Here is a 288,358-nt window from a genome sequence, read left to right on the forward strand (position 1 = left end):
ATTTATTTTATTACCCAAGTTTTCTTTTTGGTGTACACATCGAATGTCTTTTGTGTTGTATTTGTTTACTTGAGTGGTGTGGTCTGTAATTGTTAGTATGTTGGCTTTGGTTTATGTTAGCCTTGAGACTTGTTTTGAAGCTACATTTGAAGGGAGACCTTTTCTTGGGTCGTTATGTGAACATTGAGTTATCTAAATTTACATGAAATCATATGTTTGGAGATAGAGAAGCACGTGTGTATAAATGCCTACATTAACCAGGGCCATTACTTGGCCACCAACACTCCTAAAAAACCAAAGAGCAAACACAAACTAATCATTTTGCATAAAATTTTATTTCATCCCCAAAAGAAGCACTATAATAAATCATATTGTGCCACCCTCAAATTAAAAAAAAAATGGCCCAAAAAATTGGCCAATGTAAATCATTAACAAAACTAAACCAAATTAAACAAAAAAACAAAAAATCAAGTTGGTGGTCGTGCCTGAAGCAGTGTGGTGAGCATTGTTAAGTTTCCTGCCATCAAATGGTGTGCCAAGAGTTCCATCTGGTCTGGGGTTAACTGTAGAGTTGTGCTCAAGTGGCCCATTAGGATCATATCTTCTGTCTGAGGCTGCTGATGATGCAGGGTGTTGAACGTTGGAAATGTCCCAGACAGAAGATGTTCGGCCAATAGTGTCATCTGCTCTGGGGTCAGCCTAAGCATTTGGGCAACGTGTGCCATTACCATGAGATGGGATCGTTGCTGCTCCAAGGCTATTTGATGCTGCTGGTGGTGCAAGGGTTGTGAAGATGTGTGGGGAGTGGTGGTTGATTGTTTGTTGTGGTCCACGGTGCGGGGGCAAACGACATGTCGCATTGGTGACAAAAAAGAAGAACGGCCTGGGGAGGAGTGAAGTGATAAAGGTGTGGAGGGAATGTAGTCAGGTGGAAGGGGTACTGTGGAACCAGTGCGCATTGAGGTTGTGCAGGAGGATTGCTCATTGAGGGGTGTGGGAGTCCGAACGGAGTGTGAAGTGCTAGGAGTGGCTACAGGAGGAATTGTCCCATCCCCAGCTGCCTGACAAGTGGCCAACACTGGCATTACCCTCCCACTACCACAACCTGCAGTGGCAGGTGAGTGAGATGTTTGGGAGGGCTCTGCCAATGGGGCATCTTCAGATCCAAACAGGCATTGGCGTGTGGCCAGCACCTGAGTGTCAACACTTTGCCGATCCCGTTGATGCTGGTCTGCTAAACTTACCAAGCTGTTACGCATATCCTGTTGAACCTGTAACATATCCTGGTGAACCTGTACCATTGTTGCTACAGATTCCTGTATGAGCCCGAGCAGACGTACTGCCTCAGTAGATTGCTGAGTACGCCTCCTTAACTCATTTTGGACCTGATACTCATCAAGCAGCCTCTCGGCTACATCCAGCATAGATGGACGAAGTTGGGTAGGTGACAATCCCTCTGCATCTAAGGCTACCTGAAAGCAGAAGAAATAGACCAAATCATTATCAAACATCATGACTAAATATTTCAGATTAGTTTGACAACTTAACACCCCAAGCAGAACGTTGAAAAGTTTGATGTGCTTCTAATGAGTACTTGTTCATTGTAAGATTATCCAAGCTAGCAACACTTCTGATAATGGGTACATATTATATTGGTGTGACTAATATGACAAAGGCAAAAAAGATTCAACATGAAGGTGTTCCCAATTAACCCTGGTGTGGTAGGTTGTTTATGCTTTTGGTAAATCTGTTACTACACCAATGACTTTATACATCTACGTATGTTGTCTAAAATCTTGCCATCAATCGGCTACAGGACAACCCAACCAAACGATACCCATGATTTTGGACCTGGAAAATCAAAGACGGGCCGGACTTTAAAGATCCTGGATGTTTTTGGAACATTAGTGGCACACCAAATTATAACATAATTCCCTGATGTTCAAGATAGAACTCTTGTTGTGCTGGTGCATCGTCAGAATGTCATAGCACTAATTTAACACACACAATGTAAGCCACATCTAGTCCAAAATCAATGCTACCATTGAAATGTTACATGTGCACCTTGTTCCCTTATATCACATACCACAGCACTGGATGCAGAATCGTCGCCAGCTCCTGATCCAACTCCAGCTGCAACGTCAAGAGGGGCCTGATGTTCTTTTAAAAACCAAAAAAAAAAAACATGTTTAGTACATAACCTTAGTCAGTAATGATTATGGCCAGATTGCCCTCCTAGCTTCATGAATGAAGCATTGAGGCCAAACATTCAAAAGTGCTTTCCTGGGCTCATAGGACACTTGCTAAACCCTCCCAAAGGTTAAGAAGGCTTGGTCTGCCTACTAATGACGGCACCCATTAATGCTGTCAACTGTGTTTTGCAGGGTAAACATCTAAAAGGCAACACTCTTTCCTAAGAAAAAACATGTGTGTTAATGGGGTTAATAAGATTCAAAAAAACATTATTTGACTAGACATACCAACACCTTCCTCCAGGCCTAGCTGCACTGGGTGTGTTCCCTGCTGCGGATCTTCTGTAAAGGACATAGCAATATGAGCTATCTTGGCAAAAAAAAAACATCTACATTGTTTGGCACAGTATGATATTGGACCTACCAGGAGGAGGGTCAGCACTGATGTCAACACCTGTGAGTCCGTCTGGTTCGCCAAGCTGCATGGGCTGTGGAGGGGCTGAGATCCGTGCTACAGATGAACAAATTGCAGGTTGGGGAAAACAAAAAAAGGACAATTGGAAGGGCAAGTATCACATTCTCTTAATGTCACACATAGGATAGTAGTTAATCTTTTCCAAACAACTCACACAATTGACATCCAAGATAATATCCTACCTCGGTGCAAAGCATCCGAATCTAAGTCCTCTCTGGGAAAGATGGTATCGGGTCCTATGATGTTCAAGAAAGGTAATTGATAATCCCAGAGAGAACTTCGTGCACGTTCATCCAGCCGACCTTGACGGTCATAAAGACCCTCCGCAGCCCATGCAATTAGCTTCTTCCGAACGGACCCACAGATGTCGTTGACCTTCTTCCGCACACTGTCACGGTGGCGAGGTGCTTCACCCAGTGCATTTACAGCATCCCGGATTTCATCCCACAATCTGTTCTTCTCTGTTACTGAGTAAGACGCGGCCCTGGTCCCATGTATCGCCTGATATCTGGCCATATAGGCGTGGACCAGGGCACAGCACTGATTGTGGGTGAAACGGGGAAGCCGGGGTAATGTGGACAAGCTGACTCTGGTGGACGGACCCGCTCCAGGACTACTGTCAGAAGAGCCAGCTTGTCCACTTGGTGTGTTAACACCTCCCCCGGCTTCCTCCTCCGGGATGGGGATGGTGGACTCCCTCATGGATACAGCTGGAGCCTCCCTCACACCAGAGCCAGACGATCTGCCCACCCTGCCCCCCCTGCCCCCCCTGCCCCCCCTGGCCCCCCTGGCCCCCCTGGCCACCCTGCCCCTTCTCATCCTTCCAGTGGGTGGGGCCATGGGAGCACGAGGTGGGCAGAGAATCTGGCTGTCCAGCAGCAGCAAAGAGCCCCAAACTCCTAAATCTGAAATGACAAAAGAGAAAACAGAAAAAACAGGATTTGCAGATTGCTCTTCATATACAGTATAATTAGTGAACAGTTACAGAACACACTTACCTAATGGCACAAACAGACTTGGTCGTGGTGGTGGTGGTAGTAGTGGGCAAAGAGCAGAAGAGGCTGCAAAGAAAAGGAAAAAAAAAAAACACATAAGAAAACGCATATGGGTACAAATCACACGAGGCCCTCCAAACACTTACCTAATGGCACAAACACGGTGGTGGTGGTGGTGGTGGTGGCAAAAAAAGCAGAAGAGGTTGCAAAGAAATGTAAAAAAAAAACACATAAGAAAACGCATAGGGGTACAAATCACACGAGGCCCTCCAAACACTTACCTAATGGCACAAACACAGTGGTGGTGGTGGTGGTGGTGGTGGTGGTGGCAAAGAGCAGAAGAGGCTGCAAAGAAATGTAAAAAAAAAACACATAAGAAAACGCATAGGGGTACAAATCACACGAGGCCCTCCAAACACTTACCTAATGGCACAAACACAGTGGTGGTGGTGGTGGTGGTGGTGGTGGTGGTGGTGGCAAAGAGCAGAAGAGGCTGCAAAGAAATGGAAAAAAAAAACACATAAGAAAACTCATAGGGGTACAAATCACACGAGGCCCTCCAAACACTTACCTAATGGCACAAACACAGTGGTGGTGGTGGTGGTGGTGGTGGTGGCAAAGAGCAGAAGAGGCTGCAAAGAAATGTAAAAAAAAAACACATAAGAAAACGCATAGGGGTACAAATCACACGAGGCCCTCCAAACACTTACCTAATGGCACAAACACAGTGGTGGTGGTGGTGGTGGTGTAATCCTTTATAGGCAAAAGGAGGCTGCAAACATTAAACATACATGAGAAATCACATGACCTACATACGTGCACATAATAAATTACAGTTATCAGGAAAGCAAAAATGGTGTCTTTGGAAGCTGGGAAGGTAAGGGGGCAGGTTTAGATGCCAAATCTAGACTGCACACCTTTAACAAACATGAGAAAACACATGTCCAAACCACATGCACATGGGGCCAACTGCCAATGATTAAAAGACACTTGAGGGGTTCCCAAGCTATTGTGGGTTGGAGGGGATTCACCATAGACAACTTAAGCACACCCAAGATAAGTACAAATTGTCTCCTTCCTTTTTTTTGGGAGAGAGAGATACAATTGTCTTACCTCCAGATAATGTAGGTTGTGGGTCACAGGGTCTTGCTAGCACATAAGAAACATCGATCTATAACATCCAGCAGCCATATTGGCCATGTGCTCCTTTTATAGCTGGCTCACAGGTGTGATAATTAGCGGCCGTTTCTATATATATCTGCGCATTCGCGAATTTGCGCGTTCAAAATGGAGGACGATATCCCAGACGCATTAGATGGTGCAATGCTGGCATTTATTGGTGCCTTGTTTGAGGAAGCCCTGGCACAGGAGGCAGCAGAAGGTGGGGAAGCTGCAGCAGCAGCAGCAGCAGCACCTCCAGCAGCAGCACCTCCAGTCCGTGTGCCCTTACCTCGCCAGCCACGCATTTTTGCTCCAAGGATCTATTTGGACAAGCTGCGGGATTCTGATGTCAGGAGGAAGTTCCGGCTCGAGCGAGGAACTATTCTACACCTCTACCAGCTCATAGCAGAGAAAATTGACCCGGACACACAGCGCGGCCATGCGGTGCCCGGCATGGCCAGATTGCTGGCCACTTTGTATATTTTAGGGCGTGGCAGCTTCCAAGCCACTTCGGGAAGTATCATGGGCATTAGCCAGCCCACAGTTTCAAGGGTGTTCATGTTGGTCATTAATGCCATAGTGGATATAGTGCCCAATTTTATCCACTGGCCACAGAATGAAAATGAGTGGAATGAAGTCAAGTTGGGTTTCTACCGGCGGGCACACATGCCGCAAATCCTAGGGGCAATCGATGGCACCCACATAGCCATTAGGCCCCCAAGGAGCCACGAAAGTGAATACCGGAACCGCAAGCAGTACCACTCTGTGAACGTCCAATTAGTGTGTGACGCCAAACAGCGCATCATGAGTGTCAACACTGGTCACCCAGGGTCGTGCCATGATTCCAGTATGTTAAGAACAAGTACTCTGTACGAGGTGTTTGAAAGTGGACAAATGCCCGAAGGGTGGCTTATTGGTAAAGTATTTTGTCTTAACAACATAAACTGTAAGATTACATAGACATAGGAATAAGCTACATCGGTGTACACCCTGATTTAAGCAAAGCCTACCTAAAATGGATGTGTTATTAGTTGTCAGGCTGTTCACACACAACCAGATCAGCAGCTTAGCAGCTCACAAAAGAAAGATTTGCAAAGTTGTCTTTGAGTCCAATGAAGGTGGTTAACCAATGTGTAAATGGTGTCCTCTAGCCACCCAAAGAAAACCTACAAATGATTCCAATGGTATTGCCATATCCCCAAAGTACTTTGCATAAGTGAGTCAATATTGGTTTCCTCACTCTAGTTGCAGATATATTCCAGAAGTAAGACCTAGGCTAATGTAATAGGAACAAAATAGGGGCCAAGTTGGAACTTGCAAGAGAAACCCACCACTTTGTGTGTCCTTTTTCCCATTTGTATTAGTGATTTAGGCAGTTAGACAGAGTTGAGATGTTTCATATGATTTTTTGCAAACAGACGAGCAGGTTGTTTAGTAAAATGCCTAATTGTCTCCCATTTTGAGGAGTCATCTAAAGTCACATGATAGGAAGAACTAATGTATATTTTTCTTATTTTTCAGGGGATGCTGGTTACCCGCAGCTGACGTGGCTGATGGCTCCAATCAGGTACCCCCAGGGCCCAGCAGAGAGGAATTACAACAGGGCCTTGCGGAGAAGCCGGAGTATCATTGAGTTGACCATAGGTCTTCTCAAGTCCCGGTTTCTCTGCTTGGCCCGGCCTGGGGGTGAACTCCTGTACTCTCCTACAAAGGCTTCCAAGATCATCCTGGCGTGCTGCGTGTTGCACAACATGTGCGTTGCCCGGGATGATTCTTGGGAGCTGACGGAGGAGAGGGAGCCAGAGGTCCGTCAGCCGGCGGCCCCCAGGCGGCGGAGCACCGCTGCCGGTATGGCCACCCGGAATACCCTGGTTGCTAGCCACTTTACATGTAAGTACTGTAACCGGTCAAGATAGGGCATGTGTATTAATTAGCTAGTTAGCAGAGGTGCCACTCACAGGGAGACAGAGGGTGATTATCATCTGCCAATGACACTTGCCATTGTAGATAAAGTGTAGTCAACATTGGTAAAATTGTGTTACTTGAGCAAAAACATGCACCTCTAACCATAAACATGTTGGTATTGTGAATAGTGTAAAGGGCTGAGAAGAGCTGGCAGGTGTTTATTTGTGTCTATGCCACCTGTGTAGTTATTGATAACATGAACGGCTGCTTGGTATCTTATGGTGTTGTAATTTTCCAGAACATCAACATCTTGGAATCATGGCACGTACCATGGGAAGCCTGTGGTGATGGGCTGTCTGGCGTCACAGGTGTGTATTCAAATGTTTACATTAATGATTTCTGGTTTGTGTAAGTTGGCATAAAATGTGTTATTTCACTCGTGATGTCGAAATTAAATGAAGTTCAGAATGAAGCAAACAGGCATTAAGATGTGATTTTCATAATGAAATGTCTTATCCTTTGTTTTATTTTTCCAGGAGTGGTACTGCTTGCGGGTGTAGGTGGTAGAAACCCACCTTGATGGACTCCACTCATTTTCTTTTGTGGTCAGTGGATATTTGGTAAGGCACATGGCCAATGACCAACATGAACACCCTGGAACTTCGAAAGTGGCTTGGAAGCTGCCCAGCAACCTTGCCATGCCTGTCCCCTATGAGCTGGTAGAGGTGCAGAATGGATTCTGAACTCTGCCGGAAGTTGTGGAAGACATCAGAATCCCGTAGCCATGGAGCAAAGATCGTGGTCTGGCGCTGTAAAGGCACACGGACTGGAGAGTGACAATATTCTTTTGCTGCATCCCTCCTTCTGCTGTCATTCTCAAATAAATAAATACATTAGAATTGAACATGTGTTTTTTTGTTTTGTGTGGGTGCCTACAGACAAAAGGGCCATCCACACTGTAAGATTTAGAGAAGACTTTATCCTTCCGATTGACATTTTCTATGTAGTGCAAGGGCCTGCCTGATTGCATCCAAATTGAAAGTGTTGAGGTTTGAGCTTCTATTATATGGTTTGGTTAAGTCTACAGGAAAAAGTCTAGACAAATTGTTAGTGTATGGCCCATTAAGCTGCCAAGGCCGGAGTTTTGCACTTTGCATGCTGCTTGTACTGGTGATGTGAGGGGTTGTAATGTAGAGTAGGGATGTGACAGTGTTGTGTTGAGGTGTGAGGCAAATGTAGTGTTGGACTATGAGGGCCTGTGTTGTTGAAATATGGAGAGAGTCCAATATCAGACACCTATGTTTATTGGTCAAGAAATTGTAAGAACCATGGTAAATATGTAAAGAATTGCATCTCGATAAAACTAGGACCACACTCATAAAATCAAAATTGTGTTGTTTCCATTGATGTGCTTGAAATTTGGGTAGGACACCCCCCTCCCCCCCCAAATTCAAGATAGTTTAAAAAAACTGTTTAAAAAAATGAGAGTGAAAAGAGATCCCAAGTGTAGTGATGTGATTTGAACCCATGACGTTGTGAACTGCAGTGAAGTTGCAAAGCACTTAGCTATTGTGCAGAATAAAGCTGTATGGTGGAAAAAATGGAGTGTGTTAAGGCTAAAAAGCACATATAGCTAAAGAACTAAACATTGTATGGAATGTGGGAAGAAGACCATGGTAAAATTGTGAGGTTTCATCTTGCCCTGAATTAGGGTAGGGGTTTGGTCACTTGCCTTTGGTACTTTCCTTCATAAGATCGATTCGACACACAGACAAGATCAAAAAAACACTTAAAATGGTGTAAGCTTGCAAGCGCTTCTGAGTGTAACATTATTTAGCAATATATATGATGTAATCCGTTACATTTTAGCAATATAAACAAAAAAAGAAAATAAAAAAAGTAGGTGGAGATGGTAAGCCTCGAACCTACAGCAGAGGGAGATGAATTACAGACATGTGATGTGTGCACTAATCCACTAGCCCACATCGCTATGTGAAACTGCTATAAGCACGAAGACATAAGTTTGCGAATTGGCGAAGCCGCGATCGTAAGTGAATCCCGCTGACGGCGGAATTCATTATTGCTGTTTTACTCGCCAATTCGCCGCAGCGCCAGTTAATTGATTTGAACGCGGCGAAACTGAAACACGTCATAGAGGTTTGAAGCTGCAGTTTCTTTAAATCCGGCCCACTGTGTCCTTCTGTGCAGCATGCTGGCAGGGGATAGGCTTTTCTACCCCAGCTGTGACTGCCTTCTAAATAAAACAAACAGTAAGATTTTTCACACCTTTTGTTTTGATGCACCTAAATATATAGTATTTGGCTGATATAAACTATAAGTTCAAACCCAAAAACATATTGCAGCCTAGCAGCCCTTGAATGTGATTGCTACTGTATATTCCCTTTTTGCTTTTATCAGGCTTATTTTCCTGATCTTGCCAGTAAGATGTTCCTATTCTAGGGGGACAACGGCTTACTTCAGAAGATACAGTATATTCATATTAGGGATCCTGCTTTTGAAAGTGAGTTCTTCCAAAAATGGGGCTACTCATTAGGCATTAGGAGTTCACATACTGCCTTATAAGAGGTTTGTCCCAAATGTTCAGTGAATGCTATTAGAAAACCAACAAAACAGAAGATACAAAAAAATTACCTTTATTGGCCTTCAAAATAATTGCCATTCTTCACAACACTCTTTTAGCAACGTTCATAAGGGCTCTTTCACAGGGGCGGTCCGATCATATCCGCCTGTCAGTTTTTTAGGCGGATCTGATCGGATGCCCCATTCAGCCCTATGGAGCAGCGGATGTCAGCTGTGACATGTCCGCTGACACCCGCTGCCATCCGCATCCGATCCTGTCCGTGAAATCCGGACGGATGGAAACCCTATTTTCCATCCTTCCAGGGGATCGGATCGGATGGGATCGGATGAGAGCAGACAGGCGGTCCGATTCCCCATAAAGCAGCGGGGACTGTGACACCTCCCTCTCCACACTGCAAGCGGAGATGGAGCTGTCATCCGCCGGCTCAGCGGGGATCGCGGATCGATCCCCGCTGAGCAGCACGGATCCGCCTACGGAGGCGGACGGTGTGAAAGAGCCCTAAAGCTTCTGGAAACTGTCAGCAAAGGCTGTAATACATTCTTGGATTGCCGCCACGTCTGCAAAACGTGTGCCTTTCATGACGCTCTTCAGTCTTGACCTTGGACTTTTGCAGGCGACTCCTTTTGGGTCATAGGGAAGGCGGTGAATGCTATTCCGTCGATTGCCGCTTGGATTCCAGATTGAACTGGTAATGCTAGTTCTCACCCCTGTGATGATGTTTCACAGAAAGGATGGATCCTGGTCACACATGGTAATGAACTCTACAGAGGCTTCCATCCGTTTTGCTTTCTGTGCATCTGCCAGCTGGTGTGGCACAAATGTGGAACCGATATTCCGCTTACCCAAATCTTTGCGGGCGATGGGGCGCACCATGTCCTTGCTAATGCCCAATTTCTCTGCCATCAATCGTAGAGTTAGTCGCAGATGATCTCGTGCCAGCATTTGTCGCCCTCGCTTGATCATGTCTCCGGCTCTATTTGTCGAAGGTCGACCCGAACATGGCCCATTCTCAGTCGTTTCCTTACCGTGGCTAAAGCATTTGAACCCGTCGTAAATAGAGTTGGGCGAACGTTTCGGCCCGAGCATGAGTTCGGTTGGTTGTTTGCCCGTTCGATGAACACCCGAATTATCAGGGGGGTTTGACCGTTTGTTCGGCCCATTGAGTGACCATAATGCACTGGGCTGCCGCACAGTGCTTCCAATGGGGCTTCCAATGCATTGCGCCACCAAATGCATTGGAAACCCTGGTTGGCTGAAACAATAAAAATTTTGTCCAATCAGGGCACAGAGCACTGTCAGAGCCATGACTGAAAAAAGTAATGATGACTCTATCCAATCATGGCTCATTGCTCTTAGTCCTGCCCCACACTATAAAAATATTCTCCGCAGATCGGCCATTTGCAGTGTGATATTGCCATGGAGAGATAGAACAGGAGTCTGTTCAGTGATACTAGTGAGTTAGTGTGCTATAGTGTGCTATTGTGCTTCTATTGTCAGTGTAGAATATCAGTTTAGTGTGAATCTAGTTATAGTTCAGTCTGAGTGTAGTGTCAGTTTTGTGAGTGTAGTGTGACCATTCATTTTTTCTAAAAATCTAAATACTAGTGGTTACACTCTGCCTGTGTCACATCCCTAATGAACTATACAAAAATTGTTTCACCTGAATACTGGGACTTTTTAGGCACTTTTATGTTTGATCATACCAATGAAAAAAATGTTTATAAAAAATTATATATTTTATTATTACATGTTATAAAATTGGTTATTACATATATAAAAAATACATGGCAATGTTCACACGACACAATGTATGCATATTACGATGGACCGCAAATACACCAACTGCGAAGGATGCAATGATAAAGTTGTAACTTCCTCCACAACTTACAACTTCATCAACGCATCCTTCACAGTTGGTGTATTCGCAGTTCATCGTAATATGTATACATTGTGTCGTGCGAACATTGCCACGTATTTTTGGTATATGTAATAACCAATTTTTTAACATGTATTATTAAAATATATAATTTTTTATAAACATTTTTTCATTTGTATGATCAAATATTATACATTTTTACTAAAGTGTCTGTTTTGTGAGCGTAGTGTGACCATTCATTTCTGCTTTAGTGTCAGTTTAACTTGTCAGGGCAGGTTTCCTGCAGTCTATATCAGTGCATTACTGCACATTTAACACAGTATATATCCATGCGTTACTGTACGTTTAACGCAGTATATATCCATGCATTACGGTACGTTTAACGCAGTAAATATCCGTGTGTTACTGCGCGTTTAATGCAGTATATATCCAAGCATTACTGCATGTTTAACGCAGAAAATATCAGTGCATGACTGTACATTTAGGGCATTATATATCCATGCATTACGGTACCTTTAAAGCAGTAAATATCCGTGTGTTACTGCGCATTTAATGCAGTATATATCCAAGCATTACTGCATGTTTAACGCAGAATATATCAGTGCATGACTGTACGTTTAGGGCAGTATATATCCATGCGTTACTGTATGTTTAATGCAGTATATATCTGTGTGTTACTGTACGTTTAACACAGTATATATCAGTGCATTACTGCATGTTTAACGCAGTATATATCAGTGCATTACTGCACATTTAACGCAATATATTTCCGTGCGTTACTGCACGTTTAAAGCAGTATATATCAGTGCATTACTCCACATTTAAAGCAGTATATATCCGTGCTTTACTGCATGGTTTACACAGAATATTTGAGTGCGTTACTGTACATTTAACACAGTTTATTTCAGGGCGTTACTGCATGTTTAACGCAATATATTTCAGTGCATTAGTGCAGGTTTACCACAGTATATTGCAGTGAAGTCAGTGACGTTTTATTGTAGTGTGTCAGTGGAGTGTGTCTGTGTAGTCAGTACTCAAGTTAAAGTGCACCAAACACCACTTTCTATTGATTAAAGTGCATCCACATACACACTTCCACATGTTTATTTCATGTTGTTATTCGCCCCCCCTCCCCCATCATGTCTGGAAGGCCAACAAGGAGAGGCACTGTGAGGAGGCCAGCAGCGTATGTGTCCACAGTCAAGGGTGGACGTGGTCAGTCCTCAGGCAGGGCATAATTTCCTCTGTTTAGTCATGTTGCTTGTGTTATCCAGCCACAGCATGCAGAGGAGGTGATGGACTGGCTTACTAAATCATCATCATCCTCCGTCACCCAAGCAGAGACTAGGGATGATCGAACGGTTCGGGTCGACCATCGGTTTGACCCGAACATTGGGTGTTCGAGGTTCGGCCAAATTTAGAACTTTTTGCTGAAAAAGTTCGGAATTCGGCAACCAGAACCGACCAAAATGCAATGGGACAGGAAATGGGCTTTAAAAGCCCATGATTGGACCAGAACCATTAGTAAAAGCCAATTGAGGGGGCAGGAGAATGCTAGGAATGTGATTGGAGTGACTAGGGGGTCCAGAGGCCAATTATTAGTGAATACGCCCCCCAGTATATAAGATAGCCCCGCCAAATTCCTAGCATTTTAATACAGGGACATAGAAGAGAGTGGAAGCAGTTCTGTTACTTCTGCTTCAAAAGTGTCATTTAGCAATTATTAGTGTGAGGAAAGGGATATCTAGTGTAGTTAGGGTGCTATTTTCCACTATAGTTAGCTTCAAAAATCAAGTTTCTGTAGGGAAAGTGTTAAGTGCCAGGGTGACCGTAGTGTAGTGTAGGGTGAACTGACACTGACTGCTATGGCAGGGTGACCAAACCCTTCCATTTCAGGGTGACCGCTATAGAGAAAAGATTGTTTTCTCTTATGTGACTTACAGAGCAGCGATATGGCTTCTCTCCGGTCAGCCTGCTTTTTGCTGCAGGCGTTTATAGGGACATGTTTGGAGTCAGGCATGACATCTGAACTTGTGTATAGGGGTATATATACACACACATGTATGTATATATACACCTACACATATATAGGTGTGAAAAGAGCAGAACACTATGCTTGCGCTAATGAAATAATTAACAGGCATATGGCTCCGCTCCTATCACACCTATATGTGTGTATGTGTATAATACATATAAGTGTGTGTGTATATATACCCCTATACACAAGTTCAGATGTCATGCCTGACTCCAAAGACCCCAAAAAAATGCCCAAAAAAACGCCTGCGCCAAAAAAAAACGCCCAGGTGTGTTATTGCAGGCTTTTTTTTTTGGGCATTTTTTTGGGGTCTTTGGAGTCAGGCATGACATCTGAACTTGTGTATAGGGGTATATATACACACACACTTATATGTATTATACACATACACACATATAGGTGTTATAGGAGCGGAGCCATATGCCTGTTAATTATTTCATTAGCGCAAGCATAGTGTTCTGCTCTTTTCACACCTATATATGTGTAGGTGTATATATACATACATGTGTGTGTATATATACCCCTATACACAAGTTCAGATGTCATGCCTGACTTCAAAGACCCCAAAAAAAGGCCCAAAAAAACGCCTGCGCCAAAAAAAAACGCCCAGATGTGTTATTGCAGGCTTTTTTTTGGCATTTTTTGGGGTCTTTGGAGTCAGGCATGACATCTGAACTTGTGTATAGGGGTATATATACACACACATGTATGTATACCGAAGTTCGGGTCCCATTGATTTCAATGGGGTTCTGAAATCTGGGCCAAACTTTTTGGAAGTTCTGGTTTTCTGGTCAAACTGAACTTTTGAAAAGTTCGATTCATCCCTAGCAGAGACTAGTGCACAGTCCACTGAAGCTGCCAGAGTGGCTTATTCTGCTTCCTTGTCCGCAGCTACTTCTTCCATAGCCCCAGTATTAGGCATGAAGGGGTCAGCTGAGTTATTTGAACACAGTGTCAGGCTCTTGCTCCTTGATGATGTTCAGCCATTACTTGATTCAGATGTTGGTTCTGAGGTTGAGGAAGGTAGAAACATGAGCCTACAGAGAGGGGAGAACACTGGTAAACAACAAATTGGCAGTCATGTTCCCCCAGCTGCAGTGTATTGCCAAGTTGTCTCCAGTGATAATGAGGATGGAGGGGATGAGGATGATGATGAGGTCACTAAAGCGATTTGGGTACCGGATAGAGCAGAGGAGAAAAGTGAAGGTGAGGCACAACTCCAAAGAGGCAGCCATCATGGAAGTGAAGAGAGCAGCCACCCTATTCCACCAGATTGTGGAGCTGTTATCTCCCAGCCCCCTTCCCACAGCTCAGCTGTTTGGGCTTTTTTTAGCACATGTGCAGCCGATCGCATTGTTGCAATTTGCAAACTTTGCCTCAAGCACATCAAGCGTGGCAAAACACCAGCCATTTGGGTACCACATGCTTGACAATGCATTTAACCTCCCACCACTCAGCCCGCTGGCAAGAGCACCTAAAAGCCACACAAAAGGGACGCAATTCTGCTCCTCCTCACACCTCAACTTTCCAATCTACCCTCGCTATACATCATGACCTCTCAGCAGCCTCCACTGACAGGGATGATGGTATAGCGCAGGATGTCCCAGATCCTTGCAGCACATCTGCCAGTAGAACACCACCAGCTGTAGACTATAGCAGGCAAATGTATCTGCCCCATCTGCTGCAGCGAAAAGAAAATACAGTCACTGCCACAAGGTCCGTGTTACTGCTGACACTTGGTCCAGCATGCATGGTCAGGGACGATATATTTTGTTCACAGCGCACTGGGTAAGTCAGAAGGATGCAGGACAGAGTTAAGTGCTGCAGCTTGTTGTGCTGCTACGTACCCATACAGCTAGTGGTGATGATGCAAGATTTGTCAGCTCCAACCCCCCTCCTCCTCCTCCTCCATCCCCGCCTCTCCTGAATTATCCTATGAACTACAAGTACCCCCTAAGCATTTAAGGAGCTATTCAATGAGTCAGGCTGAAAAGTGCCATGCGGTGCTTCAGCTGGTCTGTTTAGGCCACAGGAACCACACCGGAACAGAGATTCTGGCAGCTCTGCAGGGGCAGGCCCAGAGGTGGCTCACACTATGGCAGCCGGAGCCAGGAATGGTGGTGTGCGATAATGGCACAAACCTCCTGTCCGCCCTTAGACAGGGAAAGTTGACACATGTGCCATACCTGCCATATGTACTCAACTTGGTAGCATTTTTTAAATAGGTACCCAGGGTTAGAAGATCTGCTGAAGCAGGCCAGAAGAGTCTGTAGCCTATAAACGCCTAAATTTATGACATGCCCACCAGGTGAAACTCATCTTTGGCAATGCTGCAGTGGCTGCACATGCATCAGAGGGCCATCAACAATTACCTGTGTGAGTATAGCACAACGACAGGCTCAGGCTGGTTCGGCTTTTTTTTCCCATGCCCATGGCAATATCTACTGATAAAGGATGCATGCACTGTACTGTCACAATTTGAGGAGGCCACAAGGATGGTAAGCCATGACAATGCATGCATCAGTGACAATCCTTGTTCTGTACCTGCTGGAGCAGAGCTGCATGACATTATGGACAAGGCAGCGGGAGGAAGAGGAGGATTTTCTTTCCTCTCAATGCCCGCTTTATGCAGACACCATTCTTCCTACACCACGTAACACACAATAGGAGATGGAGGAGGATGATTTTGGCAGCTTTGAAGACATTAACGCAGAGCAAGACATAAGGCGCCCCAGGCGACGTCAACCTATGACGAAACGCCTCGGGCGGAACCAGACTTGATGTCACCACAACCCCTTTTAGCCAGCTTTGTGTATTCTATGAGTGTGGAGACGCCACCGTTCTTTCTACTATCAGCGGTTATATCATTTGACATGCCTGATCGGCTCTGTTTACAGCGAGTGCACCTATTTTTAATAAACTTGATTGCAGTTTTTATACAGTATCACGCTATGTGCCTTTGTCATCTTTCTTTATCCATATGGCTCTTATGCATCCTTTATGAGTGTATCCTATCTGAGATCCCAAGGACTGACACCTGGCGTTCCTGTTAACCCTTATGCCAAGTGTTTTTGGCCTCTCCATTAGTTTGAGTGGCCATAGCTGTTATACCTGAAGGGTTTCACATGTACTGTTTCTTTAAGGCTGGCTCCACCCAGGAGTGATGACAAGGGTCAAGGGGCAGAGTGGCCATCTTAGAGACATGTAAGAGATGCATTGATATACAGAGCTGTCCTGTAATGCATGTTGTAGTGTACAGTGAGTCCTGAATAAACATCCGTTGTTCCAGACCAGAGTCCTGTGCCTCTCACAACACAGAGAATATAACAGTGGCGACGAGGATGGGATTTACAAGGTTACTATCCGTGTGAGAAAAGAAAGAAAGAAAAAAAAACTCTGGATTGTCAGCTGGATACAAACACCCACAGAGCCAAGCAGGAAAATGTCATTGATTGGGACATTAAGTGAATTTGATGGAGAACAGACAACCTGGAGTTCCTGGATTGAGAGACTGGAACAGTATTTCTGTGCAAATGCCATCCCAGGCGACAGGCAAGTAGCAGTATTTCTGACAGTGGTTGGTGCTAGGACATAAGACACTCTTAGGGATCTCCTTTTCCCTGAAAAACCAGCAACTAAGACTTTGGCAAAGCTCCTGACACTGTTAGGGAATCACTTCCAGCCTAAACCACTAGAGATTGCAGAGAGATTCAGGTTTTATCAGCGACAGCAGCAGCCGGGTGAAGATATTAAGGCTTATGTGCTCGCCCTTCGCAGACTAGCCTCAACCTGTTCTTTTGGGGAGTACTTACCGACTGCACTGAGGGATAAGTTTGTCATGGGACTAAATAGTGAGTCTAGCCAAAAGAGACTGTTAACAGAGAAAGACCTTACCCTTACAAAGGCAATTGAGATAGCTTCAGTGATGGAAATGGCTGTGAAAGATACAGAGGCATTGAACCCCCAGAGCAGAAGGGAAGAGGTTAAAGAGGAAGTTTTCAGAACAGCAGTCAAGCCAACTGCAGCTAATTGTAAATATAGACCCCCACCAACCCGGGAGTCAGCTTGCTACCATTGTGGGAATACAGACCATGATCACAAAGTCTGCCGGTTTAAGGATCAGTTCTGTCATAATTGTGGTAAGGCAGGCCATCTGAAACGAGTCTGCCGTAGTAAGAAGGTGCGAAATAAACAACCTCTAAACACCAGGACAAAGGCATATATGGTGGGAAGATATACATCGTCATCGGAATAAGAGGATGAGGAAGTGCTCCACAGATTAGACATACATCATATGCATTCAGCACCCTCAGCAATGACTGTAGAGGTAACCGTGGAAGGAAAGAAACTCAAGATGGATGTAGACACAGGAGCAGCAGTTTCAGTTATCACCCAGAAGCAATGAAGAAAACTTCTGATCCGAACAACTGTCTGTCCAACACCAATCAAACTGCAGACATACTCAAAGCAGATACTCCACCCACTGGGGTACCTGAAAGTACAGGTATCCTACAAGGGTCAGACGAAGAGAATGCCATTATATATCCTAGAACATGGGGGACCCTCTCTCTTTGGGAGAGACTGTATTGCTCACTTTGGCATGCCAGACATCGCCATTAACCCCTGCAACACTGTGACCATCCCATCAGGGGATGAAGAGGGATGGGTGGAATCCCTGAAACAGCGATTCCCACAAGTCTTTGATAACCATTTGGGGAAAATAAAGCATGACTGTGTGTGACTCAGGCTGAAACCCAACGCCCAGTCTAGGTTCTTCAAAGCTCGGACGGTACCTTTCGCACTCCGAGTAGGTGTGGAAGCTGAACTAAGCCAGCTGGAGGAACAAGGTGTCATCTCAAATGTAGAGCACAGCGAGTGGGCATCACCAGTTGTACCAGTAAAGAAAGCGAATGGGGACTTACGTATTTGTGGCGATTTCCACATGGCACTAAATTCTCAACTGGAGATAGAACAGTATCCCCTACCCAGAGTAGATGACATTTTTGCCTCTCTTGCAGGAGGTCAAAAGATCACCAAGCTTGATCTCAGGCAAGCTTATTTACAGTTTGAGGTCCACCCTTCGTCCCGCAAGTTTCTAAGCATCAACACTCACAAGGGACTGTATGAATACAATCGGATGGTGTTTGGTGTAGCCTCCGCCCCCGCCCCTGCCATTTGGCAACGCAAAATGGATGACATTTTGGCGGACATTCCTTTCACACTGCCTGTTAGATGACATGTTCATCACAGGCCTGACGGACCAGGAACACAAGTGTAATGTGGAACTTGTGTTGGCGAGACTCCAAGAGCAGGGTCTAAAAGTGGACTTGGCGAAATGCCAATTCATGGTACCTAAATTGGAGTTTTGTGGCCACCTTGTGGATGCAGAGGGTATACACACCATGGAAGCCAAAGTTGATGCTTTAGTAAAAGCTCTAGCCCCAACCAATGTCCAACAGCTGCGATCATACCTGGGCTTGCTGAACTATTACCACAAATTCCTGCCAGATCTAGCACACACTTTGTTTCCGTTGAACAAGCTTTTGGAGAAACACTCCAGATGGAACTGGTCGGCTGCATGCCAACGTGCTTTTGAAGTTTCTAAGCGAAAGCTGTTGGCATCACGCATGCTCGTGCATTATGACCTCCAAAGGCCTCTCACCTTGGCTTGTGATGCCTCACCCTATGGTCTAGGGGCTGTGCTATCTCACGTTTTACCAGATGGGTCAGAGAAACCTGTGGCATTCGCCTCCAGGTCCTTGACAAAAGCAGAAAGCAATTACTCTCACATTGACAAAGAGGCTCTAGAGCTCATATGGGCAATTAAGAAGTTTCATCTTTACCTGTATGGTAGGGAATTCACCCTACTGACTGATCATAAACCACTCCTTCAGATCTTTAGCCCTGACAAAGGCATCTCCCAGACGACTGCGGCCCGTCTTCAACGCTATGCCCTATTCTTGGGAGCATATAGCTACAAAATCCAGTATTGCAGCCATGATGCCAATGCTAATGCGGACGCCATGTCCTGTCTGACAAGGACATTAACAGACTCTTCTCCACCAGTCAAGAGTTGTCGTTACACCAGCCTGTCCTTTCTGTCTTCTGGGGAGGTAGCAGCCCATACAGCCAAGGATACCTTCCTTAAGACAATACTCTCCTGGGTACGGTACGGTTGGCCTGCAACTGTCACACAGGATTATGAACCTTACTTCGGTAGGCATCTGGAATTAACTGTGGCTGGCAACTGTGTTTTATGGGGAGACTGAGTGATCATTCCACAGACCCTCCGGAGACACATTCTGGACTTGCTATATACTGGTCATCCCGGGGGCACACGTATGAAACAAAAGGCCCGAGGCTATGTGTGGTGGCCGAACCTAGACTCAGATATCACGACATATGTGAATGCGTGTGCTGGATGTGCACAAACTGCAAGAGACCCTCCTCGAGGGTGCGTCCAGCCCTGGACTTGGCCCACGGTTCCCTGGTTTCGCCTACACTTGGACTTTGCAGGCCCGATCAGAGGACACACCTTTTTGATCATTATTGATGCCCATTCAAAGTGGCCTGAGGTCATTCCTGTTAACCAGCCGACGACTAAGGCGACGATTTCCATACTGTTACATCTCGCTGCTATGTTTGGATACCCCAGAGAAATTGTCACAGACAACGGTGCACAATTCACAAGCCAGGAGTTTCAGAGTTTCCTATCTGCCCACAACATCAAACACAAGTTGACCGCACCTTACCACCCGGCTACAAATGGTCAAGCAGAAAGGTTTGTACAGACCTTCAAACGCTATTTCAAAGCTACTGTAGCTACAAGTAAACAACAGTCCCTGTCACCCTAGCAGCTGGACTCCTTCCTTTCTGCTTACAGAACCGCACCACATGCAACCACTGGGAAAACTCCAGCTGAACTTCTTTTGGGTCGGCAGTCATGGACTGTTTCGAACATGCTCCGCCCTCAAACGGTCCAGGAATATGTACGGCAGTCCCAAGACAAGAGGGTCGAACACGACGAGATTGCCCGGTTTACAGCCCAGCAAAAGGTATGGGCTCGATCTTATGGCGCTTCCAACACTCGTTGGCTTCCTGCTATCGTCGCAGAGACTTTGGGACCCAAAATGTATAGGGTCTGCCTGGAAGATGGTTCCATTTTCAGACGGCATGCGGACCAATTGCGTCCTCGTTCTCAGCTGCCCGAATCCCTGACATCGGCTGCACCTCCAGTGTCTCAAGGATCTGCTCCTACCGGATCAGAAGGCATTGAGATGCTTGGGGGGACTCTGAACTTTTGAACTCAGCTCCAACAGAGCCCTCCAGCCCTGGTCCAGAGGTCTGTTCACCCTCTGAGTTAGGGGATCCCCTCTTGGCCCCGCCGGTGTCCATTCCGGCCAGCCCTGCTTCCTCCGGCCCCGAGGCCCTGGGTGCCCGTCCTCAACGACGCTGTCGCTCTCCTGACCGGTTTCAGCTGCAAGACCGGTTACGAAACTATCGACGGGCCCGCCGAAGGTGATCTGCTGCTATTTTCTCCCCGTAGCATCCCTGGAAGTTGTTCTCACATCCGGATGCGGAAGAAGCCATGTAAATCTCCTGAGTTGGAGGACTGCATGGGACAATTATTAGTTACTGTTTTATGCCTGTTCTCGTTTTGTTGTGTTTTTTTTTTTTTTGTTGTTGTTGTTTTTTTTTAGGGATGGATGGAAGGTGTTATACCTGAATGGTTTCACATGTACTGTTTCTTTAAGGCTGGCTCCACCCAGGAGTGATGACAAGGGTCAAGGGGCAGAGTGGCCATCTTAGAGTCATGTAAGAGATGCATTGATATACAGAGCTGTCCTATAATTCATGTTGTAGTGTACAGTGAGTCCTGAATAAACATCCGTTGTTCCAGACCAGAGTCCTGTGTCTCTCACAACACAGAGAATATAACAATAGCGATTTGGTAAGCTGCCATTCAATGTGCTCTATTCCACGGGTGATTCTATATTACTTACTGTGTGCTACATGCTGGGACTTGTGGTTCCTCTTCATTTTCACACACTTTTCCAGTGAACTCTCTGTTATTTAAGGACTTTCATATGGACTTTTCATGTTCTTTATTCACTAATATGCACATTGTTTATGAATATTGATTTTATGTCACTTTTTATGGTCAGCGCCACACGTTTATGCACATAAGTCAACCCTTAACAGATGGTTTTTCATCCCCAGACCCCTTGGGAGTAGTACGTGGCTGGGGGGAAGCAGTTCCAGATACTGTAATCCTCAGCGACCCCAAGGAGTCTGCTTCTCATACCTCCGCAAACTTGCGGTGCATGGCATCCCTCATTCTTCAAAGCCTGCAAAAGGACCTGAGAATACGCGAATTGGCAACCCTCCTTGACCACTGTTACATGGGGAAAGTCTCGGAACTCATCCCATCACCACAGACGAAGCTGAAGATGAAATCTCTTGAGGACACCTTTATGAAGTTCATGTAACACCTTTCCCGACTAGTAGGTTATTATTTGGTGGAAAACATTGTTTTGAGGCTTCTGTTGGTCAAGAGAGGAGCGGTGGAGAAGGGGGCTGCCTAAGTGATGCCTTTCAAAATTTTTTTAGTTCCCGGTGCTCAGGGCTGTCAGCTTCCACATCCCATTGGCAGCGTCTTCATCCTATGGTGGGAGAATATCTAGGGATGAAAACAGATATGGAGAGCTTTCCGGTTGACGATCCACTGGGTTACTGGGCAGACCACTGGCCAAAACTTGCCCAGTATGCAATAGAGCTGCTTGGCTGCCCTGCATCCAGCATTCTTTTCGAACAGGCATTCAGTGCTGCTGTGGGCTTTGTGACAGATAAAAGAGCCCGTCTGTCCATAGACTCGGTGGACCGGCTGACATTTATCAAAATGAACCAGTCCGGAATTAGCAGGAGCTATCAAGCTCCTGATGCCGATATGCTGATTAAGTGCTTTCTGGATCTTGAATCTCTGAAAGACTGTCTAGGCTGCCTAGCTTTGTGGGTGTTAATTTCACCTGGAAGAATTTATTTGCTGTAGGTTTTAAAGAGCACAATTAACACCCAAGGACCAATTTTTCTCACGCCTTTTTGACAGGTGAATATCATTTTAATTTTTGACAGCAAGGCCAATTCTTGCTTTTAACAAGAGTACCTCTATAGGGTTACGGTGTGAAGGCACCACCGATACCCAGAGTCTAATTTAATTGTAATTATTGCTGCAGCAGGCTCTATACACGGTACAGATTACAGGTACCTTAACGGGACCCTCCGGGCACTATATTTAATCACTTCTGGACCAGAAGGATTTGCCCCCTTGATGACTAGGCCATTTTTTGGGATTTGGCACTGCGGTACTTTAACTGACAAATGCGCGGTCGTGCGATGCTGTTTCCAAATAAAATTGATGTCTTTTTTTCCCCACAAACAGGGCTTTCTTTTGTTGGTAATTGATCACCTCTGTGGTTTTTTGATTATGCGCTCTAAACAAAAAAAGTGCGACAATTTTGAAAAAAAAGCAGTATTTTTCACTTTCTGCTATATAACATTCCCAAAAAATAAAAAATGTAAAAATCTAATTTTTTCATCATTTTTGGCTAATTTGTATTTTGCAACATATTTTTGGTAAAAAATCCCAATAAGTGGATTTGATTGGTTTGCGCAAAAGTTATCGCGTCAGGGGAAAGATTTATGTCATTTTTATTTATTTATTTATTTTTTTTACTAGTAATGGTGGCGATCTGCGACTTTTAGCTGGACTGCGACATTGCGGCAGACAGATCAGACCCCTATCTGACATTTTTGACACTTTTGGGGGGACCAGTGACATTACTACAGCAATTATTGCTAAAAAAAAAAAGCACTGTTACTGCAATAATGACACTGGCAGGGAACGGGTTAACACCAGGGGCGATCAAAGGGTTAATTGTGTACCTAGGGAGTGATTCTAACTGTGTGGGGGCCAGACTTGGTGGATGGAAACAGGGCACATGTGTTCTAAAATAACAGGAACACAGGAGCCCTGTTTCAATCAGTGACAGATGAGCAGTATGCCGTGTTTACAACAGCACACCGCCTTCTGTCAGTCCCTTCAGCGATAGCCGGGTTCCTGGCAGTCATCGCAGGTGCCGGACCCGTTGCTTAGCTGCAGGGCTATAGAGCGGGCACGGGTTCACGCGGGCAGCCGTGCATGTGCCCGAGACTTGCTCCTGTGAGCCGTTGGACAGGTACAGGGGTTTGCGCAGGAGAGCCAACCTGCCGCAGTATATCTGCGGCGGCTGGTCTTTAAGCGGTTAAAGGAATACTTCCTTTTTATTATTATTTTTCATTGTAATGGTTTTACTTTAAGCATCAGTAAGTCACTGCTCATTTACAAATTATGTTATTACAAACTTCTTTTTCATTGATACATGTCCCCTAGGGCTACCCAACTACTTGCATATAAACCTTCAAAATAGGCACTTTTGATTTTTCCGGTTACGGTCCCACAGACTTCAATGGGGATCGTTATTCGGGTCCAAACTTTTGCGATGTTCGAAAGTTCTGGGGGTACACCATGGCATAAAGGGGTGGGGGGGGGTTGGTCAGGTAACAAATATTTATGATGGGAGAAGTGATTTGGTTGGGGAAATAGAAGGATATGTGCTGAGTGCAATTTGGGAGAGAAGAGGATTTGTGCTAGTGGAAGTGGAAGATTGGTGTTGGAAAGGGGGATTGGGAGGATGAAGAGCATTTGTACTAGAGACAAGATTTGAGAGGGGGGAATTGTGCTAGAAGTGGGGAGAGGATTTGTGCTGGGATGAAAGATTGTGGGAAGGAGGATATATGCTAGAGGGGTTTAAAGGGGGAATGGGGGGGGGGGGCGAGGGAGAAGGTTTGTGCCAGGATGGGGGGGTTTGGTGGTGGAATAGGATTTGTGCTGGGGGAAATTGTGCTGGGAGAAGGAATTTGGAGGAGCAGGGATTTTTGCTAGGAGGGGCAGTATTAAGAGAACGAGTATTTGTTCTGAGGGGGGTGATTAGGGGGAAAAGGCTTTGTGCTGGGAGGGGAGATTTGGGGTAGGATTTTTTTTTTGGAAGGGGGAGAAAAAAGATTTGTGCTGGGGGTTTGGGGTGGGGGCAAAAGATTTTTGTGTTGGGAGAGGTGAGTATGCAGATTAGTGCTGGATATATTTTTTGGAGAGAGGGGGGATTTTTGCTGAAAGGGTAAAGTGGGGGAGAGTATTGCTTGTAGGAAGCATTTTGTGCTCTTCTGCCCCCTGCACTGTGCGTTATGCAAACCTGCACTCTTTTCAGTTTGTACTCCCAGCCCCTATTGTGCATTACATACCTCTGACCCTGCTCTCTGTTTGTTATATATTCCTAAACCCAACACTGAATGCAGCACTCCTGCATTATGTACTTATTATGTACTTATTATGTATTCCTGACCCATTCTGTGCATTGCACACCCTGGACCTCTGCATTCTGTCCTACAGACTTCTGCAATATATACACTGTATTGTATTACACACCTACACTATATATATTATGCTGTACAGTATATGCCATACTTCTCATCAAAGTGCTTGTTGTATCAACAGCTGCTGGTTGCTTAGCTGTCCCTGAATATTTTAATACATTTTTCCTTTAAAGAGGTTGTAAACTTGTTTAAAAAAATTTTTTTTTTTTTACAACCTGCAAGAGAAAGACATAATGAGCTAGTATGCATCGCATACTAGCTCATTATGAAATACTTACCTTAGAACGAGCCCCCGCCGTGCCGTCCGCTTACCTGTATGACGGGCGACATGACATGTCGCTCGTCTTCCGGGATCGCGGCATCCGGTCATCTGATTGGCCGGAGCCGCGGTGACGTCACTCCCGCGCACGCGCGCGGGAGCCGACGGTCACGGCACGGGGCTCTGAAGGAACGGCACGATCAGCCGTTCCTTCAGAGCGCATGCGCCAGTGACGTCACTGGCTGCATTAAAGGTAAATATCTCCTAAACGGTACATGTTTAGGAGATATTTACAGTACCTATAGGTAAGCCTTATCATAGGCTTACCTATAGGTACAACTTCCTGAGGAGGGTTTACTTCCTCTTTAAGGTAGGCTCACACAAAGTGTTAATTTTCAGTTTGCACAAAACCATATGTAATAGAAGAGTCTCATTTTTTTATTATTGATTGTGCTGAGGTTTTTATGTGTCTGTGAGACTCTTGCTTGTGGCACAGAAGTCAAAGCATATTTTATGGGCAGGCACATGGAAGCCTGGGTTTTGTTTCACCACTTGCTGACCGCCAGGCGCAGATATACTGCGGCAGGCTGGCTCGGCTGCGTGAACTGCTGTACCTGTACGACGGTTCGCATGAGCTGAGATTGCTGCCAGGCACCTGCGATCGCTCCCCGCTGAGAGAGAACGACGCTCTGCTGTTCTAAACACAGCAGACCGTTGTTCTCTCTGGAATGAACACAGAGAGCCTTTGATCCTCCTATATATGATCACAGGTCTCTGTGTTGATTCCACAAGTCCCTCCCCCATACAGTTAGAAAACACTCCCCTAGACCCACACCTAACCCTATGATCACCCCTGGGTTAACCCCTTCCCTGCCAGTGTCATTATTACAGTAACAGTGCATATTTTTAGCACTGATTACTGTAGTAATGTCACTGGTCCCCCCAAAAGTGTCAAAAATGTCAGTTAGGGATCTGATCTGTCCGCCGCAATTTCGCAATCCCTCTATAAATCGCAGATTGCCGCCATTACTTGGTAAAAAAATTAAAATGACATAAATCTTTCCCCTAGTTTGTAGATGCGATAACTTTTGCGCAAACCAATGGGATTTTTTTTACCAAAAATATGTAGCAGGATGCAAACTGGCCTAAAAGAATGAAAAATGTTGATTTTTACATTCTTTTTTTTTGGGAATGTCATATAGCAGAATGTGAATAATATTGTTTTTTTTTTTTTTTCAGAATTGTCGCATTTTTTTGTTTATAGTACAAAATAAAAATTGCACAGGTGATCAAATACCACCAAAAGAAAGCTCTATTTGTGGGGAACAAATGGACATCCATTTTATTAGGGTACAGCATCGCAAGACTGCGCAATTGTCAGTTAAAATAACGCAGTGCTGAATCGCAAAAAAATGGCCTGGTCATTAAGGGGCAAAACCTTCCGGTCCAGAAGTGATTAAGCCCTTCCTACTGTTAAGTGTGGCTGTTCTTTGCCATCCTAAAAACTGTTTTGCTTTGCTGTTTAGTAAACTGCAAGTTACATTTACTCTCTGTCTGATCACTTGGCCAATTACTCATTGTGTAATACAGCAATAAATATGTAATAGGTCACTAATCATTCATGGATCTGACCAAAATGAATAAAAACTTTGGCCTTCACATACACCTTAGTAGAGGAGTATACAGGTAAGGGATCTCTTCTTCTTAGGAAAACATATGTCTTATGTCTGTCTTCTCTAAAAATTAAACAAGGCTTCTAAATTGGTTGCTATGGACAACAGTCGTTTTTTTTCCCCGCGTCTATATTTTGTCGCACATAAACCTCTCTTTTTCTCTCTTATGTCTGCTTGGTCTTACAACATTTGCATAGAGAGGATTGCTATCTAAAATCCCAAATTACTGTTGGCTAGAAGCTTTGAACTCCTTGGCAAAGTCTTATTGGGCATTCGTGCTCCTCCCATAAGATGTAAGACAATGTACTTTACCCTCCTCAAAGTACTACACCTTCAGCACAAAGCAGATTGCTCACTGTGAGAGTGGAGGCGTCTGAAGAAACTAGACTAGTCAGCAGGGAGCCGGTCATGGGATTATGTAGCAGGCAGACTCCGGCTGGGTGGATATACCCTACTACCCTCCTCTGCATCTATGGATTCTTCACCTACATGAGACCCTCTGAACCTTTCCTGACACCATATCTCACAGGACCAGTGCACAACCTGACACTTGAACAGGTAAGTGAAGTTAAATCCACAAAACTAACTTGGGGTTTATTGAATTTATATGGTATGGGATTTTTAATAATGCCCCAAGTGTGAATCTTTTAAAGCTAATCCCAACAGGATACAGAATTGTACACCATACATTTACTGTATGCAAAAAACACTAGGAGATCAGACCACAGATACTGTACTAAATCTTTACATACTTAACCACTTCTGGACCGGAAGATTTTCCCCCTTAATGACCAGCCCATTTTTTGAGATTCGGCACTGCGTTATTTTAACGGAAAATTGACGCTGTACCTAAATAAAGTTGATGTCCTTTTTTTACCACAAATAGAGCTTTCTTTTGGTGGTATTTGATCCCCTCTGCGGGTTTTTTTTTTTTTTTTTTTGCGCTATAAACAAAGAAAGACTGACATTTCTGAAAATAAAAAAACAATATTTTTCAAATTCTGCTATATAAGATTCCCGAAAAAAAAAAAAAAAATCAAAATTTTTCATCCTTTTAGCTCTATTTGTATTCTGCTACATATTTTTGGTAAAAAGTAAATCGCAATAAGCGTATTTTGATTGGTTTGCTCAAAAATTATTGTGTCTACAAACTAGGGGAAAGATTTATGTCATTTTTATTTATTTTTTTTACTAGTAATGGCAGCGATTTGTGATTTTTAGCGGGACTGCGACATTGCGGCGGACAGATCGGACCCCTAACTGACATTTTTGACATTTTTGGGGGCACCAGTGACATTAATACAGTATTCAGTGCTAAAAACATTATTATTATTATTATAATACAGGATTTATATAGCGCCAACAGTTTGCGCAGCGCTTTACTATGTGAGGGAAGACAATACAGTTACAATACAATTCAATACAGGAGGAACTAGAGGGCCCTGCTCGTAATATGCACTGTTACTGTAATAATGACATCAGCAGGGAAGGGGTTAACCTAGAGGTTATCAAAGGGTTAAGTGTGAGTGCCTAGGGGAGTGTTTTCTAACTGTGGAGGGAGGGGCTTGTGAAATGACCATAGAGACCTGTTATCCTATATAGAAGGATCACAGGCGCTCTGTGTTCATTCCAGAGAGAAGAACGGTCAGCTGTGTTTACAACAGCTGACCGTCCTTCTCTCTCAGCGGGGAGCGATTGTGGGTGTCAGGTGGCAATCGCAGCCGCCGGCCCCGTGCATTTGCATCCCCGCTGCCGAGTGGGGGCAGGAGTGTGGTTAATGTGGTTAAAGTGGTTTAAGGGTTTCATCTATGCAAAATAATTTTGGCTTCTAAAAACAGCTATTAATGAGATGTGCAAATATATATGTAAAATGTACAGGAATGTATCAGAAGTGGAAAGTTATACAATAAAATGATTAGTACATTTGTGCCAAATGTCTGCCATTGTATTGGTAGTTTTTGACACAGAATAAATCTGTGAAAAAGTATCCCTCTAACCTTTACCCTACCGATGCCTTAGAGTGGAACTACACTTTACCTGAGCACCACAAACCAAAAATGCTATTTAATTCATTTTTAATATTCAAAGCAATCTCCCCCTTCCATCCATGTCTCTGTGCTTTATTTTTATTGAAAAATCACTTTGAAAAACAGCCCTCTAGCATTTCTGGCTGTGGTCAGATGATTAATGTACAATTTACTTCCAGGAATCCTCCTGCCCTTAGCTCAGGCATTCAAGCAGAAGAGGGTGTGCTTAGCTGAGAAAGTCCCTCCTCCCCTCTTCCCCTAGCGAAGACTTCTGGGATGTATGGCATGATTTGCCTAGGCATGGAAACCAGGAAGTGGTTTAAGAAATGTAAAAAAAAAAGTTTAAAAGAAGCAAATATGATAAGCATTCCTATCTATTTACTAATGCTAGCAGCGTAAGGATTAAAAATAATCAATGTAAATTGAGAGAGTGAAGTTATAATTTAACACCTACTCTACCACTTAACCACTTACCGCCCGCCCGCCGTCATATCACCCCATCAGTCATTGTCACCTGTCACCCCAGTCATTGTCACCTGTCACCCCATCAGTCATCGTCACCTGTCACCCCATCAGTCATCGTCACCTGTTTGTCATATACATGCAATCACTTACTGACCGCCTAACGACTATATGCGTCGGCCATTAAAAGCTAAATACTGGGGTTATGGCAGCAGATAGCCCCCATAACCCCGGTATTTTTTGAAACGGCGGGCGGTCGGCTTTCAGATAAGGGTGGTCCCAGTGGCGGATTCGCCGCGGAATTACCCTTACGGTGCAGGGGAAGAGGTGCCCCCCCCCCTCCTGCCGCGTCCCAGACGTTTTCCCAGCTTACCGGACCCGCCGGCAGCGGGGAAAACTATCCGGTCCCGGATCCTCAGAGACAGGAAGTCGAGTGAGGGCAAGATGGCCCTCACTCAACTCTATGGTCTTGGAGGACCGGAGCTACGTCAAAAGACGTTGCCTAGCAACCGGTTTAAAGGGCCGCTTTTTTTTTTTCTTTTTTTTTTTTTCCTCTTTCAACAATTTTTTTTTTCTTTTCTTTTTTAGTGTAGTTGTGAGGTGTGAGGTCTTTTTGACCCCAGATCTCACAATAAAGAGGACCTGTCATGCCTATTTCTATTACAAGGGATGTTTACATTCCTTGTAATAGGAATAAAAATGATCAAAACATTTTTTTTTTTTAAACTGTGTAAAAATAAAAAAATAATAAATAAAATAAATAGGAAAAAAAAAAAAAAAAATTAAAGCGCCCTGTCCCCGTTAGCTCGCGCGCAGAAGCAAACGCATACGCAATTCCCGCCCACATATGTAAACGGTGTTCAAACCATACATGTGAGGTATCGCCGCGATCGTTAGAGCGAGAGCAATAATTTGAGCCCTAGACCTCCTCTGTAACTCTAAGCTAGTAACCTGCAGAAATTTTTAAAATGTTGCCTATGGGGATTTTTAAGTACCAATGTTTGGCGCCATTCTGTGAGCATGCGCAATTTTGAAGCATGACATGTTGGGTATCTAATTACTCGGCGTAATATTATCTTTCACATTATGGAAAAAAATTGTGCTAAATTTACTGTTTTCTTATTTTTTAGTTAAAAAAAGTGAATTTTTTTCAAAAAAATCGCATCTGGAAGACTGCTGCGCAAATATGGTGTGATAAAAAATATTACAACGATCTCCATTTTATTCTCTAGGGTCTCTGCTAAAAAAAAATATATAATGTTTGGGGGTTCCAAGTAATTTTCTAGCAAAAAAAATGATTTTAGCTTGTAAACACCAAGTGTCAAAAATAGGCCCAGTCTTAAAGTGGATAAATGGACAACTTTGTGTAAAGCGCTACTTGGATGTTAGGCCTATGTGTGTGGCCAGGCTGTGAAAAAGTGTTACACATGTGGTATTGCCATACTCAGGAGGAATAGCAGAATGTATTTTGGGGTGCAATTTTTGCTATGTACATGCTATGTGTTAGAAATATTGCATAAATGGACAGCTTTGTGTAAAAAAAAATGTGTTTTCATTTTCTTTCCACATTTTCCAAAAACTTGTGGAAAAAAATGACATATTCAAAAGACTCATTATGCCTCAAAAATTATACGTTGGGCTGTTTGCTTTCCAAAATGGGGTCATTTTATGGGGGTTTCCATTGTCCTGGTGCTCCAGGGCCTTCAAAAGTGCGATAGGTTGTCAGGAAATTATATGTGTAATTTGTGCTCCTAGAATGCCGGACGGGGCTACTTGAATGTTAGGCCTCTGTATGTGGCCAGGCTGTGAAAAAGTCTCACACATGTGGTATCGCCATACTCAGGAGGAGTAGTAGAATGTGTTTTGGGGTGTAGTTGCAAGTATACATGTGCTGTGTGAGAGAAATAACCTGTTAATATGGCAATTTGTAAAAAAAAAAAAAAAAAAAAAAAAAAATCTTCATTTTGCAAAGAGTTGTGAGAAAAAATGACAACTTCAAAAAACTCTCCATGCCCCTTATTAAATACCTTGGAATGTCTACTTTCCAAAAAGGGGTCATTTGGGGGGTATTTGTACTTTCCTGACTTTTTAGTGTCTCAAGAAATGAGATAGGCCTTCAGTACATCAGGTGTGAGCAAGTGTGATCAATTTTCAATGATTCGCACCATAGCTTGTGGACTCTATAACTTTCACAAAGACCAAATAATGTACACTTACTTAGGTTATTTTTACCAAAGATAAGTAGCAGTATAAATTTTGGCCAAAATTTGTGAAGAAAAATGACTAATTTGCAAAATTTTATGACAGAAACAAAGAAAAATTCATTTTTTCACGATATTTTCACTCTTTTTTTATTTATAGCACAAAAAATAAAAAACCCAGTATTGATCAAATACCATCAAAAGAAAGCTCTATTTGTGTGAAAAAAAGGACACAATTTTTGTATGGGTACAGTGTTGCATGACTGAGTAATTCTCAGTCAAAGTGTGAGAGCGCTGAAAGCTGAAAATCGGTCTGGGCAGGAAGGGGGTGAAAGTGCACTGTAGGCAAGTGGTTAAACTAACTCCTAGGATCAAACCTTAACTTTGGAACTTATCCTAAATCCTAAGGCTGATTTTATACTACAAAGTTATAAAAATGCTGAATTTCTTCTTGTTTAACAATTTTCTTTTATTGAGAATCCTAGGCAGCCTACAAATCTGTCCTATATTGCTCTAAAGGTACAGAAATGTGTTAAAATGAAGAATTTTTTAACACAAATAATCCTGCACTCTATTGTGCTTTGCTGTGTTTTTGGCATGCGTATTACTGCGACGAACAGCTAAATGTACAGATTTAACACATATATGAGAGCTATTTAACTATGGAAGCATAAGTGTATGTTCATCCTAGGAGAGTGAGTACATTGTCTGCACACAATAGACCCATTATTCAGTAATCACAGCTAAGCCTCAAACACACAATGAGAATATCGGATAATTGATCGTCCATTTGTTTTTTCATGCTTGTCTACTTTTCAAAAATAAAGAGGTTACTAAACTTACGAAAATTCTCATACGACAGAATGCAACTTGGGAAGTGATGTAATGTGTTGTATTCTATTGTATTGTTTTCTGTCATTTCTGAGCACGCGTAGTCTTGCTCTTCCACTTTTTTTTGGATGAATACTGAACTGGCTAACCACTTGCCAACCAGCCGCCGCACTTATACTGCCGCAGATTGGCTCTATTATGCTTACGCTTAGTATCTGTACGTCACTTCGTGTAATATCCAGGGGGGTGCGCTAATTGGCCAGAGGGGGAGCCAATCAGCGGGTCCGGTGGACGTAATGTCTGTTGGGCACCCCTGATCGCTCCCCATAGAGACAGAACAGCAGTCTGCCTATTTAAACAAGGTCACAGATGAACACAGGGATCCTTTGTTCCTGCTATTCAGGAACACATGTCTCTATATTCATCTAGTAGGTCCATCCCCCACACAGTTAGAAAGCACCCCCTAGGGACACACTTAACACGTTGATCGACCCTGGTGTTAACCCCTTCCCTAAAAACAACAATATCTCTCCTGCGCTCAAGTGGTATGCGGGAATCCATGGCGATTTTGGCTCTGAGGAAGAGGGTCCTCCCTCGAAACGCGTAAGCCACATCAGGTTTTGAGGACGCCATCACGCTATCCAGCAGTAGAGAAGTGTCCTGGAAGCGAGCGGGGCCCATTTCCTATATGCTTGTTCATATGCTACGTTTGTGAGTATATTGTACGCTACCCTTCTTTGATTTTAATAAACTTTTAAGTGGTAATGCACAAGATCAGTGCGCCCTTCTCTTGTTGCTTTCTTGTTAACCCCTTCCCTGCCAGTGTCAGCACAGAAACAGTGCATATTTTCAGCATTGATTACTGTTGTAATGTCACTGGTCCCATCAAAAGTCTCAGTTAGGTGTCCAATCTGTCCGCCGCAATGTCGCAGTCCCGCTAAAAATCGTCGATCGCCCACCATTATAGTAAAAAAATAAATAAATAAAAATGACATAAATCTATCCCCTAGTTTGTAGACGCAATATCTTTTGCGCAAACCAATCAGTTTACACTTGTTGGGATTTTCTTTACCAAAAATATGTGGCAGAATACATATTGCCCTAAATTGATGAAAAAATTAGATTTTTTAAATTTTTTTATTGGCTGTGTTTTATAGCACAAAGTAAAAAAATATATTTATATTTTTTTCAGAATTGTCGCTCTTTTTTTGTTTATAATGGAAAAAAAAAAAAAAAACACAGAGGTGATCAAACACCACCAAGAAAAAGTTCTATTTGTTGGAAAAAAAATGACATCAATTTTATTTAGGTACAGCGTCGCACGACCGCGCAATTGTCAGTCAAAGTAACGCAGTGCCGTATCGCAAAAACTGGCCTGGTCATTAAGGGGGTAAAACCTTCCTGTCCAGAAGTGGTTAAACAAAAATTGTACAATCTGGTATCATAGGAGAGAATATTTTCATGTTTGTCCCTTCAGATAATTTCAGGTGAACTGTGGTCGTCGTCTCTCGAAAGCTGTGTACTAACAATCAAATTATCATAGGAACATTTTGAAAGTGGTATTTTACATCTGATTTTCTGACTGTGTGTATTAGGCTTAAAAGACAATGTAATATCCCCTACTTAACCTCTGCCCAGTGTGAAATAGTCAATAGCATAAAACAATAGCCTGCTCCTATCTATTGTTCAAAGCAATTGTAAGTACTAAGTGAGACAGAAGAAAAAGAAAGCTTGCTAAATGTATTTTATGCTGTGTAAAGATACAAAACATTTAACAAAGAGTCTGTATATATTTTACTAAAAGGGCCAATCAGCGGGTCCAGCAAACGTAATGTCCGCTAGGCACCCCCGGTCGCTCCCCATAGTTTCAGAAAACTACCCATGGTTAATGCAAGTACTACCAGTATTAAGGCTACGTTTAATAAATGGTGTTAATTCTTGCATTATCACCGTTCTCTTAACACGCTCTAACACCAATGATTTTTACTAATGCTTTAAGGCTGTTTAACCACTTCAGCTTCGGAAGGTTTTACCCCCTTAATGACCAGGTCATTTTTTGCGATTTGCCACTGCGTTGCTTTAACTGACAATTGCGCGGTCGTGTGACGCTGTACCCAAATACATATTGTTGTCCTTTTTTCCCCACAAATAGACCTTTCTCTTTTGGTGGTATTTGATCACCCCTGTGATTTTTAGGTTTTTTTTGTTGCGCTATAAACAATAAAAGAACGTCAATTTTGAAAAAACACCAATATTTTCTACTTTTTGCTATAAAACATTCCCAATAAAAAAATAAAAAAAATATAAATTTTATATCAGTTTAGGCCGATTTGAATTCTGCTACATATTTTTGGTAAAAATATAATAATTGGTTTGCGCAAAAGTTAGAGCGTTTTACAAACTACAGGATAGATTTATGGACTTTTTTTTTTTTTTATTAGTAATGGCAGCGATCAGAGATTTTTATCGGGACTGCGACATTGCGGTGGACAAATCTGACTCTAAGTGACACTTTTTGGGGACCAGTGACAATAATATAGTAATCACTGCTAAATAATATGCACTGTTACTGCATAAATGACACTGGCAGGGAAGGTGTTAACACACTGGGGGGGGGGGGATTAGGGGGTTAAATGTGTTCCCTATTTGTGCTTACTAACTGTGTGGGGGGGGGGGGTAGATTTAACAGAGGCAGAGAAAGATCTCTGATTCAGCTTAGCTGAATCACACGATCTTTCCCTGTCTCTCTGAAAGGAGAGCAGTCTTACATTGTTTATATTTCAGATGGCTCTCCTGCCAGTATTGCCGAAGATCACGGGAGGCTGGCAGCGATCGAGCTTTAAACACTCGATGTATGTGGATGGGGGAATTATTTCAACTGAGCTTTTGTGTTCTGACGGCAGGGATACTTCCTCTCAGTATTCCGTCAAAATACTGATCAGCACTGCAGGCTATAGCTGGCAGCACTCATTTTTGGGGAAAAACCCGACAGGCTGGTTTTACAGAAGTTGATCTACCACTGGATTTCTGTATAACCAGCCTGCCTATACATTGATTACATTTCAGTCTGTCCCTGCTGAACAAGCCAAATTTTAATCCATGTAGGACTGGTTTAGCAGTCTCATGTAGTAGGAAATATGCACTTCTCTGTCATTGAGGTCTGCTGCTCTCCTGTTTCTCAGCATAGATGTTCACTCTGCTCTGCCATTACAGTATCTCACAAAAGTGAGTACACCCCTCACATTTTGGTAAATATTTTATTATATCTTTTCATGTGACAACACTGAAGAAATGACACTTTGCTACAATGTAAAGTAGTCAATGTACAGCTTGTATAACAGTGTAAATTTGCTGTCCCCTCAAAATAACTCAACACACAGCCATTTATGTCTAAACCGCTGGCAACAAAAGTGCCCGATGTCATGTGACTCGTTAGTGTTACAAGGTTTCAGGTGTCAATGGGGAGCAGGTGTTTTAAATTTGGTGTTATCGCTCTCATGAACTCTCTGAGGATCTGAAAAAAGAATGGTTGCTCGTCATAAAGATGGCCTAGGCTACAAGAAGATTGCCAAGACCCTGAAACTGAGCTGCAGCACAGTGGCCATACAGCAGTTTAACAGGACAGGTTCCGTTCAGAACAGGCCTTGCCATGGTACACCAAAGAAGTTGGGTGCACATGCTCAGCGTCATATCCAGAGGTTGTGTTTGGGAAAAAGGCGTATGAGTGCTGCCAGCATTGCTGCAGAGGTTGAAGGGGTGAGGGGTCAGCCTGTCAGTGCTCAGACCATACGCCGCACACTGCATCAAATTGGTCTGCATGGCTGTAATCCCAGATGGAAGCCTCTTCTAAAGACGATGCACAAGAAAGCCCCAAATGGTTTATTGAAGACAACCAGACTAAGGACACAGATTACTGGAACCATGGCCTGTGGTCTGATGAGACCAAGATAAACTTGTTTGGTTCAGATGGTGTCAAGCGTGTGGAACCAGATGAGACGTACAAAGAAAAGTGTGTCCTGCCTACAGTCAAGCATGGTGGTGGGAGTGTCATGGTCTTGGGCTGCATGAGTGCTGCCGGCACTGGGAAGCTACAGTTCATTAAGGGAACCATGAATGCCAACATGTACTGTGACATAATTAAGCAGAGCATGATCCCCTCCCTTCAGAGACTGGGCTGCATGGCAGTATTCCAACATGATAACGACCCCAAGCACACCTCCAAGACGACCACTGCCTTGCTAAAGAAGCTGAGGGTAAAGGTGATGGACTGGCCAAGCATGTCTCCAGACCTAAACCCTATGGAGCATCTGTGGGGTATGCTCAAATGGAAGGTGAAGGAACGCAAGGTCTCTAAAATCCATCAGCTCTGTGATGTCGTCATAGAGGAGTGGAAGAGGACTCCAGTGGCAACCTGTGAAGCTCTGGTGAATTCAATGTCCAAAAGGGTTAAGGCAGTGCTTAAAAATAATTGTGGCCACACAAAATATTTACACTTTGGGCCTAATTTGGACATTGTCACATAGGGGTGTTCTCACTTTTGTTGCCAGCGGTTTATACATTATTGGCTGTGTGTTGAGTTATTTTGAATGGACAACAAATTTACACTGTTATACAAGCTGTACGATAACTACTTTACATTGTAGCAAAGTGTCATTTCTTCAGTGTTGTCACATGAAAAGATATAATAAGATATTTACAAAAATGTGAGGGTTGTATATCTTTCTTTTATTTTAAACTAAACAAATGCCTGTTAGCAAATACTGTATACTACACATTATACAATAGCTTCCATTTTTTCATCCAGTGACATTTCCCAGAAGCTTCCTTCATTGCATCACCTAAATTCATAGCAGGATTTTCTTTAGCAAACCTTAATCTAAAAATTCAGGTCCATCTGGTTTCATAATCCACACTTGGCCTAATAGGAATGCATGATTAATCAACACTTACTGCAAATAGAAAGGCAACTTTCCCTAAATGTGGTTTAATCTACGCTTAAACATTTATTCCTCAGCATTGTCCTTTAGTATTCATGTAGGATGTGTTGGAAGTTACTTATTAAAAGCTGTAAAACTTGCACAATGTTGTGAAGGGAATACATGTTCAGCAGTTTATCAGTGCAAAGTATATCATAGCTGTTTTACAGATACAGAAGCAGATTAGCATAGTCATGCGATATGTGATTTGTCAATAGAATTGCTCCTCCACTATGTTGTGGGCAGCAGGTTGCTTTATTAGCATTATTGGTTTGCAGTGCTAAGGTGCTGGGTTCTTATTTTAAGTCCCCCAGCGTCTATCTGCATTTTTTCATAACCTAAAATGATGCTGGCTGATTAATTGGTATTTACCTGGTTCCACTGTACATGAATATGAATGCCTTTGGTAGCCAGTATTCACCAGCTTCACCAGTGGGTTGAACTTAACTAAAAACTGACCAATTTACCCCATTCATGTATTCTAGGTGGATGGGGGAATCCTCCTCACTGAGATATTGTATTGTGACTGTGGGGAGACTACCCCGCCATCAGAATACACTGATCAGTATTGCAGGCTTTAGTCTGTGGCACTGATCGAGTGGGGAAAATCCAACTGGGCGGTTGTACAGAAGTGGTTTGGTAGATCGACATCTGTACAGCCACAGTGCCCACACATAAACTGAAATTTGGACAGTCCCCACTGAACTGGCCGGATTTCAATCCATGTATGGTCGGCTTTTAGTAGAAACATTGGATTGTAAGGCTACCCATACAGTAGATTACTTTTTATGTTCAACCATCGGGTTGAAGGAAAAAAACTGACCTGATTCCGCCATCCATACATTCGAGCTGGATGAGAGAATCCTCCCCACTGCATCTTTGTATTCTGACAGTAAGGAGACTTCTCCTCACTATATGAGTAATATTGCCAACAACATGAAATTCTAGAATGAAAACAGATGATAAACACCCTTTCCAACCCTCAAATTATCCATATATTGTCTTCTACCTTACGCCTGAAGTACTGTTTACATCTACATTTATACATTTCCCTATCTAGAACAGACCACATCTAACTGCCTTCATACCCAACTGTTAACTGAAAAGATTAAAGTAGAACTATAGGCTAAACTTTTCTATTTTTGGATAAAGTAATTGAGGGTTATAACCCCTGTGAGTTAATTTTTTGCCATCTGTGTCTCATTGAGGAGGTTTACCTTCACTTTCTGTCCCATAGCCAAAACAGGAAGTGAGGGGGGGTGGGGCGTGGCTTGGTGATAGCGCTGTAAGGAAGCAGCTCTGGGAGCTCTGTGATAGCTGCTGGTGTTTCAGCCGTTTATCAGCCTAATACCTTGTCCTTCTCACGTGCCCGTGAGTGGCAAGCCTCCAGGGACTCCGGTGGTGGTGCGGTGACTGGACATTTCTACTTACATCCTCCGTCATTCTGCCACTCCATCTGCCGCCGCGTCCTCCAAGATGGCGCCGCCGCGCCTGTCCTCAGCTGCCACCGCTCCCCAGAAAAAGACTGTGAAATTGGCACAGAGCCAGTCATCGGCCTCTGCCCTCTCCGATTGTATCACCGGAGCTGCTCCACACAGACTACCCGGCCCTCTCCTCTGTGTCCAGCACGCAGCAGCAGCCGTCGGCCTCCTGTCCTTGATCCCCACCAAGCAGAACTTCACGGAGATGTCTGCCTCAATCGTGAGTACCCTCTCCAATGAAATTAATAACCTGAAGCAGCAAATTGATCAGGTGGATGGCAGGGTGGCGGTGGTGGAAGAGGCACAGGCCTCCATCTCATCCAGGGTCTCTGCTTTGGAAACCTCCCAGGCCCTCTTCCAGAGAAATCTCATCATGCTGCAGTTGCAATAGGATGTTGGGGAGAACCGCAGTCTTGGAACAACATTCAGCTGAGGGGCTTGCCGGAGGCCACCCTGGGGCCTGACCTCAAAGCCACAGTCACCGCTATCTTTAATAAACTGCTTGATAGACCACCCACGGAGGACATTGAACTTGATAGAGTCCACCGGGTGCAGGGCCCTCACAGTGCAGAGGCTGCTCTACCGCGGGACGTGCTGACCAGGGTTCACTTTTACTCCATTAAGGAGGAGATCATGAGGAAAGTCTGGGCTAAAGGCCCTGTGGACTTTGATGGTGCTTCTGTCCACCTGTTCCCAGACCTGTCATGCCTTACCCTCAGAATTTGTGAGTCCGGGGAATAGACTGGGGATAGTCTCTGCTTTATCTCTTCCCCCTTTTCCTTCTTTCTCCTCTCCTTCCTTTATCTCCCCATCCTCCCCCCCTCTCCTTTTTTTTTTCTTTAGCCCGTTGGCCAGGGCGACTTAGTGCATCGTAATTATGCAAGTTCCTCCCAGGCAACACGATGTTGGTTATAAATTGACCTTGTTGAACATGAGGGGGCTGTCGACCCCTGAGAAGCGCTCTAGGCTGTTGGCCGATCTCAAAAGGAGTGGGTCTCATTTTGCATTTTTACAGGAAACGTACTTTAGGCGGGACTCTGTCCCCAAATTGTACAATTGGGACTTCTCGCGGGTGTACCATGCCACCTCTCCCACTCCGAAGTCAAAAGGGGTGAGCTTCGTGATCTTCAAGAGAACCCCCTGGACTTTCGTGGCAGAGCGGGCTGACCCCTTGGGTCGTTACCTGTTGGTGAAGGGTAGAATTGAACATAACGTGGTCACCTTGATAAATGTATATTTACCTATTTCAGACCATCTGTCCTTTTTGCAGCAATTAACCCCCTTCATCCTGGGTTTCCGTAAGGGTTTCCTCCAGATGGGTGGGGATTTCAATTTTTCCCCTGAACCCTTGCTAGATTCGGCGAGGGGTACTTCGCATATCTCCTATGTGCATCTGAGGAAACTGAAAAAATAATTTTCTCTCCTCGACCTAGTTGACCCTTGGCGTGTGATGCCCCCAGGCGAGAGGGATTATACTTATTACTCGGCTACACACAATACATACACTAGGATTGACTTCTTTCTGGTCACTCATAAAGACCTTCCCTTGGTCACTTCCTCCCAGATAGGGTCCATCTCGTTCTCCGATCATGCCCCTATCCATATCACAATGCACTGGGACTCCCGGCAAGCTAGACCTCCGACATGGAGGCTCAATGAGTCCCTTCTACAGATTCCTGAGGTGCGGGCGGAGCTTGACCGGGCCTTGTCCGCCTACTTTGTGGAAAACACAGACCCTTCACTGGAACCTTCAACTGTTTGAGAGGCTCATAAGTGTGTCATAAGGGGTGTCCTTATACATATAGGGTCCCAACGGAAGAGGGGAAAAAATAGTAGAGTTGCGGCTTTATTAGCTAACATTGACAAATTGAGTACCAAACATAAGAAATCATTAGTGGAGGAGCATCTGGTGCCCCTTATGAAGGCCACGAAGGAACTTAACAACCTCTTATTCCAAAAATCAATCCAGGGTCTTGCTTCTGCTAGGCGGCACTATTACGAATTTTCTGGGGCGATGTTGGGGAGGGCTTGGAGGGGAATGAGGAAACGTTCATTACCCACATACAATCAGCTAGGGGGCAAAAAACTCACACCTTGGAGGACATATCATCTGAATTTTGCTCTTTTTTCCGCTCCCTATATAATCTCCATACGGATGGTGCTCCAGTATCCGATCCTACTGGGTTGGGGGCCGCAAGGGAATATATTCGGAACTCTGAAATGCCCACTCTCTTGTTGGCACAAGGCCTTGCTCTGGAAGCTTAGATCACTGAGGAGGAACTGCCCACTGCTATTACCCAGACCAAGCCTCATAAGGCTCCTGGCACTCTCGTCTATTAACAAACTTTTGCCTCCTGTCCCAATCAGCCTCTTTTGTCATTTTAAATGCACTTAAAGGGGATTGCGTTGACTCTCTCAGGGCATACATCACCCTAATTCACAAGGAAGAGAAGGACCCGGCGAGTTGCGGGAGTTATCGCCCCATTGCCCTCTTAAATGCCGACTTCAAACTGTTTTCCAAGATACATGCCAATAGACTCCTACCGCACATCACACACTTTATCCATTATGACCAGGTAGGATTTGTCCCGACCCGGGAGTCTAGAGACAACACGACTCGTGCAATTAACCTAATCCATTCTGCCCGAGCGGCAAACCACCCGAAGATAGTTTTATCTACGGACGTGGAGAAAGCCTTTGACAGGGTGGCTTGGGATTTTATTCGAGCCACCCTGTCCAATATCGGCTTGGGGCCCCATATGTTAAGGTGGATTTTGGCTCTTCATTCTTCCCCAACGGCGGCAGTGAGGGTCAATGACTGGAGATCCAACTTTTTCCCAATTTCAAACGGCACCTGGCAGCACTGTCTGTTGTCTCCCCGATTTTTATTCTCTCATCGGAGCCGTTCCTTTGTTCTATCAGGCAAAACCCAGACATCACGGGGGTTCAGAAAGTCTCAGACCATCATAAAGTAGCCGCTTACGTGGATGACCTGATATTTTTTGTTTTTAACCCAAGTGTCTCCTTACCAAATATCCTTGACGCTCTAAGCACCTAGGGTAAGCTGTCTAGTTACAAGATAAACATATCCAAGTCGGCAGCTACCGGTATCGAGAGGGTTCTCCGGGCATTCCCTTTTCAGTGAGCGGATAGGCCGCTTAAGTACCTGGGTGTGTATATCACTGCGGACCCATTGGATCTATTCCAGACCAATATACCACCTCTCTTGGGAGTCATTAGATCTCCGGGCTTGGCAATCACTGACGTTGATGTGGTTCGGTCGTTGTAACACCCTTAAAATGAATGTGTTACCAAGATAACTCTATGTTTTACAGGCGATTCTGATTCATATACCCATGTCGTTTTTCAAACAAGTGCGTGTTGTGTTCAGATCCTAAGTTTTGGGCCACTAGGTCTCCTAGAATTAGGTTGCACACGTTGTCCTTGTCTAAGGTGAAGGGGGGTATTGGTCTTCGGGATCTTCTCAGGTACTACAGAGCTTCCCCCCTTATGCCGGTGGTGGACTGGCACTGTAATGCAGTAGCCAAGCAATGGGTGCCGATGGACTGTGAGGACGCAAACTTGCCTTTACCCCTGGCCCCTTGGTTATCCTCTGGTCCTGCTGAATTAGCCCCTGGCCACCCAGTGATTGGGGCTACCCTCAGGGAAGTCAGGTGGATCCTACGTTACTCCCAAGTGCCTCCTCTACCTTCCCCTTTGACGCCTCTACTGGGCAATCCTTAGTTCTCCCCGGGTTACACAAATGCAGGGGTACGGAGGCTGGCCATATCAGGGAAGGCCTGGCTGATGGATATGTGGCCAAGTGGGGATGTTCCTCCTCCGTCGAGGATGGGCAGCGACTGTCTTATTTCACAGTGAGAACGGGACCTGGGCTCCAGTTTCACGCCCAAGCAAGTGGACAAAATTCTGACCTTAGCACAGAAAGGATCCATAGCAAACAAATATCAAGAAGTGGGATATAAAGTTCTCACAAGATGGTACAGAGTCCCCTCTGTGCTACACAGGATGGACGCAAAAAACCCTGATAGGTGTTGAAAGTGTAGGGGGGACAGTGCTTCATATTTTCTTGGCCTGTCCGTTGCTTAGGGACTTTTGGGATGGGGTGGAGTCCATCATCAAACAGTTAACTTCTGTCGAGGTGAGAGATTATCCTGCGATGTGCCTACTCAACCTTTCGGGGAGGCCGATTCAGAAATACAGGAAGTCCCTGACAATTCAACTGCTTGATGCTGTTAAGGCTTGTATCCCAGCCATGTGGCATCAAACGCAGCCCCCCTCACATTCATTATGATTTTCTAAAATTAATGAAATACATCGTATGGAGGAACTGACGGCCACTTTGAGTAACACCGAAGAAAAAATGTAGGACACATGGCGGCCCTGGGTGTACTTCACTGGTACTGAGACCTGTCTCTAGGGTAGCGTTCCTACTGACGTCTCATGACAATCTGTTTTTCGGTGCTTGTTTATACTACATTGGTCCGACCTCTATTTTGTAGCCCTTCTGGCCTACCCCTCCTCTTCCCCCCACCCCCCCCCTTTTTTTTTCCTCTCTTTTCGCTTCTCCTGCCCTACTCCTTCCTACCCAAGGTTATCTGCTGTTATACTGTTTTTTCAAGTTTTGCTCATATATCAGTTTATGTCTCTAGGAGACGTATTGCTGTGTTCACTTAGTCATGGCTTAGTTGTTTCTTATGTTGTCGTTTCACATACAGCATCTGTGATCCGAGGGTAACCCACTTTATGCAAATAATTTTTTGGTAAAGTTCTCTAGTCTATGTCAATTCATTTGGTAGCTGATATGATATGTGAAATATATTGCTTTACTGTCATTTTTTGTATCCCTCCTTTGATGGCTACTTTTACATGCTATTATGTTTGTCACTGTACTGTACTTTTGCTATAATAAAGAAATAAAAAAAAAAAAACAGGAAGTAAGAGGAAATCCCTGCAAATTAAGGAAATTCCTTCGGGACCCCCAGGTCACCAGAACTAGTGTCTATTTTTAGAAAATTTCCCCTCTATGACTTTTTTGAGGACAACCCAAAATTAGGGTTTCCTTTTACTTTCACTTTCACTTTAAATGATAATGGTAAACAGGACAAATAGGGAGGGTAAATCTCTCTAACCGGGGTACAGACAGCAATGAAAACCTAATATGTTTTCTTATCCATTTCCACTCTATCCAAAACTAAAAAAAAAAAGTTTTGCCTATAGTTATAATTTAAAGTGACACTAAACTCTGATTTTAAAAAAAATATTTTCAAGTTTGTATTCTATACTCAAAAAGTACATTATTTTGCTCTCAGCTTCCTCCAAATCTCCAAATGTATTTTTTTGCTGCTGTGATCCAACTTCATGATAGAGGGTGGCTATGTTCATTCTTCATGATCCCACTGTAAGTAAAAATGTAGCCACCCTCTCTTGCTTGCTCCTGAGATGGACAATGTACTGTGGGATGTGTCGTGTAAATAGAGCAGTGCATATGAGATATGACCCAAACTAACATGCACTGCTTGTTTCCAACCAATAGAAGAGGGAAAAGAAGAGGTTCGTGAGCTCACAGAGGACAGTATAGGGAGGCAGAGAAACCCAGTAAAAAACAGTTTCTTAAGCAATAGATTACAGGGCCATTAAGTAGAGTGCATGGATTATTTTTAGAGAATAAGGATATAGTTAGTTTAGTGTCGCTTTAAGCATTATAAAACTGCCTTTTCAGTTTCTGGTAGATGCTCAAGATGGGCAGAAACATACATAAACCATAAACAGAAAGGAAAACTGTGTAGCCTAGATATCTATTTTTAATAAAATGTTACTTGTTGTACTTCTTTAAAGTAGAAGTGTGGCTTGATTGTGGATATTCAAATATTTACAAATTTTTAAGAAGCAGAAAATGAGCTTTAAAACAATGCCTCACAGTGTGGCCTGATAAAATGAAAGTGAAAGTGTTTCTGCTGTAAACTTTGAGGATTAATTACTCCATAGTGCTCATTTGTTACTGTTTGGTAAGATTAAGAATATACCAGTTTTTGAATGTCCATAACCTGGTATACATTGTACCTTAAATGCCATCCTCTGTATAAAATGCTAATTTTCTTGTCTGTTTTCTCCTCCCACAGGTGACAAACTCTGTGTTCCCAGTATGGACGTACAGTTACTTGGTGATATTATTCCCAGTTTTTGTACTTACAGACTACGTAAGATACAAACCTGTCATAATCCTACAAGGCCTGAGTTACATAATCTCTTGGGTCTTGCTACTGTTTGCCCGTGGAGTGCCAGCGATGCAAGGCCTTGAGTTTTGCTATGGTATGGTGACTGCCACAGAGGTGGCCTATTTTTCCTACATCTACAGTGTGGTGGACACAGAACATTACCAGAAGGTCACCAGTTACTGTCGGAGTATAACCCTTGTGGGTTTTACAGTTGCTTCTGTGTTGGGCCAACTTCTAGTCTCCTTGGCTGGAGTTTCCTATTTTTACCTTAATGTCATTACCTTGGTGTCAGTATCAGTTGCTTTTCTGTGCTCTTTGGTGCTCCCAATGCCAAAAAGAAGTATGTTTTTCCACCAGAAAGAAACAGGAGATGCAGCTGGGAAGAAATCTAAAGATTCAAATTCTACCAGGGATAACATGGAAACACCACAATGTACAGAACTACAAGACAATAGAACTATAACAGAGCCAGACACAGAAAATAGGAATATTGAAACAAACTTTTGCAAAGTGTTGTGGTTATTATGTAAGGACTTAAAAGATTGCTACTCTTCACCTCAGCTTATTTACTGGTCTTTGTGGTGGGCACTTGCAACAGCTGGATACAACCAAGTGATAAACTATGTTCAGGTTTTGTGGGAACACATAGAACCTGCTCAGAACTCCACCATATATAATGGAGGTGTAGAGGCCGTGTCTACCTTTCTGGGTGAGTGCCTTATGTTTTTTTAACGAAGTTTAAAACTTTGTTTTTATTTTACTGTAGTGTTTTGTAAGGGTAATATTCCATACGTATTAATTACCAGATGATTACGAACACACGCCTAAATATTTGTGTATAGTTTATTGTAGAGTTTGTTTGCACTGTCTGTACTTCTGGCACCTTCAGTTGCTACTTCTACTTTTTAAAGTTGAACTCCAAGCAAACAGCTAGATATTTGCAAAGAGATTTGCAATTATGTTGAGCTGCTATTGTTATTCAAGGACCCATGCTTGACAACATAACCAGGTTGGTAACTTTGATTTTCTCAAGAGCAGTTAATCAATACAGTGTGGTCACCAACATACCCCCAGCCAGCTGATTAAAGCCCAGGAGGGAAAAAAATGCTTGGTAAGACAGGAGCAGAAGAATGGAGGTATAAGTGTACACCCCATCTGTATAGAGTAATCCATGTTAATCCAGAAATAAGACTTAAACTAACAGTATATCAGAGAGTCGGGTCTCTTTAGACTCCAGCCAAGTGGAGCAGATTTTTTAAAGCTTTTTGGGACAGTTATATCCCATATTGGTAAGCTTATAAAGGGATAAAAATGTATTCACTATATTTCTCCATACAGTGGGAGGCTCTGATAATTTCCTCAAAATAAAAAAAAAAAAGGAAAAAAATCAGCGCTAGATCAAGCAAAAATAACGAAAAGGTAAGCAGCCAACTAACCAACTATGATACCAGCTGTAAATGATCAATAAAAATAAGAAGCGGCACTAAATCCTAATAGTGCGATCATGAATAATCATATGGTAAATAATGTGGCATAAAAATAACTAAACATGCAGTGAATAAATTATGAGCAAAATATATCATTGAAAAATCAATCATATGAAAGCGATATAATGAAATAGGTGCAAAATCCAGTGTTAGGTAAACATAAAAAAGTACTTTCAATGAAAAAGTCCTTTTCAATATTAAACAAGAGTGTCCATAAAGTACAAAAAAGTGTATAAGTAACATTGATTGATGAAATCCATCACCAAGCACCAACACTTAGCATACGCTTTTTACCAGATAGCATGGACCATATATTATAATGGTCATAAAAGCACAAAATAACCCAGCATCCAAGACAGGTGTTGGCTGCTCAACAGCAGCTCCAAATGGATCGGGAATAAAAAAAAATGAACAAGCATAGTGAAGCCTACTAACATTGAAGTTCTTTTATTTAAAATATATAAGAAATACCTGTGAAGAGTTGTGAAATGAGTAAAAAACCAGCAGACTGTCAGCTCTTGAGAAAGGAAGGCCGTGAGTGATGGCTAAGCAAGCGTGATGTCTTCAGTAACAGCCAATCCCACCGCATTTCGTCATCGGTGACGTCTTCCCAGGGGCAGGCAGAACGTCAGATGACGTATCTATAAAAGTACCGACCTCCTGCCTACATTTAGGACAACATTTATCAACAGTAGGATATATAACAGAGGAGTGTAATATATCTGATGCAAACATTTTAACTGGATAAAGCTCTCTTTGGCCAAAATCATGAGGGAAGAGAAACTGCTGCTGTCCCTCCTTCCAGTCAGAATATTTGCCTGCAAGGTGTTCTGGACATTTAATAGATAGGCAACTCCTATTCTCATATTAATTAGTGGTACCAAATAATAACTACAGGCGGTCCCCGGGTTACAAACAAGATAGGGACTGTAGGTTTGTTCTTAAGTCGAATTTGTTTGTAAGTCGGAACATGTATGTTTTTTAAGTTTAGCTCCAGCCAAAAAAATCATTTTCAAGTATTATGGATAGCATATGGAAGGGTTAACACCCCTGTGCCATTTGTTTTGCTGTCTGTACCCCTGTTCAGAAGATTTCACCTCACTTTCTGTCCCTATGACATTTGGATTTTGAAAATTTTGGCTTGTTGTGGAGACAAAGATTAGTGATAAAGCTTCAGTGGAGACACATTTTTCCCATGAGAACTCTTACAGGAGTGAATTTCCCTTTCTACAGGTAGATTTCCTGTTGTCTCCCTCCGTTTGTAAGTAGGAGTCGTTTGTAAGTCGGATGTTTGTAACTAGGGGACCGCCTGTACTGCAGTAGGGAACAGACACAAAAAGATACACTCTGCATCTTTCCAAAATAACTGATCTGTTTTATTTGACGCAATTGAAGGCTTTTATACACATGATTACGTAGGTATCACAATATTATTACAATTCAAGCACACATCTGCTGTAATAGTAGTTTAGAGGCAAGAAGGTATAGGCACATGTAGAGAAAAGAAGAAGACTGGTCAGTCAATATGGGCATTAAATTAACATCCCTGGCGGTCTGATTATGTTCAGATTTCTGTGCTAAAAGCGGTACATTGTTTTGCATTGAAATCTGTTGTTTTACATCTTAAAACTCACCTTCCCCTGCGAAAAGTGATGACAGCAACGATTCCGACGTCCCTTTCTGGCACATAGCTCTGTTGGAAATTCTGAAGAATCATTTGATATACTTCCCAAATTCCACAAGCTATATAGAATCCAAGACTAGTTGATACAGGGTTAACTAAAATAATAGGAGCTGCATACACCCTCTATTGCAATAAACAGGTTCACCTACTAATATACTGGAAGATGATCACTACATAAATACAGAAGTACAGACCTAGCTATCTGGCACTATGCATATCAGATAATAATAATAAGACAGAGATACTCAGTCTGTCACAAGGATTCAGAAACATACTTAAGAAGCTATGGGCAGCTGCAGGTAAACTACTGAATATTGGATTCCTTCCTCATAGCAACAAACATGAGTTTTATATTGAGGCAAGTTGTTGTACTTTTGTGGCAGATGGCTGTGGGTGATGCATGAGGGCAGTAACATAGGGAATGTATGTCCAATCACCCTGGAAAGTTTAAAAGCAACATTAGCCTGTGTTCACACCAGTATTTTGAAAACCACATCACACCCAAGATGTCAGCTATTTTCCTGAAGGACCTGTTCCATTGTTGAGTTCACGCATTTTGACACATTGATGGTCGTTGCTATATCTGGTGAACTTGCTGAAATAAAGCAGCTTATACAAAGGTTATATGATCTCTCCACAATTCCTCAAGTCTTTCAGGATGTTTAGCAAAATGTATTTTAATTTAATCCAAATGGCAAACATAAAGACATACTGTTTCAGAATAAGCCGTATATAGTATATTGATAGCAAAACTCAAAAGGTAGTAAAAACTAGCAACTGTATGAAAAGAGATGAAAACTATCTGTTTTAGCAGTACTTTGTTTGACAAAAAAAATATTATTATAGAGAGGTTGTACTAATGGGCTTGCTATGTCCCTGCAGTAAGGGGTATTAGTGTTTAAAGGCATTTTTTTTCTTTGACCTTTGGAAAATTTATCTAGGCACAGCTGAACAGAACAGAACATAAAAATCCTCACATTGTCCAACATCCACAGAAAACTGGACATTGAAAATATCACATGGTGGTCTTGAGATCTAATAAAGTAATACTGCTGCCAAACGACACAAAGAATGCATGTTCTTTCAATTTCAGCTCGAAGAAAAACAATATATCTCTGAATGTTGGGGAAGGTTGGGAGGGGGAGATACTGTACCATTGTAGTATAAGAGTTGTGCTAACATCATGTGAATATTCACTGACCCCATTAAAAAAATATTAAGGTTCAAATTCACCAATAACGATAAGACAATCTATTTATTTGTATTACTATTCTCCCAATTTCCTGTTTTAAACAGATAAGCGGAGATAAAAGCTTACGATATGGTATTGGATTTATGGGGGGGGGGCAATGTCCTGCACGACAAGGCGCCATTTTCATTATTTTTAATTAGACTAGAAAATGATGAGACAAACTTGTAGATGCCATAAAATGTATTAGTAATTATAGGGCCCGATTAACAGAGGGGCTATTGGAGCTGCAGCTCCAGGCCCCTTACTTAAGATAGGCCCAGCCCAGTGAGTCACTATTGTTGCCCAGCCCTGCTCTGTGTGCAGTGTGCAAATTATTAATATGTAAACTGCATCTGCATTGATATGTTACCCATTACATGGTTTGTAAGTGAAAGGCTCCATTGGCAGATTTGACAGAGCGCGCACATTCCCATGCATCGTGTGTAGGGCAGCCCCTCCCATTCTTACTGCAATGTGGCTCCACCCACACACCACATTATTACCCTGCTAAAACTATCCAAAGGCACTCTGTCTCTCATCCCCCTCTCTCCCCCCCTCTCTCTTACCCCCCTCTCTCTCACCCTTCCTCTCGCTCTCTCTCGCCCTCTCTCTCACCCCCTTTTTCTCACCCTCCCTCTCTCTCTCACCCTCCCTCTCTCTCTCTCTCACCCCCTCTCTCCTACCCCTCTCTTTCTCACCCTTCTTCTCTTTCTCACCCTTCCTCTCTCTCTCACCCTTCCTCTCTCTCTCTCACATCCTCTCTCTCTCACACACCCTCCCGCTCTCTCAGCCCCCTCTGTCTTATTTACCCTCCCTCAACCCCAATGCCCTTCTCTCTGGCACCCTCCGCTCTCTATTTAATTTATTTTAATAAAAAAATATTTGCATTTTAATTGTATTTATTTCCATAAAAAGGCCCACCAAAATCCTCAGTACCAGGCCCATGATGCTCTTAATCTGGCCCTGAGTAATTAGGGGGCCATTTCAGTCAATCCCATTTTTTTGATTGAATCATTTTTATTGCTTGTTTTTTTAGGAGGCATAACAACAGTCACAACCACACAGGGGCTAATACCTCTGATAGAATGAGTTAACATTTAAGATGAAATGAACAAACATCTAGCATTCAGTTTTCTGATACCATAGGAGGATATCATGTAAGACCCTTTATGAGCTTTATGAGATGACCACAAACCATGTATGAGCTTTATGAGATGACCACAAACCATGTATGAGCTTTATGAGATGACCACAAACCATGTATGAGCTTTATGAGATGACCACAAACCATGTATGAGCTTTATGAGATGACCACAAACCATGTATGAGCTTTATGAGAGGACCACAAACCATGTATGAGCTTTATGAGATGACCACAAACCATGTATGAGCTTTATGAGATGACCACAAACCATGTATGAGCTTTATGAGATGACCACAAACCATGTATGAGCTTTATGAGATGACCACAAACCATGCATGAGCTTTATGAGAGGACCACAAACCATGTATGAGCTTTATGAGAGGACCACAAACCATGTATGAGCTTTATGAGAGGACCACAAACCATGTATGAGCTTTATGAGATTACCACAAACCATGTATGAGCTTTATGAGAGGACCACAAACCATGTATGAGCTTTATGATATGACCACAAACCATGTAAGAGCTTTATGAGAGGACCACAAACCATGTATGAGCTTTATGAGATGACCACAAACCATGTATGAGCTTTATGAGATGGCCACAAACCATGTATGAGCTTTATGAGATGGCCACAAGCCATGTATGAGCTTTATGAGAGGACCACAAACCATGTATGAGCTTTATGATATGACCACAAACCATGTATGAGCTTTATGAGAGGACCACAAACCATGTATGAGCTTTATGAGATGACCACAAACCATGTATGAGCTTTATGAGAGGACCACAAACCATGTATGAGCTTTATGAGATGGCCACAAACCATGTATGAGCTTTATGAGATGGCCACAAACCATGTATGAGCTTTATGAGATGGCCACAAACCATGTATGAGCTTTATGAGATGGCCACAAACCATGTATGAGCTTTATGAGATGGCCACAAACCATGTATGAGCTTTATGAGATGGCCACAAACCATGTATGAGCTTTATGAGATGACCACAAACCATGTATGAGCTTTATGAGATGACCACAAACCATGTATGAGCTTTATGAGATGGCCACAAACCATGTATGAGCTTTATGAGATGACCACAAACCATGTATGAGCTTTATGAGATGACCACAAACCATGTATGAGCTTTATGAGATGGCCACAAACCATGTATGAGCTTTATGAGATGGCCACAAACCATGTATGAGCTTTATGAGATGACCACAAACCATGTATGAGCTTTATGAGATGGCCACAAACCATGTATGAGCTTTATGAGATGGCCACAAACCATGTATGAGCTTTATGAGATGACCACAAACCATGTATGAGCTTTATGAGATGGCCACAAACCATGTATGAGCTTTATGAGATGGCCACAAACCATGTATGAGCTTTATGAGATGGCCACAAACCATGTATGAGCTTTATGAGATGGCCACAAACCATGTATGAGCTTTATGAGATGGCCACAAACCATGTATGAGCTTTATGAGATGACCACAAACCATGTATGAGCTTTATGAGATGGCCACAAACCATGTATGAGCTTTATGAGATTACCACAAACCATGTATGTGCAAACTTGCAAATAGGAAGGAAAAATAAGCACCAGTGACAGGCTGTGTAGGGGAAAAACAATACCATTTGGCAGCATGTGTGCAGGTTGGCCAAGGGTCATTGGAAAAGTCGTACAACCAGTTACATCATCCATGAACCCATTGTAAAGCAAATTAGTTCCAATGTCTGTAGGTGCATGAGTTCATAATATTCACACACATGTACTAATCTTCCTTATAGTATTCTCGATCCTTGTTTAGCTATACATAAAATATCATTATCTTGAAGAAAAAAAAAACAAGCTCCTGAAGATTAGCTACAGATGGTATAGAAAGAACTGAAATAATTGCCCTCCTCCAGGATAATGATTGCAATTATTTAGCCCTCCAGTGACAGTCTTTTAATCAATCCCTTGTAATTTGGACTTTGCTGAAGGAAGAACAGCATTCAGGCAGAACCGAGGTTTGTCCGGCGCTTACTGAATACCACCCTCTAGTGGAGTGACCATGTGAGCAAAGTTTTTCCTTGAAATGCATACTTCCAAAAGTCCAGATTTTAAGTGGATTGTTCCATCCCTAACAAAGTATTTTCAGTATACAATGAAACATTTGGCAGTTTGGAGATTTAATGAGTACTGTTTTTAATTTTGTTTTATTTCTTTTTATTTATAGAAGCTTTGCACAAATATTAGCAGGTATAAAGCCATTGACTATGTCTATTTGGAAGACTTCGCTGATGTTTAAATTGGAGATTATAACATATTGCATAAATACAGTATCTTCCACACTATACATTACATCTAAATTAAAGTAATTGTAAAGGAGTACAGCACATTTTGTAAAAATAAATAAATAACAAATACTTAACAGCTATGTGCGATGGTTTTGCACAGAGCAGCCCTGATTCCTCCTTTTCTGAGGCCCCTTGCCTATGCTTCTGGCTCCTCCTCCCCCGGCTCCTCCCCCCCACCGGTTGGCCACCATAGCAAGCCGATTGCTATGGAAGTAAGCTTGCAGGCTCACTCTGAGCTGACTATGTGTGTCTATAGACACACACGTGGCTCGGCCCTGTCCCCTGCTCCTTTGTCACTGGCTGTGATTGACAGCAGCAGGAGCATATGGTCCCCACTGCTGTCTCTGAACCCATGAGGAGGAAGAAAGGGGAGAGAACCTCTGCTCTTCTGCACAGCACTGGATCGAGATTGATTACAGGTAAGTATAAGGGGGCGTGGGGGGGGGGGACGCTGCATGCAGAAGGTTTTTTACCCGAATGCATAGGCTTTACAACTACTTTAAACTATTCCAATGATTAATGTTATCACAAAGTGAAGAATGCGTAAACAAAGGATCAAATGTTTTAGCCAAGCATTATATAATAATTTGTTTTGTTGTTTTTCACATTTTTAAAAAGGTTGGAAGTGTGCAAATAAAAACCTGTCATAAATTTTGTGCAAAAAAATACACAATAATAGTGACCATTACAAGCTGCAATAACAGTAAGTTCTGATCTTACAACAGGTGCTCTGTCTTCGCTGTCTGTGGGTTACGTGAAAGTGAATTGGGAATTGTCTGGAGAGCTAGCCCTGGCCATCTTCTCAGCTGTCAATGCCGGAGCTCTTTTCCTTATGGATTATAGCACCAACATCTGGATGTGCTATGCTGGCTACCTGATATTCAAATCCTCCTACATGCTTCTGATCACTATTGCCACGTGCGTAGTACTGCCTATCTTACTGATGTACACACATTTTTGCTTAAGAAACTATAGATATTTACCCCTCTGTTTCCACAAGCTGTGAGGTGTGTGTGTGTGTTATTTAAAAATGGTAATGTATTACTGCTCGCTTTCCTATACTTAAAACTGTGGAGTCAAATTCGCTAAGATAAAAATAATGCATGAATTTCTGCCTTAAAATAACTCATACAGAATTTATCTTAGAGGTAGTCAAGTCACTAAAAAACATTCATTAATTTAATACATTGTTTTACACTTTGGTATGGATTTTAAGGGGAATCCTATGCAGAAATCAAGAAACAAAAAGAGCAAAAGCACGAGGTCCCATCAAAAATGCATACCAGGGCCTTATCCAAGCATGTAGCCTGGCAGGCCAGGAAAGGGAGGAGTGACTAACGTGTGCCCCTTTCCCCTCCTAAACCATACCAGGCCACATGCCCTCAACAAGGTAGGGATCCTGCTGGCAAAGCACCTTTTCTGTTGATGGGAACCAGGGCCTCTTCCCATCAACCCAGGTCCAGTGGTTGTGGGGGTTGGCAAGTGGGGGACCTATTGGAATCTGAAAGCCTCCTTTAGCAATAGGGGGTCCCCAGATACTGCCCCCAATGTAAGTGGGTGAGGGGCAGTAAATAGCAGAAAAACACACAAACGCAGTTTTTGACAAGTCCTTTATTTAAAAAAAAAGTCCTGTGTGTACATCCACTGTTAGTCACATTATCCAGCCAGGTAGATCCTTGTCAATCATGGTTAAAGAAATCCACTGATCCACTGAAATAAGAAAACCTGATGACCATTGACACGTCTGATCCCGTCCCTTTCCCCATGCTGAATTCCATCTCTGGGTCCCTGCTGCTAGAGAAGAAAGGGGGCATGGTCTCCTGGGCAATTATGGTCATGCAGGGCTGGCCCTACCATGGGCCCCGCTGGGTCCACTAAACCCAGGGGGCACTTTCTGGGACCTCTGGGAAATGCAGTTCAAATGCTCTTTATTACAGTAAAGTCTTTCTCCTCTGGACTACAGTTCCCACAATGAAGTGCTGCCTGACTTAGTATATTAAACTTTTCCTGCTCAGCAGCTTCCTCCTCTTGCTGATATAGCTATTGACCAGTTCAGCAAAGCAGGACAGCAGCTACAGAGAGCAGCTGCAGCCAGTGTTTCTCTCACTCTCCATTTTTTGCCAAGCACCAGGCTAGATGTGTTTACATGTTTTTTTCTTTTTACTGTGTACATTTTTTTTTTTGGGGAATGAGTAGGGCCTGTACTATGTACCTCTTACTCATTTACGTAAGGGGGGGGGGGGGTTGGCATCTGGGTGCCCCTTTATTGTTAAAGTGGTATTCCAGATTCAGACAAACCCTCTGCTTGCAGACACCAACAACCACTGGGCCAGGGTTGTGACGAATAGGCCTTTGTCATCAACAACATAGGGACAAGGTGCTTTGCAAGTATCCTCCACCACATATAAAGATTTAGCAAGTGGCCTGCATGCTCAGATAAGGGTCTGGTATGAAATTTAGGGGGGGACCTTGTGACTTTTGTGTGGGGTTCCCCACTTAAAATCTATTTTGGGGTCTCATACCATGATAACTTCCCCTTAAAATTCATACCAGACCTGAATAGCTTGGTATAAACCATGGGGATCTCCCACTCTTTGTTTTTATCTCCACCTGACAGCTGAAAGAGCCAGGCAGACAAGTCACTGTTAGAATACTGGTGGATGCCGGCTCCCTTACAACCAGCAACCTAAAGCTGGAGCTGTCACATTTAGCAGTGGTGATAACTGATAATACTGCCGCTAAAAGATTCAATTTTACAAAGATTCACACAGCCCTGTCCCACAAACGGGTGGATGATGCCCCTTTGTCACAATTAAAATGTACACTGCTGACACCACTCTGTATTTAGAGAATAAAGGAGCAGAAGAAAATTGATAAAGTCAACATTTATTCTCCCCTCTTACCAGCTTGTTTCTTTTCAACATATTTGCATGCAGCACAACTGATTGGTTTCCAGTCCTCACTTTCCCTCTCTCGCTCTGTGTGCTGATATATAAGGGGTTTCAGGAGGCTGATATCAATTCAAAATTCAGTAATATTAATTTATGAACAGAAGACTGCCTGCAATGGAAGTGCTTTGATAGCAGTGTTTTATCTCAAGAACCCCAGCTTATTCTAAAGGTGCATTGGGCTTACAACCCTTTTAGAATCAAATAGTAATGAGAATACAAAAAGATAATTGCAGCCTAAAGCTCCTTACATGGGCCAAATGCCGGCCAGTTAAAAAAAAAAAAAAAAAACATAGCCAACATTTGTGGCCTGTGTGTATGGCACCCTGTCCAAGAGAAGTGGTGCGGTTTCTGTCGGGTGAGCATGCTGGAAAACAAGCAGATAACCGTCTATTGATCAGCACTCTCAGCCAATGGCGGGTGCCATGCCCCTGTCAGAACACAATAGCTCAGCGGGGGGAGATCATTGTACTAACAGCGGCTCCGACTGGAGTTGACAGTTTTTTATTTTTGTTCAACCCGCTGGATTGAATGGCCCCATAGACATGGACTGATTGCCGGTCGACATTGTCGGTGAAAAAAAAACAGCTGACATTCGGCCCATGTGTAGGGCACCCTGTCCGACAAGAGACGGCCATTTGGATGGCTTCGGTCAGACAAGAATGCTGGAAAACAGCAGCGGATTGGCTCCTGATCAGCCCTTTCAGCCAGTAGCGGAGTGTTCAATGTGCCATCCCCCTAATCGGAACACAAATTTGAGAGGGGGGGAGATCACTGTACTAACATTGAATCATTAGTACACTGGCTTCGACCGGAGCTGACGTTTTTTTTTTTTGTTCAACCCGCTGGGTTGAACAGAAAAAACAAATACTGTGTGCCAGTGTACCAGGCTTCACCACTGCTCATTTTACTGACTTGTATTTTATCAATTCCCATGTATTGTACTGATTTGTTTTATGAGTGAATCCAGAATAACATCAACTTGTTTACATGTAGGTTCCAGATTGCTGTAAACCTGACCATGGAACGCTATGCACTCATGTTTGGCATGAATACTTTTGTTGCGCTGGCTCTTCAGACCATCTTGACCATCATTGTAGTGGACAGCAGAGGCCTTGGCCTAGACATTGTCACTCAGGTAATGCCACTAAATTCAGGAATAAACACTTATTTCAGGTAAATAGAAACATAATATGACCCTAAACATAATGAACAAGTGAGTCTGTAGTATCAAATGTCTTATACTAAAAATGTAGATTTACAGTATCTCACAAAAGTGAGTTCACCCTTTACATTTATATTTTATACCTTTTCATGTGACAACACTAACGAAATGACACTTTGCTACATTTTAAAGTAGTGAGTGTACAGCTTGTATAACAGTGTCAATTTGCTGTCCCCTCAAAATAACTCAACACAGCCATTAATGTCTAAACCGCTGGCAACAAAAGTGAGTACACCCCTAAGTGAAAATGTCCAAATTGGGCCCAAATATCCATTTTCCCCTCCCCGGTGTCATGTGACTTGTTAGTGTTATAAGGTCTCAGGTGTGAATGGGGAGCAGGTGTGTTAAATTTGGTGTTATCGCTCTCACTCTGGTCATTGGAAGTTCAAAATGGCACCTCATGGCAAAGAACTGAGTACCTGAAAAAAAAGAATTGTTGCTCTTCATAAAGATGGCCTACGCTGTAGGAAGATTGCCAAGACCCTGAAACTGAGCTGCAGCATGGTGGCCAAGACCATACAGCCGTTTACCAGGACAGGTTCCACTCAGAACCTCGCCATGGTCGACCAAAAAAGTTGAGTGCCCGTGCTCAGCATCATATCCAGAGGTTGTCTTTGAGAAATAGACATACGAGTGCTACCAGCATTGCTGCAGAGGTTGGAATTGTGGGGGGATAAGCCTGTCAGTGCTAAGACCATACGCCACACACTGCATCAAATCGATCTGCATGGCTGTCGCCCCAGAAGGAAGCCTCTTCTAAAGATGATGCACAAGAAAGCCCACAAACAGTTTACCGAAGACAAGCAGACTAGGGACGTGGATTACCGGAACCATGTCCTGTGGTCTGATGAGACCAAGATAAACTTATTTGGTTCAGATGGTGTCAAGCGTGTGTGGTGGCAACCAGGTGAGGAGTATAAAGACAGGTGTGTCTTGCCTACAGTCAAGCATGGTGGTGGGAGTGTCATGGTCTAGGGTTGCATGAGTGCTGCCAACACTGGGGAGCTACAGTTCATTGAGGGAACTATGAATGCCAACATGTACTGTGACATACTGAAGCAGAGCATGATCCCCTCCCTTTGGAGACTGGACCGCAGGGCAGTATTCAAACATGATAACGACCCCAAATACACCTCCAAGACGACCATTGCCTTGCTAAAGAAGCTGAGGGTAAAGGTGAAAAACTGGCCAAGCATGTCTCCAGACATAAACCCTATTGAGCATCTGTGGGGCATCCTCAAACAGAAGGGGGAGGAGCTCAAGATCTCTAACATCCACCAGCTCCGTGATGTCGTCATGCAGGAGTGGAAGAGGGCTCCAGGCAGTGGCAACCTGTGAAGCTCTGGTAACCTCCATGCCCAGGAGGGTTAAGGCAGTGCTGGAAAATAAGGGTGACCACACAAACTATTGACATTTTGGGCCCAATTTTGACATTTTAACTTAGGGGTGTACTCACTTTTGTTGCCAGAAGTTTAGACATTGATAGCTGTGAGGGGACAGTAAATCTACACTGTTATACAAGCTTTACACTCACTACTTTACATTGTAGCAAAGTGTAATTTCTTCAGTGTTGTCACATGAAAAGATATTATAGAATATTTACAATTGTGAGGGGTGTACTTACTTTTGTGAGATATTGTATATTTAAAGGTACTCATGTACCATCTGTCTGGTTAGATTAACATCCAGCATGCTGGCTCTTGATTGGTGGACTGTACACTAATTTTGGTTTATAAAGCAACATAGCATTTTCTCATGGTTATGGTCATAGTAGTACCAAACATGGCTGGTGCTAATGGGACAGTGTTCACTCGAAATGACATCATGCATAGGTGCCAAGGCTAGCATAAAAACCTTTGTGGCATGTGTGCTTTTTGTTCTGCATACACAGAGTGGTTACTGGACAAAAACATACAAAGCCAACCAGGTTCTCCTGCATCTGGCTGCAAGACCTTCAATAACATTTAAGGTTTCTAAAGCTGCCCATAGATATAAGATGGTAGACATACAATAAGATAGCTTTTTAGTCTGCTCAGGGGACAATCTCATGCCTATTAGTCCTTCTCGATGTCACTGGTTGACCACTGTCAGGTGAACAGTCAATCAGGCAGGTTAGAAAATCTGTTTTCCTGCAAGATAAGAGGCACCAGCAACATCTGCACCATTCACTTCCATCCTCCTCCTAATTTTCATAAATGTGCTAGATTGGCAGATCCAGCTTTGAATGGTTGTGTAGTCCATTACACTACTGTCCTGATTGTTATTAGATCCTGCCTATGTAGCCAACCAACCTCTAATATCTATGGGCAAAAAAACCTTACAAGCTGATTGGTTTCTATGCAGGGTTGCACCAGATTTTGTACTCTTTGGTTTTACTAATGGCACTTTTCCACTGCAAGTACCGGCTAGTACCGGCTCGGCTCTACTCGGCCCTGCTTGGCCCGGTTTGCTTTCCCACTGCGGTACCGCATGGTATAGTGTCGGAACGGTTCGGTACGGTACGGTATAGGTTTGCTTTTCCACTAAAGTAGTACTAAAGTTAAGTGGGTGGGATAACAACGGGGTGGGTGTGATTCTCTGACCAATCAGTGGCTAGTAGTGACTGCATGCAAAGGATTGTGGGATATGGTACCAGTTTGGTACCTGTTGGAACCACAATCGAGTAGGTACTGTTTTTTCAGAGCCGTACCGTACCGTACCGTTTGGTTCCATGCAGTGGAAAAGCAAACCTATACCGTACCGTACCGAACCGTTCCGACCCTATACCATGCGGTGCCGCAGTGGAAAAGCACAAAAGCGTGCCGAGCCGGTACGGTTCTATGCAGTGGAAAAGCGCCATAAATCAACCCCTAAGCTTAGCTAAGGGTTTAATATTTGTAAAACCTCAGTGCCTGTGTCATTGCAGTCTTACCCCTGTGAAGCAATAGCCATGGTGGTATCAGTTGCTCCAATAACAAACTGACCTCATGTCCCTGACATGCTCCTATGTGACTGGATAACATTTCTTCATATTTACCACAAGCTTATCAAAATCTACAGTACATGTCTGTGTAACAGGATTCTCAGAATCCACAAACCAGGGTTATTATTACAATTAAGTTGATAGTGTCTTCGGTGAATTCCATTCTTGCCACGGACACTTTTCATGTGTAGTTTGTATAGCCTTCCAAAGTTTTTGTAGCTTTCCCACGAGTGCTGTTTTCCTTTCACAACCCTCAAATATACTGGTAGTTTACCTGGGGCTTTCATTGAAATTGGCCTTGGTGTGTATGTATGACCATGGTAGAGATGTTGGCCTAAAAGCTCCATCAGTCACTGATTTCTTAATTGTACAGAACAGGGCTTTAGCCTAAACCATGCATTTGATGCAGCTACCTTTAGGTGATTGGACACTGGCAAAAAAAGAAAAGCTGCAGTGACAGTCCCGATATAGGCTTGGCCAATCCCAGCAAACCTGTTTTTTTGCTGGTGTCCTTAAGACGATGGATGTCCTCCCTCTCCTGATGTTTTTTTTTTTTTCAAAGATTCCTCTCTCAAAAGTCCTAGCTGATCCAAAGCCACTGCAGTTCACCATCACCAGCTTTCCGGATCAGTTAAATCCTTGGCCGAGCCTTGGGGAACCATAAAGTTCACATTCCCATCGCACACCTTCCTGGTAGATAGGCACATATATATTGGGTGCTGAAGTGATCACTAGCTGGACACTGAATCTATTACAGGTACATACATATTCGCCAGCACACCATGGATCTTGCAAAAGCAGTCCAAAAGCTTTATTGCAAAAAAGATCACATCAAAAAACAGTGCAACGTTTCAGAGCCACGCAGGACCCCTTCGTCACATGCCTGACGAAGGGGTTCTGCGTGGCTCCAAAACGTTGCACTGTTTTTTGATGTGATCTTTTTTGCAATAAAGCTTTTGGACTGCTTTTACAAGATCCATGGTGTTCTGGCAAATATGTATGTACCTTGGGGAACTACAGTAATCCCCCGCTACATCGCGGTTCAGTTTTTGCGGTCCCGGTAATTCGCGGTTTTTTTTGTAATGTTATTTTACTATATAAATCATTAAAAATGAAATATTTTTGTGTTTTCCATAGCTCTTGCTATGTCTCTCAGTATCTTTTATGTGTTTAAATGAGTTTCTATTGTTTTAAAAGTGTGTTTAAAGACCTTAAAATGCTTTTACACGTACAGTGACAGTAAAAAAACATGCCTACAATGCATTTTAATAGGGTTTTTCTATTTCGCGGAATTTCACTTTTCGCGGCTGGGTCCGGAACGTAACCCCCGCAATGGAGGGGGGTTTACTGTATATCTGGAACCTGCATAGATGAAGAAGCAGGCCAGCCTAGCCAGTAAATTTGATTTAGGTACTGGATATTGCAAGGGCACTTACCATGTGGCGCATAATGTGTTTTATTTGCTGCATGGTACTATACAAGTCCAGGGCTGTGGACTACTGGTGAATTGGCCCTGTCCCTGAAGACACCTTTCAGGGGTATGCCCACCAGGAGGGCGAAGTCTATCTAGAATTCGCTGCGGGAGCTACAGTTTGGAGGTGACTTTGTTGGGCCGGACCCCTTCCTGGCATTGGCTCACTTACTGTTGTATGGCAGCCTACAATGTCCTAGTCACAAATAGCCTTCAACCCGCTCTGCTTTGCAATCGATCTATGAGTAACTCTTGCTGTGACTGTCTCACTTGTACCATGTTGCATGACAGTCTACACTCATGAATGGCCATTAATCCCTCCCACCTTGCAGTTGATTCGTCAGTAACCTTTATGGTGCTTACTCACTTTATGAGCATCCCTTTTGGTAATTTCTCACTGGTTACTGTTGGTACAGCGGCATATGGTGACCTTGTCATGAGCAGCAATTGACCTATCCTGCTCAGCAGCAGGCCTGAGCGTACCTCTTCATGGTACTATCTCACTATATACTTCCTGCACTGCAGCTTGTAGAGACCTAGTCATGCACATTCATTAAATGCTATGTGCTGTAGGTCTGTGCATAAGCCTTTTCAGTAACTTCTCATTGTGTACTGTGGCCTTAGATGACCTAGTAATGCACAGCCTTTTACAATCTTGCTTCTTCTACAGTAGTGTGTGAGTAACCCTTGGTGGTCCCATCTTACATACAGCTGCAAGAAAAAGTATGTGAACCCTTTGGAATGATATGGATTTCTGCACAAATTGGTCATAAAATGTGATCTGATCATCATCTAAGTTATAACAATAGACAATCACAATCTGCTTAAACTGATAACACACAAAGAATGAAATGTTGCCATGTTTTTATTGAACACACCATGTAAACATTCACAGTCTAGGTGGAAAAAGTATGTGAACCCTTGGATTTAATAACTGGTTGAACCTCCTTTGGCAGCAATAACTTCAACCAAACATTTCCTGTAGTTGCAGATCAGACGTGCACAACGGTCAGGAGTAATTCTTGACCATTCCTCTTTACAGAACTGTTTCAGTTCAGCAATATTCTTGGGATGTCTGGTGTGAATCGCTTTCTTGAGGTCATGCCACAGCATTTCAATTTGGTTGAGGTCAGGACTCTGACTGGGCCACTTCAGAAGGCGTATTTTCTTCTGTTTAAGCCATTCTGTTGTTGATTTACTTCTATGCTATGGGTCATTGTCCTGTTGCAACACCCATCTTCTGTTGAGCTTCAGCTGGTAGACAGATGGCCTTAAGTTCTCCTGCAAAATGTCTTGATAAACTTTGGAATTAATTTTTCCTTTGATGATCCGTCAGGCCCTGACGCAGCCCCAAACCATGATGCCCCACCACCATACTTCACAGTTGGGATGAGGTTTTGATGTTGGTGTGCTGTGCCTCTTTTTCGCCACAGATAGTGTTGTGTGTTTCTTCCAAACAACTCAACTTTGGTTTCATCTGTCCACAGAATATTTTGCCAGTACTGCTGTGGAACATCCAGGTGCTCTTGTGCAAACTGTAAACATGCAGCAAAGTTTTGTTTGGACAGCAGTGGCTTCCTATGTGGTATCCTCCCATGAAATCCATTCTTGTTTAGTGTTTTACGTATTGTAGATTCGCTAACAGGGATGTTAGCATTTGTCAGTGACTTTTGTAAGTCTTTAGCTGACACTCTAGGATTCTTCTTCATCTCATTGAGCAGTCTGCGCTGTGTTCTTGCAGTCATCTTTACAGGACGGCCGCTCCTAGGGAGAGTAGCAACAGTGCTGAACTTTATCCTTTCATAGACAATTTGTCTTACCGTGGACTGATGAACAGCAAGGCTTTTGGAGATACTTTTATAACCTTTTCCAGCTTTATCAACAATTTTTAATCGTAGGCCTTCTGAGAGCTCTTTTGTGCGAGGCATCATTCACATCAGGCAATGCTTCTTGTGAAAAGCAAACCCAGAACTGGTGTGTGTTTTTTATAGGGCAGGGCAGCTGTAACCAACACCTCCAATCTCATCTAATTGATTGGACTCCAGTTGGCTGACATCTCACTCCAATTAGCTCTTGGAGATGTCATTAGTCTAGGGGTTCACATACTTTTTTTCCACCTGCACTGTGAATGTTTACATGGTGTGTTCAATAAAAACATGGTAACATTTCATTCTGTGTGTGTTATTAGTTTAAGCAGACTGTGATTGTCTATTGTTGTGACTTAGATGATGATCAGATCACATTTTATGACCAATTTGTGCAGAAATCCATATCATTCCAAAGGGTTCACATACTTTTTCTTGCAGATGTATTTACTAGTCAGTGAGTATCTCGTGAGTACAGTTGCACTAACAAATTTTTATAGCCTAGAGCAGTGGTCCTCAACTCCGGTCCTCAGGGCCCACTAACAGGCCAGATTTTAGGTATTACCTTGGGGAGATGCAGACTAGAATACTGCAATCACTGAGCAGCAAATTATATCACCTGGGATGGATTTCAGTTATCTTGCAAACCTGGCCTGTTAGTGGGCCCTGAGGACCAAGGCCCTAGAGCTCTTCAGCCAAATTTGGCCTTCAACTTTCCTGTCCTGTTTTCCCTATTTACTGTTGTGTAGCAGTCCAAGGTGACGTGGTCACAAACAGCCTTTTCCCCTCCTACTCTACAGGTAATGCATCAGGTAACCTTACTGGTAGTTTAACCACTTGCCTACTGTGCACTTAAACCCCCTTCCCATCCAGGCCAATTTTCAGCTTTCAGCGCTCTCACACTTTGAATGACAATTGCGCGGTCATGCTACACTGTACCCATATGAAATTTTTATCATTTTTTTCAAACAAATAGAGCTTTCTTTTGGTGGTATTTAATCATCTCTGGGTTTTTTATTTTTTACAAAAAAAAAAGAATAAAGACAAAATTTTGAAAAAAAAAAAAGTTTTTCTTATTTTCTGCGAGTAAATTTCGAAAATAATTTTTTTCCTTCACTGATGTGCACTGATCAGGCGGCACTGATAGGCTGCACTGATGAGGTGACACTTATGGGCACTGATGAGGCGTTACTAATATGCCGCACTGATAGGCGGCACTGCTGGGCACTGAGAGGCGGCACTGATGGGCAGCACACTCAGTGCCCATAGTGCTGCCAGTCAGTGCTCATCAGTGCCTAGATGAGCAGGCACTGACTGGCAGCACTATGGGCACTGATTGTGGGCACTGATGGGGGTGCAATTTGTGTTTTTACCTAGTAATCAGGGCACTGGTGATCAGTGCCCTGATTACATTCCTGTGTGTCCCCGGCGGCTAACGGCTCCCCCTCCTTCCTCACACTGCAGGCTCCGTGTGAGGAAGGAGCGCCGGCGATGAGAGATGATCTCATATGTTTACATATGAGATCATCGCTCATTGGATGGCCCGATCACGTGGTGAATGGCCACTGTGATTGGCCATTCACCACGATCTGTGATCGGCCGTGTCCCTTGGTCCCCAGATTTTCCCCGCTGCGCGCTCGCGGGAGCACGCGGGGGGCGTGTCACTGGGAGGCCGTATAAAGACGGCCTCCCAAAAATTCAAGTCCGCGCTGCAGCCGTATATAGGCTGTATCGCGGATGGGGGGAGGTTAACTTGCATACTGTTACTGCATAGTATGATCTGATCATTTCGGGGAATTAATCCCTCTACTCTGTGAGTAATCTTTCTTGTTATTACTGATTTCATTGTGGGCTGTCAGAAAGGGCAGCCTTTGCTCCTCCTATGAGGGCCTCAGAAGTTCTAGTCTCAGTTATTTTTCAGACAGTGGGATCCAAGTGTTGTTTCTTGAGGCATTGGGAGGGGATTTTGGTCTGTGTCTCTATTAAAGCAGGTACACATGGGCCAAATATCAGCAGTTTCTGATAAAGTTGTTTTGAGGCCTGCACCCATTTACTTCCAAAAGGTGTTTTTCCATCCTTGCCCTTATTCAGGAAATTGTTCGGCCTTCTGTGTTCTGCTCCTGTACATCCTCTGAGCCCTGGTTCACAACAATGCAGGTTACAGTCAATGCATATTCCAGGTCCATTTTCTGTTTTTCAATACACATTTTTGATCCATTGAAGTCTTTGGAACCAAAAACTCAATCAGCTGAGCCCTGGCCCTTTCCATAAAATGCATAGATGGGAGTGTGACCAATGGGAAACCATGTTAAATGGACTGTAGTGTGTTTCTGCAAAACTGAACTGAAAACTGAATTAAAAAAAAAAAATAAAAAAAAAAATACATAGAGGTGAATCAGGGCTGAATGTTTATCTATTTTGTCTGGATGTGTTGTTCAAGTTTATGTCTCAGCTGCTACTTTGTCTTATCCCTCTGATACCAATTCAGGTGCAAGGTGCTTTAAAGTGGAGTTCCACCCATTTTTGGAACTTTAGATCTTTGTAATCCCCTTTAAAATGGCTTTTACCAATGGAAACTTTTTTTTTTGCTAGTAAATACCTTAATTTTGGCTTTATTCCTCCTCTCCTCACTTCCTGGTCCGATCGGCGATGACGTCATTCGGCGATCCGCAGTGGCTGCTGGGATGTATTCTACTTGCAGTAGCTGTATCTGTACTGAGCCGTGCCTGCCCCGCCTCCGCCCCGCCTCCTCTCATTGAATTGCATTGTATGAATGTATTAAGGCTGTTCTCTGCCCAGCCTCCGCCCCGCCTCCTCTCATTGAATTGCATTGTATGAATGTATTAAGGCTGTTCTCTGCCCAGCCTCCGCCCCGCCTCCTCTCATTGAGTTGTATTGAGAGGAGGCGGGGCGGAGGCTGGGCAGAGAACAGCCTTAATACATTCATACAATGCAATTCAATGAGAGGAGGCGGGGCAGAGGCTGGGCAGAGAACGGCCTTAATACATTCATACAATGCAATTCAATGAGAGGAGGCGGGGCGGAGGCGGGGCAGGCACGGCTCAGTACAGATACAGCTACTGCAAGTAGAATACATCCCAGCAGACACTGCGGATCGCCGAATGACGTCATCGCCGATCGGACCAGGAAGTGAGGAGAGGAGGAATAAAGCCAAAATTAAGGTATTTACTAGCAAAAAAAAAAAAAAAAGTTTCCATTGGTAAAAGCCATTTTAAAGGGGATTACAAAGATCTATGTATTTCAACCTATTAAAAATGGGTGGAACTCCGCTTTAAGCAGCTGTGAGTATTTCAAGCCCTTCTGACCCCCTTGTTGCTGGAGTTTGTTAGCATTTGTTTGATGTGTTGCCTACCTCTTTGCTGACAGAAGTCTTGTGCCCCTTCCTAACACTAAATGCTGAGAGGTGGAGACGGGCATTTCGATCGTGTGACTGGCTGTCACATGATCAGAAAGCTCCCAATCGCAAATAGGCATTTGGAGCTTTCTGGTACCCGATGGTAACTGTGCTGGGAGGATGCAGGGTGAGTGTTCTCAGCACAAAAATGTTTACATTTAGGACGCATATATGCGGCCTCTCTGTGTTAAAGCCCACCTGCCAAGATGCTGCATATATGCTTGTGGCCAGCGGAAAGAGCTTAAAAACAAGAATTTGACATACATGTAAAAATTCTATTCTTGCAAGACAGCAGGAGATATAGGTCCTTCCCCTCTGTTTTTGTTATCACCCTATTGGCTAAGGCTTTCTGGGAGTGGGAGGGGTTATATAAGGGATATCCCTGCAGCTTTCTTGTTTTTCCAATGTCCAGTTATCTGAAAGTAGCTAACAAGATTAAAGCCTCGTACACACGATCAGATTATCGGACACATTTTTGTCCATTTTTTGTTGCATGCTATTCTCAGACCGAAAGTATAGAGGTTACTTTCATACGAAATTTTCGTACGATAGAATTCAACTTCAGAAGTGATGTAATGTGTTGATTGTTTTTTTTTTGTATGTATTCTTTCGTTCACAAGCATGTCCGGCTCTTACGATTTTGTTCAGATGAAAACTATACTGAGTAAACAAAACTTAGATGATGGGTTCACGTACAATAAAAATTTTATAGCCTCCACATCCAGTTTTTGTCGTCCGAAAATTCATAATCGACTGTCGAACGCATTATACTAACGATCAATTTTTTTTTTTAGCGTGCGTGCGGGCCTTAAGTCCTATATTGTTCTACAAGAAAAGGACTTTTACCAATAAGGGAAAAAGAAAAAAAACGAATTTCTCTGTAAAGTCCTGGCAATGTCAGTGCTGTATAAATAGATAAAATAAAGCCAGTTTGGCTAAAACCATCTAACACAGATTTGCATACACCTCATTTTTGGTACCTCTTCTCAGCATTCTGATCATCCTATCCTATAAACATAGCAGCTGTTTAAGAGTAATCTGCTGTATTTGGGTACCTTACACTAGAATGCTGCTCTATGTAACGTGTGTTTTGTTTTTTTTTCTCTCCCCAGTTTTTGGTTTATGGAAGTTACTTTGTGGTCATTGCCGGAATATTCTTTGTGAGGAGCCTGTATATTATAATAATGCTGCGGTGCAAGAAATCAAAGAACAGCCAGGACACAAAAGCCAAAGCAGAGACACAGCTGTAGTGGCCAAGTGACCATAGTGAAAAGCTTGTAAAGAATAACCTAAGAACTTACACAGAGACAAGAGCATTACAACAGAAATGTACATGCGTTCGCTAGATTACTAAAAGTATTGGGACACCTGCCTTTACTCGCACATTAACTTTCATGGCATCCCAGGCTTAGGCCGTAGGGTTCAATATTAAGTTGGCCCACCCTTTCCAGCTAAAATAGATTCAACTCTTCTGGGAAGGCTGTCCACAAGGTTTACGAGTGTGGCTAAGGGAATGTTTGACCATTCTTCCAGAAGCACATTTGTGAGGTTAGGCACTGATGTGGACGAGAAGGCCTGGCTCACAGTCTCCAGTCTATATAACCCCAAAGGTGTTCTGTCAGGTTGAGGTCAGGACTCTGTGCAGGCCAATCAAGTTCCTCTACCCAAACTCGCTCATCCATGTATTTATGGACCTTGCTTTGTGCACTGGTCCAAATCATTTTGGGGGGGGGGGGGGGGGGGAATTATGGTGTGGGGTTTTCAGGGGTTGGGTTTGGCCACTTAGCTCCAGTAAAGGTAGCTCGATAAGTGTCAGCATAGTAAGACATTTTGGACAATTTCATGCTCCCAACTTTGTGGGAACAGTTTGGGGATGGCCTTTGCTGTTCCCACATGACTGCGCACCAGTGGAGAAAGTAAGGTCCATAAAGACATGGATGAGTGAGTTTGGGTTGGAGGAACTTGGATGGCCTGCACCGAATCCTGACCTCAACCCAATAAAACACCTTTGGGATGAATTAGAGCAGAGATTGCGAGCTAAGCCTTCTTGTACACATCAGTGCCTAACTTCACAAATGCGCTTCCTTGTGGACAGCCTTCCCAAAGGGTTGAAGCTGTTATACCTGCAAAGGGTGAGCCAACTCAATATTGAACCCTACAGACTAAAGCTGGGATGCCATTAACCACTTAAGCCCCGGAAGATTTTACCCCCATTCCGACCAGGGGGTATTTTGCGATTCGGCACTGCGTGAATTTAACGCACAATTGCGCGGTCGTGCGACGCTGTACCTAAACGAATTTGACGTCCTTTTTTTCCCACAAACAGAGCTTTCTTTTGGTGGTATTTGATCACCTGTGCGATTTTTTGATCACGCGCTATAAACAAAAAAAGAGCGTCAATTTTGCAAAAATAGCAATATTTTTCACATTTTTTTATATGAAATTCCCCCAAAAAAAAATGTAAAAATCAAAATTTTTAAAAATTTTCGGCCAATTTATTTTATGCTACCTATGTTTGGTAAAAAAAATCGCAAAAAGCGTATTTTGATTGGTTTGCGCAAAAGTTATCGCGTTTACTAACAAAGGGAAAGATTTTTGTCATTTTTGTTGTTTTTTTTTTTAACGCGTAATGGCGGCGATCTGCGATTTTTTTTGCGGTACTGCGACATTGCGGCGGACAGATCGGACCCTTGACTGACATTTTTGACACTTTTGGGGTTACCAGTGACATTTCTACAGTAATCAGTGCTATATATATGCACTGTTACTGTAAAAATACACTGGTAGTGAAGGGGTTAACTTTATTTGGAAGGGAGGGGCTGTGTGTGTCCCTAGGGGCGTGGTTTCTACTGTGATTGGCTGTGGCTCTAGCTGTAAAGACACTGATCAACGGATCTACATACCAGATCCGTTTTATCAGTGTCTTTGCAGCGAAGAGAATGACAGGCAGTTTGTTTACACAAGCTGCCTGACATTCTCCCTCTCCCCCGCCGATCGCCGAGTGACCGGCGGACATCGGGTCCGCTGGTCACACGCGCGGGGGGGTCCGTGACCACGCGGGAGCGCGCCCCGGGGGGCGCGCGCTCGCTCCCTAGACCCTCACAAGCAAGCAACGTAGCCCTACGTTAGTTTGCCTGTGAGGGGCTGACCGCCGACGTAGATAGTCGTGCGGCGGTCGGCAAGTGGTTAACCACTTTAGCCCCAGAGGATTTGGCTGCTCAAAGACCAGGCCCTATTTTGCGATTCGGCACTGCGTAATTTTAACGGACAATTGCGCGGTCCTTTGACTCTGTACACAAAGGAAATTGACGTCCTTTTTTTCCCCACAAACAGAGCTTTCTTTTGGTGGTATTTGATCACCTGTGCAATTTTTTGATCATGCGCCATAAACAAAAAAAGAGCGACAATTTTGCAAAAATAACAATATTTTTCACATTTTTTTTATATGAAATTCCCTAAAAAAATGTAGAAATCAAATTTTTTTTAATATTTTAGGCCAATTTGTTTTCTGCTACATATGTTTGGTAAAAAAAAAAAAACTTGCAAAAAGCGTATTTTGATTTGTTTGCGCAAAGGTTATTGCGTTTACTAAGGAAAAGATTTTCGTCATTTTTATTGTTTTTTTTTTTTTTTTAACGAGTAATGGCGGCGATCTGCAATTTTTTTTTGCGGGACTGCGACATTGCGGCGGACAGATCGAACCCTTGACTGACACTTTTGGGGGTACCAGTGACATTACTACAGTAATCAGTGCTATACATATGCACGGTTACTGTAAAAATGACACTGGAAGGGAAGGGGTTAACTTTATTGGAGAAGAAGGGGTTAAGTGTGTCCCTAGGGGCGTGCTTCTAACTGTAATTGGATGTAGCTTTTCATGTAACAGCAGAGATATACTGTCCTACATAGCAGGACCGTATGATCTCTGCTGTTACAAAGGGGAGAAAGACAGGCGGCTTTGTTTACATTAGCCGCCTGCCTTTCTCCCGGTGTAACAGACGATCGCGAGTGAGCGGCGGACATCGGGTCTGCCGCTCACACGCCTCCGGCGGCGCGCTTGCTCCCTAGAGCCTTACAGGCTAGCGACGTAGTACTACGTCACTTTGCCTGTGAGGGGCTGACTGCCGACGTAGATAGTCGTTAGGCAGTCGGCAAGTGGTTAAGACTGCTTCAGTTGCTATAATCTCCTGGAGAATCTGATGATTGCGAAATGTCTGCCTAGATGCTATTAAAAAGGAGTCTCGGGCTCCTTAGTGTTTTTTTTTTTTTTTTTCTTTCATTTTTTTTCCTTTCACATAACACAGGGAATGCAACGAGAAACGTAAGGCTTTTGCTTATAGCTGGTTAAGCAGTAAGTGCCAAACATTGCCGCAGTGGAAAGATCTCATAATTGGAATCCTTGATGTAAAAAGCCAGTAGGTGAATCAAACTTCCAGTGCCCATCCATTACTCAAATATGTGGTTTGGGTGGACTGATCCCTTAATGCGTATGTAAAAACAATCTAATTTGCTCCATTTTAAGTAGCTTAGATAACATAATGTAATGGACTAGCTACCTTTATGCAAAGAATAATTCTGGAGAACACTGGTGTCAAATATATTACATATATAAGGCTTCTTTCACACGGTTCGCTGCGGACTGTTCTCTGCTCAGCAAGGGCTCGATCTGCCGATCCCTGCTGAGCCAGGGGATGACAGCTCCGTCTCCGCTCTGTGTGCGGAGAGGAAGGTGTCACAGCCCCGCTGCTCCGTATGGGTGAATCGAGTGAACCGCCTGTCCGTTCTTATCCAAACCCATCCCCTGGACGGATGGAAAATAGGGTTTCCATCTGTCCGGATTTCACAGACAGGATCAGATGCGAATGACAGCGGGTGTCAGCGGACATGTCTCCGCTGACATCCATTGCCCCATAGGGATGCATGGGGGATCCGATCAGATCCTCCTAAAAACTGACAAGTGGATCGGATTGGATCGTTTGTGTGAAAGGGACCTTACTCAACCAAATGTGTTTTTGTGTTTACAGGTGTATGCTGCCTTATGTTGCAGCTCATTATTTATATACATGACTAAATATTTGGTTTGTCACAAGATGTCTCAAACCCTTTACATACTGTATGTTTATATTCTTATTAAAGATTTTGTCTACCATTAAAATTGATCTGTCTTTTCTACACATATCAAGTCCATATAGGACCAATAGGTGGGTGCTTGAAATGTCCAAACAGATGGTGCTATTTAATATCCAGTAATAATGCAAAGCACACCAGCAATTTTTTTTTTTTTTTGTGGAAAGTTTGTGTTACAAAGGAGATACCAGTGTTTCAAGACCATACACAGTCACATAGATTCAAACAGACTAAAGTAATTATTAAATACTAAATGTGGAAACATCATTCTCCCACTGGACAGGCTGGTTGGTTCTGCTACTAAACCTGCCTGTTCAGCAAAAGACAAGAGGGGGCCCACCATAGGCTCAGCAGTTTTTCTAAGTCAGAGGCATTTCAGAGGTCCTTTTGCCACCATTTACAAAGTAAATCAGTTGTCCTTTTGCATGGATTGCAGTGTTTCCCAGAAAGTGCTGCCTCATTAACTATGAGCAAAAAGTGTTTCTAAGAAGAGTTTGCACTAGTGATAGGAAATCCTCAATCCCTGCAAACTGTCTCTAGTAAAAAGATTTTGCCAATAGAGTTGTCCCAATTTATGTAGGGAAATACGAGACAGGACTAAAAGATCATTTGCCCCTTTAAGGGCCGTACACACTTGACGAAAATCGGACGAAATATCCACCGATTTTTCTCTGTCTTCTCAGCATTCATTACCGTTCTTAGTCGACAGTGCATAAATGTTCACAAAATTTCTCGTCCGATTTTTCTTTTTTTTGGCACATTTGTTCCTAGACTTCCCGGGTTGTCAGCAACTTCAGATCATGCGCGGTCTTTCGTATCCGATTTTTCATGGACGTACTGCATACACATTAAACGAAAATCGGTCGTCTGGGGACGGACGAAAAAATTTTTGGTGTTTTTCCCTCCGTTTTTTTTTTTCGTTGAAAATGTCGGCATTGGCTGCTGAAAGTTGTGTACACACTAGGCGAAAATCGGACAATTTCACATCGGGCGGAAATTTTCGGCAGATTTTCTACTAGTGTGTACCCCACTTTAGACCACTGTGGTGTTAAAGGGATCCGAGTAATAATGGGGAATGTAATCATTATTATCCTTGGTTTAGCAGACATATCATCTCAACATATTTGTTGGAAAAATAGTCTGATATGAAAAAATAGGCTAGCGATAGACTAATTTCATTATCAAAGACAAAAATCCTGCCTGCCCGATAACATTGTTTAAAAGTTAAACAGCTTAGGCACATTTCTAGATGTTCCTCTGAATTGTCCTCTGTGACTGATTCAAGCAAGAAAAGAAACACAACTACACTTTTTCTATTATTTTAATATTTTTCACCTGCAAACTGTAGCAAAACATTAGCTTTATTATGCAGACATGAGTCTTCAGTATGGAGAATTTAGGCGTATATAAATGGGTAGCTTTGACTGGGCAAAATAAAAGTTTGTGGGTTTTTTCAATTTTAAATGAATAAAATTTATATATTTTTTATTTACCATTTAATTTAACATCCCTTCAAGCCAAATTGGTAAAATTAAGAAAGTTTGCTCTTAACAATGCGGATATTTACCACCGCTTGGTTTCTTCACTCCCACATAGCATAAAGTGTTATGAGTTAGAAATACTGATATGAACAATTATCTAGACCCTAAGAAAAAATATATGTACAGTACTGCAGCTTAATGAATATGGAATCTGCAATAACTTACCAAATTTATTATACATAATACGCCCTTCAGTTAACCCTTTGGTTGACCACTGAGTTGCTAACAGAATGCTCTGCAATATTTTTTGCTAACAAGCCCCTGGACAGCCAAAGGGCTGAATGAGAAAGAAAAGGCTTTCCAATTGCACATTTGACCTTGTTTTTCTTCCTTTTCTTCTTTAAATAGAAAAAAAATATATAATTGCAGGCTCTGAAAGAACTCCCTGTGTTTAAAGCTTACGCTGGTTAAACAAGACAAACAGTGCAAGAGGCAGTACATGTATGGTGATGCTTGGTAAGCTCCTGTGTTAGTCTAAGGCTATAAGAAAGGATTGGTTGATGAACTTCCTGCTGGAAACTGTCCCGTAGGTCCACCGGCCTGCAGAAGGAATCGAAGAACTGAGTTATACCAATCTGAATACCATGTACCAAATAGCTGTGATAATAAACCAACATACAAGAAAAAGACAGTAATATACAGAACTTTGCATTAAAGAGAAACTTTAGTCAAAAAATAAAGTCCTGGTATAGCTGTGCAAATCACAATAAGTGCCTTTACTGTTTGAAATTCAGTAATACACCGTCTCCCCCTTCTCTGCACATGCTCAGTTGCTCTTGATTTTTAGGCACTGCTTAATTTGTAGAGGCCGATCTGCTGACAGCCCTAAAGCGGAATTAAACCCTCTTATCCTTTACAACCAAGGAACCTGCTTCAGTTTGATCTGCAACTGCCATGGTGCTGCACATGTGATCACCAGCAGTTAATTGGTTTGACAGTTATCAATCCTGGATTTCCAGGAATGTGTCTTTTTTTGAAAACATTAAATTGATGGGCTTGGTTCTGCTTTATGATTTGCTGCTCAGGGTTCTGCGCTTGAGCAAAATGGCAGCCTCCAGCAAGAAGAAAACTGGAGGCAATTTACAGCACACACCAATGTTGGTAGCATCATTAATGTGGAATGAATGTTTCTTGCCAAAGAAGATTATTTTTATCAAGTTGTTATAGGTAAAGTTCACATGGTAGGAAGCTTTCAAGTCCAAAAAAATCTTAAACTGTACATTAGCGACCGATGATTTATATGCATTGGTACTTAGAAAAAGTTTATGGTATGCTTGGAGTCAGTGGCGGCCGGCTCGTTAGGGGCGCCGCCTCCCCATCCATGCGTCCGGCCCCCTAATCTGCATGCAGGGGCGCCAGACGCATGGAGTTCAATGGGGTTTTTTTTTTTCCATCACGTGATTAGAGCCAGAGGCTTTAATAGGGCGATGGAAAGGGTGGTCCCGGGGTGCAGAGCAGTGCGTCCCGAGCCCACCCATTGTGTGACAATAGTGAATGAAAATTGTCACACCGATGATCCTCCTGGCCAATCAGGAAGCGCGTCCAATACACGCTCCCTGATTGGCCGCAAGGCAAACCCCATGTCATTGGCCGAGGAGGAGGTGGGACCGGAAGGACTGGAGGAGACGTGCCGGGACCGAGCAGAAGAAGCCGTTCGGGGGACTGAGGAGGACCCGATCGCCGCCTCTGCTGCTCCAGGTAAGTAAGGGGGCACGCACTCTGATCTCTGCATTGGGGACATGTATACTGGTCACTGCATTGGAGGCACGCACGCTGATCTCTGCATTGGGGGCATGTATGCTGGTCACTGTGCATTGAAAGGGGGCATGTACGCTGGTCACTGTGCAATGAAAGGGGTCACTGCATTGGGTACATGTATACTGGTCACTGCATTGGAGGCACGCACGCTGATCTCTGCATTGGGGACATGTATATTGGTCACTGCATTGGAGGCACGCACGCTGATCTCTGCATTGGGGACATGTATGCTGGTCACTGCATTGGAGGCACGCACGCTGATCTCTGCATTGGGGGCATGTACGCTGGTCACTGTGCATTGAAAGGGGGCATGTACGCTGGTCTCTCTGCATTGAAAGGGGGCACGCTGGTCTCTCTGCATTGAAAGGGGGCACGCTGGTCTCTCTGCATTGAAAGGGGGCACGCTGGTCTCTCTGCATTGAAAGGGGGCACGCTGGTCTCTCTGCATTGAAAGGGGGCACGCTGGTCTCTCTGCATTGAAAGGGGGCACGCTGGTCTCTCTGCATTGAAAGGGGGCACACTACACCTTAATTACTGAAGGCCCCTTTCACACTTTTGTGACCTCAAAGTCACGCAATTTTACACACGTTTTTTTGCCGCAAAGCAATGCCTATTACATTTTTCTGTTTACGACCCCCCCCCCCCCCAAAAAATTTTGAGCACCAGCCGCCACTGCTTGGAGTGGAGAGCAATAACGATCAGACACCGATCTCTGCTCTGTAATCAACTAAAAAAAAAAAATGCAGGTAAAAACAGACCAAAAAAAAAAAGCAGAGTTCTTTTCTATGAATGCATTTTTATTGAATGAACATTCCTGAACTTGTAACTTCACTTTCTTGTCTTTCTTCTTCTTAGCACAGCCTCCTCCCTCCTTGCCCGTCATAGCCTTCCTGTCTAATTGGAGTGCCAAATTATTTTCTATGTTGGCCAAAATTCTGTGCACCTCCCACCAAGCTCCTCTGCACAAAACATTTATGTGGCAGCTAAAAAAAAAAAAAAAAAAAAAAAAAAAAGACTAAGGCCTGGCCATACACAGTTGGAACCATTATTGGGCAGGCTGAATGTACCAAGGTCTTCTCCCAGCAGGGACGGCTTCTCCCGTCCGGGCCGGGAGCGAACAGCTGCATAGGCACTGTCTGTGTTGATGGGGGGAATTGTGTGAATTTCTTCCTGCAAAGAAATTCACACTGTATGGCCAGCCTGCATTCACAGCTGAGCGTAGCGATATACTAGTGTTTTTACTTGAGAGTTTTTGAGCATTTTCAGTATATTACAAGCATTTTAGAAGCGTATTACAAGCGTTTTACAGCTTCAGGCGTTTTTGTTTGGCCAATAGAAAGCACTAGGTGGGGAAGAGGGGGGGGGAAATTAGGGGTGGAGAGCTGCTGTTTGAGCAGAAACGTGCGACAAAACGCTCATAAAATACTCAAGTCATGCGTTTTTAGGTGATTCTATTGAAGTCTATGGGGCCAAAAATGCTTGTAGTCTGCCAAAAAGAAGCACATGTACTTTGAGCGACAAGTGTTTTGCTTCAGGCAACAGAACGCGCATGTGTGAAGAGGGGCCACTTAAATGGGTGGGAATTGGCTTGTTGAGAGTTTTAGAGCTACAAGCTTCAAGCAGAGAATCCCTCAGGTGGGAACGGAGCCGAAAAAGGAATACTATAGGGCAGGGCTCTTCAAACTATGGCCCTCTAGTTGTTCAGGAACTACAATTCTCATCATGCCTAGTCATCTATGTAAATGTCAGAGTTTTACAATGCCTCATGGGGTGTGTCGTTTGAGGATCCCTGCTATAGGGTCAGGGCCGTTTTTAATATGGACTGGACACTGGGCAAACATTTTCTTGGGCACCCTGCCCCTGCAATAAAAGAGTACCCCTCATCACATCACAGCCATTTCACATCATGGTGCCCCTTATTACAGTGCCCAATTACACTTCTCACACTGCTAATTTAGGCTCCGTTGACATCTAGGCCTCGCGGGTGGAATCGCCTTGATTCTGCCCACGATCCCGAATCTCCGCAAATCATAGGACGCTGTTGTGATCCCCGTCACTTTTAATGGCACCCTGATTGTGGCGTGATTTTGCCGCGATTGTCGCCCGACAAATCACGGTAAAAATCACACAAACAGAATTGCAGTATGCCTATTGCCCAAAAGATCTTCTTTTGGACGACAGGCGTACCGCAATTCTGTTTGTGTGATTTTACTATGATTCGTTGGGTGACAATCATGGCAAACCCGTGCCGCAATCGGGTTGCCATTAAAAGTGATGGGGATCACAAGGTCGTCCGGCAATTTGGGATTGCAGGCAGAATGGCGGCGATTACGCCTGTGCTTTGGGGCGCCTAGATGTGAACAGAGCTTTATGGAGATTACACTACCCTTTATACATTACAGTGCCCCTTAAAGTGCACCAAAATGATAAAAAATGTTATTCAAAGTGTGACAGCGCTGAAAATTGGCCTGGGCATGAAGGGGGTAAAAGTGCCTGGTACTGACGTGGTTATAACAGAAGAGACCCTAGTGGTCTCTTCTATTATAAATGTCCCCCCTGCCTGCCAGCGATAATGTGATTTGAGGATTTAAGTCGAGCATGTGCAGCTCACATAACATTTAGCAAACGCTCTGTGTGCTGCGGCTATGTCACCCCAGTGCACATGCACAGGAGTGACATCACTGCAGCCTGTCCATTCAAGCAGTCAAAGGTTGAGAACCCAGAAAGAAGACTGGGAGAAGAGAGATGTGCCAAGGACCAAGGACTGCCGTGAATGGCTCAGTTTGCAGGTCTGTCATAATGTGCTAGTATGCAGTGGGGTCAGAGTTTATATTTTTAAAAATGACTTTATACTACTGCTTTAGGCCTGGTTCACATGTATGCAGATTGGCAGCCTACTAATTTAACCACTTTACTACCAGTCACGTAACCTCTACGTCATCAGACTTTGCGGGGTTATACCGGGATGATGCCTCTAGCTAGAGGCATCATCCCGGTACCGTTGTTTGAAGCCGACGGTCGGCTTTCCGTCGGTAACGATCGATGCGGCTCGGGAGCCGCTCGATCGTTACCCGGGGGGGCGGGAGGGGACGTCCCCCCCCCTCCCGCCGCCTTCCGCGGCTTTGCTCGGGGCTACCGTCCCACCGGGAGCCCCGAGCACCCAGCCGGCACGTCCGCCGGCTGGATGGAGTCCCGATGAATGCCGGAAACGGCATCGATCGGGTCTCCGATGACGTAACCCGGAGGCGGCGTCCATGACGTCACGTCCGGGTTACTGTGCTGCAAAAGGCGGCAGATTTGAAAAACGGCTGTATGCAAAAATGCCGTTTTCGGCGTTTTGCATACAGGGAAGTGTAGTGGAGGGGTCTAGGGTCTTTTAGACCCTCGATCCCTCCATAAAGAGTACCTGTCACGACATATTGCTGTCACCAGGGATGTTTACATTGCTTGTGACAGCAATAAAAGTGATCAGATTTTTTTTTTTTTAAAAACCTGTAATAAAGTTTAAAAAAAAAGAAAAAATAAATAGGAAAAAAAAAAAAAAAAAAATTTAGCCGTCCCCGTCACCGTTAGCTCGCGCACAAAAAAAAACGTATACGCAAGTCGAGCCGCAAATGAAATCGCTGTTCAAACCACACATGTGAGGTATCGCCGCGATCGCCAGAGCGTGGGCAATAATTAAAAAAAAAGAGCTACACTCTAACTCTAAACTGGTAACCGTTAAATAAATTTAAAGCGTCGCAGATTGAGATCTCTATTGACCGTAGTTTGTCGCCATCCCACGGGGGGGCGCAATTTTAAACCGTAACATGTTTGGTATCTATTTACTCGGCGTGACATCATCTTTCACAATATACAAAAAAAATGGGCTAACTTTACTGTTTAGTATTTTTTAAATGCAGTGAAATGTGATTTTTCAAATTTTTTCCAAAAAAATGGCGTTTTAAAGACCGCTGCGCAAATACCGCGTGACAAAAAATTTTGCAATGACCGACATTTTATTCTCCAGAGTCTTTGCTAAAAAAATATATATAATGTTTGGGGGTTCTAAGTAGTTTTCTAGGAAAAAATACTGGTTTTAACTTGTGAACAAAAAGTGTCCGAAATAGGGCTGGGGCTAAAGTGGTTAAATGGACTGCCATGCCTACGTTTTCTGCAGAAGGTGCATGCATCATTAATTTACAAAATGCAATGACCATGAAATTGCTGCTTTTGCCCCATGCGACTTACCTGAGGTTCCTGCACACGCAAATGCACTGTTTTTTAATGTGTGTCCCACGCATCTAAAAACGTACCATGTTTTCAGCTGCAGGAACTGTAGGAAAATCACATGGTCCAAATGCAGCGATTTCAAGGCCACTGCATTTTTAAAATGATACATGCACCTTTTTTCTGCAGGAAACGCAGGCATGGTAGCCCATTCAAATGAATGGGCTGCTGTGCCTGTGCAAACCCGCATACATGTCAACCAGACCTAAAATAAGCCAATAAAGCACTGAAACAGCACTGTGTGTGTGGAAGATATCAGCACATGCTGTGTGCTCTCTAATGAATACAGCCACAGCCAGGTCAGGTCACTACATAATATGGGGAGCCAGGGGAGGAGAAACGCCTACCTGATCCTAGCCAGCTGAGCTCTGATCATCATCCGTGGGCAGCTAGGCTCATACCTGTGCTGTTGGCTGCTACTAGCACTCCGACATCGGCTCCACTACACGGTCCTACCCAGAGTCCTCCGATGTACAGTGAGGCAGCATGCATGGCAAGGGGCGGGGTCAGAGCCTCAGTGGAGCTCACGGCCCCGCCTGCTCCTCCTTGCTTTAGAATTTTTCATCACAGGGCGCTGAAGCCGGATGTCCCTGAGTGCACAGTGGATGGACTGTCACTGGATTTGCCGCGCTGATGGGGATCCTAATTTGCGGGCAGCGCAGGCTTTTGGGGCACATGCTTTGGGCCCCAAAACAGTGACAGGGCCTTGGGCAGCTGCCCCATTTGCCCTGCATTAAAGATGGCCCTGTATAGGGTGTCTTACTTGACACAGCTGCTCTAAGTCTGTCCTGAAAGATCCCATATAAGATGGTGGCACACGGCAGCAGTCTGAGGTCATTTGCAATATTACATAAGAAAGGCTTTTAAAAGTAATTTACATTCAGAAAAAAAAGTGAAATGCACATATAATCTCAAAGGTATAACAGGGTCTCTTTAAATTGCAATTTTTACACCGCAATAATAATAATAAATAACTCACCATGAAAGGATTGCTAGAGACCGCAGGAGCTGCAACCTGCCCGAACGGAGTAACCACTGACTTTGCTGGAGCAAACACACCAAAACCAGCTCCTTCACAAAAGAAAATGCAATTAGTAAAAAAGTGGTGGCCAAGATTTTCCTGTATACTAAGATAGATTATGTCAAACATTTATAATTACATTGCACATGAATATAGCACAACCAACACAACATTACCTTGTATATTGCCATTGGGTTGCTGGGAGAAAGCAGTCTGTTGGGGAAAGGCTGTCTGGGCAGGGAATGCAGGCTGATGGAAATTGCCACTGAAGCTTGTCGGAAGACTATAAGATGCTGATGTCCCGAAGCCTGCGGGCATGCTTAGAGAGGCTGTGCCAAAAGAAGCTGTACCAGGTCAGGCCAAAGAAGGAAGAGAAAACAACAATATTCAAAAATACATACTTGTCCACCTATATTACTCCTCATTTATAACTAAAACCTCCACATCAAACTTTAAAAGTTCTCCAATGAAATGTAGTAATTCCATAGAACAGAAATCTTCAATCAGCTTAAGGGCTCTTTCACACGGGCGGTCCGATCAGATCCGCCTGTCAAGTTTTTTAGGCGGATCTGATCGGATGCCCCATTCAGCCCTATGGAGCAGCGGATGTCAGCGGTGACATGTCCGCTGACACCCGCTGCCATCCGCATCCGATCCTGTCCGTGAAATCCGGACGGATGGAAACCCCATTTTCCATCCGCCCTGGGGATGGGATCGGATGAGAGCGGACAGGCGGTCCGCTCTCATCCGATTCCCCATAGAGAGCAGCGGGGGCTGTGACACCTCCCTCTCCACACTGCAAGCGGAGACGGAGCTGTCATCTGCCGGCTCAGCGGGGATTGTGGATCGATCCCCGCTGAGCAGCACGGATCCGCCTACGGAGGCGGACCGTGTGAAAGAGCCCTAAGGAGGAACATAACTTGTCTTTTACAAAAATAAAAGTCAGCAGCTACAAATACTGTAGCTGCTAACATTTAAGAAATAAATACTTACCAGTCCAGTAGGTCTTATTAGTACCTGAAGTCTTAATACGCTTTAGAGCAGTGGTCCTCAACTCCGGTCCTCGGGGCCCACTAACAGGCCAGATTTTAAGTATTACCTTGGGGAGATGCAGACTAGAATACTGCAATCACTGAGCAGCAAATGAGATCACCTTTGATGTAATTTAGTTATCTTGCAAACCTGGACTGTCAGTGGGCCCCTGAGGACCGGAGTTGAGGACCACTGCTTTAGAGTACTGTGCTGCCATCTTTGATTTGGGAGCTTGTGGTCACTTCCTGATGATTCACACCTGACCCCATTGCACATGTGTGAGATCAGCTAACTGGGGATGACTGGTCCTGTAGCTTCCTGGAATGCAAGACGTTATCCGAGAAACACCCGTCTGTTTTTATTGCTGTATATGGCCGTTAGGGAGATTCAGCTTCTCTTTGTCCTGTTTACTGCTATCAACACTGAAAGTAAAAGAAAAAAAAAATGGGATTTTTGACTTACCATAAAATCCATTTTGCTGATGTTCATTGACAGACACAGCTTCTGATCTTTATAACCATTGGCTTTCCCCCCATTACAGGAGTAGGAAACTAGGCAGAAAAAGAATCTGGCTATGCCTATGGGCAGTCCCGGGGGTATACTCCATCTGCCTGCTATAGGTACGCAGTTTTGTTACAAGCCGCGTCAGAAGAATTACCACTCCACAAAGGGGTGGGTGCTGTGTCCGTCAATGAACATCAGAGAAATGGATTTTACGGCAAGTCAAAAATACAATTTTCTCTTTCCTTTATTGAAGGACACAGCTCCTGATCTTCATAACCATTGGGACATCCCAAAGCAGTGTTAAACATGAAAGGTGGGAACAGCAAAAATAATTCCCCAGGCTAAACAGTGGGCAACCAGGCAACAGGAGCTCAACCAAAACTGAAGCCCACCTAAAAAAAACAATACACCCTCAAAGAGGGCCAAGTCCTCTAAACAGCAGCCTGCAAAACCTTGCGGCCAAAAGAAGCATCCGCAGATACCAACACATCCACTTTAAAGAATTTTGTGAAAATGTGCACCGACGACTAGGTGGCCGCCCTGCAGACCTGCATCACTGACACCTGATGACGGAAAGCCCAGGAGGCACGAAGAGCCGGAGTAGTGTGCGCCTTGACAGGGAAAGGAGGAACCGAACCCCTGATGGAATAGGCCTGAATCACCGCCTGTCTGATCCATCTGGACATGGTAGCAGAGGAAGAAGACAACCCTTTCCGAGGCCCATCCGTGAGCACAAATAGTGAGTCTGACTTCCTAAAAGACTCCGTAGCTGCCAGGTACACCCCAATTGCCTGGACCACATCCAAGGCATGCAAGGCAATTTCCTTTGGATGTTTCGGCCTGGGACACATGGAAGGCAACACAATGTCTTCAATCAAATGAAAATCACACAACCTTTGGGAGGAACGACAGACAGGGGCAAAGAACCACCTTATCTCTGTGAATCACCAAGTAAGGTGAACCGACAGCATTACGCTGCCAGTTACGACACTCTGCGCGCAGAGGTGACAGCCACCAAAAAGGCCACCTTCTGAGACAGCGTAAGCAAGGGAATCTCCCGAAGATTCTCAAAGGGAGGCTTCTGGAGGACCAGAAGCACCAAATTGAGGTCCCAAGACTGCAACAGAGACCACACTGGAGGAACCAAATGTCGGACACTCTGAAAAAAGGTACACACTAGGGAGTGTGTGGCCAAGGGTCGTTGGAAGAAGACCGCTAAAGCCGGCATCTGGCCCTTGATGGTACTCAAGGCCAATTTCTGTTCAACCCCCCATTGAAGGAAGGTCAAGATCCGAGCCACCGAGAATGGAGCGAGGATGAACCCCAAGAGACTCACAAAACGCAATGTATGTCTTCCACGTACGATCATAGATCTTCCTAAAAGTAGATTTCCTAGCTTTTAACAGCGTAGGAACCACAGACTCCGATAAACCTCTATCCTTCAGCACCTGCCGTTCAACAGCCAGGTCTTCAAAGCCAGCGACTATAAAGCAGGATGGAAGATTGGTTCTTGGGACAGCAGATCTTCCCCGAGAGGAAGCTTCCAAGGAACTTCGACGACCAGCGGCACCAGATCGGCGTACCAAGCCCGGCGAGGCCAGTCCGGAATCCCTTCTGCCTTGATCCTGCGTACAAGTCTTGGCAGAAGCTTGAGAGGAGGGAAGGCCTAAATCAGACGATACTGACCCCCACAGGGCCACCAGCACGTCTGTGACGTCTGCCAGAGGATCTCTTGATTGAGCCACAAACCTCTGCACCTTTCTGTTGAGCCAAGACACCAACAAATCCACCTCAGGGATGCCCCACCGGAGACACAACTGATGAAACACCTCCGGATGAAGGGGCCACTCCCCTTGGTCCAACGACTGCTGACTGAGGTAATCCGTCTGCCAGTTTTCCACCCCGGGAATGTGTATGGTGCAGAGGGCTGGAACTAACTGTTCCTCCCACCTTAGAATGCCAGCTACCTCCAGAGCAGCTAGGGCACTTCTTGTGCCCCCCTGCTGATTGACATAAGCCATGGCCGTGACATTGTCTGGTTGAATGGGCACTGGGTATCCCTGAAGACGATCCCTTCAATGGTACAGACATAGTCTGATCGCTCAGAGTTCCTAGACATTGATCAGTATCCTGGACTCTTTCAGTGTCAAGAGCCCCTCAACATAAATTTTGCCAAGGACGTCTCCCCAGCCAGACAGGCTGGCATCCGTGGTGACCACTGTCCAATACAAGAGAGGAAGGATTTGCCCAGGCGAAGTCCCAGAGAACAAAGTCACTATATCAGTGACTCCCTCGTTGCCCGACACCGCTAGATCGGATTGTCCAGAGACTGCGGAGTCTGTCCCATTTGGCCAGACTCTCCCTTGCAGAGACCGCGTATGGAACTGTTCAAACGGAACCACCTCAAGGGTCGACACCACCAGGCACAGCACCCGCATGCAAGTCCAGAGGGATGACCATCTGCTGGACAGCAGGAGACGAACTGCAGCCTGCAATTTCTGGAGTTTGTCCAGAGGAAGGAGCACTCTGGCTAAGAGTCCAGAGTCAGACCCAGATAGTCCAGCTTTGTGGACAGAACCAGAGAAGAGAACTCCCACAGAGTACATATGGTGATCTCCAGGTTTTCCACCAGGTGGCTTGCGAGTACCAAAGGGAATCTGTGCCTCTGTCGCAGCTGTGTCCTCCAGGTTTAAGGTCTCACGCACAGATACAATCAGCGCGTCCCCCAGTGCCTTTTTGTGCGCGGTTGCAGAATCATTCTCACTATCAGAGGATTCTGGGCGTGTGGTTGCAGACCCAGCAGGGTGACCCACGTCCGCGGAGGCCGAATCAGATTCAGAATGAGATGAGGCACAGGAAGCAGGAGCGCTTTTGGCAAGCCTGTCGCCCGAAAGCCACCTCCACCCGGCACACAAAGGACTTCAGGACCGTCAGTGCATCGATGGATGGTTGGGACTCGGAGGGCCCCGTAGCCTCAGAGAGGGGATCATGTAGGAAGATGTGCTCCAAAGAGCACCAGGGGGACCCCACAAAAAGTGTAAAACACTGCAAGGGACAACCCCCATCGTGCTGGCATCACCACCCTGTTGCCAGGCACAAAGCACCAAGAGATCCTCAGCAGAGAGGAAGAGAACCCTACCAGACTCACCCCCCAGCAGATACAGGCAACTGCAGCCACCAAGATAATCTGCACTGCACAGGTGGCGATCAGGAAGTAAAAAGATCCAGGAGCACCAGGGGATGAAGAGGCGCTCCTACCGCTGAAATCACCACCCACAGGGCTCCACTGTCATGGCCGCCTCTATTTTCACTGGTAAACCACCCTAAATGGCCGCTGGACTACATAAACCTGTGCAAAGAAACACACAGGCTACAACAAAATGGTGGCACCATGAGGCTTTCAGGGACTCAGGAGGGATTCCTAGGCCTCAAGGACAGACCCAGGAAGGACATGGGGCCCTGGCAGGAGCCCCCAGCAGGTACAACCCCCCCCCCTCCCGCGCCGATCGTTTGGTCCCCGGCGGTGCACCCCCCATCGCCGAGACCCAGTCGTATGCGACCTCGTGAGGCCTTTAACTCACAGGCCAGCCCCTGTCTAGTGGGGCTACGTCGAGGCCAAACTAGTGCACGCTCGCTGGCCAGACTAGGGTGACCACTGGATCTAGATTATCCAGCCTGTCGCCCAGTCCGGCAGCTGATTATAGATCTCACAAGAAATATCCAGGAGAAAAAATTTCTATCTAAAAAGAAAAAATTTGCCAGGACCAGAGATCCCAGCAAGGAACTAGGTCCTTAACTTCTGACTAGGAAGAAAAAAAAAAAAAACCTGAGTACCTATAGCAGGGAGAGGGAGCACATACACCAGCTGTCATACAATGATCACTACTGGCAGCCAAAGCTGTAAGCAGTGATCGAGCAAAAAAAAATAAGAAAACAGGCTGGTTGTATGGAAATCGTTCTAACGCTTGACTTCAGTACAACCAGCTGAATCTCAATCCGTCTATCGCCGGTTTTAAATTTAATTCACAAATATTTTTTTTTTTTTCTTTGGGGTATAGTGGTCCTTTAAACTCTTTATAGTGCATTCTAATAAGAGAAAAATAGCCATGCTGACAGTCAGATAAGAAATGGTAGATCCACACGAAATGATGACAAACCCGCAGCACTGAAATCTAAGTAAGCACATGCAACTATCACCTGAGTGTGGATTCTGGTTTGTGTAGGTGAACACTGGGAATGTCCTTGGAAAGAAAACTGAAACGGCATATGATGGTATTAATAACCTCCGGTGTATACCAATACATGCATATTCTATTGGTTAAAAAGGACCTGTCATTTATTTCCTTTTCTGTACCATGATTAAGGGGTCTATTAATCAATGTTTTCACCAAAGATTTGCACATTTTCCATTTGAATCCATATTGTGTGATTCTTGGATAAAAACATTGATAATAGACCCTATTCGTGTTGGTTCACACTACTGCAATGTGATTTTGATGCAATTTGCAGCGCGATTATGTAGTGCAATTTTATGCGAGTTTGGTTGTGTTTTGCATGTGGTTTCTATAATCTGTGGGGCCAAATCACACTGTAAATCACACCTAAGTAGCATAGGACCCTTTCCCAAATTGCATCACAGCTGGGCTGCAATGATGTGAGCAGGCACCATCGGAAGCAAGGTTATTTCCATTGTCATTGTGTGAGTGTGAACAAGGCCTAAGATTTTTAACAAGATGTTTTCTTAAAGAAAGCCTTGTAAAGTGCAATGGGTTTTTAGGTTTCTGAAAACCACTGAGTTAATTTACCCAATTAAACGAACATTCACAAACCAAGTTAAAAGACACAGACTTAAGATGATCAGAATGTAATACCCAAAATGTATTTGCTTACAGTTGCATTAATGATTTCTGAATGCTTGCGTTAGGACTTGGCAAATGGCTAATAAACATTAATTTTTAATCATGCTCTTTAACTTGGTAAATGTGCATCTGCGCAATGAACTTCACGATGGGTAAAACGGTCTTGTGCCACTTAAATATTATCAGTTACTTAAAAAAAACGGAATTTTTGTAAAATCTTACCTGTAAAATTCCTTTCTCTGAGTCCTCCGACAGTCGCCGCCTCTTCATATTCGTCACATATGGGGTATTAGACTTTGCTCCGAAGGAGTAGCTAGGCAACAGAATATGTTAACAATAAAGCTTTTAACATATCCCACCCTCAAGGGGTGGTCCCCTCAGTCAATACCCTCCTACTTCCTGCAACCATATCTCAGTTTTAGTGGAATAGCAGTAGAGTATACAACTAAACCCCAAAAGAGGGGCGGCGACTGTCGGAGGACTCAGAGAAAGGAATTTTACAGGTAAGATTTTACAAAAATTCCGTTTTCTCTTACGTCCTCCGACAGTCGCCGCCTCTTCATATTCGTCACATATGGGGACGTCCCAAAGCAGTGCAAACATGAGGGGTGGGAAACGCATCCGCGCCGAAAGGCAACGCAGTCTCCGCATCAAAGAAAGGAACCTTACCAAAGGAAGGAAACCAGCTGGGCAACAGCAAAAAACAAGTGCTCAACAGGAGCAACAACCCAGGAAAAGACAAAAAACCAGGGGATACAAAACTTATCCCAACAGCCAGGAGTCCCCAACAAGGGACCCTAGGGAACAGCCGCACTAAGAACCTTGCGGCCAAAGGAAGCATCCGCCGATGCCTGAACATCTACTTTGTAGAATTTTGTGAAAGTGTGCACGGTCGACCAAGTCGCCGCCTTACACACCTGGGCTACAGAAGCCCCATGACGACAGGCCCAAGACGTACTCAGAGATCTAGTAGAGTGCGCCTTCACAGGCACAGGGGGAACCTTCCCCTGCAAAGCATAGGCCTGTTCAATGGTCTGCCTGATCCATTTGGCGATGGTAGAGGCCGAAGCCGCCATGCCCTTCCGAGGACCCTCTGGAAGAACAAACAAGGAGTCCGTCTTCCGAAAAGACTCAGTCGATTTAAGGTAAACCCTTATCGCCCGAACAACATCCAGAGAATGCAATCTCACCTCCTTTGGATGTTTAGGCTTCGCGCACAACGAAGGCAAGTCAATATCCTCATTAAGATGGAATTCCGAAACTCGTTTCGGAAGAAACGAAGGATTAGGTCGCAAGACCACCTTATCCAAATGAATAACCAGGTACGGAGACTTGCAGGACAAAGCCGCCAGCTCCGACACTCTGCGAGCCGAAGTGATCGCCACCAAAAAGGCGACCTTTTTGGACAACATAGACAACGAGATCTCCCTGATCTGTTCAAAAGGAGCACGTTGTAACACAGATAGAACGAGATTCAAGTCCCAAGGGGGCAGAGGATCCCGCCTAGGGGGAACCAGATGCCGCACACCCTGAACAAAGGTGCCAACCAAGGAGTTGGAAGCCACGGGACGTTGAAACAGAACGGCCAGTGCAGACACCTGACCCTTTATCGTAGCCAGCGCCAAACGCTGATCAACACCCGTTTGAAGGAAAGACAGCACACGGGAAACCGAGTACGTGCGGGGTGAAAACCCCCTGGACTCACACCAGGCAAAATAGGCCTTCCAAGTACGGTAATAAACCTTCCCTGAGGAAGACTTCCTCGCGTTGATTAAAGTATGAACGACCTCTGGAGAGAGACCCCTCTCCTTCAGGACCTCGGTCTCAACAGCCAGGCCGTCAAAGCCAGCGACTGTAAAGCAGGATGGTATATCGGTCCTTGAGACAGTAGATAGTCTCGAAGAGGCAGACGCCACGGGGCGTCGACCGCCAGATTCACGAGGTCTGCGTACCAGGACCGGCGAGGCCAGTCCGGTGCCACAAGAATCACCGTGCTGCGTTCCGAGTGTAACCTGCGAAGGAACCTGGACAGCAACTGAATCGGTGGAAACGCGTACATCAGCCTGTACTGATGCCACGGGGCCACTAACGCGTCCGACGCGTCCGCCCGAGGGTCGCGCGTCCTTGCCACGAACCTCTTCACCTTGTTGTTGAGACGAGACGCGAACAGGTCCACATCTGGAAGACCCCACTTCGCGTACAACATCTGGAAGACAGCCGGGTGGAGAGACCATTCCCCCTGATCCAGGGTCTGGCGACTCAGATAGTCCGCCTGCCAGTTCTCCACCCCCGGAATGTGAACCGCCGTTATCGCCGGGACATGAGTCTCGGCCCAAGACAGAATGTCGGCCACTTCTCGAGCCGCTCGGGCACTCCTGGTGCCCCCTTGGTGGTTGATGTAGGCCACCGCCGTGGCATTGTCCGTCTGCACCCGAACCGGGCAGCCCTGCAGCCGGTCCGTCCAGCGATGAAGACAGAGACTTATCGCACGCAATTCCAGAATGTTGATCGGAAGGGAAGACTCCCCCTCCGACCAAGTCCCCTGGGCGGACAGAACGCCCAGAACTCCACCCCAGCCCGACAGGCTGGCATCCGTGGTGATTACCGTCCACGAGATCGGACGAAACGACTTGCCCCCGGACACCAACGGGGACTGGAGCCACCACAGAAGGTTTCCTCTGGTGCGATGACTCAACGAGATTTGAAGATCCAGAGATTGAGGTCGCCCGTCCCACCTGGACAGGATCTCCGCTTGGAGACCCCGCGTGTGAAACTGGGCGAATGGAATCGCCTCGAAGGCCGAGACCATCAATCCCAGACATCTCATACACGTCCGCAGAGACGAGTGCGGAACGTCCCTGAGGGACCTGACTTCCTCCTGGAGAGTCCTGAGTTTGTCTTCCGGCAGGAAGACCTTCGCCTGCACTGAGTCCAGAATCATTCCCAGATAGGGAAGACGAACCGACGGACTCAGTGTCGACTTTGGAAAATTTATCGTCCAACCAAACTCCTGCAGAGTTTGCATCGTGACAGACAGGTCCTTCTCCAGACCCTGGCTGGTCGCAGACCGAACCAGAATGTCGTCCAGATACCCCAGGACAGAAACGCCCTGGGCCCTCAATAATGCCAGAACCGGTGCAAGCACCTTGGTGAAGACCCGCGGAGCCGAGGCGAGACCAAAGGGCAACGCCACGAACTGGTAGTGATCCTCCGCAACGGCAAATCGAAGGTATCTCTGGTGACCCTCGAAAATGGGGATGTGAAGATACGCATCCTTCAAATCGATGGAGGCCATGAATTCCCCCAGAACCAGGGCAGCCACCACCGACCGCAGGGATTCCATGCGGAACTTGCGAACCCGCACAGAGCGGTTCAGAGCCTTCAAGTCCAGAATTGGACGAACCTTGCCCTCCTTTCTGGGCACGGTGAACAGATTGGAATAAAACCCCCGAAACCTGTCCCGATGAGGCACCGGAACCACCACTCCCTGAGCCCTCAGGTCCCGCACCGCCAGGTGCAGGTCCCGCAAGCGCTCTGGAGACAGTTGAAGATTTGAGGGAAAAAATCTGCTCTCCGGCCGAGAGAGAAACTCGATCTTGTAACCAGATCGAACGATTTCCTGAACCCATCTGTCCCGCACACGGGCCAACCAGGGCTGAAGAAAACCGAGCAAGCGTCCCCCCACCCCAAAACTGGGTGAGGGCGCCCCTTCAGGCCGAACTGTTATGGGCTGCAGATCCGGATTGGCCGGACTTCTGTTTACCAGACCAGGGCTTCTTCTGAGAGCCTTGACCTTTGAACGGTTTGCTCTTGTAGTGCAGCCGAAAGGCACGAAAGGACCCCTGAGGGGGCCGAAAATTAGCATGCTTCTTCCCAGAAGCCCCCTTAGCCTTGGGGAAATGGGGCAAGAGAGTGCTCTTACCCCCGGTGATCCCCTTAATCAACACATCCAGGGACTCCCCAAAAAGGCGAGACCCATCATAAGGTAGATTGGCTAAGGTCTTACGTGAAGATTGGTCCACCGACCAACATTTTAGCCAAACCAGGCGGCGAGACAACACCGCCACGCTGTGCACACGTGCAGCCAACGGAACCAGGTCCAGATCACACAGATACATGACACCCTGGTGGATTTGATCCACCATATCCAGGGTCGCCGGCGAGGCCGAGTCGGCCACTAGGACGCGCCTAAGCATCTGCGTCCAACTTGCGATCGCCTGGGCCGCCATGAGAGAAGCAAACAGAGCCTTAAGCATAGAACCCGTAACAGAATAAGTATGACGGGCAAGAGACTCCAGTCTCCTATCCGTGGCATCACGGAACACAGGGGAATCCTCTGCAGGAATCGCAGTGGCTTTGTTCAAAACCGCAATTGCGTGATCCACTGGGGGAGGCACACACCACCTTTCATCAGTGGAAGGCGAAAAAGGATAACGCAGCTTGAATCTACTTGGTACCGCAAAAGGTTTGCGCAGATTGCGCCATTGATCCTTAACAGCGCGCTGAAAATCAGCATTGCAGGGAAAAACCTGCGGCGTCCTGCGTTTTCTCTGCGTCCCATAAGCCGCCAAGGCAGCGGGGGGACACACTTCGTCCTGCAAACGCAGCGTTTGCTTAATGGAAGCAATCAACTCATCCATGATTGCAAGCTCTTCAGGCGAGCCAGGGGGAGAATTATCAACCCCCTCAACTTCAGCCTCCACCTCAGACCCCACTAGATCAAGAGAGGAGCGGGACCCCGATAAGGAGGCCCCCGCCATAACAGCCCCATCACCTTCACCCTCAGAATCAGAGGAAAGAGCAACTCTGGGCCTTTTAGTAGATTGAGCAGCCACCAGCATCTGCACCTGAGCAGCAAGGCCAGCCACAATAGTGGCTAAATCCCCCCCTGGGGGGGAAACAGCGGTCCCCTGGCTTTCCACCAATGCTGTAGGAAATTTGCCCTCCTGAGAATCCATTGCCCCTGTAATGCCAGACAACAAAGGGTTAACTGCCCCTTTTAAGCAAGCGCGGCAAGCGCAGCCCACCGCACCACACTCAAGCACAATAAGACCCCCACAGGGAATATGCAAACTGAACACAGGCAATGGATAGCAAGAACAGAAGGATAAAACCTGAGGAGACCCTCGCCGCTGCCTCGATCGGTGTTCCTGGAAAGAGGAAGTGATGCTGCCAGGGCGCTCTATGTAAGCCTATGGAGGCTACAAGAAAATGGCCGCCATGCATGTAAAACATGCGGCCGGAGCGAGTGTAGGCAAAATGGCATCGTTTGGCGCCGAAACCGCCGCTCCACAGTGCATTAAAAAACACACATTACATTCCAAAATCAGAATACATGTCAGATCGCCGCAGCGATCGCTGTATATGCCCAAACATGCCAAAAAAACATGCCCCACAGCACACAGCTTCTCACACTGACCAGTCTGACACACACAGTGTCATACAGCTCCCCCCCCCCCCCCCCCCCCCGCAGCCCACAGCATGCAGCCGAGAGATAGGGAGACAAGCAGTGTGAATAGAGGCAGGTTACACAGTCCCAGACTGACACCCCCCCAGACAGACAGGTCCCCACATAAATACACTTACCTCACATGGCGTGGGGGACCCGCACAGGCGAACAAGCCGCTGCACATGAGGCAGGGAGAGTCGCATTCAAGACGCACACAATGGGGGTTAAGAAACCGCACAGCGTCCAGTGAGGTAGCCACCTCACCAATCATCCCTGCACCGAACAGGGATGGGTCGTTCACTGTGCCAGGAGCGTTACCTGGCTGAACGCTCGATGGCAGACTGGGAAGCCACTGACCCACGACCTGCGACCAGGGGGATCAGCCCGAGACCCAGTCCGCAGGATCCTCTTCATCCGAAGAACTAACGCTGACAAAATAACAGCTAAGTAAAGGTAGAGAGAAAACTCAAACAAAATTTTAAAAAGAAGAAAGAGTCTGGGACAGAAAGTCCCAGCACAGAGAGAGCCAGCCACTCCTGACAAGCTAGACATTAAAACTGAGATATGGTTGCAGGAAGTAGGAGGGTATTGACTGAGGGGACCACCCCTTGAGGGTGGGATATGTTAAAAGCTTTATTGTTAACATATTCTGTTGCCTAGCTACTCCTTCGGAGCAAAGTCTAATACCCCATATGTGACGAATATGAAGAGGCGGCGACTGTCGGAGGACGTAAGAGAAAACATATACTTGCTAGCAGTGATAAAGGACAGGCACATATAACAGATTTGTTTCTTGCACTTCTGAATGCTAGGCTGTCCCTAATGGTTAAAGCTACTTCATTATCCTGCATTTATATGGTGAGAATGATGGGCTGTCTCACTGGCCAACAGGAACGTGTGGGAGGGGACAGGCAAGTTCCAGCACATCAAAGCAAGTGTCAAAGCTTTGCTGGCATGAATGGCTAGGCATCTGGGCATGCAGGAAGCAACTCTAGGCATATGCATTTTGCAAAAATTTTGTGGCAATACCGTGGTACTGAATAATCCTATAAACCTGCCCCATTGTTAACAGGAGTCTGTGATAGGTAAATGACAAAAATACTGTATACTACCTCTAGGGCAAAGAAAAACGTTTGCCTGCAAGTTAAGAACACGTCCCAGTATTATTCTGACCTCACTTGCATGCAAAGCTTTCAAAAAGATACCACAAAAACAGACAGAAATGTTGGTGTGTTGATTTAGTGCACAGCCTTCTACACAGTACCCACAGAAAATAAAAAGTGACAGATCCTCTTTAACATTACATTAGTCATCAAAGACATACTTTCCCTTGTTTCTTATGTTTCAAGAGCCCTGCACAGAAATAACCATGCTGCAAATTAATATGTTTGGACTGATCTATAAAAACTAAAGGGCAGAAAACTGCTTATCAGATGGCAGAGCTAAAAAACATAATTATGATTTGGTTGCTATGAGCAGTACGGCTATTTTCAACCCTTGGGATTTTATAGGTCAGCCATCCTTCCCCGTATGGGCACAGGTGACAAAGACAAGAGTGCAGGCTACTCACAGACATCCATCGCAGCAGCTGTTGGTAGTCTGGTCTGGTGGAATGGGTGAAATGGAGCGGCTGGAAACTCCATCTCTGTCGTGTGCCCATCACGAACTCCTGTTTAAGAATTTCAGGGAAATTAGATGAACTAGATTGTTTACTTAACAGGTTAACAAGAATTCTACTGGCTGGAAAACTTTAATACATTAATCCAATCACACTTAATGGGTTTTTTTATTGAATTTATAAAAACAAAAATGAAGGCATGACTACTAATATATGAAGCTACAATTATCAAGGCTATATAAATGATAGACCATAGCTACCTACAACAGGAGATTCTCTATACTATGGTACCCCTTTGCAACTATTAAGTTAAAGATAAAGTGATGCATTGCTGGAGAATAATAATTTCACTACTGGATGCATTCATGAATCTAGGAAAATTAATATTTTATGTTCAGGCAAACGTGGATAATCAGTGACGGAGCCTAAGGCTGCCCATACATTATACAATATTATTCAATTTTCCTTTAGATTTACCAAAACCATATGAGGTCAAACCTAAAAACGCACTTTCCATTTGTATGCAATCAGGCAGACACTTGCACTACAAAGTTGAAGGTAAATCAAAAGAAAACCAAATAAGAAAATTGCATAATGTATGGCCAGCCTAAATGCCAGTGTCAACAGGCTTTTGTTAATGTCAGAACTGCTTCTCTCCCTATACAAGTCAAGCAAGTAAATGCAGGTAATGAATGCTTAAGTTAATCAAAAGTATAACTGAAGGTAAAACTTTCTTTAGTTTTGGATAGAGTGGTGAGGGGTTAGAGCTTCTGTCAGTTTTAATTGTTGTCTGTGGGTTGTCCCCAGAAAAGTAATAAGAGGGGAAATCTTCCAAAGGGGACACTAGTTTTGATGGCCCTCGCATTACCTAGTTGAAGGTAAAACTAAAGGAAATTGAATAGGAAAATTGTAAATTGTTTGGTCAGCCTTACTTTATTAGGTTTCATTTTATAAAGCCCTGGCTCAGTTGTGCTTTACATGCGCTATGTCTTTTTATACCACTCTCTATTGATACAATTGCTTATGTGAGAATGCTCCTTCCTTTTGCCTGTAATGTTGCGATTGTCAAAAATAATTTTGAAAATGTAAAAAAATTATCAAAACTTTATTGTACGAAAATTGGCTTTAGGTCCAATGTTGGCAGCAAAATCAACTATTCTCCCTATAATGGAATTACGCTTCACTATATAGTACAAAACTCGTATGAATTATATGATCAGTACATGTAGAAAACTTCACAATGCATTTTAGACCTTTTTTTTTTTTTTTATACCTGGTGCTGCTCGCCCATTTGTCTGGAAAGGATTAACAGCTGGTGCAACGGAAGCCGACACAAATGGGTTTGTGGAAGCAGATGCTGCAAAGATTATGAAAAACAATAGTTTTATTTGCATAATGTAATCACATAAAACACATTTTATATTGATATGGTACAAACTAGATGAAAGCTTAAATCATGCTTAAAGTAGAAGTGCCTACTCTGTAAATGGATGGGAAAGAGAGCAAGGTATTATGTGGGTATCACCATTGTGGTTATGTGTACTAAAATGTGAAAAGATTGAGTGACAGCTTTAAGAGCATTGAGTCTGCTCAGTGTTGTTGCCCTCCTAGAAAAATGCAGCAAAACATCATGACAGGTAAGTGGATAACAGCAATAGCACACGCCTTTACAAATCTTCCAGAAGCTTCAATTGTTCCTTTGGACATGTTTCAGACTACCCACTCCGCTATTTCAATGGAGTTGGCCTTTAGAAGAGTGCAAATGTGTTATAAAAGGTCTTTAAAGAAACCAGTTTTAATGTACATATGGCTTGGAATAAACAGACAGTAATGAGGATTAATTTGTTCTCACCTGCAAAGGTTCCAGGGACTGGTGGCGTTGGGTGTGTGTGTGCTGCAGGGACTGTAGCAGGTATTCCAAAAAGACTGCCGGAACAAAAGAAAAAAAAAAAAAAAAAAAAAGATTTCCAGTTATAAATCCTTATTCCTCAAACCATTAAAAACAGCTTTATCTTTACAGATGACAAGCAGTCCATGTGTTTAGCTTTGCTGCATATTAATACATTTTGCATTGTTAAATTGAAAGCAAAATTCATGGTAAATCGCAGAAGAACACAAGCATGTTAAAGACAGACATGCACCAAAACAGTATTTAATAAAAGATTTAGTGTGAATTAGGCCTACAATTATTTACATGTACAAGTCACTGCAATGTAGTATTGGAAGTACTTTTAGATCAGACTGTTGCATAAAAAGGGAAAAACACGTTATCCTTAAAGTTGTACAAACTCCATCTATATTCTGAAGTTGGACCTGCTTTAACAAAATGGAACTGGGAAGGCCAGATAGGAATAATAATGACAGCTAAAATGTACTCATCTATTCTTAAAAAAAATATATATATATATATATATATATATATATATATATATATATATATATATATATATATATATATATATATATATATATATATATATATATATATAAAAAAAGGTATAGTTTAGGCTACTACATATAAACCACAATGAATTCTGACTGTGCACTGAAATAGTTATGATGCAATTCGTGTGCTCTTGTGCTAGCGTTATAGATTATATGTGCACAATGAGTTTCAGGAAAGAAATTGTCTGCTCCCGACAGGGGCGGCGGTGGAAGCTGTCCCCACTGGCAGAAGACAGTGATCACTAGCAGCTATGGCAGCTGCTAGCGATAATCGTAATAGAATTTGGCAGGCTGGTTGTACCCAAGTTAATCATTAAATTAACTTGGTACATCCAGCCTGTCCATTAACGATTTGAATGTCAGCCGATTCCTGCTGAACCAGCCGAGATTTAAACAGTTTATGGCTGGCCTTAAGCATATGTTAGGCAAAATGAGCAGGTAACCCCTGCAGCGAGGAATAGGGCCCACTGCAAGGGTAAATGTTTTTCATCCCTGAAGTTCAATTAAGCAACAGAAGAAAAGGGTGGTTGGGCCACCTATCCGAAACCCTGGATGAAGAGAAAAGGCACACACAGCACTTGAATAAAAACTGCCTACACAAAAAGATTGTCGGTTCACATATATACGATGCGGGAGCCCTGCAAATCCACTGCGGGTTCCCGCATCACATTCAAATCACAGGCAGTTCACACTGCCATATATACGCGAATAGCTGTGAGTGTCAATACAAAGTTATCGACACCCCCAGATCAGTTTGCATATCACAGTTCGGACATGAATTGCATTGCACTGGTGTGAATAACCATGTGATCAGATTCTGCTACGGACCCAAAAAAGGGTCCTGTGCCTGTTGTGTCCGAATCCGATGCAAATTCGGCCGTTCAATCTGTATGGCTGAACTCACATCGCACAGATATCGCATGTGATTTTCAGAGCAGTGCCCTCCAAATCACATGCAATGTCTGTCATAGCACTAATGTGAACCAGACTAATACTTGTACAGAATAGCCAGACAATGAATGCACGCTATCTATGCCCCCTCTCTAGCAGCTGCTTAATCTCCGATATCCCCACTGTAAAAACCTTACAGCAGTCATCCAGTCCCTTCTCCCCCATTCAGCATTGATCAGAGCACTTGCAATACAAATATATACATACAAGTTACAATACACACTTTTCTTTTGCAGATGAGGCCCCTGGGCCTGATGTTGAAGAAACCGCTCCACTGGTAAAGACAGCTTGACTGCTACCACCTGGAAAAAAATTAACTTGGTAAATTGCTAATATCAGCACATATACCAAAAGACAACATGACAAACATGGGTCAAGAACAAAGCACTGAAAGCATATCGTAAAGGAACTGTACTGGAATACTTTCAAGTATTTACAAGAACTAGATTTTGTTAAAATGAAAGCTTGATCTTTTTTGTGACCCCCTTGTGTCTGAGATCTCTCTAAAACATTACAGAGCAGAGTGCACTATAGAGAGGAACTACAGGCTGGTGTACCACGAAAACACATTAGTAACAACACAAAGTCAAATATACTAATCTACATAAAAAAGCATTTAGCGCTTTCTTGTTGAATAATATGAAAGCTCCCATGGCCATGTGCCTTCAGAAACAACTCCTTTCTTTTAGGAATTGACTGTAGATTATTGCGGAGACAAAATGGTCAGACTATCAGCACTGTGCCATTAGATTACACGATCGGTTGCATGAATACTGTATTCTTTAGAGCTCATGTAGAGGCGGGCATTGTTTCCAGTGTCTGATGTAGGTTTAAAATTTGCGTCAAACACAATAGGAAGACAGCAATCAAGGCTGAGTTGGCCTCTACTTTATGTTTCTTTGGACAAAGCATCTCTTATTGATATCCATTTGTACTGCAGGCAAAGCAGGCCAAACACAGCCTTTTGTGGCATTTCATATTTGAAAGCATGTGTTTGAGCAGAACTCTGTTTAACCATTTCTGGACCAGAAAGTTTTACCCCCTTAATGACCAGGCCATTTTTTGCGATACGGCACTGCGTTACTTTAACTGACAATTGTCCTGACGTGCGATGCTGAACCAAATAAAATTTGATGTCCTTTTTCCACACAAACAGAACTTTATTTTGGTTGTATTTGATCACCTCTGCGGTTTTTATTTTTTGCACTATAAACAAAAGAGTGAGATAGATTTATGGCATTTTTTTTTTTTTTTTTTACTAGTAATGGCGGCGATCAGCGAGCGGGACTGCGACATTGCAGTGGACAGATCAGACACCTGACATTTTTTGAGGGGACCAGTGACATTATTACAGTAATCAATGCCAAAAATATGCAGTGTTAATGTAAAACTGGCATGGAAGGGGTTAACACCAGGGGGGGGGGGTCAAAGGGTTAAGTGTGTCCCTAGGGGATGCTTTCTAACTGTATGGGGGATGGACTCACTAGATGAAGAGAGATATGTGTTCCTGAATAGTAGGAACACAGGATCCTTGTGTTCATCTGTGACAGAACAGCGGTCTGCCTAGTTTACATAGGTAGACCGCCATTCTGTCTCTAGGGGGAACGACTGTGGGTGGCCGGCAGAGATTGCGTCCGTCGGACCCGCTGATTGGCTCACCTCTGGCCAATCAGCATGCACCCCCACTGGCTATTAAAGGAATTGACATACAGGTACGTGGTTTCGCGTAATAGAGCCGACTTGCCACAGTATATGTGCGGCGGCTGGTCGGCAAGTGGTTAAAGTGATAAAAAAAAAAAAAAAAATCAAATTTAAACCTTTTACCAAACATATTCTACTTACTAATCCTCCTTTTTCTAAAGTCCCCCACTGGCGCTCCTGGCTCGCCCCCCCCCCACCAAAAGTTCCCATAGCAAGCTGCTTGCTATGGGGGCACTGATGTGGGCTTGCTCCCAAATCAGCTCTGTGTGTCCATAAACATGCAGAGCACGGCTCTGCCCTATCCCCTGCTCCCTCTTCACTGGCTGTGATTGATAAGCAGGAGCCAATGAGGAGAAAGAGAGCAGAGAGTCTCTGTTCTCATGCACAGCACTGGATTGAGTTTGGGCTCAGATAATTATAAGGGGGGAGGGGGCTGGGGGGTAGAGGAATGCGGAAATTTTTTTTTAACCTTAATGCATTAAGGAAAAAAAAAACGTTTGCCCTTAGAACCACTTTAAATGCCAAAGAACGTTTTGGAAAATGGCTAAATCACCCACTTACACAAGCCCTTTAGGCTGCATTCACATCTGGACATTTGAAATCGCTGCGATTTCGCCCACGATTTCAAAATGCTCTGCCAAAATGGCAAATCACACAATGTGCATTTCAGATGCCATTCAATTACCTAAAACCACAGTGCAGAGCAATAAATCGCACTAAGATCGCAGCAAACCACTTGGCGCAAAGCTCATCACCCTAAAGAAGCCCTGAATCCTTCAAGCTTCACCTGATGTGGTTTGCCGTGATTGCAACGTGATTTATCGTGTGGCAGAATCGCAACAACTTTTTTTAGGTGCCATTAAAATAGCATCTGAAATGTGAAATTTGTCATTTTAGCAGAGCGTTTTGAAATTGGAATGGGATTCCACCTGTGATTCAAAAATGCTAAGGTGTTCATGCAGCCCTAATCTACGACATTAAAGCTGGCCATATCCTGGTAGATTTCTGAAGGAATATTCATACAAAGTTACTCAAATACAGTCGACGACTTGACAAAATGATGTTCAAAAGTGGTTCAAATTTTTGTTTGATTTTACCAGTTTTGTAATGAATGTCATTTCCTGAACTACCATCACATACACTGTTAGAAATACATTCAAATTACAAAAAGTTTCCATCCTCCGCCTCTGATTTTTCTCATTATATGGTCCTCAATGAATGTTAACTTGACCTTCCTAATGGTTAGAATGTAAAACAAATGGAATTAAAACACAAAAATTTGAAATTTTGCTAGTGTATGGCCAGCTTAAAAGCACATAGAAAACATGCTACAGGAATTCTCATATATTGTACTTTAAATGTTCTGTGCCTTTTGGGTTTATAATTAATCGCAAATACACAGGAAACTGACGCAAAGAGAAAATGGCCACAGATCTTGTGACTCCTGCCTTTCTTCTTCATAGTATTCTCTATGTTTATGGTTAAAGGAAAAATCAACCTGCTACACAACCAAATGTTTGACTGCAAAAAAAAAAAAAACACACACACACACACACACACACACACACACACACACACACACACACACACACACACACACACACACACACGTAGCTTAAATAGATCCAAAAGAGAAGAGTGGGATCCCTTTATAATGGATGCAGCACATGAGCAGACCTGGGAATGCAACTGCAGAGATCTCACCAATGAAAACTCTGAGAGGCATTAGAAACTACGAGGCAATTTACCTGTCCAGCATCTCCATATCATGCGGACTAATGCCTCGTACACACGTACCGATCGTCGGCCGAACGATCGGCCGTCTTTTGTCCGAGAGCTGTCGTGTCTGTTGAAAAGTGCAAAAGATTGCACACGAATTTTGTCGGCCAACAACAGCCGACTGCAGAAGTGATGTCATGTGATGGTTAACTTTCCTTGTCTTTTTTCTTTTCTGAGCATGCCCAGTCTTGCAAATCTGCTGTCTGTCGGCCGAATTCTGTACTGACTGGCGAACAATCGGCCGTTCTGGTGTTGGCCAACAAAAATTTTAATGCTTGCACGACAGATTCTGTTCGGCCGAAAGTGCGCTGTCGGCAGCATCATACTAACAAGCCTACAATCGGCCGATCGGTCGTCGGCCGAATCTTTTTGGCCGACAATCTGCACGTGTGTACGGGGCATAACTCTAGAACGCTTCAAACTATGCATGGCGTCAGTTGGTGCAGTTACCCACAAGGCTGGTACAGCACAGTTCACAAGGCCTCTGATCAGGTCAGAAAATGCAACATTCATATACTAGTTGTACTGTAAAAAAAAATGGTTTGAAATATGATGACTTACATATGAAATATTTACACACTTGCTCAGCTTTGCTTAGTTTGAGTCTGACTCTTCATCTTTAATAAGAGGGTGAGATAGCAGTAAAGTCTTGCTGTCTTGTCAACTACTTTGACCTCGCTGCACAAATCAGAAGCAGGACAACGTCCACCAGGTATGTGGAGAGCAGGCAGGCGACAAGCAGCAATGATCAGACATCTAATGATTTGCAAAACTCTGACTAAAGATGAACAGCCAGAAACTCTCAAAGTAAAAACCAAATAAAGTAGTAAATATAAATAAGTAAGCCAATATTAATTTAATCTTCAGATTCTTGAACAAGTCCAATAGTGGCTTGTTCACTTTACAATCTTTTATTAAATGTGTAGTGGAAACGCATCCCTGCACATTATCCTCTCCCTTGCCTTACCTTGCGGGTTGCTGAAGATACTGTCTAGGTCAGCAAGAGCTGCGTATTTATCCGCTGAAGGCTGGCTAGGTTTACTGACTGCAGTAGTTTTGCTGGCTCCGGTGGAATTAAAGGCTCCAAAGTCAGCACTGGAGGATTTGGGAAAGTTATCAAACTGAGCAAAGTTTGCATTTGCATTGGTACCTACAAAAAAAATATCCAATTAAAAATGCAAAGAAATCAAATGATGAAAAAGATGATTCCATTATGTTTTCAGTCATAAGAGGTGTATAGTAATAAATTCAGGCAGTCCTAAACATTATGTGTTGCATCCTCAAATTGAAATGCTTACAAAAAGGTAAGCATTTTAAGGACTTGATCTAAGAGCAAGGAAAAAGCAGGTGCTAATTGAGTAATCTTTATTAGCATCTGCCAAGAGCTCACTGATTTCAGGAGTGAATGCATGTTGTGTAAAACTGCAGTCCACCCCAGGGCCCAGTAAGAGCCGGTTCACATTAGCGCGACTTGTCAGGCGACTTGTCAGCCTGACAAGTTGCGCTCCCTCGCGGTCCATTGACCACAATAGGAGCCGTTCTAATAGGAGCGACACAAGTCGTTCCGACTTCGAAAAAGGGTCCTGTACTATTTCGGGGCGACCTCGGAGCGACTTGCATAGACTTCCATTATGTGAAGTTCCTGCAAGTCGCTCCGAAGTCGTGGTGCAATGTAATGCACAAGTCGCCCCCGAAGTAGTAAGGAGTCATGTCGCCTCAGTGTGAACCGGCTCTTAACCTCTCTTTGCTGCAATATTTGGTGGCACCCTTTGTATTCTCGCTGAATTTTTACTTTTTCCCTAGGCATGAACCCATACTAGAGGGCAGCCATTGGCCAAATAGAACAGCAGCAGGAGTCAAGTAATCCCTATCTGGATTTCTGAATCCAGTGTGTTTCTGAAAGACCTAATAGGGACAGGTCTGTAGATTATGTTTGGACATTCAGACCAACCCCTAACCTAGCAAAAAAAAAAAAAAAAAAACGATAGGACGGGCCTTACTACAACAGGATGCAGACCTATCCCTAACAACAGGATGCACACATATCCCTAATGCAATGTCTAATAACTGTTTGCCCCCTTAAACATTTACTAGCTTGTGCACCATTTCCACAAGGTCCAGGCAAGGTTTAAAGCAGCTTTTGCCACAGTAGACAGCAGGCTGAGAGCCCAACATATCAGCTTTAAACTGGCAAACACGGTCTTCTGATTGTGATCAACTGACAAGGCAGTGTTGCTAAAAGTGCTTTTAAATGGGGGAAAGACATCTTTCCACTGTTCATGGTGGAAGAAAAAAAAAAAAACAAATAGAGATTACACTACAGCTTGAAGAAAAAAAGTGAAAATGCTAAGGTCATGAAGCCAAAATATTGTGTATTTTAAGTCATTAGAGGGTTAAAAGAAAGGTTTTACTTTGTGCTCCTCTTCTGGGTAAAGACACTACTATTTATGGTTAACTGAATATCAGTTAGATGTAGCTAATGTTACAAGTTTAAAAGGGAAAAGAAAAATCAGACTAGTTTTCCCAAATTGTGGAGCTTAAAAACCTATAGTGTATATGCTGAGGAAGACCTGTCACTGGAATCACAAACACAAGTAGTCTAATCTACACACTACAGGGATAAACTAAGCACAGCAAGAACCAAACCAAACACGGGTAGAGGTCCCCCATAGGGACAAGAAGACTTACGGTAAGCGGCCTGCAGAGAGAAAGCAGACGTAAAGTCGCCAAAACTGCAGCTGGATGAAAGCGTTCTGAACGCTGATAGGCCATGAAAAGGTGAGGGAGAAGGTAGAAAAGAAAGGAAAAAAAAAAGGAGTTGTAGAGAAAAACAAAATTAAAGTTGTCATGTTTGAAGGAATTAAAAGGCAAACAGACAAAACTGAAAACAAGACCATGCTGTGACAGGCGTAATGATGTTGGACACAAACATGCTATGCATCAGTGAGAAAGACGTTTATATGGAGTATGCTGTAGGGTACATGAGAACAACCTACAAAGAGATGCTAAGCTGAAGCTAAGTGTTCAGTTATGGGTAGACGTTAGTAATGGAAGCACCTACCATCTCTTTATACATCCCAGGGGCTCAAATGCAGAAATCTGCACTTGAGTCACCAAGTCAGCCCATTTGCTGCGGTCAATATAAGGGGTCTCACACACTCCTCTTCCACCTGGAGTTGATCTAGAGGTTTCAGTCTATCATCTACCCATTTAGAAATGAATCAGTATTCAGTCAAATGACCACTCCAAATGGATATACACTCAAAAAATTCACTGAATCTGTTATTAGTTTTGCTGGTGTCAATAAGTAAACCAATAAGTCTTAGGGCCCTTCCACACCAAACACAGTTGGCTCAATTTTGAACTGCACACCAACTGCATAGGCAGCCCAAAATCAAGGTAATCCTATGGGCACAGTTCACATCATTGCACTGCAGTTCAGCACAGTAAAAAAAAATATAGTAGAGCATGCTGCATTTTTCAGCACTGCAAATACAGGGAATGCGCTACAAACACGCTCCAGATGCAATGCACTGTGCTCCTTTAAGCCAAGCCCAAAAAAACATAGAAAAATGCACTGCAAAAGCAATGGAAAACGCATGCAAAATGCACTCAAGCACGTCAAGCGCGCTTAAAATGCATGTAAACATGCAGTCAAAAAAAGGGCAGTTATGAGAAGTTTCTGGTGTGAATGGGCCCTTACATCTCATGAAAACCTGCTGCATTGGGTCCTCTCCAGTGCAGTGATCTATTATAGATGTGTAATCTCTGAGGGTAAGAAACAAGAGCTAAAGCCTCGTGCACACGATGAGAATATCAGACGAATGATTGACCATTTTTTTGCATGCTAGTCTCATATTGAAAATAAGGGTTACTAAACATACTAAAATTGTACTGATTAAACGGACATTGTACGATCTGGTGTCATAAGATAACAAATTTCCGCGTTTGAAACTTCGGATAATCAGCTGAGATCAGTTCTTGAAAAGCTGTGTACTAGCAATCTGATCATCATTCAATCGATTCGAAAGCGGTATTTTTTGTCAGATTTTCTGATTGTGTGTACTAGGCTTTAGACTGGTTGATTTTCCCTTTCAGCAGAGATCAAATAACCTAACGCCTAAGATCACACATCTATTACTGGCACAGGAGGTAAACTTGAAGACGTGTCTTTTTCTTGGGAAAGGTAATAGGAGCAATAAAAGGGTTGAAATACTTATTCAAACACTGTAAAATAACCAACATGAGCTTTAGGTTAATTGAGTGTATGGCCAATTCAGATTTTTCCATTAAAATATATGGACTTCTTTCAAAGACAGTTTACTTCTAATACATGCCTGCGTAATAAAATACCTGAATAACACCTGGTATATATTGAATGGCCAGCAGTCACCGGGACACCAAAATTCATATTATCTCAATACTCCAGAGACACTTATTTTACTTAAATGACCCAAAAATATGATTGAGCTTACTACTGTAAACACCTTTTCTTGGAGTACCATTAGTCCCGGTTCACACTTATGCAATGCGGGAACCCTGCGAATCTACTGCGGGTTTCCGCATCGCATTCCCAGCACAGGGATATGCGAATCGCTGGGGGTGTCTATTCAAATTTACCGACACCCCCAGATCAGTTCACATATCACAGTGCGATCTGACATTCGGACATGAATCAGATCGCACAGGTGTGAACCACCATGCGATCCGATTCTGCTGCGGACCCAAAAAAGGGTCCTGTGCGTGTTTGTGCCGAATCAGATGCAAATTCAGCCATACTATCTGTATGGCTGAATTTGCATCACACAGACATCGCATGTGATTTTCAGAGCAGTGTGCTCCGAATAACATGCAATGTCTGCCATCGCAGATGTGTGAACCGAACCTTAGGGACACAGGATGAAGTCAGTCAGGCACATTGAGTTATGCTGCTGCCTTCAGAGGATCAGACACTGGCAAATAAAAGATGTAAGGATAGCCTAGTATAAACTCCCCCATTCCCACCATGCCTCGTTTTTGTAGGAAAGCAATAGTAGGAGTGGATAACAAGAACATAGGGGAGGAAACAGGGTCTCTTCGTGTATTTCATGAAAATGATTTTATGGAAAGTCACAAATCCTATATTCTTTATTTTACATTAAGGGAGACAGGATTAAGTAAATTCAGGTCCATTAGAATGTCCACAAGCAGTCCGAATGAAGTGTGGACAACACAGAAAAAGGCTATTGGGCCCACAAAAACACAACAGACTAACAGAGGGGCCAACAGAGCCTACAGAGCTGTCCTAAGAACCCTAAGACTGAAGTTCATAGACACAAACAGCGTAGCTCTGCCCGCCCCCCACTCCCTCATTACAGTTTGATTGACAGCTGCAGGAGCCACTTTAAGGTCACCAAATAAGAGGCTTGGTTGGTGCGAACGTAGAAAACAGAGATCCTGGAATTTTGGCTTCCGACTTCTGGAGAATCAGGATCGACCCAAACCTCTGTGGGGCATGTACAGTCCAGTGGATATTGGCTGCTGGATCTTTTTCCAACTGTTCTTTATCAGATATCAGAGTATGGAAACTCACCATGGGTAAAGCAGAGCAAGCAAAGGGGCTAGCACCTTGGTGTATATAAAGGTGCAGTGGACAGTTCATAGGAAAGGCAATGAACAGGTAGTGTTGAGAGCCCACAACAAAATGGAGGAAGCAAACACACTAGAAGACAGGGACATGTAGGTAGATATCACTTCTAGCCACAGAGGCCAGTAAGTCTCCTGGAAAGGAGGGAGGCCATGACTGACCTGGCAGATTCCATGAAGAATTGTTTGTACCCAAAGGGGTTGAGAACATTTTAACAGGCAAGAGGTTTGAGTAGAAACCTTGGAACCTTTATCTATCTGGATGGTTATGACCCCTTGAGAGAAGTTGCGGGTGTAAACAGAGAATTAGCATGTTGTCCTGGGATACCACGTTTTTGACCCAAGTGTCTGAACAGTTCATAGACCAAGTGGCTGCAAAGGCCAAAAAATGAGGCAAACTACACGTTTTAAAAAGCAGCACGGTGACCTCCATACAGCATCTGCAAATATATTGTAGCTCGCAGCTAAAAATACCAAAAGGGATATTGGAAGACACATTATCAGCTCCATAGACAAGGGCAAAGCCCAGGTACTTACTGCAGTGTAAACTGCATTACAAGTTTTAAGCCACTAGTACCTGCTATCATTTACTTTCATTTACCCCACCGGGCTGAACGTAAAACAATAACTGAAGAGCTTGGTTGGAGATCCTGTACTAACAATCCAATGTTAGTACAGCGATCTCTCCGCTGAGTTATTGTATTCTGACAGCGGGGCAGAGCAAGGCTTACTTTCTTCTATTTTCACCGGGTAATGCAGCCAGCAAATCGGTTTCTTTTAAAAGCTCAAGCTCTCCAGCAGAATGCATCAGCTTACATTGATTAGACAAAACACTGGCAAGGGTTGTTAAAATAGTCAACTTTTTTTATTCATGTAAAACCTTTATTCAAAAAGGAAAAACTGTTTGTTGTAACTCATTAAAAAGTGGGAGCTGGAGTTTGGCTTAAATTTTCGGTTTTTAAATCTGCCAATACATTTAACGCTCTCCCCCCCCCCCCCCCCCCCAGACTGACGTTGCTGTCTGCTGTGCCTCCTGTTCATTTATCTAGAGCGGTGTCTCACTAGTACAGGAGGTGCGTTACTTACCAGATTAACGGGTTAAAGCAGAGGTAAAATGACAAATAAAAGAAAACTGATGCAGCCACCCCATCTAATGAATATTATGGTGTAATATTTTACATTTTTAGTTTTGGGTTTAATACCGCTTAAAGGATCAGCTGATCTAGAAATGAGCCCCTTCTGGCTTTACATCAACTAAAGAAAATGTGTTGCTTCTCCCAGACACGAAAAATGAAAGCATGGCATGGGAGGGTTTGATTGCCAGTGCACAATCCCCTAAAAGCAACAGCATAACTCACTATACCTAAATTACTTCATCCCTTAATGTATATGTAAGAGAATGCATTTTCAACATATGGACATTAGATAAAATTAGGCGCTAGTTAATGCAATGGACGTCATATGACGTCGTTAGGATAATACAGCTCTGTGCGCCCCCCGGGGGTGCGCAGAGCGGCGACCGGTGATGCAAGGTGTCAGTCTGACTCCCTGCATATCCAATCTCGGTAAAGAGCCTACTGACGTAGGCTCTTTATCATGTGACCAGCCGTGTCCAATCACGGCTGGTCACATAGTAAACAGGAAGAGCCATTGATCGGCTTTCCTCAGTACGTGCCTGACAGGGGGGGGGGGGGGGGTCGGCACTGGTAATCAGATCACCGATTACCAGTGCAGACCCTCGGGGGGGGGGGGGGGGTGCCACTAGAACCACCAGGGATGCCCACCCATGACCCCAGGGATGCCCACTATGGCCACCAGGGATGGCAATCAGGGAGCCCCCCATTGCCCTCCCCATCAGTGCTGCCCGCCAGTGCCCTCCCTATCAGTGCTGCCCACCAGTGCCCATCATTGCCATCTATCAGTGTCACCCACCAGTGCCCATTATTGCCACCTATCAGTGCCCATCAATGCCGCCTATCAGTGCCGCCTATCAGTGCCCATCAATGCTGCATATCAGTGCTGCCTATCAGTGCCGCCCCATCAGTGCAGTCTCATCAGTGCTCATCAGTGCAGGAAAAAACTTATTTATTTACAAAATTGTATAACAAACAAACAACTTTTTTTTCTCAAACTTTTCGGTCTTTTTTTATTTGTTTAGCAAAAAGGAAAAAACCCAGAGGTGATCAAATACCACCAAAAGAAAGCTCTATTTGTGGGGGGAAAATGACATAAATTTGGTGTAGGTACAGTGCTGCATGACCGCGCAATTGTCATTCAAAATGCAACAGTGCTATAAGGGGAAAATTGGCCTGGGCAGGAAGGGGGTGAAAGTGCCCGGTATTGAAGTGGTTAATCAAATTACATTTCAATTATTTTTCTGGTAGTTATTTTTTTGTGTTTAATATGATTACAAGTATATAGAAGGCCCTGAAACCTTTTTGGAATTATGCTGAATTGTTTGTAAGAACATACTGTGCAGTGCGATATTCCACATTTCTCAGTGGGAAATTTTTCCAGGTAGACTTTCTTGCTATACTAAAGCTGAGCTCCACTTTAAGGCCTCCTCCCTGGCGTCTGTTTGTGAAATGGAGCTTTTGGGGAGGAGCGGGTAGACAGTGGTTTTAACAGTAACTATAGTCTGTATATGCAGTATTGCATGTTTGTTCTACTCACTGTGGATCCTAAGAGGTTAAACTTCTGTATTGCGTAAAAAGTCTGCTTGATTCTATCTTCTCGAATCCTCCCCTTATTTTACTGTCCCCAATCCATCTCCTGATAGAACAGAGCCTTGAAGGCATTCTGCACATGCTCAGTTTGGTGTGTATTGCTAGAGGTTTTTTTTTTTTTTTTGGGAGGGTGCATGTGATCTGCAAAGGGTCAATCAGCACTGTCTAGACAGAAGGTCAAGGGTCATGCAGCCTCAAAGGACAATCAGAGGAGAATGAAAACTCCTACAAGCTTCAGCCTGTGTTTGACCGGACACTGATAGAAGTCACAAGACTGCTATATACTGCTGATGACAATCAGTATTTAGCAGTTTAGATTTACTAAAATTGTTTCCATGTTCTGTGGGAGACCAGATATAGTAAATGCAGTGTGTGTATGAGGGGTGCGCTGATAGATGGTTAAAGCTGCTACCAGTATTCAGTGCCTAGTGAATTGTGTAAAATGTGTATATGAAATGGTGCGCTAAAACAAATGATGAATGACAAAAATCAATCAATAGGTGACATGTAAATGAAACGGTTATAAAATTTCACAAAATAAGTGACAGTGGTGAATAATTCCTTATTTACAAATTATCATCAAAATTTTCATAAATGTCCATAAAAAACGGGTGATGACTCCAACTTATGAAAAGTGAAACAAAGTGCTTTCCAAATCTGGTGTAAAAGCCCACCACCCAAAGCGTCACATACACTTGTATTTAGGGCTCGTGATTGTGACACTTTGGGTTACCAACAACATCTGGAGCAACAAGACGTGGATCTCTGTTTGAATCACTGATTGGTTTACCCTTCCTGAATGTCACCCGGTGACAGCACCCATGTGACCTTACTTACTCAGGAACCAACAGCTAGATGGAGCTTCTGCAAGTAGGTTGGAGAGCATCCGTCAGATCTATACATCTGGGAAGCATTTGCCTAATTGTTGATGAGTAGTAGAAGACCATGTTCCCTGAGAGTGAATACCAAGCGCTGTTTGATTGTAGTCCGGTAAGAGGCTTGCTTGGGTGTTTTCACAAGGAGATTTTTTACATAGTTACATAGTTAGTGAGGTTGAAAAAAGACATCAGTCCATCCAGTTCAACCTATGATGTGTGTGTGTGTTTGCTTTTAGCCGTACATTGTATACCCCTGTATGTTGTGGTCTTTAAGGTGTCCATCTAACAGTTTTTTGAAACTATCAATGCTCCCTGCTGATACAACTGCTTGTGGAAGAGAATTCCACATCCTTACCGCTCTTACAGTGAAGAACCCCTTACGCACTTTAAGGTTAAACCGCCTTTCCTCTAGTTTTAGTGAGTGGCCACGAGTCTTATTGTATCTCCTTTCTCTGAATAGTTTGTTCCTTATGCTCGGGTCGCCAGTACAGTATTTGTACATTGATATCATATCCCCCCTCAATCGTCTTTTGAAGCACTGTGGGATCAATTGTTTCATCTGCAGCTTAATTTGCATTATTTTGGCACCTTACTTTTTCTGTCGGGTAAGGAGGAATTTCACCAGGTGGGGGGCTTTTACACCAGATTTGGAAAGCACTTGGTTTCACTTTTCATAAGTTGGAGTCATCACCCGTTTTTTATGGACATTTATGAACATTTTGATGATAATTTGTAAATAAGGAATTATTCACCACTGTCACTTATTTTGTGAAATTTTATATCAGTTTAATTTACATGTCACCTATTGATTGATTTCTGTCATTCATCATTTGTTTTAGCGCACCATTTCATATACACATAGTAAATGCAGGCTCCTTGGTTTAGTAAAACTTTAAAAGGAAATTCTCTGGGCTGACATAACGGACTAGTGTTTTAAAATGAAAACTCTGGGGCGAACATCATATCTAGAATTGTCAAATCGCAGACCCAGAATGAGGTTATCTGGTGTCTGCTCAGATACATACTAAATAGTAAAGCAAAAATATCTTGATTCGATAATTCGGTCCAGTACATATAACAAAATACAAAAATTACACAAAAACCTGGTATTTCACACTGACAATTGTTATTGAAATTGACTGATTAGAAAGATGATTATTCAACACCGCTAAGAGGTCAGATGCCTTTCAATATCAAGCTGCTAGGAAATCTGTCTCAGGGCTGGTTCACTCCACAAACATCCACTTCAGATCCTTTCCGGAAAGTGTTTCTGCATGCGCGTTTTAAAGCGTTCTCAGATGCATTTCAGATGCTTTTTTCGCCCCCTCCCCACTGTACTGGAGCCCGGTCCAGTTTTAATGCGTTCAAGTTCATTCCGGTGTGTTTAATGATGCAGCATGTTCTACTTTTTTTCTCTTGAACGCACGCCCTGGAACTGACCACAATGTGAACTATGCCATTGGAAACCATAAAACATACTTTCCATGCATTTATACAGAGAAAAAAAAAAAAAGCACTGGACTGCATGTGGTGTGAACTGGCCCTCCAACACCTGTGTGATTAGGCTGTGATGGAAGCAGCTGCTCTGACTTCCTGGCGCACATTAGTACTTGGTTAACAGAGATGGACACCAATTTAATGAGGCGTTGCAGGAATTCGGACACGCAACTTGAGTGAAAGCTTTTTTGAGAGCCTAGCGCCACACAGGTGTCTTGCTTTAGAACACGATCTATATAATGTTTATTTTGTTAAAAATGCTTCAGTCATGGTGGAACACCAGCAGTTATATGGCCTTCAATGCTTCGGTATAACGAAGGGCTTCATCACCCCAGCTGCACGATCTCCACACAAACATATGCCATGGACTTACAAAGACCTTTTATCCCCGAAAACTATCTTTTACATAAATTTACATTAAGGTAAAAGCATAAATATAGGACTGTTCTTGCTAAAGAGTAAGGGTGGGAGTGTGATAAAGGTGGAGCCTTGCCAAATACCATGGTGTGGCGATTTGTAGCTGGAAGTCCTGAGTAGCATAAAAAGCCAAAACATGATTCAGCTCACAAGTATCCATCCATAAAAGAATAGCTGTGTATGGATTCTATCTTTAGGGTAGACCTTGCTAAAAGTTCCATAGTATATACCGAATTGCAGCTGAGCCTTTCATCAATGAGCTGAAGCCACAGAGGAAACTGCGTTTTTAATTCCTAAGCTTTTTTTAGATATGAAACAAGCCCTTCTTATTGTACATTTTATACCTGCAATTTTATAGAAGGATAAGCGCAAGTGAATAAAAGCACATGAAGGGCTGTGTAGCTATTCCTTTTTTTACAATGTGCAGTGGACAGAGCTTCTGTTGCAAATGAGGCAGCACAGCAGAAAGATGGTATGTTACAATACTAAATGAAACACAGATTCAAAACACATACACCATAGTGTAGCGAAAAGATACAAAAACTTTAAAGTGGTAATTCACTTTTAGCTGAACTGCCTGTTTCTACTCCCCATGGCCCCCTCCAATCTGTCTGTGTACAGAAAAAACAGAAATGAACACTGAACGCCCTTCCCAAACCCCACAGTGCCAGCTCTCGCAGTCGGTCCAGCAGTCACAGGGATGATGCTGACAAAGCAGAATCGATCTGGTCCTTCCCGTAAGCACTGATGAAGAAGACCTGGGATTGTAAATTCCCAGACTGTTGGACCAGCTGCGGTGGGGTAGGTACACAGGATCAGATAGGGGTGTGTTTTTAGGTTGAGTGTCTGGTGTTCATTTAAACCAGTGGTCTCCCAACAATAGCCTGGGGGCCTGATGTGGCCTTTCGTTTGCCTTTATCTGGCCCTTGGAGTACTATTCCACCAACTGATACCAATAATCAAGCACCATTCACCCTACTGACACCAAAAAAAGGGGCACAGTTCTTGATTTCAACAATGATGCACTTCTCCCATTAAAACCAATGATGGGGCACTGATGCCGGGGCATTTTCTACTCTCACTGGCCACAGTCCAGCCTATCTGAAGCCTAAAGGACAGAAAACTGGACCTTTGCTTAGAACCTTTGGAGACCCCTGCTTTAGGACTTTGTTTACACAGGCTAATTAAAGGGGGTCATGGGGCATAACAGTTGGTTGAGCCACGCAGTACCACCTCGTTTTCCACGCAGTACCACCAAACACAGCTCAAGTCAATGTGGCCATGCTGCAACCATGAGCAAAAAGCTTGGCTGCATGGCAATAAAAAAGGCCCTCTTCAGGAGGAGGAATTAAAAGCAAAAAAAGACAGCCATTACGAAGTGTAAGGTATTGCTTGCTGAATTTCCAGGCATCCATTGCTTTACCACCCTCTATAAAATGATCCATCGCAGATCCCTTTTCAGAGCAGCAGTAGACAGTGTGGCTCGTAAACATAAGCATAACAGTTTGTGTACTTCGAGAATGATTAAAAAGATCACTGTGGCTTTTGGCTCCTGAAGTATTTGGAAATTTCAAATGATGTCTGTGGCACAATCCCAAAGCAGGGTATATAGCTTGCTGGCAGCCTTGAAGGAGCAGCAGTAATGTATTGCTAAAACATTCAGGATTCGTAAAACATTCAGGATTCCTTTGCTTATTTTTCTTAGGGGTATTTGGGGGATTCACAGTTCTCTAGCAAAGTTTAGCAGCTGTGAAATCCCAATAACAGGAATAAGGTTAGTCAGCCAACAGAAAACAAATTCCAGCCAATAAGAAAAGCAAGAATGAAGAAAGTTAAAGTGAAAGCAAGTAAAGTGCATTTTTACGCATAGTTTTTACAGCTGTTATCTATGGATTGCTATGTAGCTACTAGCTGTCACATGAGAGAGGGGACTAAAAAGAGCATACAGCAACTTCTATGCACAGATACTGTTATAGATGGGATAACAAAAGGAATTTCATGAGTTACTTTAAAATGAGAGATGAATTAAGGGAACTTATAAAGGGCGAAAAAAAATATATTATATATACACATCCATATTTACACTGTATATATACATACACATATAAATTCACTTATCAGCCATAACATTATTACCCTGACAGGTAAAGTGAACATTGATTTATTCAGTCTGAACCAATAGAAGTGCTACTGTAGCTCAAATTGCTGAAACAGTTAATGCTGATTCCTGTAGAAAGGAGTCCGAACACACAGTGCATCGCAGTTTGTTGCGTATGGGGCTGCCATGAAAATCCCTGTCCACAGCTAAAAATACCTATAATGGTCACGTGAGCATCAGTGCTTGACCATGGAGCAATGGACCAATGTGGCCCTGTCTGATGAAATCACATTTTCTCTTTCACATCATGTGGATAGCCCAGTGGGTGGGCGCTGCTTACCCGAGTAAGAGATGGCACCAGGTTGTACTAAGGGAAGAAGGTAAACCAGTGGAGGCTTAAAGGATCTCCTATAGATGGCTTGGTGCCAGATCCCACAGCATACCTTTAGAGGTCTAGTGGAGTCCATGCCTTGATGAGTCAGGGCTGTTTTGGCAGCAAAATGGGGGACCTAATCAATAATAGGGGGATGGTCAAAAAGTTAGGGCTCAGTGTGTATATATGTACACACAATTTCTTAAGTTGGTAAACAAGCTACATAGCATTCCCCACCACCATTCATGTATAAGCTAAAGTACTCTATTCTGCAGATTGCCTGACACAGAAAAAGCTTTTAAGTAGCCTGAAGTTGGGGTCTTTGCTCACAAACCACTACAATTCAACCATTCAGTACTGGATATAGCCAACTTTTGTTAGATTTATATCAGTTATGTCCCCAGCTGCTGTTTTCATTATACACACTGTACTGTATTTCTCCTGAAACAGAGGACGACAACAAATGCCACCTACTGATAGAGGTGGCCAGAGGAGCACTGAAGGGTCAATACAATAATACTCCAAGTGCAGGAATCACTTCTGGCCACTGATAAGAGGCACAAGGGTTTCCCCATTTTTTTTTAACCTTTTACCAAACATGTGACATACATATTTATTAACATAACAAAATAAAGCAACATAAACACAATAAAAGACAACAAACAAGATGCAGAAGCACAGAGTGTGATGGAGAGGACATCACCTCACTTATTAGCTATATATAGTGCAATGCTTCTCCTATGCATACTGCAGTATAGAGGAAAGACTACCTGTACTTAAGGGCTGGGAGGGTGTTTGACTTGCTGGGGCAAACGCTCCAAAACTACTCGTGCCACTAGATTGTCCGAATGCATCAAAGTTTGCAAAGTCTGCATGGGAAGAATTGGGAGCTGCAAATTGTGGAGAACAGAAGGAAGAAAGCAAAAAAAACAAAACAAAAAAGGTGTTAATGAAGATGAGCAATATGGTAACAAAAAAACTGATAAATGGTTAAAAAAAAAAAAAAAAAAAATACTCATCAGCTAAACATACACACAGATAAAAATAAAAAGAATGATGTGACATGGCCCGACTTGTCCTGTCCTGCAGGAAATGACTGGCAATCGTGGATTTTCACATAAACCGGTTACACTCACCTTGGAAGAGACCCAGGTGCCATCATCAGGAAAAGATCCTCATTTGCATGGTCCCCAATAGTGAGAGGACCACATAGGAAAGCTTTACTGAGCAGCAGAATATTTATTTCCCACACAGAAACTTCCTTTATGCACACCAAATATCTGATATATATTTGATATATTTGATATAAGTAGTATTTGTATTGCCGCTAGCAAATAAAACAATGGTCTCCGTGCAGTATGAGAAAATGCAATTTAAGGCTCCGTTCACATCTAGGCGTTTTGGGGCGTTTTTGGGGCGTTTTTCTGCTCTAGGATCAGCTCTCAAAACGCCCAACAAGACAAATCCTATTCATTTCAATGGCCCCTGTTCACATCTGAGCGTTTTGACGCTGTATACAAAACGCCCAATGCTCAAAAAAGTACATGAGCTTCTTTTTGGGCAGATTACAGGCGTTTTCCATTGATCTCTATTCAATCTAAAAACGCCTGCACAAAAATCGCGGTAAAAATCGCGGTAAAATCGCGGTAAAAAAACGCCGCAAAAATCGCGGTAAAAAACGCGCGAAAAACGCTACGCTCAGGTGTGAATGTAGCCTTAGTGTAATTCCTGTGGGCAATAGTTTCTGATTCAGACTTCTAAACCATCAACAACCAATCTTGAGGAAAAGAAAAACAAAAAACACTTGCTGATTATGGGGGGGCCTCTAGACTCCAAGAGTTACACACAAGTGGAAAAGGTTAAAAACAGAAGTTGTCTTAAAGAGAAAAAAAAAAAAAAAAAACCCAAATTATTCTTAAAAATATTCTCTCCTTCCTCCTCCCACCTATCCTGCCTTATCTGGAGTAAAAAAAAAGATGTATACTTACCTTTTTACAATCTGCTCTGGTCACAAGATCCAGAAGCTCTGGCTCCCCTCTGGTAAGGAGGATAGGTAGGAGTAATGAGAGGGACATTTTTTAACCACTTAAGCCCCGGAGGCTTTGGCTGCTAAACGACCAGGGGGTATTTTGCGATTCGGCACTGCGTGACTTTAACGGACAATTGCGCGGTCGTGCGACGCTGTACCTAAACAAATCACCTGTGCTGTGCGCTTTTTACTTTTTGCGCTATAAAAAAAAAAAAGCGTAAATTTTGCAAAAATAACAATATTTTTCACATTTTTTTTATATGAAATTCCCCCCCAAAAAAATGTAAAAATCAAAATTTTTTAACATTTTCGGCCAATTTGTTTTATGCTACATATGTCTGGTAAAAAAAAAAAAAAAAAAAAAAAAAAAAAAAAAAAATCGCAAAAAGCGTATTTTTATTGGTTTGCGCAAAAGTTATCGCGTTTACCAACAAAGGGAAAGATTTTTTGTCATTTTTGCTGGTTTTTTTTTTTAACGCGTAATGGCGGCGATCTGCGATTTTTTTTGCAGTACTGCGACATTGGGGCGGACAGATCGGACCCTTGACTGACATTTGACACTTTTGGGGTTACCTGTGACATTTCTACAGTAATCAGTGCTATAAATATGTAAAAATACACTGGTAGTGAAGGGGTTAACTTTATTTGAGAGGGAGGGGCTGTGTGTGTCCCTAGGGGCGTGCTTTCTACTGTGATTGGCTGTGACTTGAGGTGTAAGTACACTGATCAACGGTTCTACACAATAGAACCGTGTGATCAGTGTTTTTACACCGAGGAGAATGACAGGCGGCGCGCGCTCGCTCCCCAGACCCTCCCAGGCTAGTGACGTTAATTAACGTCACTAGCCTGTGAGGGGCTGACCGCCGCAGTAAATTTACTTGCGGCGGTCGGCAAGCGGTTAAAGCAGAACTTTACCCTATAACAACTTGTAAAAAATAATGTTCTTTAGCAAGGAATATACTATACATTCCACATTATTAATTACGCTACCAAAATAAGTGTGCTGTAAACTGCCTCCAGCATTGCTCAAGCTTCTTCTTGCTGTCATTTTGCTGAAGCCCAGAGCCCCTCAACAGCAGTAAATTATAAAGTGGAGCTACACCCATCGATTTCACGGTTTCAAAAAACAGTTACATTCCTGTAATGTCGGGATTGTCAATTGTCACACTTGCTTGTGTCCAGGAAAACTGTCAAACCATCAAATGGCAGGTGTCCTAACTGATCACATGTGCAGCAACATGGCAGCTGCAGATTAAACAGAAGCAGCTTCCCTCACTGTAAGGGATAGGAGGGTTTAACTGCTTCAAGGCAGTCAGCAGATCGGCCTCTACAAACTCGACAGTGTTTAATAACTGGATTTTTGTCTTGCCGTAAAATCCTTTTCTCTGAAGTTCATGGACCAATGCAGTCTCTGTTCTTCATAACAGTAGGGTTATACTGCTCCCTATAGGAGTAGGACACTAGGCAGAAAAAATGTTCTGGCTACGCCTATGGGCAGTCCCAGGAGGTATACCCTCTCTCCCTGCTATAGGATGTCAGTTTTGTATCAAAGCTGTGTCAGAAAAAATACCAACCCAACTCAAAATAGAGGGGCGGGCACTGCGTCCGTCAATGAACTTCAGAGAAAAGGATTTTTACAGTAAGACAAAAATCCAAATGTTCCTCTATCGTTCACTGATGGACGCAGTCTCTGTTCTTCATAACAGTAGGGACGTCCCAAAGAAGTGCCATAAAACATGAGGGGTGGGAACAGCAGTAAATAATTCAAGGCTGAACCATAGCCAACCAGGCAACATAGGACTCATCAGAACAACAAGAGGAGACCCACCTGAAAAAAAACATTAAACACCCTTAAACAGCAGCCTGCAAAACTTTGCTGCCAAAGGAGGCATCTGCAGATGCCAGCACATCCACCTTATAAAACTTTGTAAAGGTATGAACAGACGACCAGGTAGCCGCCATGCAAACCCAAACCTGATGGAGAAAGGCCCAGGAAGCACTAAGCGTTCAAGTAGAATGCGCCTTAACAGGGAAAGTTGGAACCAGACCCTTAATTGAATAAGCCTGCACAACCGTCTGACTGATCCATCTGGAAATAGTCGCAGCAGACACAGGTAACCCTTTCCTTGGTCCATCTGTGAGTACAGAGAGAATACGACTTCTGAAAAGATTCAGTAGTCCCCAAGTACACCCAGATTGTCCGAACCACATCCAAAGTATGTAGTTCAAATTCCTTAGGATGTTGAGGCTTAGGACACAAGGAAGGCAACACAATGTCCTCATTTAAGTGGAAACTGGAAACCACCTTCGGAAGGAAGGATGAATCCGGATTAAGCACCACTTTATCCCTGTGAACCACAGGACGCCGCCAGTTCCGACACCCTGCGCGCAGAAGTAATAGCCACCAAGGCCACCTTCAGTGATAAGGTAAGGGGAATCTCCTGAGTATTTTCAAAGGGAGGCTTCTGGAGAACCGACAGCACCAAATTAAGGTCCCAAGGTGGCAACAGAGGTTGCACCGGCGGTGCCAAGTGTCGCACCCCCTGGATACGAAGTGTGAAGTTACGCACCAGGGAATGGGTGGCTAGTGGCCTCTGGAAGAAAATTGCCAAGGCCAAGACCCGACCCTTGATAGTACTCAAGGCCAATTTTTGATCAACTCCCCGTTGAAGGAAGACCAAGATCCGAGCCACGGAGTAAGAGCGAGGGGGAACCTCAACAGACTCACACCACGCAATATACGACTTCCAAGTACGATGATAGATGTTTCTAGAAGTTGCTTTAAGCAGAGTGGGAATCCCTGAAGAAGCAATAGCTGAATCTCAGTCTGGAGCTTTTGAAGTTTTTCCAGAGGAAGAAACACCCTGGCTGAGGACGAATCCAAAGTCAGGCCCAGATAGTCCAGTCTCGTGGAAGGAACCAGGGACGGATTCTGAAGGTTCGGAATCCACCCGAACTCCTCCAGAGTCCTCATGGTGATCTCCAAGTTTGTCACCAGCACCGTGGGAGACTCTGCACAGAGAAGTAGATCGTCCAGGTAACCCAAAGACCGATATCCCCTGCTGGCGTAACAACGCCAGGACCGGAGCCAGCACCTTTGTGAAGACCCGAGGAGCAGAAGCAAGACCAAAGGGTAGCGCCACAAACTGATAGTGATCTTCTCCCACGGGAAAACTGAGAAACCGTTGATGTCCTGCACATATCGGAATGTTAAGGTAGGCATCTTTGATGTCTATGGAGGCAAGGAAATTCCCCTGATGTAGGGAAGCCACCACCATGCAAATGGATTCCATCATGAATTTCTGAACTTGCACAAAGCAATTCAGCGCCTTTAGGTCAAGGATTGGATGCACCTTGCCTTCCTTCCTGGGGGCCGTAAACAGGTTTGAGTAAAAGCCCTAAAACTATTCAGAAGACGGAACTGGAACTATTACTCCTTGTTGCAACAGGTCCTGTGCCACCCCAAAGAGAGCCTGTAAGCGATCCGGGGATAGTCATACATTGGAAGGGAAAAACCTTACCGGCGGGACAGATCGAAACTATCTTGTAACCGAAACATATCACCTCATGAACCCACTTGTCTTTTATACAGGATAGCCACAGGTCCGGGAACAGGCAAAGACGCCCCCTCCCAGATACGGGTGAGGGCGCAGCTTCATGCTGAAGGGGTCTTATCCGCAGGTCTGGAGAAACGCGATTTCTGTTTGCCAGACCAGGGTCGCTTGGAGCCACCCAAGGAGGCCTTGAAGGACTTCGATCCTTTATCACTTGTCCCTGAAGGACGAAAAAGAAAAAACTTTGTGTGCTGAAAAGGAGGGACCCGGTCTTTGATGAGTGTCTTTACCCTTGTTAGCCTCATCCCCCTTCTTGTGGGAGAAAGGGTACTCTTACCCCCTGTAAGACCTTTGATAAGGTCATCAAGGGTAGCCCCCAAACAGGCGATCACCTTGAAAAGGTAGATCAGTCAAGGCCTTCTTTAGTTCTGATCCGCAGACCAGCAGTTTAGCCAAAGTATACACCGGAGGACCACCGCCGAAACCGACAGTCGGTCCAATATCGGAGCCGCATCCAGCGAGACATCGCAAACGAATTGCAGCCCCTGCAGCAACTGGTCCGTCCGCTCTACAAAAGGCAAGGGGAAGTTGTACCCCCTCCAGGTCACGGCGTAGTAACTTAGCCTATTCAGTCAAGATTTGTGACACAAGGGAAATAGTAAACACCGGTCTTAGTGCAGACCCTGCCAGGGAGTACATATTGCGGGCCACAGACTCCGCCTTTCTATCCGCCGGATCCTTATCCTCCACTGGGATCATGGTAGCTTTATTCAGTCTGGAGACCGGAGGGTCCACAGTAGGTGACACAGTCCACTTTTTAATAAAGGACTCCTCAAAGAGGTAGCATCTAGCAATCTGCTTAGGCACCCCAGGTGGACGCTTTGGGCGGTCCCATTCTTTTGTGACCATGTCAAAATACGCGGGAAGGGGGAAAACCTTTGCCACTCTGGATGGCTTGTGAGTGCCAAACGTAACCTGTGCCTCAGTCACAGCTGTGTCCTCCATTGTTAGGGTCTCACGCACGGAAACAACCAGTATGTCCACCAGCGCCTTTTCTTGAGCGGTGGCATAGGGAGAGGTGTCATCCTCACTATCAGAGGAGACAGGACGTGAGGCAGTAGACCCAGCAGGGAGATCCACGTCTGCGGTGGCTGAATCAGTTTCAGGATCTGATACATCAGATGAGGCAGGGGTAGTTGGGGGTCGTTTTTTGGCACCTCGCCCCTTGCAGGCCACCTCCACTAGGAACACAAAAGATTCCAAGACCGCCGACAGTGCATCTATGGATAGCTGGAATCTGGAGGGCCCTGCAGCCTCCTTGAGGGGGTCAGGTGGGGAAGAAAGTTCTTCAGGGTCCATGTTGCACCAGTGGAACCACTCAGCAAAAAGTTTAAAAAAATATTTTTTTTTTTTACAAGAACATCCCATGGAGCTATAGCGCCCCCCAAGAGGCCAGGCAGAACGCACTGAAGACCCCATCAGAGAGAGAGAGAGAGACCCCCCAGACTCACCACCCGCACCAGAAAGGCCCAGAACGTCTGTACAGCACGTGTCTGCAACGTTCTTGATCAGCAGAGAAAAACCTGAGTGTCAGCACCAGGGTATAGGGAGGGGATCCACCACCAAAAAAAAAAAAAAACACACCTCTAGGGACTCCAAGAACATGGCCGCCAGTGATTTTCCATGGGAATCCACCGCAAAATGGCCGCCGGGTGTACCAACATGGTCGCCGATCTTTCTAAGCACATGGGCACAAGAAAATGGCAGCCCCGGCCATCAAGGGGACCCCCAAGCCTCCTGGACTGGATCGACAGGAAGGGGGCCCTGGAAGTTACAGGTAAATCCCTCCCACAGGATCGATCGTCCAGCCCCCGGCGGCGCACCCCCCTGCCCTCACTGTCGGCCTTACTCTGGGTCCCAGCCCCCAGGGAATAGCTTCAAGCATCCCATAGCCCCAGTAGTGAGGGGGGGTGCGTGACAGGACAGAAGGGAACCCGAGGGTGCGAGGACCCAGGTCCACCCCAAAACCCACCAGGGGGAGAGGGAGGAACATTTTACTTACCATACCTGGAACAGGCAGGCGCCATCTCCTGACAGACCCTCTCTCTGCCGAAGTGGAGGGCTGTCGGCCAATAGGAATGCTGCAACTCGGGCCAGTTCCAGTTCGGTGGGACTATGTCATGGCCGACCTAGTGCGGAGCTGGGGACTGTGCGCGCTCGCTGGCCAGCTGGGGTGACCACTGGATCTATATATCCAGCCCATTGCCCAGATCCGGCTTAGTTGCTTTTAGATCTCACAGGGAAAAAAAAACGGTTTTTGAACTTAAATCTGCTTTAAAAGCAGAACTTAAAGAATTTTGGGGTACAAAAAAAAAACAAACACACTCACCTCCATGCTGTAGGATTAGTCTGATGCTACAGCAGTCACCCGCCGTCTCGAAGACCAAGAATTGAGCAATTACATGACCGCCAATTGTTCTCGGTTTTCTCAGAGAAGAGAGCAGTGACTGTCAATCACTGTTCTCTGCTCTGCCCCTCCAAGGCTCACTGGAGCATTCAATTGGAGAAGGGGGTGGCCGCAGCCGGCTTCACCTTTTAGCCACGCACTGAGAGCCAGTGCCAACTCTAAGTCAGGCAGCTGGGGGGATCCTGGTCGGAATTCTTTCTGGAGCGGCTCTTTGGCATTAGCCAACAGCAGGCTTTAGCCAGCCATTGGCTTATTCTGGGTCACAGGAGAGCAAGAGTGTACTACATGAACTATGACCACAATAACTCCACTTTCATTGAGGGAAAAAAAAACAAAGTCCCCAAGTGATCAATGCACATTGCATGGATTTTAAAAAACTTACAAAAATTCCTACTATTCGTTGCTGTGAAGAAATAGCTAAAATGTTTCACCATTACATTACATACATATTCTTAATGGGAGAGTCTCATTCATTATTAGTCAGCTGACGCACTTTGTGTGTTCTAATGAGTCCAATGTTTGCATCCCTTTAGAAGTGATTAACTCTTGGGGAGTATCTCACCAAAACCTACATTTCTTTTACAGGGGGTACCTACAATCTGACTTGTACCTTAGTGCAGACTTCCGGGAAAATCAGTGAGCTAATTATACAAGCTGGAAAATAAATTTTTGGAGGTTTCAATACACCAAATGTGTACAGAACGCCTTCATTTTGCATTGAATTTTAGAGCAAATTACAGTGCTGGAGACTGAAAAGGAAAGGTAATTTTTAAAACCATTAAAATTACAATATGACTTTTGTCACAAATATATATGCTATATTTTTTTTACGAAAGTGGAGGTGAATTTAGTGCTCTCTAAACATCTCACCTGCAGCAATGCTCCCCTCACTGGTGTTGTCTTCATTTTTTCTTTTACCTTTGACAGGCCTCTAATGACGCAACACAAGCACAAGGCCACAGTAGTTAAATCATCCTGGAACCAAAGCATGCCAAGAATGTACACTGAGCTGTGCATGTGTGGCTCATTGTATACTTAAAAGAAACATCGTTGGCAGGCATAATAAAGGCTTATTGCGGAAGAGGCATTGAGTATTTTCTGCAATAAAAGCCTTTCTTCCAGCAATGGTTCAATAATAGGCTACAGTTCTGTTTTATACATACTATAGCTATCAGTGCTCAGGTGCAGGCCGACATAGCATGGCTCAAAGGAACTACCAATGATATTAAATTAAAGAAGGCAGAGGCATCATACTTATATAGATTCTCTGGTTTAGGCAACCAGCTAATCTGTATATTAGCAGCCCTGGAAGTTTCAGAAACCATGATAAAGTTATTATACAGCAATAGTTATATAGTTAAATAGCTCTGTAACAGAAAACTAAATAGCTTTAAAGTTATAAAGTGTTACTAAACCAAGATCCTACATTCACTATATCTGGTCTCCTACAGTACACGGAAATGCAATTCTTTAGTAAAAAAATAAACTGATAAATGCCTTCTCATCAGCTGTATATAGCAATTAGAGCAATCTTGTGACTTGTATCAGTGAGTGCTGATAGTTTGTAGAAGGCGTTTTCATTTCTCCCACAATTGTCCCATCAGGCTTCCAGAACCTTAATGCTCTGTCTGAACATGTCTGGACAGTGCCGATTGGCCCTGTGCTGATCACATGTACCCTCCCAAGAAAAAAAAAAAAAAAGAAATCATCCATCAATCAAGATATGACATACCATCCACTTTATTCTTTTTTAATTACTGGGCATGGAGGAGGGAGGGACTGGGCTGTCATTTAGGATCTGTATAGACGCCCACATGTGTGAGGTTAATACCATGTGACCTGAATAGCTCAGCTAAAAACAGGAAGTGTCCTATTCAGCAATAGAGACCAAACTGAGCATGTGCAACTGAACTACACTTACTGTGCCTATCTGGACTTGTCCAGAGATAACTTGCAGGAGGGGGAGGATCTGTGCATACAGGATCACACAGCCTTTTTACACAATGCAGAGGATTAATCACTTACGTTACACAGTAAGACAAGCATGCTATCCTGCATCTATAGACATATTTTACTGTTTTGGGTTTAGTAACACTTTAATAGTCCTTTAGCCACTTGAAGACATTGGTCTACTAAGTGGGCCCTGGAGGACAGAGAAGTTTCTACCTTGTCAGCCTTTTTACCTCAGATGAACTATTCCAAAACCCGTCGGGCTGAGGAAACACCTGCTAAGATTAGTCCAATGGGGGTCATTCAAAAGATTACGCTTACATCGGTGATCAGTGGGAAGAATGCACCACTTACAGTAAGCTTAAAAGATCATGGGGTTATGCTATTGGCTCTGGCAAGTGAGGATGGACCTAAAAAAATGAAAACACTCTTACGTGGGAGATCAAACAGCCTCGGCTCAAGAACCTCCTATCAACCTCTGGTGAAAGCTTGGCTGAGAATGGCTTCTGTGTTGAGCAATACACTCTTCCCGCTTTCTGCCCAACAGTGTGTTACAGTTACGCTCGGTTCACCCTGTTGCAATGGCAAAGTCATGCGACTTCCTTTTGACTTGGATGCTATTTAGAAGCCTGCTCAAGGGCTGAAATTGCACCCAAGTCAGACCAAAGTAGTGCAGGAATCTTTCCTAAAGTTGGAGCGACTTGTGTTACATCAATTAAGATGGCTCTCATAGGAAAACATTGAACAAGACATGTCATGCAACTCACTTGGTCTCCCAAGCCAGATACCATGTTGTAGCAGTGTGAACCAAGCCTAAATCACTGATAGCTGCAATATAAACTTTTTGAAACTGTAGTTATGCAACTGTTCAGGTATCAGGAGCAACTACTTATGACTTAAAAAAAAAAAAAAAAAAAACAACACTGGATTTTTGTCTTACCGTAAAATCCTTCTCCCTGATGTTCATTGACTGAAACAGCTCCATATCTTCTTTGATCCTTGGGTTATGCTGCTCTCCATAGGAGTAGGACACTAGGCGAAGAAAATTTTGACTATGCCCATAGGGCAGTCCCAGGGGGTATATACTCTTGCTTTAGCTCTTCAGTTTAGTAACAAGCAATGTCGGAAGAACATAAAACCCAACTCAGTAGGGGGGCAGGTACTATGTCCGTCAAAGAACATCAGAGATTTTACAGTAAGACAAAAATCCAGTTCTCTCTTTCGTTCATTGACGGACACAGGTCCATATCGTCTTTGACCCTTGGGACGTCCCACAGCAGTGTCAATATCAGGGGTGGGAAGAACACAACAATAAACTTACTTTCCAAAGGCTAAATGTAGCCAACCAGGAAACAACTTAAGCTGACCTGGCAAAAATTTACACCCTCAAAGAGGACTAATTCGCTCTAACAGCGGCCTGCAAAACCATGCGGCCAAAGGCGGCATCAACAGATGCCAACATATCTACTCTTTAAAGTTTGTGAAAGTGTGCATGGACAACCAGGTGGCCGCCTGCAAACCTGCACCACTGATGCCAGATAACAGAAGGCCCAAGAGGCACTAAGCGTTCTCATATAATGCGCCAAAGAGGAAAACGGAGGGTCCTGACCTTTTATACAATAGGCCTGCACCACAGTCTGAATCATTCAAATGTAACAAAGGAAAAAAGACATCACTCAACTTACAGTAAATGAGTTTAATGCTTACTCATCATATTAAAGTTAATGTATTGGTGGGGTTTCCAGAGCCAAGTGGTAAATTCAAAGAAGGACAAAGGTAAAGGACCTAGTGTCCAAACAGAGGCTCCACAGGGAAACACTTTAGCTTCTAAGAACTTGCAAATAAAAATGTATTACATGTTAATAAATGTGACAAAGGGCATTCACCAAACCAAACATAAAAATGATCTATGACAACGTTGTCAGCGATTAGATATGAAAACAACCCAGGTACTCAGACATCCCTACATGCACAGACTGCCTGCCTGATCCATCGGAAAAGGTCACAGCAGACACGGTCAGCCCCTTACGGGAACCATAAGGACAAACCGGGAATCCGATTCTTTGGAACGACTCAGTCGCCACCAGGTACGCCCTAATTGCCCGAACCACATCCAAAGAATGCAAGGCATTCTCTGTAGGATGCTTAGGCTTAGAACACAAGGAAGGCAACACAATGCTTATATTTAAATGGAAACCAGAGACTACCTTAGGAAGGAAACGGTCAGGGACAAAGCACCACTCTATCTCCATGAACCACCAAGTAAGGTGAACAACAAGACAGCTGCCAGCTCCGACACCCTCTGTGCAGAAGAAAAAGTTACCACGAAGGCTACCTTCTGGGACAATGTAAGCAGACGAATCTTGCAAATATTTTCCAACGACGGTTACTAAAGAACCGACAGCACCAAGTTGAGATCCCACGAGGGCAACGGAGACCGTCCGGGGGCAGCCCAGTGGCGAACCCCCTGAACAAAGGTGCAAACCACAGAAGGCGTAGCCAAAAGAACCGAAGGAAGCAAACTGCCAATGGTCTTACTTTGCCCTTGATGGTACCCGAGGCAAGGTGCTGCTCAAAACCTCGTTGGAGGAAACCAACTCTGAACCACCAAAAAAGAGCAAGAGTGAGCACCAGGGGATTCACATCCGCAAAGTACGCTCCTCAAAGGCAATGGTAAATCTACCTAAAAGTAGATTTACTAGCTTGCAGCAGCATGGGAGTCACCGATTCAGACAACCCTCTAACATTCAGCACTTTGCTTTGACAGCCATGCCGTTAAAAGGCAGCGACTGTAAAGCAAGGTGGAAGATTGGCCCTTTAGCCAACAGATCTCCTCTAAGAGGAAGTTTCCAAGGAGCGTCGACGACCAACCGTAACAGATCTGCGTACCAAGACCGGCGAAGCCAGTCTGGAGCCACTAGGATGGCCGTAATCCCTTCTTCCTAGAGCCTACGCAGGAGTCCTGGCAGAAGTTCCAGAAGAGGAAAGCAAGATTTCAGACAACACCGGCCCCAAAGGAGCCACCAGTGCGTCTATGGTGTCGGCCAGAGTATCCCAAGACCGTGCCACAAACCCAAACACCTTCCCATGGAAATGAGAGGCCAACAGGACCAAATCGGGAGTTCCCCACCAAAGAAACCACTGATGAAACACCTGCGGAGGAGACGTCCAGTATATCGATTGGTAGTCTGGATTCTTCTAGAGGCCAGACCCCCAAACACAATCTGTGTCAAAATATGCCACCCCAGCCGGACAGGCTGGCATCCATGGTGACCACTGTCCATTACAGAGGAAGGAAGATTCAACCTATCAAAGCATCCGAGAGCAAACCACTGAAGCAGGGACCTTCTCGTACCACGGCTCAACCGGATCAGATTGTCTAGAGACTGTGGATCCTCGCTTCACATAGCAAGGAACTCACGTGGACAGATTTTGGAACTCCTCCCATGGGAAGAACACCCTGGCTGAGGCCCAGTCCAGAACAGATAGTCCAACTAGGTGGACGGAACCAAGGCCAATACCTAAAAATTAAATTTCCAAGCAAACTCCTACAGAATCCACACCGCAATCTCCCGGTTGTCCGTTCGAACAGTCAGAGACTCTGCTCGTAGAAGATGATCACCCAGGTACTCCAGTATCACAAACCCCCGCTGATGCAACAACGCCAACACTGGGACCAACACTCGTGAAAGCCCGAGGGGCTGAGGTGAGACCTCTTAAAAATGCCCCTTGCACACAGCAATCGAACGAAGTGCGCATGACCAACATAACGGAATATGACAGTAAGCCTTGTTAATACTGATAGAGGCCAGAAGACCCCCTTGAAGTAGGAATGCCACTTCTGTACGAAAGGACTCCATTCTAACATCTGTACCCAGACAAAAGGGTTCAAAAAACTTGAGGTCCAAAATTTGACGTACCTCACTTTCCTTCCTAAGACCTACAAACATGTTTGAATAAAAGCCATGAAACAAACATTCCGATTCTGAGACTGAAACAATCACCCCTTGTAGCAGCAAGTTTTTCACCGCCCCGAAGAGGCAGTCTGGGGATAAACGCAGGTTGGAAGGAGAGAACCGCACTAGAGGAGAATATTTAAGACTCAACCTTGTAGCTGGGCAAATCATTTCATGGACCCACCTGTCTGAGCCCAGGAGGTCCAGAGGAAGCAAAGATGTCTTCCCCCTCCCCCAAACACAGGTGATGGCAGAAGAGGCCTTGTCCGCAGGTCTGGAAGAACCCGCTCTTGGCATACCAGACCAAGTCTGCAAAGGAACCTCCGGGGAGGCTCGAGCAGGCGATTCCCCACAAAGGGAAGATCACACAAGGCCTTCTAGACAGCCTGGTCCGCAGAGCAGTGTATTAGCCATATCATGCACCGAAGGATCATTGCTGCCACTAACAGCCCAGAGACTAAGGGAGCCACATCCAAAGAGGCAGCAGACGATCTGCAATCCCTGGACCAAAAGACCCACCGTGACTGTTAAAATGGGCTGGGGAATGGAAGGGAACTCGGGGGTCCGTCCACCCCAGGGAGGGGCCCACATCCACTCTGAGAGACCACAAAGGGAGAGGGGGGGACACTACTTACCACACCATGGAACCGGTTGCGCACCACTCTGGGCAGACCAGCTCATGGAATGGGGGGTGCTGCGACTCTGGCCGTGGACCAGGGCTACGAGACCTTGCGAGGCGTTTAACTCACCAGTCAGCCCATGCCCAGTGGAGCTATATCTCTGCTGACCTAGCACAGGGCTGAGGCCTGCACGCACTGGCTGGCCAGACTGGGAAGACCGTAAGGATCTAGGATATCCAGTCCGTCACCCAGTCCAGCAATTGATTGTAGCTCTCACAGGAACCAAATTTAATGTTGTTCTCACAGGAACAGAAATGATAAAAGAAAAAATTCAGTTTTAAAAATGAAACAATGCCAGAACCAGAGATCCCAGCAAGGAACTAGGTCCTTACTCCTGACTAGGCAGAAAAAACTGAAGAGCTAGAGAAGGAAGTGGGAGTATACCCCCTGGGACTGCCCTATGGGCGTAGTCAAATTTGTTAACGCCTAGTGTCCTACTCCTATGGAGAGCAGCATAACCCAAGGGTCAAAAGATATGGAGCTGTATCCGTTAATGAACAAAAGAGTAAGGGGCATAAAAAACACCTTTTTTACATGCATACAGCAATTATTTTCAAGCCTCCAAAAGTAGTTCTATTTCAGTCTATGTGGTCAGAAACATAGAATGTGTCGCAGATAAGAACCATTTGGCCCATCTAGTCTGCCCAATATATCTGAATCCTATGAATAGTCCCTGGCCCTATCTTATATGAAGGATAGCCTTATGCCTATCCCATGCATGCTTAAACTCCTTCACTGTATTTGCAGCTACCACTTCTGCAGGAAGGTTATCCCATGAATCCACTACTCTCTCAGTAAAGTAATACTTCCTCATATTACTTTTAAACCTTTGCCCCTCTAATTTAAAACTGTGTCCTCTTGTGGTAGTTTTTCTTCTTTTAAATATGCTCTCCTCCTTTACAGAGTTGATTCCCTTTATGTATTTAAAAGTTTCTATCATATCCCCTCTGTCTCTTCTTTCTTCCAAGCTATACATGTTAAGGTCCTTTAACCTTTCCTGGTAAGTTTTTTCCTGCAATCCATGTACTAGTTTAGTAGCTCTTCTCTGAACTCTCTCTAGAGTATCTATATCCTTCTGGAGATATGGCCTCCAGTACTGCGCACAATACTCCAAGTGAGGTCTCACCAGTGTTCTGTACAGCGGCATAAGCACTTCTCTCTTTCTACTGCTTATACCTCTCCCTATACATCCAAGCATTCTGCTGGCATTTCGTGCTGCTCTATTACATTGTCTTCCCACCTTTAAGTCTTCTGAAATTACTACTCCTAACTCCCTTTCCTCAGATACTGAGGTCAGGACTGTGTCAAATATTCTATATTCTGCCCTTGTGTTTTTACGCCCCAGGTGCATTATCTTGCACTTATCCACATTAAATTTCAGTTGCCAGAGTTCTGACCATTCTTTTAGTTTTCCTGAATCCTTTTCCATTTGGCGTTTCCCTCCAGGAACATCAACCCTGTTACATATCTTTGTGTCATCAGCAAAAAGACAAACCTTACCATCGAGGCCTTTTGCAATATCACTTATGAAGATATTAAACAAAATTGGTCCCAGTACAGATCCCTGAGGTACCCCACTGGTAACATGACCTTGTTCTGAATGTTCTCCATTGACTACAACCCTCTGTTGTCTGTCACTCAGCCACTGCCTAATCCACTCAACAATATGGGAGTCCATGCTCAATGACTGCAGTTTATTGATAAGTCTTCTATGTGGGACAGTGTCAAAAGCCTTACTAAAATCTAGATATGCAATGTCTACTGCACCTCCACCGTCTATTATTTTAGTCACCCAGTCAAAAAAATCTATAAGATTTGTTTGACATGATCTCCCTGAAGTAAACCCATGTTGTTTTTCATCTTGCAATCCATGGGATTTAAGATGTTCCACAATCCTATTCTTTAATAGGGTTTCCATTAATTTGCCTACTATTGATGTCAGACTCACTGGTCTATAGTTGCTCGATTCCTCCCTACTACCTTTCTTGTGAATGGGCACGACATTTGCCAATTTCCAATCTTCCGGGACGACTCCTGTTACTAAAGATTGGTTAAATAAATCTGTTAATGGTTTTGCCAGCTCACCACTAAGCTCTTTTAATAATTTTGGGTGTATCTCATCAGGACCCTGTGACTTATTTGTCTTCACTTTAGACAGCAATCTTAGAACGTCTTCCTCTGTAAAGACACATGCATCAAACGATTCATTAGTCATCCTTTCAAGTGGAGGTCCTTCTTTTTCTTCTGTAAAAACTGAACAGAAGTATTCATTAAGGCAGTCGGCTAGCCCTTTATTCTCTTCTACATACCTTACCTACCTTTGTTTTTAATTTAGTTATTCCTTGTTTTAATTTCCTTTTTTCATTTATATATCTGAAGAATGTCTTATCCCCCTTTTTCATAGACTGAGCTAGTATTTCTTCTGACTGCGCTTTAGACTTATAACTTGCTTGGCCTCTTTCTGCCTAATCTTGTAGATTCCCTTATCTTCATTGCTCTGGGTTTTTTTATAATTACAAAATGCTAGCTTTTTATTTTTAGTGATTTGGGCCACTTCTGCTGAGTACCACAGTGGTCTCTTCCTTTTTTTGCTTTTACTGACAAGTCTAATGCAATTTTCTGTTGCCTTCAATAATGCACCTTTTAAGTAGTCCCATTTCTCCTGGACTCCATGTAATCTGTTCCAGTCTGATAAGGACTCATTTATGACTAATTTCATTTTTGAAAAGTCTGTTTTTCTAAAATCTAAAACTTTTGTTTTTGTGTGGTGTGACTCTTTCACAGTTCTTATATTAAACCACACTGACTGGTGATCACTAGATCCCAAGGTTTCGCCTACAATGACATCATATACCGAATCCCCATTTGTGAATACCAAATCCAAAATGGCCTCCCTCTGGGTTGGCTCCTCAACCGCTTGTTGCAGAGACAACCCCAGTAGGGAATTTAGAATATCTGTACTCCTGGTAGAACTTGCTATTTTGGTTTTCCAGTTTATATCTGGAAGATTGAAATCTCCCATAATGATAACTTCTCCTTTCATTGTCATTTTAGCTATTTCTTCAACTAGTAGATCATCTAGTTCTTTAACTTGACCAGGTGGTCTATATATCACACCTACACGAGTTACTGCATGATTAGCAAACTGCAACGTAACCCAAACAGGCTCTATGTTGGCCTCACCAACTTGTATTAGGTTAGATTTAATGCTATCTTTCACATACAGGGCCACTTCTCCTCCTTTCTTGCCTTCTCTGTCTCTTCTGTATAAAGAGTACCCTGGTATGGTTATGTCCCAGTCATTTCTTTCATTAAACCATGTCTCCGTAACAGCCACTAAATCTACATTCTCAGATGCCATTATTGACCCAAGTTAATTGATTTTCTTTACCTAAACTGTGAGCATTTGTAGACAGGACTCTGAGCTTATCATTTCTTAACCTCTGTGCTTCTGACCTGTTCTGGCATTGTTTCGGGGGGCAATTGGACTCTTGTATTTCCACTCTTTTGCCCCCCCTTGCTAGTTTAAATACTCTTTCACAAATTCTTGGAGTTGTTCACTAAGTACATTTGTTCCTTTGAGAGAAAGATGCAAACCATCTTTTTTGTACAGTTCCCTTCTATTCCAAGTAGAGCTATCATGAGAAACAAAGCCAAATCCTTGCTCTTGACACCATTTACTAAGCCATATGTTGAACTCCTTTTTGCGCCTCTGCCTATCATTCTGAACATTATGCACAGGCAGAACTTCAGAAAATGAAATGGTGGATGCAAAATCCTGTACGTCATTACCAAGTGTGATAAAAGATTTTTTCACCTCTGACACTTCATTGCAAGCCAGGTCATTTGTCCCTAGATGGACAAGAACATCCACGTCCCCTTCCTGCTTTGCTTGCTTAATATTAATAATACGTCTTCTATCTCGTCTAGCAGTAGCACCAGGGAGACATCTCACAAAACCATTTTCTTTAAGCTTAATGATTTAGAAGCTGCACAATTACATTTTTGGTTTTGGGATTAATACTGCTTTATTCAACCTCTCAAGCAAAACATGGCCATACTATTTGGGTATTTAGACTGTCGTGGGTGCTGCAGCTGTCTGAAACACAAAAACCGTCAGGGAAGTGCACTATCCACACTAAGCAGGAATCTATTGATTTCTCTTGTTTGGCTCACAGAGCTGAACTAGAGAAATTTTAAATTGCATGGCTAGGTATAGTACGTGCAGGTCTAGTAGAAAGAGTACAAAAATAAACATGTGCAGTGTCTCACAAGAGTGGACTAATATTTAGTAAAATGGCACAAGATAATATAATAGGATGAGAGAAAGCACTAACATGTTATAAACAAGATGTGTAAATGAGTTAAGGAAGCTAACATTTAATATACATTCAAGAAAACAGACCGAGAAATCACATGAAATTAAAAAGACACCAACATCTTCTTATTTTCCCTAGCAACTGGCCAACATCCAGACCAGTATCTGACACCACGGCTTCAGATATCCTGAATTATGCAGCAATTCCTTACATTATTAAACCTGTTCTTGACCCAAAAGAAAAACTAGACATTATGCCTTAGAACTACAGATAAAGTACCCCTGTAAGTGGTGTGCAACTTACAGTGACCAAATAAATATTGTTCTGGCCTAAAAAACCAAACCTGCCTATAAAAATGTGGGCATATAAAACAAAAAATGAAAACCTTTATTGATACTACAGCTAAAGAACAGACTAGAACATTTATTTATTTAGATTTGTGTATTTAACTAATTGCCTTGAGTTTAGCATTAAAAAAAAAAAAAAAAAAGTACAAATTCAACCCAAATAAGGAAAGTCACATTTATAAACCTCTAACTTTTTTGCAGCTCGAGCAATTTTCATTTTTTGCCCTAATGTGCACTTTTGGCCTTAGGATTACCTAAAATCCCAAAACATAATTTTGGATAAGCAGAAGGCCTGCAAAAATTAAAAGTTAGTAGTTGCGAAATTTTATATCGTAAGAAAATTGCACAACCAAACCTATATTTTCAGTAAAAAATACAATAAAAAATACATTTAAAGTAACAAGTAAAAAGTTTTCTTTTTTTTTTTTTTTTTTAAACAAACAAACATGTTATACCTACCTCTTCTGTGTGCAGGTGGTTTTGCACAGAGCAGCCCAGATCCTCCTCTTCTCGGGTCCCTCTACTGTGCTTCCACAGCCTCTCCCTCTTGAGTGTCCCCACATCAAACAGTTTGCTATGGGGGCACCCAAGCCAAGGCTCCCTGTGTCCATTCCGGTCATTATGAGATTTGTTTTCTGTATTCTGCAAAAAACATGGTGGATCCTGTTCTCTATCTCCACCTTCTGTTCATGTCCCCAATTCAGCTAGGGGTTTTGCAGATGTAGTGGCAGCTCTGCACATGCTCAGTTTTCAGTGACTTTCTACCCTAAACATTTCCTTCCTATCACATCTGAGCAGCACGTGATTATGGAGAAGCACATATGGGTGTTGTATACACAGTGGTAAATAACAGCTCACTCCCTCCCTCCTTCTTACCCACTAACCAGCTAAACACTATAGGGGCAGGGAATTAAATGTAGATTAATGGAGGCTTGATCTCCCTCTTATTCTAAGACACAGGCTGGGAGGGCCTGACACAGCCTGTGACTGGCAGAAATCAACCCACACCATGTGATTTCCACAAAATAATAGATTCCATGTCAAATATATATTTGTATGCCAATTTAAAACAATTTATTGATATTTATTTTTACTCTGTATTCCAAAGGTGGTTTTATTTTGAACAAGTGACCAGCAGCAGACGACTAGAAGCTCCTCCTGCTTAGGTTTTCCTGCAGACAGGCTGGGAAAGCTCTGGGTCATGTGACAGCTGTATATGGTTTTGGAAAAAGGTACTTCGATTTTTTTTTTATATATATTTACAGTGCTATTAACCACATACAGAAAAATAAGGGACAATGTACACAGTATGTGTTTAGTATCACTTTAACCATAAACAATGGCCCCAGAATAATTTCATACTTCTGCATACATACCTAAATGTGTTGTGTAACTTTTTATTTCTGTGAGCATGTGTGGGTAGGTGTGTATTTTATTTTTACATATGTGCATTGGAGCGGTTTAACATTTTTTTGTTTTCTTTGATTGTATTCAATTATTTTTAAACTTCACTTTAATGCTGTAACAAGGGTATAATACAATATTGTGCAGTAACAGGTTCTCTGTATGGAGACATCAAGGCTCTATTAGACGCCTAATGTATCTCACCTGCAATAATCCTGAGCTGACTGAGGACAGACAGTCCCTGATCAGCGCCTATCACAGCAGCTAGCTAGCTGTCATTTGACAGCTGTAAACCCAGAAACACTTAGAGCAGAGAACAGAGGTGAGATTAGGCATTGTGCCAACCACTTGCCATTCAGAAACAGCTTTCTGTGGTCCCAGGCTTCCAGGAGATATGGGAGAATCTGGGAACCCAAACTTCCACCAAATGTAGAAGTGACTGGGCAGCTTTAGAGAACCTAGATATCTTCCTTAATATAAAAGCTACTGATAGTCTACATTAAAGTCAGGAGTCTGAAAATAAAATGTAAAACAAATTCAGCAATGCAAGCCTGGCGAGTCTTTGCTATAGGAATAGAACTGTCTAAAAAGAATAATACAACTAATACGACAGTTTCCAGCTTCTTTCATTTTTGGGATTTTTTTTTGTAAGAATAGTGCCAGTAATTTTAGTACAACACTTCTTGTACTGCTCTTCCAGAAGTGATAACTATAATTCTTACTTAAAAAGGTAACCTCTGAAACTCACCCTTTACCTCAATTAACCACTTAAGGACCAGTCCAATTTCTGACACTTCTTGTCTACAAGTTAAAATCAGTATTTCTTTTTTGCTAGAAAATTACTTCGAACCTCCCACAGCGGTCTTACAAAGACAATTTTTTTTTCACTTTGTTAAATTAAAATAAAAAACAGTAAAGTTAGCCCTTTTTTTTTTTTTTTTTTTTTAAATGTGAAAGATAATGTTACGCCGAGTAAATTGTTACCTAACATGTCATGCTTTAAAATTGCACACGCTCATGGAATGGCAACAAACCTTGGTACTTACAAATCGCCATATGCGACGCTTTAAATTTTTTTGCAGGTACCAGTTTAGAATTACAGAGGAGGTCTAGTGCTAGAATTATTGCTGCGATACCTCACGTGCGCTTTAAACACTGTTCAGATACATGGGCACGACTTGCGTATGTGTTCGCTTCTGCGCGTAAGCTCGGAGGGACGGGGCACTTTACATTTTTTTGGTTCTTATTTTACCATTTTTTATTTTTACACTGTACCTTAAAAAAAAAAATTGATCACTTATTCCTATTCCAAGGAATGTAAACCTTCCTTGCAATATAAAAAGGTAGGACAAGTCCTCTTAATGTGAGATCTGGAGTCAAAAAGACCTCAGATCTCACATTTACACTTAAAAGCTATTAAAAAAAAAAAATTGGCCCTTTAAGGCCGCTGGGCAGAAGTGACATTTGACTTTCCTCCGGTCTTCCAAGAGCATAGACTAGAGTGGGGGAATCCGATCGTTTTCCCCGCTACGGCTCTGGTAAGCGGGGAAAACGATCGGGGAGGGGTGGGCACCTCCCCTGCCACCAGAAAAGTGATCTTATGGCGAATCTGCCTCTGGGACAACTTAAGCTAAAGCAGACCCCCCGCTCTGTAAAAAAAAAATATACCGGGGTTATGGTAGCCATCTGTTGCCATAACTCCGGTATTTAACGTCTAAGTGGCAACATAAAACACGGCGGGTGGTCCAGAAGTGGTTAAACTAGCAGAGCAAACACTTAGCCTAAACCTAAGCCTTTAACCTTTAACACTAAGGCCTCTTTCACAAGGGCGTTCAGCATTTCCGTATATCATCCCATTTTTTTACGGATGATATACGGACATAATGTATGTCAATGGCATTGCGGATGTCAGCAGATGACCATCCGCTGACATCCGATTTGCGTCCTTTCAGCTCTGTTCCGTTTTTTGGAACGGAACAGTACCCTATTTTTTCTTCCGTTTAAAAAACAGAAAGGACGCTAAATCGGATGTCAGCGGTGTCATCCGCAATCGCATTGACATACATTATGTCCGTATATCATCCACAAATGGATGGGATGATATGCGGACATACGGACCGGATGACACAAGTGTCATCCGTGTCCATTAAAAAAAAAAAGTGCCAGAGCGGATCGCAATACGGTCTGCTCCGTATGAAAGAGGCCTAACCCTAAACCCACTGAGGTGATAAATGTTTAACACACAGATAAATATAATCATGGCGATATACTTGGCATAAACCCTGTAGAAAATGTAATGTGAGAAAAGCCTCCATTTAAAAAGGGTCAAATAACTGATCGATACTGAAAAACATACACCAAAAATAAAATAGTTCAGATACTATAATAAATCAGTGTATAGAAAACCATTTCTTGACCAATAGTAACAATGTTAATTCATATTCTCCAAAAAAGAATCAATTGTGCCACATACCTGTGTGACTGTTGAAGTTTGCAAAATTGGCAAAGTTTGCAGTGGCAGCTTGCTGAGGCGCAGGCGTAGCGAAGATGTCTCCTCCAAGGTCACTCAGAAGGTCAAATTGCTTCTTCTCTTGATGATGATGGTGATGAAGATGATGATGAGGATGCTGCTGCTGCTGCTGGGGCACCTGATTGCGAGCCACAACAGGAGACTGAAAACGAGACCTCTATTAGCTGAACAGAAATCCATTTAAACATTTAAGCCGTATTCTTACTGGAGACACATCAGTGGGAACTGCAAGCTCCACTGTGAAACTCTGATAGGTAGTGCTTTAACAGCAGAAAACTGCCTTAACATAGAAAACATTTAACATTTGAGATTTTGCCCACAGAGAATCACCAGTGCCTTGCAGTACTAGAGTTTTAAATTTAATTTGAATCAGGTGCACTACATGCTTCAGATTGTATGTTCTCCCCGTGTTCTTTCATTTCCTTCAGGGGTGTCACACTGGTGGCCCTCCAGCTGTTGCAGGACTACAAGTACCATCATGCCTCTGCCTGTGGGAGTCATGCTTGTAACAGCCAGCCTTGCAATGCCTCATGGGACTTTTAGTTCTGCAACAGCTGGCGGCCATCAGTTTGACACCTGTGCGGGCAGTGATGCTCGGGACATACTGGTTTATAAAACGGTCATCTACCAAAAATGGCACTAAGTTTCATAAGAGCTCTTCAGGTATACTAGCTTGTCAAATCCACTAGAACAAAGACTAAAGTAAAATGAGTCAAAGAACAGCCACACTAAGCTAGGATCTCCACAAATTCTGTTATTCCTAGTTTTCTACTACTCTATGAATATGTCAATGTCAAAACGGAGCAGCTTGTGCGGTGAGGTTTGGAACACGGTTTAATGTTATTGGAGATTGTAGCTTGATATCCGGCCATGCCATTCTTTGGGGTCAGAGACAAGCTGGCACCTAAGGTAGGGGTGAATGGAGCATAGATAAGCTTGGATCAGGGTCACTGCTGTTTATGAACGGAGATTGATTGCTGCATATGCTACAAGAATGTACCAGAACACATTGGCTCTAGGGTAGCAGTGATACAATTTTTTTTATCGGTAAGCACGAATACCGATACTTCTGTCAAGTACTCGCTAACACCGGGTACCAATACTTGCGGTGCAATTTGTGTCAACACAAAATGAATGGTCGCAAATTGCACTGCAAAGAAATGCATGCGATTTGAACAGGAATGCAGTGCGATTACTGTTCGAATCACATGTGATTTTCCCCACTTCTGAGTGTGTGAACCCAGAAAGGAAAGTGAAGTGCCATTTAGTGCAGCAATAGGCTGTTTATTAAAATGTTATAACTCGCAAAGTAAATATCTAGTCAAACCCTTATCTGCAATGTTCCCATCCCACCAATGATAGCAAACCACAACTGCTGGATGTGCTCACAGGGCTGGAGGAGAAGTTCCGGGACTCAAGTGGCTATAGGGCAGAAGTGATATCAGCAAGGGGCAGACCGCCAGCAAGGGGCAGACCGCCAGCCCTGTGAGCACCTCCAGCAGCTCTGGTTTTCCATTATTGGCGGGACGGGGACATTGAAGATATGGATTTGACTAGATATTAACTTTGTGAGTTATTATAACATTTTAATAAACTGCCTATAGCTGCACTACATGGCACTTCTCTTTCTTAAATGGTTTCACACACACAGGAGGGAGATCACATGCGATTCTGACAAGAATCGCAGTGCATTGCTGTTCAAATTGCATGCGATTCTTTGCAGTGCAATTTGAGCCCGTTCATTTGGTATGGGCGCAAATTGCACAGCAAAGTATCTGTTTTGGTATTAGAAGCATTTTCAGGAACACAAGTACTCGTGAAAATACCCAGTAAAGGCACAGATACCAGTATCTGTGCATCCCTAACTGGCTCTAAGGGGTAGAATTTAAACTTTGTGTCACAACTATCTTCTGTAATTCACAAAAAAATTAGAAAACAAAATACTAATGATTTTTTTAGGGGCAAATATTATAGCAAACTGAAATCTGGGGCTTCAGCATAAAGTCTCAGCAACTCAGGCGCAACTGAATAAATTGAAGTGTAGTCCAATGACAGGCAGTGTATGCTGACACACAGGGGGTTATTTACTAAAAATGGAGAGAACAAAATCTGGTGTAGTTCTGCATGGAAACCATTTAGCTTCCAGGTTTTATGGTCAAAGCTTAAATCAAGCAAGTTGAAGTTAGAAGCCGATTGGCTACCATGCACAACTGCACCACATTCTGAGTGCTCCAGTTTTAGTAAATCCCCCCCATAACATCACACCACATCTAGTACCGATAGCTGCCCTATCTCTGAAATAACAAATGCACCCTCTCCAGCGCTCTAGAGTCGCTCCCAGAGGCAATTGACTCTTATTTCTGTATTTGTATCCTGGCTGTCACAGAAACAAACATACTCCCAAACAAATATATCATCACTGGTCATAACAGATCAGCTTCAAGTTCTGGGCTTTGAGGATTAGGGTAAGTGCCTCAAAACAAGTTAGCCTGTTGGACCCCAATTGTCCCTCTATGCGATGGACATGTTGAGGACTTAGAGCCGGTTCACACTGGGGCGACTTGTCAGGCGACCTGGTCGCCTGACAAGTCGCCTGCCATAGATTAGCACAGGACCCGTTCTAATAGGAGCGACAAGTGACACAAGCGACACTGAGCTACTTTGCGGCGACCTGGAGCGACCTGCATTGACTTCAATGATATGAAGTCCGTGCATGCCGCTCCGAGGTCGTGGTGCGAGCTGCGTACCGCGACTTCACAGGTCGCCCAGCAAAGTCGGGTCGCGCCTATGTGAACCGGCTCTTAAAGCTGATCTGTTATGACAAGTTTGATGTATCTGTTGGTTTGTGAGTATATTTCCTATCAATACTTTTTATAAATAAAAAAGAGGTTTTGGAGGATAATGCACTGGGCTGGTGCACCCTTTTTTTTTTTTGATTGCAGCTGCCTCTCTCTCTCACTCTCTGAATGACACGGGATTTTGTGACAAGTGGATTTTGAAACAGGATTTTCTGCACACCTTGCACAAAATAAGAACTATTCGTTATGCACACATAAACATTTCCAAGCTATTGTGCTCATAGAAGATAAAGATATTTTCTACTGTTTAGCATAAGAAATTGCAGGCACACCTTTACAGGAATGAACTAATACATGTAGCGTCTCAATGGAGGGTGCATTGCCCAATTAGAACTGTAATAAACTGTTAGGCTTCTTGCACACGATACTCCATTTGATTATCTACTTTTTCATCTGTTTACTTTTTATGTATTTGCACATATTTTTGTGTGTATGCGTTCGCAAATTTACTACCCCAAAAAACCCTGTAAAGAAGGAATCTCCTGGCTCTCTGTAGACCGCAGAACAGCACAGTGGCTAAATGGTTAGCACTTCCGTCTAGTAGCACTAGGGTGGCTGGTTCAAATACCAACCACACCACTACCTGGCTGGAGTTAGCATGTTCCCCCTGTGCGGGTTTCCTCCCACATTCCAAAAACATGCTGGTAGGTGTATTGGCTTGTGTCTAAATTGGCCCCGATATGTGTATGTATGAATGTGATTTAAGGACCTTCGATTGTAAGCTCCTTGAGTGCAGATGTAAATGTATAATATACATGTAAAGCGCTGCGTAATTTCACAGCGCTATACAGATAACACAAATTTGTAAACAAATCTGCACAGGTAGTGAAATTTTCCTTTGCATCTCCCATATGTCACTGGTTTCAGATAATAATGTCGCTACATATCACAGTATGAGATACTTCTTGCTGGTTAATTTACTGCAAAGTGGGACGCTATCCCTGTGTTTAGAATGATTTTGGGTGGTACAAGCCTTACAATCCTATGCAATAGGATGCAATATGCAATAGTTCTGAAGTACTTTGTTAAAAATAAAATGCATGTGGGGTGTGTAATATGGACAGGACTGTGACTAAAATTCCAGTTACAAGGTACAGTATGAGAAATGGGAGTTTAAACGTCACCATACTGCAGCCACTTTCTAAGCTCTAATCAAATGCCTGGAGGAGGTTCTGCATGAAAACATCTCACCATTTCCTCCTGTGTGATTAGACTACATGTCCCATGATCCCAGACCTCTGCTTTTGTGGTAAATCACAGAAAGAGCTGTGGGCAGAGTGGTGTGCTGCTTTGCCGTAGTTTTTAATGTGGCCAGAACAGCATATCTAGGGCACAGAAGATAACAGGCGAAACTCTGGTGCCAGGCAGGAGGCAGAACAGGACCAAGGCAGGTGGGCTAAAAAAAAAAAAAAAAAAATGGCATTTCAATATACTCGCCCACCTATGTGTTTACATGACAGAGTGCCGAGATCCACAAAGGAGCAGCCAAAGGGACCGGTCCCCCAGGGCAGCCAAAGGGACTGCAAAAATGTGAACTGTTCCCAGGACAGGCTATGACACTAAGTGCTCAACAAATTTCACTTTGAGAGTGACTATGGTTGTATGTATCATAAATGTGCTTTAGTAAAAGGCACCAAGGATAAAAGTACCATATTGGCAAAACAATGTACATTTATTATTCTTGCCTGGTATTGGCCTTTAAAAGTCCTATGCTACGCTTTGAAGCACAGTAAAAAAGGTGTTCTTCTGAGTAATTTGGTATGAATGTGTTCCAACAAAAAAACGCGTATTTACCAGTTACAGTATACTATTTACTATATATGTGTAATATAGCATTTACAACCACACTGCAGAGCCCTGAAATATATGGGAACCTACATATTAACACCTAGTGAAAATGGAAAAATGGATCAGATTTCTGTAACCTCAATATAAAACTGCATTAATGAAATCTAGAAGAATTTATCTCACCTATGAAAAAATGCAACTAGCTGATGAAAGTTTCTTATCCCTACATCATGTCAGGTTTATGGTTATGAAGTGATGTAATCAGAATCCTAGCAATGTGAAGCTAAGCAGCATATATAATTCACGGCTGTGTCTCTCTTCCCTTAGGGATCACACTTGTTTTCGCGCAGGCCAGTGGAAAACAGCAGTCATTATTTGTGAAGCTTGCTACAGCAGTACTTTAGGGAGAATTTTATGGTGACGTTTGCTTTAGCAAAGAGTCATGTGAATACGAAAACTATTGCTATTAGAAGAACAAGCCATTTCCAGGAAAGTGTGGCCTCTAGGGAATCTTTTAAGGGAAAGTATTAAAAAAATCACTGCTAGAACAAGAGGTCATGCACTATAGAATGGAGCGAATAGCTGGCAAGAAAAACAAGGGGAAGTATTTATTCAGCACTCCATCCCAATAAAAAAAAAAAAAAAAAAAACTATCTGCAATGAAAAAAAAAAAGGAATCTAAAAAAGGTAGAAAAACAAAGAAGAGAAAGGATTAAAAACATGACTAGCAATAGGCAAAGGATTAGAGTGACTTTTTTTAAACTGCAATTATCAGTTAAAAACAGCTAAATGCTTTTGGGTGCATCAAAACAGAATCTTGCTTTCAATGAACACACAGCTACAGCCTAAGCAGAAAGGCCTGTCCACTGCCAGCAGCTGCACAGGTGAAACCTTACTCTGTGTGGGAAGGCAATGATCAATTTTAAGAGGTCTGACAGGCCCCCTGAGTTAGAGCCAGAGCTCACAAATATGGGGGAACATGTGCTACTCTGATTGCAGAGCTAAAGAGTGGACTCAGCAGGTGGCATGTTGGATGTTGGATCTCTGCAATAAGGTCTTTGCTTTGCCACAGATAGCAGGGCCGTGTTCTGCAGCTGCTGGCAGGAGACAAGGCTTTTCCACTCAGGCGTCAGAAACAAAATGAACTGTAAGACATTGAGCGCCTTCTCCCTGATGAACCTGTAATGTATTATTCCATGGGTGTCCAACCTTTTGGCTTCTCTTGGCCACATTGAGTGTAGAGAAATTTTCTTGGGCCGCATATAAAATATATAATATAGTTAAGGTATACAAGTAATAAAACGCCGCTGTGCCCTTCCCGCGCCACTGAAATGGAATCAGTATACAGAGGTTTACTTCTTCTGAGCGATAATAAAGGAACACTCTAACCACCATGATCACTTCAGTGATTTGAAGTGGTCATGGTGGTAGGAGTCAGAAACACTGCACATGCTGGGATATTTACAGTTATGTGCTGGGGGATAGTTGCACCCCCAGCAGATGTATTAGGCAGCCAGAAAAAGTAATGTCCTTATTCATACATGTATGAAAAAGAACATGACATATGACAAAACACAACTATTAAAAAACATACTGCAACAATTTACACATTGCTAACGCACATATCTTTTCCACTTATTTTGCAGACTGCTGGCGGGTACTGCTGGTCATGACGTTGGGTACTGCTGGAGGAAGCAGCGGCCGCAGTAGAGAGCAGAGCCGCTGCTTCCTGTATGGCTCCTGTCACAGGCGGAGTGCATTTCATATCACTCTGCCTGTGACAGAGCCAGAACTATACAGGAAGCAGCGGCTCTGTCACTGACTGCAGACATCCTAGGTCTCCTGTTGCAGCCGGGAGATCTCACGGCACTTGCAGACTAGTGCGTGCCCATCCAATGCAGCTTCACCAGTGCGTGCCCATCCAATGCAGCCTGATCAGTGCCCATCCAATGCAGCCTCACAAGTGCATGCCCATCCAATGCAGCCTGATCAGTGTCCATCCAATGAAGCCTCACCAGTGCATGCCCAATTCCCATCCAATGCAACCGCACCAGTGCATGCCCATCCAATGCAGTCTGCAATGAAGAGAGGATAGCCACTGGATCACACAGAGCAGGGATCTCCCATTTACCCGGTGATCGCTATCATACCAAGTCCTCCCTCCTGGACCCACTCCTATGATAGACGTCACCAATGTGCTGTCTATCATAGGAGCCATTCCAGGAGGCGGGGCCTTGTATGACAGCGGCCACCGGTTAAGCAGGAGGTCCCCGCTCTGTTTGTAATCCGGCGGCACTCCCCCATCCCCCTCCCCTCCCTTCTGAGGCAGCGTCTGCCTACAGTTAGTTGGAAGCCACTGTGGCTATGCTCCCGACTGGACTTCCTTCCTTCCCAGCAAAATAGAATAAAATTGCCAGCGGTCAGTGGGCCACATTGCTTGCAGTTCCGGGCGGCAGGTTGGACATACCTATAAATCAGATTTTATGTACAATTTGAGCCACTAAAAAAAGATTACTGATGGCAGGTTGACTACTGTTCTTAGTTGCTGACAACTCCAGGTACAGCTTCTTTAAAGAGCACCTAAGTAGACTAACGCAGGGGTCTCCAAACTTTCCAAATAAAAGGGCTGGCTCATTGTCCATTAGATTTTAGGTGGGCCAGAATATAGCTAGTGGGTGTAGAAAAATGTCCTGGCATCAGTGGATGTAAAAGGGGGTAAAATAGTGCCCCATCCTTTGTATCACTGGGAGGAATAGTGCCCCATCATTGGTGTCACTGGAACAAATTCTGCATTGTTGGTGTCAGTGGAAGTAATAGTGCCCTACACTTGAATAGTGGGAGTGAGAGGAAGTATGCCCCACAGTTGGTGAAAGTGGAACTCCTAGTTTGTGTCAGTAGGAGGAATGTGCTTTGTATCAGTGGGAGGAATGATGCCCCAAGAGCCACATAAAAGGCAAGCAAAGGGCCGAACCCAGCCCACGGGCCACAGTTTGAAGACCATTGGTCTAAAGCATGCTCTATAAACCAAACTGGGAAGAGAGTTTCCATGGTTGTCTTTAAGCCCTACCCCTGACTGTTTGCTACTTTCTGCTGGTATCATACTCCCTGCTGAAAGGAAGATGGGGGTTGCCGGAAGGGGCAGAGCTACATAACCACAAATTTCTAGTCACACTTTCCTTTATGGTATATCCCCAGATTCAAGGCATCTGGAGGTGCCAGCAACCGGGGAAGAAAGTTAATGTACCATTAATAAATCGCCCGGCAGGTTTACTTTAAAAACTATAAGAGTAAAAAAGAATCATCAACCATCATGCTAAAACTTCTGCCAATCTGAGCAGTGGTCATTAACAGATGAAAGTAGATGATTGGGGAGCTCTCTATCTTACTAAAAAGTGTAACTGCATCAACATCTGGAATCATATGCCTTTAAAAGGCTAAACCACCCAGAATTGATATCACAATATTTACATATGCTATAGTTATTGTAAAAGAGAAAGCAAAAATCAAGTTTTAGCTTTAGCTTGATGTAGAAACGTCACATTCAAATTAAAGAATGTTCAATCATTTAGGTGGGTATAGATATAATAGTGCTGTTGCATTTGAAGTAAAACGTTTAGAAAGAAAGACATTTTTAAATTGGACTTTTAAAAAAGATGGTAGTGGAGTCTCTAGTGATGGCACAGTGGGTGGGCTGTGGTACATTTGCGGTATTGACTTTAGAAGGCGTATATGCAGTTGCAGCAAGTAATAAAGTCATGGTCTGGCCAGTGGCTTTATAAAAATGCATGAAAGGTATTGATTTTAGTATAACCCAAAATGGGCCATAGCAGCAGGTATGCAATAACACAGTGATACTACCACACATACACCTGCTATTACTGTCATATCTACTACAAGACAACCATACAGAAGAGAAAGGCACTCCGTAACATGGCACCAATACCCATGCACTGGCGCTGCTACAACATACGTGTAGTTGCGTTTCTGTGAAAAAGGTGTCACAGTTGCTGCTCTGCTGGTACTGCGCATACTCTTAGTAGCTGTAAACAAATAGAAAACCGTGCTCCTAACCAAACCTGCTACTGCACGTGTGCATGCATGTGTGATCTCAATACCATTTTTGCAGGTACAGCATTGCTTACTTCTGTTCTGAAGCAGCACTGTTCCTACTAACAAATTCTGTCTGGCCTACATAGTAAAGTAACAATTGTTCTACAAGTGCACCAAGATGCAAATGAGAACTCAAGTAATTAGTGCTCTTGGGTGCAATGTTTATGTAATGCATCCACTGTGAGGACATCTGTTCTCTATGGGAGACATTGGTACCACTCAGCTAAGCACTGGGTGCCAAGTGTCCATAAATACTAACACCAAGTGTCCAGAGAGACTATCTGCCTTCAACACAGGCAGTTTTCCACAAAGCACCAAAGAGTTTTCTGATGTCTCCAGTAAGCGACCTGGTCGTACTCAATAATTTAACGCACACAAGCTTACTTCCAAATGGGTGATGGGTGTGTGCATAGACGAACACTCCCAACGACTAAAAAAAAAAAAAAAAAACCCACCACGCCAGAAAACACCAGTACCACACACTCCCATGATTCACCTGGCTAGGGGTGCCCTTGTTCAGTTGTAGAGCCGGTGCAGACTCCCCCAAGAGAGTTTTCAATGGTTTGACTTCTGGTGTACTACTAGCACTACTCGCCGAGGACCCAGATATAGAGGCATGAACAGAAGCCACAACTCTAGCTTGTTCTGGCGGCACATACCTGGAAGAAAAAACAAAGACAAAATTACTGAAGTCAAACCAAAAATCATAACTACAGCAAAAAAAAAAAAAAAAAAGAAATATATATATATATACACACATACATATATATATACATATACATACACACACACATATATATACATACACGGGGAGAGGGCACACCAGCCTTGCGTTATTACCCAAGTAATATTTATTGACAAAAAAAGAAGAGGAATACTGACAAAGTCATAAAAGCTTTTCCAGTCCACAATAGACACAAAGCGACCAGGTCCCCTCTTCCTCAGAGCCAAGAGGTGATATCCCCTTTGAACGCCATCTGAAAGGTCCTAAGGGCGTGCTGGACTCAGTCCTGGTGATCTGGTCGCTTTGCATCGATGGTGGACTGGAAATGCTTTTAGGACTTGTTCGTGAGTCTATTCCTTTTCTTTTTTAATCAATAAACACCACTTGGGTAATGGGCAAGGTTGGTGCGCCCTCTGTTTTTTTTCTACACTGTACAGCATTTCTTCACACATGCCTAAAGCTTTTGCAAGGTAAGAATGCTTTTTAAAAAAAAAAAAAAAAAAAAAAAAGAGATTTTTGACTTACTGTAAAATCCATTTCTCTGATGTTCATTTACAGACACTCCTGCTCTTCATAACCATTGGGTTATACTGCCCCCTAAAGGAATAGAACACTAGACAGAAAAAAGTCTGACTTCACCTATTGGCAGTCCCAGGGGGTATACTCCCTCTCTCTGCTATAGGTACTCAGTTTTGTTACACGCAGTGTCAGCAGAATTACAACTCCAATTTGCAAGGCTAACTATAGCTAACCAGGTAAACAGGAGCTCAACCAAAACGAGTTCACCTGAAAAAAACAATACACCCTCAAAGAGGACCAGTTCCTCTAAATAGTAGCCTGCAAAACCTGCGGCCAAAAGAAGCCAACACATCCACTTCATAGAACTTTGTGAAGGTGTGCACAAACGATGGCCGTCTTTTAAACCTGCGCCACTGACGCCTAATGATGGAAGGCAGGAGGCACTGAGTGCCGGAGTAGAGTGCGCCCTTAAAGGGAAAGGAGGAACCTGACCCTTGATGGAATAGGCCTGAATCACCGTCTGTCTGATCCAACTGGAAATGGGGAGGAGGTTCACTTTCCAGCAGGACAACAACCAGAGGAAGCAGACAACCCCTTCTGATGCCCACATCTGAGCATAAATAGTGAGTCTGACTTACTAAAAGACTCCGTAGCTGCGAGGTGCACCCTAATTGCCCAGCCCACATCCAAGGCATGCAAAGCAATTTCCTTCAGATGTTTTGGCCTGGGGCACAGGAAAGGCAACACAATGTCTTCATTCAAATGAAACTCAGAAAACCTTTGGAAGGAACGACGGAAAGGGACGAAGAACCACCTTATCACTGAGAACCACCAAGTAAGGTGAACGACAGTATAACGCTGCCAATTCCGACACTCTGCGTGCAGAAGTGATAGCCACCAAGAAAGCCACCTTCTGGGACAGCTTAAGCAGGGGTATCTCCTGAAGATTCTCAAAAAGGAGGCTTTTGAAGGACTGACAGCACCAAATTAAGGTCCTTAGACGACAACGGAGATGGCACTCGAGGGGCCAATTGTCTAACTCCATGAAGAAAAGTACACACCACGGAGTGTGTGGCCAAGGGCTGTTGAAAGAAGACCTCTAAGCCTGACACCTGACCCTTGATGGTACTCAAGCCCAGTTTCTACTCAACCCCCCGTTGAAGGATGGTCAAAATCCAAGCCACCGAGAAAGAGCGATGAGCCCCAAGAGTGTCACACCACGCAATGTACGACTTCCACGTACAATGGTAGATCTTCCTAGAAGTAGATTTCCTAGCTTTTATCATCATTGGAATCACCAACACAGACAAACCTCTATTCATCAGCACCTGGCGTTCAACAGCCAAGCCGTCAAAGCCAGCGACTGTAAAGCAGGATGGAGGATTGGTCCTTGGGACAGCAGATCCTCCCCGAGGATCAGCCGCACCAGATCGGCGTATCAAGCCTGGCGAGGTCAGCCCAGAACCACTAAGATGACCACAATCCCTTCTGCCTCATTCTGAGTAGAAGTCTTGGCAGAAGCTTGGGGGAGGGGGGGGGTGGGTAAATCAGACGATACTGACCCCACGGGGCCACCATTGCATCTGTGGTGTCAGACAGAGGATCCCGTGATGAAGGGACTACTCCCCTTGGTCCAATGCCTGCCAACTGAGGTAATCTGCCTGCAAGTTTTTCACCCCAGGAATGTGTACGGCATAGGAGGACTGGAACGAACCGTTCTGCCTGCCTTAGAATGCCGGCTACCTCCAGAGCCCACAGGACACTTTTTGTGCCCCCCTGGTGATTGACATAAGACATGGCCGTGGCATTGTACGATTGAATGCGCACTGGACATCCCTGAAGATGATCCCTCCAATGGTCAAGGCACAGTCTGATTACTCGGATTTCCAAGACCTTGATCGTTAGTCTGGACTCTTCCAGTTTCCAGAGCTCCTGAGCAGAATTTTCGCAGAGGATGCCTCCCCAGCCGGACAGGCTGGCATCTGTGGTGACCACTGTCCAATACAAGGGGAGGAAGGATTTGCCCAGCTGAAGCACCTGAGAATGAAGCAAACATATCAGGGACTCCTTCGATCTCCAGCTCAGCCAGATCTAATTTTCCAGAGACTACAGTCTTGTCCCATTTGGCCAGAATCTTCCTTTGCAGGGACCTCGTATGGAACGCTGCAAACAGGACCGCCTCCAAAAAGGTAGACACCACCAGGCCCAGCACCCGCATGCAAGTCCAGAGGGATGATCATCTGCTGGACAGCAAGAGAAACTGCAGCTTGCAATTTCTGGAGCTTGTCCAGAGGAAGGCGCACTCTGGCTATGTCCAGAGTCAGACCAAGATAGTGCAGCTTTGTGGACAGAACCAGAGCAGACTTCTGAAAACTCAGCCCAGTGCTGCGATCCCCGCTGGCTTAACAAAGCTAGCACAGGTGCTAACACTTTTGTGAAGACCTGAGGAGTGGAGGCGAGACTAAAGGGTAACGCCACAAACTTATAATGCTCCTCTCCCATGGCCGCTCCTCTCCCAAGGCAAAGCAGAGGAAGCGCCGCTGGTGACCAGCACATATCAGAATGTGAAGGTAAGCATCCTTGATGTCGATAGAGGCAAGACAATCCCCCTGAAACAGGGATGCCACCACCGTGTGAATGGACTCCATTCTGAACTTCTGCACCCGCACAAGGCAGTTCAGCACCTTGAGGTAGAGGATTGGACGCACTTTGCCTTCCTTCCTGAGAACTGTTAACTGGTTTGAGTAAAAACCCTGAAAACCTTCTGAAGTCGGAACGGGGACAATCACCCCTTGAAGTAACAGGTCTTGTACAGTCCTTGTAAGCGGTCCAGGGACAGGCCCAAGTTGGCAGGAAAGAACCTTGTTGGGGGACAAGAGCGAAACTCAATCTTGTAGCCAGAGTGAATGACTTCATGGACCCACTTGTCTTGCACCAGGGAAGTCCGGAAACCAGCGAAGAGGCCCCCCCCCCCCGATACGGGTGAGGGCGCACCTTCAGGAGGCCCTGAAAGGCTTCAAGTCCTTGTCAGTTGACCCTGAGGGACAAAAAAAAAAAAAAAACACACTTCTTATGAGCCGAGGAGCCAAAAGACACGCCGAAGGACCACTGCCGAAACAGTGAGCCGAGCCACTAGGGGAGCCGCAACCAAAGAGGCATCACAGATAAACTGCAGCCCCTGGACCAGTTGGTCCGCCAGCTCAGCAAAGGCGGGGGGAGCTGTTCTCCCTCCAGATAACGGCATAAAAGTTTAGCCCACTTTCAGAGTTTGTGACAGCAGGGCAATGGTGAATAGTGGCCTAAGAGCCGAACCGGCCAGAATGTACATAAATTGTGGGCCACAGCCTCCGCCTTCTTGTCAGCCGGATCCTTAAAGGCCAGGGACTCTTCAACCGGAATCATGGTTGCCTTGCTCAATCATGAAACCGGAGGGTCTGCCACCGGTGGAACAGTCCACTTCTTAATAAGGGACTCCTCATAGGGGTAACGCCTAGAAGATCGCTGAGAGACCCCAAGGGGAAGCTTTGGTCATCCCCACTCTTTAGCGACAATTTTGTCAAAATAGGCGGGGAAAGGAAAACACCTTTGCCGCTCTGGATGGCTTGCGAGTCCCAAAGGGAACCTGCGCCTCCATCGCAGCTGTTTCCTTCATCTTTAAGGTCTCATGCACCAATACAATCAGTGTTTTCACCAGCGCCTTTTTATGCACGGTTGCAGATGTGGCGGAATCATCCTCACTATCAGAGGATTCCGGGCGCGTGGTTGCAGACCCAGCAGGCTGACCCACGTCCGCCGAATCGGATTCAGGATCTGATGAGACAGATGAGGCGGGAGGCGCTTTTTGCTAGCCCGTCACCTGAAACCCACCACCACCCGGGACACAAAAGGGTCCAGGACCACCGTCAGTGCATTGATGGATGGTTGGGACCTGGAGGGGCCCCGCAGCCTCAGAGAGGGGATCAGGTGGGGAGATGTACTCCAAGTACTCCATGAGTCACCAGGGGGACCCCCACAAAAAAAGGTGTAAAACACTGCAACAGACAACCCCACCCAACCTGGCAGCACCACCCGGTCGTCAGGCACAAAACGAGCCTCAGGAGAGAGGGAGAGAATCCCACCAGACTCACCACCCAGCAGAAACAGGCATCTGCCGCCACCAGGATAATCTTCACTGCACGCATGGCTATCAGGAAGTAAAAAGATCCACGAGTCAGCACCAGAGGATTAGGAGGGGCTCCCGCCGTGCATAGAAACACACAGGCTACAACAAAATGGCAGCCAGGAGGGATTCCTTAGCCTCAGGACAGGCCCAGGCAGGACGGGCGGCCCTCCTGGGTACAACCCATACCCCCCCGAACAGCTGAACACCTGGTCGCAAGGGTCGCACCCCCCCCCCCAGCCCCCATCGCCAATATAGCAACCCTGCCCCCACCACAGGAGGTTGACCAGACAACCCAAAAAGCCCCAGCATAAGTAGAGGGGAGGATGGATGGGGTGCAGATTAAAGGGGGATGCCTGATGGGAAGGAGGGAAACCCCAAGGGTCTGACCGGCCCAAGGAGTGGCCCATGTCCACCCTAAAACCCTCGGGGGAGAAGCTACTCACCATACCAGGAACTAGGTGGGCACCGCTGCAAGCAGAACCCCTCTCCATCGAAATGGGGGGCTGTTGGCCAGGAGGAACTCTGCGACTGTGCCGAGACCCAGTCATATGCGACTTTGTGAGGCGTTAACTTGCAGGCCAACCCCCCCATCCAGTGAGGCTATGTCATGGCCGACCTAGCATGGAGCTGAGGCGTGCGCGCACCAGGCTGGGGTGACCACTGGATTTAGATTATCCAGCCTGTCGCCCAATTCGGCAGTTGATTGTAGATCTCTCAGGAAAAATCAAGGAGAAATAAATTTGTATTTAAAAAGAAAAACATTTCCCAGAACCAGAGATTCCAGCAAGGAACAAGGTCTGAAAACTGAGTACCTATAGCAGGGAAGAAGGAGTATACCCCCTGGGACTGCCCATAGGCGTAGCTAGATAATCTTTCTGCCTAGTGTCCTACTCCTGTAGGGGGCAGTATAACCCAATGGTTATTTAGATCAAGAGTTGTGTCCGTCTATGAACAAAAGAGAAAACCCTCTGTGTGCACAAAAATTAAAAAAACATTTTTTTTTAAAAAGTGGGACTAGTTCCCCCCGCAACACTACTGGCCTAAACTGGGTCTTCTATGAATCAAGCTCTGAATTATGCTATACATACCAATCAAACGTAGTACATTCACCAACTGATAACATACAATTCCCAGCATTACGTTAAAATACTGATACTTGATTGATGTCATTACCATCTCTTCTTTTCATATTTTTCTTGAAGGAATTCTTTTACTTTCTGTGGATCTCTAAAATCTGGGATTGCAGACGACCGATCATCAAATAATCCTAGCCAAATTTGTTTGCACACCTAGAAAGACAAAAAAAAAAAAAACATAATATAATTACAAGTTGTGATGATCAGGCTATTAATAAATCATCATATGCCTATGCAGCTTGAACCAACAGGTAAAAAACAGTGCCTTGAAACAGTATTCATAAATTGTCTACATTTTGTCTCGTTATCAAAATCAAATGTATTTTATTGGAATAATATGTGAACGACCAACACAAAAAAGGCACACAATTGTGAAGTGGAAGGAAAATGATAAATGGTTTTCAAAATGTAAAAAAAAAAAAAAAAAAAATAAGGGTGGCGTGCATTTGTGCTACGCATCCCCGAGTCAATACTTTGTAGAACCACATTTCGCTGCAATAACAGCGGCAAGTCTTGTTGGGTATGTCTCTACCAGCTTTGCACATCTAGAGAGTGACATTTTTGCCCATTCTTCCTTGCAAAATAGCTCAGGCTCTGTCAGATTGGATGGAGAGCATCTATGAACAGCAATTTTCAAGTCTTGCCACAGATTCTCAATTGGATTTAGGTCTGGACTTTGACTGGGCCATTCTAACACATGAATATGCTTTGATTTAAACCATTCCATCCTGCTGGAAAGTGAACCTCCTCCCAGGTCACAAGCCTTTTGCAGACTCTAACAGTTTTTTTTTTTCTAAGATAGCCCTGTATTTGGCTCCATCCATATTCCCATCAACCAAATTCCCTGTCCCTGCTGAAGAAAAGCATCCCCACAACATGATGCTGCCACCACCATGTTTCACGGTAGGGATGGTGTGTTAAGGGTGATGTGCAGTGTTAGTTTTCCGCCCCACATAGCGTTTTACTTTTAGGCCAAAAAGTTTAATTTTGAGCTCATCTGACCAGAGCACCTTCTTCCACATGTTTGCGGTGTCACCCACATGGCTTCTTGCAAACTGCAAATGGGACTTATGGCTTTCTTATAACAATGGCTTTCTTCTTGCCACTCTTCCATAAAGGCCAGATTTGTCGACCAATAGTTGTCTTGTGGACAGATTATCCCACCTGAGCTGTGGATCACTGAAGCTCCTCCAGAGTTACCATGGGCCTCTTGGCTGCTTCTCCGATTAATGCTCTCCTTGCCCAGCCTGTCAGTTTAGGTGGATGGCCATGTCTTGGTAGGTTTGCAGTTGTGCCATACTCTTTCCATTTTCAGATGATGGATTGAACAGTGCTCCGTGAGATATTCAAAGCTTGGGATATTTTGAATAACCTAACACTGCTTTAAACCTCTCCATAATTTTATCCCTGACTGGTCTGGTGTGTTCCTTGGCCTTCATGATGCGGTTTGTTCATTAAGATTCTCTAACAAATCTCTAAAGGGCTTCACAGACAAGCTGTATTTATTCCGAGATTAGTAAATAGTTTACTTGTAAGTAATTTTAATTAGGTGACTTCTGAAGGCAATTTGTTTCACTAGATTTTAGTTCGGCGTATCAGAGTAAAGGCGGCTGAATGCAAATGCATGCCACACTTTTCACATACAGTATCTCACAAAAGTGAGAACACTCCTCACATTTTCGTAAATATTTTATTATATCTTTTCATGTGACAACACTGAAGAAATGACACTTTGCTACAATGTAAAGTAGTGAGTGTACAGCTTGTATAACAGTGTAAATGTGCTGTCCCCTCAAAATAACTTGTAGCTTGTAAGGCCAAACTAAACAATGTCGAAACCTTACAAGCGGACCTGAACAAAATAATGGGGTGGGCAACTACATGGCTGATGAGGTTTAATTCTGAAAAATGTAAAGTAATGCACTTGGGTGCCAGAAACCAGAAAGCAAACTACTCATTAGGGGGGAACCTCTGGGTGAGTCTAGGATGGAAAAGGACCTGGGGGTACTGGTAGACAACAGGCTTGGCAGTGGCATGCAATGCCAAGCCGCTGCAAGCAAAGCCAACAGAATACTGGGATGTATAAAAAAGGGGATTCACTCCAGATATAAAGTGATTCTCCCACTCTTTAAGACTCTGGTCCGGCCACATCTGGAGTATGCTGTCCAGTTCTGGGCACTGGTCCTCAGGAAGGATGTGCTGGAACTGGAGAAAGTCCAGAGAAGGGCAACAAAAATAATTAGGGGAATGGAGGACATCAGCTATGAGGAAAGACTACAAGCACTGAACCTATTCTCTCTGGAGAAGAGACGACTGAGGGGGGGATAGGATATCAATGAACAAATACTGTACTGGCAACCTTAGCATATGGAAAAACCTATTCAGAGAAAGGAGATACAAGACACGTGGCCACTCACTAAAAAGCAGTTTAACCTTAAAATACGCAGGGGGTTCTTCACTGCAAGAGCAGTAAGGATGTGGAATTCTCTTCTGCAAGCAGTCGTATCAGCAGGGAGCATTGATAGTTTCAAAAAACTATTAGATGGGCACCTTAAAGACCACAACATACAGGGGTATACAATGTACGGTTAACAACAAACACACACACACACACACACACACACACACACCATAGGTTGAACTGGATGGAATGAGGTCTTTTTTCAACCTCACTAACTATGTAACTCAACACACAGCCATTAAGGTCTAAACCGCTGGCAAAAAAAGTGAGTACATCCCTAAGTAATAATGCCCAAATTAGGCCCAATTGGCCATTTTTCCTCTCCAGTGTCATGTGACTCGTTAGTGTTACAAGGTCTCAGGTGTGAAAAGGGAGCAGGTGTGTTAAATTTGGTGTTATCGCTCTCACTCTCTCATACTGGTCACTGGAAGTTCAACATGGCACCTCATGGCAAAGAACTCGGAGGATCTGAAAAAAAAAAAAAAAAAAGAATTGTTGATCTACATAAAGATGGCCTAGGCTATAAGAAGATTGCAAAGACCCTAAAACTGAGCTGCAGCACGGTGGTCAAGACCATACAGTGGTTTAACAGGACAGGTTCCACTCAGAACAGGCCTCGCCATGGTCGACCAAAGGAGTTGAGTGCACGAGCTCAGCATCATATCCAGAGGTTTTCTTAGGGAAATAGACGTAGGAGTGCTGCCAGCATTGCTGCAGAATTTAAGGGGTGTGGGGGGGGGGATCAGCCTGTCAGTGCTCAGACCATACGCCGCACACAGCATCAAATTGGTCTGCATGGCTGTCGTCCCAGAAGGAAGCCTCTTCTAAAGATGATGCACAAGAAAGAACGCAGTTTGCTGAATACAAGCAGACTAAGGACATGGATTACTGAAACCGTGTCCTGTGGTCTGAGGAGACCAAGATAAACTAATTTGGTTCAGATGGTTTCAAGCGTGTGTGGCGGCAACGAGGAGAGGAATACAAAGACAAGTGTGTCTTGCCTACAGTCAAGCATGGTGGTGGGAGTGTCATGATCTGGGGCTGCAAGAGTGCTGCCGGCACTTGGGAGCTACAGTTCATTGAGGGAACCATGAATGCCAACATGTACTGTGACATACTGACGCACAGCATGATCCCCTCCCTTCAAAGACTGAGCCGCAGGGCAGTATTCCAACATAACGACCTCAAACACACCTCCAAGACAATCACTGCCTTGCTGAAGAAGCTGATGGTAATGGTGATGGACTGGCCAAGCATGTCTCCAGACCCATTGAGCATCTGTGGAGCATCCCCAAATGTAAGGTGGAGGAGTGCAAGGTCTCTAACATCCACCAGCTCCATGTCATCATGGAGGAGTGGAAGAGGACTCCGATGGCAACCTGTGAAGCTCTGGTGGTCTCCATGAGGGTTAACGCAGTGCTGGAAAATAATGGTGGCCACACAAAATATTAGCACTTTGGGCCCAATTTGGACATTTTAACTTAGGGGTGTACTCACTTTTGTTGCCAGCGGTTTAGACATTAATGGTTGTGTGTTGAGTTATTTGGAGGGGACATTAAATTTACACTGTTATACAAGCTGTACACTCACTACTTTACATTGTAACAAAGTGTCTTTTCTTCAGTGTTGTCACAAGATAAGATAATAAAATATTTACAAAAATGTGAGGGGTGTACTCACTTTTGTGAGATACTGTATTAATTTGTAAAAAATGTTGAAAACCATTTATCATTTTCCTTTTACTTCACAATTATATGCCACTAGGTGTTGGTCTAGCACATAAAAACCCAATAAAAAGCATTTACATTTTTGGTTGTAACATGACAAAATGTGGAAAATTTCAAGGGGTATGAATACTTTTTGAAGGCACTGTAAATCAGTTAGTACTCTGGCTGAAAGGTTCTATACACAGTACACATTTTTACTTTTCACATAAATCAATTAACCAGAAATTAAATTATTTTAAGTAAAAAAACTCTTCAGTCTAGTACACACTGCTCGTTTTTTTTCGTCCAGAGCTGAACAAAAAAAAAAAAAATTGACAGCTCAGGTCGAAGCCGCCGTACTAGAGCTGCACGATTAATCGTAAAAAATAAAAAAATCACAATCTCGATTCACCAACACCTCCCCCATGATCGTAATTCAGCATTTCCTCGATTCATACAGTGCAGAGCTGTTCTCTGCTCACTCACAAATGTAAAAAAAAAAAAGAAGAGAACTATAAACATGTTTTACAATGTATCTTCCAGTTCTTTTAGATCAGGGCTGGGGAACCTGCGTTCGCAAAATCATTCGGTTTGGCCCCCCGTGCCGCTGAGTCTGTCTCAGCTGAGCTGTCAGAACGGAGCCAATGTTTCCTGTATAGATCAGGCTCCATCCTGACAGTCTGAGTGAGTCACAGGCGGAGTGATATTAAATGCACTCTGCCACTGAGACTGACCAATACAGGAAGCATCGCCTCTATCTTCCTCTAGCGCAGTGCCACTCCTGAGTCTCTAGCCAGCCTTCCTCACCAGTAGTACCAGCCAGCACTACCAGCCTGAGCCAGCAGTACCCACCGCAGTACCAGCCAGCACTACTAGCCTGAGCCAGCAGTACCCACAGCAGTACCAGCCAGCACTACCAGCCTGAGCCAGAAGTACCCACAGCAGTACCAGCCAGCAGTGTACCAGCCTGAGCCAGCAGTACCCACAGCAGTACCAGCCAGCAGTGTACCAGCCTGAGCCAGCAGTACTCACAACAGTACCAGCCTGAGCCAGCAGTACCAGCCTGAGCCAGCAGTACCCACAGCACAGCGCCAGCCAGCAGTACCCACAGCACAGCGCCAGCCAGCAGTACCCACAGCACAGCGCCAGCCAGCAGTACCCACAGCACAGCGCCAGCCAGCAGTACCCACAGCACAGCGCCAGCCAGCAGTACCCACAGCACAGCGCCAGCCAGCAGTACCCAGGCTTCTGTACAAAGGGCCGAACATTGGCCGGTTTATAATGAACCGGCCAATGCTGCCAGACATTCGGCCTGTGTGTACAGGGCTTAACTTCTTCTGAATAAAAAAAGCTGTTTTCAATCTGTAGCACCCTCCAGTACCAGCCAGCACTACTAGCCTGAGCCAGCAGTACCCACAGCAGTACCAGCCAGCACTACCAGCCTGAGCCAGAAGTACCCACAGCAGTACCAGCCAGCAGTGTACCAGCCTGAGCCAGCAGTACCCACAGCAGTACCAGCCAGCAGTGTACCAGCCTGAGCCAGCAGTACTCACAACAGTACCGGCCTGAGCCAGCAGTACCAGCCTGAGCCAGCAGTACCAGCCTGAGCCAGCAGTACCCACAGCACGGGACCAGCCAGCAGTACCCACAGCACGGGACCAGCCAGCAGTACCCACAGCACGGGGCCAGCCAGCAGTACCCACAGCACGGGGCCAGCCAGCAGTACCCACAGCACGGGGCCAGCCAGCAGTACCCACAGCACGGGGCCAGCCAGCAGTACCCACAGCACGGGGCCAGCCAGCAGTACCCACAGCACGGGGCCAGCCAGCAGTACCCACAGCACGGGGCCAGCCAGCAGTACCCACAGCACGGGGCCAGCCAGCAGTACCCACAGCACGGGGCCAGCCAGCAGTACCCACAGCACGGGGCCAGCCAGCAGTACCCACAGCACGGGGCCAGCCAGCAGTACCCACAGCACGGGGCCAGCCAGCAGTACCCACAGCACAGCGCCAGCCAGCAGTACCCACAGCACAGCGCCAGCCAGCAGTACCCACAGCACAGCGCCAGCCAGCAGTACCCACAGCACAGCGCCAGCCAGCAGTACCCACAGCACAGCGCCAGCCAGCAGTACCCACAGCACAGCGCCAGCCAGCAGTACCCACAGCACAGCGCCAGCCAGCAGTACCCACAGCACAGCGCCAGCCAGCAGTACCCACAGCACAGCGCCAGCCAGCAGTACCCACAGCACAGCGCCAGCCAGCAGTACCCACAGCACAGCGCCAGCCAGCAGTACCCACAGCACAGCGCCAGCCAGCAGTACCCACAGCACAGCGCCAGCCAGCAGTACCCACAGCACAGCGCCAGCCAGCAGTACCCACAGCACAGCGCCAGCCAGCAGTACCCACAGCACAGCGCCAGCCAGCAGTACCCACAGCACAGCGCCAGCCAGCAGTACCCAGGCTTCTGTACAAAGGGCCGAACATTGGCCGGTTTATAATGAACCGGCCAATGCTGCCAGACATTCGGCCTGTGTGTACAGGGCTTAACTTCTTCTGAATAAAAAAAGCTGTTTTCAATCTGTAGCACCCTCCAAGGTAGGTGCTAGGTAACCTATAGGGGAGACCTTGTCTGCTTATCAGCAGGGCCCAATTATTCAGTCAGGCTGTCATGTGTTCTCAGGTGTGACTGTTGAGTTGGGGAGTCTCCCCACTGTATCCAATGAGGACTCTCATTGGACAGTGGAGGAAACCTGACCAATAGCACACCAGGGCTTGTATTCATCCCAGAGGGCAGCTTCTGCACAATGCATCCTAGGAGGGTGATAGAAGTCTGAGGGGAGCACATGACAAGGTGTCTTTGGCAGGAAGCAGAGTCCCAGGAGGGAGGTGATGGTTGTCTCTCCTCCTGTCAGTGTGGAACGGATGTCCTGGGCGGCTGGCCTAGAGGACAGAAGGTTGAGCTGAGCTGCAGAGGGATCCAGTTTGCTGTGGACCAAGCAGAGCTGTGGGGGTCGGAGTTTCCAGGAAAGCAGTGTCATGAATACTGTAAACTGCCCCGGGGTCTGCATAGGATAGGGGACCACTCCAGAAGGTCAGAGGGATCCAGGAGCCAGCTAGCCTGTGCAGCAGTTATAGAAAGGCCAGTGTTTAGACCCTGAAGAGAAAGAGGGTGTCAGTGTATTTGGGCCTGGAAGAGTTACAGCAGTGCTTACAATTAGCTACCTCAGCCAGGAAGGCTAAAGGGAGCAGTACAAAGGACTTTTGAGCCACAAGGAAGTTTCAGAAGTCAATTCAAGTTCACAGACAGCGAGTCAGTGTTAACAAGCACCAACCGGCGGTGACCGGCATTCAGCCGGCGTCAAGTCAGCGTCAAAGGCGTTTTCTCAGTTGTCCCATTACATTGTATATAGTTCAGCCAGAGGAGTATCCCACTCATTCCCTTCCCCCATCCAATTTCCTAAAGTAAATACAAAACCCAAAGATGCTGGACTGTTTCTTGTCTCAGTGCTTACACTTGGAAAAAACATGCTTAAAATGTGCTGTTATTACTAGCGGTAACCCTGGCAGACCCACAGCCAGCACAAAGGCTGGAAATCCTGCTACACATCTATTAGCCTAGGCAGGCTAGATCACATGTGGGGGACATTTACTAAGACTGGACCACACAAAACTGTTCTATGGTCTATCCAAAACATAAAACACACTCTAAAGTGGTCCTAAAGGATGAAGGTTTTTTACCTTCATGCATTCCATGCATACAGGTAAAAAAAAAAAAAAAAACACATTCTGCATGCAGCTCCCCCAACAGCCCCCATAATACTTACCAAGCTTGATAGCGAGAGAGTGTCTGCTGTCCTGGGTCTCTGGTTCCTGCTACGGTCAATTACAGGCAGTGAGGAGGGAGCGAGGGGTGGGGTTGAGCCCCATACTATGTGTCCTATGGACACACAGAGCGGAGCTCAGGAGTGAGCATACACGAGTGCCCTTATAGCTAGTGGCTTGCTATGGAGGGGGGGGGGGGGGACTCGGAGAAAAGGAGGAGCCAGGAGTGCCAGCGGGGGACCCAAGAGGAGGAAGAGGATCGGGACTGCTCTGTGCAAAACCATTGGACAGAACAGGTATGACTTTTTTTTCTTTTGTTATTATTTACCTTTAATGTCACCTTAATCCAAACCTGCCATTTACTGGTATTTTTACTTTTTGCCTGCTGTTCACGTACCGGTCATAAAAAAAGGACTTGTTTCCCTTTAAGACAAGCCTCTTGCCATCCAACTTTTATTTTAAGGTTTTCCCATAACAAAGGGTCAAACTTTATACAAAGTACTCCTTATGTATTCAAGGTTTCTGTAAGACTCTAGTTGCAAAGTCATATAAAGAGAACATCTATACAAACCCAGACATGAAGATATTACCAGTATACTGTCTGTACAGCCACAGATTATTTTACACAGTGGTATTGTATTCCACATAACCCCCGCCGAGCCAGGACTGCCTTGCCTGTTTAATTGATGAGTCTGCTACAGCATCTGGTAGTGGCACTAATCATGTTATTTAGAAGAAAAGAGAGTATAGCCTGAGTTTTCTTGTCTTTTGAGAACCATCATATGGAGTTGATTGCTTGCTGTGTCTCAGTAAAAACCATGTGAGCCTTAGCATTTGACCTTAGTTGCCTTATCGCAGTCAGGTACTGGATCTGCAATAGCTTCTATAGAACTGTACTTTACAATATTGTACAATGTCATTCTGAGAGTATCAATCTGAAAGGCTGGGTTGATTTTCTAGTGCATTTGCTAAAGCACATTAACACACTACAATCCATTTGAACCTTATGTTCTACATGTCCTGTTCACAGCTATGCATTTTCCTGCAGTCATTCTGAGTGGGTTGGGGAGGTGAATACGACATTACTTCGTGAACATCTTACATACAAACATAGAGGCAGTTCTAGAAAATGTGAACGTACTTGGGAGCGATGGCTAGCTGTTCCGGGGTTGGCCCCCGACACAGCTGGCCGCTATTAGAATTTTGGGAGGCATGTCCTCAAGTCTAGAAAACCACTGATTCTTGGAGGCCCTAAAAGGAAGACCAAAGTAATGTTAGGAGAAAACTATATTGATCGCGAGAATACCGGTCTTGGCAGAGAAAGGGGTGTAATAGATGGTTAATATAGAGGCAAAAAGAAAGAGGGTGTTTTTTTTTTTTTGGGGGGGGGGGGTTGTGTTAAGAAAGTAGTTAGTTACGGATTAAATGAAAAAAATAGAGTATGTGCTTGTGACGAGATGAAGGTATTTTTGTATAGAGATAAATGATAATCACATATATATGTATTGAATGGATCTGTTGCTATACTGATCTATACATACCGTATTTAAATCGGTTAAATATAACACATACTTTTTCCTCCTGAAAATGGAGGAATAAGCAACAGGGCGTGTTATACGCCGATGTAAGGAAAAAAAAAAAAAGAAGGCCAGGAAGCAGCGCCGAGAGGTGGAAGGGGGCGGGCTGGTCCGAGAAGGAATGACAAGCTGTCATCGGAAGTCCCGCCTCCTATGCCGAGCCATGTGACATCTATCATAGGCGGCGGGACTTCCGATGACAGCGATAGCTCGTCCTCCCTTCTCCTCTGCCCGGCCCGCCCCCTTCTACCTTTCGGCGCTGCTTTCTAGCCTATTTTAAAATGGATTTGGATAGTGTCACTGGCGAGACTGCATTTAAGGACACTGGCGTTGGCGAGGCTGCATTTAAGGACACGGGCACTGGCGCGGCTGCATTTATGGGCACTGGCGCGGCTGCATTTATGGGCACTGGCGCGGCTGCATTTATGGGCACTGGCGCGGCTGCATTTATGGGCACTGCGCTGGCGAGGCTGCATTCGTGGGCACTGGATTAAAAAAAATGTTTCGAGTTGAAAGCGGTTTATTTTAAATTTCAGCTTTTTTCCTGAAATTTCTCTCCTAAAATGTAGGGGTGTTATACGCTGATAAATACGGTATGTGTCCGAGTTTTAATTATTGTATGTGACGAGACCCTTGCTCGCTCGCTTCCGCTCTCCCGACACTCCTCTGCTTCTAGTGAGTCAGCTTGCAGATCGCAACGTTTGATGGTTCGGTCAACCAAGGCTCCGGGATCTGAACTACAGCTATGTGCCGCTCGGAATCCATTAGAACAAACACCAGGCAGGCTGTATGTAAGTTCAAACAGGACGACGCTTTATTGGAAGTACACAACTCACTTTTATACAGAATTTGGAACATCCTGCCCCCAACAACCGCTTTCCCATTGGTTAATTGCAAAGTACATGCCGTTCTCCTTCAGGTCCTCCTTAGCCATGCAAATGAAGACTTGAAAATGAGACAGCAGGGATTGGTACGATAGCTTGATTAGAAGGACTGTTATGTGTACTGAGACAGAAACCCTCAGGGGACAATCGATGTACACAATAGCCAGACACAGAACAATGGTTCCATAACGAGCCCCCAATACACATTACTCTGAGTGTCAATACATCCCTTAGCAGACAACAGGTGAGTTCATTAGCACACCTGACAATAGGTGAATGGAAAGCCACCTCAGACAAAAGCAACATTGTTAGACAGTCAGTCTCCTCATTGAACTTCCTGGAATGACCATATTAGGAGTTGTACTTCCTGGTCAGAGACCTCATGGCAAATGGGAACAAATCTCAATATTTCTACATGGAGACCTTGCTGACAAATATGAAGCAATCCAAACCATCACCCATCTGTCCTTAAATTCCAGTGACGGTGAACACCGTCACATTGTACCTATCTTGTTGTGTTAATTTTTCTTTAATAAAAATTATCTGAATGAAAAAAAAAAAAAAAAGTTTTTGTCAGCGGCTTTTTTACCGGGACGAAGACTAAACGAAAAGTACAGCACATTTTCATCCACTGACAAACTATGACAAAAATCAAATCGGTTTTCATTAACGAACGAAAACGGGCCGAAAATGTGAGGCAGTGATGTTTACTAACCTCCGGGTTTTCACTGAGCTTCGCCTGCTTCCGCTTCCAGCAAGCGAGTAGAAGAGACTGTGTGCATAATCTGTGACAACTTCCAGAGACCAGAGCAGCATTGTGCATTACAGGTCATCCCTTAGACCTAAGACCACCATCCAGCACTGTCCAGCATTACAGGTCTCCCCTGACCAGTGATTACCAACATGGTGCATTACAGGCCATCCCTCAGACGATCGTCCAGAGTGGCTAAATCTGTATCAGAGTTTATTCAAACCTTAATACCATAAATAAGAACATATTCTATTTTTTTACTCCAGGAGTATATAAAGACTTTGGAAATTCTATAGAAATGCTTAAATGCATTACAATTTAACTAAACAAATTAGATTTTAGTTGACTAAAATTATTTTGACTAAAATGTACTGGAGATTTTAGTCAACTAAAATACGATGAGTAAAAAGGGTCTAAAACTAAAATGGCATTTTAGTCAAAAGACTAACTAAATCAACATTCAATGCCAAGATCAAAACTGCTTGCATGGCCTAGTCAGAGCCCAGACTTAAACCCCATTAAAAATCTGCATAATTATTTGAAGACTGCCGTCCACAAACGATCAACATCAAATTTAAATTTTGGCCTAAAAGCAACACACTATTTGTGGCAGACCATGAAACTTGGTCGTGGCAGCATCATGTTGTGGGGATGCTTTTCTTCAGCAGGGACAGGGAAGCTGGTCAGAGTTGATGGGAAGATGGTTCGAGCCAAATACAGGGTCAATCTTAGAAGAAAACCGGTTATGTCTGCAAAAGACTTGAGACTGGGGGAGGTTCACCTTCCAGCAGAACGACCCTAAACCTACAGCCAGAGCTACAATGGAATGGTTTAGAACAAATCATATTCATGTGTTAGAATGGTCCAGTCAAAGTCCAGACCTAACTCCAATTGAGAATCTGTGGCAAGGCTTGAAAATTGGTGTTCACCGACGCTCTCCATCCAATCTGACAGAGCTTGAGCTATTTTGTAAAGAAGAATAGGCAAAAAATTTTATTTTTGTACTCGACGCAAAATCCATTTCTCTAAGTTTATTGATGGACACAGCACTCCATTAATCATGACTATAGGGTTATATCACCTTCTGCAGGAGTAGGCCTAGGCAAAAAAAAAAAAAAACAACTTGGCTATACAACCCCCCCTCTCTGCTCTAGGTATTCAGTTTAGTAGTATTAGAAACAGTATTAGAAGTATCAAAACTCCATAGAGGGGTGGGTGCAGTGTCCGAACTTAGAGAAAAGGATTTTACGATACAAAAATCCATTTTTCTCTTTCGTTCATTGACAGACACAGCGCTTCATTAATTATGACTATAGGGATGTGCAAAAGCAGTGCTAAACAGAGCAGTTAAGAACCTTAACCAGGCCACAGGAGCTCAACCAGGACACAGAAGCCTCATCTAAAAATAAAAATGTATAGAAACACCCCTCAAGAGGGAACAGCCCCTCTTAACCACTTTACGACTGCCCAACGCAGATATACTGCGGCAGGAAGCCACTCCTGGGCAAAGCGACGTAGGTATACGTCGCTTGATCTCAGGAGGCTGGGGGGGCGAGCATGCGCCAGCGGTGGCCCGCTCCTGCTCGTCATCAGGGAAGCTGATGTGTGTGTCAGGCGGCTCGGACTGCCGCCTGACACCCGCGATCATTCCCCACTGAGAGCGAAGAACGGTCAGGTGTTGTAAACACAGCTGACCGTTCTTCTCCCTGCAATGATCATAGAGCCCATGTGATCCTTCTATATAGAATCACGTCTCTGTGGTCATTTCAGAAGCCCTGCCCACAGTTAGAATCACTCCCCTAGGCTCACATTTAACCCCTTGATCACCCATAATGTTAACCCCTTCCCTGCCAGTGTCATTATTACAGTAACAGTGCATATTTTTAGCACTGAATACTGAAGTAATGTCACTGGTCCTCCCAAAAGTGTCAAAAATATCAGTCAGGGGTCCAATCTGTCCGCCGCAATGTCGCAGTCCTGCAAAGAATCGCAGATTGCCACCATTAATAGTAAAAAAAAAAATTACAAAATCTTTCCCTTAGTTTGTAGACACGATAACCAATCAAAATAAGCTTATTGCAATTTTTTTTTACCAAAAATATGTAGCAGAAAACAAATTGGCCTAAAATATTTAAAAAAAAATTGATTTTAAATTTTTTGAGATCATAGCAGAATGTGAAAAGGTTTTTTTTTTGTTTTCTTTTTCAAAATTGTTGCTCTTTTTTTGTTTATAGCAAAAAAAAAAAAAATCGCACAGGTGATCAAATACCACCAAAAGAAAGCTCTATTTGTGGGGAAAAAAGGGCATCAATTTTATTTGGGTACAGCGTCGCACGACCGCTTAATTGTCCGTTAAAGTAATGCAGTGCCGAATTGCAAAATAGGGCCTGGTCATTAAGGGGGCAAATCCTTCCGGTCCTAAAGTGGTTAAGAAAAAGTCCACACACCACACATTGTATTGATAAAAGCATCCCCACACACCAATCTGCTTACCAGATTGTGTTGACCCTCAAGTTAGAGAGAGGTCAACACCAGCATGTGGGAAAACAAAGCCTAGCCTAGATGGATCATCAGCAGCCTCACTGTAACATTCTCCACTGTGGGTAGCTCCAATAGGATGCACCTGGAAAAATCCCTCTTCCACTGATGGATGCAGGGTAACCTCCCTTATGTAGAGCACACACAGTACTCCCTTACGTAGAGCACACACAGTACTCCCGACACTTAGCTTAGGCATGCAGTCAGGAGGGTGTGCTTAGCTTAGAAAGCCCCTTCTACCCTCCTCCATAACACTTAGCTGGTTCTCCAAAGGGAACAATAGTTTAGGAGGCTTCGCTGCGAGTAAAGATTTTAAATCATCTTGTACATTGCATGTAAATGGGTTGGTATCAGATGGGCAACAACTCATCCCAGTCTCACCATCTCCATGCTGGTTTCAACGGTCAGTGTAGTCACACTCCCCATGATCAACACATGAACAGAGCTCTGCATATGCATGACCCAAAGCTTTTTGTCATTTTGGACTCCATCAATGCTGGTGTTGACCTCTCTAACTTGAGGGTCAACCCAATCTGGTAAGCAGATTGGCCTTCTCTCACAGTGGTGACGATTGGATCACACTTTTTTCTCACTGATGCTGGTGTGTGGGGATCCTTTCATCACTACAATATGTGGACTTTTTGTTCTTAATGTTCTATAGAGAATTTATTTTATGGTTCAATTAGCGCTGTCCCCTTAGCATTTTTTCTAGGTGTGACACACACACACACACACACACACACACACACGTTGCCTTTAATTTCTCATTTAAAATTAATGGATTGTTTTACAAAGTGAGGGTTCATGTATATACGAAAATACAAAGCCGCATTAATTTTCGTCTTTCATTTCAGTATGCAGATCAGCTTCAACACTAAAAAAGTATATCTAAAGCCTAAAGTTTTTCCAATTTTATTTACCTTCTCTTAGGAATGTCTAGGTCAGCTTCACTATAAAGCTAAATTCCACACAGATCCCACAGTAAACCCGCTAACAGGATGAGAGCGCAAGGTGGTGATCTTATTACTGTCCAGTCGCAGGTTAGAGTCAAGTAGATGACCAAGCTGTATCGCTGACTGCAGTAAAGAAGCATGAGATCACCAATCTGTGCTGTATGGAGGGGGTGCAATTGAAAATCCATTGGTTTACATGTATTTACTCCATTGTGTATGTAGCTGGTATTCATTACTAAACCCAGCTCCAACTCTAAATTATAGATAGTAATCTACAGACACTTCGGACTTCATTGCCTAGCATACTATATTCGGTGCTGGAATGTGAAGTATTCACAACATGATCAGAAGGGAAAAAAAAAAAAAAAAACTACAGGAAACTTGGAGTGGCAACTGCAGGTACGGGTTGGAATTTTGAATAAAAATTATTAAACCATGAATGAATGTATTTTTTGACACACCAAACACCAGGTCTAAGATGTACTCCCCGTTGCCTTTGACAGCCTTGACAAAATTTCCAAGCATAATAAAACCAAAAAGATGGAAGCAGTTCCAGTGTACTCAACGCAGTACTAGGACTTTATTCGACATAATCAGAGGACAAAGCACATAGCAGTATTCCTGAGGACATTAGGAACGTCCTGTATAGATCAACCCATGCAACATCTATTTAACATACAAGCCCCAGCAAAGCATAGGTAATCATATTGTGTGTGAGTAAAATGTCTACTAAGTGCTTTTCATGTCCCCTCTCAGAGCAGGCATGTGGTAAAAGCAGAAATGTGAAGGACAGCATTTATACATTCCTGTTTTGGGCTCAGCCCTTCCTGCTTAAAACTGCAGATCATGTCCTATCAAAGTGTTTATCCCAATGCAGAAAACTGAACTTTTTTTTTTTTTGCAAAAACTAAAACATGTACAAGAACTTTTAGAAAGAGCACATCAACCAAGAAGAAAGCAATCAGCAATAACTGCTGTTGCCCTTATTCATCCCATGCATTTGCAGATTTGTTTTCTATGATCCTAAACAAATGAATGGGTTTAACTGAGTAAGGCTACATGTACACGGGACGTTTTAAAAAGTCCCTTGAACGCTGGAATTTAAAGGACGTTTAAAACGTCCATTGTGTCGCGTTTGCATGCCGCGTTTAGTGGGCGTTTACGCTCAGAACCGTTTCTAGAGGTCAAAAAATCATTACCCTTTAAAATGGAAAAACGCGAGCGATTAACGCGGGTGATCGCGTTGGGTCGCGTTTTGCATTTGAAACGCCGGTAAACACACGTTCTGAACATCCTTAACGCAAATAATTGCTTTCCAAAAAACGACACTGAACTCAACTGCCTGTAAATGACCCAGTGTACATGGACAGATAAGATAACAGAGGTGGGTTCAGGGGCTTCTGAAAAAAACGCCCAACTGCTCCTAAACGGCCATTTACAAGTTGAAGTTTACATGGACCCTAAGGCCTCATGTATACTGCTGCAGTTGGGCGTTTTTTTCAGCAGCCCCTTAACTCTCCTCGGTTATCTCATCTGTCCATGTACACTGAGACGTTTATAGTGAGTTGAGTTTAGTGGCATTTTTTGAAAGCAAAAAAATGCGTTCAGCTGAAAGTTTATATGAATTTGAAACGCCAAATGCTTGCAGCAGTGTGCAAACGCGTCTAAACGCAATAACTCGCATTTAAAAGCATTTAGTTTATAGAGATTTTCAATGGGGATACATTTCTGACCATTTTACAATGTATTAACAATTCTAAATGCAAACATGCATAAACACGGCATGTAAACACAGCAAAATGGATGTCTTTACCCGTCGGTAACTAGCTGTCAAGTTCCAGCATTCAGGAGAGGTTTTCAAACGTCCCGTGTACATGAAGTCTAAAGCCCCGTACACACGCAGAGATTGTTGGCCAACTGATCGGCCAACTTTCAACTTTTGTCCAGTGTGGTTTGTTGTTTGAAATGTGTTCTAGACTTGCACTGGACTTTTGTTGGCCAACAAAAACCAACTTCAGAAGTGATGTCATGTTCTGGTTGACTTTCACTGTGTTTTTTCTTCTCTGAGCATGCCCAGTCTTGCTCATCTGCTGTTTGTCGGCCGAAATCTGTACTGACTGGCAAAGAATCGGCCATTCTTTGTTGGCCAACAAAAAATTTATAGAATGCACACCAGATTTTTTTTCGGCCAAAAATTCGAAGTGGTTTTTGGAAGCATCATTCTAACAAGCCTACAATCGGCAGATCGGACGTTGGCCAACAATTTACAGCCAACAATCTGTGCGTGTGTACGGGGTTTAAAGGCCTGTACACACGTAGCGATTGTTGGCTGTAAATATTCGGCCACCGACCGACTGGCCGATTGTCGGCTTGTTAGTATGATGCTTCCGACAACCGACTGCGACTTTTCGGCCGAACAGAAACTGGTGTGCAGGCATTAAAATTTTTGTTGGCCAACACCAGAACAGCCGATTGTTCGCCAGTCAGTACAGAATTCGGCCGACAAACAGCAGATGAGCAAGACTGGGCATGCTCAGAGAAGAAAAAACACACGGAAAGTTAACCATCACATGACATCACTTCTGCAGTCGGCTGTTGTTGGCCGACAAAATTCGTGTGCAGTCTTTAGCATTTTTCAACCGACAGGACAGCACCGGACAAAAGACGGCCGATCGTTCGGCCGACATTCGGTACATGTGTACGGGGCTTTAGTCTACTAAAATTGATAGAAACTGACTGGACTTTTTGATTTAAGATTGTCCTATGGCATGGGGAGTACACGCAGTTAAAGAGGAACTGCCGTCTGCTCACATAATTTGTAATAAAAACATATTTGCCATTCTGAAGCTTCCCTCAAACCACATTGCATAATATTTTATTCATACTGTGATTCTGTTATTGCCAAATATGCTGCAGAAATCTCGCTCCACTAAGCCTGGCTGCAGCCATTTTAACTGTGGGCAGCTGAAGCTGCTGCTTGTTCACTTCCTGGATTTACACAGACACACACATACAGACGATCAGAAAAGCGCCGCGGTATAATGTAATCATCAGATTCTGCCTGGCTCCAAACCCGCCCTGCAACACACCCAAATCCTCCAGTCACATTATCAGTCAATTATCACACATGAGCAGAGAGCCAGGCAGAATCAGAATTACATTTGTCGAATATTGCCTTCGACAATCTGCACATGCACCATGCAAGCTAATCGGGATATCAGCTGGAGTGACTTTACGTACTGCACATGCACAGATCGTCTGAGGCATTATCCGATGATCTGCACAATTCGATAGAACACCAGCAAGGAATAATTAAAAGAAAAAATCTTGGGGTTCCCCACCATTATTCCAAGCCCTTTGTGTCTCGTATGGATTAAAAAGGGACCCTTACGCTGTTTTGTGTGGGGGTCTGCAAGTGGGGGACTTATCGGAATCTGGAAGCCTACTTTAAGAGGGCCCCCAGACCCTGACTCCTCCCCCATGTAAATGAGTATGGGATACTTCGTACTTCTACTCATTCAACAAAAAAGTGTAAAACAAAAAAAAAAAACAAAAAAAAAACAAAATGTCCCCCCGGTGTAGATCCTAAATAACTAATGGGCGGAGCCACCTGGTTAAATTGACAGAGGGCTTTTTTTTTTGGGTTGGTGGCAGGCATCGTTATTGACGATGGATCTACACCAGGGACATTTTATTTTTTGTTAAAGGAATGTCAAAAACTCCCTACTGTCATTGTGGTGGGGGGGCTTCCAGATTCCGATAAAGTAAAAATACCAAGCTAAAAAAGTAAAATACTGAGGTTATGGCTGATTGCTTCAGCTAACCACTTACAAACCGCAACGCACACACACACACACACATAGCGGTCGGCAAGAGGTTATTTTTCCTATTCAGCGTCAGAATTCATGAAGGGGGCTATAGATCCCCCTGCTAAATAATTAACGCTGATCTCAAAGGTTTCCTGTGAGTTTAAATGGTTCAGCAACATACAGTACACAGTGCTGGGTTCTGGATGTGAGGCAGACTCCTCTAAAGCTGGCCATTCACTAGCCGAAAAATCGTTCAAACTCATTTTCAAAAAACGAAAAATCGGCCGTGAGAGAAGACGATCGTGTCATCATGTAATGACCGAATTTGGAACGATTAAGTCGTTCAATGGACATAAATGAATCCGTTTTTTAGTTCAGTTTGTCACATATGCCTAGTGCAAACAGTTCGGCGAGAAACACATTAACCTTTCAATTTATCGTTCGTTCACCAGAATTTTCCATACTGTTCCTTCGATTTTTCAGCTCTGAAAAGTTCAAATCGATTTTCTATTTGTGCCCATTAACTGGACAAAAAATGAATGAACGAACGGACCAAATGACAGATTTTCGAACAATTTTTCGGCTAATATATGGCCAGCATTACACCCAAAACAAAGAGGCAGGCTGAGCATCGGTCAGCCATTCATAGGCATGATCAGTCTGCCTCTCCATCTCAGCCAATCAGAGGAAGCTTTGTATTCATTCACAGAACACAAAGCGACCTATGAACAGCTGAGCGCTGCTCAGACTGAATCTGCATTGTTCCAAATGTGGGGCAGGGAGTATCTAGAGCTGAAGTTAAAGCTAGATGTAGTACATACAGTGCTTATAGACAGCGCAGCATTTAGTGAAGGAAATACGTTTGTTTGGACCAGCTTGGTTCAAAGAAAAAATATTCAAAGTCACAGAAAATCTGGAGATCAGCTTTAATGTCCTAAAGGCAGTGGCCTTCATAGAAACATCACAGGCTGCTGGTATTGTCAGATAAGGATAGTACAATCTAATAATCAGCACGCAAGTTAACCTTGTAATAACAGTGTCCAATGGTGATCCAGTCTATACTGATGAAATTATTGACTGCAGTTAGTTTCAGCTCTCACCATCTCAGCATGACTCAATAATATTGCAGAACCCATGACCAGTATACATTCTAGATCCTACTGGTTTGACATGCAAATAATAAAAATGAATCTAATCAAAGTTTACTAATGTGTTAAACATTGCTGTTAATTAGGAGTCCATATGAGTTTCATTGCGAGTGCTGGTGGTTATTTTCTGTATGAGCAATATTACACTGCAGCTATGGCTCCCAGCACCATTATAAGGAGCGTACTTAGTACAGCCATACATGGACACCTAATTTGCTCAGTGCATAAGCACACTTAAGCCCCGTACAGACAATCAAAATATCATACACAGAAATACCGCGTTTGATTGGTACACAGCTTTCGTCTGAAAATGGGACAAACGCAAACATTTTTCGCATACGAAACCAGATCATACAATTTTAATTTAATCAGTACAGTTTTCGTCCCAAAATACAATCCAAATACAATACATCACTTCCGAATTTTTATTTAATAACTTATTAATTTTCGATATGGAGACTGGCATGCAAAATATTAAAAAAAAAAAAAAAAAACCCAAAAGGAAGATAATTCGTCCGATAAGCTCATTGTGTGTACTAGGGTTTAGATTTTCGATGAACTATCACCTCACTAATAAGATGATGCACCTAGTAGCCAGAGACCATGTCATCATTACCTAGGCAGTGAGCAAGCTCAAAAGGAGGATAGCATAAAAGCAAACATATAATAGACCCCATTAACAAACCTCAACTATTCTGGTATGGTTTTATAAATATATTTAACCAGTGAATTTAGTAGGGGTTGATTTACTAAGACTGGAGAGTGCAAAATCTGGTGCCCAATATGCTAACTTCAGCTTGTTCAATTAGGCTTTAACCACTTGCCGACCGCCGTAAGTACATTTACTGCGGCAGTCAGCCCCTCCTGGGCAAAGCGACATAGTACTACGTCGCATGCCCAGGGGCGAGTTTGCACCGCCGAAGGCACGCCCCCGCTCGTTGACGGCCATCCCCGCGCGAGTGACCGGAGGCTCCGATGTCCGCCGGTCACTCGCGTTCTCCCGCTATAGAGAGAGAAAGGCAGGCGGCTGATGTAAACAAAGCCGCCTGTCATTCTCCCTGGCGTAACTGCAGAGATCATACGATCCTGCTATGTAGGATTGTAGGTCTCTGTGGTTACATCAAAAGCCACGCACCTTGACAGTTAGAAGCACGCCCCAAGGGACACACTTAACCCCTGGATCTCTAATAAAGTTAACCCCTTCCCTGCCAGTGTCATTTTTACAGTAACAGTGCATATGTATAGCACAGATTACTGTAGTAATGTCACTGGTACCCCCAAAAGTGTCAAAAATGTTAGTCAAGGGTCCGATCTGTCCGCCGCAATGTCACAGTCCGGAAAAAAAAAAAAAAAAAAAAAAAAAAAAAAATCGCAGATCCCCGCCATTACTAGTTAAAAAAAAAAAAAAGTGCCGAATCGCATAATAGGCCCTGGTCTTTGAGCAGCCAAATCCTCCAGGGCTTCAGTGGTTAACAATAAGGCCCCTTTCACACAAGCGGACCATTCAGATCCACCTGTCCGTTTTTAAGTGGATCTGAACGAATGCCCCATGCATCTCTATGGGGCATCGGATGTCAGAGGGGACATGTCCACTGACATCCGATCCCTCAAAATCAGACGGATGGAAACCCTATTTTCCATCGGACCGCCTGTCCGTTCTCATCCGATTCCCCCATAGAGAACAGCAGGGACATGACAGCTCCGTCTCCGCACACAGCACAGAGACAGAGCTGCCATTCACCTGCTCAGCGGGGGATGGGCGGATCGATCCCCCGCTGAGATAAATGGAATCTGCTGACGGACTACCGTGAGTGAAAGGGGCCTAAACCTGGAAGCTGTCTAGTTTCTTTGCACAGCTGCAAAATATTTTGCATTCTCCAGTTTTAGTAAATCTCCCTCATACTGTCAGCAGACACCTATCCACTCACGGTGTCCCTAATCACCTCCACGCCCCATGTAGTGTCTGATTGTCACTGCACCAGTCCCAGTGTCACCAAACCAGTGTAAGCCAGCAGAAGTGCAACTTCAAAAAACTCACCAGGTCTCTTACTAAATACCTTGGACTGTCTACTCTACTTTATAAAAAGGGGTATTTGGTAGGTATAAATGATAGGCCGTCAGTACATTACAACTGATCAATTTTCAAGTACTGTATATAACTGCCATAGTATGTAGATTTTACCCACTTCCATAGTGGGCCAATTCTGGCACTCCGCTCCTACATGTAAAAATAATCCTTTTTTGCTAGCAAATACTCAGAACTCCCATACATACATATAGGTTTATTTTTTATTTTTTTTAGCAGAAACCCTAGGGAATAAAATGGTTGTCATTGAAACTTTTTATGTCACACGGTATATGTGCTGCAAATTTTCAAACACTATTTTTTTGGCGTAAAAAAACAGTTTCATGAATTAAAAAAAAAAACAAACACTAAAAAGTTAGCCCAATTTTTTTGCATAATGTGAAAGATGTTACAGAGGAGGTCTTCGCCTAAAATTGTTGCTCTCATGCTAACGTTCGCGGTGATACCTTACATGTGGATTGAACGCCGTTTACATATGTGGGTTTTTTTTTCACTTCTATTCCTATTACAAGGAATGTAAACATCCCTTGTAAAAGGAATAGTGCAAGGAATAGTGCATGACAGGTCCTCTTTATGGAGAGATCTGGGGGTCAATAGGACCTCAGATCTCGCCTAAAGGCTGGAAAGCCTGAGCTAAAAAAAAAAAAGTAAGATCTCTGCTCACGGCAGTATTCACAACTGCCAGACGGGGCGTGATGTTATAACGTTGTGCCCGGGCTTCCGAGAAAGAGACTGCCAGGGTCCTCTGTATTCTCTATGGTGTACTTCCACCGCCGACAGATTCCTTCTCTGGCTCGCACAGGCGAGTCGGTAGAAGCTCCCGGAAGGTGGTAGGAGGGAGGGTGGCGGGGACGTCCCCTCCCGCCGTCTGTTAGAACAAATAAGCGGCTGAAGGGAAATACCGTCTTAAAAAAATTATATCTGAATGAAATCCCCACTCAAAGCCCAGGACGTCAAAATGACATACTGCGGGTGAGGAATAGTTAACTTTCACACAGACAATACTACACACTAATTTGGGGTACTTTTATCACAGAAAAGTAACAGAATAAATTTAGGCCTAAATTTGTGAAGATTTAATTAGGATTTAAAATGTTATAAGAGAAAAACAAAAAAAACTTTTAACATTTTCTGTATTTTTTTTATTTATATAGCAAAAAAAAAAAAATCTCAGTAGTGATTAAATAGCACAAAAAGAAAGCTCTATCAGTCTCAGAAAAATGATAGAAAATGTACAGTATTGCATAACTGAGTAACTGTCAGTGTGACAGCACTAAAAAAGTAAAAAAGGCCAGGGGGTGAAAGTGTCCTGTATTGAGGTGGTAACCCCACATAAAAATACAACAGATACTGAGAAACAAAAGGTCTGCTTATGTGGCAACCTCCCACTCCCGATTACAAACTGCCGGAGGAAATCAATTTGTCTAGTATAGGGTGACATCACTGAATCTATTTGCATGATCCTGGGGAAACAAATCCAGCAAGAATGCACGCCTGCACAGTGCCAGGAATATGCTGTGAAGATCAGAGAAACAGTGACAGAAAGCAGAAAAGGTACCCGGGGAGCAAGGTGAATATTTTTATTTTTGCTTTGTTTTTCTTCAGCATTTTATCATTGGAGATTCGGGGCTGGCAACCCTTTTCCCTGTTGAAAAGCATGTATGATCCAGAATCATGAGTAAGGCAACAGTATTTCCCCACTTTATTATTACTGAGCAGCTTTAAATGTATAGTATGGGTTATATAGGAAACTTGAAAAAATAGATTTTTGACTTACCGGTAAATCTTTTCTCTTAGGTTCATTGATGGACGCAGTCCTCTGATGCATATCAGTAGGGTAACACTGCCTCCTACAGGACGACTGCGTCCGTCAACGAACGATAGAGAAAGGTTATTTTACTTACTAGCATTATTTTACTTACTAGCATTATTTTATTTAAATGAAGCAGAGACCAGAACGCAACCGTACAGAGATCTGTGATTAAAATAAGTGGTGTACTTGATCAGGTTAGCCAGGAGGAAAACCAATGCAGTTATCACTTTCACATTATTCCTGCTATCAGGACATGAAACACAGGGGTGAGGTTTTGGGAAGTAGAATAGGGGTACAGAACAACAACTTTTTTTTTTTTTGTCCTCCTCTTTCTCTATAACACTTTATTTTGTGTGCGTTTTTTTACAAATGTTATTGAACCACTGGCAGACATCCCAGCATACATATACTGAAGCAGGACGGCCGCTCTATACCAGGTCACATTCCTAGTACGTGATCTGGACACTTCTAGGTCAGGGGTACGCTCCGCCGCCGGACTGCTACCCACTGTGTATAATCATAGTGGGAGCTGATTGGTGGGTACAGCAGACTCGATGTCCACCGGCATCCGCTGATGCTTCAGTACACAGGTAGAGCGGCAGTCTGCCTAGTTAAACAAGGCAGATTGCCATTCTGTCAGTACAGAAGGCATGGATCCTGTGTTCCTGTAAAGCAATATACAGCAAATAAAAAACACAGAGGTGATCAAGTACCACCAAAAGAAAGCTCTTTTTATGGGAAAAAAGGACAAATTTAATTTGGGTACAGCGTCGCACAACCACCCAAATGTCAGTTAAACGCAGCACCATATCGCAAAAAATGGCCTGGTCATGGGGGGGGGGGGGTGGATGGGTGGAGGGGGTAAATCTACATTTGGGTATACAGTATATATAAAAATTGAATTCAATAATAATCCATGCACTTAGAAAATAAAAAAACCTGTGTAATTCACTGGGTAAGTACAAATTAAAGGCAAAATACAGGGGTAACTACATCGGTTATTAAACACTCACAGTTTGCTGTTAATAGAAGTGATCCAGGTAATACTTACTTCATTTCCATGTTTCTGAAGGAATTCTATTTCTTGTTGTGTAAATGTGGTCATAGAAATTGACTTCACTCTGTGGGGTGGATTCAAACCTCGTCTAAAGTGATAAAAATGAAGAGCTGTTAAAATAGCTAAACATAGCAAATGAGTACATACAGTAATTCGCATATTTACAGCAATATACCATTTTTAATTTACAACAAACAACCCAATTCTGATTTTACCATTAAAAGGAGAAGTTCACCTTTAGAACGTCACTTTAGGACATAGGGTGCAACATGTAACACGTTCTAGCAGGTAAGTGCAAATCAGAAGCTCTCAGGGCCTATTCACATCAGCAAGCAAGCTCAAGTCACAGCCAGCTGCACTGAAAAAATGAGTTCATGCAGTTCTTTTACCCGTGCACAGCAACGCTACGGTGGCAAGTGACATGAATAGAAATAAGGCATTTTGCCTTGTCTGTGCATTGTGGCTTAGCTGGAAATTGCAGTCAGGATAGCCCCACTGCTTCTTGTGTGAATGGGCCCCTAAATGTGATACTGTCACTGTTCTATTGCACTCTGCAGACTTTCTTCCATTTTAAATGGTCCGCAAGCAAAATCACTTATTTGGGAGTTTATATGCAAATACAGAATACCAAAAGAATTTCCTTCAATTACTGAATAGGCTTACAACAAATCTGCAACAACTCAGTTTGGAAGCATCAGTATTATAAAAATTAACATCCTCCTGAGGATTTTATTTCTACGAAATACTCTTGTCAGTAAAAATTCCACCAGCTTAATTTCATTTTTACTCATTCCATCTTAGAGGGTAACTCTACTTTCATGGGGAAAAAAAAAAAAAAAAAAAAAAAAAAAAAAATCGCACATAAAAAAAAAATATAGCTTTTACAATTGTCATATTGTAATTACATTTTATTATAAAAAAGGAGCTTTCCTTTTCAATCTGCAGCTTAAGTATTTTTTTGTAAAATGCATAATGTTATCTGGAGGTGTCCTGTACACAGAAATGTAATTTCCTGCTTGTGTGATCGACTCACTGGATTTACCCAGAAGTCACTCTGCACTAAAATACAAGTCAGATTTTGGGCCTCCCCTGCAACAAAATGTCATTTTTCAGAGAAATCCTAATGGCAAATCATGTCTAAAGGGATGCAGAAAATGCCATATTCCTCATTAGAGCCCTGCAGGTGCAGCAGCTGATTGATAATTATAAAACCACTGCCATTCGCCATGCACATGGACACAGCTAGCTATTTCTTCAGAAATACAAAAGGAATCTGCAACAAAGTGTGTTAAACTCCCTGCAACGTACACAGATCACCCAGGAGGGGAAGTTATTCTTTAAAACTGAGCTGAAATCTCGCTGGGAAAAAAAAAAAAAAAAGTGAGCAGCCAGGCTTTTATTGCAGAAGAGACATGCACTCATTTACAATAAAACACCTCCAACCTGCCTGCTCGCCATCTCCTCTGGCACTGTAAACTCAACTGCGCTTGCACAGCTCAGCTTACAGCACCGGTGCAGTGCCAGAAGTACGGCCTTCTGCACATGCAGAGGAGTTCTGTCATCCCCCGCTGGCCAATAGAGAGGCCCGAAGACCAGCACAGGTAAGTACGGAGATCCAATTTCTGCTTTAAAGGCAAACTCTACATTTAGCAACCTGTATTTAGGGTTTACCATGTATTATCTTGCAAAATAACCTTCCCACCCCCCAAGGCCACTATTTCACAAACGGACCACTGGTCTTTGACAATGGAATATGCCCAAGACCGGTCATAAATCAGAAGAACCAATTTTACCCCATCCCCTCATCTTTTTTTCCTCTACTACTTTCCCTTCTCTCCTCACCTTTACTTTTTCACAAATATCTGCTTAAACCCAACCTTCCCACCACCCCACCCTTGGCCATTCCATTACTTCACCTTTGCTACATTAATATATCACCATCTATAAGCCTCCTAGTCCTATCTCCTTCTCCCATGGAATGCAAAAAGAATGCAGAACTGTCATCACCACCATTTCACGTGAATGAAGAGACAACACTAGATTTTCAGTATTGTAAATAACTGTTTTTACCTAAATATTGTACTCAATTGACACTGCACGGTTTCAATGTTACCGAAGGTCAACTCAAGACCCAGTTATCACATATATTCATTATGCCTGTTGGCTCACTGTAAAGCCTTTGTATTCAGTCAATGACATGTATTGTTTTATACGTTCTCTTTTTAACCTTCTGCAACACAAAAATAAATACATTAGGGGAAAAAAATTACATTACAAGTCTGGATCATTGTCCTCAGTGATGAAAACCGAAATGACACTTCCATGTTCTCTCAGAGGATTTACACACGTGAGTGATATCTAAATGCCAACATGGCACCCTTATCACAAGCAATGTGTATTTAGCAAGTGCTTAGAAGGTTTTACTTTTAAGTGTCCTTCTTAGAAAAGTTGTATTTTAGAGTGAATGACCCTTGTAAATGCCTTGAGGACATGTATAAATATCAAAGAGCTTTATTTTTAGCCATGTAAAAGGTTGAGTATAGTAGAGTGAATTTCTAAACTGTCAATTTATGGAACTGACAAATCAGCATATTCATTTAAGCACATTCAGTAAAGTGAGGATCTCTTTCCTGCTGAGAAGCATCCTGTTCACAATGTTCCCCAAGTCTATGAACATTTTGTTAACTTGAGCAGAAGGTATTTTCTTACCCAGGTAGGAGAGATATGCTACTGGAGTTAACAAAAGCTTGATCTTTGTGCTTAAAAATAAATATATTTTAACTTTACACAAAAAAGTACCCAACATCATTTGGATTTCAACACCTTTCTTCCAATTGGAAAATCTAAGTGATAAAAAGTACTACTTAAAAGGTTGGAAGCTACCAATTGACTAGCAGCATTTTTTTGCACACGTTAACAGCATTTTCTTTTTTTTTTTGTTATAAAAAATACTTTAGGAGGGGAACCCAGGGGTCCGACCGTCCCAGGGAGAGGCCCACATGCACCCCAAAAGGCCATCAGGGAAAGGGGACGGACACTACTTATCATACCATGGAACCGGGTAGGCACCGCTCCAGGTAGACCATCGCACCATTCGAATGGGGGTGCTGCAGGCCAGGAGGTACGCTGCTACTCAGGCCGGGACCAAGTCGTATGTGCCCTCGCAAGATGTTTAACCTGCAGGCCAGCTCCGTCCAGTGGGGATGTCACGGTGGACCTAGCGCAGAGCTGAGGCCTGCATGCGCTCACTGGCCAGACTGGGGAGACTGTAAGGATCTAGAATATCCCATCCGTCGCCCAGTCCAGCAGTTGATTGTAGTTCTCCCAGGAACAGAAAATAAGAGGAAAAGATTTCAGTTTAAAAAGAGAAAAACCCTAGGAGTAAAGATCCAAACAAGGAACTAGGTCTTACTCTTGACTAGGCAGAAAAAAAAGTGCCTATAGCGCGCGGGGGGGGGGGTGGAGTATATCCCCTGGGACTGCCTCATAGGCGTGGTAAAGTTTACCTGTCTAGTGTCCTACTCCTGTAGGGGGCAGCATAAACTAATGGTCAAGAAGATTCTGGAGCTGTGTCCGTCAATGAACAAAAGAGACAAGTATGTATTTTAAGAAAGCAGAAACCCTGGAGAAAAAAAAATGCATCTGCCACAATTTTAAAGTTCCACAATATTTATTAACAGTTATTTAACAAATGCATATTTTCAGGAAAAAAAATATACGAAAAAAAATTTGAGTGTAAACACTCAAATTATTATAACCAATTTTGGTAAGGCTACATTCACACCGGAGCGTAGCGTTTTCGCGTTTTTTACCGCGATTAACAGGCGTTTTTTGTGCAGGCGTTTTTTGATTGAATAGATACCAATGGAAAACGCCTGTAATCTGCCCAAAAAGAAGCTCATGTACTTTTTTGAGCGTTGGGCGTTTTGTAAACAGCATCAAAACGCTCAGATGTGAACAGGGGCCATTGAAATGAATAGGATTTGTCTTGTTGGGCGTTTTGAGAGCTGATCCTAGAGCAGAAAAACTCCCCAAAAACGCCTACATGTGAACGGAGCCTAAGATATTATTGGATTGTGTGAATACAAAATACGTCAAGTCCTAAAATTACCGACACCGGTGGAATCACAACAAAACTATGGGAGCCAAAATTCTTCATTGGCAACACTTTAAAGGCCTTTGCATGTTATCAGTTTACAGTTAACCGTGATAACTATGGTCCTAGAATTATCCTCTTGCCCTGATGTTTGCAACCATACCTCACATGTTTGTATACAAGTGCTCACCCTATGCTGCGGTTTTTATATAGAGTGTGTGTGTGGGGGGGGGGGGATGTGTTGGGGTGACAGGGGTGCTTAAAAAAATATACATATTTTTTTTTTTAATTTTATATAAAAACATTTTTAAACTTCAAATCTTTTTTTTCCAACTTCAAATCTTTTTTTTCCAACTTCATTGCTATCACAAGGGGGCTAACAAGTCCATATATGATAGCATTAGCAGGTGACAGGTACACTTTATGGAGACACTAGGTGTGTATTAGACCCCATTATTTCCCCTAACCGCCAATGCAGCTATTCAAAACACAGATGAATAGTTGAAACCTCGGCTACACTAGCTGAGGAATGACAGATAGGTCCCCAGGAGCGATGCAATAAGTGTTGCTTCTGGGGCCATTCGTCGCAAGAAGGTTTGGATCCGTTTTTTTTTTTTTTTTGCCACTACCCTGGGGTTATTACTCAATCCTCCTTTGCATTGCACACTGTGTTGTCACTGTGATCTTTCCAGAATATGCAAAAGACTACTACTCCAAGTAGGCACAATACTGTGAGCAGCACGGTAGATATGCGGGGTGCACTGTTTCAATCCTCTAAGCTCCAAATCCTGGGTTCAAATGTTAAAAGGTCACTATCAGAAAGGAGTTTGTATAGTATGTTCTCCCTATGTTTGCATGAGATTCCTTCCTCAAACCAAAAACATACTGGCAGGTTAAGGGCACTTAAGTTAATCCCATGCCGCCATCCCATAAATCTATTGAGTTAACCTGTACATGGCTACCATCATATTAGTCCTAGAGGCCAATTCCTTTATTTCCATTCCCAAATCCCCAACCATTCTCCTCATGTTTAAATTGTGGACGACAGTATGCCCCTTGCTGAAATATGATGGTTTTGGGATTTTCACTCCCATTTGGACAACTAACGTCCTGGAACTCCAAAGACTAGAACCTTTAAACCTGGCAGGTGGGAGGCATCTCTAGACTAGACAGTTATATGGAGGTTTACCATGAGATCACTTCAAGATTTTAGAGCTCTCCCTACTCCAGCAAGCATCCTCTCAATACCTCCAGCTAAGACATGCTCATTATATTTCAGCTCTACCCCTCTCAAAATTGTGGTGACTTCCCTGTTGCATTTTGGTGGCCCAGGCCACATCTACAGTACAAAGGGTCTAATTTCCTATGCATTATTACATTTAATGTATTAATTAATTTATGAATGCATATATGCATTTCTCCTCCTAGCAGTTCTCAACTCTAGCAAAAATCTTCTGTGAAGAGCTGATTGGTACAGGAGGGAGGCTCTGTTCTGGCAGAGAAGAGCATTAGGATATCTTCTAGGCAAGTGCATTGCCTAGAACACTGGTGTCAAACACAAGGCCCGCGGGCCGAATGCGGCCCCCCAGGCCATTTCATGTGGCCCTCACACCTCTCCTGCAGCTCTGTAGTCGGCAGCAGAAAGGACAAAACTCCTTTGCCAGCTCCTGCACTCCTCTGTGCAGCTGCAGAAAGGCTCATCTTTGCCCCTCCCCCCCTTCCCCAGCAGTCCGCAGCAGAGAGGAGGGCAGAACTCTTCTTACAGATCCTGCACCTCTCTGTGCAGCCGCAACTCCACCTTGCCTCTGCCTCCCCTGGTCTCAGCATTCAGCAGACTCTGGAAGCTGACTCCAGCCCATCTTTGGTTCTCCTCCAGACCCTGCACTTCTTCCCAGATCCACCCGCATCTTCTTCCTGACAGCAGCACAAGGTATGGGGGTGCATTGTGATGTAAGGAAAGGTGGGTGACTCTTGACTTCTGATGGTGGGGGGCTCTTAACATCTCATGTAAGGGTGTAAGGGGGTGTGGGGTTCTGGACAATAATCTTACAGATATAACCGGCCCTTTGAGGGCAATCATAATGCTGATTCGGCCCGCAGAGAAATTGAGTTTGACACCCTTGGCCTAGAAGATGCCTCCACCCCCCCCCCCCACCCCATCCATCAAGTTCTTCCTGTTTTCTGCAAATCCCAGGAACCATGCACCTGTTCCTCACTCCAAGATCTGCAGAAATCCCTGCTGTACCCATCTAATGGGCCATACACACTATAAGATTTTCTGAAGACTTTTTCCTTTAGACTTACCAAAACCATATAATAGGAGGTCAAACCTAAACACCTTCAATTTGTATGCAATCTGGCAGGCCCTTGCACTACATAGAAAAGGTAAATCTGAAGGAAATCTAACCACAAAAGTTGGATAGTGTGTATCCAGCTTAAGGCTCATTACTTCCAGTGCTTGCCGTTCTGCCACTTTTCCCAATAAGCCTGTCAGTCACACATCAGTACTCAGAATGACAGATCAGTTTTTTTAATCCTCTTGCCTGCCCTATACCAACGGCAGATAAGCCGAGGACATTTCTTCACTACGTCTTCTAAAAATCGTGTGTGCACACTATTTCATGAGTTGTACCTATTATTCCTAGTGCCAAGAGATTGTTTCCTATGTTATTATTACGCATTTACAGACCTTTCCAGGTCCAAAATAAATTCAGCCTATTGGTTTGGTTCTCCACAACAACCCGTTTCTCATGTGGCCCCTTGGGAAAAAGAATTGCCCACCCCTGATGTAGGGCATGAATTGTACATAACCACCATAGACTATTTCCACATGTGGAATTTTTTATATTCCTGATATTGTATTTCCAATCAAAAAGCTGTGGCGGTTCACATAGTCCATTATCCACTATGGCAAACCTGCATGACTTCTGAATTAAAAAAAAAATAAATAAAAAAACTTGCAAAATAAACCTGAATTAAAATGCCAGTCAAATACAAAAACTACATGCGTATTTGCAACAAAGGCCAAATGGAAAGAAAACAGGTTTGCAACCCAATATTGAACAGAAAAAAAAAAAAACTTCAGTTCAAAGCATTAGACAAAAAGGGAAGGAAGAGTACAGAGCATATCAGGAAGCACCAGACCATGTTAGGTACAGATGCGTCTGCTATTTACAGAAGTAAAACATGAAAGCTATGTGGTTTGTAAAATGTGGTTCATACTAAAGGGAAAACTTGACTGATCTTTCGATCAGGACTTCATGAGAACTTCTAAAATAACTTTTTGATAGATCGGTTTAAGTGACAAATTGTAAAATTTGGTTATGATTAATAAAGCGTATCCTAATTACTCATACCCCATACAGTATATGCTACCATTAAAAATAAACAAAATTTGATTCAAAACTTTTTTTTTTTTCTTTTAATGTAAAAAAAAAAAAAAAAAAAAAAAAAAAAAAAAAAAAAAAAAGACAGCTTTGATCAGTGTTCCTCACCCACCACGCCATGATCCGGTCCCAGGCTCCTTCCTCCTAGCTATTTTTTCTGTGCTTTCCCATGCTGAGCCGCAGTTTGACAGCTACTGCTGTCACAGTGTCAGCAGCACCAGGCTGCCACCAGGCTGCCCTTACTTCACAGGCTGAGCATGAGGCAGAATGCAGAGAGGAGCTGCAGAGTGCATGGAAAACTGCCCCTTCTCACAGCGTCAGCCTCCAGAACAGGAGACGCAACATGCAAGGCAAGTTCCACAAATGAGGAATAAAGTTTTTAATGGAAGAGAAAAATAAGATAGAGAAAACTGAAGATTTAAAAAAAAAAAAATTGGGAAACTATAAATCCACTACAAAACATTAAAAATGTTGTAATGGATTCATAGGTCCCCCACTGTTTGTGGGATGCACAAATTTAATGTTTGTAAATTAAAGGTTTTTTTCACCTTTTCTCTTTAATGCCACACTCCAAAGGTCTCTTTTTTGTTCATTAATACAGTGTGTGTTACCCCTTTTTTAAAATGAAATTTTACTTTTTGAATCATTTCGATCAGTGTGGTCTCCAAACTACTGCAGCCCTTTGCTTGCCTTTCTCCCACTGATACAAGACACTATCCCTTCCACTGACACCAACAATGAGTCACCATCCCGCCTACTGACATCACTGATTGGGGCACTATTCCTCCCTCTAGTACATGTTTACATGTCATGTACTGGGGGAGGAATGGTTTGCATCACTGATGCCAGGACAATTTCTACCCCCACTGGCTACAGTCTGGCCCCTCAAAATCTGAAGGACGGTCAATTGGCCCTTTGTTTAGATTTGGGGACCCCTAAATTATTTAATGAAATCTACCTGGTTGATCTTGAAACCCCCCCCTTCTTCCTTGCTGTAAACGGATCAGTTTGCATCCCTGGGTTTGCTGCTGGGATTGTTAAGAAGCTGTTACAACTTTAAGGCCTCATGACCACAGGGCGTTTTTACAGCTGCTCTTTTGGGCATCAGACCTTTTTTTAACTGCCTCTAAACGCCCCTGCATGTTATTCTATTCATGCACACACAAGCTTTTATAAGCGTTTTTTGGTAGGGGAGATTAGTGACAGAAAATAACTCCACTGCCAGTGTGTTCTGGAGCAGAAGTATTTTGGTAGAAAAAAACGCTGACAGCTCCTAAACACTGGTGTCTAGCGTTTAGCCGAGGTTTTTTTTTCCCCCTGAAGCAGAGGCCGCCGGCGTCCTTAACAACCAGTAATTAGCTGGTGGTTAAGGAGCAGGGAAGGGAAACTGGCTGCCAAGTCCTTAATATCGGATGAGTCATCAGCTGTTAGCGGGGTTTGCCGATGACAGCTGAATGCAAAACAAACCACTGCCGGATTTATGAAAAAAAAAAAAAAACTACGCCTTTTCAACTGGTGTGGGATCCCCTCCAAAATCCATAAAACATGAGCTTTTTTCTCCAGCGTTTCTAAAGCAGTTTTTAGCTTTCTAGTGTGCAGGACGCCTTAAAAATCAGCTGCTGGGAAACCTACAAACAATATTGGCAACTAGTCCTTTGTCTTTTTTTTGGGCACAACTTTCAAAGTTCAGGTTCGCTTTAATCTGTTTTTGATTGGCTGCTGCAAATTACTGCACTTGGCACACTGCGTTACTGAATAGGGCTGCCAGAGCAACTATTTCTTTGAACCGGTTTTGCAACAAAACAAAGTTTCTCACTTCCAACTCACAGCAATAATACACATAGATAAAATGTTATAAGAGGTCTTTGAATGCTAAACCATCAAGGGATTTTGGCATAATAACCCAGTTCACATTTCTGCGATGCGGGAACGCTGCAAATATACAGCGTGTTCCCGCATCGCATCTGCACCCCTGGCAGTTCACACTGCCATATGCGATACGCTGGGGGTGTCAATTAAAAGTTAATGACACGCCCAGATCAGATCGCATATCGCAGTGCTATCTGAAAGTTCGCACAGAATCAGATCGCACTAGTGTGAACCACCATGTGATCCGATTTTGCTGCGGACCAAAAAAAAGGGTCCTGTGTGAGTTGGGTGCGATTGCGGTGCGAATTCAGCCATACAAACTGTATGGCTGAAATTTGCACCGCACAGAGATCGCATGTAATTTTAGGAGCAGTGCGCTCCGAATTACATGCGATCTCTGATCACCGGCACTTCGTGATCTATCCTGGATTTTCCTGAAGAATGCATGCTTGTATTCCAAATAGGACTAATCACTGTGTACTGTACACAAACTTTTCCTAAAATTCAAAGGCAGTGTTTATTTGCAGTCAGTTACTACCCTGTTTTCAAATTACTGAACAGTTTAACTGTAGACAGGGTGTCTCAGGTAAAGCCAGGCTTCTCCCAACTCTGCACGCAATCAATATGTCTTCTGCCAGAACAATAACCCTCTTGGATTTTGCAGCAGATGGAAACAGTGGTGCACACTATGTTTTTGAAAGAGGTAGGGAAATGAGGAAAACCACTGTTTTATTGTAAAGCGGCACATATAAAGTAAAAATTATATTTTGTGTGACTCTAAAAAGTTTTTTTTTTTTTGTTCGTTCGCTAAACATGAATTTATTAACATTCTGTATTTCTTTTAGCCAGCAGGTGGGGCTGTTGGATGCATTTGACATATGCACTCCAGACAGTTTAAAAAAGCATGTTTACAGGATTGATTGATGCAATTTACATACACAAATGGAAGTGGATAGCTCATCCTAGTTATTTATCATATTATACACCCTGAGGCTTGCTTTTTAGCTAGCCCAGGATGCTTTTGTATTCCTTAAGGCTCCATTCACACCTGGGCGTTTTCAGCTCCAAAAACGCTCAAAAGAAACGCTTCCAAAACGCCCAACAAGTAAAACCCCATTCATTTAAATGGCCCCTGTTCACATCTGAGCGTTTTGCAAAATGCCTGTAGCTGAAAAAAGTACATGAGCTTCTTTTTGGGCTGATTACCAGCGTTTTTGATAGATGTCAATGAAAAACGCCTGAAAAAAATCGCGGTAAAAATCGCGGTAAAAAACGCTACGCTCAAGTGTGAATGCAGCCTTAGACATTAAAGTATAAACTAAAGGCAAACCTTTCTTTTTTTAGTTTTGGTAGAGTGGAGAAGGATTAGAACACCCGTTAGGTTTTTCTCTGTTTGATGTGTTTACCTTTATCACTTTAAAGAGAAAGAATTTCACATATTTTGGGTTGCAACAAAAAACCAATCTTCCAATGGGGACACTAGTTCTGGTGACCCTGGTAGTAACCTGGGGATCACACATTTTGCAGGGATTTCTCTCACTTCGTCTGTGGGACAGGAAGTGAATGGAAATATCCCCAATAGGAAACCGAAGGCAAAATAAAGAAATAAAAAAAAATACAGGGGTAATAACCCTTAGGCCCCTTTCATACATGCTTTGTCATCCATTCGTTGACGGATTAAAAACGGACATCAATGTATCTCTATGTAAAAACTGATGACAACGGATGATCATCAGTTAACATCAGTTTTCATCCGCTTCTGTCAATGTCCGTTTTTTTGAACTGATGAATGCCCTATTTTTCATCTGTCAAAAAAACGGATCGGATAAAAAAAATGGACGACAACTGACGAAAAACGGACAACTGGACGACAACTGGACCGAAAAAAAAACTGACCGAAAAACTGATACATTTTGAGGTGACTGAACTGAAGAACTGTGTGAAAGGGGCCTAACTCCATCCAAACATGGAAAAAAAAGTTTTGCCTTTCTTACTTTGTTTTTCTGCCTCCTTGTAACATCCTCTGCGAGCTCCTGAACCTGGTCTCCCCATCAGAACAAGTATTTACCACCGACAGGATCAGCGGGTATTAACCAGTTGCCAACCACCGCACGACTATATACTGCGGCGGTCAGCCCCGGCCAGGCAGAGTGACGTAGGGGTACGTCACTCGCCTGTCACTGACTTGCGAGCCAATTGCGGGCGGGCGCGCGCCCGCCCCGGCTCGTTCACTGACAAGATTTTTTTTACCAAACATATGTAGCATAAAACAAATTGGCCGAAAGTGTTAAAAAATTTTGATTTTTACATTTTTTTGGGGAATTTCATAAAAAAATGTGAAAAATAGTTATTTTTTGCAAAATTGACGCTCTTTTTTTGTTTATAGCGCATGATCAAAAAAATCGCACAGGTGATCAAATACCACCAAAAGAAAGCTGTTTGTGGGAAAAAAGGACGTCAAATTCGTTTAGGTACAGCGTCACACGACCGCGCAATTGTCCGTTAAAGTCACGCAGTAAGAAAAAAAAAAAAAAAAAACCCTGGTCTTTTAGCAGCCAAATCCTCCGGGGCTTGAGTGGTTAAGTTCATCAGTAAAGGGCTGATTACTGGTTCACAATATGAATTTTATTAGTTTAAATAAAAGTACATTTGTTTTCCATCTGCCTAAAATTCTACTTTAAACGTCTATTTGTAATACAAATATTTGGAGTGATTGGGGTGTGTGGTTTAAAAACCAAACTAAGATAAAAAGGATTGAAATCCTGGATGGTTCACCTTAACACGCAATTCTAACTGGTAATCATTGTGAATATATTATTAGGACTACAAAAGGTAACCATTAACCATCACAAAGTACTGTGGTGTAATTTTCAGCACAATTTAAAGTGTGCTTTCTGTCTACAAATTTACAGGAAGGGGGGACATCTAGCATTTTTAAATTGGTTGCAGCATGCATTACAATACATAAAAAAAAGCATTTTATGTGCAGTGTCAATGGAGTCTGTACTGAACATAGTTGTTCCAAACAATGTACAAAAATATACACAACATAATGGAAAAAAGAGCTTAAGCCAGGGGTCTTCAAACTATGGCCCTCCAGTTGCACAGGAACTACAATTCCCATCATGCCTTGTCATGTCTGAATGTCAGAGTTTTACAATACCTCATGGGACGTGTAATTTTGTAACAGCTGGAGGGCCGCAGTTTGAAGATCCCAGGCTTAAACAGTCCATACACGGAGCGAATATCTTTCCTACAACCACGAGCTGTTGGTAGCGGAATCCCCCCCACCAAACCATTGTATTCTCCAGGCAGGGGAGGACAGGGAAGCCATCTCTGCTGGGAGAAGACCGTGATTATTGCTAGCGGCTATATTAGCATGCAAATCTGGCAGGCTGGTTGTACCAAAGTTGTTCAATCAACATGGTACATTAAAAAAGGACATGTACAGCCAAAGCTCCTTTGGCTCTACATCTCCTATGAGTGCAGTTCATTCTGCACTCCTGTGACCCCATTTTCAGCAGACAGCCGACTGAAGTCCGCTCTGTGCTGATGTCACAAAAGTTCAGGCATCGCATCATCCCGACGATGGAGGTTGGGATCCGCCAGGTGCCTGGACTGAAACCCCAGAGCTCCAGTGAGCGAGGAGGGGAGCAGAGCAGAGAGCTGCTGACTGACAATCAGCAGCTCTCAGCTCGGGAGCTGTCAGAACCGAGTGATTGGCGGTGTTGGATCGCTCGGTTCTTAGTATAGAGGTGCTTTGGGGGGGGGGGGGGGGGTCTCCTCTATGGAGTGGCGGGTATAAAGAGACGTGTCCGTTTACACCTACCGACATCTGATCCTATCCTAAAAACAGATGGTTGGGGATCCGGTCCCCATCGGTCGGAAGAATCGGATGGCAGTTGGGTGTAAATGGACAGGCAGTCTTTGTACATCCGACTGCCCATAGAGGAGAATTTCCCTCTGAAGCAGGTAGACTCCAACAGAACCCATCCTGTGTGTAATGGGCTAACTCCCAAAAAACAACCCATACACATCCACTACTTATAACCATGCTATTTTTCATGAAGCCATTTCTTACTGTATTTCTCCTCGTTTTGTCCTCTGTAAGCTCCCAAACCTCTCCTCCTTTTTGAAACCAGAGTTTAGTATCACTTTAAGATAATCAGGCGTGGACAAGGTCTAACTAATGTGCTTTTAGCAACACTTCAAGGGTTAGGCCCCGTTCACACTTAGGGATTTGGAAGAACGCTAAAAATCGAGGCAAAACGCGTGACCCATGTTTGGATGCCATTCAATCTTAACGGCACCCCAAACATGGTGCAATCCTGCCAATGTCATAGGATACAACACACTTGTAAAAAAAAATGGCTGGCTCAGGGATAAGTTGGTCATTGAGTTCTTTGCTGTGACAATCGCACATAGGGAAGCCCATTCAACTGAATGTGTTGCCATATGCACGACACATCGAAATGCTTGTTAATCGCTCAAAAAATAATAATTTGGGAAATGTGAACGGGGCCTCAGTGTCAACTAATTACATCATCTTTAACATTCAGTCTTTGTGGGAAAACATGGATCTGAAACCTGCATAAAACAAGAAGATGCAAGATCTCACAGATTCTTCAGCAGAAAAGATGTAAAGCCAATCCTCAAAATCTAAACTTTGAGACGTAAACGTCATTTAAAAAATACCTTTCAATATTTTATATTTTGAAGTTTTCATTATGATAACCGGTGATACTAACAATTTTAAACAAATGTTTGCTCAAGAAAAAAAAAAAAAAAAAAGACCCTTGCAGTTGGGCTCATTTAGTCTGGGGGGTGTAGGCTTCAGCTTCCAGAGAAGCAAGAAATGAAGTACAGCCTTTTACTCCTCTACCCCGAACAAAATAAGCACTGCAAGAGTTTTTTTTCAGTTAACTGGCTCTTGTATTTCCACACAGGCTTCTGATCCTCAGTCCTCAAGTATTCCCAACAAGCCATGTTTTGGGAATTTTTTTTTTTTTTTTTTACTCCCCCTGACCACCAAGACAGAGGCATTGTTTACTCCCACAGACAGTGGAGCATTTTCTAGTCACACTGGCATCAGTCAGGCTTCACCTATAGTCTAAGTGTCGGTTCACATATATATGATGCGGGAACCCTGCGAATCGACTGCAGGTTCCCGCACCGCATTGAAATCGCAGGCAGTTCACACTGCCATATGTGAATCCAAAGTTAATGACACCCCTAGATCAGTTCACATATCGCAGTGCGAACTGACAGTTGGGACATTAAATCGGATCACATTGGTGTGAACCACCATGTGATACGATTCTGCTGCGGTCCCAAAAAAAGGGTCCTGTGCATGTTGTGTCCGAATCCGATGCAAATTCAGTTATACAAATCAGTATGGCTGAATTCACATCGCACAGACATCGCATGTGATTTTCAGAGCAGTGTGCTCCTAATCACATGCAATGTCTGTCATTGCTATAGTGTGAACCGGGACTTAAGGACAGTAAATATTTAGAAAGTTACATTTTCAGTGTGACTTTGGAGTGCGACTTTACACTCTCTGGCACTCAAGTTGCATCAAAGTAATGCAGGAACCTTTTCAAAGTCATTGTGACTTTAGAGTGTTACTAAACCCAGGACCCTGCATTCACCATATCTGGTCTCCCACAGCACACAGAACATGGAAATGCAAATATTTTAGTAAATATAAACTGCTAAATACATTTTCTCATCAGCAGTATATAGCAGTCTTAGGACTTCCATCAGTGTCTGGTTAAAGCTTGTAGGAGGAGTTTTCATTCTACTTCTATACTTCTCTATTAGACTGTCCTATGAAGCTGCATAACCGCTGACCCTCTGTCTGTACAGTGCTGATTGGCCCAGTGCTGATCAAAAAAAAAAAAAAAAAAATTATATATATATATATATATATATATATATATATATATATATATATATATATATATATATATACAGTAAAACCTTGGATTGCGAGCATAATTCGTTCCGGAAGCATGCTTGTAATCCAAAGCACTCTTATATCAAAGCAAATTTCCCCATAAGAAATAATGGAAACTCAGAGGATTCGTTCCACAACCATTTATTCATAAATCCTTCAGTTTATAGTCCATATAAAAAGATTATAGCATTGCGATAGTTTATATAACCATAAAATGTCCATCCACAAATAGCCCCTTCCACAAGGGGATTAGAAGCAAAATCCAGTAGCAGCTACAGAGTATCAAAGAGAAGAAAGGCGCCTCTAAGTGTAGCAATATGGTTCCATTTAATGAAGGTACAACATTTAGCAACTCACATGGTTGATGAATAAAACAGGCACATCTAAGTATGCAGGCATCCGGGGTAAAGCTGTCCACATGGACTATCTTCTGCACCGCCGGCTGCCAGTCTGTAATCCTGACCGGGAAGACCACCCTGCAGTAAAGGGATCTAAAAGCGAGGGGCAGCATGGAAGGGATGACGTAGATGGCGGTGCAGAGGATGGTCTATGTGGACAGCTTTAGCCTGGATGCCTGCATACTTAGATGTGCCTGTTCCAATCATCAACCATGTGAGTTGCTAAATGTTGTACCTTCATTAAATGTAACCATATTGCTACACTTAGAGGCGCCTCTCTTCTCTTTTATACTCAGCTGTGACTTGAAGCTACTTGTATATCAAGACATCGCTTGTAAACCAAGTCAAAATTTATTTGAAAATTTTGCTTGTCTTGCAAAGCGCTCTTAAACCAAGTTACTCTCAAACCAAGGTTTTACTGTATATATATATATATATATATATATATATATATATATATATATATATATATATATATATATATATATATATATATATATATATGCGTAGCAATACACACCAAGCTGAGCATGTACAGAGTGCCCCCAAGGCTCTGTACCATGAGTTGTTGGATTGGAGACAGTGGAAGGAGGGGGGGGATCAGAGAAGACCGGTTTAAACCCCCTTTTTACACAATGCACAAGGTAAACCCCTTAGGTTCCACAGTGAGCATAGCAAGCAGCCTTTACTGCATATACAGATTGATTTTACGGTTGTGGGTTTAGTAACAGTAAGTCACATAAATCAGAGCAGGTGCCATTGAAATCAATGGGTTGCAACTTTTCATGTGACTAGTTGTCCAAAGTTGCATGACAAATCTCACTAGTCTGAATGGAGCCTTAGAGACCCCTAATTTAAAGCACTTGTGCAAGATGAAGGAAATCATGAAAACAGGACAGGAGATGTTTGAGGATGAGGGATGGGAACCACTGGGATAGATATTGAAGAGGCCACTTCAATGGACTAGCTATATGGAAACACTCCCCGAGACATGGAATGTATGCAGCCATCACTAGATTGTATGCATGTACACAGAAAGTGGCTGCAGATCAGCAGCACAGATTAAAAAAATAAATAAAAAAAATAAAAAAAAATGAGAAAGGTGATGTTTTTCACAGAAATGGTGTATGATATACAGTGCTTTGTCAACTATAATGGCATTTAAAGTTTACATCCAATGTATGATTCTCAGGGAAAGACTCCCCACCTAGGACTAGAAAGATCACTTTTTGGGTAAACTAGCCTTTTTACCAAGGCATGCAGCTTGAATGCTGCACCCCTATAAATTTGTATTTGGCTATCTAGAAATAGGTTACCTACTAACTATACTTGTGGCAGTCAAGATGGAGGTTACAACAGAGCTCCAAAAATAAAATATGATCCCTTGTCATTTATAAAAAGCACGTCATTTTCAAGACATTATGATCTTCTGTCAGAAGCAGGTAGGTGAGCTCCCAGGTGAATTGGGCTGCTAGCTCAATGTAGGAGTATTCCCCCCGGCTTTACCAGTAATGATGAGTGTAGGAGAGAAGTGCCAGCAGCAACACACAGAAATCTGTCTGCTCCAGGTGAATCAAGCACCAGCTGAGACACAGAGAGGAGAAATCAAAGACAAACCAAAGGCACGCTTCTAAAGCATTTAATGCAGGCAGGAGAGCAACACAGAACAAGAGATTTAATAAGAGTGCTTTGCAATGAACAGACACTCTCCAGGGATTGTAGCCAACAACCGATGATAGTAAGCTCCAGCCCTCATTTTATGTTTGGGCCTTTTCCAGTCTTGGACTGATCAATGGAAACAATCAAACTTTACCTGAAACTGATAAAGGGCCTGTGCTGACAGGCTTTGGGCTTCTGTCAAGGACATCATGTAGACGTCATTTTGAGATACTTCTGAGATAATTCAGAATTCACTGATAGCTGTAACAGACTTCATTCAAATCTACTTCAAGCATGTTTTTGCATTCCTATAGACTTGTATGGGAATAAAAAAACTGTTTAAAGCGAACAAAAATCTTCAGAAACAGGTCCTTCGTAATTTCTATACCTCCATATTTTTAAAATAGCATTCCATATACCATCCTGAAAATATGGCACAACCAGGTTTTCTCTCATGTGGCCCTGGTAGGTCAAGCAGTCTGTGGGCTGGACAAATTAGGGAGATTTTTGGTAGTGCAATCAAGCTTATGCCAGTAATTACACATATTTGGAGCATATTGTGATAATTGGCGATTGATTGTTACTCCATACTACCCATGTACAGTACCGCACTTCATAGGATGACTGCCCTAGAGCATGCACCTTCAAAAACAATTTAGCAAAGCCAATGCCCATATTTCTATTCTTACTGAATTAAATTGCATATGGAGGAGGAAAAAAGCCAACTTCTGCGGCGGTACCTACCCCCCTTCCAACGTTGGGTATCCTACTTGTGTGGATGTTACTGCATTGTGTTAGAATAGTTTTTTACATTTTAGAAATGGGTTCCTCAAGACATAATTTTAAAGTGTGCCTTGAGATATTGTGACAATTGGCGATTGATTGTTACTCCATACTACCCATGTACAGTACCGCACTGCATAGAATAAATTATCACTAGCTATTTTGACATGAAAGCTTACACTCCAAGGTCCCCAACTCACATTCATACATACTTTATACCAGGGCCAATTTAGGAGCCAATGAACCTACCAGCATGTCTTTGGAGTTTCGGAGCAATCCAGGTTACCCGCACTACTAAAAACACTCATTAAAGCTGGCCTAGCATCAGAAAGATCAATGTTGGGATTGACTTTTGTCAAGAACCAGTCAGAAATGTTCAGTAAAAGAGCAGCCACTGCATATCCAAACACTGACTGCATCGGATTGAATGCAACCGCTGTTCAGCCAAAATTTTCCACCTGGCCCCTTCCATTTAAAAAATAAATAAATCTAAGTTTGAGTCAGGTGGTACTGCCAGACGTGAGCATTAGTTAGACCAGTATTACACCCAGAGCTGCGCCTGCCATAATGATAATATCCTGTGGCCAAAATCTTTATACTGCTGCACAACTGATCACTATAAACATCTACTAAGCCCCGGTTCACACTGGTGCGAGTGCGGGGTTCGCATGTAATGTCGGAGCGCACTGCTCCTTCATTACATGCGATCGGCTGTGCGGTGCGAGTTTAGCCATACACTTTGTATGGCTAAATTTGCACCGCACCCGCAGCAAACACGCACAGGGACCCTTTTTGGCAGCCGAATCAGGATCGGATCGCACAGCGGTTCACACTTGTGCGATCCGATCCTGTGCGAACTGCAAGATCGCACTGCGATATGCGATCAAACTGGGGGTGTCGTTAAGATTACATTGACACCCCCAGCGTATCGCATATGGCAGTGTGAACTGCCGGGGGTGCGTGTGCGATGCGGGAACAGGCTGCGGATTCGCAGCCTTCCCGCATCGCATAAATGTGAACCGGACATGACTGTCTCAAAAACTTCTCCAGCCTCGAGAAAACAGTCCCTAGTGGGGCAGCCAGCAGCAATAAGATATCAGTCTTGACATACCAACTTTCCAGTAACTTAAAGCAATATTAAAAAAAAAAAAAGACTTTACAAACATGTTATACTTACCTGCTCTGTGCAGTTGGTTTTGCTTAGAGAAGCTTGGATCCTCCTCTTCTCAGGTCCCTCTTCTGTGCTCCTGTCCCCTCCCTCCTGTTAAGTGCCCCCACAGCAAGCAGCATGCTATGGGGACACCCGAGCGGAGCCACAGCTCCCTGTGTCCATTCAGATACAGAGCAGCGGCCCCGCCCCCTCACTTGCCTGATTGGCTGACTGACTGACAGCAGTGGGAGCCAAATCTGCCAATGAGGGGAGTCCCTGGCAGCTGAGACGCTCCTGCAACACCGCTGGATAAAGAAAGGCTCAGGTAAGTATTAGGGGGGCTGATGCACACAGGTTTTTTTTATCTTAATGCATAAAATGCATTAAGATACATTTTCTGCCTTTACAATCTCTTTAATTTAAAAATGCACTAATCTTTCAGGGCACATTTTTAGATCTAGCGCACTGGATGCAAACAACCTCCTATGGAAATGTGCCCATAATCCAAACCCAGTGCAGGGCCTGATCTCAGTACAGGCACATACAGTGCCTTGCGAAAGTATTCGGCCCCCTTGAACTTTGCGACCTTTTGCCACATTTCAGGCTTCAAACAAAGATATAAAACTATTTTTTTGTGAAGAATCAACAAGTGGGACACAATCATGAAGTGGAACGAAATTTATTGGATATTTCAAACTTTAACAAATAAAAAAATTAAAAATTGGGCGTGCAAAATTATTCAGCCCCTTTACTTTCAGTGCAGCAAACTCTCTCCAGAAGTTCAGTGAGGATCTCTGAATGATCCAATGTTGACCTAAATGACTGATGATAAATAGAATCCACCTGTGTGTAATCAAGTCTCCGTATAAATGCACCTGCACTGTGATCGTCTCAGAGGTCCGTTTAAAGCGCAGAGAGCATCATGAAGAACAAGGAACACACCAGGCAGGTCCGAGATACTGTTGTGGAGAAGTTTAAAGCCGGATTTGGATACAAAAAGATTTCCCAAGCTTTAAACATCCCAAGGAGCACTGTGCAAGCGATAATATTGAAAGGGAAGGAGTATCAGACCACTGCAAATCTACGAAGACCTGGCCATCCCTCTAAACTTTCAGCTCATACAAGGAGAAGACTGAGCAGAGATGCAGCCAAGAGGCCCATGATCACTCTGATGAACTGCAGAGATCTACAGCTGAGGTGGGAGACTCTGTCCATAGGACAACAATCAGTCGTATACTGCACAAATCTGGCCTTTATGGAAGAGTGGCAAGAAGAAAGCCATTTCTTAAAGATATCCATAAAAAGTGTCGTTTAAAGTTTGCCACAAGCCACCTGGGAGACACACCAAACATGTGGAAGAAGGTGCTCTGGTCAGATGAAACCAAAATCAAACTTTTTGACAACAATGCAAAACATATTTGGCGTAAAAGCAACACAGCTCATCACCCTGAGCACACCATCCCCACTGTCAAACATGGTGGTGGCAGCATCATGGTTTGGGCCTGCTTTTCTTCAGCAGGGACAGTGAAGATGGTTAAAATTGATGGGAAGATGGATGGAGCCAAATACAGGACCATTCTGGAAGAAAACCTGATGGAGTCTGCAAAAGACCTGAGACTGGGACAGAGATTTGTCTTCCAACAAGACAATGATCCAAAACATAAAGCAAAATCTACAATGGAATGGTTCACAAATAAAACATACCTACGTGTGTTAGAATGGCCAAGTCAAAGTCCAGACCTGAATCCAATCGAGAATCTGTGGAAAGAACTGAAAACTGCTGTTCACAAACGCTCTCCATCCAACCTCACTGAGCTCGAGCTGTTTTGCAAGGAGGAATGGGCAAAAATTTCAGTCTCTCGATGTGCAAAACTGATAGAGACATACCCCAAGCGACTTACAGCTGTAATGGCAGCAAAAGGTGGCGCTACAAAGTATTAACTTAAGGGGGCTGAATAATTTTGCACGCCCAATTTTTCAGTTTTTTATTTGTTAAAGTTTGAAATATCCAATAAATTTCGTTCCACTTCATGATTGTGTCCCACTTGTTGTTGATTCTTCACAAAAACTTACAGCTTTATATCTTTATGTTTGAAGCCTGAAATGTGGCAAAAGGTTGCAAAGTTCAAAGGGGCCGAATACTTTCACAAGGCACTGTATTTCTAAGGGCTTGTGTACATGGGAAAAGTGGGGTTTATTTACTAAAGCTGGAGAGTGTGACATTAGGCTCACTTCTGCATAGAAACCAGCTTCTAACCTCAATTAAGCTTAGGCAGTAAAACCTGGAAGCTGATTGGTTTCTTTGCAGAAGTAAGCCTGGTTTAACACACTCCAGCTTTAGTTAATAAACCCCAGGGGGCATTCATCTGAGATAATTTTGAGAGGTTTCTGAGGTCATTTAGAGTTCCTTCACAGGTGTATTTGACCTGTACCAGGCCACTTCTAACCGTTACTTTTTTTTCATTTCCATTTGCTTGTATCGAGAGAAAAGCAGTTCTAATGAAGAAAAGCCTGCATGCACCCTCACAGGAGCCCATTTACCAAACCTCACATTCCAGGACAGGAGAACACAGCAGTATTTCTGAACTCTGTAACCATCTTTAACCACTTCCATACCGGGCCATTTTTGGCACTCCGCTCCTACATGTAAAATTCATAATTTTTTGCTAGAAAATTACTCAGAATCCCCAAACATTATATAGATTTTATTTTAGCAGAGACCCTAGGAAATAAAATGGCAGTCATTGCAACTTTTTATGTCATACGGTATTTCCGCAGAAATTTTTCAAACACGTTTAAAAAAAAAAAAACACAGTTTAAGGAGTTAAAAACAAAAAACAGTAAAAGTTAACCAATTTTTTTTGCATAATGTGAAAGATGATGTTACACCGAGTAAATAGATAGCTTACATGTCACACTTTAAATTGCGCACACTCGTGGAATGACGCCAAACTTCGGTACTTAAAAATCTCCATAGACAATGCTTTAAAAATTTTTATAGGGAGGGGGCGGAGCCGGCTAGCAAGGCAGATGGCAGCGTGAGCTAACAGCTCCTTGCTAAGCAGATCGTTCGGAGCAATTTCCACGGAGAGGGTCACTCCAAAATAGTCCATCTGCACTCCTGGCAACCCCGGGCATCACTGGAACATGCCACCCAAGCGGAAAGATAGACACAAGCCAGGTAAGATGATCGACTTCTTCTCCCCCAACACCAGGCCGCGCAGCCAAGATGGCGCCGGCCCGCCACACTCCTCTCATAAGCAACCCCATCTGTCACACCGGACTGATTTGCATCAGCCGAGACATCTCTCGGGCACCCAGGCTGACCCCACGGGACTCTCCCCACAGGCGGCTGCAGAATCACAGCCTTCCAGCCCTGCCAAATCCAAGCAAAAGACTTTCCATGATAGGCCGCTCTCCAGCCCCGGCATCACAGTAGATGACACCCTGGAGTTTCAAGACTCCATTGCAGCCATCCCTGCAGGGGACCATCCCGTGATGGCATCCATGTTTAAGGAGATGATGCTATCCCTACGGTCTGCAATCCACTCTGATATGCTGCAACTGGTGTCCCGCTGCAACACAGCTGTCGCTGCTGTCGCTGATCGAGTCTCCACCATTGAGAACAAAATGGGTGAATTTGCGGACACATTCAATAGCATGGTGGATGCTCATAATGACCATGACGATGACTTGGAGTGGCTAAAATCAAAAGTGGCGGATCTCGAGGATCGCTCCAGGAGAAACAATGTGAAAATCAGGGGGATCCCTGAATCTATTAAACCTCCCGACCTGGCAGCGTTCCTCACCACCCTTATGCAGGAAATCCTTCCTGATGCAACCTTGGGAGACTTGGCCATTGATAGGATACACAGGCTTCCGAAGCCTAAGCATATCCCCGCCGCATACCCACGGGACGCCATTGCAAGAATTCACTTTTATACTGTGAAAGAACAACTGATGGCGAGAGTAAGAAAGGCGGTAGATCTCCCTGCTGGCATGCAAGGCCTGTCCTTTTACGCAGATTTATCGGCCCACACCATGAACCGCAGGAGAAACCTTGTGACTATCACTAAACCTCTCAGGAATCACCACATCCAGTATCGCTGGAACTACCCTGCCACCCTCATTGTTACGAGAGGGGACAGGGAATTCAAGATCTCTTCTCTTGAACGTGGAATTGAGCTCCTGCGCCAGTGGGGGATTTTGGAGGATGATACCCCCCCTGGAGATCATTCTCCTGACAAGGTTCCGACAACCTCCCCACCGAGATGAGACGCCGGGCTGACAAGGCCCTTCCAGCTATATGTCAGATGACCCTCTGATGTTCTAACTGCCTGATCTACAGTCTCCGAATGTTCTGTTCGGCTACGAATGGTGTTTTGTTTTTTTTCTTTTTTTTCCTTTTTTGCCAGTTTCCCCGTGTTAGCAGTTGGATAACTGCTCAGATTTCCACTTGGTTATCGTCCTTTTTTAAACACAGTTTGGCGCAGTTAGAGTTCCTGCGCCCAGTGCCATATCCATATTGTTTTGCTTAGAGAACTTGGCATTGCAGTAATACCTACTTGATTGTCACGACTGTCATTGGTGGATTGTTTTGTTACCTTTTTTATTATTGTTTCTCTCTTTTTGTACATTACCTGTGACACACAGCAACGAGTGCTTCATCAGCCATACCCTCTCAAGTTCCAACCGTTAACTTCTCAACACACGCGGACCCCTCCAGTTGGCCACGACCTTGCACTGTCCCGGACTCTGCGATCTCGGGTAAGGTTTTATACACTTTCTTTTTGCCCTTCCTTGGTGGTGACATAGTCCCTACAACTGGACTCCTACCAACGAACTCTACTATACCACTTCACCATGGCCTTCAAACTAACCTCCCTGAACGTGCATGGATTGAATAGCCCTGGTAAACGTCATATGTTATGGAGGGAGATCAAGTCCCAGGGATGTGATGTTATGCTCATCCAAGAGACCCATTTTTGTGCTGCAGCTCCCCCTAGACTCACAAACAAACAATTCCCTCATGCATACTTTGCCAATGGCCCCAAGAAAAAGGGGGGAGTGGCCATTCTTATAAAGGACTCTGTGGCCTACAAGTATATCTCCCATATATCGGATCCAGATGGCCGTTTCATTCTTTTACACTGTGAACTCAACAATATTGTGTACTCCATCATTAATGTGTACGCCCCAAATGTGAAACAACTTACCTATCTGCGTAAACTTTGGAAACGTCTCAAGGTGGATATCAGGGGCCACGTGATCCTTGGGGGGGACATGAACATGGTCGCAAACCTACGTCAAGACGTTTCTGGGGGACCCCGGAAGTGTCCCCGCAGACCAGATCTTGCGGGCTTCCTGTCGGCCACAGGCTTACAGGATGTATGGCGCTGCTACCATTCTACAGAGAAGGACTATTCGTTCTTTTCAAAGGTCCACTGTTCTTACTCCCGCATAGACATGTTCTTCACCGACAAATTCTTACTACAAAAAATTGTGGACTCTTCTATAGGCCAAATAACGTGGTCGGACCACGCTCCTGTTTCCATAACTGTCGGTCCTCGGGCTTTTACAACGAGGGCCAACAGATGGAAAAATGATGTTCAAATTTTTTGTAACCCGGGGACTTCCTCTGAGGTCCATGCGGCCCTGGAGGAATTCTTCAAGTTTAATGACAGTGGAGAGGTGTGCCCTTCCAGTATCTGGAATGCCCATAAAGCATTTATGCGAGGTATCTTGATGTCTAAGAGTGCCGCTATACGGAGGCAGAGGAGGCAGCGTATGGAGGATCTGTTGAACCTGATCCGAAACCTAGAACAGACCAATAAAACAAACCCACTCCCAGACGTTCGTAACCAGTTGACTCAAGCTCAAAATGACCTACGTTCTCTCTTGATTGGACAACATCAAGCTAATGTTCGTAGGCTTAAGGCAAATTTTTATGCGCATGGCAACAAAGCCGGTAAATTGTTAGCTACCCATGTGAAGGACATTCATGCTCGTCAACGTATCTCTAAATTGACGCATCATTCTTCCGGACTGTCTTTAACGAATCCTAAAGACATTGCCGACGCCTTCAGCCACTATTATGGCTCGCTTTATAACTTAAAGGATGACCAGTCCACACCCCAACCATCTCCTGAGATCATTGACAATTTCTTGGATTCGGTCTCCCTTCCTGCATTAAGACCGGCAGAAGTGGCGGAATTAAATCTCCCGATCACCGACTTAGAAGTCACTAGGGCGATCCAGTCCTTGCCCCTTAACAAGGCTCCGGGCCCTGACGGGTTCTCTTCGGAGTACTACAAAAAATACATGCATCTTCTGGTCCCTAGATTGCGAAGGGTGTTTCACAGGGCTGCCTCCTCTGCTTCCTTTCCTCCAGAGATGCTGGAGGCTACAGTAGTAACACTACCCAAACCGGGGAAACCCCCGGATTGTGCGAAGAATTTCAGGCCCATATCTTTACTCAATGTGGACCTGAAGGTCTACGCGAAAATATTGGCCACCCGCATTTCCAAGTTTCTACCAAACCTCATTCGGCAAGACCAGGTGGGGTTTGTCGCGGGCCGCCAAGCGACCGATGCCACAAGAAGGATGTTGAATCTCATCCACCATGCCGAATCTACTCATACTCCTACAGTGTTCCTGTCCCTTGACGCCGAGAAGGCCTTTGACAGGATACACTGGGGATATCTGCGAAAAGTTCTACAACGCTTCGGCATGGTGGGTGAGATACTGAATGCTGTGTTGGCCTTGTACACGGCTCCTTCGGCATATGTCTATACAGAGGGTCTGTTCTCCACAAAATTTGCAATAACAAACGGTACCCGCCAGGGGTGCCCACTGTCACCTTTGGTGTTTGTTCTCCTAATGGAGCCATTTGCGGAACGCATCAGAACTCATCCAGGTATTCGGGGTATAGACATTAGAGGTTCCTCCAACAAGATATCGTTGTTTGCGGACGATGTTATTTTATCTCTGACCTCTCCCTTATCATCATTACCAGCGGCCCAGGAGGTTCTCAGGGAATTTAGTTCTGTCTCATACTACAAGGTTAATGAAACCAAATCGAACATGTTAGGCGTTCACATGTCAGCTGATCTCACACAACATATTCAGAGTATAGTTCCATTTCAGTGGGGTAGTGGTCACATTGACTATCTAGGTATCAAGCTCACAAACAGGATTGGGGATCTCTTCAAGGCCAATTTTGCTCCTTTCCTTGACACTTTAACGCACGAACTGACTAGATTGGGCAAGTACTATCTGTCATGGTCAGGAAGGACTGCAGCGTTCAAAATGCTGACGTTTCCAAAACTTTTATACCTACTAAGAGCTCTCCCCATTAAAATCCCCTTATCGTTTTACCGTACGGTTCAGTCTTTGGTATCTAAATTCATATGGGACGGGAAGAAGCCTCGTAGCGCCCATAGATACTTGGTCCAACACCCCACGGTGGGAGGTATGGGGATTCCGGATATACGGGACTACCATATGGCTGCTATCCTTTCCCAGTCCCTCTATTGGCTGCATCCGACTCAGGCACCCACTTGGAGACAGATTGAGCAGTCGGAGGTGATACAGGGCTCTCTTGCTGATCTCATACTCAGTATCCCCTTTTCTAAATGTAGTTTCCGTACGGGCCATCCCACCATCTCAGCTACAGTACTGGCGTGGCAATACTTTTACACACATAGCACCGCGCAAGCTGGGAGGGTGGAAGTTCCTGTGCCTCTGACTGCTCTCTCCTTCCTCTCCCCAGACTTAAACGTGGCGCATTGGTCCTCTTTTGGACTTAGGACAATCCGAGACATTGTACAGAGTCCCCAGGGGTTTTCCTTTTCCTTATGGTGCGACAAATTTCCATCATTTGCCAAGGAATACCTCACACTTATCCGGGTTTCACACTTGATTTCATCTATGTTATCGACACACATTCCTTTCCCGGAACAGATCTATACCCTCTGTTTTGGAGCTAATGCGCGGCAGAAAGGTATAGGCAAATTCTACATCTCCCTGCACAACAAGAAAACCTTCCAAAAAAACACATACCACATAAAATGGGAGGGCGAAATTGGTCAGGTTTTTACGGAGGAGCAATGGTTGAGAGCCTATAAACATACGCTTACCCATACCAAATGCTCCAACTTTAGGGAGGGATTGCTAAAAATTCACCTTAGGTGGTACAAGACACCTTACACCATTGCTAAATTCTATCCAGAAACATCTAATTTATGCTGGAGACAGTGCGGGCAGGTTGGCACTCTACTTCATGTTTTGTGGACGTGCATTTCCCTGAGAAGCTTCTGGGCCTCCATCTCCACATTGATAGCAGAAGTCACCGGGATACTTAACAAAATTTCAGTTGAACAGGCGATTTTGGGTGTGAATATGGACAAATACCCACCCCAATATAGGACGGTGGTCCAAAATATCTTGTTCGCTGCTAGGTTGTCCATAGCACGTAAATGGAAGTGTGCCGACCCCCCAACTCGGAGGGAGGTTATCCAAATAGTAGGGGAGTCGTGTGTGTATGAGAAGACCCTGGCCTTACAGGCCTTCAAGCTACAACAATTTCACTCCAGGTGGTCCATATGGACCACTTATGTAGGGTATCATGGCCCCCAATGATTTCTGATGATTATCTGCAGTATTGTTAAAGTTGCTGGGGTCCTGGGGGGGGGGGAGAGGGAGTGGGCGTTTGAAGGGAGGACGCAGTGTGTTCCCTTACGGGGCGTCCCTCCCGGTGGCGTTGACCACTATAGAGGTTGCAAATGACAGATACGTGCCCCCTCTCCTCCTTCCCTGGACAAACAGGTTCATACGGTTTCAATGTATTATTGTTCAAGATACGAAAGTTCATCCTATATTGTGGGTCCTTGCAAGCACTGTGATACTAGCAGTCCTTATAGACGTTTATCTTTATACTTCAATGTACGTCAATCGCATTGCAAATATGCTTTTCATATGTTTATGTACGCTGCTTATTTACTGTATTTGAAAAACTCAATAAAAATATTTCTAAAAAAAAAAAAAAAAAAAAAAAAAAATTTTTATAGGTAACCAGTTTAGAGTTACAGAGGAGGTCTTGGGCTAGAATTGTTGCTCTCGCTCTTAATGTTCATGGCGATCCCTCACATGTATGAATTTAATGCCATTTACATATGTGGCCATGACGTACACATGCGTTCACTTCTGCATGCCAGCACGCGGGGACGGGGGCACTTTACATTTTTTTTTTTATTGTTTATTATATTTTTATACTTTCCCCTTTAATCTCTTTTTTTATCACTGTTACTCCTATTACAAGGAATGTAAACATCCCTTGTAATAGGAATAGTGCATGACAGGTCTTCTTTATGGAGAGATCTGGGGTCAATAAGATCTGCTAACCAGCCGAGATCACGGCAGTATTGACAACTGCCAGGCCGGGCGTGACACCACAACGTCACGCTCGGGGCCTCCGAGAGTCATAGAGACTGCCGGGGACAACTGGTCCTTGGCAGTTTCTATTGTGTACTTCCGCCACCGGCGGATTCCTTCTCCAGCTCGCCGATCACACAGGCGAGCCTGTAGAAGCATGGGGGAGGGGAGAGAAATTTCCCCTCCCGCCGCCTGTAAGAACGATCAAGCAGCTGAACGGCCGCTATGATTGTTCTTTTGTTGCAGGGAGTCGTCGGCAAAAAAAAAAATATCTGAACGAAGTTGCTGGATATTGGCAGCACCTGGAATGAAGTAGAATGATGTTGTCTGAGATAATAAGCTTCATCTTAGCCAGGTAAGAAGGGATGTGTCAGTTACTTTAACTGAACCATCCTTCCACCACTTTTGATAAAAGTATAAGGGTTCTGTGCTGTAACTTCACTTATGAGTTCATTACACCAAATAATAAAAATGACCCCTAATGCACTTTGAACGTTGTTTTTTTTTTTTGCTGCCTTGCAGAGCAAGCAAACTTGTCCTTAAAAAAGTGAAGGAAAAAAAATAAAAAAAATACACACAAGCAAGATGTTTCTGGGTGTAGCCCACCTTCAGCACTATGTCATGCCTGTGGATTTTAAAACAAACATTTAGAGATGACATTCCACAAATTACTGCCAATAAATACATAGATCTATAGGGATGCCAGGCTAAAACAGCCAAGAGAAGGTAGAGTTTATTTTTTACATAAGTAGCACCATTTTATGAGTGACCTGCGGGCACGAAATAGAGGTGAAAGATACGTTCTGTCCAGCTGCTTCTTCTTATCCCCCAGGAATATACAGAGCACAGAAATGTTTAAAAAAATATTTTTAATGCAGGAAACCACTTGAATTGCTGGAATTCCTGTCAGCCCATAGCACTGGGTGGGAAGGACACACAAAAAGTGTCAGGCTTTCAATCTATACTATAGGTGCCTACAGAGAACATTTGCCGGTGAAGCTTCTTACTGGAAACATTTGTCTAAGGCCCTCTGCTCACAGAAATCCCTGCCCAAATTCATTGTCTGAATATGTTTCTCCAGCTAATCATCTCCCACCCAAGATAGAATGCATGTTTTTTTTTACCTTTTGGTAGACAAATCATTCAGGGGCTGGACCTTGCATGATTCTATAGCTGAACAGTGAATGTCTGTAGGTAACTTTACTCTGACCATACCTGAGCAGATCAGGACACCAGAGGAAATCATTTATTCAGCACAAGCATTAAATCTTCAAGCACAAAAATAACAATCCCCCCCCCCCCTCCCGTTCCAAAAAAAAAAAAAAATAAATAATCCATGTATAAAGTCAGTAACATCTTGCTGATCTGCTTTCCATTTGAAAATCTGCAGCCAACTTACTGACGCAACTGAAAAACAACATTTTTGCTGCCACTGAGTCTAAAGTTCAAACAATTGCCAGTCCGCCAAAATCTTTGTGGTGATTTTTAGCTTTTCCACTTGGTGAGGATATTTGGCACTGGAATCCCCGAAAAACAAGAAGCTAGCATTTGACTGCACTTTCCATTACAACATGAAGCGGAAATATTTTTGGGCGAACTTGTCCTTCAAGAAGACATACACCTTTCATCAGATCGTCTGTATTTGAGACTATGAGCTCATTCACACTGGCGCAGAGGCCATACACTGACCAGAATTTTAATATATTTTAAGGGCGGGAGCCACAAGAGTTTGTGTACAGCTGAAGTTGGCAAATAAAAGGCAGACGGACAGATGCCACGGCTGTACATACATCTGAGCAGTACCATGCTTACGGGGACAGACGAGCAGCCTTGGACACTTGGCAGAACAGCTTTTATGTGCATACAATTGTGGAGTCTATCAACCGGTCATTTATTTGTACAAGCTACTGGCTGCAGCTGTACATAAAAACACGCGTGACTCAGGGGAGCAGAAGTACTTTGTCAGTGTATGGGCCTATGCACAAATGTGAATGAGCCCTTCTCTCAAAATACACTGGAGCGTGCAAGGGAAGGTGCCGAATTTTCTACCCCATGGTCAAATGTTCAGACATCGTTTAGGTTGGGTGACAGCACAAAATAAGTGTTATGCCCCATACACACGTGCAGATTATCTGCAGACTTACCAAAACCATATAATATGAGGTCAAACCTAAACACTTTCAATTTGTATGCAATCCGGCAGGCCCTTGCACTACATAGAAAAGGTAAGTCTGCAGACAAAAGTCTGCAGATAATCTGCACGTGTGTACGGGGCATTACTGTCAAATGATCACTACAATAATATTCAGCACTATTTTGGCAGCTGGGACATGCCTAGACTATCTGTTCCATTGGTCAGATTTGGCCATTGGAAATTTCTAGGAGATTTTACAGGAAAAAGAGGAAACAACTTGGGCTGCACAAGCTGAAGAAATGTAGGTAGATAGTATAGTTAAAGTGGTTGTACACCCTCACATATACCCAGTGAAGTGAATAGCCTCAGGTAATAGAATGAAAGAGATTAAAGAAATCCTTCTACAGAAAACTATATAACCAAAAGTATTGGGACACCTGCCTTTACACGCACATATATGAACTTCAATGGCGTCTTAGTCCATAGGGTTCAGTATTGAGTTGGCCCACCCTTTTAAGCTGTAACAGCTTCAACTCTTCTGGGAAAGCGGTCTATGAGGTTTAGGAGTGTGTCTATGGGAATGTTTGACCATTCTTCCAGAAGTGCATTTGTGAGGTCAGGCACTCATATGGACGAGAAGGCCTGGCTCACAGTATCTGCTCAAATTCATCTCAAAGGTGTTCTATTGGGTTGAGGTCAGAACTCAGGTGCAGGCCCAGTCAAGTTCCCCAACCCCAAACTCGCTCATCCATGTCTTTATGGACCTTGTTTGTGCAAATTACACAGCCATGTAAATCCTGATGCATGTGCAGTTCTTAACTATCTTCACAAATATCAAACGTGTCAGCCCCTGCTGTTGCCTCTATATCTGATGACTTTCTATAGAGTTACAATAGTGCAGTCTGATAATTGGAGAGGGAATCGAGGGAAGGACTTCTGCTTGCTTGTCACAAGTCAGGAATGCATTCATGTAGACTTGTAAAGTTACAGACAGGTCCACTTTAAAACAGTTGACAATTACCCTGGCTGCTACTGGATAAAAAGACGGAACATACAAACCAAACTGGCAAATAAATCCAAAACGGATTACAAATTCCACCCATTGTTTGACAATGTGACTTTGAAAGAGGTAAACATTAACCGGTTATTTAAATACACAAGAAATGTGGAATGCGTTGACATTTTCATGAAAATAAAACCGAACACAACCTGTTCAGCAAGAACCAAAGAACTAACTGGTTAATCCAGAGAGGGAACTATGGCTCTACTGAACACAATCTAGCATTTTCTAAAGATCACCTGTTCTTTTGATTCTCTTTAAAGTTTATAAAGTCCATTATGGAAACTGACTTGGACTGTGCTAACAAATACAATGTTGTCTAGGTTATTGTGCAGAACAGCAACCTTGGGCAAAATGAGAAGCTGATGTATATGTAACTATACACTCTGTGGTAGGGCTGAACGATAGTCGATATGATAATCGACTATCGTTCTGCGGGCGTAGGCGATATTCATATCGCCGAAGACACGATATTTAGCATTAGGCAAGGGGCATGGCCGGAAGACGTGCGGGACAGACGCGGCTTGTGAGAGCTCCGATACCGCCGTACAGAATCCTCAGCAATCCTCCTAAATCTCCCCTATTCAGGGAGAAAAAACAGCTAGGGGAGACCCATCGAGGCACCAGAGACCAATACTGCCCGGTATTGCGGAGGAAAGACTCCGTTCTGAGGAGCGCAGAGTTGAGGCCTACACAGGCACAGAAGCCGCAGCCTTGCCTAGATCGGAGCGCGATCGCGCGCTCGTGGTTCCCGGTAAGGCCTACTTATTCCGCACTCAAACAGGACTTGCCCCCGTCCCCCGGGTGCCACCAAAGCCATACACAGACCTCCTAAACTTCACAAAAAAGACCCCAGTGTACTCAGCAAGCTGTGCCGACCGCCATCTTCGCTGCACAGGGGGACACAGATCCACAGCAGACTGCAACTCTCTCACCTTGTTCAGCAATCCCCCCTTGCATAGAACTCTTAGCAGCCGCTCTACAGCATTAGGCAGGGAGAAGTTGGGACTCGGGGGGATTCTTCTACCTCTTCCACACTGTCAGTGTCTTCTGCATTCCACCCAGTTAAATATCGCGATATATATCGTTGAAAAACGAATATCGCAATGTACTTTTTTCCCCCCCAATATCGTGCAGCCCTACTCTGTGGCCACTTTATTAGGAACACCTGTTCAATTGCTTGGTAACACAAACTGCTATACAAAAAAAAAAAAAAAAAAATGGGGAAAGCATAACAATATAAAAAGTCATGCAGCGCTGAGAATAAGTGCAAAGTGCATATCTACTAAAGGACATAAAATTCATCCAATATGTAGCATAAATAAAACATGAATCCCAATAAAGTGCAAAAAATGTGTACATAATATTAAAAAACAAATGTATAAAAGAAATCAAACAAACATTCCACATAAAGCGGGTGGAGTAAAAGAGAAACTTGAAGGAGGTTTAAGCCCAGAAGTAGTCCTTCAGAACCGATAAGAGTGGTATTAACCAACCAATGTACAGCAGTCCATGTAGGAGTTAACCATCCCACCCGAAATACACTGAACAAAAATTATAAAATGCATTACTTTTGTTTTTACCCCCATTTTTCATGAGCTGAACTCAAAATATCTATGACTTTTTCTATGTACACAAAAGGCCTATTTGTCTCAAATATTGTTCACAAATCTGTCTAAATCTGTGTTAGTGAGCACTTCTCCTTTGCCGAGATAATCCATCCTCCTCACAGGTGTGGCATATCAAGATGCTGATTAGAGAGCATGATTATTGCACAGGTGTGCCTTAGGGTGGCCACAATAAAGGCCACTCTAAAATGGGCAGTTTTACTGTATTGGAGAGTCTGAAAACCAGTCAGTATCTGGTGTGACCACCATTTGCCTCACGCAGTGCAACACATCTCCCCTTCACATGGAGTTAATCAGATTGTTGATTGTGGCCCGTGGAATGTTGGTCCACTCCTTTTCAATGGCTGTACGAAGTTGCTGGATATTGGCAGGACCTGGAACACGCTGTCGTATACACCGATCCAGAGCATCCCAAACATGCTCAATGGGTGACATGTCCGGTGAGTATGCTGGCCTTGCAAGAACTGGGATGTTTTCAGCTTCCAGGAATTGCGTACAGAGCCTTGCAACATGGGGCCGTGCATTATCATGCTGCAACACGAGGTGATGGTCGTGAATGATTGGCACAACAATGGGCCTCAGGACCTTGTCACAGTATCCATCAATAAAATGCACCTGTGTTCATTGTCCATAACATATGCCTGCCCATACCATAACCCCACTGCCAACATAGGCCACTCAATCCACAACCATGACATCAGCAAAACCGCTCGCCCACACGACACTATACACGCTGTTTACCATCTGCCCTGTACAGTGAAAACCGGGATTCATCTGTGAAGAGAACACCTCTCCAAAGTGCCAGATGCCATTGAATGTGAGCATTAGCCCACTCAAGTCTGTTACGACGACAAACTGCAGTCAGGTCGAGACCCCGGTGAGGACAAGAGTATGCAGATGAGCTTCCCTGAGACGGTTTGACAGTTTGTGCAGAAATTCTTTGGTTATGCAAAAAGATTGTTGCAGCAGCTTTCCGGGTGGCTGGTCTCAGACGATCTTGGAGGGGAAGATTCTGGATGTGGAGGTCCTGGGCTGGTGTGGTTACACGTGGTCTGCGGTTGTGAGGCCGGTTGGATGTAATGCCAAATTCTCTAGAATGCCTTTGGAGACGGCTTATGGTAGAGAAATGAACATTCAATTCATGGGCAACCGCTCTGGTGGACATTCCTGCAGTCAGCATGCCAATAGCACGCTTCCTCAAAACTTGCGACATCTGTGGCATTGTGCTGTGTGATAAAACTGCACATTTTAGAGTGACCTTTTATTGTGGCCAGCCTAAGGCACACCTGTGCAATAATCATGCTGTCTAATCAGCATCTAGATATGCCACACCTGTGAGGTGGATGGGTTATCTCAGCAAAGGAGAAGTGCTCACTAACACAGATTTATAAATATTTGAAATAGGCCTTTTGTGTACATAGAAAAAGTCTTCGAACTTAAAAAAAAATAGAAAATAATCGTTAAGTTGCAGCCCTAGTCAAGACGCCTGATTTGCCCATACTTAGGTCAGTAACTCAGCATGTAATGAAAGAAGCATAAGGATGACTGCCCTAGAGCATGCACCTTCAAAAATAATTTAGCAAAGGCAATGCCCATATTTCTAAATTAAAAATAACGTGCAGCACTAAATGAATTAACACTCAATAAAGATGTATAATAAATAGTGAACAATGTGACTAAAATAACAGAAAGTCCCAAGTGAAAAATGGAATAGTGAAATTTCAGGGTGATGATCCACAGATGGCATCAGATCCCAACACCAAAAGGAAAGACAAATAGGGTCCTTTCACACAGCCGCTCCGTGTGTCCGCAAATCATCCTATTTTTTTGCGGATGATTTGCGGACATAAAGTGAATGGCACTGCGGATGTCAGCGGAATACCATCCGCTGACATCCGATTTTCCTCCTTTCAGTTCTGTTCCATTTTTTCGAAAGGAACAGAACTCTATTTTTTCTTCCGTGTAAAAAACGGAAAGGAAGGAAAATCGGATGTCAGCGGTGTCATCCGCTGACATCCGCAGTGCCATATACTTACATTATGTCCGCATATCATCCGCAAACAGATGGGATGATATGCGGCCACACGGAGCGGATGACAGAAATGTCATCCGCTCCGTGGAAAAAAAAAAAGTCCCGCAGCGGACCTTTCACACGGAGCGGCCGTGTGAAAGAAGCCATAATCACGCTCACCGGAACAAATGGACCCAACTTGCCATATGACAAAGAGGGTCAATAAAGGCTCATACGGTATCCGGCGGATCTTTAAACTGTGGTTGTGGATGTTGGAGTTTGCAGGTCAGCGGATCAGAAGGAAAAATCCTCTCTCCCCGGTTTACATGGAAATAATAATCCCAAACAGAGCAAACAGTGTAAAACCACTTTAACATGATTTATTAAAAGTAAAGGGTACACTTACAAACATCCAGAAGCATGAGACAAATATTAGATGCATAGATCAGGCAGTCCTTAGCATGTTCCTGGCTGTATAGGCAAAGTCCTGACGCGTTTCATCAAACATGATTTAGTCAAAAGGTAAATGCCAGAATATTAATATTTCTATTCTTACTGAATTATATTGCACATGGAAGAGGAAAATAGCCAACTTCTGTATAAGAGGAGGAAGAGGGCAAAAAGAAGATCTTCCCATTTAGGGTAAAGTTCCACTTTAGGTAGAATAAGCAAATACAGTAAAACCTTGGATTGCGAGCATAATTCGTTCCGGAAGCATGCTTGTAATCCAAAGCACTCTTATATCAAAGCAAATTTCCCCATAAGAAAAAATGGAAACTCAGATGATTCGTTCCACAACCATTTATTCATAAGTCCTTCAGTTTATAGTCCATATAAAAAGATTATAGCATTGCGATAGGTTATATAACCATATAATGTCCATCCACAAATAGCCGCTTCCACAAGGGGAGTGGAAGCAATATCCAGCAGGAGCTACAGAGTATCAAAGAGAAGAGAGGCACCTCTAAGTGTAGCAATATGGTTCCATTTAATGAAGGTACAACATTTAGCAACTCACATGGTTGATGAATAAAACAGGCACATCTAAGTATGAAGGCATCCGGGGTAAAGCTGTCCACATAGACTATCTTCTGCACCGCCTGCTGCCAGTCTGTAATCCTGACCAGGGAAGACCACCCTGCAGTAAAGCGATCTGAAAGCGAGGGGCAGCATGGAAGGGATGACGTAGATGGCGGTGCGGAGGATGGTCTATGTGGACAGCTTTAGCCTGGATGCCTGCATCCTTAGATGTGCCTGTTCCAATCATCAACCATGTGAGTTGCTAAATGTTGTACCTTCATTAAATGTAACCATATTGCTACACTTAGAGGCGCCTCTCTTCTCTTTTATACTCAGCTGTGACTTGAGGCTACTTGTATATCAAGACATCGCTTGTATATCAAGTCAAAATTTATTTGAAAATTTTGCTTGTCTTGCAAAGCGCTCTTAAACCAAGTTACTCTCAAACCAAGGTTTTACTGTACATAGCAGGACATTCTGGGCTTGCTCACAGTAATATGTGGTGTTTTTACCATAGAGGAAGTGTAAAGCACAGAGCACTAGTTACTGTTTTTTCCTTCTTTCCTATACACCACAGCTCAGCAGCAGTGCATATAGAAATGCTGAGACAAATGGAGCTACGCATGAAATGCAGCGCAGGACTGAAACATGCAGATTTCTGCTTCAGCTGCATTCAAGTGTGAACAGGGCACATAGAAGACAATTGTTTTCTGACTGCCCTTGCGGAGACTTGCAGTCTTCTAGTGCAGGAAACCGAAGGTCTCCACACAAGTGTGAACTAACCCATTATATTGTTTGCAGAATAATTTAAAGTGTAAGTTAGGGCCGCCTTTTTCAACCAGGGTGCCCGGGCACCTGGGGTGTCTTGAGGCATCTTCAGGAGTGCCTTGGCAAAATGCCTAAAGATTTATCAAAAACTGTATACAAGCCAGGAGGTGGATGAAACCTGCCTTTTAGTTACACAAAGCCACAGGTTTTCAATATGCTCCATTACGGCTTTCTGTACACTGGCATCCTAACAACCAATGTCATCAGTTGATAAGAAGGATGTCTTGTCACCTCCACAGCATCCTTGTTTGACCCTTCTCTGTTCTTCTCCCACAGCACTGGGATCACATTGACTGAAATTGAGGGAGAAGAGAAACATTGGCATAGTAGTCAGTACCAGTGTGCAAAAGTGTATTTGCTTTGGAAGAAAAAAAATCACTTCCAACGTTGGGTATCCTACTTGTGTGGATGTTAATGCATTATGTAAACTATTAGAATAGTTTTTTACATTTTAGAATTTGGTGCCTCAAGACTTTTCATAATTTTAAAGTGTGCCCTGAGATTACCTAAAATTTAAAAGGGTGCCTTGACTGAAAAAAGGTTGAGAAACACTGAGTTAGGGACAGCTTTGTTTTGTGAAGGCAATTTGTGTAATAATTTGCTGCCAGGGAAAGTAACATTTCTTCGGGTGTTTAAAAGAAGTGTTCCTTAGCAAGTTCAGTGACATTTCTGAGGTTATATGTCATTCCTAACGCCTGGCTCACATTAGTGTGATCAGTTTTGAAAGGGATTTCAGGTGCAATTATGCAGTGAAAGTGCTGTGCAATTTTTGTGCAAGAGCTTTGCAATTATAATTTGATTTTAGTGGCGTGCATCTTTTGGCTGCGATTTTATGGCTTGGGTACTACTGCTGCTCCTGCTAATACTTCTACCACCACCTCCAGAAATGACAAATGGGCAAAAAATGCAACAAAACCACATCACACACACATACATGCATTTCCATTGAATTCCATGGTCCACAAAAAAAAAAAAAAATACTGCATTGCACCAAAGTAACACAGGACCCTTCCCCAAAGCTGCATCGCAGCTGCACTGCATTGATGTGAGCAGCCACCATTAAAACCAATGTTATTTGCATTGTCATGAAATCCTATTAGTGTGAACCAGGACTAAAGTTTTTGCAATTGCTGAGCAAAACAAAAGAGGGTGAACTATTTAGATGCACAATCTCACAGAATGTAGTCTGTTACTTTGGTAGCAAAACGGGACCAAAGATTCATGTAGATATTTTTGCACACAAATTGCACATTAACATGCAAATGCATTTATAAAGATCCCTTTATAGGATGATACTGAGTACATCTAGGATCTCTCCAGAGGTTCCTCGAACAGAATGATCAATATACTGACCATCAATGTAGGGATAAAATAAGTGTAACAAGCATCGATACATAAGGGTCGCTCTAGATGTGCATCTAAATCTCCCTTTTCCCTGAAGAATGAACCGAATTCAGATTGCACTTCAGAGGCTACTGACAGGCGGTGAGGAAGTGATGCAATGCCACGAATGGGTGCATTGCCTGCAGTTGCTTGACTGTACCATGTTCAGTGGGTTTGCTGACCACTGATCGCAACGTGACATAAATTTTGCCACAGCGGGAACAAAGCATTATGACCGCAGCATGTAAATACCCCCACCCATTGCTTATTGCACATTAGGGGGGGTGGGGTTGGGTTGACAGTTGGTGGGCTTATGTCTAAATTAAGACTTTTTTTCAGGTCACAAAGCTAAAATGATTATTTGCTGTACAGTTTTGTCAGCAATGACACCCAAAGTAAGCTGAAAATTTGACATGGCTTGAAATAATCACTATGGCACATGCTTTATCACCCAACACTGTGTTGTTCAGTTTGAATTTCATGATGACAGCGCCATTAGTCAGCAAAAAGGGAAGATGAATGGGAAGATATGCTTGCAGTAGTTAAAATAAACCCCTAAAGTCATACAAAGGCCATCCGGGTCTGTCCTGATAAAGTACAGTTTCATCATCAAGGAGTTACTTTATTCTGTGCTTTAAAGGGTAACTCCACTTTCACGGGAGGAAAAAAAAAGCAAAGAAAAAATATCGCCTATACAAATGTGACACAAGTCATATTGTAATTGAATATTATTGAAAATGACCTTTCCTTTTGAATCTGCAGCTCTGTAATTTTCTGAAACTGCAATGCAATATGGCAACCTGGAGGTGTTATGAATGTGTACAGAACCCCCCTGTAAACATTTTCTGCTTGTGTGATTGGCTCCCCAAATTTTCCCAGAAGTCTGCGCTAAGACACAGGCATCCCCTGCAACAAAAATGTCTGTTTAAACGAATTTAGAAAAAAAAAAAGTCTGTTTTAATGAGATACTTCCAATAGATCACGACTAAAGGGAAGCAGACACAATTTTCCTCATTCGAGCCCTGCAGGTGTGCAGCTGATTGAGTCTAATGGGAGTGGTTTCATAATTCTCACATTCCCACATGGACACAGACAATCACACAGGGATTTCTTCAGAATACCAAAAGGTAGTAATCTGCAACAAAGATGGTTAAAATCCTTGTAATGTACAGAGATCACCCAGAGGGGAATTTTTTTGTCTCAACAAAAGTGCACTCACACTTTAAAGGAATCCTTAAGGCTTCATGTACACTAGCCTACCGTGACCGAAGGAAAACCATGAATCGCAGCAACGAGGCAGCTCCTAAACTCTGCTAAAGGCCAATGTGGACACACAGGCTTTTATTGAGTTGAGGAGCTTTGGCAAAAAACTGCCAAAAGCTCCTAAATGCAAGTTTAGGAGCTGGCAAGAGCTGCCAGTGTACATGAAGCCAAACTATGGAAAATCCTGTCCGAAATCCAGTGAGCTTCTAACTTTCTGTAGTGAGCTGCCAATGCTGCACTAAAATCTCAAACCATGTTATCAGCACCACCCAATTTATCTCTATGAACACCTTCTCTGTATGGAAAAGCAGAAAAGGGGTGATGTTTTCTGTAGCCCTAACAGTCCTTGCCCCAGGGTGACTACATGGTCCTTTCACATGTACACTACACCCTAGGACAGGAAGTGTGTTACTGGCAGGATCAGCTGATTAAAATAATAAAAACTGGTAGACTGAAGTAGATTTCATTTTTCTTTGGGGTTGAGGTACACTTTAGGTATTATTAGAAAATAATCTGATCTCTACTACATAAAACATGCAATTTCACTTGAACAGCAGACAAAAATATATCACCAAAAACATCCAATATTCTACGTGCCAGGAACAACTTGTCCATCAGTATTTCTAATTATCGGCTTGAAGATGTTATCCGTGCCGTTTACATTGCCTTCCCCAGAAAGCTGGAACATGCAGACAAACATTTGACAAAACCAAGCTCTGAAATTCAGTGACAAACACCAATTCAGAGTGACAGCACATTGGGCACAGAACATAAATGTTCGCTATGGCTGCCAAACCATCACACATCACATGTTGTGAAGGAAAACCAGGATTAAAAAGGCACCTCAATAGCTAATTAGCACTTGGGCTTCTTCTTCCGAATGGTATGATGTGGATTGGGAAAGTGACCAGTTCATGGGAACAGAGGCACAAAGACGCAGCGGACAATTCCAATGCCTAAGTCAGTGTAGTGTGGGACAGGATGGTAATGAGCTTCTCCATTCAAGAGCCAACAAACTGCAGTCTGGATTTCTGAAAGACTATTGTGTAAACATTCGCTATGAAGTGACTGGTCCTAGCATACACAAACCTGTGTTGTGAAATGTTTCCCCTTGCCCTCAGGACATGGTACAGCCACGTTTTACAAGTAAATCACATGCAAAAACCTGAATGACAAACTGTCTTCAACTAGGAATAGTACAAATTTAGTAAGGACAGAAACTTTAAAGTTAAAGCGGAGATCCAGCCGTTTTTTTGTGTTTATTAAGTCAAAAAGTGTAGCTGCTGACTTTTCAAAGAACACACACTCACCTGTCCCATGGTCCAGCAATGCGGCCGGTGGGAGCCTCGGTTCTCTCCCTCTTCCCCCCCCACAACGCCGGCATCTCTCCTGTGGGCACCTGGCTGTGACAGCGGGTACATGTCCAATCTAGGTATCCACTACCACCCCCCCCCCCCCCCCCGCAAAAGAATGATATGGCAAAATGTGGCATGTCAGGGGTTTAGGAGGCCTTAAAGCGGAAGTTCCATTTTTGGGTGAAACTCCGCTTTAAAGTGGAGGAAAACCATAATTATAGATATTTTTAAAAACGTTCCCTCCCTCCTCCTTCCTATCCTACCTCACTTATATAAAAAAAAGAAGATCCGTGTATTTGCCTATTTTCAATCTACTTTGGTCCAGTCACATGATTCCGCAGTGACGTCACCCATAGGTGCTCCCTCAAATCCCCTGCAGCCACCACTCACTGACACAGGGGTTCCAGAGCTGTAGGATCATGTGACCGGAGTGGATTAAAAAAAAAAAAAAAAAACACTTTTTTTTTTTTTTAAATACAAATTAGAAAGGATTCGGGGGGAGGGGGGTAATATTTAAGAATAATTTAACTACATTTAGGCTTCTCTTCCCCTTTAGGGCCTATTCACAGTATGTGCAGTTGTTGTCGGGTGATTATATGGCACCAAGATGGCTAGTGGAATAGGGTGAGTGTGTTTAGAACTGTGGTGGTAAGTATAAAAAAAAAAGCCTCAAGTCACAAGAACTAAAAATCCAAAAAAAAAAAGTCATAAGTTGGGAGTCACTGGAAGTCAGTTGTACAGCTGCCATGTAAAGTGATGAATTCACTGAGTATCTGTAGAAGGGGGAAAAAAAAACCCACACACAGTGCATCGCCAAGTGTAGATCTATCAAATGGAAAGGCAATTAAAAAAGAAATGCACTTACATTTATTATGAAGTTAAAAACATGACATCCACTGAGGGGGACTGCAGAGCTCAGCAGGGTATGCAGAGTGATGATGGAAGTGCTGCAGGGAGGCGGCAGAGTCATCAGGGTCGCTGCTAGGTATACAAAGCTGGAGCCAGGGATGGCCCGGAGCGATGTACAGAGTAGTGATGGTGAGTCCTGCAGCAAGCCAGCGGATGGATCTAGCAGGCAGCAGGAATATGAAGCATTGTCCTCGGCTGGTGTTTTGGAATGCTACCCTTCTGCTTGATGGAAATACAAAAATCAACTGTGGAATGTCCTGAGGACGCGGTTACCCTTTTCGGGGCAACAAAGCCTGTCCATTTGTCAAAACCTCAGTAGAGGTCATGTTTTTAAAGTGTTACTAAACCCACAACAGTAATATCAGTCTGTATAATGCAGTAAAGCATGCTTGTTATACTCACTGTGGAAACTAAGGGGTTAATCTTCTGCAATGTGTAAAAAGGCTGTCTGTCTGTCTTCTCTGATCCTTCCCTTATTCCACTGACTCCAGAACATGTCCAGATAAGACTGAGCCTTTGGAGTCAGGCTGCACATGCTTAGTTTGGGGTGTATTTTTTTTTTCCCTTTGGAGAGTGCATGTGATCAGCACAGGGCCAATCAGCACTGGGTCCTGGATCCTGATAGGACAGTTCAGTGCAGAATGAAAACTCCTCCTACAAGCTTTACCAGGAACTAATAGAAGTCACAAGACTGCTATATACTGCTGAGATGAGAAAAGGTTTTCAGCAGTTTATATTTACTAAATTACATGTTCTGTGTACCGTAGGAGACCAGATATAGTGAATGCAGGCTCCTAGGTTTAGTAACACTTTAACTTCATAATAAGACCCCATTCACACTGGGGCGACGCTACTTGCCGGGGCGACCTCACAGGTCGCGGTGCGCAGCTCGCACCACGACCTCGGAGCGGCCGGCACGGACTTCATATCATTGAAGTCAATGCAGGTCGCCCCAAAGAAGCTCCGGACCCTTTTTCTAAGTCGGAGCGACTTGTGTCGCTCCTATTAGAACGGGTCCACAGCTTCTCTATGGCAGGCGACCTACGGCGACCAGGTCGCCTGACAGGTCGTCCCAGTGTGAACGGGGTGTAAATGTGAGTGCATTTCTATTTTTATTGCTTAATTGATACATCTACACTTCGTATGTTTATTTTGCTCCTTCTACACGAAGTGCCGCCAACTATGTGCAGGTTACTACAATGACACACAGAAAATAGTTCGTATAGAGCAGAACACATATGTATGATATTATGTAACATGTTTCATAACATTGCACCGCTCTGCATGTCACTGCACAGCAAGCACAGAGCACCACGCTGCTGTGCAGTGACATTAATGAAGTGTCCCCTTTTTACACTTTTCACACAGTTCCATAATAAAAAAAAAAAAGGAGCCTTGTGCTGCAAAACAGCATGCATTGCACGGTCCCCTGCCCCACGGCTCTGTCTGCAGCTCAAAACAATATGCGGGCAGCAGTGTTTTGGGCTGCAGGGAGTGAACAGGCCCTTAAAGGTTTGTCATTTACTGGCTAGATCTGCACAGGAAAAGCAAGTTTTGTATACACATTAAGCCACTTGCACACAGGACGGTCAGTCTGCTGTGCATTCTTTCCAGTATTTTAATGCACCAGGGAGAGAGAGGTACAGCATCCAGCATCACTGTCTGCAGCCTGTCAAAGTCTATGGTAGGCTGTGGCTGAACACTGAACTGAGTGGTGATCATGTTTAGGGCCCTATGCATTAGGGACAAATACCCGAAAAGCAGGTCGTCTGCATCCGAGCTTTTGACTTTTTCATCAGGTGTTTAAAAAAAACAAAAAAAAAAACGTATAAAAATGAATGGTCCTTGCTCCCATTGTCTAACTATTTGAGTACCTGTCTGGAAAATGGCACTTTTCAGTGCAGAGATAATTTGACAATGCAGCAATGTGCTTGATCTTTATTTTTTACAATATAAAAAAGGAAAAAAGAAACCCATATGCCTTTCATTCTGTTATAAAGCATATCAGGTAAAAATGCCAGGACAGTACGAAAAAAAAAAAAAACAAATTACAACTTTTTTGGAAAGTAGACAACCCAAGGTTATCTCTAAATTATTTTGAAAATGAAAAAAAAATATGTTGGGAGTGTCAATCCCTTGTGTTTCCCTTGTAACCCTTAGTCATTCCTCTTGCATCACTACAAGATAAAAAAAATGAACATGAAGGTCCGCAGGAAGGAACATGAGCGTTGCGGGGAACACAGAAGATCTACACTCCCAAAAGTGTTAGGCCTCATGCACTTTTTTCCTGCCTCTAAACGCCCCTCTATGTTAGCCTATGAGGTTTGTCTACTAAAGCTGAAGTGCACAAAACCAGGTCCACGTCTGCATAGAAACCAATCAGCTTCCAGGTTTTATTGCCAAAGCTTAATTGAACAAGCTCAGGGTAGAAGCTTATTGGTTTCTACGCAAAAGTGAGTATGATTTTGCACTCTCCAGCATTAGTAAATAAATCCCAAAGGGTCCATACACGCAGAGGGGTTTACACGCTTAGAGTCAGAAAAAAATGCAACACGCATTAAGGCTCAACACGTTTAGGCACGTTCGCATGTTAATGCATTCTAAAGGCCAGAATTAATAATCAGGCCAAAAGAATACATTAACACCAAACACGCACAAATGCACATTAACAAGTATGCAAGATGTGGCTTTAGGTGCGTTTTTTAAGCTGCAATTTCCTCCCCTGGAGCAAACGCATCCTGTGTGGGGCTTTAGTTTTAATAGACTCGTCAGCCAGATAACTGAGTCAGAGTGGTGTTTGGTCATGCAGGAGGCAGAAGGGCAAGACGAGGCTTTATCCTGGTGCCTTGATGTCACCAATATGGTCTCCACTATATATACTTTATTTTGCTGAAATAGTTCCCTTCTTGTTTTACTCTATCTTAATACTAAATTCTACACACAATGGAGCAATCAATGAATCATGTGACCAGTGAGTAAGGATATCATCTACATTTTATAATCATACAGGTTATGAACATTGCCAATCAGCTGTGCTCCTGACCAGCTCAGCTAGAGAACCTAACCTCTGCGCTGTGTAATCTTGATAAGTACTGCCATAAATGGGAACATAAAGCTGTAAAATAATAATAAATACAGGCTTTTAGATTAGGAGCTGAGGATTAGTGACTTTGCAAAGAGTAAATGCCCAACATACAACATGAATTCACATGAGCACACTAATGACCGCAATCGCCAAGCTATGAATTGATAGATACAAGCTTTCTTCTGTTAGCAGAAACAATTGAATAAAAGCACTGGGTTTAATATCACTGCATCAAGCTACCATTGAAAGAGATGATTCTAGATGTCAGTTATACAAAATTCACCAGCGAAAAAACAATACTAGCATAGTACATACTTCAGTGCTCGCCAATACCACCTGGCAACTAACATTGCCTTTCATTATTGATTCTTATTCAACTTAACACATCACCATAGGTTTGGCCATAAAGCAGTCATGTTCACCTTTCAGAGGATGCATGGGGCCTGCCTGGGCTTTATATATATATATATATATATATATATATATATATATATATATATATATATATATATATATATATATATATATATTACACACACACACACACACACACACACGTAGTGTTTATCAGAGTAGGAAAATATGTAAATATCTGGATTATATTGTAGCACTTTTCAACAAGGATTATGTGTGGACAAAATCTAAATAACATTCAGCACAGTTCTCCATGTATATTTCCCTCTGTGATGCCTCTTAAAGGAGTTGTAAAGGCAGAAGGTTTTTTTCTCTTAATTAGGGATGCACCGATCCGGCTTTTTTGGAGCCGATACCGATATCTGGCGAGGTGAAATCGCTGATACCGATACAGAGCTACACACAAAGCTGCTTCATGTGTACGGCTCCTCCATTCACAGGCGGAGTGCATCTGATATCACTCTGCCTGTGAGCCGGTGTTCCGTGAGAATTACCTACCCTCGTCACTTCCGGTTGCACGGCACTGTATGTCATTCGGCATTTACATTAAAACAGCTGTGCTGCAATACGAGTGATCTCCACTCCTGTCCCTGTCACTTCCCTCATCTCGGCTAGTAAATATAAAAGCGGCGGCGGGTGTGTATGAGAACATAAATCACGGAGCCGAGACCCGCTTTTATATTTACTAGCCAAGATCAGGGGAGTGACAGGGACAGGAGCGAAGATGACATATTGCAGCACAGCTGTTTTAATGTAAGCGTGGCGTGGGTAGGTTTTTTTCACGGACACCGTCATAATTTCCTACTAGTGCGCATGCGCACTAGTCAGGTCCTCAGCTTTTCCATTAGGTATCCGGGGCTGGGAGCATGCGCACTGCTGCGCTGCTCAGCTGTTCCTGGCCGGAAGTGACGAGGGTAGGTTTTTCTCACGTTACACTGGACCTATACAGGAAGTAACGGCTCCCATCCCATACTACTACTGCACCCAGTAAGGGACGGCTGAGCCGTTACTCAGCAAAAACCGGATCGGCCAGTGGGACGGCTGAACTTTACCGATCTCCGATCCAGCTATTCTGTCCGGATCGGGGCCGATTTTCGATCCGAATATCGGATCGGTGCATCCCTACTCTTAATGCATTCTTTATGAATGGACATATGGAGCTGCAGCTCGGCTTGGGTGCCCCCATAGCAACCTGCTTGCTGTGGGGGTGTTGTAAAATTTTGTCGGACCCGTGAAAAAAAAAAAAAAAAAAAAAAAAAAAAAAAAATCGGACCTCGTCACTTCCGGTGATAGAGCATCACAAAACAGCGGATGGGAGTCGTCCGTGCGCATGCGCAGAAGACATTTTTCGAGGTTTGGCAAAATTATAACAGAGAGCGGACAGCTGATTGAGAGGAGGCGGGGCTGAGGTGCGACGGAGGACACATATGCAGAGCTGGTGGAGGAGGCGGGACAGAGGTGCGGCCGTGTAATATATGCAGGACTTTAGCGACTCCTTATGTTTTATTATCTTTAGCAATTAACGTATTATTTATCCTTAGGATTTCATTACATTTAGTATTTCTTATTTTGTATTATATAAATAGTAAATGTAATGAAATCCTAAGGATAAATAATACGATAATTGCTAAAGATAATAAAACAAGGAGTCGCTAAAGTCCTGCATTTATTACACGGCCGCACCTCCGTCCCGCCTCCTCTATTCAGCTCTGCAGATGACGCGGCGGTGTCTTCCGTCCCACCTCAGCCCCGCCTCCTCTCATTCAGCTGCCCACTATGTGTTATAAGTTTACCAAACCAAGATAATGTCTTATGCGCATGCGCACTTGAGACTCCTATCACCGGAAGTGACGAGGTCCGATTTTTTCACGGGTCCGAGAACATTTTAGAACACTCGACAGGAAGGAGGACCAGGGAGCGGCAAAGAGGGACCTGAGGAGAGGATTATCTGTGTCACTGCAAAACCACCGCACCGGGGGGGGGGGGGGGTACTGTATAACATGTTACTTTAAAAAAAACACGAGACTTTACAATCAAAGAGGAGCTTCAGTCTCCCCCATAAAAAAAAAAAAAAAACAGCAACAAATACTTTAGCTGCTGACTTTTAATAGAAGGACGCTTACCTGTGCCAGGATCCAGCGCTGTCCTCACCAAAGCCAATTCTTCTATTGGTTTTGGGTCCAGACGTCAGAATCTTAACTAAGGGAAACTGGCAGTGAAGCCTTGCTGCCTCACAGTCGCATTCCCCATCGCTGCATTTTGTGAATGGACACATCACAGGTCCCAGAAGGCTGTGGGGGAATGAGGGGGGTGAACTTCTGCTCATATTGCTGTGGCAATCCACCGGGGAAGTGGATACTTGTCAAAACCAGGAACCAACTCTCCCCAGAAAGTGCAAATTATTAAAGAGGAGCAAACAAGCAGAACTTCCCCTTTTGGGTGAAGTTCCACTTTATATACTGTTAAGTAATGGAAATTACCTGGTGACCCTGCCAAAAACGCAGCCAGCTCCTAACTCCCTGTACTAGGCTGACAACACTACCTCTGCGGCACTGAACCTACAGGAGAGAGGGGGAAAGAGCAGGTAGCTGGTATAGGAGGCTGACGAATGCTGTGACTGTAAAGCAAGAGCAGCACTGGCTTAATACATTCAAGTCCCAGTCAGGACACTATCTGCATGGAGTTTACATATTTTTTACTGTGCTTGTATGGGTTTCCTCTAACGCCTCCAAATAGATGCTAGTAGGTTCATTGACCATACAATGATATTCTACAGAGCCTACCCAAGATGGTTGGCCCAACAGCAGATAAAATGCTTTGAGAAACCAGGGACAAAAGCATTATAGAGATAATTATGGAGCAACAATGGTATCATTGTCATTAGACTGCAGGATATTAGGTGCAAACTGCATTTGTGGAAGGATCACTGGGTATTTTCAGGACTTGCGTTGTTTTAATTTAAAGACATAACATTGAGAAATGTGTATGTTTTGGAGAGCTGGGCTCCATACTGTTTTTACATTTTGCCCAAATGCACACAAAGGATACCAAATAATCAAAAATCTGGTACATAGGATAGGCCTTCCATTGAGCAAGGTCACCAGTTTCATTGCATGGCCATAGGCAGGATCCTGGACATTAAAGTGTTACTAAACCCACAACAATGCTTGTTCTACTCACTGAGGAACCAAATGGGTTAATCATCTACACTGTGTAAAAAGGCTGTTTGATCCTGTATGCACAGATCCTCCTCCTCTTCCACTGACTCTGAAACATGTCCAGATAAGACAGAGCTTTTGGAGTCAGGCTGCACATGCTCAGTTTGGTGTGCATTGCTAGACATTTATTTTTTTTCTTGTGAGAGTGCATGTGATCAGCACAGGGCCAATCAGCACTGTCCAAAGTCTGGGGCCCTGCAGCCTCATAGGACAGCTCAGTGCAGTATGAAAACTACTCCTATAAGCTGCACCAGGAACTGAAAGAAGTCACAAGACCACTAAATACGGCTGATGAAAAAAGGTATTTAGCAGTTTATATTTACTAAAATAATTGCAGTTCTGTGTAGTGTGGGAGAGCAGATATAGTGAATGCAGGTCCTGGGCTTAGTAACACTTTAATGAAGGTTATCAGATCGATGTGACAGAAATGAATATGGTCCTCACTGTATCCGGTCATCTCAGTCATTCTTTATGTAAGCTGCTATCCGTGGAAGGCAACACAATCTGCACAGGCGGTCAACAATTTACTGCAGAAAATCGCCATGGTATAAACATCTACAGGATAAGAAAAAAGGACCAATGCAGTGACAAAGGATTGGGCATTACTGGTGGCTAGCTGCTTCATAAACAAAATAGCAGCACAAACTGTATGTCACTTGGCCAATACTGGTGACACGTGAAATAGTAAAAAGTACTTATGGAAAGAATAAAAAAGTCAACATTCGAAATAGTAAAAAGAATCACATAGGAAATGGTTTCCAATGTTGTAGGGGGGCCCTTGGCAATGTTGTAGGGGGGCCCTTGGCAATGTTGTAGGGGGGCCCTTGGCAATGTTGTAGGGGGGCCCTTGGCAATGTTGTAGGGGGGCCCTTGGCAATGTTGTAGGGGGGCCCTTGGCAATGTTGTAGGGGGGCCCTTGGCAATGTTGTAGGGGGGCCCTTGGCAATGTTGTAGGGGGGCCCTTGGCAATGTTGTAGGGGGGCCCTTGGCAATGTTGTAGGGGGGCCCTTGGCAATGTTGTAGGGGGGCCCTTGGCAATGTTGTAGGGGGGCCCTTGGCAATGTTGTAGGGGGGCCCTTGGCAATGTTGTAGGGGGGCCCTTGGCAATGTTGTAGGGGGGCCCTTGGCAATGTTGTAGGGGGGCCCTTGGCAATGTTGTAGGGGGGCCCTTGGCAATGTTGTAGGGGGGCCCTTGGCAATGTTGTAGGGGGGCCCTTGGCAATGTTGTAGGGGGGCCCTTGGCAATGTTGTAGGGGGGCCCTTGGCAATGTTGTAGGGGGGCCCTTGGCAATGTTGTAGGGGGGCCCTTGGCAATGTTGTAGGGGGGCCCTTGGCAATGTTGTAGGGGGGCCCTTGGCAATGTTGTAGGGGGGCCCTTGGCAATGTTGTAGGGGGGCCCTTGGCAATGTTGTAGGGGGGCCCTTGGCAATGTTGTAGGGGGGCCCTTGGCAATGTTGTAGGGGGGCCCTTGGCAATGTTGTAGGGGGGCCCTTGGCAATGTTGTAGGGGGGCCCTTGGCAATGTTGTAGGGGGGCCCTTGGCAATGTTGTAGGGGGGCCCTTGGCAATGTTGTAGGGGGGCCCTTGGCAATGTTGTAGGGGGGCCCTTGGCAATGTTGTAGGGGGGCCCTTGGCAATGTTGTAGGGGGGCCCTTGGCAATGTTGTAGGGGGGCCCTTGGCAATGTTGTAGGGGGGCCCTTGGCAATGTTGTAGGGGGGCCCTTGGCAATGTTGTAGGGGGGCCCTTGGCAATGTTGTAGGGGGGCCCTTGGCAATGTTGTAGGGGGGCCCTTGGCAATGTTGTAGGGGGGCCCTTGGCAATGTTGTAGGGGGGCCCTTGGCAATGTTGTAGGGGGGCCCTTGGCAATGTTGTAGGGGGGCCCTTGGCAATGTTGTAGGGGGGCCCTTGGCAATGTTGTAGGGGGGCCCTTGGCAATGTTGTAGGGGGGCCCTTGGCAATGTTGTAGGGGGGCCCTTGGCAATGTTGTAGGGGGGCCCTTGGCAATGTTGTAGGGGGGCCCTTGGCAATGTTGTAGGGGGGCCCTTGGCAATGTTGTAGGGGGGCCCTTGGCAATGTTGTAGGGGGGCCCTTGGCAATGTTGTAGGGGGGCCCTTGGCAATGTTGTAGGGGGGCCCTTGGCAATGTTGTAGGGGGGCCCTTGGCAATGTTGTAGGGGGGCCCTTGGCAATGTTGTAGGGGGGCCCTTGGCAATGTTGTAGGGGGGCCCTTGGCAATGTTGTAGGGGGGCCCTTGGCAATGTTGTAGGGGGGCCCTTGGCAATGTTGTAGGGGGGCCCTTGGCAATGTTGTAGGGGGGCCCTTGGCAATGTTGTAGGGGGGCCCTTGGCAATGTTGTAGGGGGGCCCTTGGCAATGTTGTAGGGGGGCCCTTGGCAATGTTGTAGGGGGGCCCTTGGCAATGTTGTAGGGGGGCCCTTGGCAATGTTGTAGGGGGGCCCTTGGCAATGTTGTAGGGGGGCCCTTGGCAATGTTGTAGGGGGGCCCTTGGCAATGTTGTAGGGGGGCCCTTGGCAATGTTGTAGGGGGGCCCTTGGCAATGTTGTAGGGGGGCCCTTGGCAATGTTGTAGGGGGGCCCTTGGCAATGTTGTAGGGGGGCCCTTGGCAATGTTGTAGGGGGGCCCTTGGCAATGTTGTAGGGGGGCCCTTGGCAATGTTGTAGGGGGGCCCTTGGCAATGTTGTAGGGGGGCCCTTGGCAATGTTGTAGGGGGGCCCTTGGCAATGTTGTAGGGGGGCCCTTGGCAATGTTGTAGGGGGGCCCTTGGCAATGTTGTAGGGGGGCCCTTGGCAATGTTGTAGGGGGGCCCTTGGCAATGTTGTAGGGGGGCCCTTGGCAATGTTGTAGGGGGGCCCTTGGCAATGTTGTAGGGGGGCCCTTGGCAATGTTGTAGGGGGGCCCTTGGCAATGTTGTAGGGGGGCCCTTGGCAATGTTGTAGGGGGGCCCTTGGCAATGTTGTAGGGGGGCCCTTGGCAATGTTGTAGGGGGGCCCTTGGCAATGTTGTAGGGGGGCCCTTGGCAATGTTGTAGGGGGGCCCTTGGCAATGTTGTAGGGGGGCCCTTGGCAATGTTGTAGGGGGGCCCTTGGCAATGTTGTAGGGGGGCCCTTGGCAATGTTGTAGGGGGGCCCTTGGCAATGTTGTAGGGGGGCCCTTGGCAATGTTGTAGGGGGGCCCTTGGCAATGTTGTAGGGGGGCCCTTGGCAATGTTGTAGGGGGGCCCTTGGCAATGTTGTAGGGGGGCCCTTGGCAATGTTGTAGGGGGGCCCTTGGCAATGTTGTAGGGGGGCCCTTGGCAATGTTGTAGGGGGGCCCTTGGCAATGTTGTAGGGGGGCCCTTGGCAATGTTGTAGGGGGGCCCTTGGCAATGTTGTAGGGGGGCCCTTGGCAATGTTGTAGGGGGGCCCTTGGCAATGTTGTAGGGGGGCCCTTGGCAATGTTGTAGGGGGGCCCTTGGCAATGTTGTAGGGGGGCCCTTGGCAATGTTGTAGGGGGGCCCTTGGCAATGTTGTAGGGGGGCCCTTGGCAATGTTGTAGGGGGGCCCTTGGCAATGTTGTAGGGGGGCCCTTGGCAATGTTGTAGGGGGGCCCTTGGCAATGTTGTAGGGGGGCCCTTGGCAATGTTGCAGGGGGCACTATGGAAATCTGGTTTCATTCAATGGTGTGGATTCTAACCCAATCTAAGAGAAGATCTTCCTTCTTCTCAACATTATCAAAGATGTATCGCCTGAACTTTTCCAAAACATGCCAATTTACACATGCTCACAGATAATTCAGTGTAGAGAATGATAAGGCGCAAGAAACCTTTTTATATCACTGTACCTTACATAGCTGTATGCACAGCATATACCAGTTCAGTGGTATCCGACTCAGTGATTCTATGGACTGACTTGCCCTCTGGGTACCATGTCTGATACACTTTGAGCCTTTGCTATAGAATTTTCTTAGTGAATTTTTTGGAGGTAGTTGTATTGTATAGATCACGGTTTATGCAGGGAGCTGTAAATGAATTGGTGGATAGCACCTCCATGCAGGAAATTTAGAATGGTTACCAGCACACCTGACCAGAAAGCCACTGTTCTGGTTTTCATTCGCTCATTCATCAGCCAGCTGTCTGTTCTCCCTCTTCTGCTTTTCCATTGTCGCAGGAGGTTTCAAAGAGGAATCAAACCCCAGTGCTGCAACGCATTTGGCTAATCACTAAGCCACCCTTTATATAAATTAAAGAGCAATTACTCAAATGAAGCATTGTCACACAAAGAACAGCTTTGGTCAATGGTCACAAACCATGACCAAATCAATATTTAGAAACATTCCCAAGCTATTATCTGTAGCATGTCCAATCCTAAATTACAATCCAATAATTAGGTGACAATTACAAGATAACCAGCAAGTACAATGCAATGCAATAACCTGACACACCTCAACAATGCCTAGAGATGTATTTGCTAACCCCAATAAAGGGTAAAATTCCCAATTTAAAAACAGATATGAAAACCGAATACGCCAAGTCCCTAATCAGTACAGTGTAGATGGATGACATTTTCTCTCAGTAATACACACCTTGACCACATTAATAGATTAATAACCTCGCAGTGCAACATCCTGACAAAGAAATGAAGAATACCCATAGACACCCCCAGGAAAACCCTACTATGGATGGATAGAATATTCCCTGCTCCACTGAGTGTGCAGAAATACTATTGCCCATACAATCACCGACAGGCAGGAAACCAGGAAAATATCATGACACTCATCCGCCATCCATTGCCTTTTGTGGAAAACTATACACTGATCCCCCAAGTATAGGACATGGACCCCAGGATGAATGTAGGGCACCTCTGTGCTCAGGTCTGTACAGGGGATATCTGCACTGGACAGACACCAAGCAAATAACATGAAAAAGAGTAAGAAGTCTCCAGCACGCCAGAAGAGGCCCCTTTCACACATACAGACTGTTGGTCCGTTTTTTATCCATCCGTTGAAGGATGAAAAAAACGGACAATAATGGATTCCTATGGAAAAACGGATGACAATGGATGATCATCCATTTCTATCCGCTTCCGTCAACATCCTTTTTTTGAACGGATGAAAGCCCTATTTTTCATCTGACAAAAAAAAGGATCGGACGACAAACGGATGTTGACTGAAAAAAACTGATGACAAAAGAAACGTGACTGAACTGATGAAACGAACCATCCATATGTGTGGAAGGGCCTTACTGTGCAAGTATCATAATCATGTCATGTGTAGGCGACACTGCAATGCCATTATGAGGCCTCACAAGGCTCAGGAAGAAGACCTCACCAGGACCCAAAACATTGGCACGGCAGTGACACCTGTGTGACATAAGCATGATGCATTCACAATAAACTGTGGACACATCTTATGGTTATGTAGCATTATCGCTTGTGGTCACTGCAGGCACCCCCCTGAAGTTAAAGTGGACCTTCACCCATTAAACCGCTTCTGTTTCCTGCCCTCCTTACACAATTTGAGAACATTTCCTCATATTCAGAAACATTTTGTACTTTTTTTGTTCTGCAGACTAACACTTCTTTGCCTAGGTAAGAATGACATAGGACCCCCGCTGCCTCCTGGGATGTTTACATCACACATAGCAGGAGGCGTGTTTTACAGAGGGCCATGTGTGTGCCATGCATGCAGACAGGACGCAGCCTCTGCTGGGTAACTGGAAACTGGCAGACACCCACAATATGAATACACAGGAGATTCTGTGTACAAATGACACTGATCTCTTCAAGGTCCTAAACCCCCCGATCCAGTGGCATGTGTAGGGATCCCCTCAGCATGCACAGACAAAGTCTCTGCCAAATCCCAGCACTGTCAGGACTGTGCAGTTCTGTTTGGGACTTTTTTTCGCAGGCAATAAATGTGACATTTCTCAGAGATGTAGCCTATAATCGAGCACTAGATCAATAAACACCCCCCCCCCCCATAGGAAGAGGACCCCAGTATGAAGGTAGGACACCCCTGTGCTTAGATCTGTACAGGTGGGGGGGTACCTGCACTAACAGGCAGTAAATAATATGATGTTCCTCAGCCATGTGCTGCATCTTATTGAACACTATAGACAATAAGCCATTATAGGGAGAGAACCCCAGTACAAAATGGAGGACTCCCCAGTGCTCAGGCCTGTACATTGGGGGGGGGGGGGTTACCAGCACTGGCAGACAGAAAGCAGCATGACATTCCTCAGCCATGTGCTGCATATTAAGGAGTATAAGGAAAGAGGACCAGAATTAATGGAGGACCCCTACTTTTAGATCTGTACAGGGGGTATCTGCACTGACAGATTGGAAACCAGAGGAATTTTGTGGCATTCCTCAGCCATGTGCTGCATTCTATTGAGTACTATAGGTGATAAGAAGAGAACCCCAGAATGAATGCAGGACTCAGATCTGTATCTGCACCGACAGACAGAAAACTTCTAATGAGCATTATTGGCTTTATTATTACATCACGCTCCTTGGAAATCTGCTGCATTTAAACCCAAAATCAAACATTATAGTGCAGCTTACCAATTGGTATATGTGATGGCTCTATTCATTTTCTTTTCAGCCCTGGTTCACATTGAATGCGATTTTGAAATTGTGCTACATCACTTAAAGTGGAGTTCCACCCTAAATTTATACTTACCTCCATCTTCTAGCTCCGGGTCACCTGAGAAACAAATGGATAAATCGCAATTTTTTTTTTTTCTTTACTTACTTCGTATAGAAGAAAATATACTTACCTTAATTCCTCTTCCTCCCCTCGGCAGCCACGGCGATTCGTCACTTCCTGGCTTTGCAATGATTCCTGGGAGCTGAACGTCATTGCTCCCAGGAATCAATGAGCCGTCATTCCCTTCTAAACAGCTTCTGGGCATGCCCAGAAGCTGTGCAGGGATGACGCTGCAGCCCGGAAGTGACGGCGGGGTCGGTGCAGTGCATCGTGGGACCGAAAAGGACAGAAGAGGACGCAGAAGAGGATCGCGCTGGCTTCAAGCTGCCCACACCTGAGATGGCAGCGCTGGACAATACTTTTTCAAGGTAAGTATTTCTTCTAAAAGGTAAGTGCAACCCGGGACAGATCAGAGGCTAGCCATTGTGGAATGTACTAGCCCTGACTGTCCCGGGGGTATTTTTATTAAAAAAAGGATTCCCAGGGTGGAACTCCGCTTTAAAGTAGCGCTATTTCAAAGCTACGGGTCAGTGGGATTTCAGGTGCAACTTGGATGACATCTGTGAGACTTCATGCACAGAGGTCTATGCAAGTTGCACCTGAAAATGCAAAAGTAGTGCCGGAACCTTTTTCCTATTGGCATGGCACCGCAAAGTCACACAGCTATGAACAGTTGCATTGCCAACAACGGTGTGACTTGTCCTGAGATTTGGAATCAAATTGCATGACAAGTCGCACTGGTGTAAACAGGGGCAAAGGGTTTCTTTCTTGAATTTTCACCGGGTGATCTGGCCAATAAATCTCTTTTTCAACAGAACAAGCAGTCCTGCAGATGTACAAGTTAAAAGTGTTGAGACAAACCATTTACCACTGAGTCTGACAAGGAGGCTTACAATGATCATCTTTTATTCCTTTAAAAACATTATCACAAAAGGAAAACAAAAATGTTGCTGTAACGGATTCTAAAGTATTAGCTAGGGTTTTTGGTTTTCGAGTGATTGTAAAGCACTAGATTTTATTTTTTAAAAACATGTTATAAGTTCATTCTCTGTGTAATCGTTTTGGTACAAAGCAGCCCTGATCCTCCACTTCTCGGGTCTCCTGCTGGCAGTCCTGGCTCAAACCCCCCCCCAAAGTACCCACAATTGCAAGTTGCTTGCTATAGGGTACTCCTGCAGGCTTGATTCCCGAGAGCGCTCTGCATGTCCATAGACCCCCCCAACTCTCTGCTCACTGGCTGCGAAAGACAGCAGGAGGAGGCAATTGCTCCTGCTGCTGTCTCTGGGCCAATGAGGAGGGGGGCACTTTAGAACAGTGCTGGATCGAGATGGGGCTTAGGTAAGTATGGGAGGGGAGCTGCACGCAGAAGGTTTTAGAATGCATAAAAGTGGAAGTTTAGACAAAATCTAACTAATACTACTCCATGCCACATTCTAAGCCTGAAAAGCAAAAATCGCTGTATTTACCGGTTCTGAAGCTGGTCCCATGCTGAGCTGTCAGTGGCGGCTTCACTGTGTAGGAGTGTGCAGGAGAGGTAGCCAGCAACAGAAGCCCCATAGTAAGTCTATGGGTGACGTCACTTCCTAGGCATTTCTCAGCCATAGTTGCTTCTCTCCTGCACACAGCATCTGCCACTGGATCAGCTGTAAAATAAGTACACCAATTTTTTTCTTTACAGGGCTAGATAGATTAGTCTTAGAATGTGGCACAAAGTAGGATTAGAGTTCATTAATTTTTGCCTAAACTTACACCTTAAGGTAAAAAAAAAAAAAACACTTAAGCATTTACAACCACTTTCAATTTGTTAGTGTTTTTAAATCTGCTAGTACATCTAACATTCCCCTTCCTTCCCAACAGACAGACAATGCAATGCTGCTGTCTGCCATACCTCCTGCGCGCCTTCATTCAGAGTTGTGTCCCACTAATACAGGAGGTGTGTTACTGGCCAGATCACCAGGTGAAAACAGAGGGGTGATAAAAGCCTATAAAAAAAGAAAAACAAATGCAGCCACCACATCTAATGATTTGAAACCTGCAAACGGTTAAATTTTTTGGTTTAATACAGATCTAATGCAGTACTATAGGCAAAAGCAACCCTGTTAAGGGAGGGGGCCCCAATATGATGGAGGACACCCCTGTGCTCAGATGCGTACGTTGGGGGGGGGGGGGGGGGGGGGAGTACCTGCACTGACAGACAGGGAATCATGCTGCATATAATAGAGTGCTATAGATGATAATAATAAGCCAGCATAGAGAGGGAACCCCAGTATCCAGGATGGATGGGGGACACCCCTGTGCTCAGATGCGTACGTTGGGGGGGGGGGGGGGGGGAGTACCTGCACTGACAGACAGGGAATCGTGCTGCATATAATAGAGTGCTATAGACAATAATAAGCCAGCATAGGGAGAGGACCCCAGTATGGATGGGGGACACCCCTGTGCTCAGATGTGTACAGGGGGTACCTGCACTGACACACAGGGAATCAGAAGAACAACATGACAGCCCTGTGCCACCCATTAATTACTATATACGACAATGCTAAGGCAGTATAGGGAGGGGACCCCAGTATGGATGGAGGATACTCCTGTGCTCAGATGTGAAGAGGGGGTACCGGCACTGAAAAACACGGAATCAGAGGAATCACATGACACCCCTGTGCCATGCATTGATTACTATAGACAATGCTAAGGCAGTATAAGGAGGGGAGCCCAATATGAATAGATTGTAAGCTCTAACGAGCAGGGCCCTCCGATTCTTATTGTATAAGGCCCCTTTCACACTTGCAATCCAATCCGATAGTCAGTTTTTCAGAAGGACCTGATCGGATGCTCCATGTATCTCTATAGGGCAGTGATGGCGAACCTTGGCACTCCAGATGTTTTGTAACTACATTTTCCATGATGCTTATTCACTCTGCAGTGTAGTTGAGCATCATGGGAAATGTAGTTCCAAAACATCTGGGGTGCCAAGGTTCGCCACCACTGCTATAGGGCATCGGAAGTCAGCGGAGACATGTCCGCTGACACCCGCTGCTATCCGATCCTGTCCGTGAAATCCAGACAGATGGAAACCCTATTTTCCATCCATCTGGCAGATCGGATGAGAACGGACAGGCAGTGAGGGGACCCCAGTATGGATAGAGGACACCCCTGTGCTCAGATACGTAGAGGGTGTACCTGCACTGGCAGACAGGGAATCAGAGGAATAACATGACACCCATTGATTACTATAGACAATGCTGAGGCAGTATAAGGAGGGGACCCCAGTATGGATAGAGGACACCCCTGTGCTCAGATGTGTAGAGGGGGTACCGGCACTGGCAGACAGGGAATCAGAGGAATAACATGACACCCATTGATTACTATAGACAATGCTGAGGCAGTATAAGGAGGGGACCCCAGTATGGATAGAGGACACCCCTGTGCTCAGATATGTAGAGGGGGTATCTGCACTGGCAGACAGGGAATCAGAGGAATAACATGACACCCATTGATTACTATAGACAATGCTGAGGCAGTATAAGGAGGGGACCCCAGTATGGATAGAGGACACCCCTGTGCTCAGATATGTAGAGGGGGTACCGGCACTGGCAGACAGGGAATCAGAGGAATAACATGTCACCCATTGATTACTATAGACAATACTGAGGCAGTATAAGGAGGGGACCCCAGTATGGATGGAGGACACCCCTGTGCTCAGATATGTAGAGGGGGTACCGGCACTGGCAGACAGGGAATCAGAGGAATAACATGACACCCATTGATTACTATAGACAATGCTGAGGCAGTATAAGGAGGGGACCCCAGTATGGATAGAGGACACCCCTGTGCTCAGATATGTAGAGGGGGTACCGGCACTGGCAGACAGGGAATCAGAGGAATAACATGTCACCCATTGATTACTATAGACAATACTGAGGCAGTATAAGGAGGGGACCCCAGTATGGATGGAGGACACCCCTGTGCTCAGATATGTAGAGGGGGTACCGGCACTGGCAGACAGGGAATCAGAGGAATAACATGACACCCATTGATTACTATAGACAATGCTGAGGCAGTATAAGGAGGGGAGCCCAGTATGGATGGAGGACACCCCTGTGCTCAGATATGTAGAGGGGGTACCGGCACTGGCAGACAGGGAATCAGAGGAATAACATGACACCCATTGATTACTATAGACAATGCTGAGGCAGTATAAGGAGGGGACCCCAGTATGGATAGAGGACACCCCTGTGCTCAGATATGTAGAGGGGGTACCGGCACTGGCAGACAGGGAATCAGAGGAATAACATGACACCCATTGATTACTATAGACAATACTGAGGCAGTATAAGGAGGGGACCCCAGTATGGATGGAGGACACCCCTGTGCTCAGATATGTAGAGGGGGTACCGGCACTGGCAGACAGGGAATCAGAGGAATAACATGACACCCATTGATTACTATAGACAATGCTGAGGCAGTATAAGGAGGGGAACCCAGTATGGATGGAGGACACCCCTGTGCTCAGATATGTAGAGGGGGTACCGGCACTGGCAGACAGGGAATCAGAGGAATAACATGACACCCATTGATTACTATAGACAATGCTGAGGCAGTATAAGGACACCCCAGTATGAATGGAGGACACCCCTGTGCTCAGATATGTAGAGGGGGTACCGGCACTGGCAGACAGGGAATCAGAGGAATAACATGACACCCATTGATTACTATAGACAATACTGAGACAGTATAAGGAGGGGACCCCAGTATGAATAGTAGGGGGATGCCTGCACTGACAGACATGTGATAGATATGAATGGAGGGCCCCAGACAACCTGTGGCTGTACAGCTGTAGGAAGATGACAGGCAGTGTGGAGGGCCTGAGTCTGGCCTGTCATTGCGGAGGACGGGGAGAGCACACATACATGGGGACATACACGGGGACACACATACTCACAGGATGCCGGAGCAGGACGTACACACGAAGGAGCCCGTCGTCATATTGGCGTAGGTCGGGCCGCGCTGGTCACAGTCGAAGCACTTGCGGTTGTGAGGGAGGCTGGTCATCTCCCGCAGCAGCTTCAGGTGCTTCTCCTCCTGCTTCCGTTTGGCGCTGGCCGCCATGGTGCAGTACCCGGGCGGGGGCTTCACACCGGGAGACACCGGGCGGCACCTAGCAGGCACAGTCAAGGGCCAGTGACGTGTGCGGGGTGGGCGGAGAGTAAGGGTGACGTTGCGCAGGGCGGGGCGTAGTGACGTGAGGGGCGAGTTCGGCAGATAGGAGAATCACACTGAGGGACGCGGAGCGGGAGTAGAAGGATGGGGCGGGTGTTCGGCTGAACTTTCCTGAGCATTCACAATGGAAAGGGAAGGCGAAAAAAATGCACCCGTCCCAACGTCACGGGGGAGGGAGCCGGAAGTTGCACTCGATACTTCCGGATTCCTTTACTGGTTGCCTAGCAACCCAATGGGAAGCGAGCCGTGCTTGTCCCTGTTCTGGAAATATCAGCCTCTCCCCATTGCGTCTGGAGACTGACATTTCTTTTTTTTTTTTTAAGTAATTTTTATTGGAATTTTAAGTTAACAATTTCAACAATAACATTTACAATTATTTGTTACTTCTGACTCATTGCTTGGTACATGTAACAACAGTTAAGAAAATGAAGAAAATTATGAGACTGATGGAGACTGACATTTCAATGGACGGGGGAGTCATTGGAACTTTCATAAACCTGTAACCATTTGTCTACCAGAGCTGTTTATGCGCACATAATAAAATGTACATTTTAGGCCCGAAGATTAGTCAAACCCCCAAACATTGACTATTTTCTGATTGCAGAGACCCTGGAGAATAAAAATGATTTATTAAACCTATATTTTTTCTTTTTTGCTATTATAAAAAAGACCAAAAGTTTTGAGAAAAAAAAAATACTTTTTCTTTGTTATAAAATTTTGCAAATAAGTAATTTTTCTTCTTCGCTGATGAGGCTGCACAGATGGGTACTGATAGGCTGCACTGGTGGGGTGTACAGATGATCAATACCCTAATTATCAGTGTAAATGACATGCTGACAGGCTTGCCAGTTAACAGACACAGCGTGGGAAGAAAGGTCTGCCAATAACTGGCAAGTCTGTTTACATATGATCAGCTGTGATTGGACACAGCTAATCACACAGTAAAGGGCCGCTGTGATTGGCTCTTTACCCAGATCTATGAACAGCTGTGTCCGAAGGCAGGGTTCTGGGATGATGTCTATGAACAGCCAGAACTAGACAACCTGTCTGTAGTTGTCTTTTTACATAATTTGTGAGGTTGAAAAAAGACATCAGTCCATCCAGTTCAACCTATGATGTGTGTGCGTTTTTGCTGTTAACCGTACATTGAATACCCCTGTATGTTGTGGTCTCTAAGGTGCCCATCTAATAGTGTTTTGAAACTATCAATGCTTCCTGCTGATACGACTGCTTGTGGAAGCGAATTCCACATCCTTACTGCTCTGACAGTGAATAACCCCCTACCTTTTTTAAACTGTTTTTCCTCTAGTTTTAGTGAGTGGCCACACGTCTTATTGTATTCCCTTTCTCTGAATAGCTTGTTCCTTATGCTCGGGTCGCCAGTACAGTATTTGTACATTGATATCATATCCCCCCTCAATCGTCTCTTCTCCAGAGAGAATAGGTTCAGTGCTTGTAGTCTTTCCTCATAGCTGATGTCCTCCATTCCTCTAATTATTTTTGTTGCCCTTCTCTGGATTTTTTTCCATTTCCAGCACATCCTACCTGAGGACCGGTGCCCAGAACTGAACGGCATACTCCAGATGTGGCCGGACCAGAGTCTTGTAGAGAGGGAGAATCCCCTTTTTTATACATCCCAGTATTCTGTTGGCTTTGTCTTTTGATTATAGCACAGTTGGGAAGTGGTTAAATGGGTGTCATGCAAGTAACCGGAACATATTGTCAGCTTTGGTCCACTAAACACATCAGGGAATGAAGATAACGGTGCAGGAGTTAATATAGTGTGAAGACACAAGTGGTTACCAAGGGTAACAGAGATTTCTCTAGCAGCCTTTTGTAAGCCTGTACATGTGACAGGTGGGACAGCTTCTACACGGAGATCTTGTCGGCACCCTTTCTATGAGCAGGTCCATCTCCCACAGCAGATCAGCACCACAGAAGTCCCCAGCCTGTACCCAGGTCCAGAAGAGGAAGAGTTAAGCGAAGAGAATGAATGGAATCCACGCAAGCATACCTGCCAACTGTCCCGTTTTTCCCGGGACAATCCCGGAAAATAGGAGCCTGTCCCGGGTATTTTACAGTGTCCCTGTTAATCAGGGACATTGTAAATCATTTTTAAAAAATCATTTTTTTTTTTTTAATTTTGTGCCACACAGTGTCGCTCTCACCCCAGCTAGGAGTTGTAGTTCTGGCAGCAGGTTGTCTCTCTCTCTGTGCCCACTCACTCTTCCCGCCTGTCGCAAATTTAACGTGTCACCGAAGGCAGGGTGTCAGCATGGTGCACTTTCCAAAATCCGCCAGCAGGGGGAGGCAGAGCACCTTCCGACAAGCTGGAAGCCTCACACTCCATTAATTACTACTATCAATAATGTTTTTTTATAGATATAATTTATACACCTGTTAATTGATACATATATATATATATATATATATATATATATATATATATAGTTTTCTAGCTCTAGATAAATGTGTGTACATATCCGTGTATGTGTGTGTATATATATATATATATATATATATTGCTCAAAAAAATTAAAACAGATCTCAATCCTCAATGGGAAAAATCTCATGCTGGATATCTATACTGGTATGGACTTGGTATGTGTTAGGATGATATGGACTGGGTAATGTGTTAGGATCTATACTGGTATGGACTTGGTATGTGTTAGGATGATATGGACTGGGTAATGTGTTAGGATCTATACTGGTATGGACTGGGTAATGTTTTAGAATCTATACTGGTATGGACTGGGTAATGTGTTAGAATCTATACTGGTATGGACTGGGTAATGTGTTAGAATCTATACTGGTATGGACTGGGGGTCCTGGTGTACTGAAGCATAATTACAAGCATTTCATACGTGTCAAAGGCTTTTATAGACAACTACATTAAGTTTATGCAAAGAGTCAATATTTGCAGTGTGACCCTTCTTTTTCAACACTTCTGCAATTCACACTGGCATGATGTCAATCAACTTCTGGGCCACATCCTGACGGATGGCAGCCCATTCTTGCATAATCAATGGTTGGAGTTTGTCAGAATTTGTGGGGTTTTCTTTGTTCTCACGCCTCTTAAAGATTGACCACAAGTAGGATAATAAGAAATAGATAATAGATCAAAAAATAGGATTAAAGTCTAGGGAGTTTCCTCACCAAACTGTTCTTGGATGGTTGGGAGAAGTTGCTCTCAGAGGATGTTTTTGTACCATTCTTTATTCATGGCTGTGTTCCTAGGCAAAATTGTGAGTGAGTCCACTCCCTTGACTGAGAAGTAACTCCACAAATGAATGGTGTCAGGAAGGTTTTCTGTTGGCATAACACAGGACTGATAGTAGCGCTCACCTTTTCTTTTCCAGACAAGATTTTTCAGGCCGTCCTCCAAAAGTCTTCGCCCCACATTGCTTGCAGATGCACTCGCACCTGCCTGCTGCCATTCCTGAGAAAGCTCTGCACTGGCGATACCCTAATCCCGCAGCTGAATCAACTGTAGGAGACGGTCCTGGCGCTTGCTGGCCTTTCTTGGGTGCCCTGAAGCCTTCTTCACAAATGCAGTGGAATGTTTTTTTTGGGGATGAAGTTCATTTTCATGGCCAAGGGGAACTTTGTAATTACAATTGATCACCACTCATAACATTCTGGAGTATATGCAAATTGCCATCATAAAAACTGAGGCAGCAGACTTTGTGGAAATTATTATTTGTGTCATTCTCAAAACTTCTGGCTACAGCAGTATGGTTGGGGAATTAAAAATAGATGATAAAAAAAAAGGGAACTGTCAGTGTAAGCTCAGGTTTACCTCCAACAGGGTGTGGTCTGATGCACATTTCAGTGCATCATGCTGCATACTTGTTTTTTTTTTTTTTTAACTTGATCTGAGCTTTGGGCCTGCATGCATGTTAAAGCGGAGTTCCGGGCACAAAAACTATATTTTTTTTTTGTGCCCCTCCGCTAGGTAGACCTGACCTGAAAAGGAATTGGATAGTTATTTTTTTTTTGTTCACTCACCTTTTAATTGAAGATCGAAGATACTCACCTCAGAGTACTTCCTCCCTCGGAGCCGTGGCTCACCCCGTCACTTCCTGTCTCGCTATGATTCCTGGGAGTTGAACGTCATCGCTCCCAGGAATCAATGCGACGGCACCGGCCCCGCTCGTCATTTCCGGGCGACGCCGCATTCCCCTGTTAAACAGCTTCTGGGCATGCCCAGAAGCTGTGGAGGAATGCGGCGCCGCGCCGGAAGTGACGAGAGGGGCCGGTGCAGGCGCATTCTGGGACAAGAAGACGCGGAAGAAGACACAGAAGAGGACCGCGCCGGCTTCAGCTGCCCACAAGAGAGATGGAAACGCTGTGGAAGAAATTTTATAAGTAAGTATTTCTTCTAAAAGGTAAGTGTGAACCGGGACAGATCAGAGGCTAGCCATTGTGGAATGTGCTAGCCCTGACTGTCCCGGGGGTATGTTTATTGAAAATTGACTTCTGTGCCCGGAACTTCGCTTTAACTCTAGATGTGCTTGGAGATCCGGGCATGTCCATGCAGGCAGCGGAACTGTAACTGATTTCAACATGCTGCTCGCATGTGGCTGCACAGAATACCTGTGCATCCTGCGCAGATGAAGATCCCATAGCATTCGTTTACAGATTAGTATGCACATGTGCATGAAGACTATAGCCTCATACACACAATGAGATTATTGGACGATTGACTGTCCATTTTTTTTTTTTGCATGCTATGCTAATCTCCATATCGAAAATGAAGAGGTTACTAAAGCCCCGTACACACGCACAGATTGTTGGCCGTAAATTGTAGTCAACGTCCGATCTGCCGATTGTAGGCTTGTTAGTATGATGCTTCCGACAACCAACTGCGAATTTTCGGCCGAAAAAAATCTGGTGTGCATGCTATAAAATTTTTGTTGGCCAACAAAGAACGACCGATTGTTCCTTAAGCCCCGTACACACGTACCGATTGTCGGCCGTAAATATTCGGCCGACGAACGATCGGCCGATTGTAGGCTTGTTAGTATGATGCTTCCGACAGCCGACAGCACATTTTCAGCCGAACAGAATCTGTCGTGCAGACTTTAAAATTCTTGTTGGCCGTCACCAGAACGGCCGATTGTTCGCCAGTCAGTACAGAATTCAGCCGACAGACAGCAGATTTGCAAGACTGGGCATGCTCAGAAAAGAAAAAAGACACGAAAAGTTAACCATCACATGACATCACTTCTGCAGTCAGCTGTTGTTGGCCTACAAAATTTGTGTGCAGTCTTTTGCAGTTTTCAACAGACACGACAGCCCTGGACAAAAGACCGCCGATCGTTCGGCCGACGATCGGTACGTGTGTACGAGGCTTTAGTTAGTACAGATTTCGGCAGACAAAAATCAGATGAGCAAGACTGGGCATGCTCAGAGAAGAAAAAACACACGGAAAGTCAACCATCACATGACATCACTTCTGAAGTTGGTTTTTGTTGGCCAACAAAAGTCCAGTGCAAGTCTAGAGCACATTTCAACCAACAAACAACACTGGACAAAAGTTGGCCGATCAGTTGGCCAACAATCTGTGCGTGTGTACAGGGCTTTAAGTTACGAAAATTCTCGTACCTCAGAATGAAAATTCAGAAGTGATGTCATGTATTGTATTTTCAGATGAAGACTATACTGAATAAACGAAAATTGTACATTCTGGTATTGTATGAGAAAAAAACGTCATGTTTGTCCCTTTCGGATAATATCGGATGGACTGTCGTGATCGGCTCTCGAAAGCTGTGTACTAACCATCAGATATCGTACGATCACTTCGAAAGCCGTATTTTTCATCCAATTTTCTGATCGTGTGTACAAGCCATAAGAAGGCTACTTCTGGACAACCTGACTTCTTTTCAAGGATTTGACTTGTCAGCATATTATTGATACAGTTGTCAGCTGGCTTTAATTGTGATGATTACAATTTGTTTTTAGGATTTATCTCTGGAAATTTTTGCCTGTTAAATGTAGAAAGAAAGTTGGAACTGTGTATAATATGAGCCTTATGCCTCGTACACACGGTCAGATAATCGTACGACATATCGTTCGAGTAAAGTAGCATGCTACAAAATGTCGAATGCAACCATGTGTACTAACCATATGATTTCTGCCGTACGATTGTGTGAAAGCAACCAGAATGCGTAGCCACGTCTTGGAAGCTTATAGTTATTTCGCTATTTCCGATCATGCGCGGTGTTTGTCGAACGATTTTTAGCGGACGCATAGTGTACTAATTACACGATTGTCGTTCGCGGGGCTATCGTACGACAGAAGTTTTCCTGTTTGTCCCTTCGGATTTTGTTGGACGAACTGTTGTGATCGGCTGTCGAAAGCTGTGTACTAACGATCAGATTATCGTGCAACCAGGTCGAAAGCGAGTTTTTTCGTACGATTATCTGACCGTGTGTACGAGGCATTAGTTCTAAAAATGATAGGGTATTATAATGCCATTTTACACCTGAAAGGTTCTATAGCCTACTGAAAATTGCCGGCACAGTGCATGCCAGTGCCTTTCAAGAATGTAAAATAAAGAGAATGATGAAAGGTAAAATTTATTCTTTCTTCTGCTTTCTCTGCACTTAGGGGCCTATTTATAAAACAGTGGCATGGCCTTATGACAGCTATAGAGCTGCTTTGAAAAAGGCACAATTTTACTGCAAAGTGCTCAACTTTACAAACGCAAATAGAGCTCATTTAGACTCGAGTTACCCCCTGAAGAGTGCGCAAAATTGAATTACTCTTTAGAGGGCATTTTACATGGTGAGGAGGGGTTATGTTACCTCCTCGCCGCCTTTTTTAACCCCTTAAATTCATTGCACTCACTATTCAGTTCAATGGGTCATGTTTGGCGGGGAGTACTACCTGCTAAACACAACAGCAGGGATAATGTTTGCCATTCCAGATCGCAAAGTACCATGGCCAGGTGTGCGCAGCCTATTGCATTAGGGTGTGCACCCCAAAGCTCAAACACACATGCCTTTCTTCCCAGCCTCAGCTGCACAGGACAGTGAATGAATGGGAAGTGCTCTGTGCTGAGCAGCTTCCTGTTTATTCACAAACTGAAGCATAGTAAACACATTTCCCTGTGTTTCAGTTATGAATGAACACAGTGAGTGAGTGTGTTCACCGTTTTCATTTAGAAAAGGACGGCGCTGGTAAATTACATATTTACTAGCCACTTCCCCCCATTCGCACCTGAAACATCCCCCGCAGCAGCTGGGGGGAAGAGGAGAGGAGGGAAGCCAGCAGCACTGCGGGGCGGCCAACATGGGGAAAGCCCAGGCAGTAGGGGAGAATCTAAACTGCACATAGTGATTAGGGTATGCCCAGGCACACCTGGCACACCCCCTACCAGGGGCAGACTGGCAACTCTCAGCCCAGGGGAAAAGTACAAACCAGAGGCCCATGGTGTAGCGACTCGGCCCTGCTCCCACTCTCCCTCTTCCATGTCCTCCTCCTGACCCTCATTCCAGGCTGAAGCTCTGCTCCCTGTACTCTCTACTCACCGGCTGAATTCTGGTTCCCAACCTAGCCAGCAGGGGGCAGTTGGGGGGTAGCTGGGACAGCTTGTTTGGGGCTGGCTGGGTGGAGGAGAGTCTCCAGTGGGGCATTAAACTGGCCTCTGCTGAGACACAGTTTACACCATCCATGCTGGGGGGGGGAGCCTGCGCTCTGTCCTTGTCTTCAGCATGCACTCAGTAGGTCAGTGGCAGGGACTTTTTACTTCTCTTCACCAGGAATCCTTTAGGCATGTCTGTAGCGGAAGCAGTGCAGACTTTTTACGGGGCATCGGAGAGGCCCAGGAGGCAATTGCCCCTCTGCCCCCTGGTCCAGTCCTCCCCTGCCCCCTGCACATGTCTAAGTGGTTACGTCATATGAACACCCCTCTCTGCTGCCTTTGCAGCCTGAGGGATAGTAGTAAAAATTTAGGTATAATCTAGGCATTAGCCTTTTGCTGAGTTTGGGACTCGGAAGCTCCATCGGGGGGAAAAAAGTGCAGAGGGGAGGGGAGCTAAGTCACATGATCTGTCAAAGATCCACACTTGTATAAAGTACTCGAAACCCATACTTGAGCAAAAGTACAAGTGCTCAATCAAAAGGTGACTTGAGTAGAAGTGGAAGTGCTCGATCAAAAAGTGACTTGAGTAGAAGTACTAAAGTATTCAACATTTTTTGTACTTAAGTATTGCAAGTAGTTTTTTAAAAAAATTTGCTACTCAAGTACTGAAAGTAAAAGTACCAGTAGTTTTGAAAAAAAAAACTGCTACTCAAGTATTGAAAGTAAAAGTACAAGTATTGCGTTATGTAGTTATTAAAGAAAGAAGTCAAAAGTTTGAACATCATATCGTTTTTTATTATTTCAAATGATTAACCTAAAGGACAATCACAATTCCTTTGGCTGTAACTTTTTGTAAACAAAAACAGATAAAGTATGTCCCTCCCCCCTTTAAAGCATCCCTCCTTTTCTTTCCTGCATGTTTTTTTTTTTTCTCCACAGCTTATTGGTGCATAAAATCATATATAAACCAATGTGATATACAACAATATATTCCAATAATGAAATAAAGGAAGAGTGTATGAAATCAAAGTCAATAAAAAGTCCATATATACAGTATAATGCCATAATACCATAATACCATATATATGTGACAAAACAAGATGAATATATTTTCAAAGGTGCAGGAATCAAACAGGACCTATTCCAAATAATAGGTGCAGACTTCCACCACCTTGTGGATTTCCCCCTTACCCGGCGGATGAAGGTAAGTGCAAAATAATATCCAAATAGACTCTTCCAGTGAAACAAAACTGCAAAACCTGTGCTCTCAACTTCCAGTGAAAAATGCAAAATCAGCCTCTTACCAGAAAAAAGGTCTATGTACGCTTGTGACTCTCCTTGGTTGGGGGAGGTTCTCTTTCCCCTTAACAGCAGATATGTAGACCATTTTATTTATACATACAGTAGCATTTATTTTCGTATGCGCTGATTTACACATGACATTATACACATGTTTTGAGCTTCATGAAACCTGCCATCTACTGTTCTGGCAGTGGTCATTTTTATAATTGTAACGCGTAACTATGCAGCACAAAAAAAAAATATCGGAGTAGAAGTATTGAAATCATCAAAAAAATGTAGTGAAGTAAAAGTGGAAGTAGGAGAAAAAATTTGACTCCAGGAAAGTACAGATACCGCCTTTCGGTACTTAAGTACAGTACTGAAGTAGTTCTACTTAGTTACTATACATCTCTGAAAAGATCTCCAATCTTCCTGGGTTTTTGCAGCATTTTGTCGAGAACACTCCATAGTGCACAGCAGACTCCACACTGAAGTCTGAATTTTATATGTTACTCCTAAAATGCAGTGTGGAGTAAACCCATCAGAGAGCACATATTGGTATCCACTCTTCAATTTAAATAGATCCCTTGGAGTCTTTTAATGTATTAAGGCAGTGCTGAAAGTCCAGGCATATAAAAAGACTAAAGTTCTAAAATGAATTAACGCAATCAGCTTTTTTTTAAATGTTTGCAGTTCAATTTGTACTTTACAAGATGCCCCAAATACAGTTTCAGTCTCTAATTATGCATTTGCAAGCAGAATTGTGGCCTTCCTGGAAGATAACAGAATTACTGGCACATGTTATCCCAGCTAAAGAATACAGCAGGATGTAGCAGACAGAGCAAAATAACACATCCTCTGTATCCTAACATGTACTTCCTATAGGACATCTCAATACATCAGATTACTCATTACTCATTTTGAAGGACTGAAAAAACACATTACAAATATTATAGGAAAGACCACTGAAAAATATGCATCCATGGAGAAAATACTAAAAATGACTCGAAACTTCTACAGAAACCCGTATTCTGAAGATTTCTGTAACTTTCGTGGGGGGAAAAAAAGTCATCAAATAAAGAAAAAACAATATAGTGTATACAATTGCGACACAAATCATATTGTAATTGAATGTTATTAACCACTTCCATACAGGGCACATTCACCCCCTTCCTGCCCAGACCAATTTTAAGCTTTCAGCACTCTCACATTTTGAATGATAATTACTCAGTCATGCAATGCTGTACCCAATCAAATTTTTTTATCATTTTTTTTCACACAAATAGAGCTTTCTTTTGGTAGTATTTAATCACCACTGTTTTTTTTTATTTTTTGCGATATAATTGAAAAAAGAGCGAAAATTTTGAAAAAAAAAAAAAAACATTTTGTTTTGGTTTCTTTTATAAAATTTTGCAAATAAGTATTTATTTTTTTTTCATAAATTTGGGCCAAAATGTATACTGCTACATATCTTTGGTAAAAAATAACCCAAATTAGTGGATATTATTTAGTCTGTGTGAAAGTTATAGAGTCTACAAGATATGGTGCCAATCATTGAAAATTGATCACACCTGATGTACCGACGGCCTATCTCATTTCTTGAGGCCCTGAAAGGTCAGGACAGTACAAATACCCCCCGAATGACCCCTTTTTGGAAAGTAGACATTCCAGGGTATTTAGTAAGAGGCATGGTGAGTTTTTTGAAATTGTAATTTTTTCCCACAATTCTTGGGAAAATGAAGAAATATATATATTTTTTTATACACAAAATTGTCATAATAACAAGTTATTTTTCACACACAGTATATGCATACTTGCAATTACACCCCAAAATACATTCTGCTTTTCCTCCTGAGTATGGCAATACCACATGTGTGAGAATTTTACACAGCATAGCCACATACAGAGGCCCAACATTCAAGGAGCACCATCAGGTGTTCTAGGAGCATAAATTACACATATAATTTACTAACGACCTATCACACTTTTTTAGGCCCTGAAGTAGAGCCCTATTAAACCCGCACCTGCTGAATGTATGACCAGGACCGCCCGCACTCGCAATGTTTGTGTCCACTCCCGCCCGCACCCGCAATATTTGTGTTCCACTCCCGCCCGCACCCGCAATGTTTGTGTCCACTCCCGCCCGCACCCGCAATGTTTGTGTCCACTCCCGCCCGCACCCGCAATGTTTGTGTCCACTCCTGCGGTTTTGCCCTATACTCGACGTATAAGACTACCCCCTCTTCTGAGACAACACCATTTCATAACATCAGTGGAGCCATCATGTCCCTATTAAATATTTTAACCCACTGGATGTGCCCTAATATGTACTGTAGCTTCTGCTACATATAGAACTTCTCTATTATTAATAGTTTAGCCCGCTGGATGTGTATACAGTAAGCTTTGGCTACTTACAGAACGTCCCTGTGCTGTAATACTCTATGTACCACGCTGAGCCAATCACGGTAAGCTGTGTATTCTATTATTGCATACAAAGCCTGCTCGGATTGGCAAAGGTTGTATAAGCCCGCCTCTGTGACTCAGCCAATCCGAGCAGGCTTTGTATGCATTAATAGAATACACAGCTTGCCGTGAGTGGCTCAGCACGGTACATAGAGTATTAAGCACAGGGATGTTCTGTAAGTTTCCAAAGGTACTGTATACACATCCAGCGGGCTAACATTTTTAATAGGGATGTTCTGTAACTAGCTGAAGCTACAGTACCTGGCGTATAAGACGACTCCTGATTTTTGGGGTATCTTTTTTATTATAAGAAAAGTCGTCTTATACGCCGGAAAATAGGTTATACCAAATTGCACCATTCCCCGTGGGTCTCCACAAAATTTTTTGATCGCCCACTCCCTACCGCAGCAAAGGTAAAACCGCCCGCACCCGCAAGATTTGCATTGGGTCCCGCGGGTCCCGTGGGAGCCCAAACCCAATGCAGCCCTCTACCCTGGTGCACCAGGACAATGGAATTACCCACAAAATGACCCCATTTTGGAAAGCAAACACCCCAACGTATATTTTATGAGGCATAATGAGTCTTTTGAACATGTCATTTTTTTCCACAAGTTTTTGGAAAATGTGGAAAGAAAATGAAAACGTATTTTTTTTTTTTTACACAAAGTTTCAATTTATAAGATATTTCTAACACATAGCATGTACATAGCAAAAATGACACCTCAATATACATTCTGCTACTCCTCCTGAGTATGGGGATACCACATATGTGAGACAATGGGGTTGATTTACTAAAACTGCAGAGTGCAAAATCTGGTGCAGCTTTGCATAGAAACCAATCAGCTTCCAGGTTTTATTTTTCAAAGCTTAATTGAACAAGCTGAAGTTAGAAGCTAATTGGCTACTATGCATAGCTGCACCAGATTTTGTACTCTCCAGTTTTAGTAAATCAACCCCTTTGTCACAGCATAGCCAAATACAGAGGCCCAACATGCAAGGAGCACTGTCAGGTGTTCTAGGAGCATAAATTACACATTTAATTTCATTAAAACCTATCACACTTTTGAAGGCCCTGGAGCACCAGGACAATGGAAACACCCACAAAATGACCCCATTTTGGAAAGCAAACACCCCAACACATAATCTAGGAGGCATGGGCTGCAGATAGGTACTCAGATACTCTGATGAGCTGCAGATAGGTACTCAGGTACTCTGATGGGCTACAGACAGGTATTCAGGTACACTGATCGGCTTCAGAAAGGTACTCGGGTACTCTGATGAGATTCAGAGAGGTACTTGGGTATTCTCATGGGCTAGAGACAGATACTCGGGTAATCTAATGGGCTGCAGATAGGTACTCGGGCACTCTGGGCTGAAGACAGGTACTCGGGTACTCTGAGCTGGAGACAGGTACTCGGGTACTCTGATGGGCTGCAGAGAGGTACTCAAATACTATGATGAGCTGCAGAGAGGTATTTGGGTACTCTGATGGGCTGGAGACAGGTACCCAGATACTTTGATGGGCAGGAGACAGGTAATCTATTGGGCTGAAGATAGGTACTCAGATACCCTGATGGGCTGGAGACAGGTACTCAGGTACTCTGATGAGCTGCAGATAGGTACTGAGGTACTCTGAAGGGCTGGAGACAGGTACTCGGGTACTCTGATGACAGGTCATAGGTGTGCACAGCCTATTGCATTAGGGTGTGCACCCCAAAGCTCAAACATACATGCATGCGTGTGTATGTATGTGTACTGACAACTTTCTGCTCAGCCCAGCCTACCTTCCCCTGGTAGGCTGAAATCCGTCCTACACTGCAGGCTTTGTTTACTCCTCCCTCTCATGCCCGCTCCAGCTGCCGGCACCTCCTGTTGTAAAGTCAAATGAGGCACACTGGGGAAGGGGGGCGGGTACAGTGTCAATCCCATTGTCCAAGGAAGCAGCAGAGATGCAGAGCAACTGTAGCCTCATGCTTTTTATAGACACTGAATGGTTGGCAGCCCTGGTGATTAGGGTGTGCCCAGGCACACCTGGCACACCCCCTGCGCACACCTATGTGACAGGTACTCGGGTACTCTGATGGGCTGGTGTTAGGTACTTGGGTACTCTGATAACAGGTACTTGGGTACTCTAATGGGCTGGTGACAGGTACTTGTGTACGCTGATGACATGTTCTCGGGTACTCTGATGGGCTGCAGAGAGGTACTTGGGTTCTCTGATGGGCTGGAGACAGGTACTTGGGTACTCTGGGCTTTGAGATAGGTACTCGGGTACTCTGATGAGATACAGAGAGGTACTCGGGTACTCGGATGGGCTGGTGACAGTTACTCAGGTACTCCAATGACAGGTTCTCGGGTACTCCGATGGCAGGTACTCGGGTACTCTGATGACAGGTACTCGGGTACTCTGATGACAGGTAATCATCAGCAGCGGGAATGGGCAGCGGGAATGGGCGGACGTCATATGACGCCCCCCCTGGATCGAGGGGGTGTTCCTGCCAGCGTGGGAAGTGGTTAAAAATGACCTTTCCTTTTCAATTTTCAGCTGCTGTAATTTTCTGAAAATGCAATGCAATATGGCTACCTGGAGCTGTTATGTACACAGAATGTATCCTGACCACACCCCAGAAACATAATTTCCTGCTTGTGGGATTGGCTCGCCAATTTTCCCAGACGTCTGCCTAAGATATGTCAGATTTCTGGCATCCCCTGCAACAAAAATGTAATTTTTGGTGAGTTACCCCAAATTGGAACACGTCTAAAGGGTTGCAGGCCCAGCAGCTTTCCTAATTAGAGCCTTGCAGCTGCCACAGCTGATAGATAATTATGAAACCATTCCCATTTGACCCACTCAGCACAGAGGCACAGAGGAACAAACAATGATTTCTTCAGAAAGGTAGGAATCTGCAACAAAGTTTGTTAAAATCCCTGCAATGTACAGAGATTACCCAGAGGGGGATGTTTTTTTCTCAACAAAAGTGGAGTTACACTTTAAGTTTATTGCTATGTGCATGCTGACTTTTTTGGCAGAGCAAGCTACAAAATTATATTGGTTAGTTTTCCTAACGCTCCTAGAAAGGAAATCCACTGTGTATGGTAAATCTGTGCAGTCTTTGCTATATGTATTCTGCTCCCATATCTTCCTCAATCTTTTACATATTTGCCTATGAAAATTATTATGACCTCTTTTATGAAAATTCTGTATTTTGTGTAGCTCTGATGTTTAACCAGAAACTGCAAGCCAACAATATTTATATGAAGCATAGGATATGTAAGGATATACAAGATTTCCTTATATAATGGCCATATTTTGATTGTGAAAACAACAGCTGAATGTTATAATTATCTATAGCTATTAAAATTTTTTCTTAAAGCGGAGTTCCACCCTGGATTTTTTTTTTTTTTTTTTTTAATACCCCCGGGACAGTCAGGGCTAGTGCATTCCACAATGGCTAGCCTCTGATCTGTCCCGGGTTGCACTTACCTGTTAGGACAAATACTTACCTTGCAAACGTCTTGTCCAGCGCTGCCATCTCAGATGTGGGCAGCTTGAAGCCAGAGCGTCCTCTTCGGCGTCTTCTTCCGCCTTCTTTGGTCCCACGATGCTCTGCGCCGGCCCCGACGTCACTTCCGGGTCGGGCGCGTCATCCCTCCACAGCTTCTGGGCATGCCCAAAAGCTGTTTAGAAGGGGATGACGCGCGCGACCCGGAACTGACGTCGGGGCCGGTGCAGGCGCAATGATTCCTGGGAGCTATGACGTCCAGCTCCCAGGAATCATTGCAGAGCCAGGAAGTGACGACGGGCCGCGGCCGAGGAAGGAGGAAGAAGGAAGTAAGGTAAGTATATTTTCTTCGCTACGAGGTAAGTAAAAAAAAAAAAAAATATGCGATTATCCATTTCTTTTTCAGGTGACCCGGAGCGAGAAGATGGAGGTAAGTATAAAAATAGGGTGGAACTCCACTTTAATTAAAAAACAACAGTGTTTTTAAAGCAGTGTTTCTCAGCCTTTTTTCAGTCAAGGCACCCTTTTAATTTCCGCACAATCCTGGAGCACCCCATTCTAAAATGTTAAAAAAACAAAACTAATAGTTTCAGATAATACAGCAACATCCACACATAGGACACCCAACGTTAGAGGTGATTTATTCTTCCAATGCAAATACATCTGGGTACTGACTAATATTGCAACCTTTCACTTCTCCTTACGTTTCTCTCTCTCAATCAGCTAAAGTGGCCCCAGTAAGGATCCGTTCACATCTAGGCATTTTTGGGCGATTTTCTGCTCTAAGCCTCAGCTCTAAAAACGCCCAACAAGACAAATCCCATTCATTTCAATGGCCCCTGTTCACATCTGAGCATTCTATTGCCTTAAACAAAGCACCCGTCACTCCAAAAAGTACATGAGCTTCTTTTTTTAGCAGATTACAGGCGTTTTAATTTTTTTCATGGCTCACTTGTCAACCTTAAAACGCCTGCACAAAAACGCTGCAAAAACGCCTGTAAAACTCCTGAAAAATGCCTGAAAAACGCCTGTAAAAATAGCAACGCCTAGATGTGAACGTAGCCTTAGGAGAGGGGCAGACGAGGGGTAAACAAGGATGCTCTGCAGGCGCCCAAAGTCATCCTTATCAACAGATGATGTTTTTTAGATGCTGGAGCCTAGAAGGCCATCATGGTGCACCATGAAAACCTGTGGCTTTGTATATCATTTTTGGCCAATTTTTAGGCATTTTGCCAAGGCATCCATGAAGAAACCTGAAGGCACCCCAGAAAAAAGAGGAAATGCCTACCAAGGAGCAATGGCTCACTAGAGTATGTGAGATTCAACAGATTTAAAAAATGACTGATGTTCAGCGACCAGTCCAAAAAATATTGTTTAAAATGGACTCTTTGGCATCGTTAAAGGAAGAAAGCAGATTCCATAAGAAGGCCAACATAACCACCCAGCTCCCCATCCTCACTTTATGCCTAATGCAGTAAGAGTTTGTTTATTTTTGACCTACTAGAATACTTTTCTATCCTGAGTAGGAAGATTTAAAAAGGAGACACTTCTTAGACCTAGGTTCTCTCTATACTTTACCATCTCCCCATTTTTTTTTCCTTTCTTCTTCTCACCCTACTTTACCAGGTTTACCGTATTCTGCCTTTCACATGAAACGTCCCCCATCCCGACCCAATAATAGAGAGAAAAAAATGATGAAGACAGTGAAGGAGATATATTCGTTATTGCTATTATGGATCAGAAACCTCAGATTTATTAAGACCAAAAATGAGATAACTAACCACACATCTACTTTAGTCCATCAGTATATAACATCCCTGTCTTGCATCTGTAAACTGAATAATTTGCTCAACACCTCCAAAGTAAAACGTATTTCTGTTTAAAAAAGCTGTAGTAGCTCACCATGTAATTGTTATCCCATTGGTGTTCTTCCTCAATAAAGAATTTATTTTAAAACTTTTGCTGTAGCTGTTCCCTATGCTGATTTTCAATGCTGCCACTGCACTCTTTCTTAAGCCCCGTACACACGCGTCGATAATTGGCCAATTTTCGGCTTGTTAGTATGATGCTTCCGACAACCGACTCCGACTTTTCGGCCGAAAAAAAATCTGGTGTGCAGGCTATAAAATTTTTGTTGGCCGTCAACACAACGGCCGATTTTCCGTCAGTCAGTACAGATTTCGGCAGACAAAAATCTGATGAGCAAGACTGGGCATGCTCAGAGAAGAAAAAACACACGGAAAGTAAACCAGCACATGACATCACTTCTGCAGTAGATTTTTGTTGGACGAGAAAATTCGTGTGCAGTGTAGGCACATTCCAACCAACAAAACACCACTCTGGACAAAAGTCGGACAATCGGTCGGCCGATAATCGTTGCGTGTGTACGAGGCATTACTCTTAGAAGTTGGGTCATGAGTGAAAGGATTCCGTCATAATCATTTATTCCCTTGTGCTGAGCAGAAAAACCCAACGTCAGCACATTTTTCAGTGTCAGTGATTTTTTTAACACAACACACTTCCTTTTGTCACACGAAAATTGAAGGAAAGCAATCCACTCCCAAAAATGCAGCTGGTAACAATTTCTGGATTTCTCCCACCCACACTTGTGGGACAGGGGACAGCGCAGAGTCTGAAACACATTCTGACTTATTTCAGCTTAGTATGGGTAATAAGCAAATTTATTCACATGTCAGTATTCAGGGAAATCCATTGGTTTACTTTGTAGCAAGATTCCCAAGTAATGAGTGATCAAGAACCCACAGTGCAACAATTTATGTCATCTTGAAACAACTTGTGCACTTGTTGTGAGACGAGAGTCCATAATCTTTAGCACCCCCCTAACCCAGGATAGAGCTTGCTTGCCTCCTGTAGCAGCCAGTCAGGGTGAGGTGTGCTGTTACATTGCCCATATAAAACATGTGGTTACATTTCATGTGTTGGTGGAGAGGTGGGAGAAGTGAGTTTGTGAGTTTTAAAGAAAGGTGGAAACCTTGATTTCTTTTGTTTAAGAATAAGCAAACCCTAACTAGAAAATAATAAATGCTTTAACATATTAATTGTAGCGAATAACATCTGAATTTGTTACAACATGTGTCACGGGACATTTACTGCTTCTTCAGGAGCTTCCTATATCATCATATAAAGCAGAACTCAAAAGTTAATGCTGAAAGACATTAATTACACATTAGTTCTCATATTAAGGATAATATGCATACATAACAAGAGATTTTATAAACATATCAGAAAACAAACTGTATAATATATGCAAAAACACTCCATTACCCTATGTGGAGCCCCACCCAGAGGAAGTCCTGCAGGGTGTTCCTTTCGTACGATGGGTAAGTGTACCCTTTAAGATCCCAATGGATTGTCTTATTGTGCTGACCTGGTTCACCTGGTTGACACAGGAATTTTTCCGTTATTTATCCATAGGACGCTGTATAGGGCTTAAAGGGGCCAGCTTTAAGACACCTCAGGGATTACTGTTTCTTATCCTTCTTTACACACATGATTTTTTCAGGTGAGATACGCTCAATTGGGCTCGTTTATAGTATTGGGATATTTTTGTATTATTAAATAGTGGCCCTTCCGCTTTTGCTTTATAAACCGGGGGTCAATGTTTAACAGTACAATATTGTATATCATGATAGACTTTTATGTCTATTTATTTTACATCATGGGATGTTGATTGCAGTCCAGCGTTTTCCTTTCTTGAAAAGAAACCTTTTTTTCCCCTGGAAATATCCCCTTTTTGTTAACCTACAAGGTAATTTGTGGATATATCATGTCCGCGAAAAAAAAAAATATATATATTTATGGTTATTATGAACGAGTAAAACATTTTTAGATTTATATTGCCATTGTTCTTTGCAGCCAGCAAGTGTCTAGGAAGTTGCTTTAACATCCTTTACTATTCATATCTGACCTTGGAGGATATGGTGGAATTATCCAGCCTACACAAACATGGTCTATGTACTTACTGATACCCTCTTTTTAAGATAAAGGTTGTATTTTCAACCATTTTTCATATAGTTACTGTATATACTTTGCGATTTGATAATGAAACCCTGCATTTTTTGATCCTTCCATATAGGGATGGGATTCCCAAATCCACCGGGGGAGATAATTTTTCTGTGCTCTCTGGGTGGGGCTCCGCATGAGGTAAAGGTGTGCATGGAGTGATTTGCATATTTTATATCTTTTCTGATATGTTTATAAAATCTCTTGTTAAGTATGCATATTATCCTTACTATGAGAACTAATATGAAATTAATGTCTTTCAGTATTAGATGTTGAGTTCTGCTTTATATGATGATATAGTAAGTTCCTGAAGAAGCGGTGAATGTCCCGCAAAACATGTTGAGCACAATAAATTCAGGTGTCATTCGCTACAATTGATAAGTCACAGTACCCTTTGGGTAACTCCATCTATGATTCACCACCTGTAGAGCATATTTGTAAATGATACAGAATATCTATGTCTATGTTTTAAATATTGAGATGTCCTCCCCTTTTTTAAATATAAATTTTGGATAATAAACTGATTTTTAAAGTAAAACCCTTTGCTGTAAAGCCTTTGTACTGTACCATTAAAGTCCCTATATGCCTCATTCCTACTGTTTTTCCAGTTCTGTAGCTATGCTGGGAACTCAGTCTGCTCTCATCCAATGATCAGACATGTCCCTGTCCCCCCTTCCCCCAAATTTTTTTGACAGCAGCGGGAGACAATGGCACCGCGCTGCTGACTCAGCCAATCAGGAGGGAGAGTCTTGGGCAGCCGAGACACTCCTGCAACATCGCTGCATAGAGATGGACTCAGGTAAATATTAGGGGGGCTGAGGGGGGCTGCTGCACACAGAAGGCTTTTTATCTTAATGCATAGAATGCATTAAGATAAAAAAAACCTTCTGAGTTTGCAACCACCTTAATTTGCTTCATTTTCATAGGCTAACAAATGGACAAAAATGTAAAACAAAAAGTTTATTTTTTTTATTTTTAATGAATGTATTAACTAAATAATATATTTATTTTTTAATCAAGTAGCATTCAATAAGTTTTTTGCATTTTTTTTAAACAATTGATACATAAAAATGAATAAAAAGCAAATATATCTTGTACCAGCACATAAATGTGTGGTTAGGCCTGGTTCACACCTATACAGTTTGCTTTTGGTCTATTTCTGCAGTGCTTTTTGCGGTGCATTTTGCATTTTGGCACATGCATTTCTAAAACTTGTTCCTGTTTCTTTGATGCGTTTTTCATTTTTTATGCTTTTTTTTTGGCCAATCTGTTGTTGGGTAGATTAAAAAATGCTAAATGTGTAAAAAAATAAAAATAGAATAAAATCATCAAAAACCCGTTACACGCTTTTCTACAGCATTTCCATTGAAGACTTTTAAATCAAAAATGCTCTGTTTTGCTTACCCTTTCCAAAAACGCAGCAATTGAAAAAAATCATAGATCTGAATGTGTCCCATAGGAAACCTTGTTAAATGGACTGTAGTGCGTTTCTACAAAAAGCACCAAAAAACATATAGGTGTGAACCAGACCTAAGATAAAGGACAGAGAAGTACATTCTACACAGATCATAGCGTACGAGATGTGGTTAAAAACAGATCTATGAATGATACATTCCGGCAAGCCAGCACAAGACATGGAATAAGACCTGGTTCACACCTATGCATTTTCCAGTGCATTTTTAGATTTTCAGAAACGTACTACAGTCCATTATACATGGTTTCCTATGGGTTACATTCACATCTGTATGTTTCCCACTGAAAAAGAGACTATACTGTACCTATGCTGCATGCAGGTTAACCAGAACTGTTGTTAAGTGTACAGGTGCTCTTAAAGCGCCCCAAAGGTAGCTGGCAGAAAAACATCTCAAAAGATCGTCGCCCCTGTAATAATTTTTCTGCAAGCCCCCTTTGTTCCCCAGCTCCCTCTGCTACCATCCTCCTTTTCTTTTGGACAGTGCATACCCAGTGGGTCTAGGACTAGCATTGCCACCATTATTGCACTCTGGCAATAAAGTTCCAGCACTTGGTAGATTAAACTTTACTACTGCTCACTGCTGCACTTGAGGTGGCCTTGCTACTGTTTATGCTGATCTGGATGCCAAATGTCATCTTATGCCTAAGACCCCGTTCACACTGGGGCGACTTGTCAGGCGACCTGGTCGCCTGACAAGTCGCCGTGGGTCGCCTGCCATACAGTAGAACAGGACCCGTTCTAATAGGAGCGACACAAGTCACTCCGACTTAGAAAAAGGGTCCTGAGCTTCTTTGGGGCGACCGGGAGCGACCTGCATTGACTTCAATGATATGAAGTCCGTGCCGGCCGCTCCGAGGTCGCGGTGCGAGCTGCGCACCGCGACTTCACAGGTCGCCCCCGCAAGTCGGGTCGCCCCTGTGGGAACCGGCTCTAAGTCCCTACTGTTAATCACTTTGTGTGCTTTGTGTCCCTGTTTTCTTTGATATAGCACTACTACTGGGTACTAAGTATTGCTTTCCTGTGATATTGTATGTTTGTAGACTCAACCTGGAGTGTCAGAGGTGCTGAAGTTCTTGAGAAGGTTGAGGCAAAGAACAGAGGACCCATCCTATTTAGTGGCTCCTACAGGGGTAGCGCTACATAAATATGGTGGTTGAGGGTAGTGGGGTCTACAGGGATCCATATTTTGTGAGTCATTTGGCTTAATGAATGTTTAATACTATGGTGAAAACACACTAAGGGGCACAGGTGCACACTCTTCCCTTAAAGAGGTTGTAAACCTCAAAAAAAAAAAATATATAATTAAAAACCTGAAAGACAAAGTCATAATGAGTTAGTATGCATCGCATACTAGCTCATTATGAAATACGGCCGATATGTTAACCCATCTTCCTACCGGGTTCACTTCCTCCGGCCCTCTGATTGGCCGGAGCTGCAATGACTTCACTCCCGCGCATGCTCACGGGAGCCGCTGTTCACGACACAGGGCTCTGAAGGTACAGCACAGATGGCCGTTCCTTCAGAGCACATACGCCAGTGATGTCACTGGCTGCATGCAAAGTAAATATCTCCTAAACGGTACATGTTTAGGAGATATTTACAGTACCTATAGGTAAGCCTTATCATAGGCTTACCTATAGGTACAAGTTACAGAGAGAGCTTTACTTCCTCTTTAAGATGTTCAATCCAATCCAGTTTTCAAGGATGGCGTCTTATCGACAACGAAAAACAAATATCTCACATCAATATAAAGTCAAAAATGTTTCCTGACCTCTCCAATCAACGCATCATATAAACAACCCTGAACGTTATTGTTAGATCTAGAATAGAGGATGCAAAGTCAGTTTAAACCTTCTTCATCTCTTCTTGCAAAGTCCCACCACGCACATCTCCAACTGCACACAGTAGTTGGCAGCATTCCAACAAGGACAAATGCTGTTCTGAATGTATATGTTAATCCTTAAAAGTAATTTGTTCTTACTAGTATCCATGTTTTCCTCTACCACTCAAATATACCATGAGATTGCAGTGCTCATCAGTTCCACTAGAGGGAGTGGTGCACAAAGGTATGATTTCACAAAATACTTTTGTAAAAAGAAAACATTTTTGATTGCAAGTCTTTTATCTTATTTTAGCTGGCAAGCGTAGAAGGACATTTTATTTATATAAAGGTCCTTCTCAAAAAATTTGCATATTGTGATAAAGTTCATTATTTTCTGTAATGTACTGATAAACATTAGACTTTCATATATTTTAGATTCATTACACACAACTGAAGTAGCGCAAGCCTTTTATAGTTTTAATATTGATGATTTTGGCATACAGCTCATGAAAAACCAAAGTTCCTATCTCAAAAAATTAGCATATCATGAAAAGGTTCTCTAAACGAGCTATTACCTAATCATCTGAATCAACTAATTAACTCTAAACACCTGCAAAAGATTCCTGAGGCTTTTAAAAACTCCCAGCCTGGTTCATTACTCAAAACCGCAATCATGGGTAAGACTGCCGACCTGACTGTTGTCCAGAAGGCCATCATTGACACCCTCAAGCAAGAGGGTAAGACACAGAAAGACATTTCTGAACGAATAGGCTGTTCCCAGAGTTCTGTATCAAGGCACCTCAGTGGGAAGTCTGTGGGAAGGAAAAAGTGTGGCAGAAAACGCTGCACTACGAGAAGAGGTGACCGGACCCTGAGGAAGATTGTGGAGAAGGACCGATTCCAGACCTTGGGGGACCTGCGGAAGCAGTGGACTGAGTCTGGAGTAGAAACATCTAGAGCCACCGTGTACAGGCGTGTGCAGGAAATGGGCTACAGGTGCCGCATTCCCCAGGTCAAGCCACTTTTGAACCAGAAACAGCGGCAGAAGCGCCTGACCTGGGCTACAGAGAAGCAGCACTGGACTGTTGCTCAGTGGTCCAAAGTACTTTTTTCGGATGAAAGCAAATTTTGCATGTCATTCGGAAATTAAGGTGCCAGAGTCTGGAGGAAGACTGGGGAGAGGGAAATGCCAAAATGCCTGAAGTCCAGTGTCAAGTACCCACAGTCAGTGATGGTCTGGGGTGCCATGTCAGCTGCTGGTGTTGGTCCACTGTGTTTTATCAAGGGCAGGGTCAATGCAGCTAGCTACCAGGAGATTTTGGAGCACTTCATGCTTCCATCTGCTGAAAAGCTTTATGGAGATGAAGATTTCATTTTTCAGCACGACCTGGCACCTGCTCACAGTGCCCAAAAAAATGGTAAATGGTTTACTGACCATGGTATTACTGTGCTCAATTGGCCTGCCAACTCTCCTGACCTGAACCCCATAGAGAATCTGTGGGATGTTGTGAAGAGAAAGTTGAGAGACGCAAGACCCAACACTCTGGATGAGCTCAAGGCCGATATCGAAGCATCCTGGGCCTCCATAACACCTCAGCAGTGCCACAGGCTGATTGCCTCCATGCCACGCCGCATTGAAGCAGTCATTTCTGCAAAAAGATTCCCGACCAAGTATTGAGTGCATAACTGAACATAATTATTTGAAGGTTGACTTTTTTTGTATTAAAAACACTTTTTTTTATTGGTCGGATGAAATATGCTAATTTTTTGAGATAGGAATTTTGGGTTTTCATGAGCTGTATGCCAAAATCATCAATATTAAAACAATAAAAGGCTTGCACTACTTCAGTTGTGTGTAATGAATCTAAAATATATGAAAGTCTAATGTTTATCAGTACATTACAGAAAATAATGAACTTTATCACAATATGCTAATTACGTAGTTGGTAAGGTGGAATAAAGAGACCAGTTCATTCAGTTCTTATTCAAGTGTATAACTTCATTCACATTGTAAAGCGCTACTCAAACTGTTGGCGCTATTTAAATCCTATATAATAATAATAATAATTGTAACTACCCCTTAATTCTGAAGGCCAACCGCATTTCTACTTACCTCTGTTTTAGCGACCATGTCTCCCCACTACATACAATAAAGGTTAATGCGGCATTTCTAATTTGTTTATACAGTAAAACCTTGGATTGCGAGTAACTTGGTCTGCAAGTGTTTTACAAGATGAGCAACATTTTTTCATAAATTTTTATTCTGATGAAAGGGCGATGTCTTGCAATACAAGTAGCAACTGAGTAGAAACCTTCAGACACACAGGGTATGATTTAAAGTAGTACGATTTAACCACTTGCTGACCGCCAGCAGTACATATACTGCGGCAGGTCGGCTCTGTCCCGTGGAACAACGTACCTGTACTTCGCTTCGCGGGACAGGTAGCGGGGGGGGGGGGGTGCGTGTGCCCATTCACCACAGGGGAAGCAAATTTGTGGCTCCGGCAGCCGCGATTGCCGCCAGACACTCGCGATTGCTCCCCGTGGAGACAGAATGGCGGTCTACCGTTGTAAACACGGCAGACCGCTGTTCTGTCAAGTAAGAACACAGGGCTCCTGTGTTCCTCCTATTTAGGAACACAGGTCTCTGTGTTCATTCAGCAAGCCCATCCACCCCACAGTTAGAAAGCACCCCATAGGGACACATTTAACCCTTTGATCGCCCCTGGTGTTAACCCCTTCCCTGCCAGTGTCATCAGTACAGTAACAGTGCATATTTTTAGCACTAGTTAGTGTAGTAATTTCACTGGTCCCCCTAAAAGTGTCAAAAATGTCAGTTAGGGGTCCGATCTGTCTACTGCAATGTCGCAGTCCCGCTAACAATCGCTGATTGCCGCCATTACTAGTAAAAATAAATAAATTAATTAAAATTACATAAATCTTTTCACTAGTTTGTTGATGCGATAACTTTTGCGCAAGCCAATCAATATACACTTATTGGGCTTTTTTTAACCAAAAATATGTAGCAGAATACAAATTGGCCTAAAATGATGAAAAACATTGATTTTTTTTATTTTTTTAATGGTAATGGTCTATAGCAGAAAGTAAAAAATATTGTTTTTTTTTTTTTTCAGAATTGATGCTCTTTTTTTGTTTATACTGCAAAAAAAAAAAAAAATTGCACAGGTGATCAAATACCACCAAATGAAAGCTCTATTTGTGGGAAAAAGAGGACATGAATTTTATTAGGGTACAGCATCGCACGACTGCGCAAATGTCAGTTAAAGAAAGGCAGTGCCCTATTACAAAAAATGGCCGTGTCATTAAGGGGGTAAATCCTTCCAGTCCAGAACTGATTAAAGCCAAACTTCAACCACTACTTCAGCACTACTTCTTTGAGTTTTGTAACGATTTGATATGACTTCAGTGCTACTTCATTGAGAGGGGCTATCCATGTCTCAGGGAGGAACAGTGATGTTATGAACAAAAGTTTAACTAGCAAAGGGTTAACATTTAACTTCTCTAGGCTCAAGTAAAAGAGGTGCCTTTAAAGAAAATCGGGTATATAAGAAAATCGGGTGAACGATCATCTGATTTTCCTCGTTTTAACAGCAAGTTGGAACCAATGAAGGAAAATTCATACAAAAATTCTCATATGACAAAAGCTTTGTTTTTGCTGTTTATTGATTCTGATCATGCACAGTCTTTTGTTACAGATTTTTCCCATACGAAAACAGTGCACATTAAAGAAAAAAAGTTTGTTCTGTTCCCGTAGGAGAAACATTTTGGGGCTTGTCCCTTTGGAAATTTTCGTTCAGAAGGTCGGAATGGGCTGTAGAAAGTTGTGTACTACACACTATATGAAAATCGTACATAAGTTTCTTGAACAAAAACGTTCGCCCGATTTTCTCCAGGTGTGTAAGAGCCTCTAAGTGTAGCAATATGGTTACATTTAATAAAGCTACAACATTTAGCAACTCACATGGTTGATGATTGAAACGGGCACATCTAAGTATGCAGGTATCCGGGGTAAAGCTATCCACATAGACCATCCTCCTCACCCATGTCAGTCTGCAATCGTGACCGGGAAGATTACCCTGCAGTAGAGCGATCTGAAAGAGAAGCTTGAAGTGCTCGCGGAGTGCAGTGTGGAAGGGATGATGTTTTGGCGGTGCAGAGGACAATCTATGTGGACAGCTTTACCCCGGATACCTGCATTCTTAGATGTGCCTGTTTTCATCATCAACCATGTGAGTTGCTAAATGTTGAACCTTCATTAAATGTAACCATATTGCTACACTTAGGCTCTGTTCACATCTAGGCGAATTTGGGTGATTTTCTGCTCTAAGCCTCAGCCCTAAAAACTCCCAACAAGACAAATCAATGGCCTCTGTTCACATCTGAGCGCTCTGTCGTCTGAAGCAAAACGACTGTTTTAGGCGTTTGACTATTTTTCATTTATCACTTGTCAGCTCGAAACACCTGCACAAAAATGCTGCAAAAACGGCAGAAAAAACATCTGAAAATGGAGCCTCAGAGGCGCCTTTCTTTTCTTTTATACTCTACAGCTCCTGCTGTATTCTGCTTTATGCAATCCCAATTGACAGTTTTTTTTTGTTGTTTTTTTTTGTGACTGTAAAACGAATCATCTGAGTTTCCATTATTTCTTATGGGAAAATTTGCTTTGATATAAGAGTGCTTTGGATTACAAGCATGTTTCCGGAACGAATTATGCTCTCAATCCAAGGTTTTATTCAGTAAAACCTTGCTTTGAGAGTAACTTGGTTTAAGAGTGCTTTGCAAGACAAGCAAAATTTTCAAATAAATTTTGACTTGATATACAAGCGATGTCTTGATATACAAGTAGCCTCAAGTCACAGCTGAGTATAAAAGAGAAGAGGGGCACCTCTAAGTGTAGCAATATGGTTACATTTAATGAAGGTACAACATTTAACAACTCACATGGTTGATGATTGGAACAGGCACATCTAAGGATGCAGGCATCAGGGGTAAAGCTGTCCACATAGACCAACCTCCATACCGCCATCTACATCATCCTTTCCATGCTGCCCCTCGCTTTCAGATCGCTTTACTCCAGGGTGGTCTTCCCGGTCAGGATTACAGACTGGCAGCCGGCGGTACAGAAGATAGTCTATGTGGACAGCTTTACCCCGGATGCCTGCATACGTAGATGTGCCTGTTTTATTCATCAACCATGTGAGTTGCTAAATGGTGAACCTTCATTAAATGGAACTATATTGCTACACTTAGAGGCGCCTCTCTTCTCTTTGATACTCTGTAGCTCCTGCTGGATTTTGCTTCCAATCCCCTTGTGAAAGCGGCTATTTGTGGATGGACATTTTATGGTTACACAACCTATTGCAATGCTATAATCTTTTTATATGGACTATAAACTGAAGGACTTATGAATAAATGGTTGTGGAACGAGTCATCTGAGTTTCCATTATTTCTTATGGGGAAATTTGCTTTGATATAAGAGTGCTTTGGATTACAAGCATGTTTCCGGAACGAATTATGCTAGCAATTCAAGGTTTTACTGTATATTTGTTTTTTAGGTAAATATAGGTAAATATAGTCAAACATTAATCCCAGATTTATTTTCCTAAAAAAGAAGAATTGATACCTTTTTTTTTACTGATGTGCTGATCTGAGTCCTTAAGAGTGTTTTTTTGGGTATGAAGGGTCTGATCTCTTGGTTTTTCATCCCAGCTTTGGACAAGTTTAGACTGCTTGCCGGTGCCTCTGGGAATCCATCAGTGGGCCCCGAGTATGTTGGGCAAAAATATGCTAAATACATATGCTGCCAGTCAGTATTACCTCTCAGAACCATAGATGAGAGTGATTGATGGGTGAATGTAATGCGAGTCATGTGACCCACACCCACATGCCCCCTTGCTTATCCACTGCGCTAGCACCCTGCATCACTGCACAGCACAAGGACAACTCTATGACATCATCACACCACCATCTTCTCCCACCAGCATGGCTGTCCGCTTTAGTCAGGATATGCCGATGCACCAGGAAATCCCCCGGGTTGCCATAAGTACGTGAGGCAAAAACATGCTAAAAACATATAAAGGCTGTCTGTCATTGTCAACCTGTAAATGTGCTTACCTTTAGCTGCTCTCTTTGCATCCAAGCAATCCACAATCCAAATTCCACCCCATATGACATCAGTCAGTGTTATTTCTCAGTACCATTGGGATATGAGGGATTGATGACTGAATGCAATGCGAGTCGTGCGACCCACGACTAGGGTTGCCACCTCATCCCCTTAAACCAAGACACATTAACTACACAGGTTCTGAGGCTTATATAATGCGTTTAATTATCACCTTAATCAGCCACAGAACCTGTGTAATTAATGTGTGTCCTGGTTTAAAGGGTTGAGGTGGCAACCCTACCTACCACCACCCATCCTCATCATTATCTTCTGCACTAATGGGCCCAGCACAAGGACCAAATCTATGATGAAATCCTCCCAGCTACTCCTCCTAGCAGCACTGCTGTCTGTCTGGGAGCTAGGGTTGCCACCTCATCCCTTCAAACCAGGACACACATTAATTAAACAGGTTCTGTGGCAGATTAAGGTGGTAATTAAAATCAGTGCCTTATGTGCATTATATTAACCTCAGAACCTGTGTAATTGATGTGTCCTGGTTTAAAGAAATAAGATGGCAGCCCTACTGGGAGCTACTAAAGGGCACTGCTGAGGGTAGCACGCCCAGACGACGTCTTTTGATGACGAAACGTTGGCGACTCCAGACGCAACGTCCACACGCCCCCTCTCTGAGCCGGCTATTGTTGTTATGCTAACTGGATACATGCGGGACGTCGCGATTGGATCCCCAGCCATCATTCTTTTTATGCTTGCCTGTACTACACCATTGTGAGTAGTTTTTTTAAATAAACTTCATTCATGTTATTTATGGGATTACACTATGGTCTTCTGTACATTCCTTTTTATATATCCATCTGACCTTCACGGAGCTACCCTGAGGAATTAACCATTCCACAGCGCTACCCATGGTTTCTTGGAGTTCCTGAGATCTATGTGATAAGTTTTACTTGGCGAGGCTTTCTCATTTATTTGAGTAGTCACGGCGCTCTGGTAAGCTGCTTGTTACACTAGTGCACTGTGGTGTCCCCACTTTACACATTCCCTGGGTGTCACAGGAAGGAAGGATTGATATCACAACCGTTCCCTTGGATTTAGCTTTTTTTGGACTTTTATTATTCTTTGGGACTTTTATTCACTTTTTACACATTTACCCTTTATTTTTTTCATTCTGTTGGATGGAATTTTTTTGTCATTATACCCATTATCAGTTTTATACCTAGCGCTGCATTTTTTAGTATTATTGTATCTTTGATCACTGTCTGTGGATCTTGTGCTAGCTGCTTTTTATTTACCATCACTCATTTTCTTCACGTTTGTTATCAATTTTTAGCGCAGAAATACCCCCCCATTTTATTACTGCTGAGGGTAGGCCAGGTGTCCAGGAAGAGCCACATGGCAGAACCAGGAAAGCAAGCCACCATATTCTTTGTATGTGACGGACATTGCCCACACTAAACTTCTCTAATATACAGACTAAACCTTTCCCAATTGGACACTGACTAGTAACTGGATATTTTATTTGGGGATCATAGTGTTACTCTTTACCCATCCTAACCTTATCTAATTTACTGACTAAAACCTTACTACTGGGACACTGACTGATAACTGATTTGGGAGTTACAATGTCACTCATTTGGATTTTGTAGATTTTGAATGCCAGGAATCCCAATGCTTTAAAAATTAAAAATCTAATCTACCAAACTGAAAGGCATGGCATGCTACCTACCCTTATCTAATTTGCTGACTAAAAATTAATTCAGTCAGACTTTTTTGAAATTCAATTTTTTTGGTGTGTGTTGGGTGGGGGTCAAAATGGGCTTTGTGGCTTTGGTTGATCTAAAAATTAGCAATCTAACCAGGTGAAATGCATGCTTCTTTCTTGCGCCTAGCTCAGGGGGATGGTGAGGGGAGGTTATGGTTTGACTGACTGGTCCAATTAGCTAAGAGCTCCATCTGCTGGCTAAATTTGTAATTCATAATATTAGGCATCATTGAAGCTTACCAATTCTTAGATGTGATAGCTGTATTCATTTTCATTTTTTGTAAGGCTTTCTTTACTTTAGACTTACCTAGTGATCCACCTAATAAGTCTGAGGCTCGGTTTCCACTAGTGCGACTTGCGGTGCGACTTGACACATGTCAAGTCGCATGACAAGTCAAAACCCATTGTTTTCAATATGGACCGTTTCCACTGCTGCGACTCAAGACGCAGCGTCTTCAAAATTGCTTCTTGCACTACTTTGGGCCGACTTTAGTGCGATATGTCCCTCATAGAAGGTAATGTAAGTCGCAACGAAGTCGCAGTACACGGTTTTGAACGCGACTTCCTCTCAACTTCGTTGCGATTTGCACGGAAGTTTACAGTAAATTTTTTTTATTGTTATGTTCCGCCCCAAATCACATGATCTCTGCACCTCCCAAGAACATCACTTCCCATAGTTAGCAGAGGAGAGGAGAGTGTTATATACAGCAAGCATGCCAAGATCCAGGAAGAATAAAAGAACTTCTCATGATAATGAGGAGATCATTCGTCTGGTCAGAGCTCGCCCCTCAATATACGACACCCGAGACCCCTTATATAAGGACCATGTGAGGAAGGAGAGAGCATGGCTGGAGATTGCAAGGATCTATTTTGAAAATTGGGACTGTCTTACAAGTACAGAACGGACTGAAAAATGTAAGTGTTTCATATATGCAATTTATCACATTGCTGCTTGCCCCCATATGTACAGTACAGTACCGTTATTTTCTTTTTTTCAGTGCACTCCTTACAAACCAGATGGAGAAGCATAAAGGACTGCTATAACCGCTATCTCAGAAAATTACGAGAAGCAAGGAGTGGTTCTGGGTCCTCCAGAATTGTCCCTTATGCGCATGCCCAGGAGCTGGAATTTTTAAGGCCGGTGTTGGAGATGCGAGAGTAAGTTGTCAGCATTTTTTTAGATACTGTAGTTGACATATAAAATATATTAATATTCCTAAAATTTGAAATGTATTCATTATATTTCAGAACCCAAGCAAGCTGGCAAGACTCCTCACTTGGTTCTGAACAGCAGGAGGGGTCACAGGAGGCGGCAGCGGAGGAGGAGGAGGAGGAGGAGGGATGCCAAGACCCTGGTGACCCTGACCCTGATGGTGAGGAATCAGAGGGAGTAATATCAAGACCATTGTCCATTATTGATTCTCCTGCTGCGGTGGAGGCTGAACCAGGGCCTAGTACAGAACAAAGGCCTTCACGAAGATCTTCCTCAAGGTCTTCATCAAGGGCGAATCCTAGGGGTGGTAAACCCATGGAGGAGGTTCTGAAGGTGGTGAAGGAAATGAACGCACACATGAAGGAAAGCATGTGTGATGACACTGCTTTCATGACCGTGCTGTTGGGTATGTGCAAGCAGGTCCCCCCTGAGAAAAAGTATGCACTAAGGATGGCTCTCATGTCAACCGCCCAATCTTTTGTGGTTGGGGAGGCAAGCTCTACAGCATGTATGGAAACCCCCCCCCCACCACACATATCCCCCCAATTACCAGTACCCACCACCACCACCACCACCAAGTTCACAGTATGGGCACCAAGTTAATCGCCCATACTACGATGAGTATGGCAACATGCCGAATATCTCCAGGCCCCGCATGTTGCACCCAATACCGCCCCCTATTGCCTCCACCCTTGGCACACCAAGACCTTACCAACCTGCTCCCATGCAGGTTACGCCTTTCCTGGAAAGGCAATACCGTCAGGGATCTGCAAGTGATTACCCAAGCCCATCTGGCCCATCAAATATTTCTCATTCTGGGTCCACTGAATCTCCAATTATATACCAGGATTTGTAATTTTTTTTGTTTTTGGTGTTGTTAACATTTTACCTGTTAATTTATTTTTTCATTGTTTTGGTGCTGGTATCTCCAAAACATTGGTGATGTTGTTATAAAAAGTTTATTTTTTTCTAAATTTTGAAAAAAAAAAAAAAAAAAATTACCTTGTTACTCTACTCTGTGTGGTTTTTGTTTGGATTATTTTTGCTTCTATAGTACTGTCAATAATGTGTGTATGCTATATAATTATATCTACAGTAGAAAACAGCAAAACAGAAGGTTAAGCAATGTATTTTTATTATAGCTAGAACTGGAACAATATGCAGACTTTGGTTATAATTGCACAGAAATATAAGGAAAACATAACAGAATTTTATTCAAAATTGGACTGTGTTGGAACGTGTGATACATTATGAAATAGCGTCCAGCTGCCAGGGGACAGAACCAGCAGCAGACATGAAAAAGGATGTGAATCCCTCACGCACAGTAGCACCATTGCTTGTGCCCCTACTGGCACTCAAACTTGCACCCTCCATGTCATTCATGCCACAGTCTTCATGATTGTACCCATCACGAAGTGCAACATAGTTGTGAAGAACACATGCTGCTTTGACTGCACATATTGCATTATCCATTTTTAAATTGATAGATGTGTGCAGGAACCTCCACTTGTTAGCTAAAATTCCAAAGGCGCATTCAACAACTCGTCTTGCCCTGGTTAAGCGGTAGTTGAAAACTCTTTTTTCCACAGTCAGAGACCGATTTGAATAGGGCCTTAAGAGATGATGACTGAGAGCGAAAGCCTCATCTCCAACAAAAACAAATGGCTGTGGTGGTCCGTTTGTCCCTGGTAGTGGACAGTCCGGTGGCAGCTGAAGTCCATCTTCCCTCAACATTCTTCCGAATGTGGATCTCGCAAATATGCTCGAGTCTGAGCTGCTTCCATACGAACCTATGTCTACATAGCTAAAACAGTATTTGGCATCAGCCACTGCTAGTAAGACAAAAGAAAAGTATTTTTTGTAGTTGAAGAATTTACTTCCACTGCCAATGGGCTTCAATATTCTAATGTGTTTTCCGTCAATTGCACCAACACAATTTGGAAAATTGCAGTGGTCCCAGAAATATTCTGCTATCTTGCACCAGTCTTCTGTAGTGGGTTTCTTCAGGACCAAATCCTTAAGAACATTCCAGATGGCTCTGCAGGTATCATGGATAATATAGCTGGCAGTAGTTTTGCCAACCAAGAACTCATAATGTAAACTTGTAAAGGTATGTCCAGTTGCCAGGTACCTAAAAATAAAAAAATAATGTTAGAATGATGCATAAACTGGCTTGGACGAAGGTACCTGAGGAAATGAAGGAAGAAGATAGGCAGGAGAAAGACACTGTTGAAAAAAACATGGCAAACATAATCACAACCACTACTACATATATGTTACATGATAATTACATGATAATGTGTCTCTCCAAATGCCTCAGGAGGTAAGTAGGTTGGAAAATTTACCTCAATGTGATAATCAGTCTTTCTATGGGCGGAATACTCCTTCTGAATCTAGTGTTTTGTCTCTCTAGATGTGTGGAGAGCAGAGCCAACAATTCATCAAAACTGTAAAAAAAAAAACATATATGGCATTTATCAACATTATCCATGTAAAAAATAACATACATAGAGACATATTTGTTAAAGAGTTGACATGAACATATGTTCTGACCTTTTAATTGACATCCGTGTGTAATTAAAGAATTTGTCTTCATGAGCACGGAGGTCATGATAAAGGATCCTGAACTGGCCTCTCTCTTCCCTTTGGGAGATGACAGGATGGATCCAGAAGCGATGCCTTCTCCTTCTCCTGTCCTCTTCTTCCTCATCAATAACAGCTGCTACAGCAGCCATAATTACTGCTGCTCCAACATACTGCATAGCCAACATGTTTCCTGCAACATACACTACTATTCCAAAACAGGAAATTACATCACTTGCAGGAAAAGGAATTACATCACTAGCAGGAAAAGGAATCTTTTATGTGCAAGTCGCATACATCAAAGTCGCAACAAGTCGTAGCCGCAACAAGTCGTTGTAAATTCGTACACAAGTCGCGCGTTTATCAAAGTACAAAGTCGCTATTGAAGACGCGCGACTTTGAAGTCGCACTAGTGGAAACCCAGCCTGATTGTATTTCAAAAGAACAAACTCTCTTGAAGATTGAATCAGTTACAGGGATGAGACAAACCATTTAACACTGACAGGGGTGCTTACAATGATTAGCTTTTACAGTAATATCTTGCTTTGCGAGTAACCTGATTTACAAGCGTTTTGAAGGACTAGCAACATTTAAAAAAAAATTTTGCCTTCATATGCGAGCGCTGTCTTAATATACGAGAAGTATTAGACTCAGTGGTTTAGCAATGCTTAAGAGGTTTAGTACAGTATAAGCATGCCATCCCCTCTGTGCTCTCCTCAGTGGGCGGGGCACTCCAGCTGACGTCATCCGGGGAGGAGGGGAGGAGAGAAGCAGAGAGCCGAGGAGTCACGTGAGCACCGGGTGACACTCTGATACAGTAGAAATCAGCATCTTTTATATACAGTACAGACACAGGAGGGACACACAATGTTATTTAACCGGTTGCCGACCGCCGCAAGTACATATACTGCGGCGGTCAGCCCCGGCCAGGCAAAGTGACGTACCGGTACGTCACTAGCCTGTCACTGGCTTGTGAGCCAATAGCGGGCGAGCGCGCGCCCGCGGAGGCGCGCGCCTGCCCCAGCTCGTTCCCTAAGAAGTCAGTGCATGTGACCGGCGGACCCGATGTCCGCCGGTCACTCGCGATCGTGCGCCGTGAAGGGAGAAAGGCAGGCGGCTAATGTAAACAAAGCCGCCTGTCATTCTCCCCTGTGTAAAAATGGAGATCACACGGTTCTACTATGTAGGACCGTTGATCTCTGTTCTTACACCAGTAGCCATGTCCAATCACAGTTAGAAACACGCCCCTAGGGACATACTTAACCCCTCCTTCCCCAATTAAGGTAACCCCTTCCCTGCCAGTGTAATTTTTACAGTAACAGTGCATCTTTATAGCACTGATTACTGTAGTAATGTCACTGGTACCCCCAAAAGTGTCAAAAATGTCAGTCAAGGGTCCTATCTGTCCACCGCAATGTCGCAGTCCCACGAAAAAAATCGCAGATCGCCGCCATTACTCGTAAAAGAAAAAAACAAAAAAAATGACAAAAATATTTCCCTTAGTTAGTAAACGCAATAACTTTTGTGCAAACCAATCAAAATACGCTTATTGTGATTTTTTTTTACCAAGCATAGGTAGCAGAAAACAAATTGGCCAAAAATGTTAAAAAATTTTGATTTTTAAATTTTTTCTTGGGGAATTTCATATAAAAAAATGTGAAAAATATTGTTATTTTTTCAAAATTTTCGCTCTTTTTTTGTTTATAGCGCATGATCAAAAAATCGCACAGGTGATCAAATACCACCAAAAGAAAGTTCTGTTTGTGGGAAAAAAAGGACGTCAAATTTGTTTAGGTACAGCGTCGCATGTCCGTGCAATTGTCCGTTAAAGTTACGCAGTGCCGAATCGTAAAATACCCCCTGGTTGGAATGGGGGTAAAATCTTCCGGGGCTTAAGTGGTTAACAGAGGGGATAGCATGCTTATACTGTACAGTACTGTACTTTAGATATGATAGTAGTATATCTTTATTTATACCAATAAATGGATGTGGTTAATGTTAATATATAAAAAAAATCATCACATAGAAAAATCAATTTCCTCACCAATCACCATACAGTAAAAATGACAACGTCGTCAAAATATAAAAACATGGACTCTGGACTCATACTAAAAACCCTAATTAGAAATAACCTTGTTGGATCTCATTCAGCTGTATCCGCAACATTTTTCCTTGCTGAGTAGGGTAATGTGCAAAGTTGCAATTTATAGGGGAATGCGGCCGTAACACAGTATAGGAGATACAAATAGGTATAAACATGCAATAGTTTTAATGTTTCAGACTAGGGAGCAACCCAGATAACACTTGCAGTCAATGAAAACAAACTTATTACCAACTCATTACTAACTGTGTATATATACATGTTATAGCTTTCCCGGTTAGGTGGCACGCATGCAGAGCAGATAAGCGGGTACTGCGAACTCAATGTCCGCCGGCACCCACCGATCATATCTTACACAGGCAGGACGGCAGTCTGCCTATATAAACATGGCAGATTGCCGTTCTGTCTGTAGGGAAGGCATGGATCCTGTGTCTCTGCAAAGCAGGGACATGGATCCATGCCTTCCCCTAGTAAAAGCCCCTCCCATAGTACACAGAGACACTAGCTAGGCACACAATGAACCCTTTGATCGCCCTTGATGTTAGCCCCTTCCCAGCTAGTGTCATTAATACATTGGCAGTGCATATTTTTTTCAGCACTGATCACTGTATTATTGTCACTGGTCCCCAAAAAAGTGTCAAAAGTGTCAATTAGTGTCAGAATGTTTGTTGCAATATCCCCGCTATAAGTTGCTGATCACCACCATTACTAGTAAAAAAAATAAAATAATAAAAAAAATTATTCTAGCAAAAAAGACCTCTAGCTATACCACATCCCAAAATGTAAAGAAGCAAACAAAAATTGCAGAACCCCTGTTCTGCTAAAGACGGACATTACTTGCATTAGCATGAGACCAAACACTAAATTTATAAAAATATCAAATGTTTTATTTTTACACACAATAAAAACACATAATGTTGGCATAGCATCCAAACAGTACAGAGACATAGACATAATAAAAACACTCAGAGAACAATGAAATATAGGATGAGGCCCTCACAGGGGTGGGGAACCTACGTCCCGGGGGCCGTATGCGGCCCTCAAAGTCATTTGGTCCGGCCCCCCCTGCAGCTGAGTCTGTGTCTCTCAGCTGATCTGTCAGAACAGAGCCAATGCTTCCTGTATAGTTCCGGCTCCTTTCTGACAGTCTGAGTGAGTCACAGGCGGAGTGATATCAAATGCACTCCGCCTGTGACCAATACAGTAAATATCGCCTCTTCCTCCAGCGCGGCGCCGCTGCTACCCAGCGTTTCCCACCAGCAGCACACACAGCAGTACCAGCCAGAACCAGCAGTACCAGCCAGAGCCAACAGTACTCACAGCAGTACCAGCCAGAGCCAGCAGTACTCACAGCAGTATAAGCCAGAGCCAGCAGTACCCACAGCAGTACCAGCCAGAGCCAGCAGTACCCACAGCAGAACCAGCAGTACCCACAGCAGTACCAGCCAGAGCCAGTAGTACCCACAGCAGTACCAGCCAGAGCCAGTAGTACCCACAGCAGTACCAGCCAGAGTCAGCAGTACCCACAAAAGTATCAGCCAGCAGTACCTACAGCACAGTACCAGCCAGCAGTACCCACAGCAATACCAGCCAGCAGTACCCACAGCAGTACCAGCCAGCAGTACCAGCCTGAGCCAGCAGTACTAGCCAGCAGTACCAGCCAGCAGTACACACAGCACAGTACCAGCCAGCAGTACCAGCCTGAGCCAGCAGTACCCAAGGCAGTAACTACAGCACAGTACCTGCCTGAATCAGCAATACCCACAGCAGTACAGACCTGAGCCAGCAGTACCAGCCAGCAGTACCCACAGCACAGTACAAGCCAGCAGTATCAGCCTGAGCCAGCAGTACCCACAGCAGTACCAGCCAGCTGTACCCACCAGCAGTACCAGTCAGCTATATCCACCAGCATTACCCACCAGCAGTTATTTTCAAAACTTACTACCACAAAGTCGACTGCGCTCCAGACTGACGGACGCAAACATGGAAAACAAGTTGCGAGTAGCTAACATCACACACCTCACCAAAGAGAAGCAGTTGCATCCATCACATTAGGGGTGAGTTAATTACATTTTTGACCAAATATAACAGGCACATTTTTAAGTTGATAATTTTGTATGGCCCCTGAATGATTTTATAAATACCCATATGGCCCTTGGCAGAAAAAAGGTTCCCCACCCCTGCCCTAGTACAACACCTTCCTAACTCCCATATATGGAATTAAATATTCCACAGAAAGTGGGGGGTGCATATCATGTATGGGACACCTCCACTGGTCCTTGGTCGACACGTTTTGCCATAGAGTGTAGTTTCCTCAAGACCACTTGCGGGAGGACATCCTATTCTGTTGGGTATAATAAATATATATTACACATATATATTTACACAAAAAATAGCGACAATTCTAAAAAAAAACCAATATTTTTTACTTTCTGCTATAAAACATTCCCAATAAAACACATTTAAAAATCATTTTTCTTTTTAAATCATTTTAGGCAAATATGTATTCTGCTACATATTGTTGGTAAAAAAATCCCAATAAGGGCTCTTTCACACGGGCGTTCAGTTTTTTTTGCCCGATCAGGTCCTTTTTTTTTTTTTTTTGAAACGGACACGGATGACACTTGTGTCATCCGGTCCGTCTGTCCGTTTTTCATCCCATCCGTTTGCGGATGAAAAACGGACATAATGTATCTCTATGTAAATACGGATGTCAGCAGATGACACCACTGACATCCGTTTTTGCGTCCGTTCCGTTTTTTGAACGGAAGAAAAAATAGGGTTCTCTTCCGTTCCAAAAAACTGAACTGAACTGAAAGGACGAAAAACGGATGTCAGCGGATGGTCATCCGCTGACATCCGTATTTACATAGAGATACATTATGTCCGTTTTTCATCCGCAAACGGATGGGATGAAAAACGGACATACGGAATGCCCGTGTGAAAGAGCCCTAAGTGTATATTGATTGGCTTTAACAAAAGTTATCGCATCTACAAACTAGGGAAAAGATTTATGTCATTTTTATTTATTTTATTTTTTTACTAGTAATGGCGGCGATCGGCGATTTTTAGTGGGACTGCAACATTGCAGCAGACAGATCGGACACCTAACTGACATTTTTGACACTTTTGGGGGGACCAGTGACATTACTACAGTAATCAGTGCTAAAAATATGCACTGTTACTGTACTAATGACACTGACAGGGAAGGGGTTAACATCTTGGGCGATCAAAGGGTTAAATGTGTCGCTAGGAGGTGCTTACTAATTATGTGGGGGATGGGCTAACTATGTGGGGGATGGGCTTGCTGCATGAACGCAGAGACCTGTATTCCTAAATAAGAGGAACACAGGATCCCTGTATTCATTACTGACAGAACAGCGGTCTGCCGTGTTTACAACAGGAAACTGCCGTTCTGTCTCCCCGGGGAGCAATCGCGGGTACCCGGTGGATGTTGCGGCCACCGGACCCCCTGATTGGCTCCCCCTGTAGCCAATTGGCGTGTGCGCATGCCCCCACTAGTGGTCCCGCAAAACGACATACAGTTACGTCACTTCTCATTAAAGAAAACTTGTCACCAGAAAAAAAAATATGTAAAAATTGTAAACAAACGAAATTTACACTCAAGCACATATACCCCCCCCCCCAAAAAAAAATTTGAGGCCGGTATGAAAACAATGATATTAGCACCAGACCAGAGCTCCTTTGTACCTCTAAACAGATAACCTGTAGCGCATTTAAGGCATTGCCTATGGAATATAGTGTAGCATAAAAATTTGGAACTACCAATATTTTATTCTCTAGGGCAGGGGTGTCAAACTCAATTTCATTGTGGGCTGCATCAGCATTGGGGTTGTCCTCAAAGGGCCAGTTGTATCTGCAAGACAATGCATCTACTTAGATACTTAGGAGTAGGCAGTGTGCAGAGTGTAGGAACACAGTGCAATGCATTTACTACTTTTTTTGTATAGCTGTGCAAAACTTTAAAATAAAAAAATAAATAAACAGATAGCTGCCATAACCCCGGTATTTTTTTAAACGGCGGGCGGTCGGCTTTCAGATAAGGGTGGTCCCAGTGGCGGATTCGCCACGAAATTACCCTTACGGTGCAGGGGAAGAGGTGCCCCCCCCCCTCCCGCCGCGTCCCAGACGTTTTCCCAGCTTACCGGACCCGCCGGCAGCGGGGAAAACTATCCGGTCCCGGATCCTCAGAGACAGGAAGTCGAGTGAGGGCAAGATGGCCGTCACTGGACTCTATGGTCTTGGAGGACCGGAGCTACGTCAAAAGTCGTTGCCTAGCAACCGGTTTAAAGGACGGATTTTTTTTTTTTTCTTTTCTTTTTCAACAATTTTTTTTTTTCTTTTTTAGTGTAGTTGTGAGGTGTGAGGTCTTTTTGACCCCAGATCTTACAATAAAGAGGACCTATCATGCCTATTTCTATTACAAGGGATGTTTACATTCCTTGTAATAGGAATAAAAATGATCAAAACATTTTTTTTTTTAAACTGTGTAAAAATAAAAAAATAATAAATAAAATAAATAGGAAAAATAAAATAAAAATTAAAGCGCCCTGTCCCCGTTAGCTCGCGCGCAGAAGCAAACGCATACGCAAGTCCCGCCCACATATGTAAACAGTGTTCACATGTGGGCGTAGCGATCGCAGGCAGAATCACAGCGATTCTGCCCGCGATCCGGAAATCATTGCAAATCGCGGGACGCCTGTGCGTTGCCCGTGATTTGCAATAGCACCCCAAATGCTGTGCGATGTTGCCGCCATTTCCGCCTGCCGAATCGAGGTAGCATCGCGCAAACATCGCATGATGCCAAAAAAAGGTACAAGAGCTTCTTTGGGGCGTCATGCGTTGTTTGCGCGATGTTACCGCAATTCGGCAGGCGGAAATCGCAGCAACATCGCACAGCGTTTGGGGTGCTATTGCAAATCACGGGCAACGCACAGGCGCCCCGCGATTTGCAATGATTTCTGGATCGCGGGCAGAATCGCTGTGATTCTGCCCATGATCGCTGCGCTCACATGTGAACATAGCCTTAAGTTCACCGGTCACCAGAGACTGCCATCAGTACTGCCGTGCACCATCGCCCGTCACCTGTCATCCATCAGTGACCATCACCCGTCACCTGTCACCCCCATCAATCACCGTCACCTGTCACCCCATCAGTCATCGTCATCTGTCACCCTATCAATCATCGTCACTTGTCACCCCATCAGTGATCGTCACTTGTCACCCCATCAATCATCGTCACTTGTCACCCCTTCAGTGATTGTCATCTGTCACCCCATCAATCATCGTCACTTGTCACCTCATCAATCACCGTCATCTGTCACCTCATCAATCATCGTCACCTGTCACCCCATCAGTCATTGTCACCTGTCACCCCATCAGTCATTGTCACCTGTCACCCCATCAGTCATCGTCACCTGTCACCCTATCAGTCATCATCACCTGTCACCCCATCAGTCATCGTCACCTGTCACCCCATCAGTCATCGTCACCTGTTTGCCATATACATGCAACCACTTACCGACCGCCTAACGACTATATGCGTCGGCCATTAAAAGCTAAATACTGGGGTTATGGCAGCAGATAGCTGCCATAACCCCGGTATTTTTTTAAACGGCGGGCGGTCGGCTTTCAGATAAGCATGGTCCCAGTGGCAGATTCGCCGCGAAATTACCCTTACGGTGCAGGGGAAGAGGTGCCCCCCCCTCCCGCCGCGTCCCAGACGTTTTCCCAGCTTACCGGACCCGCCGGCAGCGGGGAAAACTATCCGGTCCCGGATCCTCAGAGACAGGAAGTCGAGTGAGGGCAAGATGGCCCTCACTGGACTCTATGGTCTTGGAGGACCGGAGCTACGTCAAAAGTCGTTGCCTAGCAACTGGTTTAAAGGGCCGGATTTTTTTTTTTTTCTTTTCTTTTTCAACAATTTTTTTTTTTCTTTTTTAGTGTAGTTGTGAGGTGTGAGGTCTTTTTGACCCCAGATCTCACAATAAAGAGGACCTGTCATGCCTATTTCTATTACAAGGGATGTTTACATTCCTTGTAATAGGAATAAAAATGATCAAAACATTTTTTTTTAAACTGTGTAAAAATAAAAAAATAATAAATAAAATAAATAGGAAAAAAAAAATAAAAATTAAAGCGCCCTGTCCCCGTTAGCTCGCGCGCAGAAGCAAACGCATACGCAAGTCCCGCCCACATATGTAAACGGTGTTCAAACCATACATGTGAGGTATCTCCGCGATCGTTAGAGCGAGAGCAATAATTTGAGCCCTAGACCTCCTCTGTAACTCTAAGCTGGTAACCTGCAGAAATTTTTAAAATGTTGCCTATGGGGATTTTTAAGTACCAATGTTTGGTGCCATTCTGTGAGCATGCGCAATTTTGAAGCATGACATGTTGGGTATCTAATTACTCGGCGTAACATTATCTTTCACATTATGGAAAAAAATTGGGCTAAATTTACTGTTTTCTTATTTTTTAGTTCAAAAAAGTGAATTTTTTTCAAAAAAATTGCATTTGGAAGACTGCTGCGCAAATATGGTGTGATAAAAAATATTGCAACGATCTCCATTTTATTCTTTAGGGTCTCTGCTAAAAAAAAATATATAATGTTTGGGGGTTCTAAGTAGTTTTCTAGCAAAAAAAATTATTTTAGCTTGTAAACACCAAGTGTCAAAAATAGGCCCAGTCTTAAAGTGGATTAATGGACAACTTTGTGAAAAGTGCTCCTTGGATGTTAGGCATATGGATGTGGCCAGGCTGTGAAAAAGTGTTACACATGTGGTATCGCCATACTCAGGAGGAATAGCAGAATGTATTTTTGGGGTGCAATTTTTGCTATGTACGTGCTATGTGTTAGAAATATTGCATAAATTGCTTTGTGTAAAAAAAAATGTGTTTTCATTTTCTTTCCACAGTTTCCAAAAACTTGTGGAAAAAAATGACAAGTTCAAAAGACTCATTATGCCTCAAAAATTATACGTTGGGCTGTTTGCTTTCCAAAATGGGGTCATTTTATGGGGGTTTCCATTGTCCTGGTGCTCCAGGGCCTTCAAAAGTGCGATAGGTTGTCAGGAAATTATATGTGTAATTTGTGCTCCTAGAATGCCGGACGGTGCTACTTGGATGTTAGACCTCTGTATGTGGCCAGGCTGTGAAAAAGTCTCACACATGTGGTATCGCCATACTCAGTAGGAGTAGTAGAATGTGTTTTGGGGTGTAGTTGCAAGTATACATATGCTGTGTGAGAGAAATAACCTGTTAATACGTCAATTTGTAAAAAAAAAAAAAAAAAAAAAAAATTTTCATTTTGCAAAGAGTTGTGGGAAAAAATTACAACTTCAAAAAACTCACCATGCCCCTTATTAAATACCTTGGAATGTCTACTTTCCAAAAAGGGGTCATTTGGGGGGGTATTTGTACTTTCCTGACTTTTTAGTGTCTCAAGAAATGAGATAGGCCTTCAGAACATCAGGTGTGGTCAAGTGTGATCAATTTTCAATGAATAGCACCATAGCTTGTGGACTCTATAACTTTCACAAAGACCAAATAATATACACTTATTTGGGTTATTTTTACCAAAGATAAGAAGCAGTATAAATTTTAGCCAAAATTTGTGAAGAAAAATTACTCATTTGCTAAATTTTATGACAGAAACAAAGAAAAATGCGTTTTTTCACAATATTTTCAGTCATTTTTTATTTATAGCACAAAAAATAAAAAACCCAGTAGTGATTAAATACCATCAAAAGAAAGCTCTATTTGTGTGAAAAAAAGGACACAAATTTTTTATGGGTACAGTGTTGCATGACTGAGTAATTTTCATTCAAAGTGTGAGAGCGCTGAAAGCTGAAAATCAGTCTGGGCAGGAAGGGGGTGAAAGTGCGCTGTAGGCAAGTGGTTAAGCAGACTGTGATTGTCTATTGTTGTGACTTAGATGATGATCAGATCACATTTTATGACCAATTTGTGCAGAAATCCATATCATTCCAAAGGGTTCACACACTTTTTCTTGCAGGTGTAGAGGTACTCTTGATGAAAGGAAGAATTGGACTTGCTGTCAAAAAGTAAAAAAAAATGATATACACCTGTCAAACAGGTGCAGAAAAAAAATGGTCTTTGGGTGTTAATTGTGTCCATGAAACATACACCAAAGAAATTCTTCCAGATGAAATCAACACCCACAACACTAGGCAGCCTAGAAGTCTTGCGGAGATTCCACATCCCAAAAACACTTAATCGGTGACATCGGCATCAGGGGCTTCATAGCTGCTGGTAATCCAGGACTGATTCATTTTGATAAATATCAGACGGTCCACGGAGTCTGTGGACAGACGCGTTCTATTATCAGTAACAAAACCTCCAGCAGCACTGAATGCCCATTCAGAAAGCACGCTGGATGCAGGGCAGCCCAGCAGCTCAATTGCATACTGGGCAAATTCTGTCCAGTGGTTTATTCCCATGATCCAGTAACCCAGTGGATCGTCAACTGGAAAGCTCTCCATCTCTGTTTTTGCTTCTAGATAATCGTCCAGTATATAATGCAGACGCTGCCGATGGGATGTGTAAGCTAAGAGCCCTGAGCGGCGAGGATTAAAAAAATTGTGAAATGGATCACATAGGCGGCCCCCTTCTCCACCAACAACAACACCTTCTCTCTTGACCAACAGAAGCCTCAAAACTACATTTTCCATGACACTGTAACCTACCAGAGTTGGGAAAAGCATTTGATAAACTCCTCTTTAAAGTGTCCTCAAGAGATTTCTTCTTCTGCACCCTCTGTGGGGACGGGATGAGTTCTGAGACTTTCCTGTTGTAACGGTGGTTAAAGAGGGTTGCCAACCAATAGTGTTCCTTCTCCTTGATGCCATGTATTCTTGGGTCCTTTCTTAGGCTCTGAAGCATGAGGGAGCCCATGCACCACAAGTTTGTGGAGGCATGAGAAGCAGACTCTTCTGGGTCACTAAGGATTATAGTATTTGGAACTGCCTCTTCCCAGCCATGTACTACTCCCAAGGGTTCTGGGGATGGAAAACCATCTGCTGAGGGTTGACATATGACTTCCTTTGCTTCAGTGCCTCCAAAACTGCCAGAATCCTCCTCCTCCTCCTCCCTCTCCTTTTGTGCGTTCTGTGGCGTAGGAAGAATAGTGTCTGAATTAAGCGGGCCTTAAGAGGAAAGGAAGTCCACCTCTTCCTCTTGCTGTTCTGCCTTCAGTGCACTGTCCATAATGCCACACAGTGTCTGCTCCAACAGGAACCCAACAGGGATTGTGTCACTGGTGCATGCATTGTCCCTGCTCACCATCCTTGTGGCCTCCTTGAAAGGTGACAGTACAGTGCATGCATCCTATATCAGCAGCCATTGGCATGGGTAAAAAAAAGCTGAGCCGGCCTGTCATTGTGCCATACTCACACAGGTACTCATTGAGGGCCCTCTGCAGCAGTGCCAAAGTCGAGTTTCACCTGTTGGACATGTCACAAATTAGGCGGTTTACGGGCAGGTGTAATTCATGCTGAATTTCAGCCAACTGCGCACTGGCTGTGTATGACCACCTGAAATGGCTACAGACTCTTCTGGCTTGCTTTAGCAGATCTTCCAACCCTGGGTACCTATTTAGGAAACGCTGCACCACCAAATTGAGGACATGTGCCAGGCAACTTTCCCTGTCTGTCAGAGAAACAGCCATGCTGCAACTGGCGACTCTGCCAGTACTTCCAATGGCCACAATGGACTCAGGCCATAGACTCATTGCCAGTGAAATGGCTGTGCTGCAAACTGGCAACTTTGCCAGTACTTCCCATGGCCGCAATGGACTCAGGCCATAGACGAATTCACTGGCCTATAAAAGGGCTCTGCTCAGCCCATCAGATTGCTGGATTGTCTTCAGCTCTTCCTGTTTCCTGTGCATTGCTACTTCCTGGATTCCAGTTTGACCCTGCTTGTTCCTGACCTGTCTGCTCTCTCTCCTGGCTTCGACCCTCGGCTTCGTCTGACCATCCCTGCTCCAGTTTGGCTCTCCCGTTATCTGATCTCGGCTTGGCTCACGGACTTGCTTCCTGTCTACCTGCCCTCCAGTACCTGATCTTGGCTTCCCCACGGACTTGTCTGCTTCTGGCTTTTCTACTATACCTTTGGCTTGCACCTGTTGCAGCTTCCTGTGTTTGACCCCCGGCCGGTCTTACACCTACTGCCTGGTTGTTCCTGGTTCCTCCTTGGACTGTCCGGTGTATTCCTGCCCAGCACTCTGCTAGAAACCGCCTGTCTACCATCAGGACCCTGCCGGCAACCAGTGCTTCTGTGGGCGCTACACCCTCTGTCTCAACCCCAGGGGTGTGCCGCACTCAGCCGCAAGGGGAGCCCTCTCTGCATCTTGGCCTCGGATCAGGTACGTGACAGTACAATCCAGCCATGTCAGAGGCCGACAGAGGTGCTTCCCCAATTGAGGCTTTGTGCCAGAATGTCACCGCCCTCACTCAGGCAGTGCAAAGACTCCAGGAGGGTTATTTCCAGTTGGAAGGTCGCCTGCAACACCTGGCCGTTTCGCCTCCTACAGACTCCAATCAATTGCCTGCCAGCACCTCTTCATCCCCGTTACCACAAGGACACACTAGCTCCGCCCACTCCATGCTAGTCCCGCCTCCTGAACCACGAGTACCCACGCCTGAGCAATTTTCTGGATATCGAAAGAAGTTCAGGGCCTTTAAGAACGCCTGCTTGCTATACTTGGCCTTGCAACCCCGGACCTTTTCTCTGGACTCTGTGAAAGTGGGGTTCATCATCTCTTTGCTGTCTGAAGAACCCCAAGCCTGGGCTCATAACTTAATGGAACAGAAGAGCCCTGTTCTGGACTCTGTGGACACATTCTTTGAGGCTATGGCTCAGTTTTACGACGACCCCCAGCGCACGGCCACCGCAGAGGTCGCCCTACACTCCCTGCTACAGGGCAAACGCCCAGTGGAGGACTACACAGTTGAATTCCGTAAATGGTCTGCTGACACTGATTGGAATGAGGCTGCCCTCAAGTATCAGTTTCGCCAAGGACTTTCTGAGACGTTAAAAGATGAGCTGGCTCGAGTGGAGACCCCCGCTACCCTTGAGGGTCTCATACAACTCGCCATTCAACTTGATAGACGTCTGCGGGAGCGACGCTCGGAGCGTCTCCAAACATTCCGGCCTACCTGGATGCTTCCCAAGATCTCTTCTGCTCCACCTGCACCTCTGGTCTCTTCCCCCATGGCAGCATCTGAAGGGGAACCTATGCAGCTGGGCCTGGTCCGTTCCTCCCTGACTCCTGATGAGAGACTACGACGTCGGCAGGCCAACCTATGCCTCTACTGCGGCGGGGCTGGACATTTTCTTCGGAAACTGCCCCGTGAGACCCAGTAAGCCTTACTCTCAGCCCCCATTTAACTGCCGAGTTTCTGAGCTTTCGCTCTCTCACCTTATTCTCCCGGTCTCCTTACAGGTGGCGGAAGGGGAGGTCCAACTTCGAGCCATCGTTGACTCTGGGGCCTGCAGCTGTTTTCTGGACATTTCTTTGGCCAAGAGACTCCATATTCCTCTTCTCCCTAAGACACAAAGGCTCGAGGTCCATCTCGCCGATGGGTCCCTACCCAGTTCCGGACCAGTTATCCTAGAGACTGGACCCATCCTCACCACAGCAGACTCCGGTCATCAGGAGTTCATCCGTTTTGATGCCCTTTGTTCCCCCATGTTTCCCGTCATACTGGGACTTCCTTGGCTGCAAGCCCATAACCCCCAAATTGATTGGGCCAAGAAGGAACTCAACTTTTCTTCTGCCTACTGTCAGCAGCATTGCTTCCCTCAAAGACCTAGTGGGCCTGCTAGTTGCTTGTCTGTTCAACCAACACCTGAGCCACTCCTGGATATCCCACCTGCTTACCAGGACTTCAGGGACGTCTTTGACAAGAAAAAAGCCGAGGTCCTTCCTCCCCATCGGCCTTACGATTGCCCTATAGAAATGCTTCCCGGAGCCGAGATCCCGTTTGGAAGGATATTCCCCCTTTCTGAAAAGGAACTGGAGGCCCTACGGGTCTATATTGATGAAAATTTGAAAAAGGGGTTTATTCGCCCATCTTCTTCTCCTGCAGGTGCTGGTATATTCTTTGTGGAAAAGAAAGATGGCACCTTGAGACCCTGTGTGGACTATAGAGAGCTGAATAAGGTCACTATCAAAAACCGGTATCCGCTCCCCCTTGTCCCCGAACTCTTCCAGAGGTTCCGGACCGCCCAGCTCTTTACCAAGTTAGACCTGCGGGGAGCTTATAACCTTGTCCAGATACGGGAGGGAGATGAGTGGAAGACCGCATTCAGAACTCGTTTTGGACATTATGAATACCTTGTCATGCCCTTCGGCCTGTGTAATGCCCCAGCCACATTCCAGCACCTGGTAAATGATATCTTTCAGGAGTTTCTTGACCACTTCGTCATCGTATACCTTGACGATATCCTCATTTTTTCTGCCTCACTGGAACTCCATCGGGTTCACGTTAAAAAAGTCCTTTCTACCTTGAGAAAACACGGACTCTATGCCAAGGTGGAGAAGTGTGACTTTGAAAAGGGGTCCATTCAGTTTTTGGGACTCATTATTTCCACCGATGGGATCGCTATGGACCCACAAAAAGTGAAAGCGATCCTAGATTGGCCTGCTCCTTCTGACAAGAAAGGTGTTCAGAGATTCGTGGGCTTTGCTAATTTTTACAGGTGTTTTGTGAAAAATTTTTCTTCCATCATCTCCCCCATCACCCAGTTAACCCGCCATCAGTCCCGCTTTCTGTGGTCTCAGGAGGCCCAATTGGCATTTGACAAACTTAAACAGCTGTTTATTTCTGCACCCGTCCTACAACACCCTGATCCGGCTCTGCCCTATGTGTTAGAGGTCGATGCCTCGGAAGTGGCCACCGGGGCAATCCTGTCGCAACGTCAAGGGCCCAAATCTCTCCTCCATCCTGTGGCCTTCTTTTCTAGGAAAATGTCACCTCCGGAGAAGAATTATGACGTTGGCGACCAAGAACTGTTGGCCATTAAATTTGCACTAGAAGAGTGGAGATATCTATTGGAAGGAGCCACTCATCCTATTATGATCTTCATGGACCACAAAAACTTGGAGTACCTCAGGACTGCCAAACGGTTGTGACCCAGACAAGCCCGATGGGCGCTGTTTTTCTCCAGGTTTAACTTCCATATTTCTTATCGACCTGGCTCCAAGAATGGGAATGTTTCCAGATACCCCAGAAACAGCAGAACCTGATACCATCCTTTCTGCCCATAATTTTCTCCTTATCCAGCCTGACCTGATGACGGCAATCCGACAGGCCTCAGCACTTTGCTTGGATCCTGAAGTACCCTCCCTGAAAAAACAGGAAGGGTTGCTGTGGCATCAGGATAAAATCTTTGTCCCTCCCCAAGTAAGACCTCAAGTTCTTAAAATATTTCATGACAGTAAACTTGCTGGGCATTTTGGGGTGCGGAAGACCTCTGAGCTTATCCAACGCTCTTTTTGGTGGCCCAACCTTGGGCAGGATTGCAAGGATTACATCGGCTCTTGTACCATCTGCCAACGTAACAAGGGGTCAAGTACCAAGACTTGGGGTTTGCTAAGACCACTTCTCATTCCTGAGCAACCCTGGAAAAAGATATCTATGGACTTTATTGTTGAAATACCCCCTTCAGAAGGATTTTCCACCATCTTGGTGGTAGTGGATCACCTTTCCAAAATGGCCCATTTTCTACCCATGGTTGGCACACCTTCAGCCCTGGACACAGCCAACATATTCATAAGGGAGATAATCAGGCTACATGGCCTTCCAGACAACATTATCTCAGATAGAGGATTGCAATTTACCTCCAGGTTCTGGAGGGATCTCTGTAAATCCCTGTCCATTGAAGTTTCTCTTTCTTCTGCATACCATCCTCAGAGCAATGGGCAAACAGAGAGGACTAATCAAACTCTAG

At 44.0% G+C, this 288,358-nt stretch overlaps 2 protein-coding genes across 9 annotated transcripts; one reads left to right on the plus strand and one right to left on the minus strand.

The window, feature by feature from the left end:
* Positions 1-26,997: 26,997 nt before the first annotated feature.
* Positions 26,998-67,890, plus strand: SLC19A3 (solute carrier family 19 member 3; the record flags this gene model as incomplete). Its single annotated transcript, XM_082249602.1, has 5 exons — positions 26,998-27,200; positions 44,761-45,565; positions 53,480-53,672; positions 56,699-56,840; positions 67,753-67,890. The coding sequence occupies exons 1-5, from the start codon at positions 27,051-27,053 to the stop codon at positions 67,888-67,890; spliced, it is 1,428 nt and encodes a 475-aa protein (XP_082105728.1). The 5' UTR covers positions 26,998-27,050.
* Positions 67,891-73,070: 5,180 nt separating this feature from the next.
* On the minus strand, positions 73,071-238,392 carry AGFG1 (ArfGAP with FG repeats 1). Of its 8 annotated transcripts, none has more exons than XM_082249596.1 (15): positions 238,128-238,392; positions 177,440-177,533; positions 152,879-152,994; positions 146,797-146,959; positions 137,488-137,653; positions 115,079-115,198; positions 103,383-103,454; positions 101,662-101,844; positions 97,438-97,516; positions 95,671-95,744; positions 95,092-95,175; positions 93,771-93,869; positions 80,533-80,700; positions 80,315-80,406; positions 73,071-73,848 (listed from the first exon to the last, which is right to left on the minus strand). In XM_082249596.1, exons 1-15 carry the CDS (start codon positions 238,292-238,294, stop codon positions 73,789-73,791), a joined length of 1,737 nt encoding a protein of 578 aa, XP_082105722.1. In that variant the 5' UTR covers positions 238,295-238,392; the 3' UTR covers positions 73,071-73,788. The 8 variants fall into 8 exon arrangements, with proteins under 8 accessions (XP_082105722.1, XP_082105721.1, XP_082105720.1 ...); XM_082249595.1 differs by having other exon boundaries at positions 137,488-137,662; XM_082249594.1 differs by having other exon boundaries at positions 137,488-137,686.
* Positions 238,393-288,358: the final 49,966 nt, after the last annotated feature.

Source organism: Pelophylax lessonae, assembly GCF_965119305.1.
Source record: "Pelophylax lessonae genome assembly, chromosome: 3".
In the NCBI taxonomy this organism is placed as follows: Eukaryota; Metazoa; Chordata; class Amphibia; order Anura; family Ranidae; genus Pelophylax; species Pelophylax lessonae.

Excerpts from the sequence above, each read along its gene's own strand:
- AGFG1 (XM_082249594.1), bottom strand. The coding sequence starts at position 238,294 with ATGGCGGCCAGCGCCAAACGGAAGCAGGAGGAGAAGCACCTGAAGCTG. Across the intron at positions 152,995-177,439 it reads TTCAGAAACATGGAAATGAA|GTGTGCAAACAAATTTGGCT; the intron begins GTAAGTATTACC and ends TTGTCTTTCTAG. Across the intron at positions 101,845-103,382 it reads CTCTCTGCAGGCCGCTTACC|GTACCAATGCAAATGCAAAC; the intron begins GTAAGTCTTCTT and ends TTTTTTTTGTAG.